The sequence below is a fragment of the Barbus barbus genome (genome assembly GCF_936440315.1).
Source record: "Barbus barbus genome assembly, chromosome: 31".
In the NCBI taxonomy this organism is placed as follows: domain Eukaryota; kingdom Metazoa; phylum Chordata; class Actinopteri; order Cypriniformes; family Cyprinidae; genus Barbus; species Barbus barbus.
The window spans coordinates 22801429-23034885 of NC_136759.1; the positions used below are offsets into that span (position 1 = coordinate 22801429).

The 233457-nt window shown below is 37.0% G+C and overlaps 8 protein-coding genes and 1 pseudogene across 20 annotated transcripts; 2 read left to right on the top strand and 7 right to left on the bottom strand.

The window, feature by feature from the left end:
* Window positions 1–745: 745 nt before the first annotated feature.
* On the bottom strand, window positions 746–7246 carry c15h3orf52 (chromosome 15 C3orf52 homolog). The gene is made up of 8 exons (XM_079386928.1): window positions 6860–7246; window positions 5559–5624; window positions 5124–5198; window positions 4860–4995; window positions 4368–4510; window positions 1858–1928; window positions 1508–1677; window positions 746–1389 (listed from the first exon to the last, which is right to left on the bottom strand). The coding sequence occupies exons 1-8, from the start codon at window positions 6935–6937 to the stop codon at window positions 1382–1384; spliced, it is 747 nt and encodes a 248-aa protein (XP_079243054.1). The 5' UTR covers window positions 6938–7246; the 3' UTR covers window positions 746–1381.
* A 4460-nt stretch (window positions 7247–11706) lies between these two features.
* Window positions 11707–34763, bottom strand: LOC306851065 (capZ-interacting protein-like). Its single transcript, XM_079387120.1, has 6 exons — window positions 34428–34763; window positions 19831–19914; window positions 19470–19538; window positions 19265–19333; window positions 15483–15686; window positions 11707–13278 (listed from the first exon to the last, which is right to left on the bottom strand). Exons 1-6 carry the CDS (start codon window positions 34431–34433, stop codon window positions 12868–12870), a joined length of 843 nt encoding a protein of 280 aa, XP_079243246.1. The 5' UTR covers window positions 34434–34763; the 3' UTR covers window positions 11707–12867.
* Window positions 34764–44483: 9720 nt separating this feature from the next.
* On the bottom strand, window positions 44484–47017 carry mlnr (motilin receptor; the record flags this gene model as incomplete). Its single annotated transcript, XM_079388180.1, has 2 exons — window positions 44484–44821; window positions 46288–47017. 2 exons carry the CDS (start codon window positions 47015–47017, stop codon window positions 44484–44486), a joined length of 1068 nt encoding a protein of 355 aa, XP_079244306.1.
* Window positions 47018–49467: 2450 nt separating this feature from the next.
* LOC306851112 (fibronectin type-III domain-containing protein 3a-like) lies at window positions 49468–132176 on the bottom strand. Of its 6 annotated transcripts, none has more exons than XM_079387210.1 (26): window positions 131801–132176; window positions 117842–117992; window positions 101677–101752; window positions 80438–80514; window positions 79819–80068; window positions 77361–77669; window positions 75766–75824; window positions 70036–70205; window positions 69731–69790; window positions 67210–67348; window positions 67041–67094; window positions 66789–66913; window positions 65889–66063; window positions 65475–65561; window positions 64031–64169; window positions 63313–63381; window positions 63100–63218; window positions 61926–62031; window positions 59517–59692; window positions 59274–59387; window positions 58460–58609; window positions 57337–57686; window positions 56928–57140; window positions 55938–56104; window positions 54147–54268; window positions 49468–51715 (listed from the first exon to the last, which is right to left on the bottom strand). In XM_079387210.1, exons 2-26 carry the CDS (start codon window positions 117950–117952, stop codon window positions 51401–51403), a joined length of 3732 nt encoding a protein of 1243 aa, XP_079243336.1. In that variant the 5' UTR covers window positions 117953–117992; window positions 131801–132176; the 3' UTR covers window positions 49468–51400. The 6 variants fall into 6 exon arrangements, with proteins under 6 accessions (XP_079243336.1, XP_079243334.1, XP_079243335.1 ...); XM_079387208.1 differs by having other exon boundaries at window positions 77352–77669; XM_079387209.1 differs by lacking the exons at window positions 117842–117992; window positions 131801–132176 and adding an exon at window positions 108605–108827.
* Window positions 132177–133945: 1769 nt separating this feature from the next.
* Window positions 133946–139441, bottom strand: LOC306851345 (cysteinyl leukotriene receptor 2-like). Of its 6 annotated transcripts, none has more exons than XM_079387509.1 (4): window positions 139305–139441; window positions 138568–138669; window positions 136656–136702; window positions 134301–136567 (listed from the first exon to the last, which is right to left on the bottom strand). In XM_079387509.1, the coding sequence occupies exons 2-4, from the start codon at window positions 138606–138608 to the stop codon at window positions 135516–135518; spliced, it is 1140 nt and encodes a 379-aa protein (XP_079243635.1). In that variant the 5' UTR covers window positions 138609–138669; window positions 139305–139441; the 3' UTR covers window positions 134301–135515. The 6 variants fall into 6 exon arrangements, with proteins under 6 accessions (XP_079243638.1, XP_079243640.1, XP_079243635.1 ...); XM_079387510.1 differs by having other exon boundaries at window positions 138568–138664; window positions 139305–139377; XM_079387514.1 differs by lacking the exon at window positions 138568–138669 and having other exon boundaries at window positions 134277–136567; window positions 139305–139382.
* A 1833-nt stretch (window positions 139442–141274) lies between these two features.
* rcbtb2 (regulator of chromosome condensation (RCC1) and BTB (POZ) domain containing protein 2) lies at window positions 141275–170426 on the top strand. 2 transcript variants are annotated; one of them, XM_079387065.1, is made up of 12 exons: window positions 141275–141416; window positions 142293–142424; window positions 144095–144245; window positions 146859–147025; window positions 148814–148972; window positions 149545–149652; window positions 150578–150720; window positions 159883–160073; window positions 165350–165476; window positions 166359–166498; window positions 167183–167313; window positions 168753–170426. In XM_079387065.1, the coding sequence occupies exons 2-12, from the start codon at window positions 142299–142301 to the stop codon at window positions 168780–168782; spliced, it is 1473 nt and encodes a 490-aa protein (XP_079243191.1). In that variant the 5' UTR covers window positions 141275–141416; window positions 142293–142298; the 3' UTR covers window positions 168783–170426. The 2 variants fall into 2 exon arrangements, with proteins under 2 accessions (XP_079243191.1, XP_079243190.1); XM_079387064.1 differs by having other exon boundaries at window positions 168810–170426.
* A 9317-nt stretch (window positions 170427–179743) lies between these two features.
* mtus2b (microtubule associated tumor suppressor candidate 2b) lies at window positions 179744–208860 on the top strand (the record flags this gene model as incomplete). Its single annotated transcript, XM_079388181.1, has 14 exons — window positions 179744–181633; window positions 181801–182011; window positions 183298–183501; window positions 191543–191689; window positions 192916–193014; window positions 194530–194729; window positions 204689–204755; window positions 205294–205508; window positions 205980–206085; window positions 206899–206972; window positions 207066–207164; window positions 207936–208055; window positions 208237–208334; window positions 208653–208860. 14 exons carry the CDS (start codon window positions 179744–179746, stop codon window positions 208858–208860), a joined length of 3738 nt encoding a protein of 1245 aa, XP_079244307.1.
* Window positions 208861–213438: 4578 nt separating this feature from the next.
* On the bottom strand, window positions 213439–223315 carry LOC306851263 (stomatin-like). Its single transcript, XM_079387425.1, has 7 exons — window positions 221934–223315; window positions 218624–218727; window positions 218468–218540; window positions 218246–218328; window positions 215984–216187; window positions 215029–215163; window positions 213439–214237 (listed from the first exon to the last, which is right to left on the bottom strand). The coding sequence occupies exons 1-7, from the start codon at window positions 222427–222429 to the stop codon at window positions 214043–214045; spliced, it is 1290 nt and encodes a 429-aa protein (XP_079243551.1). The 5' UTR covers window positions 222430–223315; the 3' UTR covers window positions 213439–214042.
* LOC306851264 (mitochondrial ornithine transporter 1-like) lies at window positions 223313–231785 on the bottom strand (annotated as a pseudogene). Its single transcript has 6 exons — window positions 231737–231785; window positions 231269–231527; window positions 227764–227902; window positions 226952–227126; window positions 226606–226763; window positions 223313–223434 (listed from the first exon to the last, which is right to left on the bottom strand). The product of its transcript is annotated as a mitochondrial ornithine transporter 1-like (transcript).
* Between the last annotated feature and the right edge of the window lie 1672 nt (window positions 231786–233457).

The window sequence follows — 233457 nt, forward strand, 5'->3', positions numbered from 1 at the left end:
TGTATGGCGTGGGGACACGCCTTTCGGAGGGGGGCGTAATGTCAGTCCTGTGTCTTGTTTCCCCCTCCTCTCGTGCCCATATTTGGTCTTCCTGTTCCTGTCCTCGTTTGTCATCATTAGTTCCTTTGTCTCCAGCCCTGTTTAATTACTCCCCACCTGTTCCTGGTCTTGCTCGTTGATTTCCTAGTGTTCTTAAGCCCTGTGTCTCCCTGTCTCCCATTTCCTTTATTGTTCATCGATACCCCAAGCTCCATGTTCTATGTTTTGGATCTAAATAAACCTGGCTGTTGAAATTCTCCGTGTTTCCTCGCTCCTTGCTCCAAGTGCAACGTGACAGCATGTGTATTATGACAAGTTTCATTTGTGGGCAAACTGTCTATTTTATACATGTAACTATTTATAGAATTTGTAACTTTCAGGCTATAGTTATACAAGCTTGTTTTTGTTTGTTTTTTTGGGGGGGGGGGGGTACTATGTCAATGCTTAAGTGTGAATTAATCTTTCATGTTTGACTACTTATAGTCTTAAGAATTACACACACTCCAAAAAATAATTAAATAAAATTAATAAATAAAAATTAATTAATAAAAAAAGGTATAAAAGCTGTAACTGAGGTGGTGCCCTCTAAAAAGGTGTTCCTTTTTACCTTATTTATCAGAAGAAGAAAAAAAGTTCTGAGCATCTGGATTATAATACAGATAATTGATCTTTTTCATGTAGAAATACAGAAAAATACTTTCATTATAGCATTTTATAGCATATTATTTTTATTTAAAAGAAGCATTTAAAAAATGTCACATATACAAAGAATTGCTCCACAGCGATGAAAAATTGTCCAATATTCAATCAGTAGAGATTGATAAATGTACAGTACACATAGTATTATTGTAGAAATTCATCCTGGATCAACATGGAAGTGAAAATCATAACAACTGAACAGGTTGGGAACTTCCATATTCTGTGTTTCGATAATATTTTGAGACTATATAATTGTGACAAATGTAAACCTCCATATTCCTAAACAGTGCATACATCTATCTATTCTAAAATATAATAATAATAATAATAATAATGCAAAAAACTGTTTTACTCTACTGTTTTCCATTCTGTTTTCCAAGTGTTTTGAAAGTGTTAAAAAAAAATAAAGTTATTTTTATATAAAGTGTGTAAAACATGCTATATGAACACTGACTTATTTTGAAGTGAACCCATAAAGACTTAGTTAATTATTACTGGTGGATTATTATTATTATTAAGAGATTTATTAAAGAGTGCAGAAGACAGTCAAATTAAATAATGTGATGTTTTGAATGTTGTTTTCTGATGAAGGTACCAGTGGTTGAATTTACAACATCCATCTTATCATTCATGTATTGCTTATCTACCCAGCTGAAAAAAGCACAAAAAAACAACAACAACAAAATCACAGTTAGTTCTACTAATAAAACAAAAATAGATTTATTTTATATTTGGCAGTTTTGCATGCAAAGATTATATATCTCCTCACCTTCCATGTGGAGTGATGTTGGTATGATATAGAAAGGATCTCCGGTGTCTCGATCATACAAGTGTTGGCGCAACACATTTTTAACCATCTTTAGACTCAAAGTGTACCGTATCAACTCCTCATGTTCTAAAGGCATCATGAACTCTAGCTTAAACTGGGCTGTAGTGTCCCTGTATGGAAACACAGCATTAAAAGGTCATTTTGGTCAACTTTAACTTGATATAAATGAGATGTGTTTGGCTGGGTCGCAAAATGTGTGGACAAGGCTTAAAGGCACACTAATGTATGCACAAGCAAATAAAACGAAAAAGCGGCGTAAAATGTGACAGTGGAGTGTGAAATTGACTTACTTGAGATTGTTTATGGTGACATTAGAGAAGTACCGCTCCAATGCAGGAGAAGAAATGTAGACTCCTGTCAGCTGAGGGTTCATCAAGGTGTATGGGAGAAACAGACATAGAGTGACTGATTAATCATACTTGTACCTAGCTAAATAAATTCTACTCCTGGATGTCTAGCTCATCTATCACACCTACTGGAGTCCGTCTACTACTGAGCTCTGTTAAATCAGATGTGTTAGATAAACAAAACATCTCAAATATGCAGTGATGTGCCCCCAAGGAACAGCACTGAGAGAGAGAGAGAGAGAGAGAGAGAGAGAGAGAGAGAGGAAACAAAACACTACCACTGTGAAAGCAGAAGTGCAAGTTGTGGCGCATCCCACTCAGGTGGGTTAGTTCACCCACAAAATGAACATTTTCTCATTATTTATTCATCCTCACCAAGAAGTACCAAACCTCTTTGACTTGCTTTCTTCTGTGAATCACAAATGGTGTTTTTTTTACAGAAACTCTTGATATGTGCAATAGCTCTAAACAGTGATTACGTCCAATGAAAGCATTGTTCTTTTGAGGAATCTTTTCCACGGAATAAAGAAAGTCATACAGGTTTGGAATGACAAAGGGGCGAATAAATGACACTATGGGTGAATTTTCACATTTGGGTGAACTATCACTTTAAGACAGATGTCCTTAATCACCATGATTCAAGGATTTTGAAAGTTAGTTTTTAGTTGTAACAGTCTACTGTGCATTAATGTGATCATTTCAAAAACTGCTGATTTTCAAAAGATACAGTTCATAAAAAGGTACACTGTTAATATAATGTTCTGGGTTCAGTACAAGTATTCTGTGTCTTTTGCTATTGCCAAAATACACGTCCCTCTATTTGAAAAAATTTATTCATGTCATTATGTTTACAGCACAATCATGTCTGCACTTTCAATAGAAGTGTAGGGGCAAGTCATTTCCTGTTTGCTTAAACCAGTCTGTGTAAAGTTACCATTAAAGTGACCGAGACAGTAACATTTTTAGTTTAGTTTAGGGCAACAGGGCCCTATTCTTTTTCTAAGGACTGCAAATTATTTTTTTATTTAAACACGGTCAACATGATCTGGTTTGGTTTGGCCATTAGGAGGCAACAAATTTATGGTGAAAGAAGGGGAAAAGGAAGTGTGTTGTAACTTCTGTATACATTGACTGATTTTGATAAACTTCAGCAGTTTGTTCGTTGAAGGAGGCAAAGTTATAGTGCCACCAACTGGCAACAGGAAGTGTGTGATTTTCAAAAAGATTTAAAGGGTACCTATTATGCAAAAATCACTTTTATAAGTTGTAAGAAAATGGTACAAATCCACCCACACATTTTTTTTTTTTTTTATAATCCCAATGAATTATAAACAGTCTCTTCAAACGGGCGGATTCAGATTCTCTCTAAGTAAACATCATCTTAGGGAAAAAGTCCCGCCCATTTATGACGCTCTCTGCCCTATTAGCATTAACACAGCCGTGAATGAGAAGCAGCAATCCGCCATTACTATTTTCTTGCTGTAGCTGATGGAGATATACAATGTCCGTGCTAAAGGGGCATTAGTGTTGTGTTTTAGGATGCACCAATGAACATACAGTAGGAGTGGACATATCCTGGAAAAAAATCTGTAAAGTCCCCATATGTTTAGGGATCAATACCAACGCTTTATGCGTGAACGTCAGCTCCAGACAAAGTAAGTATCACACGTCATATTTTGATTTCAAAAACGCCTTTCAGGAATAGCTTCTTGGCACTCTGTAAGGCTAATGTTGCTAAAGCTACCATTATCTCTACCTGTTTTCACTGGTGCTGCCTTCACAAGCTACCACAATGATTGTAAATAGGAATGTGGTAGTTAAATATTGCATATGAAAGCAATGTGAAGTCAACTTATAAAGTTTGTGATAGCATGCAAAGGCACCATGAGACCAGCTACGTCATTATTTTTAATCACTCCGTGCTCCCCATCTGTGTAATTCATAAACGCTCATTTATTATGCACAGTAATCACATGACTGACTTTTAAAATGAGTATGTTTTCTGTAAAGATAACAGGCTTGTACTAATAATGGGATGTTTATTTGCAAAGACCAGCACCGGTATTGACAGAGCATGAGAAATTGAAGCTCTTCTGAAAAGGGGGCCGGGAGCACCAGCTCATTTGCATTTAAAGGGACAAACACAAAAATGGTGCGTTTTGGCTCATACCCTAAAAGTAGCAATTTTAATAAGCTATAAAAAATGACCTGTGGGGTATTTTGAGCTAAAACTTCAAATACACACTCTGGGGACATCAAAGACTTATTTTGCATCTTGTAAAAGGGGGCACAATAGGTCCCCTTTAAAATCAGCCCTTTATTTTTACCCGATTTGCTTCAAACTTCATCAGAATAATGTCAAAACATGGCTGTAAAACTGCGAAGAGATTCTTGATTTCTTAAATACTGTTTACACATATCTATAATAATGTTCAGATCATTCTTGTTATTACCTGCTGTTTCAGCTTTATTATAGTCTCTTCATCCTGAGTGTCTGAAGTGAAACTGTTAGTGTCCAGAGTGAAATTCCCTCTGAAGAAGCGCGCCACCACAAATGACGATTTGTCATATTTTTCATCCTCATCGTCATGACCAACTTTAAAACACAAAGGGTTGCAAAACAAAAATAAAATACACTCAGAAACTTACACAGGAATTGCGTAACAAACATATGTTGTGGTTCAGTCATCAATGAAACAGCTGACATTTTGGGAATGTCTGATTTCATAACTTTAAACATCAGCGTCAGAAGACCAAGCCAGATATGACTGGTATCAGAAGAATTCAGGATGCACTTGGCCAAAAACCAAAACCAAAAATATGAAAGCTGAGACTTTGTTTCCTATTAAAAGTGCATAAAAACAGCAGAATATATAACCAATTGCACTAATAACATTGTCATTAGCATCCACACTAGACAAAGAATCTGAATGGAGCATTGGTACCTGCGCACACAATGATTGAGATCCCAATAACCAAAGCAAAGGCAATAAAGATGATAAGTATCAATGTCCATAGCTTGAGTTTCCACACCACCACCTCATTCAGTTCTCTCTTGACCCTCCGCAGCTCCCTCTGCCACTGCAAACAAACAGAGGAACACGTTTTTCTTATTGTACCATAGTGATATTCAAAGCCAAGTCTGGATACAGAGAGCTGTTTAAATTACAGTAGACATTTTTGCTTGGCTTGTTGCTTTTCAGATTTACCTTAGGTTTACTTAGAGAATCAGTATCAACGTCTCCATCCACATGGAGGTGCTGTTCCCTATTGTTCTCAGCGACCTGAAAACACAAATCCAGTCTGACAGGTCAAACTAAACTAAAGGGTCAGTTTGCAGCTTAAAATTCTGCACAAAGTACAAGGTGTCAGGGCACACATATAAAGTGGAGTTTACTTGAATAACAATAAGTGAAAACATGTCTGTATGTAGGTTATTTAGACAATTTCTGTATTTCTCAACCAGGTTTGCATATTTATTGTTTGAGTCATTGCATATCAGGTTTCAGAGTGAGACAAAATGGAAGGAGCAGCTTATGTAGTTGAATGTATGTCAAAATGGTTTTGCTCTGGCTCAAAACATAGTTCCATTCAATCAGTTAATTTCTTCAGCCAATCAAAAGTTAGAAGTAAGAGGCATATACCTGTGTTGTTGAAAGCAGAGGGGACACTTCATTTCTTTCCACGCAAGCACCATTCCCTGGAATCACCTGTGAACATTTGAGACAATTTATACAACATACACATACATTAAGAGAAAAAACGTTGCTCTGTACAGTTGCAGTATGGAAAGTATATTTTTAGACAACAGCCACTAAGAAAAGAGTAAAACATTAAAATGGTACAGGGGCAATGGAGAGGGCCCATAATAAAGAAAATAGTACATCTTTGCAATGTGCCAAGTGTGTTTAAAAAGTACTATTTAGTCTTTTTTTTATGTGTTTTGAAAAACATGGTGTAACCATCACATAAAAAGTCATACAACCATATTAACCTTTAATACAATATACACACACATACACACATATATATAGGTAGTTGACAAATAAAAATTGGACTGTGTTCCATGGTGTGGCAGCAAAAATGTATAAAAAAAAAATACAAATAACATGAGAAAAAACTATCTTCATTCTTAGAGTTACAAATAGCATGAGAGGTTTATCTGCAATGTTAGAAGGTTATTTATATCACACCATAGAACACATTGATACGTCAACTACCCACGTGTGTGTGTGTGTGTGTGTGTGTACTTGTGTGTTCATCAATAATAACACAAATATCTTTAAAATCTCACGTTTTTGAGAATCATACCACATGACATTTTACAACTTTTTACAGCCTACTATAGTAATCCTGCCGACAGAAGAAAAGTAAAAAACATCTCAAACCAGACTAAGACAGTTTCCTAGTCTTTGGTCTCAAAACCTGGTTAGGTGTGCGTCCATCGTCACCTAACTATTGTCGTAGATCCATTGAACTCTATTGGAACGAGACAGAACTTATAGTTGCTTTAGAGAAACGCACCCCAGGCTGGTTTGTTGGCTATTTCTAGAGGAATTTTCAGAGGAACCACTTAACTAGATGAAATAAATAAATAAAGCCTTATACAGTAGCAGTGTAGCCTAGAAAGTATATTTTTAGACAATAGCCACATTGCTACCTTGTAATGTACAATGTAAAAAAAATAAAAATACGAATATTATAATCATTTAGTTAAGCATTAAGGTACCACCTGGTTCCTTTTTGTACGGGATTAAAAAGTAAAAATAAAAGCTTTTCCATAGATCTTACGATCAAACCGAAACAACAATGCAAGTCCCTCAGGGTAAAACTGTAGTGTTGTCTTAGTAGGGCTGGACTTGCACAAACATCATGAGTAACCAAACTTTTCAATGATCTGAAAACTAGAGTAGAATGAATTAAAGACACATTTCTGAAAATGTACCTCAATCGTTTGGTCACTGGAGACGTTGTTGTTGTCACAGACAACTTGAATGGGCTTCAACTCCAGCTCGTCGCTCATTCTTCCATAGTCACGATCCCAACCTGAAGAAGACCCGGAACTGAGACGGGATTGCGAAAAGGTCTCACCGGGTTTGTGAACAATGCCGTGTTCCCAATTGTTACATTTAGCAAGTAAAGGATAAATAAGTTGATTCCAGGTTTCTTCTCAATGCGGCTGATAATGATACAGGCAACAGGTGAAATTTAAGTGTTAAAAAACGTGTCGTATTTAAGTCAGGAGTGTCTGTCTGCAACAGTGAAGTGAAACTGGAGTAAAGCACACAGTTGTAAAGCGCTGCCGACAGGAACTGCGAGTAATTTGCTGTCTGACGGCCAATGAAGCAGACTATCACTGGATTCAATAAAAATATGTTTTATGGCGCGATAATGTGTGTACTTGCCTATTTCTGCAGTCCTAACAATTGTTATATATCTTAGCCCAGCTATTTTAAACTCGTTGATCACATTATATGCATTACTATTATGAATAATAATAATAAAAAAAACTTATACAACATAGATAGGAACACTGAGATAAAAGACAAAAATAAATACATCCATCGAAGTATTTCAAAATTGTTTCTTTTTTGTCAAATATAACATCAAATTTTTATATTAGTGCTTTTCAACAGCAATATTGTAATTTTTTATTTACTGAAATATTGTCATTGCAACATTTTATTGCAATTTTCACAAACAACTTCAATTGGATTTATATTGTATACCTAAGTTCACTGTTATCCCACCGGTCACTATTGTGACCATCAGCATGTTTACTCATTATATGACCACACTCAACAAAACTGAATAAATGTGAATTCATGTATTAATACTAGACACCTTAATGATAATGTGTACCAAAAATCTGGCATATCTTTATGTTTCCATAGTTTATTAGCCTTTTGTTTTGGACATCATCTTCTCAAGGTGCAATTATAGGAAATAAACTGCTCCTCATGTGACAAAAACTACACATATTTAATTGAGACCCTTTATTTTTTCCATATTTGCAGGAAGTGCACTAAAACATCCGTCAGTAGGGTTTTTAGAGCTTTATAAATGAAAACCTTTTTTACGGTCATTATTGTGACGGGTGGGATAAAGTGGGTTAAGGCAGGGGTGTCAAACTCAATTCCCAAAGGGCCGGAGCCCTGTAGAGTTTAGCTTCAACCCTAATTAAACACACCTGATCCAACTAATCAGGGGCCCGTTTCAGAAAGGAGGTTCAGTGAAAACCCGGAGTATGTTAACCCTGAAATCAGGGAAACTCTGGGTTTTCTGTTTCAAAATGGGAGGTTTGTCAAACCCGGGAAAGCAGGGTAAGTCAAGCCCGTTTCTGAAAGAGAGGTAACTTGTACTCAGAGTCAGTTATTGTGTTAACATACTCTTTGAACCTAACCTGGTCGGGAGCAGGTTTTCTTAGTTTTCTTAGCAGAGTTTCAAAGTGTAAGCGATGATTTAATACCCCATTTATTCATTCACGCTGCAAAATTGCTTTTCTTACTGAGTATGTTTGTCTTATTTCAAGTACAAATATCTAAAAATTCTTAATATGCATTTTATATATAAAAAATGGTCTACATTTAGTCTTGTTTCCTGGGGGATTTTCCTTTTAAGTGCATTTTACATAAAACAAGTAAAATTGTCCGCCATAGGGTAAGAAAAATAATCTTAATGCAAAAGGAAACAAGAATATATTTAATTTCTTACCCCATTGGAAGATTTGCTAAATAAGAAAAATGCACTTTAAAACATCGGAGATGCAGAACACACAAGTCCACTGTATGCAGATTTTAGGGAAAGTGTGCATCCCTCTCACACTCATTGTGATAATTTTTTCCTGGGCACAAATCCATCAAAGAGGGGACTGTAGGTCAGTGCGGTAAAAATCGGTTTAAATGAGGCTAATCTGATAAATGACATTCACTTGATAACATCTTTCTGTGACATCTGGAAGTAACCCAATAATCAGAATTTCCTTCAGGATTTCCGCTGTGGTTGAATGCATTGATGACGAGCACCATCTGAAAATGAAACTTTATGGAATTGGATTACTTTATGGAATGGAAGGATGCCAGATGGAGGTGTAGTATGATCCGTAACCACCACCACAGCTGTTAAATAAACAAATTATTCACAATTTTTTTTGGTCATCTTTATTTCCTAATACAAAAGCAAAAGTTATTCTTTTTACTTTTGGATTTTAGAAATCTTCCCATACTTGACCATCTCCTCTTCATCTGTCAGTGGTGCTGGTGCTGTCGACAAGTCCGTAGTTAATATTCTTACTCTAATTAAGAAATGTAACGGTTGGATTAGAGAATATTTAATTAGCCTATGTGAAAAGAGTGTTTAGACTATGTGGAAAAAGCTACAGCGCATTGAAATAGACATTGAATGATATTTAATGTCCAATGTTTGTAAAGTCATACATGTAGCCCACACCCATGAACCTTTCATGTTTAAAGCTTTACCATCATTGAATTGTTTTTATACTTTCCTTTTTAGCTGCTGCCACATTCTTGTTTCTTTTTTCTGTCTTTTTATTTTTTGTGGCCATGGGATACCTTTAAAATGAATACTAGTTCAATAATTTACAGTTTTCACCTCTGATATTATAACAGTTATTAAGAATTAAAGTTACGCATTGAAGGAAGTACGCATGCTGACTTCTTTTTGGTGACTTCAAATTCTACCAACGTGATAGAAGTTTGTTTGAAATCTTGGCAAATTTATTAAAAAAAAAAAAAAAAAAAAAAAAAAAAAAATCACCTGCACGTGAGTTTTCACAGCCTTTGCTCAATTCTTTATTGAAGCACCTTTGGCAGCAATTACAGCCTCAAATCTTTTTGGGTGTGATGCAACAAACTTTGATAATCATTTGGCAATTATCTGCCATTCTTCTCCTCACCTCTTCATCTCTCAAGCTCTGTCAGGTTGGATGAAGGCAGGCGCACATTTTCAAGTTTCTCCAGAAATATTTGATTGTGTTCAATCCCAGGCTGTGGCTGGGCCACTCAAGGACATTCACAGAGTTGTCTATAAGCCACTCTTGCTGTGTGCTTAGGGTCATTGTCCTTTTGTGCTCTGACAGGCACTGTTAACTGTGGGACCTTATATAGACAAGTGTGTGCCTTTCCAAATCATGTCCAATCAACTGAATTTACCACAGGTGGACTCAAATCAAGTTGTAGAAACATCTCAAGGATGATCAGTGGAAACAGGATGAATCTGAGCTCGATTTTGAGTGTCATGGCAAAGGCTGTGAATAATTATGTAGGCTACATGTGATTTTTTTAAATTTTTAAATTTTTAATAAATTTGCAAAGATTTCAAGCAAACTTCTTTCACGTTGTCATTACGGGGTATTGTTTGTTGAATTTTGAGGAAAATAATTAATTTAATTCATTTCGGAATAAGGCTGTAACATGACAAAATGTGAAGTGAAGCACTGTGAATACTTTCCGGATGCACTGCAAAGCAGCAAATTTGCCCTGCAATGAAAATTATTGCTGTTATGACTAAGGGGGCTTCGAGGCTTGTATCAAGAATATCAGGTACTTTCAGATGGAGCTCTGTATCTAGGCTTTTATCGTTTTAGTGAAGTGATGTCAGTGAAGTTCGAAGCTTTGTTTGATTGCAGTGGGTTCACTTTTGGTGTAATTGAGCCTGAAGACATTGGAAAAAATATTGTCTTCTGTCTAGTTCACATTAATCACTTTAACCCTCTTTTATCCAGTCTAAATAATGGCACCATTTTCCTCTGTTTAACAAAAGCACTTACAAAATTATGAAACATCATGAACCAACAATTGAGCATAAAACTTTAAAGAATTTATTTATTTTACATGTGTTTACTATATGAGTGTATATGTTAAATTTACCCTTTTAACCATGTAGCGCACGTTTTGGCACTGTCACACTACTATTTTTCTGCACATTATTAAGATGGACCAGCAGGTGTCCTAGCGTGCATTCAAAGCCAAAATCAACCACTTTTCAGCGCATTAGCTTGAAATAATAATAATAATAACTCTGTCTCTTCCATAGCTGCCAAACTTCATTCGAACTTGTTCAAACAGGTTACAGCATGGCAACACGTCGTGCCAAAGTCTTACAAGTACTGGGGCCAGTTGCATTAACATAGTCACCGTGTTAATACTGTCTAAAGAGATAGTTTGACTAACTTAATCAAGTGTTAATCAACCTTAATTTTCAGATTGAACTTAGGCAAGTCTACATTTTTGTGTGACTGATTATAAAGAATTATGACCAGTCGTGCAGAAACAAATTAGATGACTAACCTTTAAGACTAGTCTAAGCAGTTTATGCACATGGCCCCTGGTCTCTGCAGAAGAGCAATGGGAGTTTCCGGATCAGTGGGCGAGGACAGACCAGAGGGAATTTCCGACCTTGTTACCTGCTCACGTCACAGTGATGGTTGTGTTTAGGGGTGGAGTCAGTCAGTGACATCTCAACATTGAGTTTTTTTATATGATTACGTAATCAATCATAATTGACATTTTGATATGTATTTAGCCTATATTTTAATGGAAAATCGATTCATAATAAGGGGGTTTGCATATTTTCACTTTCATTGTCAGCAGCTTTAGCATTCTGCAGAATAATTATTTCTGAGTTCAACAGAGGAAAAGCCAATTGGGTGAGTAAATGATATGATTTTCATTTTTGACTTAAGTATCCCTTTTATGTTAAACAAAGAGGACTACAATTCATTACAGATGCTTAACCCTTAATTACTGTACATAATAAACGAGAGCATCTGGTAAGTGTAAATAAAGCTCTTTATTCACTCTTATATGGGAAGTAAAAAGTCATTGATGCAGTACAGTAGCTTTGCAGTCACAGTGATACATTCCAGGCATTTTATTTAATAATAAAGTTTCTTTGCATAGCAGCAGTGGAGACTGCAGGTCAATTTGGCTTTCACAATATCTGCTACTAGTTCTTTGTTTATATTTATCTTATCATTTTTCTGCACGATTTAAAAACTCTGTGCATTTCATTAATCATCAGACAATAGAAGTGCAGTAAGTAACTCATGATTTTGCAACTTTAACCACACACCCTCTCCACAAGCCTCTCAACCAACTCAATGTCAGCAAACCTAAACACTCAAAATGACTGACAGATAAAGCATTTTGAAGTACTTAAGAAGCATTTCTAGCCAACTTTTGCTGTTTACAGAGCCTAGGACTGTCACAGAGGCATGTCAATAAAACTGACACGTCAATAAAAACACTTCTATTTCAATTATATTTGTCATTTTTTAAATTGAATCACATAAATATTCAAACCGGGTGAAGGCTGGAACTTTTAAAATGGAAAATGCTCTCCAAAGGTTAAAGCGTTCTCGTTCTCTGAACAGCAAATAAGAATTCAACATAAGTTTATTAAAAGCAAAAGCAAGCAAGATAGAGGCATATGAATTACTCAGACGTACCCTACAGAGTTTGAATAGAAACTCAGGGTTTGATGTAATGGCTTCATTGTAGCTATAAGATCCCACCTGATCTCTTGATAAAACTACATTTTTTATTTATTATTATTTATTTATTTTATTTTTTTGCAGTTGGTAAATTTGTACAATTTTATTTGTACAAAAACCTAAAAAAAACTTTAAAAAACAAACATACAAATTAGATTGTACAAATTCACCATCAATTCTCCAAAACATAAAACAGTTACAAATGAGAGTGTGTTGATGACATCTAACCATTTGTGTAATATTTGCTTTAGCAATGTTAAGTCCCTCATTGTCCCTCTTCATCTATACTGGAGTCTGTTCTCAATGAGTTCACCTGAACATTTTTTTAGAAAAACTCCAATTGTTGTCTGCAATAATCTTCTCATTATTCTAGGTTGCTAAATCAATGCTCATTGGAAATAAAAAAAAAATCCAATTTGATGACCATTACCCTTTTGCTTCTATTCTGGGTTTTTCGCTGCATCCTCTTCCTCTCTCACTTCTGTCCTGTGCTCTTCTGTCTCTTCCTTCTCTTCTTTTTGGGCCTGTTTACAGTCAGAAGGTTCATATCCTCCTTCAGTTACTTCCTCATTTTCTATATGGGTTACTTGGGTCCCCTCATTTTCTTGGGGCACATCTCTGTGCTCTGTCCTTTCCTCTTTTGGGCCATTGGTGGGTTGAGCAGAGTCCATTTTATCTTCTGTATCTTCCTGCGAAGGCCCACCAATCAATTCCCCTTCATCTCCATTCTGGTGTTGACTATCTGGTTCACACAGAGAGTGAAATCCCTCGTTCCATTTTGCCTCCTCACAAGCTGACTTCCTGTGTTGTCGTGTGGGCAGCCGTCGCTTAAAAGACAGCCTAGCTCGACTCTGTGAAGTGAATGCAAAAAAATCAGACTGGCCGAGACTGTACACGTAGAATTCATTCATTACTTTAATCAACTACAGACTACAACTGACATATTTTGTTTCAAAACATACTTAGCTGCAATGCTACATAAACAACATGCTAACTGCATAGAACCTCATAGCTGTAACTCCCTGTGCCATACAAATAGCCCTCGTCATGTTTACCAGACAGGACAATCAATCGACTCACAACTGATTCCAGCAGAGTGTGGCATTAGCATGTTGCTAAGCTAACAACACAATACTCATTTACTGAAGTGAAATAAAAGCTCATTTATAATCAACATTCTTCTTGACTAGTCAAACTGAGCTTGTCGCAATTCAATCTAGGACTGGTTCCTGCAGCTTCCTTCCTGTGATGGTTTCTGCTTAGTTTTTTAATATAGCCAGCATGTTAGAAGCACACATATGATGCCCTAAAATGATGTCTAGGTGGAAAGATTAGGTTTTGCAAACATAGCTGGTGCTCATGACGGCAGTATTGGATTTGCTAGATTTTACACACAACAAACAAAAAGAGAATTGTGCGTATAAATAATAAAATAATAGTTTGGTTTCTACAGTGAATTAAACATCTCATCCAAACATCTCATTATTATGTTTCCTGTCTTACACAACATGCCGTTATTATTTCAGTGTTAGAAATCACTAAAAATTATTCGGTAAGTGAGTGAACTTTCCAAATTAATCAAACTGAATTACAAACAGATTCAGACCTTTTTGTGAATCCATTCATCAGACTGTTTCAAAATAGTGATTTATTTGCAAATCTCGTGACTTAAATTTGAACTCTAAACAGCATTAATGTAGTGTAGTAGACCCCTGCACTACATACTGCCTATTTACTTGATGCAATATGCAATAATATATCAAAATATTTTATGTAAGAGAAAAAAATTACATTTAAAGCTGGTATTACTACCAAATTATTTCTCGCAATGAAACTGGAAGGTTGAGTTGAGCCATTGTGGAATATGCATTCAATGTAGCGGGCTCTTTATGAATACTGCATAATTTGTCAAATGTACAGTAGTAGATTATATTTGCATTCCCGAATCAAAGAGCATAGTTCAGCAGCTAAGGGCAGAATATAAACAATCATGTGTTATGGCTGCATTCTCTTGTGAATGCTCCTTGAAGCGGTGCAGAGGGTGTGATGCAGAAGTGGCCTGATTGGATTAGAGTTTGCAAACGCTGTTGTTATGTCCTCAGGCAGTGCATGGACAGTCTCTATAGGCTTACACAGCGCTTAAGCCAACAATACTGGCTGCACGCAAAGAGACGTGCACCTTGATGCTGATATTATCAGATCCTATTCTGCACACATCAGAGAGTCTCTGAGAAACCGCAAAGCCTGTAAAAGGTTACTGCTGAACTTTCAAGAGATCATGTTTTGCAATTCACATTAGTCTACAACAAGTACACGTTTTCAATGATCAACTGAACTTAAATGATCACTCGCAGTCCAAAATATGTGTACAGCCTGAGCCTTGCATTTCCAATAATTATTTACTGATGCACTCCTAAACTCGTTACAATACTTAAGTAAATTCCAAGTATCCCTAAAAAATGCAAAAATGTTGGTATTTTTCTACAAAGTAATATTAATGCATATTTATATTATATCATATTTTATTTATATTTTTATATAGCAAGCGAGCATTAGACCATTAAGCATGGAGTCCCTAAGGAGACATAGTGATAAAAACTATTATGAAATGGGAAGAAAAATCATATTTCAATGCTTTCTCATCTCTTGCAATTGTTGCATTACTCAGAGAAATTTTGCATTTTCTCGACGCAACTTTTGCATTCTCACACACAATATTTGCTATCTCTTGAAAAAGTACCCTGAGAAACTTTGTGTTCACTTGTAAAAGCACTGAAAGATATTTTTCTACCATTTAATTTTTTTTACCATTATCACGTCCCAGACATTTACACTCTTCTGAAGTAAGGAATTTGTGTCAGCCCAGTTAAGTGTAAATATTTGGTACTGAACACAAATGAATGTCACTTCTTTATCTGAATCAAATCTTCATTCTAAGGTTTTCAAGTTTGTGTCTCATCAACGTTACAGTAAGTTCCCAAACAAGAGTAAAGCATACTTTAAATGTATTTTGGAAAGTGAGATCCTTTGTATTGCTATTGATAAACTAATTGACCTTGTTGATGCTAGGCAGTGGAGTACCCTCGACCGGCTGCTCGAAGCTAACCGGCGCCTCATCTTCGCAGGACAGCTGAGTGGGCTGCAGGGTGGAGCTCAGGGAGCTGCAGGGGCTGATGGGACTGGAGGCAGTGGACGGCTGTTTGGACTCTGGACTTTTGGGTGGGGAGATCAGGACAGTTGGAGAGAGGGCAAGATTGGCCTTAAAGAGAGAAGGAAACAATCTGTTATGTTCTTGCATAGAGACAAAACTAGTGGTCAAATGAAAATATTTCTAAAATGCTCATTATACCAAAGTGGATGATATAATGTACATTAACATAATGCAACTTACTGATGATGAGATGTAAATAAAACTGTGGGAGTTAAATGACCAATTATTTTACTCATTATTAAATTTGTATTTAGTGGCACACAGTGCAGTGCATCGTTCAAGATATATAACTGTTGTGCTCAACACCGGGTTAGCTAAAACAGTAAGAAAAAAATATTTATATATATATATATATATATATATATATATATATATATATATATATATATATATATATATATATATATATCAGCTAGTTTCTAAGTTTCTATTCTAAAATAACTTAAACTAAATAAACTAAAATTAATTAAAAATAAATATATACTAATTAATAAAATGACAAACTAACAAAATTACTAAGACTAAAGTAAAAACATAAAAACTCAAATTTAATTTAGAATAACAAAAACTATAATAGTATATCAATGATAATAAAATAAAAGGGTACTCAGGTTTGAGTTTGGCCTGGGTCATGTCTTTAACCTGTTCTCTCTCTCTCTCTCTCTTTACTAAAGGCAAAAAGCCAATTAATAAAATAAGAAATAAGTAATCAATCAAACTTATTTGACAAACTTATTAAAAGAAACATAGTATTTTAATATGGAAATATAAAATGTAATGTTACACATGTAAATATTATTTTAAAAAGTGAATACAATAAAAAAACAACATTTAATTTTATATTATAGCAAGCTAATATTTTAGTAAAAATTGAAAATGCAATATACTTAATATGTTAAAATATTTTAATTAATAAAAATAAATAAATAAAAACAACAAATTATTAGTTATTCATGTTTGTAGAATGCTGTCAGAATTTTTTTTTTTAAATATAACTTTTTTTTTTTTAATTGCTTTTAAATGGCAATTAAAAACATGTTCGTCAGGCCATTCACAGTGATACACTCTTAAAAATAAAGGTGCTTCAAAAGGTTCTTCAAGCAATGCCATAGAAGAACCATTTTTGGTTCCACAAAGAACCATTCAGTCAAAGGTTCTTTAAAAAAAACATCTCTTTCTTACCTTTTTACAATCTGAAGAACCTTCTTTCACCACAAATAACCTTCTGTTAAACAGAAAAGTACTTCAGATGTTAAAGGTTCTTTATGGAGCCATTTAGACAAAAAGGTTCTTCTATGGCATCGTGAAGCACCTTTATTTTTGAGAGTGTATCTAAGTTTTTAAAATTATCTTTACCTTGGCTACCTGTGTGTTACCCATGGTTAACCTCTGGGATAGGCTGTTGGACATAGATCAGGCTTAGTTTATATTCCACTGGTTCTGGCTAAAACGAATAAGCCTGATCTCAACAAATTAAAAAAACAAATGATCTAAATCGTATGAGCAGATATTATTATCAGTATGACAGAAGTGAAACATATAGATATATATACCTCAAGAAACAGCAACATAAAAAACTACAAAATTTAAACTTGCACTGTAAAATGAAATATGTTATTCTGAAATTAATATCTCCTACCTGTACAGGAGAGAACAAGAAGAGAGAGAAATGGCAACCCTTTTGTCCCATGACTGCCTGATAGCTGCTAAGACGAGTCTAGTACAGCTCAGCATTCAGCGACTGAGGCTAAGCCGTTATCTCATTAGAGTCCTTGCCTGAACCAATTGGAGGAGACAGTGCAGCCCTGTCCCTCTTATGAGCAGACGTATCCCACGGACCAATGACAGTTCAAACAAACTAGACCCTTCTCATGAGAGATGCTGTGTAGAGTTTAGTTCCAGGTATTGACAATGCAGTACTACTATTTAAACTCTAGGTGGCAGAATAGTTGTGTTAAAATCCTTGAATATTGTTTACTGCAAACTGCACATTAACACTGTATACTGCAATAAAATGTCTTAGTGGATATTATTATATTGAGCTCATTGGTTATAACAGAAGAACTCCATTTGCATACTATTGTATGTATAGTATACATACTATAATATAAACTACTGCATAAATACTAAGAGTATCATTGTAGCATGCCATTCTGAACATCTTTAGCCATTGGGTGGTCTTGTTTGATATGCCCTTGCAACAGCACATTTTCAACACTAGGTGACAGTAGAGTTTTCTAAAAGTAGGAGCAAGTACAAGTATAATTGCAAAATTCTATAATATGACTAATATTTTGATGTTCAAAATAGACCATAAGTTGCCCTTTACAAATAAATAAAAAATAAAAGGAGATTCCTATTAATGCTGCAGGAAGCATATGCATTTAAAATGAAAACTCAAACAATTCCCTGCATGTTTCTGTAACATCTAGGCTTTGTTTCATTGTGTTGTTGGTTCTGTTTGCCTCATTATTTGACCCTAGTTTCCCAGTGTGTTTGATTCAGTCTCATTCAGTTCAACTGTTACTCATTAATTAACTCATTGGCTCCCTTTGTTTCCTCATGTGTAAATGACGTCAGTTTCTGTAGTTTCCTAGGTCCAGTATTGTTTGTATGTTACTACGCCTTGGTTGTGAACTCTTATATCTTCTTTGTGGATTAATTAAAGCCTGTTTGGACTCATATTTCGCTTTGTTGTCATGTTTGTGCCTAAGAAACTTAGCAACATGACAGAATACTGGACCCATAAAAACAATGGATGTAGCATCAGACTTCATCTCCCTCACAAAAGAAGGCCTTTTTAATTGATTGAATATTCGACCAAATTCAGGGAGTTGGACCAGCTCTCAGATTTAGATGATACTACCTTAAAATAGTGCCCCTGAGCACAGTCCAGTCGCTCCAGTCCCAATTGCTCTGGTACTCGTGTGGGTGGGTGAGACACACAACTGTAATCAGATGCTTACAGTAAAAAAATAATTTTTCAACATCTCTCTGCCAATTACTTTCAATATTGTACAGAAATGTACATAGGAGCTCATGAAAGAGAGCTTTAGGTTTTGAATAGCTGTGTGTGCATGATATATCCATAAATAATATATTATGGCAAAGGTGTTTGCAACATAAGACAAATGTTTGCTTTTGAGATGTGATTGTGATATTTTGAACGCAGTGCTTCATTTTGCAGATATGTGAGGAATTTTGTGTGTGCAATTCTTGGATTTGTGTGTAAAGTTTTAAAAAGAGGCAAAGTTTTAAAAATGTAAGCAGTTGAAAACTGTAATTAACTCATTAGCTCCCTTTGTTTGTTTGCTTCATCCAGTATTATTTGTATGCTACTACACCTTGGTTGTGAACTCATATCTGTTTGTTGATTAATTAAGGCCTGTTTGGACTCATCTTTGTCTTCTTCGTCATGTTTAGCAATCACATATTTCAGCGAATTGTTTCACAAGGCAACAGGTTTCCTGTTTCCTGAATGAAAGTTCACTTCGGAAATTATATGTAAAATTGATAAGCAACCTAACAAACCCACAAGGTCAGCATCTTTCAAATGCATCTTTCATATGGTGAAAACCTGTGCAAACAGATGGTAGAAACTAAGATCTTGTGTAAAGAAATTTCACCTGTAGTTTTTCAATGAGGGGTGAACTCTTTAGCTTCATCTTAGGAGGAGGAGGATAAACAGACGACTTCTGCAACAACAACAAAAAAAAGTTACTTCAAAGACATTTGAGATGAGACCATTTTACATGATTCCTGGCATAAAGATATAACTAGGTGTTTTAACATTAATCATAGTAACTAATGTGTCAATGTTTACATGCTCACCTCTTCATGTTCTTCATCGTTTTGGTTGTTTATCACCAGAGAACATGGGGGTCTTCTCATAGATATCACCTGCAATTCAGAACCGTACTGTAAGCTACAATACATGAAAATAGAATATGTTCATTATTCACTAACAAGACTTTCAGCAGACTTTGTAACTGACTCTAGGTGGAAACACCACTTTTGTTAACAGTAGAACTCCTCAGTTAATTTGCAGACCAACGTTGACACACATTGCTTCAGAACCAGTCCTCAAGGATTTTTGTACCGTTTAATTTAATCATTATATGAATAAAAGCAAACGTAATTTTGATTAGGAACAACCAAGAGACAAACAGAAAGACGTCAGAAGTTCCACTACCTCCATGTTTCCTGGCATTGGCAGTGCATAACCTTTGAGTTTTCCAGCCAGCTGAGCTACTGACTGCTTGACTGGCGCTTCCTCCTGCAAGCAGAAAAGCAGAAACTGTTTGTTTCACTCAAATGTGTTACTGTTGGATATTCTTTGCTGATGGACCGCAGTACCCTGATCTCGCTTTATTGACACAGAATCCCACAGGGCCTGTAGTGAAGCTCAGACCGCCCAACACAAGCAAGGAAGCTTGCGGGGGAAAGCGCACACCCTACTGCTCATTTTACATCTTTTTCAGGCCTATTATATAAGACAAGCATGATGCAATAATAGGATCAAAATTCAGCATGTGCTTGTTTTTACTAGACATGTTTTCTTACTTAAGAACAACTGGAAAATTAAAGACCTTTCAAAACTATGAAATGGTGACATCAGAACCACAGAGAGGGGGGTGGTGGAGAGGCGGGCTATACTTTACCGTTTTTTAATAGAGCCACATTTATGACAGTGTCACAATTATGATGCATACATTTGTGAGTGAGAAATATGACTATGCATTTATGAGAAAAAAAAATTTAATTTGAGAGATATTCATTTGTTTTTGAAAGCTATAGTCACAATTGTGCAAAATAAACCGGAATTATAAGAACGAAGTTGCAACTGTGAGATCTAAAGTCATAATTATGAGATAAAAGTAGCAATTGTGAGCTATCAAGTCATAATTATGAGATAAAAGTAGCAATTGTGAGATATCAATTCATAATTATGAGATAAAAGTAGCAATTGTGAGATATCAAGTCATAATTATGAGATAAAAGTAGCAATTGTGAGCTATCAAGTCATAATTATGAGATAAAAGTAGCAATTGTGAGATATCAATTCATAATTATGAGATAAAAGTAGCAATTGTGAGATATCAATTCATAATTATGAGATAAAAGTAGCAATTGTGAGATATCAATTCATAATTATGAGATAAAAGTAGCAATTGTGAGCTATCAAGTCATAATTATGAGATAAAAGTAGCAATTGTGAGATATCAATTCATAATTATGAGATAAAAGTAGCAATTGTGAGATATCAAGTCATAATTATGAGATAAAAGTAGCAATTGTGAGATATCAAGTCATAATTATGAGATAAAAGTAGCAATTGTGAGATATCAAGTCATAATTATGAGATAAAAGTAGCAATTCTGAGATATCAAGTCAAAAGTGGGTTATATAAATATGTGAACAAAAGATATAAAGTTGCAGTTGTGAGATATAAAACCACAATTACAAAAAAAAGAAGTTGCAATTCTGAAATATAAAGTTGCAATTGTAAGATAAGAAATCAGAATTAGGATATATAAATTTGTAACTGAGAGATAAAATTCCAGATATGAAAAAAAAGTTGAATTTGTCAGATATGTCAGATTTGTCAGAATTTGTTTATAAGAAATACAACGTCACAATTGTGAGCTATACTTTGTAGTATGCAGCACACTAGTTTTACATTCTGGACACAGCAGCTGTTTTCCCTTGAAGAACAAACATGGGTGTATTCTGAGTTTATCAGCAACACAGCTGACCAGCATCACACTTACTGTCTGGGGGAGTCTATCTCATCACGAGGAATATATCAGTGTTTCACTGAAAAGTGAAGCATTTGCCATGGCTGAATCTGTGCTGAACATTATCCCAAAGTATGTTTCAACACCTCAAACACAAGAGTAAACACTTGTTCTTGGCAATAGCTTATTTTGCACTTGCCTTTTTCTCTCTATGTGGCTCTGCCAGACTTTGCAAACTGAAATACATCTCTCCACCAACATTCTTCCCAAATCTCCCAAATAGACACACTTTCCACACTTCATTTAACTAGATTTCCACACACACAGTGACCCCACTCGCCTTGCTTCCTCCAGCCACAAAAGCACACTCTATCACTTAATATCACACACTTTCACTGCACACATTTGTGCTTACAAGCACAGAAAGAAGACGTGTTTCCCCCAATCCACTTCCCTCCATTTCCTGCAGTTCCTTTTCTTCGCCCGTGATAAGCAGAATTCCCCTGAGACCACCCACCCCTTGACTCATTACTTTGGTGCCCATGATTGTTAACTCTTTCCTGTCCTTCGAAAACAAAGTCCCTGTAAAAAGGGTAAACTTCACAACAAGGACAATAGGGTCATGAATTTGTTTAATGTTTTTTAAACCCACCTTTATTGGTATTTTTGGTAAAGAGGACATGAGAAGAAATCCCTAGGAAAAAAACATCACAATGGAGAGCGTTGAAATATGTCATCCATAGTAATATATGTTTATGACTTTGTATTTCTTCCAAGGAATTTAGGAGATACATAATTTTACTTAAATGTGATGGGGGTTTTTTTGGGTTGGGGGGGTGATGTACATTAATATTACAGTCAAGTCGAATTAGTCAAAACATTCAGTTCCAATTAAAAGAGTAAAATCTGTTAAACAAAACAAGACACACAATGCATCATTTTACCTACATCAGTAAGCCAGAGATCGTTTTAACCCTATCTTTGGATAAATCTGTAAGATGGGTGGGAATTATGGGCTCGCTTTGGGAGTGGGAGTACAGAAAGCTCTATTTTAGGGTGCTGTGGCCTGAGAAATAAACCACAGACCGGCCTGTAAGAGTCTAGGTCAGTTATACTTGAGCAAAACCATGTCAGAGGAGAAAGCTCATGTGCAGTTTGTGGTATGAGAAACACTGAAGTAGTGAAGCAGTGTATACAGTAAGTGCAAAATGGAATTTCTAATGGAAGCATATTCACTTTCAGGACAGTTTCACAACAGCAGCCTAACAGCAGGTTCATCTTGTGCTTCCACACTGACAGTGTTTCTGCTAAGTAACAAAACTCATAAAGAAAATAAAGTGTTTTTCACTGTATCTTTAAAATTTGAAGTAGATTACAAGTGCACATTCACAGTACTTAATACGTTAAAGCACTAGTACATATTGGTTTACTAAAGAACCAGCAAAGTTCTTAATGAACGTATCAGACTGTAAATCCCTTTTTAGTTCTAACCAAACCTTTATTTATAAAGGAAAACCACAAAGTTTCCCACAGGGCTGTCCTACTTGAGCAGATGTTACTAGCGACCAAATTACAGTCACAAGAGGATCCAACAGCAAAACTGATCCAGAGACAGCTGAATGTATGGCTCCAGAACACCAGACACAACATGTGTCATATCTCAGATTATCATCTTCCTTTGGAAGGGCGTAAATTGGTGTTAGAGGATACCACAGAAAAAAAAACTAAATTGCCTATGGTTTTGTGAAATCTGCAGACAATGTATTACAGTTTACGCTGTAAACAGTGAATTATCATGACAGCAGTAAACCACTCCAGTCCTTGCATTACAGTGATTTTACCCCTGTTCCAGTTAGGCCTTACCCTATAGCCGAGTAACTTCCATTGAGATAAATGTGAATTCTTAATGGACCCTTTTCTCCAGATATTATAAACCTGTTTTTAAAATCCCGTTGTAATTCTTTGACAAATCTTTGACTACCATGTAAAAATAATACTTATCATCACACGCCACAGTACTGTTGCACCTCTAATCATGTACAAGAAAATTTGACAGCTGACCTCTTGGTACACCTTTGATGCTTCTCTTAAAGATAGTCTTTTGCATGGAGTGAACACTATCAGTAAACACGTGATGCACATGGTGCAATTTACTTTAATTCATGCTTTCTGCACACTGACCTCTGAGAGTTCAGCCAAGGTTCAAGCCTATTTGGGGTCATGAGTATATCTACTATGTATGAGGTAAAAGGAAAAATATTGAACATAAACTAAAAAAAAAAAACAGGGAAAAACTGAAAAAGTAAAGATAATGGTGATTTGGACTGATTCTCTCTAGTCTAGTTGAATAATCCTGCCAGCTAAGACTCAAATAATACGGTCATTCCACATCTCATTATTATGAGAACAGGCGAGTAAGTCTCCATCTCAGCCATTCCAGGAAAGCATGATGTGTTTGAATTTTACATCATTGGAAGATCACACTTTTCCACTGCCTTCACCGGCCTTTCACGCACACAGCTTGTGTTTTTACAAAGGTCCTCTGTGTGCTACATCACTCAAAGCAATGGGAGAAACAGCTACCATATCATGAGGCCTGACAGGAGGGAACATTATGAAGACTAGGTGTGCACCAGGAATTAATACCAATGTTAGACAGTAAAGCAAAATGCAGTAAGACAAGTTGTATAATAGTGAAGATAAGCTGAGCAGGATGTTTATTCTTTATTTATTACATATCTACAGCTTCAAAATGGATTTTATGCAAAGTTTTGGCCTAAAGTGTTAAGGCCTTCTGTACGTGTGTGTGGTCCTAAAAGTTTACAAACTAAATTCACAGATATGAAAATTATTAAAAATCTTTTCTTCCAATAAAAATATCGCTGATCTTTTTTTAGGGACATATACAAAAAGGCAGTTAAAACGCATTTGTTCAGTTTCAAAACCAAGTTAGCCACAAACCAGGCTCTTTTCTTATGGTGCGGTAGCATTAGTGACATTTTAGTGAAATTACATTTACATTTAAGCATTTAGCAGACACTTTTATCCAAAGCGACTTACTAATTTCAGGCGATTCAGGCTAGACATTTTTTTTTATTCAGTAAATTTCACAAGCAAAAAAAGTGTTCGATGAATGATCGCCGCTCACACAAAAGTCACCGTCAAACCAAGCAGATTTCTGCTGGTAATGCAACTAATTCACAAGACCAACTTGACAATGAGCAAAATCTGTGTCCGGAACGCCCTCACTCAAAACTCCCGATCGTGTCGGTTCCTATAATTGACATGATATGGCCCAAAAAAAATTTCAGAATAAGTATGCCTTACTAAACCTTTATTTAGGCAGCATTCCAACTGTCATGGAACCTGAAGGTGATCAGTGTGGAATCTTCAAATAGCAGTTATTTATAGCAGTATTTTATAGCGTATATCCTAGCGATAGCTACTCTACGGAGCTCTCTCAGTTGGTCTAGTCTTGCCTTGCCTGTTTTCTCGTGTTTTGACTCCTGCCCGTGTTTCCTTGATTAACCCTTTGCCTTGCCGTTCGGACTTTGTTAGGACCCTGTTTGGATTATTGCTCGTGTACCTGGATTATCTCTCTGCCTTGCCCTGTTGGATATTTTTGGCCGACCCACGCTTGCCCTTGGATTACTCTTTGTCTTGCCTGCGTTGTTTGTATTGTATTTTTGTATAGTTGTATAGTTGTATTTTTGTATAGTTGTATTTTTTATCCTTTTAGTTTGTATAGGGTAAATACTTATATACAGTATACTTATAGTTAAATCTGTTAGTAGTGTATAGGTTTATAGTGTTTTTTTTTTTTTTTACTTCATTGTTGTAATGTCTGTATTTATGTAGCACCGTGGTCCTGCGAGACACGACATTTCGTTCCACTGCATGTCCCCACATGTAGCGGAATGACAATAAAGCTCAACTTGAACTTGAACTTGAACTTGTTGTTCCTGTTTGCCATTTCATGAACCTTGCTTGTTTTGTGACCTTGCCTTTGAATAAAGCTTGCAAATGGATCTGCATGCCTCACGTCTTGTTCGCCCCGCAACAGAATACTCGGCCACATAAGGAACCAGCAGCTGAAAACAAGGAACCAGCTGAAAAAATGGCGCCGCTGTGTTCGGACGCCGTTCAGGCCGCTCCGCTGAGATTGTGCTTTAACTTACTTTTTTACTTACTTTTCCTATTCCACGTCGGCACTGATCACCTACAACATAGAAACACTTTTGGACATTGGAAACCGCTACACTAACCTGTTCCAGGACACTTTATCCAGGAATCCTTCATGGCCAGTGGAGATTCTTCGGAACGCGGAGATGAACAATAACCCCCCGAGGCAACGGATCAAGAAACACCACGGGAAACGCGCTGGGATTCGAGATAGACTCCGGAAAAGGGCTCACAGTCCTCCTCTCCTGAGCATTCTGCTTGCAAATGTCCAATCCTTGGAAAATAAGATGGACGATCTTAGAGCCAGGATTAGTTTCCAACGGGACATAAGGGACTGCAACATCCTTTGTTTGTCAGAAACGTGGCTTTCGTCCATGGTCCCGGACACTGGTGTAATGCCAAGTGATAACTTCTCTGTTTTTCGGATGGACAGAACAGCAGAGGCCGGTAAATCCAGGGGTGGAGGAGTGTGTTTCATGATTAACAAGAAATGGTGTGATCCCAGGAATATCTCCATTCTGTCGCGTTCCTGCTCGCCTCATCTGGAACATCTTCGAACATCGATCATAGTTACTGCTATGTACATTCCACCACAGACGGACACTGGCTTGGCTTCGTCTACGCTTCATGATGTGCTCAGCGGCTACATTAAAAAACATCCTGACGCTGCCTTTATCATCGCGGAAGACTTTAACAAAGCCAATCTCAAACAGGTCATGCCGAACTTTACCTACATTTCACTGCTGGTTATACTCTGTATAATTGTGTATGTGACAAATAAAAATCTTGAATCTTGAGCTTCTCATGTGGATATTGGCCAGGTATGGACACTGCAAGATTGTTATTAACCCTCGAGCAAGGCTTCCGATCGCTCGAGGATTATGTACAACAGTATTTAGAGATCTGCCAGACTGTGCGCTCATAGATCTTTTTTGTGAGGGCATTAACCAGCCGCTCAAATCGCAATTAACCCTTGAAGGTCCCCATTAATCTCTAAGTGATTTTATGGACTATGCTTTATTGACTGTTGGTTAAGCGTTCACTGTGGGTGTCGTGGAGGAACGCGACACCGCACGCACTCGTCAAGCCAAGTCACCGATGATCGTCACAAGTCTAGCCTCGTCTCCGTTGATCATCACGAGCCAAGCCACATCTCCGCTGATCGTCACGAGTCTCTCCACGTCTCAGCTGATCTGCCAGAGTCTCTTCACATCTCCGCCGACCTTCCAGAGTCTCTTCACGTCTCCGCTGACCTTCCAGAGTCTCTTCACGTCTCCGCCGACCCTCCAGAGTCTCTTTACGTCTCTGCCGACTTTCCAGAGTCTCTTCACGTCTCAGTTGATCACCCAGAATCACGTCTTCAGTTCCCCAGGCTTGCATGGTGGTGGTGCCCAGTAATGCACTCTCAGCCTGTCAAGTCACGGTTGACGGTACCATTTCTAAACTCTCTGCATTTGTTGAGACTTCTGATGGTATTGCTGTAGAACCTCTAGAGGTGGCAGCATCTGCTGCAGAACCTCCAGAGGTGTCAGTGGTATCCACCTATGAGTCCTTGTCCTGCCCTGTCACGGCTATGGAGGCCATCTGTGAGCTCTCGTCCTGTGCCGTCACGGCTATGGAGGCCATCTATGAATCATCGTCCAGCCCTGTCACGGCTATGGAGGCTGTCTATGAATCCTCGTCCTGCCCTGTCACAGCTATGGAGGCCATCTATGAAGCCCTGTCACGGCTATGGAGGCCGTCTATGAATCCTCGTCCTGCCCTGTCACGGCTATGGAGGCCGTCTATGAATCCTTGTCCTGCCCTGTCACGGCTATGGAGGCCGTCTTTGAATCCTTGTCCTGCCCTGTCGCAGCTATAGAGGCCATCTGTGAACTCTTGCCTTGCTTTGAACTGGCCACGGAGGCCATTAATGAACCTTCCTTTGCTCATGTCACGGCGTATGAACCATTGTCCTGTCCCGACCCAGCCAAAGAGGCTGCCTTTGAACTACCAGTCCCGTCAGTCACAACTAAGGAGGTTATGTGTGAACTTCCTGACTGTTGCGTTGCACCTCTAGGGGCCGTTCGTGAACTTTTAACCCTGCCTGTCATGAAATCAGAAACTATAAATGCACTCTATGTCTGTCCTTTTACCCCTATCATTGCCAAAGAAACCATTAATGAACTGTCCACCCATCCTGTCTCAGTCAGGGAGTCTAAGTTTAAACTCTATGTCGGTCCTGTTCCAGCCAAAGTGTTTGATTATGAACTGTCTGTTGGTCCAGTTCCAGTCACTGAAATGTCTGTCAGTCCAGTTTCCCTCAATGAGTCTGTTTTTGAACTGTCTGTCTTGCCAGTTTCTGTCAGTGAACTGTCTGCTTCAGTCTCTGTCCATGCCCCAGATCCTGAATTATATGTATGTCCTGTTCCAGTCCTTGAGTCTAACATTGAACTGTCTGTCTGTCCAACCACTCTCAAGGAGGCCAATAACGAGTTTGTTGCCCTGTCTGTCACAACCCAGAAACCCGCCTTGGAACCCTTAAACCTGCCCGTCATGAGCCCAGAGACTATCCATGCATCCCATGTCTGTCATGTTAACTCTGTCACTGTCATAGAGACTATTTATGAACTGCCATGTCCAGTTTCAGCCAGTGAAGCTATTGATGATTTTTTTAGTGTTCTCTGCCTCGTCCCTTGGGGCCATCAATTTTCTGTCTGTCTCGTGTGTCTCATTGTTCCCTAGGTTCCAGTCCCTGCCATGGTCTTCAGGTCCGTCTGCTCCGCCGAGGTGGTCTTCTGCTCATGTCTGGTGGTCTTCTACTCCGGTCTGGTGGTTTCCTGCTCCACCTGCTCTGCCGTGGAGAGCTTCCGCTCCGCCCTGGTGGGCTCCTGTTCTGTCTACTCCGCCCTGGTGGGCTCCTGTGCCATCTGCTCCGCCCTGGTGGGCTCCTGTTCCTGCTCCACCCTGGTGGGCCCCTGCTCTGTCGGCCCTATCCTGGCCTCTGGCTCCGCCCTAGTTTCCTGCTCTGACGGCTCTGCCTCGGTCCCTGGCCACTCCACTTCCACGGGGACCTGGCCCTCCATCCCTCCCCCTGTTCCGCCTCCGCTCCACCGCCCTCCTGGATTGTATAGGAGCATCTGGAAGCCGCTCCTGGGGGATGGGGGGGGGGGGGGGGGCTATGTCACGAATCCTGTCTATGAACTTCCGTTTAATCACCACCAGAGGTCACTCACTCACCACATTGATTCTTGCACTACACTACTGTTGCACTTCACCATCGGACTACAACTCCCATCGTCCATCGCACTGACCGACACACTGCTGTCACCAATCTCACATTGCACTGATTACACAGCTGATCCCTTCAGACACGCTTTATAAGCATTTGACTTCCTCTCTGTCATCGCCGAGTATTGTATAGCGTATATCCTAGCGATAGCTACTCTACGGAGCTCTCTCAGTTGGTCTAGTCTTGCCTTGCCTGTTTTCTCGTGTTTTGACTCCTGCCCGTGTTTTCTGGATCAACCCTTTGCCTTGCCGTTCGGACTTTGTTTGCCCCTCGTTTGGATTATTGCTTGTGTACCTGGATTATCTCTCTGCCTTGCCCTGTTGGATATTGTTCGCCGATCGTCGGCCCACGCTTGCCCTAGGATTACTCTTTGTCTTGCCTGCGTTGTTCCTGTTTGCCATTTCATGAACCTTGCTTGTTTTGTGACCTTGCCTTTGAATAAAGCTTGCAAATGGATCCGCATGCCTCACGTCTTGTTCGCCCCTGCAATAATTATATTGATTTTATTCAAAAGTTCAACAAACCAGAAGTTAAGGGAATAACATTTTAGACACAATATTAAATTTAAAAAGTTTTAAAATAAAAAAAATTAAAAGTTAATTTTTTTTGCTATTTCGCAAAAAAAAAAAAACCCCATAGCAAAACTGTTGAGATTTTCTGAGAAACACACCGTGGTATTTCGTTACTGAAGGTATCAGCTGCTTTGAAAGAATCAGTTGAATGAATGATTGTGTCACTCGTTCATTAAGTGGTTTGCCACCACCTACACTGTCAAAAAAAATTTAAATAAAGTTGAGCAAACTTAAAAATGTAAGGCAACCAGCTTCAGCAGATTTTTCAATTCTCTCATCTTAAGATTTAAACTTAAAACAACAAGTTGAGAACTCCAAAATTTGCTAAAGCTGGATGCCTTAAACGTTTAAGCTCTCTCAACTTGAGATTTTTTTACAGTGTTGTAAAAAAATTAAAATAAAATAAAAAGTTGAGCAAACTTTAAAACCAGCTTCAGCAGATTTTTGAGTTTTCCCAACTTGTTGTTTTAAGTTTATACAACAAAAAGTTGAGAGAACTCAAAAAATCTGCGGAAGCTGGTTGCCTTCAATTTTGCTCAAGTTTTTTTTTTTTTTACAGTGTAGTTTACTGGCGGTTTTAGTGTCATATTTAAAAGTCTCTTATTTTTCCATCATATTTCTATAATCAATTTATATTTAAAACATAAATCTCAACAATATTTATGCAGTTGTAGTTGTACCAGTTCAAATGCAACTTCTGTGCCACATCCTGTGCAAAGATGAATTTTGTTGGTAGTGAATTTATTTGATTGGTAACAGCTCTATACAGTGTCTTTTTATTCTAATTGTGTTTATTGATTAAAAATAAATGTGGAAATATGGAAATTTGAGTGCTGGTTTGGTCCATAGACTGTAAAAAAAATGGACGTAGTGTCCGTGACGTCACCCGTAGGTTTCTAAAGAGCATTTTTGAAGCTCAAAGTGCCTGGAGCCGGCCGTCGCCATCTTGTACGAAATACGAAAATAATGGGCAAAAAGGCTGGATGTGGTGGAGCTGGTTGCTGAAACCACTCCCGCCAAACGCCAATCCACCTGTCACTCAAGTGGCCACGCTCTTAATTATGCAGAACTTTAAGGCTTGATTTAATTTAAACGGATGAGTTATAAAAAAAAAATCACCCCCTCACAGTTGTCATGAAGGGTAAAATTAGCTATATAGACCAAAATAATTTTTTGAACCAGGCTGTAAACATGTTTTTCTCTGCTGTAAAGTTGGGCATTTTAACATGGGGAGTCTATGGGATTGACTGCAGCCAGTTGACGAATTGTAGTTTAAGTCACTTCCATGTTGGTTTCAAGAGAGAGAGAGGTTGCCACTTGGTTTGGTCTTGGTCTTGACTCGGTCTCGGTCTCATCTCAGTATCAACATACTCTGGTCTTGGTCTTGACTTGCTCTTGATTTAGGTGGTCTTGACTACAACACTAGTCTTAGCACCCACGTGAAAGCAAAAATGTGTTCATTAATCAGAAAACTGCTACTTCTCAGCCAAAGCAGAGATCCTCTGAGAAATCTAATCCCGTCTGGATAGGAAATCTGAGATATTGCTGTATTTTTGTCAAGTCAAGTACCTAGTCCAAATACCTTGACAAGAACCTTTGTCGAGTAAGCTACTGTAATTATTTTCTATTAAAGAGTTGCTAGGGTATTCTGGGTCACTATGCTAGTGTGTTGCTGTATACTACAGCGTTCTGGGTGATCTTCAGTAATGTACACATGCAGACATTCCCACCTCTGTTAATAATGGAAACTGTTATTGTAACTTCTTTTTAATTAACAAAATAGACTATAACTTGTAATAGTACCATTATGAATATTCATGGACACAAATGTGCACATGAGGCCATAAATCCACAAGACATACATATGCCATCCCCTTGTCACCGTATAATTAATTTTCTAGATATGCCCCTTGATGTGAGAGCTAGGACACATTCAACAAATTACAACTTAAATTTCAATGTATTTCTCTCACAAAGATATTGTATAACATTAAAAGACTCTCAAGTACAGAGCACAACCCCTGGTTACCATACACTTTCATTAAAAGAGCAGCATCAACATTCTTCAAAACATCTCCTTTTGTGTTCCACCAAAGAAGGAAATATATATGGGTTTGGAATGACATGAGGGTGAATGAGAATAAATATTTACACAATTGACAGTTTTGGATAAACTGTTCCTTTAAACTTCTATATATTTAAAATTAAATGACGGGAGCAATTGTAATCATTGCATTTGTGACAGTGTACACTATGTAACTGTGACAGTATCCAATAGCACTTGAAATATTGTTGGCTTACTACAATATTACATAATATTTGTGGCCCAAATATTTGTCCAGCTTACCTTCTTACCATCTTCTTCTTCAGTTACGCTGTGTTATCTGTCCTTCTTCCACAACATGCTCAAGCAGAGGGGACTCCCAGTTTTCTAAGTGTGATGGTATGTGGGATTTTCCTTGTGACTTTCTCACATGGTGTTGCTTTCTGCAGTGATGTGTTTCTGATAAGTTCTTCTTTTCTCTTTACATTATTCTACTAGGTTGAAGTCACACTACAAAGAAGAGCTTTCTCTCATGAGTATGACCCTCCCTGTGTTTCCTCTCTCAGTCATCCTTCACTCTCTCTCTTCCTCTCACTCATTTATGTAAACTTTCGGTTAAAAATGAACACACTGGTGCCTTCCATGTACACTGTCACAAATCAAAAGTATGGACACACCTTCTCTTTCTTAATTACTATTCTCTACATTGTAGAATAATAGTAACAATGGAAACACTAATGAAAGTATGGGAATTCTGTAACCAAAACATGCATACTCTTAAAAATAAAGGTTATTTACTGGCATTGATGGTTCAGTGAGGAACCTTTAACATTCATGGAATCTTTCCATTCCACAAAATGTCCTTTGTAGTAGAAAAACATTAATTCACACTTGTGAAATGAACTGGACTTTGGGGGTCAATCGTGCTCAAGCATGGATCAGAGCCCCTAGTGTGAGTACATCCTAAATCTAAGTGAATAGCAGATAGCACACCACAACTATAACCATAAAAGCACAAACAATGATGAATGATGAATTGACAGCCAATTGGAATCATTTCTGATAATTTTCTTTAAAGATCTTAAGCATTTAAAGTGACCGATGACACAACTGCATTGTATACTTAGAATACCCTAATATAGTTACCTTTAGAATTATCGTTTTTGGTGTAAACAGGCCTTAATAGTGTTACTTCACTGGATGGCCAATTTCAAATGTATTTTGTGTATTTTCAAAATACAAAATACTCTATTTGTATTTAAATACATTTCCTTACACAGTATTTTACGGAAGTTCTAAGCGGCCATGAATTATTATAATTTTTCTGTCTTGTTTTCTCGTTATCACGACTTAATTTTCTCGTGATCGTGACATAACGAGTTGTTTTCTCATGATCACGACTTAATTTTCTCGTGATCGTGACATAACGAGTTGTTTTGTTGTTATCACGACTTAATTTTCTCGTGATCACGATATAACGAGTTATTTTGTCGTTATCACGACTTAATTTTCTCGTGATCTCGACATAACGAAAGTTGTTGATCTCAACGTAAAAACCGTTTTCTCACGACGTAATTGTAGCTATAGTGAGAAAATCAGGGTCGCTATATTGTCTTCGACGATAAAGTTGCAGACCCGACAGCCTCCTTCTCAAGTGTCGAACACTTATGTGTAAGTCGTCAATCACTGACAGACACAGAGCTATTTCAGTTTGAGTGAGTCCCTGATCAAAGTAAAAGCGAATACGATCATCCATGAGGCTGCGATGCTTCTATAGCATTTTCTCATGCCGAATACACAGAAAATTAAGTCATGATAACGACAAAACAACTTTCGTTATGTCGAGATCACGAGAAAATTAAGTCGTGATCACGAGAAAACAACTTTCGTTATGTCGAGATCACGAGAAAATTAAGTCGAGATCACGAGAAAACAAGACAGAAAAATTATAATAATGCATGGCCGCTTAGAACTTCCGTAGTATTTTGTATTTGCATTTAAATAAATTTTTTCACACAGTATTTTGTATTTTTATTTTAAGTACATTTTGATGTATTTGTGCCCATCTCTGAGCGCAGACTGCAGACATGTACATTTTGTGGAGAAGCATACCTCCTCCTTTCACATCCCTTTTAATGACCTTAAGATGAACACCAAGTTGAATGCTCTTTGATTACACTTGCAGAAGTCACAACCCAACCACCACATGCCACGTGAGGAACTTTAACGCTTGTGGTTAAGAGAAAAAAGCAATGCTTGCAATGGGTTAAAACAGTCTGAGTAGTCATTTCACCAGCATATGTCTGCAGTAACTCACTTCAGCCACTGTGGACTAACTGAGATTTATGGTTACAGATATTTTGGCTGACATATGGGTCAAAATTGAATGATTATAGTAGCACAGCTAACCAAAAAATAAACTTTCTTTACTTTCCTATTAAAAAAAATCTTTAATTTCATAACAAGCTTTGCAATTTTGTTTAAAGTTACTAAATACCAGGGGGTGTCATCAGAGGTAGTCTCATAAATTTCTCAAAAAGCAACAACCCTTAAATTTTCCAGAACTAAACAGTAAAGGCAAGACTGTATAAAAAACGAAATTACATTTACAAATACTGAAACAAGGTCATTAAAGCACATATGCAGTTTAAAGCAGCAATAATAATGTTACACGCACCAAACACATTTACATTGTTATTATTAATATTATTTGTAAAAGTCTAGTTTGTTACTTAAGTTAAGTTGTTATAAACTATTACCTTAATGTCAATATAAACACATGCGAGTCAGTGGATTTCAATTTACTTTTAGTCATTTAGCAGACGATTTTCTCCAAAGCGACTTACAAGTGACTTTTCTCACTGTTATCAAGTCAATTAGAGTCCCATATACATGGATTCATATAGGCTTTTAAATCAAATGTCTTTTTTTATTGCAGGACATAGAAGCAAAATGTAATAGATACATAAAACGAGATCATACCTCCATCCTCAAACAGGTTTATCCGCGTTGATCTTCTGTATCCAAGCGCAGCACCGAGATGCGTCTGTTCTCCAGTCAGACAGCAGCTTCTCTACACTTTCCGTTTGTTTAGTCAGCAACACCCAGATCTGCCAGCACTTCAAAACACAAACGACAAAGGAAGAGAAACTGTGTGGTGTCCATCTGCGTCTGATCGGACCAACCTACTGTCAGTAAACTCGAAGCCGGACAGTTATGAGTCATGAACAATTATGACAGACTGGCTGTGTCACAAACCTAGTACATTGCCTTCTTTAACCAGCATTATGCCCCGTTTGAAGTTTCGCTTTGAAAACTGATGCCAATCATGTGAGCATGAGGTGCGTGAGTTTTGTGCGTCATATGCGCGATATCGCATTAAGAAAGACGTCTAGAACAAATATGTGGTCTTGTTTCATTAATACAGTGTACACGTTTAAGTTTAGGCAGCGGCTATTTGCCCTAAGTGCAAATAGCTATAGATTCTATTTACACTTTGTTAAAATAGCAAGATTTTCTGCTATTTATACTACTTATTGCAAATAGTGGCAATCATCTGCACCTCAGTATTGTATCGTAAATTATAGTTTTAATTCAAATTAAGCTTTTAAATGGATGCCACCTTATTGGAACAATAAAGCCCTCCCGACACCTACCCGATACTTTATTTTTTATTATTTCCTTCATTTCTATTGAAAATAAATGGCTTTCCGATGCGATATGAGATTTGAAAAGGAAGACAAAAAAGTTCGGCAAAAGGTGGGTTCGAACTCGGTCGATCGTGTCTCGGTAGATCGTTACCATCTAGGCCACTGAAACTAATGTTAAACAATCTCTTTTTGCAATGTTGACTATCCTAATCTCACCTTGGTGGGCGGAGTTAATGTAAATAGCCTTTGCCAATAATGTGGCCTATTTGCACTTAGTGTAAATAGACACTCTGTTTTGTTTATTTACCCCCGAAAGAATGAAAGTGAAATGTGACAACATGCCCCAAAGAGAGGCACGTGGAAACATGATCATAACAGCTTGAAATGTTTTCTGATTTAGTACACACTGTTACATTTATGGTCTGTTTTGGTTTTCTTATCCCTGTGTTCATGCCTTCTGTTTCAGTTCCTCATTTGTTTCCATGGTTTTTGATTAATTACTCCTCACCTGTTGTAATTTAATTACCTCATTAGTCTTCATTTAGTACTTATGGTCCCTTGTTTCTTAAGTTCTTTGTTCTGCCTTAATGTAATTTTGTGTTTGGAAACGTTGTTTCGCACTTTCCCTTTATTATTTGGATTAAAAGACTATTTCCTTGTTTTTCCGAGTTATGTATATTCCGTTCCGTTACAGAAGACAGGACCTAAAAGGAATGACTGCTTAGGACAAGTTATGTGCTTTGCAGGCAGGTCGGAGGTTGGAACGGTATGTGGAGGATTTCTGAGCTGGCCCGACGGTGCTCTTGCTGCGTGCTTTCAGCTGGGGCTGGACGGCGAGACGATCCGCTGCGAACTTCCAGTGTATGATTTTTCCCCTGATCGAGCTGATTAATCTTGTTCTTTATTTAAATTATGAAGTTGTAGAAATAATGGAGAAGTTTCAGTCTCGTTGTCCAGTCCCCTTCTCGCCAGTGAAGTAACGGACTGCCTGCTCCGTCCCAACTACCCCCGTATCCTCCGAAGCTCCACCATTGTCCTCAGCCCAGAAACACCAGCCGTTCCCGAGTCAAAGACAATAATAATAATAATTCATTTTCCCAGCACTCAAAGCACTCTACATTGTCAGGGGTATCTCCTTGTACACCACTAGTGTGCAGCATCCACCTGGATGATGCGACGGCAGCCATAGTGCGCCAGAACGCTCACCACACACCAGCTTACTGGTGGAGAGGAGACAGAGTGATGAAGCCAATCAGCAGATACGGGGATTGTTAGGAGACCAAAGACAATATCGCTGTCCGTCGCTGGCACAAGCCCGCCAGCAGCGCCGAAGTCAAGCCAGCCGGCCTCTCCGCCAGCTCAGAAGAGGAGCATATACGGAGGAGGAGAGTGTCAGCCCCAGAGCTCACTCCAGCCTGCATCTCTGAGCTCCTGGATATGGTGTTACCCCCAGAGTTCTCGGTGCCTATCCTCACCCCAGAGTACGCTCAAAAGAGCTCTCCTTCGTTTCCCTCATCTCCGCTGTCCCGCCTAGCCATCCTCAGCCTCCAGAGTCTCTGATCGAGGAATAACTATTTCCTTGTTATTCCGAGTTGTGTATATTCTTAAGAAGCACGTTCCGTTACACACACACATTTATTTTGCTATACTTGTAAGGACCTTCATAGACTTTATACTGACCAAATGATACTTTCTATCGCCCTTACCCAAATCTTCCTATTACCCCTTACTTAGTGCATTTTTACATTTTTAATCATTTATTTGTCTTGTGAGGACCGGCCTACATCTGGTCCTCACAAGTATAGCTAAACAAACCCACCGCGTTTATATATATAGGCCTACAAGACAAACTGATATTTCGTCAATAAAATACAATTATTAACATATATAACATAATGCCTTTTTAATAATTAAAAATAAACTAATTTGGGAGTTTCATGCTATAACAGACATTCAACAAAACAAAGCCTTATAAGACATGTGTACACACATATAAAACACATAACACATGTTCAGGCTTGACTGTAATATTGTGACAATTGCAAAAAAAAAAAAAAAAAGTATACTTGAGTTAAAAAAGCTAAACTTTTTATAGTTATAATACTGATTTTGTAATATCGAAACCTAAATCTAAATGCAAAACTTAAGATTGGTACATGAGGAATTAAGTAATCCTCTGCAGCCATCTAGTGGCTGTAATTGAAGTTTCATGTTATTTAATTTTTTTTTAAAGTGTTTGTTTTCCAGTACAGCAGTTTTTTACCAAACCAGTAAAAAACTGCTGCCACTTTCATCCAAGTGGATGCTGCACACTGGTGGTGGTTGAGGAGAGACCCCCCACATGAGTGTAAAGCGCTTAAAGTGCTATATAAATGCATCATTCATTCATTCATAAACCAAATTATATTTTCATGTTATTACCATGAATGAAATCAGAAAATTTAGATCTTTCTTAAAGTGAATGTTACATAAATGTATGCATTCAATGTATTACACATCGGGAAAAAAGTATGTTATGTTACAAATCACATTTTACTATCTGGTTATGTAAGCTAGTTGGAGAGAAAGATGAATATTGTTGTCCTTTGTGAAATAGCATAGCAAGCAACATAAATGATATATTAGCCTATTTTTCATCCTTGTGTCGTAACCACTGAATGTTAAGTTGTGGTATTGGGATACTATGTTGAGGAAGTCGTGGCCTAATGGTTAGAGAGTCGGACTTGTAATCCCAAGGTTGCGGGTTCGAGTCTCCGGCCGGCAGGAATTGTAGGTGGGGGGAGTGAATGTACAGCACTCTCTCCACCCTCAATACCACGACTGAGGTGCCCTTGAGCAAGGCACCGAACCCCCAACTGCTCCCCGGGCGCTGCAGCATAAAATGGCTGCCCACTGCTCCGGATGTGTGTTCACGGTGTGTGTGTGTTCACTGCTGTGTGTGTGCACGTTGGATGGGTTAAATGCAGAGCACAAATTCTGAGTATGGGTCACCATACTTGGCTGAATGTCACTTCACTTAAACCATAGATATATGTGTATATATATAGAGCAAAAATAGTCGCCCTGAGTGCAATTTATAAGTCAAGCATGTGACAGGGGAATATGAAGAGGCTCTCTGTGTGTGCAAGAGAGAGAAACCAACCACAAAGCAAAGCATGAAATAGAAAATTGCAGATAAATAATCTACTTGACTTGTAATGACAATGGCGCTGATAAACAGTAAAGATAAACAGTAAAGTCTTTAAGATTTTTTTTAAGATGCATTTTATTTGACATTTGTAAATGTTTTTGTTATTTATAAATTCATTTACATTTACCATGAACTGACTTCTCGACCATTTTATAGATGTAAATAAATAAATAAACAAACAAACAAATAAATAAAAACCCTGTGAGGTCTACTGACAAAAATATTTGATTGATTATTGATTGTTTTAACTATTGCTCCCACTTAATAAAATAAATATGTAATAAATAAAAAAGCAAAGAAGTAATTTTTCCATTTTATTTTTCTCTCGGTAAGTGCCTTAAAAGTCTAAGGAAAGAACAACATAGCTAGCAGAAAATGGACATTTTGGAAGAATTTTAATAAATACTATATACAGGTCCTTTTCAAAAAATTAGCATATTGTGATAAAGTTCATTATTTTCTGTAATGTACTGATAAACATTAGACTTTCATATATTTTAGATTCATTACAACACAACTGAAGTAGTTCAAGCCTTTTAATATTGATGATTTTGGCATACAGCTCATGAAAACCCAAAATTCCTATCTCAAAAAATTAGCATATCATGAAAAGGTTCTCTAAACGAGGTATTAACCTAATCATCTGAATCAACTAATTAACTCTAAACACCTGCAAAAGATTCCTGAGGCTTTTAAAAACTCCCAGCCTGGTTCATTACTCAAAACCGCAATCATGGGTAAGACTGCCGACCTGACTGCTGTCCAGAAGGCCATCATTGACACCCTCAAGCAAGAGGGTAAGACACAGAAAGAAATTTCTGAACGAATAGGCTGTTCCCAGAGTGCTGTATCAAGGCACCTCAGTGGGAAGTCTGTGGGAAGGAAAAAGTGTGGCAGAAAACGCAGCACAACGAGAAGAGGTGACCGGACCCTGAGGAAGATTGTGGAGAAGGACCGATTCCAGACCTTGGGGGACCTGCGGAAGCAGTGGACTGAGTCTGGAGTAGAAACATCCTGAGCCACCGTGTACAGGCGTGTGCAGGAAATGGGCTACAGGTGCCGCATTCCCCAGGTCAAGCCACTTTTGAACCAGAAACAGCGGCAGAAGCACCTGACCTGGGCTACAGAGAAGCAGCACTGGACTGTTGCTCAGTGGTCCAAAGTACTTTTTTCGGATGAAAGCAAATTTTGCATGTCATTCGGAAATCAAGGTGCCAGAGTCTGGAGGAAGACTGGGGAGAGGGAAATGCCAAAATGCCTGAAGTCCAGTGTCAAGTACCCACAGTCAGTGATGCTGGTGTTGGTCCACTGTGTTTTATCAAGGGCAGGGTCAATGCAGCTAGCTATCAGGAGATTTTGGAGCACTTCATGCTTCCATCTGCTGAAAAGCTTTATGGAGATGAAGATTTCATTTTTCAGCACGACCTGGCACCTGCTCACAGTGCCAAAACCACTGGTAAATGGTTTACTGACCATGGTATTACTGTGCTCAATTGGCCTGCCAACTCTCCTGACCTGAACCCCATAGAGAATCTGTGGGATATTGTGAAGAGAAAGTTGAGAGACGCAAGACCCAACACTCTGGTTGAGCTTAAGGCCGCTATCGAAGCATCCTGGGCCTCCATAACACCTCAGCAGTGCCACAGGCTGATTGCCTCCATGCCACGCCGCATCGAAGCAGTCATTTCTGCAAAAGGATTCCCGACCAAGTATTGAGTGCATAACTGAACATAATTATTTGAAGGTTGACTTTTTTTGTATTAAAAACACTTTTCTTTTATTGGTCGGATGAAATATGCAAATTTTTTGAGATAGGAATTTTGGGTTTTCATGAGCTGTATGCCAAAATCATCAATATTAAAACAATAAAAGGCTTGAACTACTTCAGTTGTGTTGTAATGAATCTAAAATATATGAAAGTCTAATGTTTATCAGTACATTACAGAAAATAATGAACTTTATCACAATATGCTAATTTTTTGAAAAGGACCTGTATAAAATATGTCCAGTACAAACAGACACTACAGTATGGACATGTTATGTTTTATGCCGATAGATAAGTTTTCTAAACTTGCGGAAAACGAAAACTTGCCAAAGAAATGATGTTACTTCTAGCTAGTCATGTGACAGAAATGGTTTTATACCGTACTCATTTAATTGTTATATGTTCCCTTGTTTTGTTTTTATTCACCTGTCCTTCACAACACAGAGAGGAGATTATTGCTTCTATAAAATGATTAGCATGCTATCCCACCCAATAAGTAAAAATTCCCAACAAAAATAATAGAGATACAGACGCAGTGGCACAATAATACTTACGTAGTTAAGTCACAGGTGTATGTGTGTACAATAATTTACAACAGCCTCAGATGCAGCTCAAGCAATCGTATAATCAAAGCCCAGAATTTTCCGTTTTATAATGAACAATAAGTAGATTGGGTTTATCATGAATAGCATTGAGTGGGCAGTTCAATTACAAGGTGCCCCAGACCCAGATTCCTTTTCTTTCAAGGCTATGTTCTGATAAAACCGCTTCCTTCTCCTTTTTATACTCATATTTATAAACATGGCCACAGCTGAGTGAGCTCATGTCCTGTGGAGTTTGAGATTAGCTTAGAGCATGCAAGCTCTCTGTCAAGAGGCTGGCCGAAGGGGAACACAACAAGGCCTGATAATGGTGCTTTGAAGGTCTTTGGAAGAAAGCCACGAGGACATTCCAAACATATGGCTGTCTGACAGAGGAAATAATATCTCAATGCTTTCTGTGACCATGCTTTCCTGACACTTAACCAGATAGTTCAGTCATGTGGGAACAAACCTGTATTAATGATCTCACACACTTTACACAAAATACATGCATTCAGTAAAACAGCTGGACTATTTAAACACTGTTCTCACAGACTGATAGATATATTAATTATAGATATATACTGATAAATATATTGGCCAATGTTTGAATACTGAACAATTCTAGAAACAAAAATGTAAATAAAACTATCAAACTAAACTACAATTAAGGGTTCAGAGGCACTGGGATTTTAATGTGTATCATTTCAAACAGATCTTGTCTGGTATTTTATTTGTATTTTTTAATTCATAAACTGACAATACAAATAAGATATACATGAAACATTTTTTATTAAATATATTTGATTCAATATTTTATTTAACTAGATGTATTCAATTAAATATTTGTTATTTTATGAATACAAAATATTGCTCTAACCTCCCAAAAGTTATATATATAGTAGTTATATATATACATACATAGAGTGTGTGTGTGTGTGTGTGTGTGTGTGTGCATGTTTATGTGGTTTATGAGGACACAAATTTGTATAATGACATGGGTATGACAGAGGTATTACAATATGAAGGTGGTTTATGAGGACACTGCCTATGTCCCCGTAATTCAAAAGGCTTAAAAAACATACTAAATGGTGTTTTTTTGAAAATCTAAAAATGCACAAAGTCTCCTGTGAGGGCTAAGTTTAGGTGTAGGGTTGGTGTAGGGCAATAGCACACACAGTTTGTTCAGTATAAAAACCATTACGCCTATGGAGAGTCCCCATAAACCACAAAAACCAACGTGTGTGTGTGTGTGTGTGTCTGTGTCTGTGTGTGTGTGTTTGTGACAAATGAGGACATAAATTTCTATAATGACAGGTATTGCAAGGTGAAGGTGACTTTTCAGGACATTGACCCATACTCCCCCTACTGGAAATGCACTGCTATTGTAGAGTTAAATACTTAAAAACAGTGGAGGTTATGAAAACAACTTCACTCCATCTTTTCAATGCTTATTTAAAATTTCTGAATTCAAATAAAGTGTGATGTTTTTGTTTTGTTAATATAACAAAGGGTGTGTGGCTCTTACGTTGAGCCACACATCATATGAAAATTGTAAAATAAACAAACAAATAACACATTAAGTGTAAAATTAGATTTTAAGAAAATATTATATATTCACGCTATTACTATTTTTAATCATATGTAATTAAAATTTAATTTTTTTTATTAACTTTTTGATTGCTGCTGAACAAATATCATTCAGTAGCCTATATTTGTTTAAATGAAGCCACAGAAAATAAACTGCTTTCCATCTATAAAAGAATAATATGTGACCCAGGACCAATGTTCCCTCTAATTTTTTTTCTTGCTGAGCAAAACTTTTCTCTATCGGGTGGACATTTCAGTCACCTGAGCGAAAAAATTCTTTATACCAGACCTGTAATGTGCTATTTTTATTTGATTTGACCCTTGATTTTAACTAAATTATGTACATTTTAGGTTACCTGAGAAAACTTTTTCATCAGTATAATACACTGCAGTTCAAAAGTTTGGGATTAGTAAAGTTTTTTTAAAGAAGTTTCTTATGCTCATCAATGCTGTATCTATTTGAAATATTGCAATTTAAAATAAGTTTTCTAAAATATAATTTATAATTAATTATAATAATTCAATATAATTAAAGCTGACTTTTCAGCATCATTACTTCAGTCTTCAGTGTCACATGATCCTTCAATCAATGCAGGAAACAGTTTTGCTGACCTGTGATAATTTTTCAGGATTCTTTGATAAATAAAAAGTAAAAAAAGAACAGTGTTCATTCAAAATATAAATTTTGTGTTTCAATATGCACTACTATTCAAAAGTTTGGGGGTCAGTCAATTTTTATTTTTTAAGAAAGTCATATTTGGATGTGTTAAATGGATAAAAGGTGATAGTAAAGACTTATATTGTTATAAAAGCTTTCTATTTTTAATAAATGCTGCGCTTTTTAACTTTTAATTCATCAAAAAATCAAAGAAAAAAGTATCACGTGTTCCAAAAACAACAGTTTCAACACTCATAATAAATCAACATTAGAATGATTTCTGAACGATCATGGGACACTGAAGACTGGAGTAATGATGCTGAAAATTCACAGAAATAAATTCTATTTTAAAGTATATTAAAACAGGAAACCAATATTAGAAATTGCAATAATATTTCACAATATTACAGTTTTTTTCTGTATTTTGATCAAATAAATACAGCCTTAATGAGCATAAGAGAGTCCATTAAAAAACAAGGTCAATTATGTATTAGGCCTAACGTAACATAACATAATATAATATCAAAACAAACTGAAGCATTCAAACTATTTCGTCCGCAGCCATTGAAGTACTGGGTTTCTACAGCGACTCATTTGACACACATCATTCTCTTTCAGTCTTTCTATGAAACCTGTTAACTGCCTTCACCGGTTCTATCTCGAGCATTGCTTTCGTTTTTACTAGAATTCAATCAAAATTGACACTTAAGACTGGTTTTGTGGTCCAGGGTCACATATGTTATTACAATACACTATATTATAATAATGATTAGATTATAATATATATATAATATGCACAATATTATAATGATTACAATACTATTACACTGATATTGTAACGTTTTTTAATGATTCCTATACAATACACATTAATGCTATAATTGATATGAATATGTGCAAAGGAAATGACATCCAATGGTGCAAAATAGAATAATTTACAGACATAAGTACATTAAAATACAAATAGCACATCACTGCAACAAGATCATACCATCACTTGGTGGTTATGATGTAAAGAATCATCATTATGTCATGCACTGAACGGTAAACAGTTGGAATTACAGATTTGGATTATGCTTTCTGTAAGACACAAAAGCATAAAATGGCTTAAATTAGAAATGAAGCACACAAAGGCTGCCACATCTCATTTTTGAGCTCAGGTGCGGCACACATTTAAAGAGAGAAACATCAAACTGATTTCCACACTGCATTTATATGTGTCTGCAATGGTTTACAGTTGCTTTCCCCGCAATTGGTTTGACAACTCATTTTTTTTTAACCATGAAAATGTCAAAATCTAATCATTCTAGTCACAATATTTCCAGTAATCAAGTAGTTCTATACAAAACCTATTTTACATGATTGATCTAGACAACATGATTACTATCGCTACATTGATCGATCATTACAGTGTGTAATAACTGTGATATTATGCATTTGTGTGAAACCATTTATGAGTCATTTCCCCGGGCACAGCCACGGTCACAAGCTTTTTTTGAGTCAGTTCCAAACTCGTTTTTCATTTCCGTCACGCTCTTATCCAATAAGCCCACACTTTCTTCACTTCTCCCAGGTTCCTACGCTCCTCTTCAGCTGGGCTGAGGTTACCGTAAGCCCTCCTCGGTCATCACGGTCTCCTTCACTCCATTGAACATCTCTGTGCAGACGGTGAAGTCATCACGGGTCGAGATATGCCTCTGGTTGGGCCCGTGGTGGCGCCTGTGGGGCAAGAGGAAGAGGCGTTTGACGGCAGAGCGGTACTTGTTGGACATGAGGTTGTAGAGGACGGGGTTAATGGAGGCGCTCAGGTAGAAGAGCACCATGGAGGCCACATTGAAGTTCTGACTGAGGCGGGCGGAGTGGTAGTCATCCACATGTGTGAAGAGGAACCGGCCGATGTGGTAAGGAAGCCAGCAGATGGCAAAGACCGACACAACAACAGCTACGAGAAGAGGCACAGGGCACGGGGTTAATAGAAGAATGAGATTTGTCCAAGTTCTGGGTGGTTGCATACTGAGACTAATTTATGAAGGCTTCTAATAAACAAAACATTCGCCAATCATAAACATAAATGAACACAAATTCACAAGATAGTAATAAGACAATTAATAAATAACACATAAATAAGACAAGTTCATAACTATAACAGGTATAATAACTGTTTTTCCTCATAAGAAAATTAATTATATAGGATTTTTTATTGCTTTATTGTATTGTATTGTAAATATTCATTAACAAACAGAGGTTATGTTAACATTAGTTGAAAAAATACAACTGAACTTAGCTACAGTTACATATTTTGATTTTAATAATGTTTTCATTGTCAGTTAATGCTAACTATTTAATGAACTAATGCTAGCATTACAGCAGTGTTGTGCATTTTAACTAGATGATGGGATATTCTTAAAATGCATTCTAAAAATCTGAATTATAAATAATTATTCACAATATTTTGAAATGCCCGTGATAACAATATAATGCATGTTCATTATTTTGATGTCGTATTATTGTATATCGGCACATGTCTAGTCTACAAATATAAATCATTTAAAGAGATAAAAGGTCGCTTGAAGCATCTTGGAGACGTTGGCACAGTTCTTCTGGATTTAGTCTGGCTCAGTTTGTTCTGTTTCTTCTCGTCATTCCAGACAGACTGGATGATAATGAGATGAGATCAGATGGGGAGCACTAGCTGTTGTCAGACTCCTTGTGCAAACATTATTACAATTAATGTTTGGAAATGTAAACCGATATTTCCTACGGATACACTACAGCAAAAGATAGAAATAACTGACATAAAACCATATTTTGCTGGTGAAAATATTAGTGTTCTAATAATTTTGGCCACCACTGTATGTCTCTGGAGCGACACATTGCGTGTGAACTCTAAGCGCTTGTCACCTACAGAACCTTCAGAGATGTGCTGTGAACTGATCTGTTAAGATTTTGCATGTTTTTCTAAGATTTAACCAATCAGAATTCTTTAAACCTAAATTAATGACTTATTTAGTGAGCTCTGTTACTGTATGATTACTGCTGAGCAGCCTATACACTCCTCGCAAATACTGAAGCTGACTTCTGCTGATGAAACTGCACATTTTCTTCAGTTGTTTGCATTTCTGACTCCTGGTCTTCATTCACATACCTGGTCCTTGGGTCTTAACTGTAAATCCCCTACAACACATTTTCATCTGTCATGCATTTTCTAGCAACAGGGTGCACGAGTTTGATAAGTTTAGAATGACTTGAATGTCTAATGTGATAAGTCTAATGGAATAATCCTCAGTCGTTTAATGTATGATACCAGACTTTCTCCGTAACCATTTTCAAAATCTGCAAATGAATGATGAGTAGTGTTTAAAGTCGTGTAGTGTATTCAAGCCTCAACATTACCCAAGACTCACTCACCCAGAATCTTGACAGTCTGCCTGTTAACCTTCTGTCTGGCTGCCGCATTGGGCCCATGAAGCTCATGACGACTCTTCCACAACTTTCGACCGATGGATCCATACAGAAAGAGCAGGCAAAACATGGGGCAGAAGAAGTAGGCGGTTGATACCCAGATAGTGGTGTGCAGCAGCCCTGATTCGATGGCATAGTGTGTGTGCTTGCACTGCCGAGTGTCCGGGTCAGGAATCGTCTCGTTCTCGTACTCCACACCCATCAGGAAGAACACCGGCGCAGCGGACAGTAAGGCAAAACCCCACAGAGCCAGAATGACATACTTGACCCTTCGCTTGGTGATGGCAGCCTTGGCTTTGAAAGGAAAGCAGATGGCCAGGTAACGCTCCATGCTGAGCACTGTGATGTGGAGGATGGTGGCGTTGGTGCATCCTTCATTGATGTAGTGTGATAGACGGCACACCAGCTCCCCGAAGACCCAGGGTACATACTTCCAGAGGCGGTAGAGGTCGAAGGGGAGGCTAAGGAAGATGACCAGGTCTGAGATGGCCATGCTGGAGAGATACAGGTTGGTGGTGGTCTTCATGTCCTTGAAGCGCTGGATAATAAGGATGGTCATGGTGTTGCCGGTTAGGCCAACGACGAAGAGCAGGATGCAAATGGTGGTGACAGGAATGAGGGTGGAGGTTGGGAAGAGAGAGTCTCCGCAATGGTGGTCCTCCATGAACTCTTCCATTTTGATGCAAATCTGCAGATGCCCCTTGATAAGGTCTAAGAGATTGTGGTAAATGTACAAAAGACCTTTAAAAGAGGTTGAGCATGAAAAACTCTGATGAGACTTCTTTGTTGAAAGTTTGTTTCAGCATCAGGAAAGGTGTAACCAAAGAGGTGATGTGTTTGAACAGGAGATGAAAAAGACGAGACCTGTAGATGTAGTATCTGGTGCTCTGCTACAGTAGATGAGAGCATCACCTCTCCTCTACTGTGCGTGCAGAATATCACTTAGTCCAGTACTACTGAGATCACAAGAGGTGGAGACAGTAGACAGAGAGGGATAGAGGTGAGAGGTGGGGCTTTGAATGTGTGCATTTAAACGAACAGCTCTTGAATCATGTTTAATATGAATTACATTATTTGCATATCATTATTTATCAAGTTTTATCCAATTAAATAATTTGGACAAATATCGAACTTGCAGTCTTTAAATTACAATTATTTGTGATATTTTCTTAAATTAATTACAATTAATTTTCTTAAATTAATTACAATTAATTATATTTTATGAAATTAATTACAATTTAATTTGTTTTTCTTGAGCCATTCAGAGGTGGACTTGCTGGTGTGTTTGGGATCAATGTCCTGCTGCATAACCCAAGTGCGCTTGAGCTTGAAGTCACAAACTAACAGCCAGGCATTCTCCTTCAGGATTTTCTGATAGAGTGCAGAATTCATGGTTCCATCAATTATGGCAAGTCGTCCAAGTCCTGAAGCTGCAAAACAGCCCCAGACCATCACACTACCACCACCATGGTTGACTGTTGATATGATGTTCTTTTTATGAAATGCTGAATTGGTTTTACGGGGGACACACCTTCCAAAAACTTTTTTTCTCATCAGTTCACAGAATATTTGCCCAAAAGTCTTGGGGATAATCAAGATATTTTTTGGCAAATGTGAGACAAGCCTTTGTGTACTTTTTGGTCAGCAGTGGCTTTTGCCTTGGAACTCTCCCACAGATGGCGTTTTTGCCCAGTCTCTTTCTTATTGTTGAATCAAGAACACTGACCTTACTTGAGGCAAGTGAGGCCTGCAGTTCTTTAGATGTTGTTCTGGGTTCTTTTATGACCTCCTGGATGAGTCGTCGTTGCGCTCTTGGAGTAATTTTGGTAGGCCTGCCCCTCCTTTTCTTTCCAGTTTTCTCCATTTGTGGATAATGGCTCTGACCGTCGTTCGCTGGAGTGCCAAAGCCTTAGAAATGGCTTTATAACCCTTTCCAGACTGATACATGTCAACTATTTTGTTTCTAATCTGTTCTTGAATTTCTTTATATTGCGGCATGACGTGTTGCTCTTTAAGCATGCTTCACTTTGTCAGACAGGTTCTGTTTAAGTGATTTCTTGATTCAGCAGGTCTGGCAGTAATCAGGCCTGTGTGTGGCTAGTGAAATTTAACTCAGCTTTCTAAAATAATGTGGTTAATCACAAGTTCTTTCATGATTTAACAGGAGGGGGCAATTAATTTTTCACGTAGGGGCAGGTAGCTTTGGACAGTTTTTTTCCCTTAATAAATGAAATCATCATTTAAAAACTGCATTTCGTATTTACTTGCATTATCTTTGTGTAATATTAAAATTTGTTTGATGATCTGAATCTTAAGAGTGACAAATATGCAAAAAATAAAAAAAAACAAGGTTTTTGCCCTTTTTTTTTTTTTTTACTTTTTTGCATTCAGATATCTACTGTATATATGATAAATGATGTGAAATCAATGTCGTCAAATCAACAAAATCAAAAATTAATGAAGCGTCAAATTAATGAAGAAACATGAGAGCTGTGACCCAAGCATCTCTCAAAAAAAATCTAATGAACTTTGCTTAAATTTCAACAAGATTGTTTTTTTTTTCCAGTTCAAAAGATACACTAAATAAAAGGTATGACCTAATTGCATATTTTTCTTTTTTCTTACAAATAGTTCATTAGTATTAACATTGGCAATATAGTGTTGATGCACAAAGAAGCTCCTGGTGTGCCAGGTGCACGGTGTTCACTTCAAATCTTGTTTCGAAACATTACAGAAAAATACATTTAGATCATCTTAATGTCTTTGTAATATGCTTTAACACTTGATTCAGGTGCTGAAGAATAATTTAATTTAATAGACAATCTGTCTGGAGTGAGCACTCCAACCCAATGAACCTGGTGGCTCTTTCTTTGTGGACAAAATTTAACAAGGAGGAAGTCTGGATCTGTGATTAACAACACAAAATCTGAACTGCAACCCGAAAACCTATTTTTACAAGTTTCATTCATAAACTATTCATAATTAATATAGTAAAAGTCATTACTATAACGGTGTTTATTAGGTACAAGTGTTCATATTTAGATTATGTAAAGGAAATTAGAATGTTTTATTAGAATCTGATGCATGAAATGTATATATGGCAACATGCAGTAAAAGAAGACAATTAAGAATTATAAATCTTTTATTGTGCATGGATCCGTCTGTAGATATGATGACTATACAGACACACTTTAGATACATATATATGATTATACAGTTCCTATCTGATAATGAACATTTTAAAGTGATATGTCTGATAGTATGTATACTATAACAAATTTTTGTTTTGGAATGTACGGTGTATGAGGTAACTGTAAACATTAAAATTACATAAAAATGGTCTAATTTTTTGTGCATATTTTATTGATTTTTTGTAGTTTTTCTGTCTCCCAAGAACCAAACGCCTACCATGGTAGGGAGATGTTAAAATGGCACACTTTGCAATTACATTTTATTACTATCAAAAATAGGAATTTGAGTTTTTTTTTTTTTTCCTTCAATGACAAACAGAAGACATCTGCAGAATATCAATATGACCAAATCATGTAATTCATTTTCATCCAAGACTTCTTGCAAGGTACCTTCAGTTGTTAACAGTTGTTGACAGCACTCATATGCCCATAACCAAAGCACGACACAAAACCCTACGACCAGACCATCTTGCTGCTGTGACACAGCGCTGACAGTCACAAGACTTTAACACACAGAGAAAAAGGCAAAATTTTTTGATTCACAGGAAGTACATGAAGGATTAACACAATTCATTACAGCTGTTTGCATTCCATTTCTCGCGCTTTTCTTAATTTCTCTGCTGGACAGAATAAACTTAAAGGTTTTATTTCCATATAAAAAATAAAGTTTGAATGTGTGATTTAAGAAAAAAAAGATATCTGAAAATGTATATTTAGTCCTATATTCAATACTCTTGAAAAGTAATATTGCTAAAAGTAAAGGATAACACAAATGCGATAATTTGGTTTCTAAAACTAAACAAAAAAAAAATTAACAATCGAGAAATTAAGAAAATACTATACGAAATCATGATTATTGGCTGAATAAACAAATTTTGTGGTACTACAATTTTAAAAACACATTGAGGGCTTGCACAACCGAAGAACATGTTCCATAAAACGCATCACAAGATCAAGACGCATTCGATAAGTATTTTTTTCTCTTCTCACTAAGGTGCAAAGGTAACGACTGAAGGAAAGGTTTCCGAGAAGCATACATTGTTTGTGCTGAACGACAATATTTTGGAGCAAAGCAGCTGCTTGATTGTAAAAACAAGCTACAGTATACGTACATGATAGTAAAAATAACTATTAAGCTGAGTTAGTTTGGTATTCATAGTCTTAGTCTTACTCCCCCCATACTAAGCCAGAATCTCAGGTCCTCGTATCATACTGTACAAAAATATACTAACATTTCTCTAGTTATTTTTGCATCCTTTACACATTCTGAACATCAAAAAAGTTCTGAGGAAAGTGCTAAATCAACGTTCGCTAATTTGAGCGGTATCGGTCTCGCCTCCCCTTTTTTAAATCGTAGACCTGCAGACTTCACTCGGGACGCCTGGCAGGCCTTCTACTCGCCCGTACCCCCTCGCCGACGGTGTAGTCACTGGCCCTCAAGTCCCAGGCCCAAGATAGCAAACCGGTGAGCGGCGCGACCACATAGCTAGCTTTGGAACACTGAACGAAACTGACACTCAACAGTTTACCATTGAAATTATACGTATAAATAACATAAAGATTACAGCTACACAAATAAATGAAGTGGTACGATATGAGTATGCGACGAGCGGTAAGCTTCACTGCTGATCCTTCATTAAATAGCCCTCTGAGTCCCACGGAGGGGAACGGCGTTCTTTCGACAGCATGCTTAGAAGGGACAGCGGAAAGATAGATCAATAGATTGGGTGAAGTGACTCTACAACTTCCTTTTCTCAATCCTTCCCTTCACGCGGCTCCTCGACGCTGGTGCCGGAACGAAAAATAAAGAAAGGAAAACAAGCATCAACAAATAAACTCGTTTTGACGATGTAACGCAGGGCCGAGGCTCATTCGATCACAAAGTACTGGATGGCGACCGCGATGAGGATGGACGTCACAGCCAAGAGGACGATGATGAGGAAGGAAAACTGTTCGTCCGTCATGCTGCGCTTTGGCTTCTGGGCCTCGGCTGCTTTGGATCCCGTGGTGCCGGAGACCCCAGGGCTGTCGACGCGAGGTGGGAGCAGGATGACGGTGGAGCTGTAGGGCCCGATGATTTCGAGGGTGTCCTGGCACTGCCGGATGGCGCAAACGCGAAATCGGTACTCCGTGGATGAGCTCAGGTTAGGGAGCTGGTGGGAAGTGGCTGAGCCCTTGTAGATCTGAAAGAATTTGAGACGACAATTAAATACTTAATTAAAAACTAAACACAAATATATTCTTAAATGCTACATTTACAGTCTTCTTTGGAGAAATTTTGATTTTTTATGTTTTTGAAAGAACTCTTATGGTCACCAAGGCTGACCAAGTAAAAACAGTCATTTTGTAAAATAGTATTACAATTTAAAATTTTAATACACTTTTAAAATGCATTTTTTCTTGTGATCCAAAGAGGAATTTTCAGCAGCCATTACACTCCAGTCGTCAGTGTCACGTGATCCTTTAGAAATCTTTCTAATATGCTGATTTGGTGCTTAAGAAACATTTCTTATTATTATCAATGTTGAAAACAGTTGTGCTACTTAAAATTCACGATGGAAACCATGAAACCTTTTTAAAAGAGTGTCTGATGAATAGAAAGTTCAAAAAGAACAGCATTTATTTAAAAATTTTATTTTTTTTTGTATCAGCGTAAATGTCTTTATTTCATACTGTAACTGGATCAATTTAATAGTGTATATAATAGTGTAGTGAATTATAATAGAATTATTGTTTAGCATATTTTAGGCCCAGTTCTCAAATCATAATTTGCTTAGACCTAAAATTAGCTCATTTTTGAATACATCAGTAATCAGTTTAATTTATACAGGACAATACTCTACAGTATTACAGTACAGTAAAGAGCTGATGAAGTCTATTTTAAGGATGCAGATGTGTAAGCAGATAAATAATATGCCCGAAGAACATGAGAATATGAAGTGTGTGTGGGCTGCATCAACACAAACACACAAGCCTCCCATCATGCCTGCAGTCTCCTACAGAGTCTCTCAACAGGGGGTGATGAGTCAGAGCCAGTGAGACTGCTTTACCCTTCCATTACCCTCATATCTACAGTCACTCAGAGGCAGCCAGCACAGGTGCACACGGTAGAGTGGTTTTAAGTTAAATCAAATGGTTCTGCCGGGTCCCGTCTTGACATACAGCTCAGTGATCATATTTTTAGTGACCATCACTATTAGGAAATCAACACTGCAACTACAGAAAACTGGGTTATGTTTTTACCCGGCTCTCCAGCGGGCCCCTTAGGACCCACGTTTAAAGGGACGGTTCACACTAAAAGTGTACTCATTTCTTTCCAAATTCAAATGAGTGAGGTTTTTTTCTTTTCTGCAGATTGTTCAAGGAGTTTTTATTTTATTTTATTGAAATAAATGTACCATAAAAGCAGTAATCACAGTCTTCATAAGCAATATAAAAATAAAACACAAAATTCACAAAATAAAATAAGAGTAATGATATTAATAAAAACAGTATTCTTCCACCAAACAATGTAGTTCCACAGAAACAGTTATGGTTGGAATAAAGTGTTAAAAGTAAACAAAGGTGAAGGTTCGACGTGGCTCAACCAATCAGAATCAAGGACTGGAACTATCCGTTTTATAAACACAATTTGCTGTGTCTTATTTAGAAGGATGCGCCCTCCGGAGGTCACATCCTCTGTATGATGCGTAACGAAGTGTCCTCAACCTAGAATTAAAAACGAGACCGCCTTCGTAGGACGGGAGGAAAAGGAAACAGGAAGTATCACGTTGGTTTGCTAACACATTTAGAGCATTTGTTGCGCTCTCACACTACTTGAAGGAAAATTATTTCTAAATTTGGAAATTAAAAAAAAAAAAAAAGAAGCTTAGGTTTTATTTTGCTCAATGTTTGAGGAGCTGCAGCGTACATTTAACAGACATCTGTTAGAGAAAAATAAAGGAGGAGGATATTAAGAACAAAGTTTATCCGTTTTTACTGGAGGCACTTTAAGTTAAGTTGAAAACTCCACCGCGCTTGTGTGCACATCTGCCGGGGTCTGTGCTATCACATGATTTGACCCTTCACAGTGCCTGGTTACGTTATATGTTGGTGCACTAACGACGAGGCTATCGGCACAGACAGCTTCTGGCTGACTTCAGAAGACAGGTTTAGAACAAAATTAACCATTTATTTTGTGCTTCTTCACATGTATGGAGGCCTTGCCAAACAAAAGTTATAAAGGCCATAGTCACAACATGATCTCAGAACAAAAGAGCATGCACAATCCCAAATATGAGTGGATAGATTTGATTTAGCTATAACATTAAGTGCAATAACTGTCACTAAGCCATTCAAGTAATGACCACTTGATCGTCATTATGCTATAATAATATTCATCCAAACTGCTGAACCCAACACCTGCTGTCTGTTGAGCGCACCTGCTGAGTGCCCTGACCTCTGTGTAATGTGCTTACAAGTGCGAACCTACATTTGAGACACTTTTGCCTCACGTTGAATAGAAATATTTTAACTGAGATGCTTCATTGAGGTTAAAATGGATGTTTTAGGTGTTTGATGAGCGGTTTTCTACTGAAACACGTACATTCAGCTGATACAGTGCGGTGTAGGTACCTGTTTGAACTCAGAATTTCCCTGCATGCTTTGCAAACAGTAGATGACTGGATCTCCCTTCATGGGCGGCAGTGTCTCCCAGCTCACCTCACACGACTCGTCCACACGCTCCACACGAGGAGCTGAAGTCAGACACAGACAGATGTAGAGATGATGAGAACAAACCAAACTTGCATGCAAAAATATTTAAGATCAAACTGCAGATCATTAAATATTTGTTTTAGGATGTTGTTGTCAAAGTGCATCAATTTAAAATAATTAATTTGAGCGTGAGACTGATTATTAAATGTAACATGCCAATAAACAGAGCTGTGCAATTATTGTTATTTATGCACATAAATTAGCTCCCTTATGAGAAGACAGGCATAATATTAAGTCAAGCTTTATTGAACATATATTTAAAATAAAGACAAAACAAATATATTTCTATTAAATAAAATGAGGCCTGTTTTCATGAAAATTCATTCAGAAACCATTTTATTACCATACTTCCATTATGTATACGGGACGGCTAATTTTACTTCACTATATTACAATTAAATCCTAATGTAATCATAACAAACTATATAATCACTGGAAAGGTCTAAGTCTCCTAAATAGATATTTTACCATTTTTTGTTGTTACAAATTATGTAGGAACAGTAATAGATTCATTTATGACAAGAGTGCACCAAGAGTCTATGATAAATCTACATCATAACAGGAGTTCTGACCTTCGTCACAAAAAGTCTTTATTTCCTGGTCTTTTTCCCCATCACATGTTTTAGCAATCATCATGTTATATACCATTTAAAAGCTTAAAATCTCAAAATTCACCATTTTGAAATTGGACATTGCGTTACCATAGAAATGGTACTTCAAAATGTTTTAGCGGTCTCCTCCAAGATTCCATATTTGGTGTTTATTTTGTTATAGATGCAATATTGAGAGAGAAATTGATAGATTTGTGACAGAAATGCATCAACAAAAAATTAAATGGCGTTTGAATGGCACCCGGTGGCTGTTTTTGGTATAACGCCTAAACAAAATTGCATATGAACTTCAATTTTTTTTATATCAACTTCAAATTTGGAACATAACTTATGCACACATATGGCTTTAATTTTATAGCAATTTCAGATTTTTAACTATTTTTTTTATATTTATTTTATATAAAAAAAAATAAAAATAATAATACATTTGTTTTACAGTAAATTTAAACTTCTATAACTTTAATACTTTAATTTTTTTAAATGATCCCACTTCTGTAATAATCTGCTAATGGTCTTCTTTAAAAAGAGACCAACCTTAGGTCTGTATTCAAAAGAGTTCATGAATTATAATAATTTAAGTTTGCACAGTGCACTTTTTCGTGAATTTTCAAAAATGGGGATGACAGTTAAGGGGTTAAATTTTAAATCATACATAAACTACCATTCAAACGTTTGGGATGAGTAGGCTTTACTTTGCAATAAACTGATCAAAAATGGCAAAGACATTTATATAGTTACAAAAAATCTATTTCAAATATTACACTCTCTTTTGAATTTCTATTTAGCAAAGTATCCTTGAAACAATAAATGTATCATTGTTTCCATAAAAAAATATTAAGTACCACAACTGTTTTGATCATTGATATTAAGATTTTTATTTATTTTTTTCTGCAGCAAATCAGCACAGTAGACTCAAGGATCATGTAAAGACTAGATTAATGGCTTCTAAAAAAATCAGCTTTGCCATCACTATATATTAAATGAATCAAAAGGAAGTCAATGGGGCAAGTAAATGGCAGCTGCAGTTGGGATGCTGTACCTTTTAGGGGTGCAGGTGGGGAACGGGGGGTGATGAAGGTGTAAACAGTGGAGAAGGGCCCCTCGCCCGCCTCGTTAAAGGCCTGGATGCGGAACGCGTACGAGGTAGTCTCATTTAGCCTCTGCACTTTGTGAGTGTGACAGGGTCCTTTATACAAGGATATAAACCTTTAGGAAGAGACAAAAACAGAGACAGAGAAGCCATTATAAGAGTTAACCTCTATAAAGCCACAAAATATACAATATTATAAAACTGTAACAGACTTGAAGGCAGACCCACACAAAATCTGAGTTTTGAATGAATTAAAAATAAAACGTAAAAATAACTCATTTGAATCATTTATAAAGTTGAACACATCCCTTGCCCATTGCATGTTTGTACTATACTACCTTTCAGAAGTTTACGGTCAGTAAGATTTTTTTTATGTTTTGAAAGAAGTATCTTATGCTCAACAAGACTGCATTGATTTTGATCAAAAAACAGTAATATTATTGCAATTTAAAATAATTAAATTTCTGTTTTAAGTACTGTAATATATTTAAAATGTAATTTATTCCAGTGATTACAAAGCTGAATTTTCAGCAGCCAGTCTTCAGTGCCACATGATCCTTCAGAAATCATTCTAATATGCTGCTTAAGAAACATGTATTATTATTCTACGTTTAAAACAGTTGTGCAGCTTAATATTTTTGTGGAAACCAAAATTCAGGTTTCTTTGATTAATGGAAAGATCCAAAAACTACATCTTTTAAAAATATAAATATTTCATAATATTACAAAAGTCTTTACTTAAAAGTCACTTCTGATCAAATTAATGCATCCTTGCTGAATAAAAGTATTAATTTCTTAAAAAAAAAAAAAAAAAGAAATACTGACTGCATATTTGGCTAATCTTAGCATTTCAGAGAAAATTACTTGAAACTTCTGTCATGCTTTGTAAGGACACAGTGCTAAAATATACTGCAAAGCACCAACAATGCATCTACTAACCTCCCACTTTTATCCTCCATTTGGAGATGGTACTGTAAGGAATCAGTGGGTTGGGCCTTGGCCGGGCCTTCACCCCACTTGAGCCTGAGGGTCTGGTGACTGGAAGCGGTGCACTCCAGACGTGGAGGGAGGGGTGGCAGTGGCTTGGTCTTCAGTTTAAAGGTGTGGCTAAAGGGTCCTGCTCCCAGACTATTCAGAGCCTGGATCCTTATCCTTCAAACACACAAGTGCAAGATTCAATTTTCATTCATATACACTCATTAATTCATTCAGATTCACGTACATTTTTGGAATGGTTGTGGAGTTTAATTGATAAGATTCATAAGAGTCCTACATTCATGAAATGGACTACATTGATCGTGCTGTATGTTTATTTTACTACGGTTTTATAACAAAGATTTCCTTGTACCTGTAGGTGGTGTCGGGCTGCAGGTTCTGGATGATGTATTTGGTTACGGGCCCAGTAAGGATGGGTTGTCTTTCTCCCAGATCGATCAGGTACGACGTGATCTCTGATCCGTGATCACAGGGTGCCTCCCAGCGTAGCCCCAGGCAGGTGGATGGGGAGTAAAGGAGAGGTCTGGCCTCTTCGTCCTCCTCGTCCTCCTCATCCTCGCCCCTCTCTGTGGTCCTGCTGCCCTCCACTCTCATCTCTGACTCGCGGAGAGCGTGGACGTTGCTGACTGGCGCTGGCACAGAGCAGGGTGTCTGGCAAAGCACAGCGTCGCTAAAGGGCCCCACACCGGCTACATTCACTGCCTGAGGCACAAGACACACACAGTCAGTGAGTGACTACAATTTTAAACAGGCCTGATGTGAACAGCACGTAAACCTTTAATCGTTGACTTTGTTGTAGTTGATTTTAGTTGAGCAGAAATCATCAAGATGAAAAATAACAACTGCAGGACAAACTATAATGATAATGCTATACAAAATGACATGGGACTGGGCTAGACTAGTGTAGAAATGTACAATGAAAGCGGACCACGAAAATTTAAAGCATCAATTACAGAATTTACTAACTGATTATGACTAATGTTATAAAAAACATCGGCTTATTTTAGTTCAAATTCAGTTTCTAAGAAAAGTGATATTGAACTGTTTTGCTTTTGGAAATCTGCTAACTGTCCCACAAGAAACACTTAGGGAATGAGCATATTTTGTAATATAATTACAAACTGTAGCAAAATAATTTAATTGAACAGCATTTCAACCAACAATTAATATATAATAGCCCCCAATATAGTAATAAACAGCTATTATAAACCCCACAGAAAAACAACAACAATAATAAAAAAAAAAAAAAAAAACTGTATTCATCTCTCATCCACTGGGTGGCACTGAGAATGTAAAGTTGGCACTTGTCCCATCATCTCATTTGTATGAATCAAGCTGATTTATTTGTGCTCACAGGAAGTAAAAGCATTATCAGTCCCCAGACTGCGATTTCCTGGTTAGTTTCACATGGAAGCGAACATCTCACCATCAGCTCAAACACTGAGGTGAAATAAGTGTATGATAGTGTTTCTCACTTGTACTCTGCAGAAGTAGCTGGTGGCAGGCAGTAGACCCCTCATCTCATGGGACAGTGCAGCACCGGTGTAACACATCTGCATACTGCCCTCTGCCGCCCCCCACTCCAGACGATACTCTGACACTGCCGCTCCGTTACAGGGAGGGGTCTGTATGGGTGCAAAACACCGCCAAATGTGTTAGACAAAACTAATTTAACAAAGCAAAAACAAAAACATAAATAACAAAAATAAAAACATCAAACAAAAAAGAAATCAAACAAAACAATGAATAAATAAAAAGCACTACAAAACTATTTGAGAGGGGGCAACAGTTTTTTTGTTAAATAAATACTTATAGGCGAAAATATACAAAACATTACATTATGTAATTTTATTTGTATTTTAGTTAGTTTTAGTAATTTTAATGTCTATATCAAGTTAGAATTTTAGTTCTGATTTTTTATTTTTATTTTATATTTCTTTATTTATTTTCAGTAAATGTTTATTTTAAGTAATGAAGTTTTTTAAAACAGGTTTAGTTTTTTTTTTCTTTTTTAAGTTAACTGAATAATAAGCCTGATTCAGTCACAATGAAGTAACACATATCATTTGAACTAAACTGAGGTGGCTGAAAACTGATTTTTGAGTGGTTACTGTTATCCTTTTACATTATTACATGTACTATTTTCCTATTTAATGTTGTAATGCTGCTTTGACACAATCTGTATTGTTAAAATGCTATATAAATAAAGGTGACTTGACATGTCCTCTCAAAGCTACTAAAGACTTGCTTGATACTAAAAGAATACTTTGCATCATGGGATATTCTCACCTCCCAGCTGATCACAGCACATGTCGGTGATTTACAGGTGACATGAGGGGGCCGACACGCCTCAGGGGCCCCTGGACCTGTTGTGACCTCAGACCGCTCCGAAAAAGGGCCGTACTGTTGAACACCAAAAACATATGAAACAACTTGCCAGTAACTATATGTGGCACATTCTATGAAAAGAACAGATTATTAGTAACTATAAAAACAAGTAATATCTGTGACATTTGTAAGGCTTGCACTCACCCCAGCTTTGTTGGCAGCTCTGAGCCGGAAGCCGTAGGTCCTGCCGGGCAGCAAACTTCCCACTGTGCAGTCCAGTTCAGAGCCCTGGTACACTTCCCTGCCCTCGTCCATCTGGGGAGCGAACATCTCCACGCTGTACGAAGACACTGCACTACCTCCATCCACCAGAGGGGGCGCTAACAGATGCAATGAGAAAAAAAACATTCAGATTTAAAAACAAAAAAAACTATAATAATAATAACTTTTATTCCGCAAGGAAACATTAACTCTTTCCCCGCCAGTGTTTTTGAAAAAAGTTGCCAGTCACCACCAGCGTTTTTGCTGACTTTCACTAAAATTGCATGGCCCCCAGAATATTTTGTAATATTTTGTTGTATGAATATCTGAACATGCAATAAATCAAAATGAAGATCAGACCCTCCACTTAAATGTAAGAAGGTTTCATTAAAAAAAGCAACATTTTGAGCAAAAAGCTGAGAAAATCGAATTTTTATCAAATACTACATCTGGATCATATTCAATATTATCAACGCAAAGATGCAATAGATGGCTTCCATTAGTTCTCCCAAAGCTTGCACAGGCCGTTACCACTTTCTGGATTGACATTTCACTCTGTAACATTAGGCAGTTTTCAATTATATGCAGTTAGAGTTTACTGATGAGTTATTTTTCAAAATGCATATGCATACATATGAGATCGCTCGTTTCCTGATCGGCACATTCTAGACTCATTCAGAAGATGCGTAATAACGCCCCCGAGTGAGTAACAGTGAGGATACGGAAACCCGGAAGATTCTGTGTTTGGAAGGGAACCGTTGTCTCAGGAATAACGGAAAATTCCATGTTTGGCGGGGAAAGAGTTAAAATAAAAGAAACAGTAAATAATTTTACATTTTTACAAAAAATAAATAAAACGCTGATTTCTGAAAAAAAATAACGATATTGAAAACTGATGTGTTACAGTTTTCATAAAAACATTAAGCAGCACAACCATTTTTAACATTGATAAAAATAAGAAATCAAAAAAAAAAAATTATAAGAAAATATTATAAAAAACGAGTAGCAAATTCAGCATATTACAATGGCTTTGCCATCATAGGTATAAAATAAAAATAAAATATATTTAAATGGAAAACCGTTCATTTAAATTGTAATTATATTTCCGTTATCAGCCCCGTTCAGACTACACTATTTTTTTTTGTCGGTTATGACAGTCGCCGTGTCAGATTATGCGATTTTGACTCATAAAATCATCGTGACGTGAACAAGAAACATGTCGATGCTACCCGAGCATTCATCGCATGCTGCCATCAGGGGCGCCGTAAGGGCCAATTTTCACGTCATAGTCCAGATGTGGCCTGTTTTAGGTTTCTCCTTATTTTTATACTTTAGACATCCATCAATTAGTGATGAAAAAAATTGCCGCGCTGGTGGAAACAACACGAGACCGTGCCGCGACTGTCAAGAGCGGCTCGACGGTGTTTAGTGTCTCGCAGCAGCAGAGAGCGTGCTGCAAAGCCCCAGCAAAAGTAATTACCATGAATGTGTCCAGGGGGAAGTAGTAAGGAGATATTTTAGTTATTTACTAATAAACTAGTGATTTCGTGTCAGTGTCGCAAAGATGAAGATTATGATCCTGACGCCATCTCCTCAGAGGTGCCTTTAGAGAGAAATGCATCTTCACGGATTATAATGAAAGCTGTCAGACACGTGCCGGGTTAGGGCCTGAGTTTCTCAGGGCCAGGGCCTAAATTTGAGGCAAATCTGGATGCATGAGGATGGTATGGACTGTCAAAGAGAACTGACGTAAAATAGTTTTTATTCTCTGTGTCGTGGCAGTCCCTCATCATAAATACAGGAGTATTGTTGCTGTAGCTCCACGAACATTTCCTCCATTGTAAAATTACACCTAGCAAGAGTTTCGGCTTGTTTGAAAGCTTTTACAAAAGGCGCTTCTGTGCTCCTATTGGCCGGTGTCACAGATGTGATGGAACTTGTCGTATACGACGAAAAAAAAACAATTAAACATGCTAGTCTTTCTGTGTTGGGGTCTTGAAGCATCGCAGAGGTGTTGTGCACTATGACACACTACACGAGATGAAACAATTGAATCGTGCATCCCGACGCCCATTGTCCTTTTACGAATCCACACGACACCCTACGTCAAGCAGAACGTGGCAAAATCGGGCTAAAATCGTGTAGTCTGAACAGGGCTTTAGACCTCTTTCAAAAACAAAATACGAATGAATGACACCAAACTTTTAAATGATTGTGTATATACACCTCTCAATCCCCCAATTAACCCTAAATTCATACTAAACATAACATGATTTTAAGAAACACTTTATTTGTTATGCGCAATAAGCACACACACACACACACACACACACACACACAGGCAAAGCTTACCCCAGCGCAGCTGCACCTCTCTTGCTTTGGATTTGCCGACGACTCTGGGCGGCTGACATGGACCAGGAGGAACAGGTGGCGTTTGGACCTGCAAGGGCTCCATCAACTAAAAACAACAAGGATGAGAAATTAGAAAGTCTGGATACATTTTAATCATGCACACCACCTTCCACCTCCTCAATGAGAATAGTGTGTAGGCAACGGCTGAAACAGTGACAGCAGACCATAGCCATGTGAGGCATTCTCTCACATTCACGGCTGTGAAAACCAGCGCCAACATGAGTCATAGCTGTGCGCTGGCAAGTCCTGCATGCAGATATGCATCTGCGAAGTGCCGACAATGCCATTACAGCTGGGATCAGAAGACGGAAGAGAGAAATTATTACCAGCCGCTTGCCAAAAGCGCTCCATTGATAAAAGCGTGTTGCGATTTTGAAGGCGTGGAGAAGATGGAAGAGGGGAAATAAGTAAGCGATTCGTGCGGAAACAAAACAATAAAAGGAAGGTGGATGAATTGGTAACAAGTTGTGGAGCAAAGGAAAAAAAAAAGATAACAGTCCAATAGAGATGGGCAATATTTATAGGAAAGATGTATGCAAAATAAGCAAAAACATTAATTGTATTTAGATGACTTAACATTGTAAGCTTTTTCAAACAAAATATTTTATTTCCACCAAAGAGCGAATAGTGAATATTGTTAGTAGTTTTACATTGTAGGTCAAAGTCCCCATAGTTGAAAAAACACCCATTTATGACCCAGAAACTCTTTTTCTAACATGAATTCTTGAAGATGCACTATGATGCTTTCTGTAAAGAATATGCTTTTTAAAAAACAAGTGTGCTTTAATGTATTGAAATTACATTTATAGTGTATTTCAAATCAAAATACTATACTCATACTTGCAGATGATATAATTAATGAAATAAAAGCCCACTGAAGTGTATTTATAGAAATATACTTTTAAAAGGTGTGCTTTGTACCGATGCCAAATTTTCACATTTTAAATCATAGTTTTAAATGGTCTTTTTTCGTATTTTTTAAAAAGTACACTAATTTTGATGTTGTTATTTTTTTCAAATATTTTGTATACAGTAAAATGAGCATCGATATTTAAAATAAAAGTTTAACTTGGCCCTACAGCGATAAAGGATTGCATGTTTTTGTGTGACATACTGGGCTCTCGCCTCCCGCACTGATGCAGTGGACTCTAGCCTGGTATGAACATCCTGGGCTCAGACCATCACAAACACACTCCATAGCCAAACCGCTGTACACCTGATTCCAAGAAGAACCTGAAACAAACACACACAAGCAATCAATGAATAAACATAATGGCAGGATCAAACTGAGCATGTGTAGACACTAGAAAACCTGACTGGAACGTACCACTTAACCCTTCAGACAGCTCCGCCACATACTTTGCCACGTCTGAACCGCCACTGTCTTTGGGAGGATCTGAGGCGACAAAAAAAAAAACACTTACTATTTGCAGCCAGTTTAAATGTTATTTTAGCATCACTGAGATACTGTTCTAATATCTTAATATTTTAAATGAAATATTATTTTTACACTTTCTGTTCTGAATTTATTTTTATTTTGGAATTATTTTGTTGTGTTTTTGATATTTATACAATTAAAAAATAGAAAAATAAAATAATTTAAAAATAGTTTTTATTGTTTCAATTTTAGTACTTTAAACTTAAATTATGCAGATATGCTAAAGTTAAATTATGCAGAAATGAGAAAGCCGATATTTCTGAAATATTTAATTTGTTTGTTTTGCATTTTTTCACATATTTATAATATCCCAAAGCAATGAAAAATGTTTTATGGTTTTAGATTATGATAACCCTAGCTAGTTTTTGATACTGAAGTATCAAAGTATCTGTATTTGTTCCAACACTGTAATATTTGTGGATGGAAATGTCTTATTGTGAAAACAGTTGAATAAATAAATGACTAAAAACACTACTTAGAAATGCAGTTTCATGACTGAGCCATAAAAACAGTCAAAATGTATGAGGACTAAATCAAAGGTGATTTCTAGATTAGTTTTAATTGTATTAAGTAAAATCTTTATGCGTTTCTAACATGCTGAACTGACCCCAGGTGAGACGGAAACTGGTCGGGTGAGGTTTTCCCTTCACTGCGAGTCTGCAGGGGCAGCCCGGTCTGTCAGGGGCCGTGGTGAACTCCGACACACCGCTGGGGTTACTTTTACCTTCAGCATTATAGGCGACAACCTGCAATGATTCATAAAAAGAAGAAATAAGATCAAATAAAAATTTTGCAGAAAAAAATATCAGAATGTTATTCATTATAGTAATGAGAGTGTGTGTGTTGGGGGGTGTTATTAATGATTCAAAATGTCACAATGCAAAAAAAACTGAATGGTCCTAAAAATAGGCTTCATTATGACTCACCCAAACACCGGGTGCAGAGGGAACGCAAATCTCTAGGGCCTTTCAAAACCCTTTATACTCACCATCTCACTGAGAAAAAGTTTTCCCCTGATAAAAGCCCAGGATGAGGAAGCGTTTCACGGTTCAGAAATAAACAGTGCTGTTGTGATGTCATCTGTCATAGTAATTGGCAGTAATTGGGGATGCGAGCTCTCGGCAGGTAATCAGCTCCTCTCATCAGGATACTTGCAGCCATTCTGATCGCATTAATACACTTTTGTTTTTGGAAACACGATTATGATCAACCCACCCCAATAACACCAGAGAACAGTGACCGATCGCATCACTACACCACCTGCTTCATCTCCTGTCGCCGCTGGCAACAGGTGAGTCTCAATCATGAACGGGATAGGGGTGAGGAGAGAAAACAAAGAGGGAAAAAAAGAATGGACTTACAAAAACAAAGGAATATAGGAACAAATGAAAGATAACAAGAACAAATTAAACAAACAAACAAAAACAAAAAAAACTAAACCGAATTAAAAGGCACAAACAAAAAGAAAGAAGCTGATAATTGGAGAAAGAGAACAAAATACAGAGAATATATAGACACTAAATAAAAGGAATGACAAAGAATGAACAAACAAAGACAAAAAAAAGAAAAAATGCGAATTCAAAAATAAGACTAAAATGAAAGAAAAAGGAATTAGGGAAGACAAATAAATTAAAGAGACAAAAGAAGGAATGACAACATAAAAAAAAACAACAAAAAACAAAAAGATTTAAGAACTATCAAATAAAATAACAAAATAAAGACAAACAAACAAACAAATCAATCAAAACAAGAGCAAATGAAAGAAACGAGAGCAAAACAAAGAACAAAATGAACCGACAAAAGAAAGAAAACAAGCAATAAATAAAATAAACATAAGGAAATATCATTAGACATGGAAATATAAATTGACAAATGAACAAATAAAAACAAAAAAATCAAAAACAGACTGAAATAAAAGAAAAAGAATGAAAAGAGAAGGAAGAAAGTAAATGAATGTTCAAACAAAGAAACAAACAAACAAATAAAAATAAACTAAAAGAAAGAAACAGACACTCAAGTCGTCGCAAACATACATCCTTGTGTGTTCTCACCCTGAACCTGTACGTGGTGCTCCTGTGGAGGTTTCTGACCGTGTGTGACAGCTCGTCACCATCATAACTGGCCTGGAACCCATAACCCTGTGAAACACATGACATACTCATCTAAACACGCATTAAAAACATGGCCTACTTATGGAAAACGCAATCTTTACGGCCCAGTTTACACCACAAATTAACATTTGCCTTTGCCATTCACAAGTATGAGACAGATCACAGTTTACTACACACTTAAATCCCTTTTTACAGTCCAGGATGCTTCAGGACAAATGAATGTTAACTGATCAGGCTAACATATCTCTCTGACTAACTCTAAAATCAGAGACTGATGTTCATACCAGGTGTGAGTTTATTTGTCAGAAGTGTGCGATGCATTTCTGTGTAAGTTTGTGTGCGTCTTTCACTCACTGAGCCCTCCTCTTCCATCTCCAGCATGTAGCTGATTTCATCTTCTTTGGGCGAGCCGGCTGGCCTGTGCCATCGCACACAGAGCCATGTGACCCCGGACTGAATCAGCTCAGGGCTTAAGGGGGGAGCAGGCACACTGCATGATGTCATGATGTGGACGACTTCACTGAACTCACTACGGAAAGAGTACATGATCGTAGGACAAAATATATACTGTATATATACACTTTCTGGTCCAGACATAAGCCACTTTTTTATCATCTGAAACATGCTACAAATTATATTCCAAAATATAGATCCTGATTTTAACTTCAAGCATGTAAAACATGTCAGTATTGCTAACTTGACTGTGGTGTTTTTTCAAACGTGCATGTGTTCTAAAATCCACATAAACCAGCATTCTTCACAAGTAAATTATAAAGCTGTTTTCGTACTAAATAATAGTTTAGCAACCAAATATAAGGCTACATCATGAACATGAAAACGAATCAGAGAAGCATGTGAACTAACACCGGTTTCAGTTTAACTTCAAATACATTTATAGGTTTGGCCTTTTCATAGCCTAAATGTTATTTATAATAAATGCCACAATCATGTTTATAATGTTAGTAAGCATTTCACTCACCGATATTTTACATAATTTCTGAATGCAATCACAACATGCATCATGCGACTTATACACTGGCGCAACTTATTTGTTTTTTTCCCTCTCAACAACGCAATTTTGACCAGGTACAACTTACAAAAATGTGGTACATGAAGATATGTTTCAATTTATGGTCAGGATTTTTTTTTTATATATATCTGCCATCAGCAGGTATAGAAAAAAGTGAAATCTGAAGACTTTTACAATTTCTTTAGGAGCTGGGTTTAGGAACATTTTGATGTATTGATACATACCTCACCCCCATGTCATTTTTGGCTGCCAGCCGAAAAGAATATCTGGAAGCTGTGGAGAGTTTGGTGAGTCTGTACTGCTTCTGAGGGCCGTAGTAGCACTGTTCAAACACACCCGTCCCCTTCCCCTGTTCACAGATCACAGCCAGGATTAGCACTACATGAATGCTTAAACACCTCGCAGACTCCAGATTTTTTTTTTACAAGTTTACTTTTTGAGAAATACGAAAACAGAAATAACAAAAAATAACGTACCTCATCCCATTGAAGGATATAGTTTTGGATTTTGGAACCGTTGTCACATGGAGCCTAGACAAAAAAAGTATTTTTGTTGTTGTTATGCATTTAATGTGCCAGTTTAAATATGCAATATAACATTTATGTGGGACAGTTGATGTGCCAGTGTGTTAAAGTGTGCACACACCTTCCATTGAAGGACAAGGCTGCTCTTGGTGCCGCTGGCTTTGCGGGGCGGGCTGGGACTGTCTGGCTCACAGCTCAGAGTGGTGAAGCTCACAGGCTCTGAAGGGATGCCTTGTAAACAGTTACACATGGCCTGGACCCTAAATACACACACAGACATTAGCATATAAAAACAATACAATTACCATCAGTAAAGAAAGGAATAGTTTTAGATCTTAGAAACTGTATTTATAAAGACTGCATTTTTTTTGTAATATAACTACATTTATTATTATTCTTTTATAACTATTATTATTACTATATAAGGATGCCACGGTGAGGAAATTTTCCCACTAATTAATAAACATGTGACAACATCGATATTGCCAATTACACTGCACATTTGACAAGAGAAGACATTTGTCATTGTCGCTCAGGATCTATTGTGCGTATTTTGAGCTTTTACTTAAACGGGTCATCGGATGCAAAATTCACTTTTACAAGTTGTTTGAACTGAAATGTGTGTTGGCAGTGTGTGTACACAACCACCCTATAATGATAAAAATCCACAGAGTGGTATTTTTAAAATCCAGAAATATAATATCCCCTTTTTCAAATCAAGCTGTCACACAAACCCAGGCCCCTCCCACGATTATTGTTTGACAAGGCCATCTTATCTTAGACCCGCCCCGAGTGAGCTGTCATCAGTCCGCCATTGCTTTGACGTCGGAGCAGGAGTAGACAAGAATGGCTCTTAAGCAAATGAAGTGTTTTGTTGTTGGATGTAATAATGAACATAGCAGTCGTCATTTACTCCTGACATCTGATCCACTGAAGACGCAGTGGATTACGTTTGTTTTTGAAGGGAATGCATCCCCCAATCTGCCTAAATGCGTCTAGGTTTGCGCAAATCCTTCATGATTCAGCTTCACCTCCAGAAGAAGTGAGCATAAGTTTTTTGCAAATCGCCTTTCCTAATAATGTGCTAGTTAGCAAGTTTCACGATGAAACTGCGTGTCACCCCATTGAGGGAGAGGGGTGGGGATAGCAGAACTCATTAGCATTTAAAGGGAAATGCACTGAAACGGCTTGCTGTGAACAAAGCTGTTTTTGACAAGGCAAAACAAAGACAAACTCACTTGTATTAAACACAGAAATATTGCTAAATAGGCGCTATCACTGATTACTGCAGAAAGCCTATTAATATATATGGGCTCGCAAAATACCTTCGGGCAGGTACTCTTCAGATTTTGGTAGCCTGAAAATTGATTTAACTAGCCCAATTAAAAAAAGACCATAAATGTCAATCAAAAACATTTTCAATACACATATCAATGAATATCAAGGAAAGAGTTTTATTTGACTATTTACAGGGTATCTGCAGAATGTTTTAGAATCAATTTAAGGCAATTTATGACTGAGCTGCACAAGTAAAATGAACACCGTATGAGTGGCGTTGGACAATATCGGTGGTAACATTAAGCCTTAAAATTATTATTTATTTAGTATTTACAACACTTTAATGTAAACTGTAGTGTATTGTGGTACACCCTATAGTTGTAGAAAACTTAATACAGTATTGGGTAAATTAATTTGTTTATATTACTGTAGTTGTTATATTACCACAGCATCTATAGAATTACCACAACAAATTAAAGTACTTTACTATAGTATGGTTCAAAAACACTATTTACTATAAATTACTATAGTATTTTTTCATGTGGGACATTAACTTTTCACATTTACAACTCTTATGTATTTGCTACATAAAAACATGGGTTGATTTAAACATAAGATAGGCTTTTTGACCCTGGACTGTTGTTGTGATTTGAAGATGACTATTGTTATTTTGTTTTTTTTTCCATGCATTCAAAAAAAAAAAAAAAAAAGATATGCTTTTTGGAAATGCAAGTTCATTCCCTGCCATGAAGTGTCCCTTTAAGAGCGGCCGCTGAAATAAAGCAGCACCGCGCTCATAAACGCTGCTTCATCAGGCATTTTATAGGCAAGATTAAATGAAAATGTCAACGATACGTTTCTGAGGACAGTCGGTTCCCTTCAGAGATATATTCACAAAGACATCCGTTCCTTGTTTTAACTTTAAAACATGCAGCGCTCATATTTATTCAATGACATAATTGCCTTTTGAAGTTTCCAGCCATATCGCGATTCTTGCCTTTCCACCCCCAACTGTAAGACCTCTTGAAATTACAATTAAGACTTTTGTTATACCATTTAACGTATTTAAAACTTTTTAAGGCCTTAAATTCCATGCCCTGTATTTAAGGTAGCCCGTCGGGCAGGGCAGTGATACATTTTGGTAGCCCGACTGGAAAACACAATAGCCCCGGGACGTCGGGCTAGCAATTTTGCGAGCCCTGATATATATATATATATATATATATATATATATATATATATATATAAACAATCTTATTCATAAAGGATTGTTATTATTGACAGAGCTATGCTGTAAAAATTAGAAAACGTAAAACTAATTCTGATAATGTCTTGTGCATTTAAAAGTCAAAACAGACACAAACCTGACATGGTAGTCTGTTGCTGGTCTTAAGTCTTGTAAGGTTGCACTTAGTTCCACATCACTGACACAAGCAAAAGAAAGAAAATATTAGTAATATTTTTTGCAAAATGTAAAAAATTAAAACAACTCTTTAAGTATGCATCTACTATTGTGAACTTAAAAGAGCTGCATGTCAGGTGAACTGCTGTTGAACTTCAGCTATCACTGACTTTAGAAAACCCACAGCAAACCACAAAAAAAATAACAGCGAGTTCCTCAACTGCACCCACACCTTCTCCACATCCTGCCCAGACCACCTCCTCTCACCTGTAGGCGCTCTTGTACTTTCCGTCCTTGCCACTGTACGAGACCGAGACCTCATATTTGAAACTGGGCTCCGCAGGGCCTTCTTCTCCCTCTTTGGGCTCATCGTCCCCTTCTGTTCTTGATGGGGCCACCCAACTCAAACTGGCCCCTCTGGCCTGGATGTCTGTCACCTGATTATGCAAAATGATACGATAGCTTTTATATGCAGCACTACATTTCATGCAAATTTACAGTTGGGGGGAAAAATTTTTTTTAACTGGATCCAGTAGAAGTTCAACATGAAGCTAGCTCAAAGTTGTCACACAGATTTCAAATTATCAGTTGATTAAAAAAAACGTTAAAATTGTTGAATTCAACGATTCTCACATCTGGTTAAATAAATTTACACAAGTTTAGGGTTGCACCGATACTACAATTCCTGCCGATACTATTTATATTATTTTATATAGAACACAATAACATTATTTGGATTTAAGGTTACATTTAAATTAGGAAAATGCTAGAGTTTTAAAGATTACATTTTCTATTGAAAGTTAAAACAAATGTAAAAACAGGAAATTAGCATGTACTATTAATTGTCCAAAATCAGCTGATAGAAGTCTGACATTGACCCATACGATAATTGTTTGAAAACCTCTAATATCATCCAAAAGACAATACATACGGTGGCCGAGAGATTTCAATGCGCTGCAAACAGAAAAAAACACCAGCAAATTAACTTAATCGATTTGACACAGACGCTGCAAATGCTCGCAACACAAACAAATAAACGCACTGAAAATAGAAAAAAAACACCTGCAAATTAAGAAAACAACTTTGTCAATTTTACAACACAAGCGCTGCAAATGCTCACAACACAAACAAATAAAGAAACGCACTGCAAATAAAATTCTTTATTTGTTTGTGTTGTGAGCATTTGCAGTGCGTTTCTTTATTTGTTTGTGTTGTGAGCATTTGCAGCACCTGCTGTCAAACTGATGATGTTTTCTTGATTTGCTGGTGCTTTTTCTATTTGCATGTGTTTTCTGAAGTTGCAGTGCGTTGAGCTCTCTCGGCCACTGTAAATATAGCACCATTTATTGTGCATCACTAATCGTTGCCTGAAACCTATTTTAGGCAAATTTGTACAGGCAAATGTCCGAAGTGATAAATTTAAATTTAAAAAGCGTCAGATTAAAAAAAAAAAAAAAAAAAAACATTTTAACGCAAAGGAAACATCGGTAGAATTCTTAACATTTGTATCTGCAAACTTGCATAGACTTGGTTTCTGGCTGAAGTTTTTGTAATTATGCAAAACTAACTTTTGTTACATTTTATTTGCTGTAGTGCTATTCATTTATTGATACCTTATGGATTACAGATTTGAAAAAAAGTTGAACAATATTCAAAAAAAGAAGGAATCTCTCTTTTTTTCACATTTAACAAATTGTGTTCACCAAATGAGTCTCATAATCTTCGGACCAACTGTTGCAAAAGTTATTGGCTGGATTTTTGGTTTACGCCACCGTTACACCCAAACAAATTCAACAGAGCTGAATAAAAGATGCAGTTCCAAAAGTCAGGATCCATCCTGGCAAATTAAAGAAAATATCGGTAGCAATCCCTGCATCTGGTGTCTGCAAACTTGCATAGATTGGCTTTCTGGTCTCGTCTTGTAAATGTAGCAATAAAGAAGAGCAGAACAGCATTTATTTTTATAATTGACTTGTCAATGGATTGTCTGTGTAATTAGTCTATCTCAAAGAAGACCTTTATATTTGCCTGATTTTAGGTCATGTCCCCAGGCAGACTGATGAGAATCTGTGTTTGTAAATTGAGTGAATGTGACGCACAAGGACAGCCAAGGGACTGTATATGCAGACGAAAAGGAAAAGTTTTAAATGAATGAAAACTGATGTAACAAGATGCATGATTGATTCAAACTCAGTTTGTCTGATTCACTGAAACCCGTTTTGTTGTGTTCAACTACTTTCAGAGGTTAATTGTTCCCAGGGGCTAATTAGCTATATATTTAGGTACAAGCACATGTTTATGTGGGAAATACAAACGTCTGCTTGTTTTGCCTGGAAAGAGTCACTTTAGTTTATTTTAATGACATGCGGCACTTCCTCTCCGGAACAAAAGAGAACTCCTGTTATGCAAGAAGGAATATTTTTAGCTTTATTCCAGTTGGAGAAACAAGTGTCTCCTTTAGTTATGGATGCATGACTATGTACCTTTCGGGTTTTCAGAACAGCTCAAGATTACTAGGCCAAAACTGACTTAAAAAGAACCTATATATGTGCCCCGCGGGGCATGATTCTCTCCCTCTAAACTTTTCATGACAACTTCTCACAGCTTGAGTTGTGGAAATAATCTTTCAGTTACTGATGCAAATGAACTACATGAATCTGACCAATAAACTTGATTTATCAATCTGAGCAGGCAAAATTTGTGACAAATATAGTAGGCAATGTTTTATGAGCAGCAAGGTCAGCATACTTTGCAAAAAATTTACATGTAATGCATTTGCTTAATACTTGCATCATAAATTCAGGACAAAAATAGTCATTATGCAAAACTAACTCTTGTAGACCTTTTAAATTGATTTGTGGTGGCCTTAATTTATTAATTCTTCACAGAGTTACTATTTTCCTACTTTTTCTACAAATCATAACAAATTACAAAATATATATTTCAGATCCGGGAACAATTCATTTAACGTTAACAAAACAACAATACGCAAAGAGAAAAATCACTCACTATTCTTGACTGAAAAACTTTAATACAGTTGCTTTAGGAATCAGTCTATCTAGTGTTTTATTTTTATATTTGTTCATTCAATTTCATTGAATGCTCCTGCTAAATACACCTATTGTACCTGGAAATAAAGCACTGTTTGTTTTATTTATATATTATTTGTATTTGTAATGTGTATCTTTGTTCTTATTTTTTAATAAGATAAAAATGACAAAGATTTTTATATTCGCCCACTTTGGCCTAAATATCTGCCATGTCCTTTTTTTTGGTTTGTTTTTTTTGTTACCTTGAAAGGCTTTGTCTTTCTAGTTTGGCTGTAATGCTCAGAAAACTTGTAAAACCAAAATACTAAAACTAACATGACAAAGAATCGTGATATATTCTAAAAAAAAAAAAAAAAAATCGTGATATATTTTTTCCATATCGCCCACCCCTAAATGAGAGTTATTTTGGGACATGACCTTAAATTTTTTAAGATAAACAATTAAATAAAACAAATCTCTTTTCTATATTCTTGCATGCCAACAATGGTAAAGAGCTTGCATACTGTATTTTGTGAAAATTATTTATTATTTCATGCTTAACTGGCCTTTTTTAAATTTATTTGTAGTGCCCCTATAATTTATTAATATCTCATGGACCAGTAAAATAAAAAAAAAAGTTCATAAAGGTTTGACTGTCTAATGAAAAAGGATCAGTAATCATTATTATACTGAAATGGACAGGGCTGTTTCGCCAAAGCTGAAATCACTGTTTCATGGAAACACCAATAAACCAGAACCCAGCACACCAGACAAGACAACCATTTAGCTTCCTCTATGAATCAAATCAAATACAACATTAATGACCCATTACAGAGAGCCATTACTGTCTTCTTGTGGGGACTGTAATCATGCATGGATGTAGAGTTTTTGAGACCTTGGAAATGACTGTCATTAAGAAAACTGTTGACGCAGCAAGCAGCCTTACAGTTCTTCAGAAGGTGGCTTCTCAGTGAGAGGAGTGTCAAATGTAGCATAAAGGCCTTTCAAATAGCCCACTAAGAAGAACAGCATGCCATATCAGTACGATTATGCCAATGAGAGACTGAAGTATTGACCAGGCAGGCTGATTAATAGACTGATATTTGGCCAATGTGAGATTGTCCTCCCTTTTAAAATGTCAAGTCTCATCAGTGGATCCATTTTCAAACATTTTAGGGGAGGGATTTTAAATAGTGTAAAAATAAGTGTTCCCAATAAATACAAAGTTTTATTGTGCTTTCCCACCACAGTGACTTTGCAAGCCAATTAGCAACTACCTATTTCTAAATTATCTCAAGCCATGGTTAGATTCTAAGCAAGCAGAAAAATGTATTTAAACTTTATCAAGCTTGAAAGGTAACGTGGTCTGCTTTATCTCTGGATAAATCTGTCAATCTTCTTTGGTTCGCCTGCTCATCAATGCTTGTTTTACTGAACATCTTCTGAAGTTGGTTTATGTTGCAGTCAGCTGAACATTCACTGAATCAATAACACTTTTCTTTAGTGTAGGAATAATGCTAGTACGGCACTTAGTTACTACATTCCTAAAATGGCTGTTTCTAATATTTAACTCAATAAGGATGCTTTTATTTAAAATATAAAAACATTGATATTGTGAAATATTCTTGAAATGCGTTCTTAAAATGGCTTCTCCTGTTTTAATATTTAGAATAAACTGTAGAGTAAATAAAACATTGCCAATTGTAATTTACTCCTGTGATGGCAAAGGTGAATTTTCAGTATCATTACTCCAATCATAATGTCATAAGATTCTTCAGAAACATTCTAATATGCTGATTTGCTGATCAAGAAGCACCTGTTATCATCATGAAAGTCAAAAACAAGACTGTTTTCTAAATATTTAAACTGTGATAGATTTTTTAGGATCCTTTGATGAATAGATAGATACTTTTATGAATAAGTTAATGGGTAACTTGGAGAGTTGAGGTATACAAGTCACAACATCTTGCTACTGGGGTTCCTCAGGGCTCAGTTCTTGGACCACTTCTCTTTTCTGTCTACATGGCATTACTAGATTCTGTTATTCAGAAACATGGCTTTTCATATCACTGCTATGCTGATGACACTTAACTCTACCTCTCATTCCATCCTGATGATCCGACGATAGCTGCTCGCATCTCAGCATGTCTAACAGACATTTCTTGCTGGATGAAGGACCATCACCCTCAACTCAACCTGGCTAAGATGGAACTGCTTGTGGTTTCAACAAACCCATCACTTCATCACAATTTCACCTTCCAGTTTGGATCATCAACCATAACTCTTTCAAAAACAGCCAGAAACCTTGGAGTTGTAATTGATGATAAGCTGAATTTCTCAAACCACATTGCTAAAACTGCCCGGTCCTACAGATTTGCTTTATGCAACATTAGGAAGATCAGGCCCTTTCTTTCGGAACATGCAACACAACTCCTTGTTCAAGCTCTTGCTCTGTCCAGACTGGACTATTGCAATGCTCTCTTGCAGGTCTTCCAGCCAGTTCCATCAAACCTCTACAATTAATCCAAAATGTCGCTGCAAGATTAATCTTTAATGAGCCAAAAAAAAATGCACGTCACACCCGTTCATCAATTTGCACTGGCTACCAATAGCTGCTCGCATAAAATTCAAGGCATTAATGTTTGCCTACTTCACTACTTCAGACCTATGTTCCTTCTAGAAGCTTGCATTCTGCAAGTGAACGACGCATTATTGTACCATCCCAAAGAGGCACTAAATCACTTTCATGGACTTTTTCATTAACTGTTCCCTCCTGGAATGACCTGCCCAACTCAATCCGAGCAGCTGAGTCCTTAGCCATCTTCAAGAATCGGATAAAAACACATCTTCCATCTTTATTTGTCTCTCTAACTCTAGCACTAAGAAAACTACAAGTTAAGGAAAATCTAAACAAAATAATATGCATATAAATATTAACAAATGAACATTAAAATAAAGTTCTACTTACCACTGGCTTGCAGATGGAGTTTAATCGTTGCTGAAGAGCTTTCGCTTCTTCATCCAGTTCTACATAAAAAAAAAAAAAAAAAAAACAATATCTAGATAAGATGACTTCCTTATCAATCGTTTCATAAAAAGGACAAGTCTTCACACTCAATTTTGCCTCTTTAAATCACATAAAAGGCATTTATTTTCCATGAATGGATTAATAGATACACCAGCTAAGTTTAGCCGGCGTACAGTTGCTTTCTGGAGTTCCTCCAGGCTGGAGTTAGTTAGCACTGATAAATGACTGAGTCAGTGCAGAGGTAATTACAGCTAATGTTATCTGCAGCAGCCTTAAGCTGAAGGAGCTAATGAGACCAGAGATGAGCTGCTCGGGCCAGTTTACAGCGGGGCCGGAGAGAGGGCCCATCCCCGGAGCCCCGTTAAATCTTCCAGTGGGCTCGTGGATGGACTTCTACCTGGAACCTGAGATATAATCATCCTAGGAAAAAGAAGACTTAATGGGACACTGATGTCTGTTAATGCTAATAGCTATTTCCTAATATATCCCCATCAGTGATCGCATACATGAGTAGCTCTGGTTGTTTATTAATTGAGAGGGAGATAAATAGTAAATATTTAATTCCCTGGTCATTCTTAAGCAAGTTTATCTTTTAATTAGATGTAGTAGGAGATTATCATTAAAATCTCATTTGTAAAGCGGTTTTCATGCTAAAATGTGATACTAGTTGATACTAAACTGATTTATGCAAACCTATTAATGCAACAAGACTATATATACATTATACCTCACAATCAGTCTAATAAACTGTAGTGGGGTTGAAAGTTCTGAGACAATACTTAATTTTTTTTTTTTCATTTAATCCTTAAAATACATGAAGTTTTGGATTTAATCAAATGTAAAGAAAGAAAGTTGTATTTGATTAGTATAATTCGCTAATAAAATGTAAACAAATTGGACAGTGATCACGTCAACTGATATTGTTGAACTTTCATTATGTCATTGTTTTTACTTAAAATTCTTATACTGATAATATAATTTGTAACAAAAAGGTAAAAAAACTAAATCAAACAAACTATTGCTGTCAAACGATTAATCGGATTTACAATAAAAGTTTTTGTTTGCATGTGTTCTGTGTATATTAATTATGTATATATAAATACACACACACAGTATATATTTTGAAAATATGTACATGTATTTACACGCCTATATTTATATTCATATAATTTATATTATAAATGAACTCATTTAATATATAAACAACATTTTTCTGAAATATATATACACGCATGTGTATTTATGTTTAATATATGTATGTATACTGTGTATATTTATTGTGTATATATAATATATACACAATAAATATACACAGTACACAAACATATTTTATGTAAACAAAAACATTTATTTTGGATGTGATTAATCGTTTGACAGCACTAAAACAAACAAAACAAAACTCTTTTCACATAGGTATTAGGTACTTTGCTTCACACCTCTTAACTGTGGTAAAAACACTAACACAGCATCCTGTGGCTTAATACTTAACTCTAATGGTTCTAGGAACCCTAATATATTCTACCTACCCTCCCTACCTCCAGATTCTGTCTCCATCCCTCTCCCTGGACTTTTGCTCAGGGGGGTGACAGCAGTGCTGGGCTGTGCTTGCTCCTCTGCGCCCTGACCCCCCAGCCCATTCTGGAGATCTCCTCCTGATGGCGGTGTCCCGCGGCTCTTCTGTGGGGATGGAGGAGGACTGTCTTTGGAGAGGGTCAGGCCTCCACCTCCTCCTCCTCCGCCCACCCCCTGCCTCTCCTTTAGTTTCTTCTGCAAGCGCTCGTAGGTTTTGCTAGCCCTTTCATCTCTGTGAGCAAATGCCGCACGTCCATGTGGAGGGTGAGTATCTGAGGAAATGAGAAAACAGAGAGACATGTAAGGAATAATGTGAAACGGATTGTTGAACGTTGGGGACTTTTTCTTTTTTACAATTTTGGTGCAATAACAGCATTTTGGTGTTATTTATATGCTGTTGTAGCATTTATTAATATTTTTTAATTTGATTCTATTTTAAAATTTTTAGTAAAAATGTCAAAATAAAAAAAGAGCAAATTTTGTGCTTTTGCCTTTTAAAAATGTATTTATTTTAAACATTGTTATTTAGCTTTTATTTATTTTTATTTGAGTTTAGGTTTTAGTAATGCTAGTACTTTAACGAAATTTTACTTGGTTGGCAAGGGAACATTTCTAATTTTCGTTTTTCATCTAATATTTAAAAATGATTTCAGCTATAGAAGTTTTCGTTTCAATAAACACTAACAACACCAATTATGCCATTCATAATAATAAAACAACGATATTGTCATTGTTCTTATTGTTATTTTCTCTTTATTACTGACTGTTTACTTGAAAAGCTTCATTATTAAATGCTCTAATATGATCTAATATAGTGAAATTCTCTTCATTCGCGTGCGAAATTCGTTTCACAACAGACGCAAATTCGCGTCATGGGAGGGGCTTCTGCCAGGAGGCTCCAGTCTCGTTGCGAAATGGCTGACATAGATTTTGTTCAGAGGGTAGTTGCACTTTATGTGCTATGGAAACACTGGACGCGTGTATTTCAGCCGAGAATGTAGTTGTTTAAAACTCAAATCTGCGGTTTATGTATAAAAACAGCGCCTATTTGAAAATGTGCTTCGCCGATTTCGAAGCCGTGAGCTCCAGGCGATCACCGGGCGCTCGTGCTCATGTATCCCGAAGAGAGGAGCATAACTTCGGCTAGTCCTTCTGACATTTGCCGCTGGCTCTGATGTCTCTGTAGTGGATAAACATAAGATATAATTCGTTCTGGGTAAATCTAACAGGTAATCTTTGGTCTATGGTACAGCTCCGGGTATCCACATACAGTGACAATGATTTTGTCTTCTATTGTTGTTTTGGATTTCTGCCTCCGCTCGTAATCGCGTCACTACTAGAGCAAGCTCCTGTTTGGTTAACGCGGCACGAATATCCGCCCAAGTTCAGATTTTTCAACTTGCGCGATTTGCTCCGCAGGATGTCTATTCGCGTGTTTGTATTGACTTAACATGTAAATCACTCGCGCTTAACGCTTCATTCGTGTCCGGTGTGAACGCACCATGAGAGTCCATAACTCAGCTAAAATATAGGCCTATATTTGAAGAACTCATTTGCAGAAACCGATAACTCCATTATTTATTTTCAGAAATCTTTTTTTTTTTTTATTGCGCATTCCAAGTAATATCAATCAAACTGCAGTTGGGTTGGTTTGATTAAGTAATAATAACTAAACAAATTCATGTAATTTACAAAGTTCATTGAAAGTATGCTTTTTTTTTACATATTAAAAGTGTGTTTTATAGCAAACTCCAACAGTCGTTTTTGGCAAAAGCAGATAACTCCACATTTCATGTTTTAGAGTTAAAAAAAAAAAAAAAAAAAAAAAAACACTCATTTAATCTTTGTAATCTCCTCCAATGACAATGCAGATGCGTTGTTATTGTGATCATAAACTATATGAGTTTTTCCCTCATCACATGTTGCTTTTGCAAGGTTCTGTGAAAACGTTTCAGCTTTTATTTTCCTTTTTCACCCTGAAGAAGATATCACAGGTTCATCAAGTTCATTGAAATGATCCATCCTCGATCACTTTTAATCAGTTTTGACGAAACTCCTCTCAGCTAGCACATCTTTTCAAAGTGAAAGTAGCATTGTCACCTGACCTGAATACAGTGCGCTGATTCGCTAAAATGGACTTATCGGCTTCTGTTCAAAAACAACACGGGTGCTTGTCGGCTTCTGCAGTAAAACGTGAACTCGCGATGCATGGAAGTGGACAATACCGGCTTTTTTGACAAAACGTGTTTAGGGTTCAGATCGCGCTATATGCGGAGATTAATTCATGGCAATCAGCTCATTTTTTCTTAAAGTTTATCGGTTTTTGCAAATAAACTCTTAATTTTTTCCCTTGAAGAGTCAGCAGTGGCGCAGCATGCAGTCCCCACTCTTGGTGAGGCAAAAGTGTGTGTGTAAACTGACCCTGCTCTGAGTAGATGGTCGTGTGTGCCGGATGGTACTGGGAGATGTACTGGGGGTTCATATCTCCGGTTCCTCCAGCCATGCCTGAGTACAGGTGAGGGGGAGGGGGAGGGTGCATGATGTGAGGGTGGGGGATGAAGGCCTGCAGGTGGGCGTGGGGCGGCGGGTGGTGAAGCGGGGAATGGCCCCCCGGATGAAACTCCGTCTGAGGTAAGACCAACACCCGCCTCACTCCGTTCTCCTCAATGATCTATATGGAAAGACAGAGAGAAAATGACGCAGGCACGTACCATACTTTTAGCCTGATTTGCGTTAAAGATTTTGATATCTTGTTGAAATGTACAGCATTTTAGAAATTATTTTGTTTGATCTGTTCCAATGTGCTCCACCTAGCTCTTTTATAGGCAGGGATTCCTATAAAAGTGTCCCAAGGCAGCATCATTTTACAGACTACTGTCAACAACAGCCTTCGCTTTGACAGTGCCTATGATGCCAGAAAACGCTAAATGGTTTGGAAAAGGGCCACAGAGACGTAAATTAGACTGAAAATTGCATCCTTTTCACCAAACCAAAATAACTCCCATAAAAATAATATAAAACTATTTCCGTAATGACTCACCTGTTGAACGTATCCAGGAGGCACATAGATTTGAGGCACTGAACCGTTTGGGGACATCATGGGAACCTGAGCAGGACCTGTAGAGGAAACATTATGAACAATAAGTATAAAAAAAGTCAAACACACACCACGTCATGTCACATTTATTTCTATAGTGCTTTATACAATACAAAGTGATTTAAAGCAGCGTCACATTGTCATGTGATCTAAAGTGCATTGCTCCCTAAATCACGTTTTTACTTTTGTAATGTGATGCATTTCGGAGTGAAACAGAATATATATATACAGAATATATATCTTTCACTAAGATCTTTAAAAAGATTCATTAAAAGATTAATTGAGAAAAAGTAATTAGGAATTATTATTAATATTATTATTATTATTAAAATAAGCAAAGCAGCATTAAAAAGTAAGTTCTGCTGATGAAATCAGGTTATGGGGTGTAATATTTCCACTTCCATTTTTTTTCCCCCCATAAAATGTTTTTTTTTTTTTTATTATATATGTACACTCTTGTAATCAAGGTATAAGGAAAATGCTAGCAGTTTTTAATTGGAAAAAATGTCATGTGGTATAACCTTCATGTGATCACTGAAATGGTGATTTTTCAAAACTATACTTAAATCAACATTAATACAAAGGTTGTATTTCTAAGAACCTTAAACTAAACTAAACTTAAGCTTGGATCCTTATTGACCAGTGTGAGTAAATAATGATGATGAAAGCAAATGTTTGAGTGAACTTTAAACACAAAGCAGGTCAGAAAAGCTATTATTTTTGGGTCATATTTACTGCTGTGCGCAGTTCACTTTCACATCAAAGGAGTTTTAGTTTTTGCCCCAACACTGATAAGCATATTTAGCACGTCAGTGCGAATAATTCCTGACATTTACTTAGCTGGGTAAAGAAACACACTGAGCTGAATGTGTCTGTATAGCAGTTGAGAAAATGCCAGAGTCGGTGGAAGTTTTAGTACTGGAGTACTACACTGTACAGGAAAAAATTGAGACTCAGCAAAGCCTGTTACAGATCAGCTCTTTCATGCATTCCTTTGCAATCCGACACTTTCACTTTCAGATAAGACTCGCAGAACTTGTTAGAGCTGGATGATGCAAAGGACAGCAAACACAAAAGGACACAAGTAAACACAGACCTCCGTCCTGCTGTGCAGGTGTTCCTTCGCTCATGGTAAAAGATCAAAGCAACAGAGAAAATAACAGTCCTCCATGAAGAATAGGAATGTGCGTGTGGGCTTGTATTTATTTTTCGCCCTCTTCCTTCTCTTTAGTGAAAGGTTTCTAGCTCCACCTTTCCAAACTAGATCCTTCAGTCACAGGTAAAAGGTAAAAGTCCTCTGCACTACAACTACAGAATAAGGGTTCAAGGTTTGGCTGACACAATCAAGTTCACTACTGCTAAAATATACACCGTAACTACACTGTTCTGTGAGCAAAAAATACATTAAAAAATTTATAAATAAAATTACATTTTTTTAAAATTATTTAAAATAAAACAAAAGAAAAAATATTACATTTATTTTTTAATAATACAAATATACATATTTATATATCAATTAATTGCTTTAGGAATAAAATTCTTACATGCCACAGACAGCAACAAGCTCTTTTAAAGGGTTAAATCTTTGCGATTATTTATCTCTAGTTCTTTTAAAGGGATAGTTCACCTAAAAATTTATAAATTCTCATTGATGTCATTGATATACTGATGACAACGTTTTAATTATTTTAAATAACTAAAATATAAATAATATTTACAATTTTATGTCAAGTCAAGTCACCTTTACTCATATAGCGCTTTTAACAATACAGATTGTTTCAAAGCTGGAAAAATAGTGTGTAATAATGCAAAACAACACAAAATTTTCAGCTGAAAAAAAAATAAATTACATCAAAAGACAACGTGTTTTATTTAGTTGGATATTAAGTTCTCTGCTTTATTTGATATATTAACTGATCATGGCCAAGACATAGATTTTTATTTGCTAATTTGTTCAATTTATAATATAGTATTATTTCCTCTGTGTTTTTTGATATTTTGGACAACAGCGGAATTACAAATGACCATTCTGTGTAAACATTTAGATCACTATTCAAGTCACATTTTCCACAAATATCTCTCATGTTGTCTTTCATGGAAACTGCAGCACTATTATTTGTACTAGCTATGCCAGAAAAACACAATGAAAAGATAAAATTGGGCCTAAGCACCTGGATGTAGCATAATGGGAGGAACACGCTGACCTGCTCTGCTCAACCTGACCATAAACAAACCTTATTAATCTAGCCAGAGCCAGGAGAGTCCTGTCCTAACATTTCCATTAGCTGAGCACCCCTCGCGTTCCACCTGAGCACCAGGAAACTGATCTACACACAGCATTCGATTACAGTCAGATTGTTTTTAAACATCATATCTCTGACATACAGCAAGGATGTCAGATGAACACACAAACATGGGGCGGTTTAGTGCTTCTTGTTTCAACATCATGTGTCAATCTTGTATTAGATCTCAGCTCACATACTCCTCGACCAGATCGCGGCTGTTTTCATTCCATGAACAGACTAACTCACATAATCAGCAAGTGCTTGCTGGCAGTAATTACGGCGCGCAAGCCGTTGCTGCTCTATAATCAGCGTCAAAGTGGGTCTCTGTGTATAAATGAGTGTGTATGTGGTTGGTGACAGGTTCAAAACAGAAATGTTTCTTTCGAACGGGGTAACTCTTGAATTTTATATTGGACATTAACTACGTTTTGAGGGTTATGCAAATCAGTCCCATATAGGAATTTCATTGGGTTTTGGAAATAAGAGTTTAATGCAATGTAGCAATGAGCTAACTTTAAGGTAATAACAACACAACAACATGTACAACAAATAGGGACCGAAATCATCAAATTTTATTATCATGTTCACTTAATGGATCTGAGAGCAATTCTTTCATTATTTTAAGGGAAAATATTTGGAATAAATTGCATTGCCAAAAAATTAGAATTTTGATAAACTAAAATTATTTCCAACTACAGTAGGGCAAATAAGTATTTGATACACTGCTGATTTTTCAAGGCTAGGCCACTCCAGGACCTTGAAATGCTTCTTATGGAGCCACTCCTTAGTTGCCCTTGCTGTGTGTTTGGGGTCATTATCATGCTGGAAGACCCAGCCACGACCCATCTCCAATGCTCTTACTGAGGGAAGGAGGTTGTTGCCCAAAAACTTGCGATACATGGCCCCATCAATCTTCCCCTCAATACAGTGCAGTCGTCCTGTCCCCTTTGCAGAAAAGCACCCCCAAAGCATGATGTTTCCACCCCCATGCTGCACAGTTGGGATGGTGTTCTTGGGATTGTACTCATCCTTCAAACACGGCGAGAGGAGTTTATACCAAAAAGTTCTATTTTGGTCTCATCTGATCACATGACCTTCTCCCATGCCTCCTTGGGATCATCCAGATGGTCTTTGGCAAACTTCAGATGGGCCTGGACATGTGCTGGCTTGAGCAGGGGGACCTTGCGAACGCTGCAGGATTTTAATCCATGAAGGTGTAGTGTGTTACTAATGGTAACCGTTGAGACTGTGGTCCCGGCTCTCTTCAGGTCATTGAGCAGGTCCTCCCGTGTAGTTCTAGGCTGATCCCTCACCTTTCTCAGGATCATTGATACTCCACAAGGCGAGATCTTGCATGGAGCCCCAGTCCAAGAGAGATTGACAGTCATCTTGAATTTCTACCATTTTCTAATAATTGCGCCAACAGTTGTTGCCTTCTCACCAAGCTGTTTATGTATTGTGCTGTAGCCCATCCCAGCTTTGTGCAGGTCTACAGTTTTGTCCCTAGTGTCCTTAGACAGCTCTTTGGTCTTGCCCATAGTGGAGAGGTTGGAGTCTGATTGATTGAGTGTGTGAACAGGTGTCTTTTATACAGGTAACAAGTTCAAACAGGTGCAATTAATACAGGAAATGAGTGGAGGATAGGAGGGCTTCTTAAAGACACACTAACAGGTCTGTGAGAGCCAGAATTCTTGCTGGTAGGTAGGTGATCAAATACTTATTTCGTGCAATAAAATGGAAATTAATTATTCAAAAATCATACAATGTGATTTTCTGGATTTTATTTTAATATTCTGTCTCTCACAGTTGAGGTGTACCTACTATGAAAATTACAGATCTCTCCATTCTTTGTAAGTGGGAGAACTTGAAAAATCGGCAGTGTATCAAATACTTATTAGCCCCACTGTATGTCTTCGCTCAGATCTTTTAAATGACTTTTTAATGTCTCTAAGAGGCAGCATAAATGCAGTGAAATTAATAGACCCTTTACACAGTTATTAACATACTGCAGAAAATCTAATCTAGCAAAGGTGTATATATTTTTTTTTTTTCCATTTTTCTAGTATTATGGCTGAGGAGATGACAGCAAATTTAACAACTTTCTCTCTTCCGACCATGCAGTTAAAATACATTGTGGAGCAAAGAGGAAACTGACAACATGCCGGCAGATAAGACAGAGCAGGTTACTTTAGGTTTGAAAAGTCTCAGCTTTAAATTTTGTCTTTAAGGAATTCAATTTATTCAAACAATAAAAATAACTTTGTGGCACTTTAATGTGTCATGACAGATTGTTGTAGTGCCTCAATTAAAGAGGCACATGAAGCGATCACCTATACTAATTATAGCATGAAATAAACATGAATGAACATCAGAAGGTTCAAGTCCACCAATGTTAATCCACTCTCCAGTCTGGTTTGATTGTCGGACAAAAATGGCAGATTCAGTGTTATGATTAGTCAGATCGTCTGTCAATCAATCACTCTGGAAAGTAGGGCTGCATAAATCAGGATAGGAAATAAGCTAATTACAAACATAAATAAATGATACAAATAAAATAAAAAGTGCTTTATATTCTTCAGGTAATTAACAGCATTCAGGTACAGAATTTGAATAATCAAATGTAAGATAAAACTGCATAGTCTTCACTGTATAAATTAAATGTAATAAATCTGTTAAAGCTACAAAAGTAATTTTTCTCTGTTTTGCTGTTTGATTAACATTCATGACACAGAAAGCCTCAGGAACATTAAACTGTGGTGAGTCAATACTATCCATTTACTTTCTCAATTGTTTACCCTCACTTAAGCCATAAGCAACCGTGTTTACAAGGATACTTGTGGAGACATGCATTTGACAGTTTCACATGTGTCTTTTCAAACACAAATAGACACAGAGATGAACGGAATTCAGTGTTCACGTGCATCTGCATGGCATGTCTACACCGGACGTGAGCGGCGCAACGCAACAAAATACAATAGAACCCATTATAATCAGTGATGCTGTCTACAGTGGATGCGGCGCGCACAACAAATCCCGAGAGTAAATCTCTAGTTCTTTTTATGAAGTACTGACACAAAGGTCACATGATTTGCAACAGTCACTTTGTCGTGTAGACAGCGCAGGGCAGTGCGACGTGACAGCTGTCGCAAAAACTATCAGTATAAATATAACAATCAATACACTAAACATAGCACATCCTGCGATGTGACTATCGCAATATCAATGCTGAAACGATGTATCGTGCAGCCCTACTGGGAAGGGTCAATTGGTGAACTCAATTATATTTGTTGTTGTTTCTGCTCACCATTATTGACGTTTCCAACTATGACAATGTCTGCTTCTGTAAACCCCACAAATGTGAAAAGGGTCGATTGACCTTAACTGTATGCTTAACTGTGTACTACAGGTTGTGTAGACACCATCAAGCATGTGTCACTGGTTGGGCTATACAAACACCCTGCTCTCTAGATACTGGCATCTCCTTTTAAAACACCATTTCGGTCAACCACTAATGCTAATATTTTAAAAAACAACAGCACTACTCATAGACAACATTACTCAATAATGCATCCTATTAAAATCATCAGCCCGTCTTATAATAAGCCTTGTAGTACTACAAAGAGCATAGAGGACTATTAGCTCTTCACTTTGATGTGGAGTGCTGCGCTGGCTTTGAAGTCCGTTTTAGGAGAGACTCGAGCGGACTAATTGATGACTAACGACTCAGACTAACGGCCCTGCGTCTGGTGACCTCAGAGCCAAAATACCCAGACCGTGGGAGGAATCTGATCCAATTCTACATCAGAGACCCTCCTGAGTAAGACGATCGATTTCTGATTTACGATATGGTTTGGCGGGGGCGTGGAAAGATGCTAATGTCGCATCCGTTTGTGGCTGCATTTTCTTCCAAGGGTGAAAGAGAGTCGTAGATGCGTTGATGACAGGCTTTCCCAGTTATACACACACAAATTTGTGTAATCCACCCCAACTATCTCACACACAAACACACATAAACAAACACAAACAACTGAATGAAGGAATGAATCAATGTAAGAATCAATGAATGAAGTGAAAAAAAGATAAGACAGCTAGGAAGGTCAAAGGATGTATGGGCTACGAAGGAAAATGAAGGATGGGCTAGGTGTGGAAAAAAGGGTGATGGGCTTGAAAGGAAAAAAAAGACACCCACACTTTTACATCAGACTGACGCACAAGCACAGACAGAGATCAGACACAAAAGGCCACATCGCCCTCCCTCTTTCTGTTTCTTTCTCTCTCATTCCAGACCCCCCACACACACACCAGAACAGCATGAACGGTCTGCTGTTCTGCTGACGTGGACCCCCAGTGCCAGCCTTCCAGAGGAAACATCAACAAACACGTAGAGGACGAGAAAAACACACACGCACTGAGCCAAGAATAACTCCAAACAGGCGGTTCTGTTCTGAGAATAAACAGCCGTTAAATCTTTTCTCTCTCTCTCTCTCAGACACAAACACAACCAAGAACCGACAAGTCTAAACATAAACCATAACTCAGCATAACTCTGAAACACATTTTGAGGACTGGCTAGGAAAGCCAACATCATTGAGATCTGCTCACTAGAGCTGACAGCAAACACAAACCGATGAACCTTTGTGGCTCTCTCTCGATCTTCAGGCTGTTCAGTAAAAGCTCCAAACGCTCTGGTGAAATCCAATAAGATGAACAGGAAAACTAGGCTACAGCCTGACGGTCGTGTCACTTGAGATGTTCAACATCTCGACAATCTCATCCTCTGCTGATATCCTGACAGACAGTGCCAATGCAGCTCTCCATTTCTCAGTTGTAGTTTCCTGATAGATAAAATGTAGAATGCAGACAATAAAGTGGTCTTCCTTTAATCTTCAATGGTAATTAAAGAGCAGCACATTCCTCCTGGTCATCTTCCCTGTTTTAGGCATGTCCAACTGGGAAGAGACCCCTGGAGAAGACCCAGGACAGGCTGGAGGGTTATCTCTCTTAGCTGGCCTGGGGACACCATAGGCTCCCACAGGATGAGCTAAAGGAAGTGGCCAGGGAAAAGGACGTTATCCTTACTTAGCCTGCTGTCACCATGATCCGAGTCCTGGATAAGAGGCGGAAGATAGATGGATGGATATGCAAACACAGTTAAACCTACATAAAGGGTTAATATTCAGGTTAGATAGAAACTTGAGAAACTGATAAAACCTCTTCTGGCGGTCGCCCAGTTGCTGTGTTCTTCGTTGCGAGTAGGTATTCCTTCTTGAATTTAAACATATCACGCAGCAGATGTGAGCTTCATTATTATGGTTACTTTTCATAAAGTTCTACACGGAACTTTATTAGCGATCGCACACGTCACCATAAACCTCCAGCTCCAACTTGAAAATGAATGATGTCTAAGTGCTTTGTTCCTACAAATCGCTGTCAGTGTGAATGTTAAATTGTGCTGTAATAAAATATTCAATCAGTACTTTTACCTGGTTGCATGGTATATTAATTTAGGTTGCAGGGTGTCATTTTGGCACCAAAATCGCAAAAGAAAAGTTAAAAACTTGGCCAGCTTTTTAGTGTTGAGATAAATAAGTAGTCCTGACTAGTGATCGACCGATATTGATTTTTTATAACCGATACCGATACCAATTATTTGCATGTCTATGTGCCCGATAACCGATATGCAGAACCGATATTTATTTACTGTTATAAAGTAAATAAATGACTGCGTGAAGTAAGTCCATACTTCACTTTGGTTTTTCCTCCTTTCAGTCATTTTAACAAAAAATGTTTTGAGAATTAGCAGTCTTTCATGCAGGGCTCTAGACTCATTCTTCCCACTGATCTCACTTTTGCGCACGAGCACATAATTTGGTTGCAATTTGTTTTTGCTACAACATTTGATTAATCAATGCATGCTGATGAACTTTTATCATAGTTTATAGTTATATGGTAACGAAAGTTTTCAACATTCAACTCGTTCTTTTTCATCGGTATTATTTGTGATTTAAATTTTGTGAACAGGAATTCCTTTTTTCGTGCACTTTTTACTTTCAAATTTGCGATCTTGGTGTCACATTTTACAAGAAAAGATCATTGTCTGTTTTGCTTATATCTATACACCTTTAACTTTTTAAGACTAAAACAAAAGATGGATTCATTGTTATTCTTAATTAAAAAGCGCAACAACAATAAAACAGTACGTTGACAATGACAAACTCTTACATAACATTTATCAACAAAAACGAATAAGACGAGGCATGGCATAGGACACACCACATGCTGTACTATATACCTAGTATATTACAGAATGTTTAGCAAACTCTGAGGAAGCAAATAAATATTAATATATATTTTTTTTTAATTAAGGAAAGCCTCCATAGCATAACCTGAGGTAAACAGCAAAGATAACAAGCTTCTCAAAACGAAAACAAAAAGAAAAGTAAAACTAAACTGGCTGTAGCTGACAGGAGTTTTTTCTACAAGAATACCACCACGTTCACCTTCTCTGGTTTAAGAAGCGGTCTTTTACTTTAGTTTGAAAACAAATCCATCCGTTGCGCTCCATCCGCGACGCGCACCTTCACGCTCGTGCTGACGCGGCGGGTATAAACCAGGCTCTACCCACTAAGCGCTCGGCTGAAAGCACCTCTCTTCACGTGATCAGTGAAATCTGACTCCTGCTATAATGTGCTGCGGCTGGCAGCGCGCGCTGTATGAAGCAGACGCTTTGGAGTAGCGCAGACCTGGCACTCGTACAAATGCGACCACGTCAAATTTTAACTCGCAAACAATTACCATTTTGGTCGCAGTCTAGAGCCCTGTCATGTTCAATTTAATCTTCGTATTACAACAATAAAAAACATTTTATTTATAAAAAGCTTTAGCAGCAACACTAATATTAGCAGTAAGCAAAATGAACATAGAAAGTCTAATGTTTTCAAATGGAGAAAATAAAGGAAAGGAGTCATATCAACTTCATTTTTAACTACAGTTTTAGTAGGTTTATAAGCTGTTTAATAGGATAAAGAGTGAAGAATAATTCACTGGATAATGTTCATTCACGGAATAATATTCTCTGGAATATTGGAATATAACAAGCATTGTATTTTATTGCATTTCTCAACTGGCATGCTCTAAATTATGCTGCTGACAGCGCGGTTTATCTATGCCTTTACACAGAACTATAGGCTACTCAAACTGCGATCGATCGCGGAGATAATAAATAATTAATTTCCATAGAGTTGTATTAATTTAGATGTTTATAAATGAAATAATGGTTATATAGTAAGTGTTAATACGATTTAGGGTGCTTCAAAAAAGTGAATCTTGTTAAAAGTTACATGCGGTGGCCGTGCTGAGCATTTCTTGAGCATCAACCCGCTGAGTGAACTGCAATATGAAAGTGGCTTCACGAGACTAATGATGAGCATATAGACAACAGAGAGAGAATTACATTCAATGCTTTTCTTTCCAACATGCAATCATTCATGGCTGTATTATTTAATTCATGCAAAGTTACGTCTTTATTGGGAGAGGACTTGACGGATTATCTATGTGACTCCGACTTCACGAGACTAATAGACCACAGAGAGAATTAAATTCAGCGCTTTTATTTCCACCATGTGCTAATTCATGGCTGTGTTATTTCAGGCAAAGTTATAGCCTATCTTTATAGGGACAGGGCTTGACAGAGTATCTTATTTATCATATTTCTTAGAGCCAAGTTGCATTTAAACTATATCAGGCATTTATGTAATACATCTAATTTGTGCATTAATGCCTGTAATATTAAATAGTTTACTAACTACAGCAAATCAAGTACCTGCACTCCGTTGCTGTCTCGTCTCCCCTCAGATGAGCTGCAATTGCGATCCTGCGCGCAATTCTGAAAACGTTTATCGGGGAATCCGATATTACAAAACCGATATTCGATTATGGAAAAATGCTTAAATATCGGGAAAAATATCGGTAAATCGATATATCGGTCGATCTCTAGTCCTGACCCAAACTTATGCGACTGGTGATGTTACAGATGGATGCTCAAACACTCTTTGCAGACTGTAGTTCCAGTTGGTGCCACTAGTTTTGCAAAAATACATGCAAGCATGCATTTAAGCCATGTTGTAATTCCTAGATGACAATCTGGGATGTTCTTGGAGCCACTCATGTCTTCAGACTTCAGGATTGTGAATTTCTATGGCAACACTATTAAAGTCAAGACTAATGTAATCAATAGACAAACCACAATACAACAAGTAATATTTGTTACACAAATACCTTATTAATAAGCTTGCCATTTATTTAGCAGGACAAGATTTTACTCAACTCAGTGTTGGCTACATTAAACTGTATTGTATATCTATAATTGTTACATTATTCTTGCATTATTAAGACATTAGCAATAATCATTTATTAAAATAAACTATGAAATTTTAAATATTTACACACGACGTTACAGTGGTCAAGCGGTACAAGTTCGAGCTCTCAAAAGATTGAGTTTATAAGTCGTAATAACGTAGCAATTAGGGGTGTGCGATTAATCGAATCGATGCAATGGCGATTTGAGACGTTGCGATTTGCTAATCGCAAAGCCTGCGATGTGGACGAGATATTACTCTGATCCAGAGCATTTGCATGACTGCCCGCCTTGAGTGACGGTCTTACTGACCAACAGACTGAGCGCACCTCTGTTCTCCCCAATCAGCACTGCTCTAGCCAACTGTGTAAACGCCTACCATTTAAAAAGGGTCAGATCGAAAGTTAGGCAAATTAAAACTAAAGAAAAACGTATGTAACTACAGCTTCGAAATGACAGACAACGAACAAAAAAAAAAAGGTCATTTGCAAGAGCATATGGACGAGGCCTGACGCACGCGCGCAACCTGTCAACTCACGCCTGGCTCCGCGTTTAAAACGAATGTAAATTAAGTAACGGCTTGCCAATTTCACTTGGATGAAATGAAACATTCAGCACATTTCCCACTTGTTCTTAAAATCCCAAATACTTAAAAATGAATGAATCAGCCAGTGTAACGTAATACTTTAATAATTGACTAAAGAAATACAGTTCTTTATTTATAAAAAATAAATCTTTCCTGTGAAATTCTGTAATTCTGTAATAGTAGTAATACCAATATAATCTTCCCTGCAGAAAAAAAACAAACAAACAAAAAAAAAACAGTAGAACCCCTCCCAAAAAACAATAGAAAATGTAATGGATTTAAGGGTTATAATGGGAATTGTATTGGTTTTAATGTAAACTATAATGGTGTCTACTGGTATTTGATGCATTCTATTGGTGGGATGTAATCAAAGTATATTTATATAGTCTTTGATGTAATCTAGCAGATGGCAACCAATAGAACAACAGTAATTCCTATTGGAATAATGCCCAAAACAAAAAGGAATTTTGTATTGGTTTTTATGGAAATTATAAGAATTTCTGACGGTCTCTATTGTTTTTTTCAGCAGGGTAATGATACTCATACTGTGCTGCACATTAGTGACAATACTGAGCTGAAGCTTGACTTTGCTAATTTAAAATCGCAAAATCAAAAATCGCTATATCTGTGGAAAAAAAATAAATAAATAAAAATATCGCACAGCCCTAGAAGCAATGATGTTATTGTGGTTATTGCAGTGCACACTGGAGATTTAAGTATCAATACCTGATTTGGTTGTGATTTTGTGACATTATTTAATGTTGAAAATTTGCGTCACACTTGGTATAACAGTTTTCCAATCCACAGGAAATTAATGTAACTAATGGAACATTTCACTTTGTGCTCCTGGATCCAGTCTGGGTCTTGGCTCTTTGTTTCAGCTAATCCTGCCTAAAACACTGGGAATGTGTCCACATTGTCTGGGTCTAATTACAACGGCACCAGAAATAATAAAATCAAACAGTTCCACCAACATCTCGTCTAGGCTAATTGCTAATTACAAAAGGTTAACCCAGCTCTAAACTGGCATTACTGATTAGCTGTTGTCTGATTAGTTGTAACTATTTTCTTCTTTCTAGGTGTACTGGAGGCTCTATTCTCTTAACACTTGTCACTGGTTAAGAGGGTCCTACAATATTCCATTAGATTAGTGGATTAGAGAGTTGTCAACAGATTTAAAAGGCAGGTGATACACAGTTCGGGTAAATGGATAGAAGGATTACCAAAGTACTGGTTATGCTTAGACAATACTAATTTAAGGATTTAGCAATTTAAGGAAGTCTCTTCCTTTTTATGAATGCTAAATATTTCATTTGCATCCTCCACAGTGGCATAACAAGCTCCCCGTCATGCCACGATGGACCGAGTGACGTCCTCTACATGCATGGAAGGATAAAAAGACCACAGCGATGTTTATGGAACACAAGAAACTTGATTTGGTGAACATCCCACTGTCTCCTCTCGTAATGCTTCAAAGAATAACACGATAGAGAAAGAAAGGTTGGGGGAAGTCAAGCTTACTGGGATAATATGCTTTCTTCCTCATTCCTTGGACAGTATTCAATGGGGTATGATAATTCCCTTGTCTAATTTCAAAAGCCCACACAGATTTATAAGTACACAGAGTTTGTGTTTACTGCCACATGATTTGCAAAAAAGACAACATGGCATGCAGAGGTGTACATGCACGTAGGATATAAAATAAGCGTATTGATTAAGCTTGTTGAACCCAGCACCCATCTAATTGTTGAAGGATTATCATCGCTCAAACAAAAAAGCTCTTGGATCTTTCTCCAAACCATCCTCTCTCTCATCCTATCTCTCTCTATCCCGCTCTCCATCCATCCCTAAAGGCTTCAGCAAAGTGGGATGAGTCATCGACTCATTCATTCCGAAAGCTATGGACTGCAGATGCAGTGAATGAAACATGTGCGGGAGAAACAGAGTGAATTCATACACAAATATATATTACAGTATCTTTCTGCAGAGACCCCACATATACAGATCCATCAGGTTCATTCATGAATCCAGAGCAAAACAATATTTCAACTTTTTTTTTTTTTTTTCATAAAACCATTGTTACATAAATGATCAAGTTCAATCTACTGCATTAATGATTTTAAGAACAATTTACTAGAGCCCGACGATATGGGTTTTTGGGACCGATGCCGATACCGATATTAGGGAGTTAAAAAAACTAAGTCTGAGACCGATATATCGGCATATGTATTTTATAGTACATTACCAGTCAAACTTTTGACTTATACTTTATTTAGGCTAGAATACAGTATATACATAAACAAAATATATATACACAAACAAATTTTTAGCAATGATAACTCAAATGTGGTAATCAAACACTTATAATGATGTGACAAAAATATGTAAAGAGGTTTTAACAATTTAACAAACTTTATTATCCAAAATGAGCTTGACATCGGTGCACTTAATACACGTCACATCACTTATTATAAATAACTTTAAAACACAAATAGAACAATATATTTATATAACTTGAATCAAGAAAATAAACAAGGTAACTGTGTAGGGCAACAAGCTACTGCCAATCCAACAGGAGCATGTTGATGCAGAACGCACAGATTTTCCAAATGTAAATCTAAAATTAATAATAATAATAATAATAATAATGAATAATATTTTTTTTCACAAATTCTGTGTTGTGGATTTTCTGGCAATCAAATGAACATGAGGATTCCTATTTAAATAGTCTTTTTGCAGCCCGAACTCACGGCAATTCGTACATATTTTACGAGGTGGCTAATATGTACAAATTTGTACGACCTCACATTTTTGCTAAATCGTACGTGTTTTACGAGTTGCCAATTAATATGAATTTGTATGAATGATCTATACCTAACCCTGCCCCTAAATCTATTCCTTCACTGGGGTTTAGACAAATCGTACAAAATTATACGAATGAAGTCATACGAATTGGTACGAACTAGCCACCTCGTAAAATATGTACGAATTGGTCGTGAGATAGCGTTGTCTTTTTGCAGTTCAATATTCACAGACACTAGTCTAGATCACGATTTCATGTAAGTGTACTGAACTGTTTTTATTTATTCATCAAAAATATGACAGATTCCGTAAAAATCTGCGTTATACAGTAAATTCCATTTTTATGACTGGATTCTGTGCTTCCGTCTGCATATTCTGCATCGTGGAAGTCATAGGGCCCTACTAATGTAGCATACGAGTATGATAAGCTCATTGTGAGAGTAAAAGACGGGGATATTGTTTATGTACTTTATAGCATTGCGTCTCACCAACTAGGTGACAACGTAGCGTTAAATCACCATTCAACAGACTCAAGCCACCACCGCACTGCCGTCTATTGGACTGCAGAGAGATACTAATTTTTCAGTCTGCTACGTTACTGACTGCATGAGTTCTGGGCTGCGGCGTGGCTGATATAAACACAAGCATTGACTCAGTGGCCGCGATCAGCACTGGTGTGCCTCAGACCCGTGCAGTGATGCGCAGATCAGCTCTAATGTCTGCTGTTAAAAATGAACCATCCATTTATCATCACACAAAACTAAGAATTAGAATTGTAATGTGACAATGAAATATAGGAGTGGGTGGGTGGCGGGCAGATAATTTGAAGCAGCAGACTCGGGTGAAGTTTGAGCTAATCCGCGCACCTCTACACTACAGTCAGTGACATGGGTGGCCAATAGCAAACAATGGAGCGCTCTCTGCTGGACAAACTAAGTAATTACACCATATGCATTTGATCTGCGTAATGGCGGCGCTCATCGTTTACTCAGGAAAAAGGTCTGTATGATCTGTAAAAAAATTAAAAAATAAATTCATATCGGCGACATATTCGCCAATACAGATATATCTGCGACAGGCTCGTATCGGCCGATAAAATCGGTAAAACGATATATCGGTCAGGCTCTACAATTCACACAATTTTTTTGCCTTTCATGAATGAGGACCATTGAACACATTACACATTAATATTGGCCAATACTAGTGTAGCTTTTTCCTTCATCAGTAATCTGAAAGTTTGGTCTGTTGCTACTTCTGTTTAATCACACTTTCAATTTTTTGCTTTAGTTAATTCTATTAGCCTGATATTGGAAGCAGCATACATAAATATTTTGCTGTCTGATTTACGTTTGACACATGTAGTGGATCACATGTCTGAAGCACCCGCAACACTATATTACAATGTCCATTGCGAACAAATATAGTGCTTGTTTGTTGAAAAATATTTTTTATTACACAGCTCTCTGAGACACTTGATTCTGACTGGTCAATTGCGGCCTCCTCTGTGGTCAAATATTTTTATATAATGGCCATTTAACTATAATTGGCTGCTGTCCCAGGCTACTCATTTTCTGCTGTGGTAGATTCAGGTGTTATATCACTCCAGGGTCCTTTTAATTTCATAAAATATTAAACTCAAATGAACTCAATTTATATATTGGTGCATCCCTAGTGCATCACTGTCTCTGTGTGAAAAGCATGTTCACACTGTCATGCTCTTTAATGTCAACCCGAAGGTAAACCATAATTTAGTTTAGTCTCAAATGAGCGTGAAACAAAGACTAACATGTTCTTTGATGTTAACCTATAGGCAAACAATAGTTCTGTTTAGTCTCAAATGAGTAATTTCGCCTTTTTATGCTTCGTGGGAGAGAGAAGAGCACTACACACAATTTAATTCTGATGGAATAAAGGCGCACTGTGTATCTGAACATGGTGACATTAGTAAGGGCTTCTCTGGATGGATGAACAGATCGGGTCACAGTACCCAGAGCGCACCGCTGGCTTCAGTCGCAATCCGAGCTGCCCCGGTGAGTAAATCCTTATAAATACACCCACACAAATGTCCACTCACAGGAAATGTTCCAACCCACACACACACATAAATGCACTATAATGCCTTCCAAAAAACATAACAGTGGACGTCTGTGCCAACGCACACATCAGACAGCAGACACAACCATAAACACAACTGCTCTACCACATAGTCTGCTTGAAGCATTTCATTTTTAGCTGTTAAAAATACAGTCCTACTGGCCTCACAACCCTTACCAAAATACTGTAGCTGTACCATGGTATACTATCGAAGCCTATTTACACTACATCATGCTTTGGTAAATCAATATTATGTCATAAAATGTCATAATTCTGACAAAGTTAATTATGAGATACCACGTCATAATTATGAGATAAAAAGATATATAATTATGAAATAAAAAGTTGTTGCAACCTTACAATTACATAATTACACAAAAGTCAGTTATGATGAGTGAAATTACAAATTACTAGTCAATTATGAGATAAGTCACAATAATGACATTAAATCGCAATTATGAAATATCATTTTTACGACAAGTCAAAACTGACAAGCTGAAACTTACAAAAAGTCAGTTATGACAACTTAAAATAAGAGACAAAATAATGACAAAAAAATCTGACTCTCTCATAATTATCGCTTTTTTTTTACCCACATAATTTGCGTCTTTTTTCAAATTGATCTTTTTACCCTCAGCATGTCGAAATTTTGACTTATGTCATGATTATCATTTACCAAAGCATGACTGATGACATCTGATTGTAATATGTTTATCTATGGTGGTTGATAATATAATTATCAACCAGGTCATACTTGAGTATTAAAGTTCCATCTGCAATTTATACTACAAGAATGATTTCTTCAAAGAACATCATTAAATTATCTTTGCAAAAACCATGGTACTGTAACAAAAAAGGACGGTAATACAATGGTATATAATAGTTGTTCAGACAGTTTGGAGAGAAATGTTTCAAAAAAGTGGGTGACGTCACCTGGAGTATGCGATCAGAACATGACTGCCCGCACTTTGACGTCTGAATGTCAGAATGGAACACACACCAAGTGCCAGATGTGGCTTATCGCAAACGGCGTCGCAGGGAGAGCAAGTACTCGTGATGAGAGATGAAGAGAATAACAGAACATTGAAGAAGTCACAATGCTAGAGTGTTGTGCGAGGAACTTTCTCTATGGTTACTAAAGTGCTCCAGGTGGTTGCTAGACAATTGCTTACTGGCACAAGCCAAAAGAGTCTCCATGATATTCTGCTGCCAGTTGCACTAAACCTCTTAAAATTAAGAAAACTCTTTATTTGTCTAAGCGGTTTTATGCATCTGGATCCTGGTGTTCAGATATGGCTCAGTTCCTTCACTACAACGCTTTCTTTTTTTCTTTTTATATAATTGTTTTATAGGAACCCAACTCAGAAAGGTGTTATACTGTAGAAAAGAACCCAGTTCTATTTGCATCCAACCAGTCCCTGACCTTCCCAATTACTTTTTTGTTTTGAATAAAAGAGAAAGATGCTTTATGCAATTTAGCTATAGCTTCACTGTATAATGTCAAATAAAGGTAACCTGGAGCGATTTGTGCTTCCAATGCACAATACAGTATGCCAGTAAGCAAACCACACTAAGAAACACCTCCTGAGTCAATTCTGAACATTTAACAAATTGTAAGCAGCATTCTTGCAAACCACTCTGAGAGCCCTGAAAGTAAGTGTGAGAACATCACGTGTGAGCTGAAATGTGCTCCTGCTGTAATAGTGAGCCTACTGAACATCTGAACAAACAGCCAAACAGATGGATGCCTGTTCTTTGAGATACAGCCCACATTTGATGCTTAGAAAACATTAACAAAAAGAAAAGTGGTGGTGAAGAAAACTAATATTTATTACAAGACTGCTGTCCGTAAGTCCAGTTAGTCAGACAGTGAAGGTACGTCAGTAACTGGAAACTCATGGCTAATTTCCTACATGAGTAATCAAGAGACAAAAACACAAATAAGTGTGCACAAACCACCGTGATGATGGCATTTACGGGCTGAACACCAATATCCACATCTAGGGTGGTGAACATTCAAAGAAACGTTAAGGCTGTGATGTTAAAGGGCTGTGTTAACAAGTTTCACCCCTCTGATGTCGTGTGTGTGTGTGTGTGTTTATGTACTTCCAGCTTCTGAAAACACATGAATGAATTCAGAAATAGAACAAATGCCCATCTGGCCAGAAAAATAAATCAGGAAGAGAGGGACAAACCAGTTCCCTCTGGTTTATCCTGCGGATTTAAACATTACCTCCGGCTCACTCCAAGGTTAGGGGTTAAACACACACACAAACACACACTCTTCCCTCGGCTCCCGCAATGGTGAGTCATCACTCCATTCACGTCACTGACAGACAACAGCTTCCAGTGACAGACCAGTGCAGAGCAGCCCCACTCGCCCTAACGCTACTCTTCCTCATCAACTCCTTCCCTATATATATATATTTATATTTACACACACACATTGCCAAACCCCCTTCTAATGAACAGGTTTGACTACTTTAGTAATTCCTATTAGTACAAATCTTACTATTTAAGCATATAATGATATTCTAGGGAATTGTGTGCTTCTAATTTATAGCAACAGTTTGGACAGGACCCTTTTCTAGTCTAACATGACAGTGCCTCTGTGTATAAGGCACGGTACAACAAGATATGATTGATTCATCCCTTATACACAGAGGCACTGTCATGTTAGACTGGAAAAGGGTCCTGTCCAAACTGTTGCTATAAAATTAGAAGCACACAATTCCCTAGAATATCATTATATGCTTTAACATTAAGATTTGTACTCTTTAGTAATAGAAAATAGAAACATTCATTAGAAGGGGGTGACTTTTGGCAATATAGTGTATATCTATCTATCTATCTATATAATATATAAACAAACATGTTTAGTTCAATAAAGCAAAAAGCATTCGGACTGGTTCAATCAACTCGATCAACAAAAATAAATAAAAGACATCTGGCTCATAAGAATATTTTGTTAATGAACTGGACATACGCGATGCCCCAGTCCCAATTCACTGTAATTGCTTGGAAAAAAGTGACCAGTGCATTCTTCTTATGTGTTCAACAAAAGAACATGTTTGGAACCACATGAGGGTGAGTAAATGATAAACAACTATTCCTGTTGCCACCATGTAATCATAAATTCATGCATTTTTTAGATCGTAATGTGAGCGATTTTTCCAAGTGTAGATTTTTTTAATCAAAATGTCACAACTTGATGTTCCAGTGAAAAATACACTTGTCTCACTGGTGATGCATGATAGACTTGTGGCATTTAGTCTGTTAAACCCGCAACCTCCAAAATTGACTGCAAACTCACACAATCATTTTTGGTGCGCTGCACTTCCACCCCCCTACAGGGATCAAGATCCACCCTCCATAGTTTCCCCAAATCCTGTGGTGAGTAGTTTGGCACTTCTGCTTTAATCTTAATACAGCATTTGGATGGATGATCACCTGAGTGTCGCTCATTGATAAGAGACAAGCTAACAAAGCTCTAGTCATAAATGGAAAAGAAAAAAAATTATGCCCTTTGGTTTTCAGAACCAACCATTTCCGTTTGGGTTTTCAGTTAAATGCTAAAGCCGGATGATAACATCAATCTCATTTCAATGCCGCCGACTGCTTACGTTCACAAGTTAAAATCCTTGCCAAGCTAATCAGGCCAGCTAGAAGCAGAACAATCAGGCTTACTGCATACAATGAGCTGGATGCTATTGTTTTTCTAATCAATAGCTTCCCAAGGCACAGTAATCTTTCAATTACAGTCACACTCCACTTCTTCCTATTGCAGCAACTGCCAATCAGGGAGGTTGGCAGTTCGTAGCGTGTTCGCACCGTCCCACACAATGGCTGGAGACAAAAAGCGCTCTTCGCAAGCTGAGAGGGGGTGTAAGACATCTCATTGCAACCCTGCCGAGACCCACCAAACACTAGCTGACTGTTGTGACTGAGCTTCCAACGCATATGGCAATTAGACCCAACACTGGATGGCTCTTTTAGTGAATGAGGATGAGATGCATAGGAGTCATGATGCAGTCGTGTGGAAAGGGATTTTCAGTGGAAGGATACATACATAGTATGTATTAGTAGTATGTATACATAGTGTTTCAGGACCTCGACCCAACCAGGACCAGAATCAAATACTTTGTCTGCCCTCAATGAAAGCATAACGTTGAGATTTGACTGCATCAAAGGGCTAACAGGACAATGCAACACACACACAAAAAGAAAATCCATGAAAATTTGATTTATAGTTTCTTTTTTTTTTTTCTTTTTTTATATCATGCCAACAAAAATAGAACCAGAAGAAATCAAAACATCTTGATGTGTGATGTTACTAACTCTCATGGCTAATTAAACCAAAAAAAAAAGTCAATACTGCACTGTTATTCATCTAGTTAGTGGCTAACAAATTGTTATTCTCACACATTTTACAGAAAATAGCTTACTTCTGCATTGCAAAATGAGGTCGATAGAGCAGTGTATCATGGTAGATTCACTGGTTGCACTCCGTGTCATTGTGCTTGTGAAAAAAAATTAAACTCAACCTTGTTTCATTGGTCTCGATCACTCATGTTGCCACAAACAACTCTTACAGAAAATTAAGCACTTCTAGATGTTTGGATGCTCCAAATCATTCTCAGGGTCATAAACCTGGACCTAATAAAGTATTTTTATATAATTTATAATTAAATGTTTTAATTTACTCTACCAAAATAGAAACTTCTAGTTGTATTTAATAAAACTCTAAACACTAGATTAAAGAGGAAAATTACAGGATAGCTTACATTGTAGGGGAAGCATTTAGGGACACTGGGTTTTATTTATGAAAAGACAAAAATGGTACCCTCAAGATCTGGGAACAAGGAGACTCAAATCTCTCTAATCAATTAGAAGAATTTACAGGTATTAATGAGCACTTTAACTGCAGTCAATTACGGGGTAAGTCTCAGACTGGTAATTACAATCATCTGAACTTGTGATTTGGCAAAATGAAACACCACTTGTTCATAGACTAATGTAACTATGGGTTAAATAACACAGAACTTAAGAAAAAACGTACCTGTGATACACTGAAACTGACCATCATCTCGCTGGATCGTGAAGGCCTCTCCTGGGTTTACCTGCACCAAGATTACCTGAAGAAAGCAAGAAAGATGCTGTTAGAGGAAACCAGCCTATTCAGACCACCTCAAAACTCTTAGCTCAACACATACGCTTATTTCATAAAAAATGCATAAACTGCTTGGATGAAATAACACTGCAATGAATAAAACTGTAGTGATTTGAATGGCCCAACCTGTGAGGGCTGCATGAATCAAATCTAACAGGACTAAACTTCCTTCTCCCCTTATCTTGACCTCATCTAACGTCAGCACAGTGCTCCACGTGGCTCAGTTTTATTCCAGACTAATATATCTAGTGTAAAAGCAGCCATCATTCAGCCAGGCACAAACATGCATCTATTACCCTCATCTTCTCATGGCTATACATAACTGACACACAAATAGATGAAACCGTACACATCCACTTCTGAGGGCAGCAGAAAATGGAAACGTTGTGTACTGCTATGACGAAAATGCTCTGATTTCAAGAAAAAATAAAGGGAAAAACAGGAATATATACATACCAGCCATGTGATGGTGGCAATGTGCTGCAAATTCAAAGTTTTCCTTTTTTTTTTTTTTTAAATAAGAACAAAAAAGGATGTTTGTGCTTCCTTTGAGATCTGAGAATCAATAGAAATGTCATCAAAATGGATTTGTTATTGTCATTGTGGCACTCTAAACTCCTCCAGTTTTCTGATCAATGACCGCGGCTCAGGGAAATCACGTGTGAATCTGACACAGCTGAATCGTGAAATAGCACAACCAATTTCAGCCATATAGTTTTAGCAATTTCATCCACTCATAAAAGACAAATTTTGTCAAAAGGAAAGTTAGAATTAGTAGAATTCTAATTAGCAGAATTAGAACGTAGTCCCTACTAGTCCCTAGGGACTACTTTCAGGCGCTGCGTAATATCATTGCGCCTGCTGCACCCATGGTACGGCAGCAAAGTTCCTTGATTATTACGCCGGAACGAGAGTATAGTTCCTAGCCATATCGGCCTAGAAAATCGCAACTTTTCATTTTCCGTCAGTCTTAATACACGGTGTAACTACAGAAGAGTCAAGCTTTAAACAGGAAAATTATCAAAACTCTTTGGTCATTTTTGTGCGAGATGCTAATGGTCTAATCCGATTCAATGATCTATGCTAAGCTAAGCTAAAAGTGCTACCACCAGACCCAGAGATCAGCTGAATGGATTCAAAAATTCAACTGTTTAACTCTAGGGGAGTTGTAAAATGAGCCTCTTTTAAAAAAAAATTGGAGTGTTCCTTTAAGCAACTAGACTTTAACCTGTATAAATATCCTAACAACATTAAACTAACACACCAGCAACCACTAAGAGCAACTTAAAGTGCGGGTATACACACAGCATCTTTATTGCTTGTTTTCGCTAGTCTGTGAGCATCACTCATTACCAGTGCTGACGCTGTAATGTTATTGGTAGACTATATAATGATAATGAGATCACAGATGAGATAGATTACTGGTAAAAGATATTGGCTAGGAATTAGTTTTCATTTTGCTAACAACTAACATTCTGTGGAGGGAGAGTGTTGTCACTACTGCTCAGTCCATTAAATAGTTAACCACATGAATGATCTACCAATCTACAAAAATAAACACACTGCAAAAAATTTCTAAAACCTCAATTCGAGTTTGATAAACAGCCTTCTTGTCCCTCATATTGAACTTGCATTTGAAACGGTTTTAAAATAAAAGCAGCAGTGTTAAACTGCTCATTGCATCATATCATTAACCAGACAAAATCAGAGTGCAAATTAAATTCACTAAGACTGCCAACCATTAGTTTTACGCATCTCTTTTTATACCTATGTTTACTCAAGAAGGGTGACGTGACAAGAATCGGCCACCATATCGTTATCGGCTGATAAATGTTCATTTTTCTGTTATCGTTATCGAACCGATAAGAAAATTTGGCCGATATATTAAAGCCGATAAGTAATGCATTACTCGCCATGTAATGCAGTAATGCATTGTTCGCCATGATGGTTTTTAATTGCTTGAAATATTATTTGAATCACCTCGAACAGGAGAGTACAGTGAAGTGCAACATGTGCCGGGCAAGTCTGTCATATAATGACAACATTACTGTTAAATAATTAATGGAATCTTTGTGCGCCTGTGTTTTAGCGCATTGTTACTGGAAGAGCGCATCCACAACGGAGCTACACATTCATGACTAGCACAGTCATGAAGTTCTCTTGCATTTGCAGCCTTTTGTGCAATTGCAGGTTGTAATATTGTGTTTATTTTATGCATATATATCTGATTTATCGCATAGGCTTATAGAATTTGTTTGCTTAAGTTAATAGAGCATTAATACAGTGCTTCTTTAGCTCAGTGCATGCAGATCAAACAACAGCGCACAACATTAATAACTATATGATTGGGACTATCATTAGCCCCTGGTTTAGCCCTGGACTAAAAAATACAATAAAACTAAAAATAAAACAAAATAACTAAAAATATAATGAAATACCTAACTACATAATACTATTATTGTTAGAAATTGCAACAACATAAAAATAGAAATATAATACATTTATACATTTAAAATTTTAATTAAAACAATAAGTAAATAATAAATAAACAATCTCCTGGCCAGAGGAGAACTGGCCCCCCGACTGAGTCTGGTTTCTCCCAAGGTTTTTTTCTCCATTCTGTCACAGAGGGAGTTTTGGTTCCTTGACACTCACTCTGGCTTGCTCAGTTGGGGACCAGTGTTGGGTAAGTTACTTTCAAAAAGTAATTAATTACAGTAACTAATTACTTCATCAATATTGTACTTAAATTACTTTACTAATTACTCTGTCTGAAAAGTAACTTAGTTACTCAATAAGTAACTTAATTGGTTCAAATTGCTAATTGGGCTCCATCTTAAAATCCATATAAACCTTAATAGAAATTAAACTCTTTATTCTTTCAATTTGAGTCAAACATAGAATAGTTTAGACTTTTAGCTTTAAAACAACTGCAAACGTTTTTATAAAAAATTTAAGCTTCTTTGGTTAACAAATAGAAATACTCTGCAAAATGTCTGAATAACAAAAAACCTTAAAAGTTAAACAATACATTTCAGTTTAGCAAGATGTTCAGGAATGTTACAGGTTTATGTAAAAATAACACGTTAACTAATGTAGGTAAGAATAAGTGACAGAAATGATCTTCTCTGCTGAATAAAGCCATGTCAGATCGCGCTGTTCTTATGAGGTAAATAACTCATAGCTGGTCTTCTTTCAAAAATAATGAAAATTAGATGAATCTTGATTTTTATTTTTTGTATCTAGGTGAGGGTGTTTGGGCACAGGTGACTGCATATAATGAGCTCAGATACGGGAAAGACTGTAGGCTGTTTGATACGGATTATGATATACATAATTACATAATCAGATAACATTCATTTTCGATTTGAATTTGTTCATTTAAAAGTAGACACTTCAGTATTTCAGATACAGGAAAGACTGTACCTCGCTTTAGTTTCATATGGATTACATAATCAGGAATATTTGTTTTCGATTTGAATTTGTTCACTTAAAAGTAGAAACTTCAAGCTTTTAAATACGGCAAAGACTGTACCTCAGTTTCATACGGATTAAGTAATCAGGAATATTTGTTTTCGATTTGAATTCGTTCATTTAAGAATAGAAACGTCAAGCTTTCAGATTCTATTGATTATAGTCTTATATGTATCCGAGTATTTAAGGTTTCTCTGTGAATCAGGAAAATCTTAACGTGAACGAGCCGGCGCGCGGAGAGTTAAAGCCGCTGCATTCAATTTTATCTTTAGAGAGTACATTTAGATTTCAAATTCAATATTGATTTTAGAACTGTTGAAATTATTTACTGTATGTAAAGCAAGAACTTAAGTAACTGTAATTAAATTACCTAAAAATGAACAGTAATCCCTTACTTTATTTTTTCAGTGGATAAGTAATTTAATTACAGTAACGCATTACTCCCAACACTGTTGGGGACACTTGATTTCTTAAGTGTTTCAGCGCATGCAGCTCAAACAGCAATGCACAACATTAATAACAATGATTGGGACTATCATATATATATATATATATAATATTATCATGAGAACACTATTATAATAAAACGTTGTGAATTCTTTGGTTTAATTTGTTGTATTACAGCGCGTTGTTGCGGGAAGAGCCAAGAGCGAGTCACATTTTATTAGCGCGTAACTTAGTTCAAGATCACTTCGCATTTGTGTCTTTTTGTGCATATATAAGTTATAATATTATGTTTATGTTCTATAAATAATAAGCGCTTCAGTTTACCGGTGTTCATTCAGCTCTTCAGCGTACGCAGCTAAAACTGCTTGCTGCTATTTGAAACAGTGGTATTAAAAGATACTTTTTCAAAATCATTAATATATTAATAATAATAATAATAATAATAATAATAATAACCACCACTTTTAACCACATCTTCAACACCTCGCTGAGCCAGGCAGTCGTCCCCACGTCTCAAATCCACAACAATCATACCGGTACCAAAGAAATCACCTGTGTCCTGTCTCAATGACTACCGTCCCATAGCACTGACTCTAATCATGATGAAGTGCTTTGAAAGGCTTGTCATGCACAACATCAAAACCAGCCTAAACACCCATAAAGACTCCTATGCTAGAATGCTGTTCATTGACTTCAGCTTGGCATTCAACACAATAATCTCACAACAGCTCATAAATAAACTAAACCTGCTGGGACTTAACAATTCCCTGTGTAATTGGATCCTGGACTTTCTAACCGGAAGACCTCAGTCAGTCCGTGTCGGCCACAACACCTCGAGCACTACCACACTGAGCACAGGGGCCCCACAAGGCTGTGTGCTCAGCCGGCTGCTCTTCACACTGCTGACCCACGACTGCACTGCCAAGTCCAGCTCCAACCACATCATCAAGTTTACTGATGACACAACAGTGGTAGGTCTCATCAGCAACAACGATGAAACGCACTACAGAGAGGAAGTGGCACAGCTGGCTGAATGGTGTGACACTAACAATCTGTCCCTCAATGTGGAGAAGACAAAGGAGGTTGTGATGGACTTCAGAAGAAACTCCGTTGACCACCCCCCACTGACCATCGACAGCTCGACTGTGGAGAGAGTCAGCAGCACTAAATTCCTGGGTGTGCACATCACAGAGGATCTCACCTGGACCACCAACACCATGTCAATCTCCAAAAAGGCACAAGAGCAAGTCTCCCTCCACCCATCCTCACCACATTCTACAGAGGCACCATTGAGAGTGTGCTGACCAGCTGCATCACTGTCTGGTACAGGAACTGCAGTGCTGCTGACCGTAAGACCCTCCAGCGGACAGTGAACACAGCTGCAAAGATCATCGGTGCCCCTCCATCTTGGACATTTTCCTTACACGATGCTCCAGCAAAACCAACAGCATCGTGAAGAACTCCCCCCATCCCTCCCACAGTCTCTTCCAGCTCCTACCATCAGGAAGATGGTACCGGAGCATCAGAGCCCGCTCCGCCAGACTGCTCAACAGCTTTTACCCCCAGGCTGTGAGAGCCCTGAACTCAAACCACCCCGCCCCCCTCTGAAACCCCATGCAAACTCCCACCTCCTTTTACAAATTTGGATTCAGATTTATCGGACAACATATCGGTTATCGGCTTTCAATTATAAAGAATTATCAGTTATCGTATCGGCCAAAATTTTCATATCGGTGCATCCCTACAATCAACCGAATTCAGGAAGCTTTCGCACCACCAAAATCATTCTCTAAATGACAGACCTGTACAATACCATAGAACAAAGAAGGGCAAAGCAGGACTCCACCGTTCAATAGACAGGATGCAAATCTCTGATATTAGATTGTGGAGAGGACAACATCAGTGGATGTGACGTCCAAACCCACGTCACTCGCATGGGTCTGAAATGAGATGGAGAGGCAGGTTCAGCGTTCATCAGAGTACCACTTGTTCCATGAAATCAGTGACTCAATGAGTCAGTCTTCCATTGAGCTTTTGTTAAGGCACTATTGATGACACATCTGTCTCTGAGACGAACAGGAGCACTGATCTATTTCAGTAGAGCAGGGGTCCTGATCTGAAAGCCTCCAGCAAGAAGTCTTCTGACTGGCTGATTTTAAAACATATGCCACCTCATTCAGCTCTCTCTAGTCTTTGGCTAAAGGTCTCAATGTTTGTGCCTTCCTCATGAGAGGATATGGAACGGGGTGAGTCACATCAAAGGTGTGGATGAACCATGATAAATGTCATACAGAGACGGAGAAATGCACTCTGATATCAGTCAACAGGTAGAATAAACACAAGGAAAGTGTAGAGTCCTAAAAATGTCAAATATGAAATATTCAAAAGACAGTCAAAAAAAAAAAAAAAAAAGTAATATCCTTTTCAATAAAATCAGGTATTCTAGCATACAGATTATTAAAGAGTTTGAGCATTTTGTTACACCAGTGTCAGTTTTAAGTCATTGTGAATGTGTTCTCAAAAGACTTGAACTCTTAAAAAAAAAAAAAAATTGGAGCCAAAATAGCACAAATAACGTGCCATGCCAAGAACAACAGGAACACGCAGCTCTCGCCTCAGCCGAGGGCTAAGAACCGGAGGTAAAAACCAACTGAACGAAAGGACCTCAACCCCAGCCACAAATCAACAGTGACCAGCTTTCGTACATCTCATTCTCATCTATAAGCCAAGAGCAGCAGTCTTCAGAACAATGAAAAAAAGTCTATCAGAAGAGAATATTTATCTACTCAACACAATAGATACAAACACAAATTAATTTCAGCCTCTAAGCCTAACCTAAAAAAAATAGTGTGCGTTTCATAGAAAATAAAATTGGTAGTAAGTGCAATTTATTTACCTCAGACTTGTGGTGGAAGTCACAATTATAGCGCCTGAACTCCCACGGCTTGGGGCTCCAACTGCGGGTCTCCCCTAACACAGCCATCCTCTGTACTTCCATCTCACTCTCTGTTCCCATTCATGAGTGCCACTGAAACACACCAGCTATCCCTTGACTGCTGCACACACAAACACTCATACGAGCGTGTTCTCGCTTGGTCACAAGCACAGCGGCAAAGAGCGATGTATGAGCAACAGCACACGCAACGATGGGGGTGGCTGAGGGAGGTCTTATTGAATTAGGTTCAAGCAGCGACATGCTGTTGCGTTGTGTGTGTGTGTGTGTGTGTGTGTGTGTGTGTGTGTGTGTGCGCGCACACACGAGCGAGCGAGCTCACAATTACTTGTTCTGCTCTGCCTTGCTCACTCCTTTGTTCTGCAACACAGCTGGCTATCCTTGTTCCCCACTCTCTCTGATACAACTCTCATATACTGCATTACTGACACATTCTCCAGGTCCCTCTCCTATGCCAGCATGCAGTTTTCAGACAAAGCAATGTGTGTTTACACGCACATATGTGTGAAAAAATACTGAATCTTCACTTACTGTAGCCCGCATCTCCCTCTCATCCAGCCACAGCTGCTTCAACAGGCTAGCCGATATTTTAAGGTATCTGTTATCTGGTACCCTCCCTGTGCTCCGGGGGTTCGAGCCACCCTTCTCCGGCTTCACCCGGTGCTCATGAGATTGGAAGGGCTGCGCGGTGTGTTCGACACATGGGGGCCTGTGTGAACTCTTCACCCCCCTAAGCAAAGCGCCGGCGAGAGAAAGGGATAAAGGTCTCGCCTAAGTTCGCTAGCTGGAAGCTGTTCACAAGATAACAGGAGCGAAGCCCATGTTTGTGCTCTCCCTTTCTCTTTTTTTAAATCTCTCCTCCTGCTCTCTCTCTGCAGTAGATGGATGACTCTCTCTCCCTCTTCGCTCTCTTTCTGGCTCCAACTCTGCCTCACCACCACCGCCAGTCTCCACGGCAACCCCTTCAACAAATAAGCCCTGGCGATGTCCGCAGCGCGCCACCAATGAGGACAGCTAATCGCCCGTGTTCTGCTCACAGGGGGAGGAGGAGAACGAAAAGGAGCGAGGGAGGAAGGCCATGGACGAGTGGACACAATTGCTCTTTCCTTCGAGGGTTTCTAAGTCTCACCTCTCCCTCTGTGCCACAGTGGCACTGCCTCGTGACTGTTCTGTGGCGAGCGTATGTGTGTGAAAGCGAGTGAATATGGATGGCATCCAGACTTTACAACAACTTCGGGTAGTGCCAAGTACTGGACTGGCATGGATCCAGCAATTAAAAACATGGATAGGGGTCCTCAAGTTATCCTCAACTCCTTTGTTCTACATTTTGCTTTGGTGATGACAATAGTGAGGGGACACAAAACGACACGCGTTCATTCACCGACAGACACTCACGCACCTCCCCATCTAGAAAGAATCAGTCGTTCTTTCTATTCTCCATTCACAGAGAGACGCTGCTTCTACTAATACCATGATCGATGTAGAAGGAGATGAAGTTGGGGTAGTGCAACAGCTTCTTTGGTGTAGAGGAGCACCTCAGCCCTCACCTCTATTACAGCAGTGTGTATTGGTCCTCTCATTGGAGAAGACAACATGGAAAAAGAAGTGTGAAACATAAATAGGAGTGACATCCCTGGATAATACGAACCTACCGGTTTCCTTTTGAAAAAGGTCCATTAAGCTTGTCCTTCATAATCTCCAACAAAGAGGGGAGGTAAAAGTTCAAGTTTCATTGACATTTCTCAAACTTCAAAAAAAACAGTACTAGAACTTCCTCTTATAATGGGAATGCCCAAAGGCAGTTTGCAGTCTTTAATACTGCACTGATCCCGAAGATACTTGGAGTTCCCAAATAACTCTGACTGCTTGTTACAGTCAAAACCAGACTAGACCAACACGAGGATTGCTTTCTGTAAGCTCTAATAAATGGGGATGTGCAAAATCACTTCTTGAAAAATTATAGTTATAATTGGAAATATGGATGGATTGCTTGAGCAGCTAGTTGGTTAAGGATAACCCTGTATAATTTAATTAGTTTAAAACTAATTTAGCAGACCCTGTTCACATGTGTCCTTGGCAAATATTCAACAACATATATCTTAAATAACTAAGCTTAAAGTGCCCCTATTATGGGTAATGAAAGGTTCAAATTTTGGTTTTGGGAGTCCCCAACAACAGGTTGACATGCATGCAAGGTCAAAAAAACACTTTCATTGTCTTTTGTGTGACGCTAAACTGCGGTGATTGGGCCGATTGGTCTCATTTTCATTCCATCATGCCTGTAATGCCTGATAAAGTAGCGTTTGTGAGCGCAGTGCTGCTTTGTGTACAGCGTTACCAGGGAAGCCGCTATTTTTTCCGCTCTAAAAGCGGCACCTAGTGGCAAAGAATGACTTTGCATTTTTATTCAGACCAGTGCGAAAACACCACAAGTGGGCAGGCAATATGCTAATGTTTCATGTTGACGTCCAAATGAAACGTCTTGGGATCCGTTTTAAAAACGACTCGTTTCAATGATTCAGAGTCGACTCTTTATTTTGACAGACAATAACTTTATATAGGGTGCACTTTCAGATTTTACATTTTCAAAATAAATAAAAAAATTCATAATAAGGGCACTTTAAAATTTATCATAGACCTCACAAAAAAACCTAAAATCTATAGATTGGGCATAATGACATGGCTCAGTGAAGGCGATGTGAAGTTCTAAAGTAATTGTCTTGAAATTGATTATTTGCACCTAATTTAGTCTAATGCTGTGGAACATCACAACGATGCTGCAACATTTGCATTGTGAAGTTGTCAAGTCATGATACACTGTTGCTGCCACAGATAGCTTAGTAAAAGCATCGCCACACATATAGGCATCATCGCTAAAATATTAAAGCTAAATTAAATAGTCATTCATCCTGATTTATCCTAATATTAAAAGTTGTTCATCTATTTATATTGTATCTGTACACATTCAAGCAAACTGGAAGCCAATTTCTTTAATATGAGCAGACTATAAATCGGGGCAGTAAAATGTCAGAGATAAGAGATTTAGTTTCCAGGTGGTAGAGTGACAATGATTTGCACGAGCAAAGATTAGCGATGGGAACATTGTTTCTCTAATGCGTCATGGCCAGGCTGAACTTGCCGGGTTTAGGCACAAGGCCATCAGGAGGTGGGGGGGAGCGAGAGTGATTAGCAAACAGCTACAGTGGTTAGTGCTGGCTTTATTACCCTGGAGATGGGCCAGTGGTGCCTTTGCGTTCACGGCTGTTAGCAACTGACGTCTGTGCTTCTCCGATGAGTCAGGGCTCAGGTTCCTCACTATTTGTTCCTCTTTAATTGTTTACCGTGTGGCAACGTGGCACTGCAGCTGAGCTGACACAAAACAGAAATATGTGACGTTGAAGAGGAGCCTCCGGATATCAGTGCCATGCAGAAAAGAGCAAGAACCATAAAGACATGGGCTCAAATAGCCTCAGGTAAATGACTTCATGGGAGGCATAATATCAAATATCTACTGCTAGTGATTTTCAACTCTTCTCTGGTTCAGATGGCACAGAATATAAGCCCGAAACTACTTTATTTCCCCTGTAACCTCTGTTCTTAGCATTAGCTAATGCCATACTAACTGAATTGTCAAACACAGACATACCCAGGCCTCTGGGACTTTGCGTGAATCTGGCTCCTATTGAAAAGCAAGAGACCTCCGTGAGCTCTGGCAGAAGAGCCTTACATTGACACTGTAGAAAGTATTGATTTACATAGCGAAGAGCTTCAAAACATCAATATGAGGATGGCGGTTTTCTTGACAGTGCCTTTAGTAAGAGTGGGTGATGCTGTTGGTCCAATAAGGACTTTTATATTTAGTTGTCATTTCCTTCTTCCCTGATTTGTTCTCCTAAAGCCTTATGTGGTAAACAGAGGCTCCCGCTAAACATTGTCAGCTTGAATAAAGGTGTCCGTGTTTTGATGGTAATCAGCTGAAGTCATTATTCAGTGCATTTGACAAGTAATTACAAGTGATTATACAGAAAAAGCTATTTGAAGAGAATGCTTTATAAATCTAAGCTTGGATAAAAGTACCTGCTAAAAGAATGAATGTAAATGCACAGCAGGAAAGCTCTCATAAAAGAAGCACATTTGAGTAGTAAAAGATCAATGCAAAACTGTTATAAGCAACCGATCTCTGACTGTCTACCTTCTGCAAGGTGTGACCTTAAATAGAATATACAGTATTGCCCCTAAACCAAAACCTGCTAGCATCAAAGCTGTACTGCTATCTGCAATTTGTATTTCATGACACACAGTACAGGTGAAGCTGAACTAAAGGTGAATGGGAGAGAAGCAGCATTGTACAGAGTCATTATGTGAAAGCAACCTCACTCTATTGATCAAACTCCTTTTACATGATGGTGCTGACAAGAGTGAGAATTCTGCTCCACAACAGTGAATGGGAGACGGTTACTTGAGATGACTTTGTCAGCTCTACAAAGAATTGTCCATTTTCTCTCCTATTAGGTGATAAGTGAGACACCCACTAGAGAGAGGGAGAGAGAAAGACAGAAACTCATTGCTATGGAAACATTGCTTAGTTCACCAATGAGCACAGGGAGGAGTAACATGTGGGGACAAAGGGAAAGATTAATGTTTGGTTCAGCCATTTTATGGTTTCAGAGGGCACGGTTCGATGAACGGCCGTAACTCAGGCACTGCGTGGTATCACGGCCACTACACATGAATCCACCCACAGCTCTGGCCTTAGGCCCAGCTGTGCGTCTTCTGTCCACCTCCTCATGGCAGGATGGCGTTAAGCGGAGTGGTGGGGTGGGGGGTTATTCACTTTCATATCACCCCACTGACGCACTCAATAAAAAAAGAGCTTCATTATCCACATCACGGTGGGGGTCATTTCTTTGTGTGCTAAAAAGCCATTTAATTAGTTAGACTAAAGCATAGACTAATCAAAAAAAAAAAAAAAAAAAGTTTAAGGTTGGGACTATGATACACATTGTGATGCACAGTGATTTTGTAATTGGATCAAGAATAAAAAGGCCCAGAGTTTCAGTGAGAAAGAATGAACCTTCATAATCAGTTTCGGCATCTCTCTACCATGATTCATTTTTGTCCAGAATGGTGATTCGTACAAATAACACTGACTGGGAAATGTCAGTTTCAGAATTTTCCCCTCCTTTATTTATTTTACGAATAAAGAAAAATCTGAGAACAAATAACATCGATATCCAATTGTATTGGAACAGCACTAATTGCATTTATGAATCAATAAAAGTAAACGTTTTGTCATCTTTATGCAAGAGAAGCTTTTGCCTTCACCTTCCTGGTTAGTTTTCCTTTGCGGCAAGTACTATGTTAACAAGAAAGAGTGGACGAGATCAAAAGGAAAGTGAATCAAAAACACATCAGTGCTTTCTGGTCGATTTAGAGCCATTTATACGAGGGGCTTTTCGGCACAACTAACACAATATCCAGCACAGACTTCCTGCAGAGTGGCCTATTCTACCCTTCTTAGAGTCTCTGCTCTTAAGGTAAGCCTGACTGCTGCTTCAAAAAGCCTTGTGCACATAAAACCAAAAAGTGTTTGAAGACCACATAAAAACCTGAAATGACCCGAGGCATCGGGAGGAAAAGGCAAATAAATGAAAACGTAAAAGGCCATGACGGCAGTGCTTAGCTGCAGGGAGGAGGGAGGAAGTAGGGTTCCATCAAATCTTTAGAGAACAGCTGGGCACATGGGCTATTAGTAAGTATTGATAAACAACTATCTGATTCATCTTGTCCTGGTTCTAGCACAGACAAACAAGCAGGCAGGACTGCAGGGAGTATAGAGGAGAGACATAGGTGGCGTAGTCTGAGCGGCGAGGCAGGAGGGAGAAATGAATAGGAACTCTGAATCATTGTGCACGCACTCCACTTTGCTTTCATGAAAGAGCAGCAACGGTGTTGCTACGAGGACACCACACTGATATTTAGCTTCCCTTGTTTCAACTGCGATGTCAAATGCACAAGTGCTATGCGGCACAGAGGAAGGAGGAGGAGGGAACCCGGTTGCTGAGTGAAAGTCCAGTGGGAAAGGTCAGGTCAGAGGCATAAATCATCATGGCACATTGTCACTACTGTTTTCGCCAGGATGTGTCACTCGGTCCGGGTCACAAGGACTCAGGGCTCAGTGAGAAAACTCCTACCGTCAGTTTCGTATTCTCACGTTTACCAAGTCTCTCTTACACAAGCACTTTTCCTCTGACGCGCAGACCAGCTAACACCAGGAGTCATTTAGTTACACTTACTTTACCTTGAGCTCTCCCTGTTGCGAACATCAAACACACACCTGGAGAGGCGCCACGGTCGTGATTAGTTGTAGGCGTAAAAGGCCACATATGAAGAGAAATGCCAAAGGCACAAACAAACACGGAGATGGGCACGCGCTTGCATGGTAATTAGCACTGAGCTAGTGCTAGTCCTGGCTTTTCGCACCAGTAAAGATTCATTTGTATTCTTGCACTGCTGTTGAGGCGTGACATGAAACCCATCATCCTATCTATTGCATATCTTGATCTTGACAGAAAACATCTACCTGTTTCCTAACGGAAGAAAGCGTCTGCATCCTAATCTTGCTTTCCACTGTCTAGACACCAAGAAAAGTAGGATTAGGCTTAAAAAAAGCAAAAGGCATCATACAGATTCCACAGTCTACAGAAGCCATTTCTACAAACAAGTTTGCTTGGCAATGCACTTCCACAACTTGTGGTTTTATGAACGAGGCGAGCAGGAGGTGATAAAAATGAACGGGGATGAAAAGGGACATGGGAATGGAAGAGCAGGGGACGGTGCGTATGCATTTTCTGCCTCTTTAAGTGCTCAACGGGCCATAAGGATGATTGGGAAGAACTTGTCAGGTGATCGCTGAGGGGAGTTGAAAAGTCTAGATAGACTTCCACTACACACAGTGGGCGAGTAAAACATCCTTATCTTCCAGCATTTTTTAGACTTGATGGTTTATATCTTTAAGAGTCGGAAACAGTGATTAACACTTAAGAGTACGCTATAATTAGCCAAGCCACAAGTGTACATAAGAGTGCAATTACTCATTGCAATTTAATAGTAATTACACCAATAAGATTGACTTAAAATCAGTTTCCAAAAAACAAAACAAAAAAATATATGACATTCAAACAAGGTGAAAATGCATCAGCTTCTTGGGAGTGCCAGTCACGGTCACTAGAGAGAAATCAGCCTGACGTCCATGAAAGTGACAGCAGTGGCACCCAGCCTCATCACGGCCACTGACTCTAACCATGACAGCCTTCGGGGGCAGCGACGGATGGACAGCTCCTCTCCATGGCCTTTACTCCCACTATCACACGTCTCCGTGCTGGGTCAGGGTCAGTGACGTAAGGACTGGCCAGAGCCACAAGATCTGATGCAGACACTTTGGGAGTTACGCCAACTCCTCATGTAAGATGACGGCATAGTAACACTTGAAGCATACTAATATCACAAAAACAATTGCAGTTCCGGCGATCGGGAAAAAAAAGGCCAAACAATGCATATTGATGATAAAATGCTTTTTTTTTTTTTTTAGAAAATAAGCACAGTCATGAACACCACAATTATCGTAAATGCATTTTTATTTCCCTCTTGTTTCACACACCATCCGTGACGAAGATCCAACTTCAATTTTACCTTAATTAACCCTGCCGCCCTATTTATTTACATTTTTAGGGTTTTTAGGCTGGACCCCAATGGGGATTAATTTTTAGCTTTTCATTAAGTCCTCTGCAGTTCCCTGACCATATGGTGTCATAGTTGTGTGTATTTATTATTTTGCCATTTTTATTAGTAGTAACATTTATAATTTTATTCTAGTGCTGGGCAACGATAAATCGTGTCCAATATAAAAGTTATTTATATTTAAAAATATATATGTAATAAAAAAATAAAAATAAATATATATATGAAAATATGTTTATATTAAATATATTTATATAATACAAATTACATGAATATAAATATATACACATGTAAATACATGTAAATATTTTCTAAATATATAGTGTGTGTGTCTTTATATATAAACATAATAAATATACATAGTACACCCACATAGATTATATAAACAAAAATATTTATTTTGGACGCGAATAATCACAATTAATCATTTGACAGCACTATTTTATTCATGAATTATCATAAAAACTAAATACTGCACATTTAAATATATTATTTAAATTACATTCCTTGTCTTTTTATTTTTTGGATGCTGGTAATATTACTTATTAGCTGATAATTTTAGGAAAAGATAGGCGATAAAGAGAGGAACACATGTAATATTAGGTAACAGCAATAGCTAATGACAGGAGACCTGAAAAGCAAATGTGTATTAAACCGGTGCTATGCTGTTTAGTCGGAAGTCGTTTAATAAATCTCTTTATAAATTATACTCCACCTTGTAATCTGCTTTATTATTATTATTTTACTCTCAACCGATGGAGACTAAAACACCGTGGACACCAAAAATAATCTTTTCATTATTTGTCATGCCTCTCACAAGTCTTTCTGAACTGCTGCATCTGTTTTTGCCGATACTGCTCTATGCTCTATTTATTTTGAATGAAATGTATTTGGATAATAAATCTGTTTCTTGACTCTTGAAGCTTAAGCTACTGCAAAAAAATAATTCTGTAGTCTTAAGAGTATTTTCATGAATTTTTTGCCATCAGAATGTGATCACCGATCAAGCCATTGGAAGTCACTGACTGGGCATCCCTTGACAAAGTGTTTCTGAGCTCAGCAGCAAATATGGCAAATAAAGTTGAAAAGCTATTTCAGAGTAAGTGAGTTGTGTAAGTCTCCCAGCTCCATAATTATCAGGGCACAAAGTACCAGCATGCCATTTTATACATTTTAAAATGTTTTACTACAAAATGTAAAATATATTAATTTTGACATACACTCTCTCATATATTATCATTATTATCAACAGACAGACCTGGCTCAGCTTGCTCTCCTGGGTTCAACAGAACCATATAAGTGGGTTTGCCATGCGAAATGATTTCAGCAGAACTTCAGCAGTCTGCTGGGTAGAAAATTGCTTTTTCTGTGGAACATAGCTTAAGGACTTGACAGAGAACACACAAGTGAGCATGAAGAAACGATGCTGATTTATCCTACCTGTTGTGGTCCATCTCCGTTGACGTGCGGCGGTGGAGGCGGGGAGGTGAGCATTGGGATGTCTGGGTTGAGCAACTGGCCGGACTCCAGTGGGGAGGTGTGGTCAGCCATGACTCCCTCATCCACACTACAGGAGAGGCACTGCTTGCTCCTGTAACCACAAACAATTCAGTCAATAATTCAATTCCACCATTAACAAGCACACGTTCAGAATCGCCACAATAACTGCATGCATGCATGCAAGTATTCAAATATTACAACTGCAAAATAATTCCTCACAATTAAGTATGTGTGACCCTGGACCACAAAACCAGTCTTAAGTCAAATGGGGTTTATTTGTAGCAATAGCTAAAAAAAAAATTCTTTTTACTTTACCAATCCTAAAGTGTTGGTAAAGTAATTCTAAAGTCTTAACACCTTTCAAAATCTAAATCCTACTGACCCCAAACATTTGAACAGCATGTTTCCTATAAATAACTCTGTAGAAAAGTGAAATATAAGTGCTATATAAAGTTCATTGTGGAGAGCCATATAAAGTATGCTTCCAAACATGATCCTCTCATTAGCATGTGAGAATTATTTCTTCTTTTGCTCATGAGGTCATTTTTAACCTTACACCCACAGTGGTATGGACACCCTTTAGGCTTGACTTTTAATTTCACTGTTGAGTTTACACATTCATAACTTTATGGGGGAAGAACAATAAAAATACAAAGTGTTTCCACTGACTAATTTGTGCCATTGCATTTGGCTTTAATAGCCAGGCAGTTCAGCAAACTCTATTGTCTTCTCAGGGTCAGTCGTGGTTTCGAGCATAAAGTGAGACGTCAAACGCAAGAGGCCAGAGATGCTTTTTGCCACATCTTTCTTATTTTAGAATAGTGCGTAAGAGAAAAAATAACCTATTTTAAGCTCCATTCATTGTATTCAGGGACTGTTTGACCTGTCTGGGTGCCACACAGCAGCGGAATGAAAATGTGCCATTTGTTCCCTGCCACGTCCACATGCACACACTCTGAAACGAATTCAAATTAACTAATCAGCTCATAGTATGGGGTACGCTCTCTCTCGTCTATGTATCAGGCTCACAATGAGTCACAAGCAGAAGGTAATGAGGAAATGACACGTGTCCTTGAAGCTCATTAGTATCTAGCGCATGCGTTCTCGTCGGCCGCAGCGATCAGCCTAATCTGTTAGCTAGTCCCCTACTTAAACCCACACACAAAGTCAGGTTATGTGGGTGATGCTCAATAAGACGAATCCTGCTAAGACTTAAACCACTTTTCAGCAGACACAGGCTTTAGGAAGATGGGCAAATGCAGCACCTGCGCCTGTCAGTCAGGTATTAACAGCGTTACAGGTTTAATTCAGTCGGACCTCGTGCACAACATCTTTGGTACTTTCCTTCCATGTCAATAATAAAATAGGGTATTGAAGCCAACTCACAACATCTTTAACCTCAAAACATCAGGAGAAACTACCGGGAGTTCCATAAAATCCCATAGATGTTAATTGAAGGTGGAATCAGAGCCATAGTGTTAAAAATAAACTCGAACTTGAACCTGTGCTCTTTAGACACTATAGTAGCAATGTGCTAACAACCACTCAGAAGACATTAGCAACTGCACAGCAATTCTGGCGAACACCAGCAGCACTCAAGTATCGTGGTGGAGGTTGTTTTTGTTTTTTTTAAACAAGAAATGACTGCTGAAATTTTCTTCAAAAAAAATTAATAAATGTATAACCAGAGCTAGAGAAAATCCATTTATTTTATTATTTTTAATTCAATATTATTTTAAATATTGAAAACTTGCACCCTTTATCATGTTTCTTTATATCAATTTAATTTCTTTAAAATTAATTAATTAAATGAATTACTTGACATGAGTTCAATTATAACTTCAGAACCTTGAAGCTTTTTTATAATAAAAAGGTTTGAAAAAAAAAAAAAGTTTAATAATTATAGCATCTTTACTGTGACTTATATACAAGTTATGACAGGCACTGTGTAAATGATTATACTTTAACAACGAATAGAGTAGAAACTGATTTTTCTTTAGAAGTTCATGTAAAAACTACAATTTACATGTTTGCCCACAATTTCTTAATTGAGTGTTGATTATTATATTATATACAAAACAAAAAAAAATACATTTTTTAACTGAATTTAATAGGTCAGACTCTGTTAATAGTAAACTTTAATATTACAGTAATGTGAAAGTAACAGGGCTCTCTATATAGTTTATACCATTATATGAGATAGAATATATATTTTTTTTATCCTTAAGAAAATTGTAATTATATCTGAATTTAAAGACCGGCAGAGTGAATACACACACACACACTATATGTTAGGCATGTAATGGTTCAGAAAAATCGGCGGCTTGGTATACATACAATACGTCGGTATGTATGCAGGACGACTGACTGCTTGATGTATCATATAAGAGCTCAATTACATCTCTCTAAAATTCAAAACATAAGGGACAAAAAGCCCCATTATGGTTTTTCATATTTTATTCATTTCTTATATCATGTGACATAGTTCAGCAATATCCCACAAGCAAACATTTTTTCACAAATATCTGCATTATGTAAATGTGATATTGATTTTATACAACAATTCAATAAACTGGAAGCTAATAGTGTTTTAGACAAAATATTGTGAGTATTTTCTGTGTTTGCTCAATTTCACCAATGAAAAAGTCACAGCAGAACTGCTGTGCCTTACTTAGCAACACACAGCGTTTTGTTACTCAATGAATTCAAGGTTCTGAATGAATGGGGTAAGCCAATGATACAGTAAGCCATTCATAAAGTCACTTGTTTCTTTGAACGAATCAGCTGACTGAATGACTCACTCGTTAAGACAGTGACTTGCTGCCACCTACTGGTGCTTTTAGTTTCATATTTAGGCCGTCTGTCCACCAAAGTGTTTTTAGGCAGCTAAAAGCGCCTTCTGCAGAAGAGTGTTTTCATCAGTTGAGGTGCTTTGGTTGCTATCATACAGAATATCCACAGAAGTGAGGAGGGCAGGTGCATCATGAACTAAATGTTGCAAGCATTATAATTCTTTTTCATATCAATATTAGTAGTAACCCAGGAATCCCATATGGTACACAGAGATCAATACTCAGAGACGAGCAATATCAACTTGCCCTCCATTGTTGTTTATTCGTAGTACAAGCAGAATGTGAGACAATTGATCGGAGTGGTATTTGCCCCTCCCCCTTCCACTGAGATTGGATGGCTGACTAAAAATGGACAGCGATGAGCGCTGCGTTTTTAAAAACGCTCGAGCACTCAGCATGAAAAAAGCTATATGCTAACCTCTGGAAAAAAAATGCTTTGGTGGACACATAGCCTTAGAGTATCATTTAATTTATGTAAGAAATCATTTCATATTTAAATATTCAGTTGTTGTTGTTTTTTTACCTATTAATCTCATAGCATTATTTATGCAGTTATCTAACTGCAGTGTAAATGCATTCATGCCACCTCTGAACAGTCTGTGTAAATATACCTAAAAGCCCCTTCAGATGCAGCTTCTGAAAACAATGTTACAGCCACATTGTAGCCTTTAAAATGTGTAAAATATTCTAAATGTTTCTGAAGCTACGTTTCTGTAATGTATATTCAATGCTTCTCATTTAACAATTACTTTAAATTAAACTTTAAATTGGCCCAAATTGATACATCATGCAATTAATTAGATTAGAAACTATTTGCTTTATATATTGTACTTTTAGTATTGAAAATAGCATCTGCAATCTAGTGCTGTTATCACACTAGTGTAATTCTGTGACCTGCTACACTGCCCCACTGATTTAACAGTCAGGAAATTCCAGTGCACAAGTGTTGAGTAACAAAGAAAAGGAGAAACAACATACTGTGTTTCTTTTCAGTTGTAAACCTGCTATTTTCAAACTGCAACACCATAATATGAGGGAGGCTACAGTGGGGGGGGGGGGGGGGGGGTGAACAGCAAGCAGGTAGAAGTCAGTGCTTACTCTCTCTGAGCACTACAGTTGAGTGCTTTCCGTGGTCTAATTCCTCCTCTCAGCAAGAGAGCGGATGATGCCAACAGTGGAGCGTGGCCTAAGGGTGCAAATCTGTTCTCGGAAGGGCAAAAGGTCAGACACTGGAGGTGACGGCTTCCTATTAAGAGGTGTAGCGAGAAGATTGGGGGGGGTGGGCAGTTGCTAAATGACAGTCTCTTGCATTCTGTGAAACTGTAATTGTTTCAAGTGATTACTTGGCAAACTCCTCTAACCCATCTAAGAGCACAAAGGAGAGCTCTTACTGCAACTTGGTAGTACATGAAAATGACGAATGATGGTGTTTCATCAGCAGGAAGTGTGGGGGAGGAGGGGATGACTTCAGAGATTAGACTACAGCACTTGTTTTAATCAGTCACCAATACATAGAAAAAACTATTTCTGTGCATGACACTGTTTGTCATCGAAGCCTACAGAGGAAACAGCTGGAAATTTCTAGGGGAAATTAACAATGAGAAACCAAAGAAAATTTAAGCACTGCTTATCTACAAAAATTTCCGTCTTGACGCTAGGGTAGGTAGTTGCCTGAATGTTGCTATGTGCACTCCAAAAATATTAAAGGAACACTCCACTTTTTTTGGAAATAGGCTCATTTTACAACTCCCCTAGAAACAAGCAGTTGAGTTTTACCGTTTTTGAATCCATTCAGCCGATCTCCGGGTCTGGTGGTAGCACTTTTAGCTTAGCTTAGCATAGATGATATTACGCAGCGCCTAAAAGTAGTCCCCAGCTAGGTAACTAGTTATGATATAGCTGGGGACTACTTTCAGGCGCTGCGTAATATCACTGCGCCTGCAGCACCCATGGTACGGCAGCAAAGTTCCTTGATCATTACCCTGGAATGAGAGTATAGTTCCTAGCCATATATGCCTAGAAAATCGCAACTTTTTATTTTCTGTCGGTTTTAGTGTATGATGTAACTACAGAAGGGTCAAGCTTTAAACAGGAATATTATCGAATCTCTTTGGTCATTTTTGAGCGAGATGCTAATGGTCTAATCCGATTCAAAGATCTATGCTAAGCTAAGCTAAAAGTGCGACCGCCAGAACCGGAGATCGGCTGAATGGATTCAAAAATGGTAAAACTCAACTGTTTAACTCTTGGGGAGTTGGAAAATGAGCCTATTTCCAAAAAAAGTGGAGTATTCCTTTAAGGCTTAAATGCAATATTTATGTATTTGAACTGCATGTAAAATTTCCATTCATTTGGAATGCACAGCAGCCGACTGTAGTGGGCTCCAAAGTTGCAAAAATACAAAAAAGGACATTCAGTTGCTTTAAAATGTATTCAGTTTATTAGCTCTATTACAGAAATCTGACCTATATCATTTATGCATGACTCACAAATATGTATCAAATTTACTATGCACTTAAAACACATAAATCTTAAACTTAGTAAAAATCGTATGATGGCTTAAAAGTAATAGCACACCTCAACAAGCCACACGATTTGAAGTACAATTCATGTCCAAAGCAGTGTGTGTATGTTGGATGAGTTTCTTTCAAAAGTTTAATAGGGTTATATGGATTGTTCAAATCCTTATGTAAATTACTTCGGCTCACTTATGCTCATCACACGACTAATAATTTACTAATCAATATTCATTCATTTAAAGAGCTTAAATTCAAATATTAAGTATAACAGGCAAAAAATGTGATTACAAGGCTCAGAAAGGAAAATCCCATTTAGTGTATGAGAGAACAAGGGACTTCTAAAGTTTCTGTGGTCTTTCTGATTTTGCTTCAAACGAGAGTTGACATTTCATGGTGAGTGATAAAAAAATACCTGCTAAGAACGCAATCATTAGAAATCTTTCTTAATAAATGCAGCAAAAAAAAAAAAGCCCTAACACTCTTTTTTAACAACGGCTTATTGAAACTTGTGTCTGAGCAAAGTAAAACTTACTTGCATTGTTTACCGAGTTGTCAGTGAAACCTTGAAACAGGTTTTTATATAGCACTGAACTGTTTTCACAAAATTACTAGTACATGGATACACAAAAAAAAAAAAAAAAAGTTTAAAAAGTTACATGGTTATATGTCTTATTTAAGTATTTGTCTTGATTTAATTAATTGAACCAGAGGCAATGTAACTTTATTTAGAAACAATTTAAATATCTGCCATTGTATTATTTATTGATTTCTATTTTCTATAGATACAAGAAAGCTCAGTTAAATACAGTTAAAGCTGCAGTCCGTAAGTTTTGCCTCTTTGTCGCCATCTCTGTTTGAACACCTGGAATTGCAGTTACTAGCAGAATTATCTTGCTTGTGTGGGATATCCTCTGGCACGGGATGAATCTAATGTTTGGAGATGGATGTGTGGCAGTTAGTCACCATACCGGTGGGGATATTCACTGTACTTAAGAGGTGAATGGGGGGGGGGGGCTAATTCCTCCCAGCAAGAGAGCGGATGACGCCAACAGTGGAGCGTGGCCTAAGGGTGAAAATCTGTTCCCGGAAGGGCAAAAGGTCAGACACTGGAGGTGACGGCTTCCTATTAAGAGGTACTCTCTTCAGAATCACAGATTCTAGCTTACGTCTTGGAATATATGACCCAAATAAGAATTTTCACCGTATATTGTCTTCTGAACAAGTAATATGTCTGCCATGTTTGTTCTGACCAACTGAGGAAAAAAGCATATTAAATCGTGCTAACAATGGTTATTAAATCGAATGATCGGTTAGCTCATATCACACCAAACCGTGCAAATTATTATTCTATTGTTATACTTTATTCTCAAATTATTAATGTTAACAACATCAGCATTGCGTGACTATGGGTATAGTGTGTATTAACGTGTAGATTTCAATTTCTGTACAGTCTAATCTAACTGTCATGCCATTTGAATTTCATATTAAGACTTTTTTTTTAACCCAGAAAGCAAATTATGCTCCCTTCGAACTGGTTTTCTTTAAAATACAAATCTTGTGTAAACTCAGGCTATCTGTAATCAGAAGCACATTTAAAATGGGAATATAATTTAATTTCATTCACATGTGTTTCATAAACACATAATCCTTTCTGGATTACAATCCGCCATCAAATGATAAATTTAATTATTCTAGCTGCTGTGAGAAAAGGCTATAAACGATGCGATAACCTACTAGCTGGGACAACTTCTTTATGTTTACAGACGTGACGTAATGACGCAGTGCCATGCTAGAATTTCCCGTGAAAACCTACCCGTACCACTGAAATTGAAAACATTATTATAAGCTAGGCATTGTGAATCGGGCTAAAGGAAGGCGATAGTTTTGAACACTGGCTGGTTATGTACTTGCTCAAATATTGATTTCGGATCATTTTTAACCAAAGAAAGTTATAGACAGCAGCTTTAATGTCAATTTAAAATAACCTACTTTTTTATTTTTTGGGGTAAGGCTCAGCTGCCATTACTCCTTTCTTCTGTGTCACATATTTCAGGAATCATTTTAATATGATATATATTATATATATATATATATAATTTTAATAAATATTTAATTTTTTTTTTTGGTACCAACTAACAACCAATTTTCTTAAATCCGAAAATTTATATCAGGACGGATTTAATAATGATTTTCACAAAAATTTATTCTGCTCATGTTTGATGAATGAGGCCCATGAACCATAATGTTTATGTTAGCGTGAGACCAGTAGTGGGAGCTACTAAGGTGGACAGACTTGCAATCTCAGAGAAATCGTTATGTTGTTGATCCATAATGCTCAGAAAAGAGAGACAAACCTCTGAGATGTGCTTCAAAATTACAACTTATACAATTAGTTGCTTAGTTCAGCAATGTACATGCTGCATTTTCACTACATTAATAATTTGTGGATGAGTTTGGTTGTAGAATATGACTGCCACTCTGTGCCTACTGAACAGGATTTGTGTTGCGTTGTCATAATGATCGCATTTACGACTTGAGTGCACATGAACCATAAAGTCATAATTACCGGTGGGAAATGACTAGTGGGTGTTGAGGGCGTGCCGATTTGACTGAATAATTTAGTTTGTATTCTGTTGATGAAGAACAGCTTGCAAGAAAGTGCTAGTCACTTAGCTGGTTCACAAGGAGACAGACTACGTATGCCATATTTCTCTAAAAAAAAGGTTTACAGGAATGAAAAGACAGATAAAGTATCAATTACACACCTAATGTGAATCATTTGGACTTTATTCTGTTGCATTAGTGCTAAAATGTTTCCTGTTTTAGTTGGGAAGTGAAAAAGAGAAAGATAGAAAATAGAATATTGCTTAGCATGTCCATTTTTATGGGCCTAAATCACTTAATGTCATAGTTAATATGACTTTTAAACCTGTAAGCAAGAATATTAGATCTTAAACACAGCAGAAGCAAGTGTACCATTTTTATCTGCATGCGTGTAGCTATTGAAATCAAGATTATGACTAAACATGAAATAGTAAAAAAAGATCAGAGGCTAAGAGAGAAAGCATCAAGCATGACAACATCTGCCTGACAGTAAAAAAAAAACACTTCTGGGGTGTGATCAGAAAGTCCCTTATGCAGATGGTAGGTACAATGAAACGTAAAGGATCCTGCTAGAAATATATATAAGTACAGTGAGATGATTTAACATCCCAGTCAGGAAAGCAAAAGAGGTGATAAACGCAGTAATAAAATTACTTTTACTTCACTATTCCTTTTAAAAAAAGGGGAAAAAAGGCACGTTCCTATGAATTTCTAATAAAATTTGGCAATATGTCAGCCTATCAGATGTTCTTGCAAGCTAACTTTCTCATTGTGAGTCAGCATTTCAGTTTCAGTGGTTAGAACATGAGTTTTCAGATCGTTCAAACAGGGTGGTTTCAGTCGCAGTTTGGCCTGCGCAGCTGTTGAGCTGCAGCTGATCATTTTTTTGGTCCACCTCAAACCACTACGCAAACACTGACCAGGTCAATTCCAATCTTCTGATTAAAGAGTTCATATCCCGTTTAGAGTCTCCAAAAGAAAAAAAATCTTGGAAAAATAGCTTGTGTAAGTATCTATAGTGTACAGTGATGTTGTAACTAAACCTTATCACAATCTAAAATATCTGTATTCCCTAGGATACTGATTTTCTGCACAGTCTCAAAGATAAAAGCATAACAAGTTTTCTCCACATTGTGATGGCATGGATCACAAATCAAAGCACTGATGCATGACATGTGAATGACAGCTGGAAAAAGAAGCATGTGTGCCCTAAAGCGGATGGGAATAACATGATCTTAAAATTGCAATTAAATGAGATTCTGTTACAAACCCAAACATGTTCCTAATAAATAAAGAGACACATTTGGAACTGATACTTAATGAAATAACCATGCTGTTGTACATGAAGAGGTTATAATATTTCAGAGAAAAGTGCAGACTCATTCACAGGAAAGCAGATACAGGGTGTCTGAGATTCAAAACAAGATGAGTAAATGTAGCACAGCATGAAGGTCTAAAACAAGCAATGATGTTTGCATAGTTATTAGCCATGGCTCTATTAATAAATAACCAAGTGTCCTACAGCGCAGTGATGGAAAACACTAACTGTAAAACAGTCTCAGTTTTAGACAGTTACTTTGAGAAAGAAACCATTATCATTAACTAAACACTGACTGAAAGTTTTAAAATGTTTTCAAATTAATGTCAAAGCCATTTTGGTCTCTTCACACTAAAATACCATGAACTTTATTCATTAAAAGGTCATGAGAAATTATATTTTCCTTAATCTTTTGATATTTAAGAGGTATTTGTACCATTAATGGAACCCAAAAATGAACATTTCATTACAATTTACTCAACCTGAGATCATCCAAGATGTTTTTTAATGAAAGGAAAGGAAAGGACATGACGTGTGGCCAAGTATGGTGTCCTATACTCGGAATTTGTGCTCTGCATTTCACTTAAATCCAAGTGCACATGCATAGCAGTGAGTATTGAACAAACACACATACACTGTGAACACACACCTGGAACAGTGGGCAGCTGGGGGTTCGGTGCCTTGCTCAAGTCAAGTGTCTCACCTCAGTCGTGGTATTGAGAGTGGAAGAGAGCACTCTTCATTCACTCCTTCCACCTACAATCCCTGCTGGTACCGAGATTCAAACCTGCAACCTTTGGGGTAATATCTGACTCTCTAACCATTAGGCCATGACTGCCACACCACATCACAATACCACACCACTCCAGTCCATCAATTAACATCTTTAATTGATGAACTGGAATTGAAAAGTTCACTGACAAGCTATGCAATATCACGTTCAATATCGCAGGCGATTCATCTGCGATTCTGAGCGAGAATTACGTAGCTTGTCGGAGAACTACGGCTCTGTGTATTAAATGCCACTCCATCTCAAAGCATGTGATGAAGATTTACTACTAATCACAGAACCGGCTTTACAGACGAGCATGCATGATCATCACATGCGATTTATCGTGCAGCCCTAGCGTGAACACAATGGCAATCAGCAATGTTTAAGAAACCGCTCAACAGCACTCAAATGTTAGCGAGAAATGGGTATTTTTAAAATTTCAGTACCGACTGGTACCGAAGTCGGTACTTTTGGCAAGACTAATCCATAATATCACTTGGCAAGCAAATTACATGCCACATTTTCTCCAAATCAAACTCATCCACATGAGTAAACTTTCAGTCAAATACATTTGCATATGACTCCAATGTTGTGTACACAGTATACAACTGCCCATTTAATTGTTGACATACTCCATGCATTCAAGCTACTCCCGACAAAAGGACAAATGGAAGAATAAAAAATGTCTAGTTTAAACATCTTTTTGTCAGATCCCAGTGTTGGGAACAAGTGGATGGTATATTTTACTGGTGTTCCAGATTGCATCAGAGGACTATATGTTTGTACGTAGCATTTGACTCCAAATTGCTCATGTCCAAAAGCAAGGGGGTGTTGATACTTGCTTCCCAAGCAATTTAATGAATAAAGGTTGAAGTGAGGTTAGTGAATCCTAACAGTGGAAATGGAACATTTCAGACAGTGGGTCAGAATGAGAGTGGAAAACCATTTATTTTTGAGAATATATAAGCTAACTTATTTTTTGTTGTGCACAAACCTTATTAACAATATAAGTGAATCTAAAGGAACATACATATATACATATATTTTTAAAAATGTGGGAACAAAGCTGGACTACGCATATTTTTAAGCTAAAGTTGGCATTTTCTTTAAATATTAAAATACAAAACATATTTTTTTAAATAGTTAGAACTATAAGACAGACATTCATAAGCTGACTCCTGTGGCACTTCCAGAGTGGGATTTTCTGTTTGTCCAAACAAATGACCTTTCAATAAGTCAAGGCTCGAATACACTACACGACTTTTAAAATCTGAACAGATTTTAAAAACACTAGGCATCATACACTTACCGACTTTGTAAATACTGACAAAGGAAAACTGGGCATCATACACTACGCGACCGAGGATCATTCACTACCAGACTTTAAAGTTGTTCCGATCACAACAAACTCACGCAGAAACATACGCCTTGTTGCTAGGAGACGCATGACAAATGAAAACATGTTCTAAAATCGGCTGAAGATATCAAACATGTTTGATAGGTTGGATAGAATCTGTGACCATCATACACTACCTGATTTTCTGTGGAATCTGTCAGCTGTAATCTGCAGACTGGCTTTGACTTTCCTCAACTTGTTCATACTGTAAAATCGGGGCAAAATCGGGGCAAAAATCGCGTAGTGTATTCCAGGCTTAAGGGATAATCAACAGCTAGCCATGCATTAAAGGATTTTAATGCACGACGTGGAGGCAAAGAACCGTCCGACACGAAGTGGATAATATCCCACTTATTCCATGGTCATTTGCCAAGTTAAAACTAGTATTGCCCTTTGCAGCGCAATATTTGACCGAATGGGTAAAAATTAGTTATTTTCGTCAGTTACGGTTAGTTAGGTCTAGCATTCTGCCTGCTTCAAATCAGACACAGAGATTAAATAGTGCGGTAAGACCACATTTATTTGAATTAATTATAGCATGTATTGCAATTAATTATCAATCGATCGAGAGAGAGAGAGAGAGAGAGAGAGAGAGATGACAGTTGTGTGTAGCCTACCTGCTTGCTGATCTACTACTGATATACCAGCCTCTCTCTACAAACAACTAGGCTACATCAAAAACAGCGATTTTATGACCTCGTTGCTGGAGAATATAATGTAGCGATCTGGCATCTATTTTTTATTTTATTAATAAAAAATCTGGGGAAGCATTGACAACAAGTTTGTGTGTATGTGCAGCGCAATCTACATATCCAACCTCTCTCTCGCTCTCTCTCTCTGTGTGTGTGTGTGTGTGCAAGCGAGTGATGTGTGTTGGTTAGTGTGCATCAATTAAAGCAGCGCATTAATATAGAACAGTGATTAAACTGACTTGGAACTACCTGTGCATTAAACAGTTTTACTGCATACCTGCCAGCCAATCAGAATCAAGTATTAAGACAGACCATGGAATAACAATAATAATGCTTTAACTCTGCAATTTCATTTAGTGACAATAGAAGTGCAGAAATTACACACTTAACCTTTAATATCAGAAGTCCAAACTACACATAAAACCCATAAGCAGAAGACACTGCCAGTAGTAGATTAAACTAATGCATAAGCAGAAATCCCATTGACTATCGCTCACCTATTATGATCACAGTTTGAGAAAACGCAAGTTTGGATGCCATATTTTAGCTTTGATGCTGCATTCGTGACAAAATTAGAATTGGGAATATCTGAGTAGAGACACTACTTCCAACTTCCGTGAGTTTCAGTCCATCACACCAGAAGATGGCGCCATGACTCAACGAGAACACTTTGTGTTCTGCGATTTATGACAAAATCATGAATTAAAGCAATATTAAGGCTCTCCCGAAATCTGTTTATTCGTCATTCGTTATTAAAAATGTATAAGCTGTCTAATTGTCAAATATAATGCTATGCAGTTCCAGCGGAACTTGGAGCGGCGTTATTTTCAAGTGAGTTGAGTTGTCTGGAACTCTGCTTATTTAATAAAGTTTCTATCAGAAAAATAAACGCACACACATATATATATATATATACACACGTATATATATATATATATATATATATATATATATATATATATATATATATATATATATATATATATATATATATATATATATGTATATATATGTATATACACTGATTCACAAACATTTTTGTTAAAAGTGTAGTTGCTTTAAAAGTGTTGATAAGCTTTCTGATCATATCACAATCTATATCTGTACCAAGCTGTGGCATTTTACAAATATAAGCTGATTTGATTTGGCATGTGTGTGCAAGTGTCTGTATAGAGATGCAGATCAAAGAAAACATCAAAGAAACATTCCAACATTCAAATCGTACCTTTCTTTCATTACAGAAGCCTTTGAACTTTCGAATGTTTTTGCCATCACAGGCGCCCTCCAATGTTCGAATCGAACACTTGTGTACGTCAAGCTTTTGAACGTTCGAATTGAACACTTGCAGATATAACATGCATCTAAACGCCGGAATCTTTTTTTTTTTAACGCGACTATGAAGACCAAAGCTGCTGCACGCGCCTGTGATGCCCAAAAAATGCAGCCTAACTAGAAAGCTCAGTAGATTTTGAGACACAGCCAGAGTGAGTATAGTGACTACAGCAGTATTTAATCTGCAGCTCTGTGATCAGATGACGTTGACGTGTGCACTTCAGGCCCTACTCTATTTCTTTTAAACCATATACTGATTATGCCTAGTATCATTGCACACTGAAAGTGGCTAAAAAGAGCAGCTAACCAATCACATCTACATGCAGAGAGTAAATAAACGCACATTCACCAACGTATACAGAGCAAAAGCATATTTAGTAAATTGAAATAATTTGCAAACGTGTATCGACTCACCAACAGCTCGTTCCGCTTTTTATATATTAGCTTCTCGTTCACTTCTCTTCTTCGGGTTGATGTGTATGTGTGTAGAGGCTTTAAAAGCACTAGGCCAGTGTGTGTGTGAGAGAGAGATCTGGATCTCTATAAGCTACGTGGCTCTCTCTTGGATATTACACCAGTTTACAGTCTCAACCCTTATCCGCTCGCTTTTTTCTACGTCTGAAAACGCACGGGGCCCGAGACCGGTCGCGATCGTCCAAAGCAAACAACTTTTCCCCGCGAGTGTTGTTAGTTTTCACAGCCACCTCCATCCATAGCGAGCGCAGGCTCTTCAAGCGTCTGGATAATCGCCATCATTTTCCGCTCAAGAATGTACACACACACAGACGTCACTGCGCATGCGCATCACAGCCGCCTCAACTTTCATTCCTTTCCACTTTTCTGTCTGTAGTTGTGCAGCATTTGTTTTGCATACGAGTTGTTGACAAGGTTATGGTTATTCGTCAGAAATGAACTGTGGTTGTGAGCTAAATTTGGAGTTTGCTTTCAAGAATAACAGTTGTATAAGAGAAGTCACGGACACTTTTGCCACCTTAAAGTTTCATTTTAGGGTATCATCTATTTATTGGATGCACAAACGGTAACTGACCGTCACTTTTTATTTAAGAGAGAGAAATTATACTGTACAAACAATGAAGATTTCACATGTAACAAACGCATGCATGATTAAAATAGATGAAATTAAAATAAAATAAATTTTAAAATCATTTTAAAAAATAAATAAAGACATTAGAACGCTCAAATCGTACTTTTTTTGTCATTACAGTTTTTTAACAAGTCTATAGTGTTTTTATATAATTTATTTATTTGTTTATCATTATTATTATTATTTGCCGTCACAGCGCCCTCCGATGTTCGAATCTAACACATGCCTTGAACGTTCGAAATTAGAATAGAGGACAAACACACAAAAATGCAAACATAGCAAAATAAACAAACGAATGAATAAAATAAATGAAAGTAAAAAATAATACAATTGTTAATATGATAAACAACAAAGTTATAAACAAATAGATAAAACAAAACGAAAACATTGACAAGAAGGGGAAAGCAAACTAAACCTCATCAATAGAAGCATCAACAAAAAAAAAATCTTATTGTTACTGATTTGGAACATCTTTAAATATCTTTAATTATTGAATTGCAATTTGCTGCAATTGTCACTGTGTTATGATGCACATTCGGTTCCTGAGATGAATAGTGAGTGATTGTTTAAATGACAATATGACGTTTTATTATTATTATTATTATCATCATCATCATCATTATTATTTTAATTTAAAAAAAAAAATTAAATATAGTCCATTTAGGGCTTTACCGGCAGAGGGTGCAATGTCGTCATGACCCTAACCCAATGCCCACACTTGTGGTCTTAAATGTACAAATGTGTATAAAGCTCTATAGAAACTTTACTTACATTTTTACAACACGTTCTACGTGTTTCCCATTGTACAATCAAAAGTTCTACACATACTTGCAGTCTTCATGCCCACATGAACACTTTGGCCACATGCAGGAAATATGTCATGTAAGTAGACAAGTGGTCAAGTGCAAGACGCAAGTGTGGGTTTTGAGAAAGGCCCTGAATATTTCACTGAGACCCTTGACCTGAAACTGCTGTGAGGTATGACTGCATTTGGTAGTTATTGCTCTGACATCTGCCTCACCGAAACACTTCAAAAATAGAGCAGTTTCTTTGCCAGAGATTTTTTTATTTCCTTTCATTTTATTATTTATTTTTTATACGGAAGGAGTCTATATACAGTGATATATACGGCAGGTGGCGCTGCAGCCAATATTTTGGGAATCCAAGTTTTGCTAGGTGTCAAGATGGTACTAGGTGAAAAAGGATCTTAGAATTTTCTGGAAAAAGTATCTTAGTGATATTGTGAAATATTATTACAATTTAAAATAACTATTTTCTGTTTTAATATAGCTATTTTAAGCTGCTTAATATTTTTATAGAAGCCATAATAAATTTCATAAGTTCAGAAGAACATTGATTTGAAATGGAAATATTTTGTAACATTATAAATGCCTTATTTGCTGTTTTTATTCAATTTTTTATTTTATTATATATATATAATTGAATGCATTCTTGCTCAAGAAAAGTTTTATTCTTTTAACCTTTTGAATGGTAGTGTCACGCTTTCCATAAAAATTCCACAAAAAGTACAACTTTTTTCATCATTCATAATAATGTTTCAGTAATTCACAACAAGCATTTCAGCAAAACTGCATATTAGAATGATTATCATGTGACAGTAAATTCTGAAGTAATGCAATGCAAATTCAGCTTTGCCATCACAGGAATAAATTACATTTCAAAATACATAACATTTATTTAAAAAACAGTTCTTTTAAATTGTAATAATATTTCACAATACTTCTATTTTACTGTATTTTTGATCCAATAAATGCAGCCTTGGTAAGTATAAGAGATTTCTTTAAAACATTTTTTTTATTATTATTTATTATTATTCAAACACCAGATATGAATCTGTCTTTTCACAGCAATGCTTTTTTATAGGCTAAAGCTGTGCACTGCAGAAAGATTATTAAGACAGTTTCTCCAATACTTTAGAATACAATTGTCTTATTTTATTGTATTTTAACATTGCAGAGAATAACTCCAACAGATGTAAATGTATACATGTATAAATATCCACAACTTAACAATGAATAATGAGAAATAATTGATTAAAAAAATCCATAGATAGATAGCCAGGTCAGTTTTGGCAATACTATATTATTTACAATTATGGTAAATTTTAGATAGATAGATAGATAGATAGATAGATAGATAGATAGATAGATAGATAGATAGATAGATAGATAGATAGATAGATAGATAGATAGATAGATAGATAGATAGATAGATAGATAGATAGATAGATAGACGGACGGACGGACAGACAGACGGACGGATAGACGGACGGACAGACGGACAGACAGACAGACAGACAGACAGACAGACAGATAGACAGATAGACAGATAGATAGATAGATAGATAGATAGATAGATAGATAGATAGATAGATAGATAGATAGATAGATAGATAGATAGATAGATAGATAGATAGATAGTACATAAGCAGTATAATACTCTGTAAAAATCTTTGAATCATTTACAACATTACATCATGGAAAAATAACTGCACACTTGGTGAGTTCAGTTGTATGATCTCAAAACAAGTTTAAAATATATCATCAACACTGATGTACTTCAAAAGAATCCTTTTGAACTGCACACATGAGAGCACTTACTGTCACGTAGGTCCTTACAAAAAAATGCATAGTAAACATATGTGTCCAATTGAGGCAAATCATTATTATCTGATAAGAAGGAATGCACATAAACTAAACTGGAAACACATGTACCAAATAAACTCCTCCACAACATAAAAACTCAAGCAACATTGACTCCACAGCTGGACCAGTGGACCAACATCATTGTGTACCATCATGTTGTTTTAGTCGAACCGAAATTCGTGCGCAAAAGATTTAATATAATCATCCGTTTCGTTCTCTTGAACTCATGGGATGGAAACAGTGCTTTCCTGCTGGAGGTTAATCAAGTTCTTCCTGAAAGGGACAACAGATCCACCAGATATGGGATATGGTCTTTTCCAGCAATTTCCCCTTCAAGTCCCAACAGGTCCCAAGCACTCTATACTAGTCTAAAACGTCTATCTAAATCATTGTTGTTTATCTTCTCCAACACTTTCACATTCTGCTCAGTTATACAACTCAGTCTTCTCGGTGTATGTTGTCGCCAAAAGCTAATGAAGTTTTCCCCAACGAAGAAGAAAAGCAGTGGATCCAGGCAACTGTTTCCCGAGGCCAGACAGTGTGTGATGACCGCTGCCTTTCTCAGACTTTCAATATAATGGCAGGACTCGTCATAACCATTGTCATGTATGTCCATCTCAGCCTCCAAAAACAGAGTTCGGACGACATGATACGGCATAAAGCACGCGAGAAAAATCAGCAGAACAATAATGACGAGAGAGCAGGACTTCTTGTGATTGAACTGAGATCTTTGATTCTGCCTGGTCTTCCTTAGCTTTAGCAAATACAAGGCTGCAAAAATATAACACACTGAGATGACCAAGAAGGGCATAACGAAGCCTAAAAACAAAACCCCTCGATTCAACATGATAATGGTCCCCACCTGGAACGGCCTCAGATCCAGGCATTTGGTCTTATTTGACTCCACATAAGTTCCAGCTTTCAGAAGTGGGATGGACGCCACAGACACGATCAGCCAGATGACAATGCATAACACCCAGGCTCTCCTAGAGCTTTGCCAGCGCACGTATGTGAAGGGTTTCACGATGGCCATGAAGCGAACCATGCTCAGCACCGCCAGGAAGTAAATGCTGCCATACATGTTAATGTAGAAGATGTAGGACATGATCCGGCAGGTGATGTCTCCAAAGGCCCAGTAGTCCATGAGATAGTAGGCGGCTCGAAACGGCAGCGAGCATACCAACATCAGATCAGATAGAAGCAGATTGAGCATGAGGATGTTGACTGGAGAAAAAGACGCTTTTCTTTTGAACGATGAGGAAAAGAAGAAGAAAAGAGATATGAGGTTGCCAACAAGCCCAATGGAAAAGATGAAGAGATAGGCAATTGGGTAGACGGTGCGCTTGAAATCGTTGATGGAGCAGTTTGAAACATTCGATGAATAAGGATTCATTGTTGGTTTGGGGAATTCTGTGAACAAAATCAAAGAGATCACATTTAAATTAATAAGGAATCTGAACCATTTTCAAATTAGCATTACAGTACGTAACTTGCTCACCATTGGATCCTCTGCAGTGAATGGGTGCCGTCAGAATGTCCAAACAGCTGATAAAAACATCACAATAATCCATAATTATTGTGTACTGTGTAAGAAATCCACAAAACTCCAGTCCATCAATTAAAGGCAGGGTTGGTGATTTGATTCAAAAACATTTTTTTATTGAACATTTTTTATTGTTGAAAGTCCTGATAGCAATCAATAAGTTTAGTGGTCTAAATGCATTCATGTATTCATATGATCTGTGGAGGGAGTAGAACCAATAAAATGTTCATCCAATCATATCCCTTGGTCTGAGTGCTATACGATAGGCTGTCCTACCTCCCTGTATTTGCATACCTCTGCGCGCCCTGTTAGCGCAGACATGATGCATCCCCAGCCATTCTATTAACGCTATTGCAGACCGAGAATAGATGGTGTTATTATTGTAGTATTATGAGCTTTGTACTGTAATGTTTTCTCACTGGTGAAGTAATCTGACAGCATTGCATTCAACCATCCACCAACACCGTCTCTCATCGTCTCACGTCTCCTACCCTACCTTTAACATCTCGTAAAGTGAAAAGCTGCGTGTTTGTCAAATCTATCATTAAAATGATTTTAACTTGAAACTGTTGCTTCCATGCAGCCAAAATTACAAGTGAATAATCTATAATACCGCATCATCCAAAAATTCCTTCTGTTGACCTTTCACATTGAAATCCACCAACTTATTTGTTTAGAACTATTTTTGCTTGTATATTTCTCTCCCCTAATTCAGATGAGATGATTTTTCACTGGAGATAGCAATATTATTGACAGCTGGAAGCAGGGGCACCGCTATGGATTCTGGGCCCCCTGGACAGCAGAGGGGTGGGGTAGGGGGGGTGGTAGAAATCACGATCTTGTTCCTGCCCCTCGGTAGAAATCACGTTTCCCCCTTGGGGGGCCATCGTCGGGCCCTTAGAATCGTCCTAACTTAACCTAAAAATATGAATTTTGGGGTGAACTACTTCTCATTAAAACTGCTTTGCAAACTTTTTAGTTTCATTTAACTTTGAAGGCAGATTTCTTTGCAGATTTTTAATGGCTTTCTCTTGTACAAATATTATTGTTTTACCCTTGTTTCAGGGTAAAAAAATCATATTCATCAAAAAAATTAAGTTTTTACATTTTTCTTCAGATTTTTTTTCTTTCAGTGTGACACTGTGAAAATCCAGAATATATTATGAATTGCCTAAACAGTGAAGAGTGAAATATACATGCAAAAAAACATTTCAATATTTACTATGTGTGAAGATGACTTACATACATTTTTCAAAACCTTTCCCTCTGTTGTGGCATTACAAGCAACAATTTAGTCCTTAAAAAGGGTTTACTTGGTTCTTGGTTACAACACTGTCAGTGAAGAGCATGTTGTGATGTGTGAAGAAAATGTGAAGTTAAGTTATTTTTAATTAATTAAGTGAAATTAAGTGAAGTTACGTTAAGTGTCACTTAAGGACAAAATATTGTCTATGTGCATCATTTCCAATTAAGCTGTAATTTTGTCAAATTATAAAGAAAAGTGTATGAAAAATGGGTGTATTTAGAATACATAAATTGCTAGTTATGGAATTAACCTAAGAAAGACAAAGGGATCAGTCATTTTATTCCAAAATGTTAAAAATTGACATGTTCATCACAGAATACAATTAAATGCAACACATTATTTGCATATCACTTGTGTCCACTGTTGGACACGAGTGAAATCCAAACATGGGGTATTTTATTATACATATTTCTGTAAAACTTTTGTAAAACAGTCAAAACTATCCTCTTTTTATTAGTCGGATGTTAATTTTATAATGCAATGATTTTATAATTCAAACTGGAATTAGGACAGCTACAAAGCAAAAATGCACATCTGACATCTGCAGTAAAATATACTTACTGCCCAAGGCAAACGCAATGAGGTTTGAGTGTGAATATCATCTTTCAGCATAACAACCTAAAGCAGTCAATCCTGACTGATCACAAACTGTATGGGTCTGTACTGACATGTAAAGAAAATGAGAAAAATGGGCAAACTTATTCAAGCATAGTAAAGTTTACTTTTCAGTTGCAGCTGCTGCTGTTATTGATAACAGTCTGTATAATTCACATTCTTGATTATCTAAATGCTGCATTAAAACACAAAACACATGTTGTTGAACAAAGACCCCATAGGAAATATTTCTTTTTTTAAATAATAATTGTACTGATCTGTTTGTCTCTGGGAAGAGATAAATCCATATTATCTTACATTTGTAGGAACTGCATTAATACAATCTACAAAGATATATTTTTAACACCCTTATCATTAGAATAAATTATAATAATATGTACACAATTAAAAACAAAGGTCCTTTATTGGCCTTGATGCTTCTATGAAGAACCTTTAGGCGGAAGAGGGATTCTTTAGATGATTAAAATGTTCTTCACACTAACAAAATATAATAATTTTAAGAACTGTTCACTGAAAGGTTCTTTGGGGAACTCAAAAGGCTTCTTCTATGGCATTACTATATGAAACACCCCCTACTGAACCTTTATTTTTTCAGGGTAAAATGATATATACAGTTCCTCACTATCAATAGTCTATTGAAACAATGTCTATTTTCTTCATCTAAAACATTCTAAAGCACTTACCTGGGAAGAGGCAGCCAAAAACCTAAATCCACAAAGTCCAAAGTAGTCCAGTCCCCACACAGCTAAATACTGTGCAATAGTAAGAGTGGTGAGAGGAAGCCATATAAAGACATGACTCTACACACAACTGCTGCTCTGGAGAAATTACTCAATTTCCCAGAACACTGACACACCCATCATCATCTCTGATCTTCTGCTAGAGGTATCAAGCAGTATATGCATACACACATCTCCATGATATATTATATAAACTAAAACCCTATGATACTGTATGTTGGATCAAACTATTTGTAAATATAGAGGTATACATTGTCTGGTTTGGGTCTGCTCTACTCTTGAGATTTCCTTGTTGCTGATGAATGACATTCCCAAAATGAAGAGGGTTACCAGTCATCAGATGCTGAGTAAGGATTTAATGAGGAGGTTTTATAAATATTAATAACAGTAACATAAAACTCAACTCTAGTAACTGAATAACTGACATAATTTCCCAGGGGTGGCACCACACCTTCAAAATGTGTTTATGCCAGGCCTTAGAAATTACAGTTGTAATTTGTAAGAGAAAAATATAACACATATTTTAAGTTGAAGGGTAAATGTGCACAGTTGTCATTAAAAAAACATGGAATGCAAACCATTTTAATGGGTTTAACATTGTTTTTGTTTATTTTGTCTTTCAAGTCAGCATGAAACAGAAATTCACCCTTCACCCTTAAATGCATGCTACTGATATTTTTATTTCTTGCAAATTTTGTATGAAATATGAACTAGGCACTGGGATTCATTTACATATTCATCACAGAAATGTACTGTGGTGGTACCATATTTTTTACTCCAGTCAGTATTTCTCAGTGTTTATTAAAGTCAGTTTCTTTATAGACACACAGTCTTGGCAACAAGAAAACTATTCACAGTGGCTTGAGACCAGGGCATGTTGTCACACTATACTGTATGACTCAAGCTGTATACCGGACATATAAGGAATATTTGAAATAATGCACACCTGGTGGTAAGGCAGTCATAATTATTTCACTTCAGGGCCATCGCTACCTGGGAGAAAGGTGATGATTCTAGGGGCCCCCAGAATTTCAACTGAGGCGGACCAGGGCTCACAGTTTTAACCTGCTACGGGGCCCCACATTTTCTGCTTATACCACAGTCGCCACACCTCAAGACATTGTTCCATTGTTCCTTTGTTTTTTATTAATCTATGATAGCGACAATTCATACTGACAATTGTCAGTATTGTGTCCTTAAAATACATGTGGGAAGAAATATTTTCTTACACATCTCATACTAAGCCTCCATGGCCAGTTCCAAAACAGAATTTGATTTACTTAGTATACAAGGAGTATTATTTGAGTTCAGTTATTTAGTATACAAGGAGTAATATTTGAGTTCAGTTATTTAGTATACAAGGAGTAATGATTTGAGTTCAGTTATTTAGTATACAAGGAGTATTATTTGAGTTCAGTTATTTAGTATACAAGGAGTATTATTTGAGTTCAGTTATTTAGTATACAAGGAGTAATGATTTGAGTTCAGTTATTTAGTATACAATGAGTATTATTTGAGTTCAGTTATTTAGTATACAATGAGTAATAGGGTTCCTTAGCATTAGCTGAGATAGATTTATTCATGCTTAAGAAAATTTAATTTAACTTAATTTAAAGAAAAACCAAGTTTGTTCAGTAAACCAAAATTTTATAAAAATTAATAAGTTTCCGCCGCTGAACCAAAACTGTACCAAATCATATTTTTTGTGTGCCATTGTACTTTTTAATACTTTTCATGTTACTAGTGATGACTATAATTGTCTTATTATAGCTCTGTATCATTAATAGGCTATTTCACATTTAACCACACTTTTTAATTTACAGTAGTGCCCTATCTGTAGTAAATATGCGATTTTACTGTAGTTGAGATTTGTTTGTAAGGGAAGGGTAATCCTGTGTGGGTCAAATCCACCCATAGACACACTGGCGTCCAAGACTGGGCACATCCACATCTCTGCTCTTCTCACTCGTAGTCAAGCAGAACTGACCGCTTTTCCATATCTGCATCATCCTCTGACACCCGGAATGAAGACTTGGGAGTTTAAGTTAACACAAGGTAAACATTTAGAGAGTTTATATTGTAAAACCTCGCGCTGAGTTGGATTGACACTTCCCCATAACGCCAATCTATGCAGCCGGCTAACATCAGCTAGCAGCTTTACTCATCCAAACACCTTTAGATATGTTATAACAGCTGAGATTGAGCGGTACACCGTGTAACGTTAACTGAACATCTTAGCTTGAGGCTTATGCAGACTTGTGGACTCTTATTATTTTTATAAACACATGAGGTGTTATGAATGTAAACGATAGTTAGCTTGTTAGCTAACTAACAGCAGCTGAATAACAACACGCCCGTTTATTTACATAAACACTAATTTATACTTTATAACCCTGACTAGACGTTTAATATTATTATTATTTTAAAGGTTGTTGTTTGTTTGGTCACTTATTATTATAATTTATTTTGTAAGGATTTATTTTACGTCAGTTAAACTAACAAGTGTCTGAGAGCTAGCAATATGTATCAACTAAAGTAACAATGCTAGAATTTTAGTTCAAAATGTAAATATTTTATTAATATTCAAATGTAAACAATAAAGTACATTTGTGGTACCATAGTACTTATTTCCAAGAAGAGGATGGTACCACGTTGATGCATATTTATGAACATAGAAGTAAATGTGATACTTCATTGCAATTTAGGGAATACTATGTGTGTGTGTATGTACACACACACACACACACACACACACACACACACATATATATATATATATATATATATATATATATATATATATATGTATACACATACACATATATATCACACACACACACACACACAGAGAGAGAGGCACCCAAAAATGCTAATTATTTTTCAAGATGCAGCTAATGCTTTCTTAATGTGAGTATATGTGTTATATCACAGAGTAGTATGCTGGACGTGGGAAAGTGGCCGGTGTTTGCCCTCCTGCCCCCTGAGGAACTGCGGCTCATCCGCCAAGCTTGTGTTTTCGGTAGCGCTGCGAATGAGGCTATCTACGTTACTGTCGATGATGAGGTACTGAAAGCTTTTAGTGGACAGATGAACCATAAATGAGTATACATCCTTGATGGTAAATCTTCATTATGTTGGGTGGAGCTCTTGCTCTCTCACTCTCACACACGTCAGGACTCAATGTTAAGGATGCTTCAGTAAGCATACGTTTATAATTACAAACAAATTAGTAGTTGCCATTGTTTTAAAATTTAAGGTAAATTTGGTTTAAATTTGAAGTTAATTTGGATTAAATTTTAAAATATTTGTACTGTTTTGATCAAATAAAGGCTGGGAATTTTTTGTCAGACAAAATAAAAAAAATCTAAGCAACTGTAGAAAAAAAAAAGTTTTGTTGAGCTCTGCTCGCTTATACTGATAGGAAAGAGACAGAGACAAAGGCAGAGTGATATTGGGCTGGTGATAAGCAGATAGATAAAGCTATATTTAGGCTCGTAATACTAACACATGCCTTGTTTGCTTCCTGAGAGGAGCTCTGGTGCACGTCCTGAGCCTGGCCACTTCCTTTTTAGCTCTGTTTTCCTTTCATGCTTTTTAACCACAATAAAACATGGACAGCACTTAAGGTACCATTTATCTTTTCAACAAAAGCTTTCTCATTAAAGCGACTCTTTAAGCTCATGTATCTCATGTACATACTGTAAGTAAGGATCAAGTGCTAAACTGACAGCACAAAGTGCCTTTAAGAATGCTGTGTAAACACGTTTGTAGTTATGTTAGAAGCAGGAGTTAGAGTTGATCCTTGAGAGGCTGATTGTCACTCATCCAGTCAGATTGACTGAATATTCTCTGAATATTGAGTGAGAGTCAGTGGCATAATAAACTATAAGTAGGGCTGTCAAAATTAACATGTTAATCGTGCGATTAATTTTTTTTTTGTTTAACGTGCCAACTAAAAATATTTAATGTATTTAACACAGCATCCATTTTTTCCCCTGGTATGCCTTTGTCTAGTGGTACAGTAGACTAAGAACATGCTAAAGAGAACTTAATTCTGTGCTGGCACGTTGTCTGTAAAGCACGATTGTAGTGCAGTGAGCTTGCGAACAAAAACATAAAATTATGCCAATATGCCCATTTTTGGCGAGTGACCTCAGAAAAAGTCTTAAATGACTTAAATAGTACTAAATGAGCATAAAGAACTGTGAAGAAAATGGATGTGTGTCAGATCTGTGTCATGCGCATCAGATTTTTAAAGAGACAGCGCTGCATTTAAAGTGAAACCTGCTGCAGTCTGTCATTGATGTACTTCAAACAACAAAAGAAAAAAGAGAGAATCTATATTCAATTTATAGATTATTCATATACAATTTATAGTTCATGTGAAGATTAAGTTCTAACTATAAGTAAATATACCCTCGGTTTCACAGACAAGGTTTAGACCTAATCCCAGACTAAAATGTAATATTGAGCTGTTTCAGATGAAAGAAAATTGCACTGACTGATCTTAATATATCATATATCAGTGCCTTTGTTTTGTGTCAAGATGCACACCAGTAATGTTTTTTCTAAGGCATGTCAATAAAATGTACTTAAATGTCCTAATTGAACTATGGCCTAATCCTGGTTTAGTCTATGCCCTGTCTGTGAAACCAGGCCATAATATAAACATAATGAAACGTTTGTGTCAAGTGTTAAACATCCTAACTCATGTGTTTGTGTGTCACCCACAGGTGTTTGCACTGGGGACGAACTGCAGTGGCTCCCTGGGACTCGGGGACATGCAAAGCACCATTGAGCCCAGGCGGATAGACATCTTGTGTGGGAAAAAAATAGTGTCTTTAAGCTACGGCACAGGGCCACACGTGGTCATCGCCACTGCAGGTTGGACAGATTTTTTGACATGAAACAATGGTGATGATTTGGTATTTGCCTGTACCAAATAATTTTGGTTGCAGGATGGTGAAATTAGAAATCCGTCTTTGGTGAAAATTTTTATCATAAATGTATATTATTATTATTATTATATATTATTGTGCAGCCCTAATATGAGGGGTCAGATATTATAATATATAAGCAGGACATTCCCCCGTATGTTCCTAATGATATTAGTTTATCACGATTGTAAATGTATATAAACAAACCTTATGGAAGTGGGTGTGACCTGAATTTAAAATTATTATAAGCAAAATGTAAAAGGTGTGGGATTATTTTTTTGAATTAGAAGGAAATGGACAAGTTTTGCGTAAACTGTGTAATGTCAGATTGTCTTACAATAACTTTACTGGAGCGATGCGTAATCATATTCAATACAGGCATGTATGTGTTAGCTTGGAGGCTAGCCAAAGCCAGCAAATTCAATCATGTCATACACTGCAACCTGCCGCTGCAGTCCGCGATCCGTCTATTCCTCTAAACGAAGACCCACTTCGGTGGTGGTGCGAGATTTCCAGGCTCTTTTCGAAACTGTCTGCTTGCTTGTAGTTATCTTTCTGCGTGCCTGTGACTTAAGTTCCTGCCGAGCGTTTTTTTTTTCAAGTGTAGAATCGCCTCTATTCCCATCTTTCGCTAGACCACGTTAACATTTTAAATTCACTGAACAAATGCGCATGGTCTGAGTAAGTAAAATGAGCATGGGTTTTAATGTATGTTTAAAAACATAATTTTTTATTAGTAATATGCATTGCTGAGGACAACCTTAAAGGCGATTTTCTCAATATGTTGGTGTTTTTGCACCCTCGGATTCCAGATATTCAAAGTTGTATCTCGGCCAAATATTGTCCTATCCTAACAAACCATACATCAATGGAAAGCTTATTTCTAGATGATGTATAAATCTCAGTAGGGGTGTGCGATATGACGATTTTTGATCGTGGACGATAAAAATGTCTCCACGATCTGCTTTTTAAGAAATATCGTAGTATCGCGCTACCGCGCACATTCTGTCAAATACAGTTCTGGCGCCGCCGTCTCTATATACTGTACAACACGACATACAGCAGTAGAGTTACTCAGACAGGACACTGCACTTATTCGCGATCGCAAAAGTACATTATTTGCACACAAGCCTTGCTGGTTAAATGTTTAATTCGCGCGCTGGTCTGACGTGCACTTGTTCTGAGCGCATACACCTGAAGCACGCGCACTAAAACGCCTGTCTAACAGCGCCTGATTACTCAACTAAGTTATATTTTGCGCTAATACTGTCAAAACACACAAGGTTTACATACAGACTGAGTTGGTTCTCTAAAATGAAAGCAAATAGTTAAGAAAGAAACGGATGCGTGCCTGTACTGTATATTAGATGCGTGCAGCTCTTAAAGGGACAGGACACTAAACGTGCTGTCGACTGTCATTAAAGGGATAGTTCACCCTAAAATTTAATTTCTGTCATTATTTACTCAGTGGAAAACCAAACAGTTGCTGGTCTACATTGACTTTGATAGTAGGAAAGAAAAATCCTATGGAAGTCACTGAGGATCAGCAACTGTTTGGTTTTCCACCTTCTTCAAAATAGCATTTATAAATGTTCAGCACAAGAAAGAAACTCATTTCTGTTTAAAACAACTTTTGAGTAAATGATGATATAAAAATACAACATTATGACAGAATTGACAGACAGATGACAGAATATTAATTTGTGGGGGAACTATTCATTTAACGTTAACAAAACAACAAAACGCAAAAGAGAAAAATCACTCACTATTCTTGACTGAAAAACTTTAATACAGTTGCTTTAGGAATCAGTCTCTCTAGTGTTTTATCTTTATATTTGTTCATTCAATTTCATTGAATGCTCTGCTAAATACACATATTGTACCTGGAAATAAAGCACTGTTTGTTTTATTTGTATATTATGTGTATTTGTAATGTGTATCTTTGTTCTTATTTTTTAATAAGAAAAATAAAATAATGACAAAGATTTTTTATCTTCGCCCACTTTGGCCTAAATATCTGCCATGCATCTTTGTCTTTCTAGTTTGGCTGTAATGCTCAGACAACTTGTAAAACCAAAATAGTAAAACTAACAAAGAATCGGGATAAAAATCGTGAATCGGGATATTTCTATAAAAAATCGTGATATGATATTTTTCCCATATCGCCCACCCCTAAATCTCAGTTTTGAAAAATGGACCCTTATGACTGGTTTTGTGGTCCAGGGTCACATAAAAGAAATATTCTACATGTTGCAAAGTGAGTTTTGGAAAGCAAAACATTTTCATACCTGATAAACATGAAATTATTCAGTTTCCACTGAGGTAAAAGTTGAGTCACAGCGGATGTTTTCAGGTGGTCAACATTAGGCCTCTGTCTTTCATTAAATCACGTATGCCAGCTGCTTTGATGTTTTATACTCACCGAAGCCAATTTTATTTTTGTTTGGCACTGTTCATTTAGGCCTTGTATAGTAGATTCTAGATCTGCTTTTCCAGTATGTTTGTCTCCTAATCAAAGACTTGAGCCAAAGTTTTGTCATCTTGTCTTCTGTTACTGCAGATGGAGAAGTTTATGCCTGGGGTCACAATGGCTACAGTCAGCTGGGTAATGGCACCACCAACCACGGCCTGACTCCTGCCTTGGTTTCCACCAACCTCATCACCAAGAGGGTGACAGAGGTGGCCTGTGGCTCTCATCACACCATAGCCCTCACCACAGAGGGAGAGGTAAAAAAAACCCCAAAAAATAAATAAAAGAGATATGCTGGTTATGATTTTATCAAACAACAAATCTTATTTTCTGCATTTTTCACCCCACATTTCTGAGTTTACATCTCACAGAACAAAACAATAAATCACACAACAGAATATAAAAATAAAAATGTAATTTCGACTTTTCATCCCACAATTTCAGCATTTTGTCCTTATTTTCTTCTGACTTGGGAGAAACAAAACCTCAGAATTGTGAAGTATAAACTGCAATAAGTTGCAGTTACCTTTTTTATTTTTGTGTTATCCTCCATATAATACTGCTCTGTTATTATCATTATACTGAATGACTTTATATCATTATACATTATATATTTATACAATGGTTTTTGTCCTTCTAATCTAATCTTTTTAATGTCATAGAGCCCTAAATACTATATTCCTCTTGTGAGGGACCCCTTCCTAAAATATAAAGGCAGCTATTTTATATGGCTTTAATAATGCAGAACCACTGTTCTTTCTCATTGTTTTCACTTCCCTAGTAAAAAAGTAATATATTTAAAATACATTTATTTCATCCTAAGTATAGTTCAAATCTATTTACATATTTACTGCTCAAGACATACTGATATACAAATTATTTAACTTTCTTTGGGTTACTACTTGTGCACAATGCACATTTCTTAATATTAAGCCTAAAATGTGTTTTAATGTCACTATTAATAAGGATTGTATGATCTTTGAATAATATTGTTTTTTTAAATGCAAGAACAATTAAAGTGTAGCTAAAGGATACTTGCAATAGTCCCACTTTAGCACTATACAGTAAATATATCTTTAGTTGGACTTCAGCACTATTTCCCCACAATTACAGTGCATTAAGTACAACATTTTTTGTTCCAGTTTAGTATACTAAAAGTACAATTGCAGGGTACTTTTAGTAAGTACATACATATGGAAATGTATTTGGGTAGTGTACTTGTGAAATAAATGTATTTCAAATACATTTTAGTATATTTATTTTTCACAAGGGTTATGACTTAATGAAATGTGCAATATGCAAGTCTGAAAGAAGAACGAGTTTCCTGTGGACATGCATACAAATTCCCAACAATTTCTAACACAAGTTTGACTCCCTGGAATGTTCGGAAGTTTCCAAGGAACTTACTGAAACACGAGTGAAGTCAATGATGTACTTGATCAAAAAGATGGAGCAGCTGTGAATCCCAGTTGGCTGACATTCAAAACTGAGTGTTCTTGCAAAAAGCCATAGTTGGGAACGCTTAAGGCATTATTGAAGGAGTGGCAGACGATGGGATAAAACTGCAGGAGATGACAGTAACAAACAAAGTTTGTGGTTCTTACAGAAGGTTCATGAAACAAACATTTATTCATTTAACAACCCCCCCCCCCCCCCCCCCCCCCCCGCCATTTATGCTATCGTTGTATCACAAATATATTCACAAAAATATGTGTGCAGCACATTTTCACAATGTTTTCAACATTGGTAATTATTAGAAATGTGTCTTGGACACCAAATCAGCATATTAGAATGATTTATGAAGGATCATGTGACACTGAAGACTAACACTGTCTACACCGAACACGAGCAAAACTGCTTGTAAACTGAGCGAGTTAGCAGTAAACTGATGCCTCATTTTATTTATGATGTACAGACACAAAATGCAAATTATTTACACCGGTTGCTTTGTCACATCCTGTGTTTTTATTAAATTTTTTTAACAGCTTACAGTTACTTCTTTGCATTTTTTTTAAATTCTGTTTCCTGTCCTCTCTTGTTCTCAGGTGTATGCTTGGGGATACAACAACTCCGGGCAGGTGGGCTCTGGATCCACGGCCAACCAGCCCACCCCACGCAGGGTCAGCAGCTGCCTGCAGAATAAGGTGGTGGTCAACATTGCCTGTGGACAGCTCTGCTCTATGGCTGTTCTGGACAATGGGGAGGTGAGTTTAAATAACAAGAATGGTTTAATCAACAATTACAGATGACAATCAAATAAAGAAAATAATCAAATAAATTAGATTGTATGTTTTCACAAGTAATCACATGCATTACTAGATTAGCCACCAAATAAAGAAAATACAATTCTTTATTATGGACTGTATGCATGTGTCAGGGGGCATGATTAATTATTTTTGATTTATTGAGTGTGTTTTAAATAATTATTTGCTCTAAAGTAATGTGTTAAAAATCTATAATTGATGAGCATGCTGTTAGAAAATGTTGACATGCTGTCAGGATATGATATTTAGTTCTGTTACTTAGACTTTTGATATGCGGCAGTTGTTTATTGTAACTGTCTCAACTGTCAGCTGTGAGTTTTGTTGTGCCTTATTATGCCTTCAACACTTCTCAGTGATACTTTTCTCACACCTAATATTGACAGTGTTTCCTTTCATGTTTTCATTGTTTCAGTAAAATGATAATTGTAGTTGTTTTATTTTGGTAATTATTGTTACTGCACATTACTTGCTGTAATTAGCACTTGGTTTATCTCAAGGCTCTGTGTTGACAGACTTACGGCTGGGGTTATAACTGCAATGGGCAGCTTGGTTTGGGTAACAATGGCAACCAGCAAACCCCTTGCCGGATCGCCGCCTTACAGGGAATCAGCATCGTACAGGTGACAAACAAAGACCTCCTGGGAATTAATCAGTGGGATATGGTGGTGTTCTAAAATGAGGTGGCTTCTGTAAGAAAGGCTTAGCTGATAGCTTTTACTTTGCAGCGCCACAATATATTATATATTCAATTAAAATATAATATATTCTGTTCATTTTAACACACATTTTATTAAAGTCAAGTCACATCAAAGTTTCAATTTTATGCATATTTGTTTTTCACATTGATTAAAAAATAAGTGTATTAATCCAGTAAAATGCAATGTTATTTTAGTATTGTTTATATACTATTGCAGTACATTTTAATGTTTTGAATTGGCTTTATTGTCATAAAATAAAATCTAAAAATGTACTTCTGTTATATGCTTTTGTCAGTTTTTATTAGGTTTTTCTTTTTTGTAAATTTAACTTTAATTTATATTTATTTCGGTTTTGCTTTTATTAATTTTTGTACTTCAACTTCTTTTATAGCTTATTTTATGTTTTAAACATTTATGTTTTAAGCTTCTTTAAGTTATATAAATCTATTTATATTTTCAATTTATTAAGCCCTATTTCAGATAATGAAAAAATTTGTTTTATTGTTGTCCTTTTAGTTATTTAATAATCCATTTTTTTTTTTTTGAGCTGGCACCTCTTTAGTAAAATCACCCCTGGTATTAAGTCAAATTATTTGCTATGATCTGTGTATTGTGTATGATCTTTTAATGACCCATAGACAAAGTACAGCAAATAGAATTATAAGTAATGTTTGACAAATAAAAAGGTATATGGTGATGTCAGTCCTATCAGTGGCCTAAAAACAGCTGAAACAGCTTATGGCCGCCCTGCCAAAACCACATGAGTAGCCAAATAATACTCACATTAATACTCACTCAGATATGCCAGCAAATAATGTTTCAGCCCTGAACCGTCTTGTTTTTACAGGTGGCATGTGGATATGCACACACACTGGCTCTTACAGACGAAGGAATTGTTTACTCTTGGGGTGCAAACTCATACGGGCAGCTGGGTACTGGCAACAAAAGTAACCAGGCTGTGCCCACCCTCATCAACATAGACAAGGAAAGGTAAGATTCAAAGCGCAGCCTTCCACCCGATTTAATAGTTGATATGGTGGAAATAAAATTGATTTTCTGTGCATTTGAACACATCTGGGTGACGTTTTAGACATACTGGAATTCATACCCTTAGTTCCTGTCATGCATTTCCTTAACATTTGTAGTAATTTTAGAACTATTAATTTGATTTTAGTTTCTGGAAATCGAGTCGTATAGATTTCATATTCGTATGATTAATGGATATTAATCAAAACGTCCAACTTATACCTTATTAACGATACCTCATTAACGACTTGTCCAGCAAGCATTAAAACCAGTATGTTTTAACAATTCAGATTATTCCCGTGGCCACAGTAATACCGAATTGATTATGTAATTTTTTAACATAGGTAATTTTAGCATAGGTAACGCGATCTTTGGCAAATAGTTTAAGACTTGAAAATCACATAGCCCCAGACAAAGATTTCTTAATAAATTAAAGTTTATTTGCTACTCTACAACACTACTAAACTAAAATAATACAAAACAGAATACGTACACACAAACACACACACACACACGCTGCAGGCAATGCATTGTTTTGATTTGAAGAGAGTTTAAGGTTCTAATGCTCGTTTCCAAGAATGCTCTAACTTCAACCTGAGGGAGTCACAAGCAAGGAACTTTACTATCTTTACTCTTAAAGATGAATGCAACCAGCTTCCAGCAGAATTATGGAGAATTATTTGATTACTTGCTCTGAGTTGTTTCATTCCTTTCCTGGTTGAGGGAACCCCGGGTGCGGATTGGCTGCTGAAGTCGTCGTTGAGTGATGTCACTGGGGATGCCCTCTTGCAATTGGTTGGTTTCTTTGTGACGTGATGACGCGCTTAGGAAGTCTGTTTAGAGTCCTTTCGGCCTCAGGTGTTAAAGTTTCTTTGGTCAGAACTTTGAAGGCATGTGTGGATTCTCGCCAGATGATGTATGGCTGAGAACGCTTAACAGCGCGATCAGATGAGGAGCCGAAGTTTCAAACAGCAGCAAGCAACTAAGCAAAGCTGGGCGTCTGTCTTTAACGGGCTGATTTCAGTCCGCCCCTTTTGCTGTTTGATCCAATCACAAGTGTTTCTGGTGTTTCTGTAGGGTGGAGCCCCTCCCCGCACGGCTCAGTTTTCCGTGCATAAATGAATATGTCCTAGCAGATCCCTATAAGTGTTTTAATCATACATTATATGAGAAAAGTCAACTTTCATCCACACTGAATTATTGCTGACGCAACTAGCTTTCATTCAAAATCAAACAACAAGTATTATATATATATATATATGTGTTGCTTTCGGTAGCAGCAACAATTATTATGTCTTTCGGAACACCCATAAAGGTCCGATCTTCTTTGTTCTGCCAATAAGAAGAAAAGGCGCGTTTCTCTGCTGGGGAGAAACGGGAGGTCGTGGGAATTTTTTTTTTTGTATTTATTTAACCTTTATTTTACCAGGAAATAATCCCATTGAGATTCAGAATCTCTTTTTCAAGGGAGTCCTGGCCAAGACAGCAGAATAATAGTTCCATATTAACATATACATTAAAAACAAAAAACATTTAACAGAAAAAAATAACAATTTGCAATCCAACATCATCTCAACATAATTACCAGTTGCGCTCAGTAACACCACATGTGCATTTAGTACTCAGATAGTCCTTTATCCTAATTTTAAACTGTGTCATTGTTGGTAAATAGTCCAATTTTAGCTGGTTCTGCAATTTATACCAAGATAAAGGTGCAAAAACTTTAAAGGCACTTTCACCAAAGACAGTTCTCGTTCGTGGAATGTCATATATGATTTGCCCATATGATCGAAGATTACATTTCCTGGAAGTGACTTTAAGAGTCAGAAGAGAACATAGGTAAGTAGGCAGTTTATACAGTATGGCCTTAAAAAGAAAAGTATACCCGTGTTCCAGCCTGCGATTGTGCAAAGATAGCCAACCAACACTCTCGTACAGGCTACAGTGATGAGTACGAAAACTAGTTACAAATCTTAGTGCTGCATGATATACTGAATCCAGCATTTTCAATGAAGATTGATTTGCATGCATATATAAAATATCACCATAATCCAGCATTGACAGAAAAGTTGCTTGTATAAGTATTTTTCTCGCACCAAAAGAGAAACAGCCTTTGTTTCTATAATAGAAACCCAATTTTACTCTAAGTTTTTTTATTAAACACTCTATATGCTGCTTGAAGGACAAACTTTCTTCTATAAGGAAACCAAGATATTTATAGACAGATACTCGTTCAATTTCCTTCTCATCTAAAGTAACAATTTGACAAGCATCGTCTATTTTCCTTGATTTAGAAAAACACATCATTTTGGTTTTGTCTGAATTTAGTACAAGTCTCAAATTATAAAGATCCTTCTGAATAATGTTAAAAGCAAATTGCAGATCTTCCAAGGCACTTGTCAAGGATGAGGCAGAGCTATACAAAATTGTGTCATCCGCATAAAAATGACACTGTGCTCTTGTTATATTCTGACATAAGTCATTTATATAAATAGTAAATAAAATGGGACCCCAAAATGGACCCCTGGGGAACACCATTTTGTATAAGTAATGAGTTTGAAGACACACCATCAACCTGAACACATTGTGTTCGGCCACTCAAATAGTTGGCAAACCATTTGACAGCTTTTGGAGACATTCCAATATCCACCAATCTCTGAACCAGGATATAGTGGTCAACTGTGTCAAACGCCTTTGAAAGATCTAAAAACAACGCAACACAATATTCTTTAGAATCAATAGCACTTATGAAATCATTCAACACCTTCATAGTGGCAGTCACAGTGCTATGTTTTTTACGAAAACCCGACTGCAAATCATTTAAAATGTTTTTTGTTTCTAAATAATCTTTCAATTGGTCACTTATAAGCCCTTCTAAGACCTTGGCTAAAGCAGATATTAGCCTATAATTATTTAGATTTGATCGATCCCCACCCTTTAATAAAGGAGTGACATAAGCTGACTTCAATACACTAGGTATTAATCCAGTTTCAATAGTCAAATTGAAAATGTGTGTCAAAGGTTCTGCAATATGTTCAGCAGCAATATTTAAAAAGTATGGATCCAACCCATCAGGACCAGCGGATTTCTTGGTATTTAACCTTGTGAGAGCATCATATACCTTCTGCTTTGCAATAGAAACAAGATCAAAATCGATAGGTACATTTTCCCTAAACAAAGAATAATCCTCTTTACTCCTCTGTTGGTGTGTTGTATGCTCAAACAACGACCCAGAAGATATAAAATACTGGTTTAGGGAATCTAATATACTTTTCTTGTCTGTAATAGTTTTATCAATCAACTTCAACATATTTGGCATAACAGTATCCCTAGAATCAGAAGACAGTGATTTTATAACTTTCCAAAATTTAGAGGGATTCGCTGAACTGTCACATATCTCATTTACATAAAAATCAGATTTTGCTTTGCGTATTTGAGAGACACATTTGTTTCTTAAGTACCTAAAATGTTGCCAATCTGAGCTATTTTTGGATTTCTTTGCCATTGACCAAGCAAGATCACGCTCATGAATTAGATCAGACAATTTCTCTGAAAACCACGGATTATCTCGCCCTTTGATCTTATATTTCCTAAAAGGAGCATGCTTGTTTATAATATCCAAAAATTGTGATTTAAAATATTGCAACGCTATTTCTGGCTCCGGGATCACATTTACCCTGGTCCAATCACAATGATTAAGATCAATTAAAAAAGCCTGTTCACAGAACGACTTCAAATTTCTCTTAATTATAATACGCGGCTTACATTTAACTATCCTAGTATCTCTCACACCAGCAATAACGCAGTGTTCACTCATATCATTTGCAAAAACAGCAGTAGCTTTGTATTTCTGCGGCACATTTGTTAAAAACAAATCAAGAAGCGTAGACTTTTCATAGATGTTTCGTAGATGTTTCAAATTTGGCCTAGTAGGCGAGTCTATAATTTGGGTCAAATTCGCTGAGTCACAAAAACTTTTAATTAAATCAGATGCAGGAGTTAGCCAGTCCCAATTTAAATCACCCATTAAAACTAATTCGATATATTTCATAGATGACAAACAATCAGACAATAAGGACAATGTATCATTTGGCGCAGAAGGAGGTCTATAGCATCCCACAACTGTCAAAACACAATTCTGTGATAATTTAATTTTCAATGCTAGCAATTCAAATTGTTTAGGCACAGACTTAGATAATTGTACTGTTGCCTGCAAACTATTTTTTACATAAATCGCCACTCCTCCACCTTTAGCGCGACGATCAGTACGAAATACATTATACCCCTCCATATAAATATAATTATCCGGAGTGGATCTACCCAGCCATGTCTCAGATAACACCATAATATCAGCATTTGTCAATTTGGCCCATATTCTGACCATATCGATTTTTGGCAATAGACTTCTCACATTTATATGTACCAAACCAATACCAGACCTATTTAAAAAATCAGCAGGAGTTTGCAACGATATCATATCAGACCCAGGACCTGGATTAGGTTGCACATTTCCTGACATCAGCAACATAAGTGTAATGATACATTTCAACATGCGTGTATTAAGACAGTGCTTTCTGCAACTTTTAGAGTCACCACTCATTGTGCTTTTGGGCCAAGAGTTTTTTGATGGAATAAAACAATCATTTAAAAGGAACAAGCTTAAAAGATGTTTCAAATTTCCATATTGTGAAACCAGGCTCATGCTATACATCCAGTCCTCCTGACTGCCAACCAAATCCTGTGTATAGCCAGTAGCCTTTGATCGTGGTAACAAATAAAGTGCATTTAAGGAAACATTATATTCACTCACTAGGACTTCCCGATACATTTCATACTCCGAGATTTTAGTCAAACAGAGCAAAGACAGGAAGGCAAGAATCATACTCGCCATAATGGAATTTGCACACCACAGAGCAGGGTAGTGTAGCTAGTATTGTCATTCTCGTGGAGATCTGGTGTTTTTCTTAGCTCGGACGTCAGTTGTAATACCGTCTCTCCTGGTTGATAACATCATTGAATTTATACGTTAAACGATCAGGAAATATCAGGGGGGTCTGTGCTGGAGCCTTTCCAGATGCCACATGCTTTGTACTGTTGATTACGCGACTTTTATTTATAGTAAACCGGTCAGGAACAACATTGACGGTTCTGTTCTAAATCTATTGCAGATGTTCCCTCAAATTTATCCTGGGTTTTAGAGGTCTCCTGAGAAGGGCTGTCGCGATTCGTCGATTTTAGTCGACTAGTCGATTTTTAAAAATCGGCGACTTCATTTTGCTCGCGTCGACTAACTGGCAAAATACCGGAAGTGGCGCATTTCACGGGTGAGAATCCATAAAATACATTATTAGACTATTTTCCAAGGCTGCATGATATATTAAACCCATTTAAAAATCATAATTAAGCATAACTGTGAATTCATAAATCCTACAATTTAATTAAATAATTATATGCGATGCAGTTCACGCAGTATATGCGCTTTAATTATTTACATGCGTGTAGGTTAAGTTCCGCAGAAACTGTTATCATTTACATGTGGAGCGTCTCAAACTCATCTCTGCATGTTGTTGTGAGTTTGGGGTTATTATAACGTTCATCTGGGAACGCAACACGCACCATTTAATCAGATTTGTAAGGTAAATCATTTATAATTATTTATAATCATAAATTAAATATTATCATATAATTAAATATTATCACCAGTGGCCCGCTGGTCTTATGTTAGCTGGGAAATCCACACAAACACAGGAGAATACATCGCGATTTCAAAATAAAAGCTCAAACCCTCACTCTGAGTTACACGTTTTGATGTCCACATATTCATTTAATTACAGTGGCTAGCATCTCTGTCCTAAAGAAATGGCCAAATATTAAAGACTAAGTGGACATATGAATTAAATGGTGCTTGGTCAATATTAATCAAGTATTAGATCCACAGTAATGTGTAAAAACAATCGTCAGGCCGTCGGCGCCCCCTGCAGGCCTTTGTTGTTATGCGTAATCTACATTATTTCTATTGTTTGTAATATTATGTATTTTAACAGTTTTGTTCAATAAAACCATATGATTTCTTGCTTTTGATACTTTATTTGAACGAATTATTATTGCCTCATTACTATTATATATGTATTTTAAGTAATTTTAAATGCTATTGTTCACTTACATCTATTTTTATTACCACAAAAAAAAAATTATAATTATAGGGCCCTATGAAATCCATTTTATTTCCAAATTCAGTTTTTACCATTTAAATTTTTCTATACTCTTAATGGTTCCATTAAATTGTAATAATCAAAAGCATCTCAAATTAATTGATTTTATTTAAAAAAAAAATTTTTTTTTCAGAAATACTGCACATTAATATTTTCTGGTAAATAAAATTTCTGGTAAATACTCCTTTAAAAAGGGTTTTTTGGTTATAATTTTATTATTAGTAGACTAGAACACATCAGGGCTCCAGACAAAAAAGTCGAGTAAGGAGCCATTGGCTCCTATAAAAGAAAAACTTAGGCGCCAAATTATTTTTTTAGGTGCCACAGAATAAAAGTGGTTTATTTTATTATCATCATTTTATTTTTCCCCCCTATTTTAACATTTCAATCATTTTGTCATGTGTTTATGTCTTATCTTTTCTAGGCTTTATCAGCATTTTAATCCATCTTGTAGATGATCAGGTCGACCGGGGGACTAAGGTTCACTTAAAGTGTGAATTAAATGTCTTTTACAACTTGAAATATACAGTCACAAAGAATTGTTCGTTACACAGAATCTGTACCAATATCATGGACCATAAGCATCACTTGGCAACTGAGAGCAGTGCAACCTATAAATGTTGTCACGTCTTTCACACATTCAGTCTGTTTTTCTTCATTAATAAAATGCAATGTTATAGGAGGAGTTGAATCATGTACAACAGAATAAGTAAAAATATTAATATGCAACAGCGCATAAATATAGCAAAACGCTCCTCTTTATAGTTATTTTTCTATCTGACTGATGAGTTTATGGACACTTGAGTGGTTATTCTGAGGTAAATGTATTACAATGCAATGTTTACAAGCTTTATACATTTCCTCAGTTTGAAACACTGAAACACAGCTTTTACATAAAACATTTCAGTAAGTTGTACTATAGGCTTTCTTATTGCCTACCTTTTGATCATGTTCATTTCATACTATAGTAGTAAATCGAAATATATATGGGTTCACTTGCTGCTTTAACTGAGGTGCTAAAGAGATCGCGCCTGAGCATTAAGTGCGATACTCTCCGCTCGCGCGATCCGGACGCATACACGGACCATGTGGACGCGGGGTACTGGTGTTTATATTACGGAAAGTGTGCGCTTGTGGTCCGCATTAAAGAGCACCCAAAACCGCATCATTTGAATTTCGTAGCATTTTAAAGCTGATACTTTGTTTATTAAAAAGTAAGACAGCACAAAGCTTTTTGTGATTACTGGATGGCAAGTGCGCTTCAAATAACAGGAAGTCCATGCATTAACAGAACACAGCATATAGACTAAGATCTCGATAAGAAGAAGCCATATTAGTAATGATTATAAGGTCTCTCTCACTGCGTTCAGCAGACTGTGTGCGGCAGAGACGAGGACTGTTTGAAACTCTTTTCCAGTAAAACTTTGATGCGCATCGTCTTATGTTTAATACGTGAACATAACAAAAGATGTGAGCGCAAAACAATCGGGAAAAAAGTCCTTTCATGCAAATTATATATAGTCGCCAGTGGCGACCTCAGCAAAAACTTCACTCGCAAATTAATATTTTTGGTCGCAAATGCGACCATTTTAGTCGCAGTTTGGAGCCCTGACACATGGATATGTTGTCATTCTTACACTATAATACTGAACTTTGATACAGTTCATATAGCTATAGGAAGTCACTTCGCCAGAAATTGTCTTCATATGTGGGCGTTTGCTCAATAATTGTGGGAAACTGAGAGAACTCTTCACAGACAGTTGGGATTAGAAAAAAGTGTTTTTGCTTAGTTGTAACCATTTGAACCCATCTTAAAACACTAAATATAATCCGTATATATTGGCTTATCTGTCACTTTTTAATTCTTAAGACATGGCAAAGAACATGGCCCAAAGATTTACTGCCATTTGAAAATACATTTACATTTTTAAGTTTATCAGAAATTACATATGATCAAAATTTACATTATATCACTATATACTGTATAACATTCTAGCCCTAGACCACAATGAAATTTATGTTCACATAATGTCCACAGACTCTGGACATTTTTACTTGATATGGATTAATCTAACAGCCTATCACACAGCAGAAAGAAATGTGAAAGCAGGCAGTTAGTACATGGCGCTAATAAGTCTGCATGTTCTGCTTGTCTCTGTATGAATGAATGGTCTAGTTTGGTTTACTACACACACTCAAACACACTTGATGCTTGCAGTGTTATCGTCTCAATATATGAACACATGAACACATGAACTTCATCTCCAGAGCTGGTCTGAAACTTTCACAAGCTTCAAAAGCTTTTCACCATTTCATTTGAGAAAAGCTACCACCAATTACTCACTGAATCTTAAAGATCTTCAGGACAAATGACCAAAATAAAAGTTTGGTTTAACCTGAAGAAATTATCATAGACATATAGCAGTATAAAAAATATTTCTCCATATTTGTATTTTTAAAAATTACTGTTCAGTGTTCAACTGTTCAATGGTTTGTTGTAAATTGTTATTTTCATTTGATTATATTTGAACATATGAAGAATTCGGACATCAGGACAACACTTGAACCCTTCATTATGTTTCTTCAAACCATTCCTGAACAATGTGTGTAGAACACGTAGAATGTTACACATTAATGTACCTGAATATGTTTAGATTAATCTAAAATATTTATTGTGTAAATAAGCCATTCAGTTTTTTTCAGTTCTGTATATTTGTTTCTCCCAGTAGTAGAGATTTATTTTGAATAAATCTTTCATTATAAACAGTGAATTATTGTATGTGGTGGGTTGTTCATTGTCATTTCCTGCCAGTTTTAATGTTTACCAAACAAAAATGTAATGTATCGTCTATATCGAGCTTTACCATGTTTGATCATGTAACAACAGCATCTGTGCATCATTTATCTCCTGCAGAATGGTGGAGGTTGCTGCATGTCACACCAGTCACACATCAGCGGCAAAAACACAGAGCGGTCAGGTGCTGATGTGGGGTCAGTGTCGGGGTCAGGCCGTGGCTTCCCCTCACATCACACACTTCACCAGCACTGACGATGTCTTCGCCTGCTTTGCCACACCGGCAGTCACCTGGCATCTCCTGTCTGTGGGTAAGAGCATTATTCCACAAGCTTTTTTTCTGACCACTTTTTCAGCAGCCTTGGTTTCTGAAGTATATTTTCATTTCATTTTCTCCATAATCATTTCAGAAAGTTCTTCGATAAAGTGTCTTTAAAGGGGTCATATGATGCGATTTCAAGTTCTCCTTTCTCTTTGGAGTGTTACAAGCTGATTGTGCGTATATAAAGATCCCTGAAGTTGCAAAGACTAAAGTCTCAAAACCAAAGAGATATTCTTTCTCAAAGTTGAGACTCAGCCACTCCCCCCTAAAACGGCTCGTTCAAACACACCCCCACATGTCTACGTCACGATGTGGAAATATTTACGTAACGCCGCCCAAATGTTCACGCAAAGAAAGAAGGTGTGGTTTCAGTAACCGCAGTAGTGTTGATGCAGCCATGACAGGGAGACACTGTGTGTTTCTAGGCAAAAGCACTTTATTTGGCCTTCTGAAAGTAGATGCATTTAGGAATCGTTAAGATTACTTGCAACAGAACAGCAACGCATTTTATGGACGACCGTTTCGTGAACCTAGGAGAGGAGGTAATTCTGACTTTGCTTTGACAATCTGGCGCTTCTGAATCAGCGACTGTAAGTATGTTTTGTTATTAGTTTAAGTGTTTGCTATCGACTGTTCAAATGCGGAGTTTTGCGTGTGTGTGTGTGTGTGCGCGCGCGTGTGAGAGAGAGAGAGAAACAGGGTCACATCACAGTGGAGTCAGCTTTCTTAACCGCGGCTTGTGTACTGCAAATATATACGAGCATCATCACTGTGTCTGTCATGCGACTCTGTTCCACTTTCAGGCTTGAACTGATGGTAAAACTAAGGACATTATTAACTTTACATTTAGTATGTCTTTACATTTATTTTGAAAGATGAAGCTCGTGATTATGGAAAGGGGTGTTACATTTCCAACGAGTGCTTGTGGTGTTCGGCCAATCACAATGCACTGTGCCAGTTGACATAGAAACAAGATGGCGCCGCTGTGTTCGGACGCTGTTCGGGTCGCTCCGCTGAGATTTTGAGCCCCACAGGGCTGTGTCCTGAGTCCCCTGCTCTACTCTCTCTACACGCATGACTGCGTGTCCTCTCACAGCTCCACATCTATTGTCAAATTCGCTGATGATACTGTGGTTCTGGGCCTCATCTCCAACAATGATGAGACCGCATACTTTGATGAGGTAGAGAGACTCATGGTGCCAGGACAACTGTCTCTCTCTGAATGTGAGCAAAACTAAAGAGCTGATCATGGACTTTAGGAAGAGACAGCAGCAGCCCTACACTCCTCTTATGATCAGTGGGACCCCTGTGGAGAGGGTGAGTAGCTTCAAGTACCTCGGTGTAAACATCACCGAGAACCTGACTTGGAGTACACACATCCAAACACAGGTTAAGAAAGCCAGGCAAAGACTGTACCATCTGCGACAGCTGAGGAAATTCAGGGCCTCACCAGCAATCCTGAAAACTTTCTATTCAGGGACCATAGAAAGTGTACTGACTCAGTGCATCTCAGTGTGGTATGGAAACAGCTCCAATCAGGACTGCAAAGCACTACAGAGAGTTGTGCGCTTAGCTGAGCGCATCTCAGGGTCTGCTCTCCTCTCTCTGCAGGACATCTACCTCAAACGCTGCAAAAATAGAGCTGTTAAAATCATCAAGGACTCTAATCACCCTGGTAACCGACTATTCACTTTGCTTCCATCTGGTAAACGCTTCCGTAGCCTGATGGCAAAAACTGAGAGACTTAGGAGGAGCTTCTTCCCCCAGGCCATCAGGCTCCTAAACTCTAACTCTGTGTCATAACATCACATGACTCCATGTAAATATCACCATATCAATAAGTTATTCATAATTTTTCTCTACCTCATATTGCTGCTATTTAAATACCCTGTACAACTTTTTTGCACATTATTTTTGCACATTCCTGTTATTACTATTTAAGTCAACAACATACTGACCTGCACATTTATATTTATATTTTTTATCTTATCTTTTATTTTATTTTATTCTTTTATTTTATTTTTTCTACTTTTCTTCTCTTAATATTTGTATACTTTATAATTGCACTGTCCTTGGAGCGGACCTGACCTACATTTCACTGCTGGTTATACTCTGTATAATTGTGTATGTGACAAATAAAACTCTTGAATCTTGAATCTTGAATCTTGAGTTGGCCAATCAGCAGACTGTGCTTGTTGGAAGGAGGGACTTTGTAGAAAATGACGCATTTGAGAGAGGCGGGGCAAAAAGGATCTACAATAATGTACAGTGTACAGTAATGTACAGTACAGTGTTACACCAAATACACAAAATAATGATCTTTAAAAAAGCATCATATGACCCCTTTAAGTCGTAGACCAAACCAACCAGCAAACATAGACACTGAATTAAAACAAGTGGGCAAATTAGTACAATGGGCTACAATTTGCTGGAAAGAATTCATCAAATATATACACACACATATACACACACAAACACTTAGGAAATATTATCACAATATGTTTTTTCCGTGTCATACTATATTGATATTTGTTTACCATTAATGGTGAAGGAAATGCTTGTATTAAATTCCTTAAAATATTATTATTATTACTTTGAGAAGTACTTCAAGTTAAATGAAACTTTTTTTGTTGGTTTATTGTGAAGATATTTGAGTTTCAGTGTGTATTTCATGGTAGTTTTTCTCAGATAAAACTGTGAAAAGCTTGTGATGTGACTCATGGCCTCATATATTGAGACAGCAGACAAAGAAAATACTGCGATCATCACGCATGCTTGAGTTTGTGCGGTAGACCAAACTACGCCGCTCATTCACACACAGACACATAGAACATGCAGACTTATTAGCAGCATGCACTGAATGGCTGTTTAATGTTATTGCCACGTTTATTTCTAGGCTGTTAGAATCTAAAAGAATTAGATGTTATAATATAATGTTAAAATAAGCAGCAGGGCACACCCTAATACTTTCTGGCTTTCTCAGTTTGTGTAAATCTACAACCCCAATTCAGAAAAGTTGGAACGTTTTGTAAAATGCCGTAAAATCAAGAATCTGTAATGTGTTCATTCCCTCTAATTTTTATTTAATTGACAAAAGTACAATAAAATTTTCACTGACCAACTTAAATGTATTTTGTAAATAAAAGCAAATTTTGATTTTGATGCCTGCAACACACTCCAAAAAAGTTGGGACAGAGGCAAAATAAAAGTGAAAATGTTATAGTGTGTCCAAATTAAACCGTTTTGAAACAGTTCAAAGAAAGCAGGTGAATTGGTAACGGGGGTATAAAAGGAGCATCTGCTCTTTGTACTCTTTGTAAAAAATCTTTGTACTTCAAAGTCAATTATATAAAGGTTAAAGAGAATGAACAAATAACACATTCTTGATTTTATGGCATTTCACAAAATGTCCCAACTTTTCTGGAGGGGTTGTACTTGGGGTTCAGTACTAGTGCAAATATGTGGTCTTGTTTCATTAAAAAACAGTATACTTTTTTCTTTTTTTTCCCCCCAAAGAGTGAAAGTGAAATGTGACAACATGCCCCATAGTTAAACGTATAACAGCTTAAAATGTTTTCTGATCGTATAAAAAATATATTTGTACAAGGCAAACGAAAACATTTTGTCAGTTAATTACAAAATAATTTGTACAACTTTTCATATTAAATAAGAGTATTTTTTTAATAATAAAAAGATAACTAATTTTGGAGTTTGATAATAAACACACAGTAAAATAGCTATACAGCATAGTTCAAAATATTGTGGGAAAATAGATGAAGAAACATGTATTCAGAAAAACACAGAGCTAAATACAACACACCGTTCCCTCCACACACAACAGGAGACAAATTGACTTTCAGGTCTTTCTTCAATTTTAATCTCAATAGCAGATTTGTCTCATTTTAGATAAACACTAAAAATCATTATTTACTTTTGCTACAATTGAATGTTCAGTGATATCTTCCTAAAACAGTGCAATCTTCACTGTATTGTGTTGATATGACAAATAGTAAATACATTAAATTGTATTTTTCTAGCATGTGTGAAAACTTTTGAACTATGCTTGTTACAACTAGCCCTGCCTTAGGTTATGCCCTGCTTTCCCCTATTTCTTTAAGATGTTTTACCTCCATTAGCTTTTAATACAGCTTCTAACCTTCTTAGAGTAGATTCATACAACTTTTGAATCGTCTTCAATGGAAAGTCTTCTATCAGAACATGTGCCAGTTGTTTCAAAGGTGTTGAAGGAGGGAATCTTCTTTCCAAAACTATCCATTGTGGTTTGATAATATTCAAATCAGGTGATTGAACTGGCCAGGTCAGATGTTAAAGTCCATCTTGGTGCTCCATCTGTCCAATTTTTTCTAATCATGACTTTGCTGCAGTAGTTCCTTGTTGTTTGGACACATTACTTCAGTGGCTACTTTTCTTTTATGCAGATATAGACTGTTGTTCTTAAAACAATCAAACATTTGGGCTGTTAAGAAAGATTACAGACTCTCCCGCTAAATGGGCTTCCTTGATTTCCCTATTTTGAAAGTCTAGCAAGTCACCCGTTTCACAAAAGCACTTGTACTTACCACAAACTATACTACACTGAAATGCTACCTGGAGAATATAGACAACTGTTTGTTTAGATATAACAGCTGCTAAGGATTTCATAAATGGGGCAAAGGTTTTAGCTTGTTGTTTGGGCTCTGCTCTTAAACTGATCCAGTATATGGAGTTAATAAAGTAAGCAGGTGCGGGTCGTTATATTTTGGTATGTGGCTTATTTCCAAGATAGCGAATTTAGTTTGGGCTTGTTCTCATTTCTCAGTTTTTTAGGGTTTTTTTCTTCTGGCAACACTGAGTCAAAACATATCCTTGTGATTTCGTGCACCGCACATACAGAAGACACAACTCTGATAGGTGTTTGAATAAGTCTAGTTGTTCAGTTCGGTTCCATACTCACTGCATAGAATTTCACTACCTGAATTTTTTGAGAGTGAGTTTGGTTGTAGAATGTTTTCATTCTTGTAAATTACTGACCTGTGTTAGTACAGAAGTGTTCTAAGCAATTAAAGGTGAACTGACAACTAAATTCAGCTGTAGTCTGTATGTGGCCTATATAATTTAGACATGCAAGTCATCAGCATTTTAATGGCAAAAATTTAAATTTGTTTTTACATGTGGAAACCTACTGTAACTCTGGATGCTTCACTTTGCGAGAAAGTTGCTTTAAACAAATAATGTATTATTTCCTAACTCTTTTCTGCTCATTAGATGGAGATGACTACCTGACTGTTGCCCAGTCGCTCAAGCGCGAGTTCGACAGCCCAGAAATCTCTGACCTAAAGTTCCTGGTTGATGGGAAGTGTATTCACGTGCACAAAGCCCTGCTTAAAATCAGGTAAATTAAAACCTGCAATCAAGAAACAACATATCTAAGTCTTTTGCACTGTTTTTAGCCCTATTTTGTGTATAAGAAGTAAAAACATTTTCCAATAATGAATAATCAACAACAGATTGGGGTTTTCCCCACCGGTGTCATTCCCATGTATAATTCAAAACTTGGCAGCTGAACTCTTTTGACATGAACATGTGCAGACACATTTTTTTTTATTTCCTCTTCAAAATGTTTTTAATAATTAAGTAATATTTATATACAGTATGAAGACTTCAGATGCAAAACCTGAGATTTTTTTATTTTAAACTAGTATTTTTATTAGGCTTTCTGTGGCTCTTTTATTCTCACTGGTCTACAGATGAAACGTTAGCTACACTATTTCAATAATGTCATGCCTTGTAACAGGTTTGAAATCATATGGAGACTTCTTCACTTCAATGATAAGAAAGCAAGCCCAGACAACGAGACAGGCTGTATGAAGTCTGCCCTGTCTTAGATCATATTGTGTTCAAATTCCATGAAATTTATCAACCTAACACAAACATTTTTTTTTATTCAACTTCTGTAGTAGGGTACTTCTTACCTAAATACTTCTGTTAGTAAACCTTCCTGATAAACTTAAAGCACTGTTTATTTCATTTGCATGCTTGTACTATTGTATTTATTCATGAAATTTGCATGCAATTTATTTCTTATTTTATTGACTTTACTTGTCTTTTAATGATGTTTGAACTTTATATTAGGTGGGCTAGTATTAGTTTTTGCTGCATTATCTTAAAAATTTGAGTCAAACAAGATATGTGAAATTTCACTGTTATAACATATTTTAATTACAATTACTAAAACTTTTTAAAAATAATAATAATTTTGTGGTTGTATTGATAGGTGTGAGCATTTCCGAGCATTGCTGAATGAGACCGATGAAGAGACCATAGAGATTCATCAGTTCTCTTATCTGGTGTATCGTGCATTCCTGGAGTACCTGTATACTGATACCATCAACCTCCCACCTGAGGATGCCATTGGTAAACCGCACCCTTCATGACCGCTAGATCACGGTCATACATCCATGATATGAATTACACTGATTTATTTTTTTAAATCCACAAATATATACCTTTTTTATTTTAGATGGAGTCCAACATGACACGTTTATGGGTTAGTTCACCCAAAAATTCTGTCATTAATTACTCACCCTCATGTAATTCCAAACCTGTAAGACCTTTGTTCATCTTCTGAACACAAATTAAGATATTTTTGATGAAATCCGAGAGCTCTGGCCCTCCATAGACAGCAATGCAACTGCAATGTTCCCAGATCCAGAAACGTAGTCCATGTGACATCAGTGGTTCAACCGTAATTTTACGAAGCTTTGAGAATACTTTCTGTGTGAAAAGAAAACAATAATAACATAATTTACCCCAGAACATAATCAACGTAATCAGCGTTTATCATCAAAATGATTCTTGTAGCTTCGCAATTGTGTTGCTGTCTATGGAGGGTCAGAGAGCTCTCAGATTTCATCAAAAATATCTTCATTTGTGTTCCGAAGATGAACAAAGGACTTACGGGTTTGGAACAACATAAGGGTGAGTAATTAATGACAGAATTTTCATTTTTGGGTGAACTAACCCTTTTACTACACCGTATAGCAGCATTTTTTTTGGTTAAAATATCTGACTGATGTTTGGTGTTTATGCATTGTAAAGGTCTGCTGGATTTGGCCACGTACTACCGTGAGAGCCGTCTGAAAAGACTGTGTCAGGAGACCATCAAGAGAGGCATCACAGAGGAGAACGCTATAACACTGCTCTCAGCCGCTGTCAAGTATGAAGCCCGGGTGAGTGTGCTCACACCTTCAGTCATACTTGTCCATAATAATGGATATTCAGTTAAATACAGGTCCTGTTCCAAATGTTAGTGAGATAAACATTAACATGTTACTAGGCTAACAACTCCATACTCAAAATGTCCAAAGAAGACGTGAAATGCACAAGAGACTCGACAAACATTTTGCTAAGCTAATATCTTAATACACTATTAAAAAATACAAAGAACACATTAACAATTCATTCAACAGATTTTGATGTTAGTGTACTGCTAAGTGAACAACAAATACTCCGAAAAGCGCTGGAAAAAACATTGGGATAAATGGATGTTATCTTATTGCTACAGTACAATACAGTTTGATGTTAGCTAGCAACTTCATAATCTAAGAAGTGAAAAAGCACAAATATTGGGTGAAATATCTTAAATGAATCACACAGGAGGCAATTAACATTCATAGTTGATCGAGTGGATTTTCATGTTAGCGTATTGCTAACTTAATGGCTTTAAACACTAATAAGAAAGAAAAGAATGAAGAACACAAATATTGTTTGAAATAGCTAATTTGTTAATGACTATATACTCTAATAAGCAAAAAAACAAATGTGGGTTAAAATGGCTGACTTTAAGAAGACTTGACTAACATTCACAGTTTGATTTTAGCATATTGCTAAGCTATGACTCAGTACTCAGAGATTGTTTCATACCAACTACGGGGCCAGATTCATGAAACATTCTTAAGAAAACTATTTTTTAACCTGCTATTTGCTGTTTATGATTATTATGTTAATATGCATGCAGCATAAAAGAAGGCTTATAGGGTGTTTTCAGCGAATCTTCAGCAAGAATTGCCAAGAACTCCATACAATTAGACAACACTAAAGCTTGCAATTTAATTCCTAAGGGAAAAAAATAAGATTGAATAAATATTTGAGAACAAGAATGTTTATAGATTTGTACTTATAATCATTCTGATGAACTCTGAATCATTGAATCATTCTGATGAAATCTGGCCCCAGAAAACCAAAAGAAGTGGCCTCTGGCTTTAAACAAATCCAAAGGAATCATTTGTGACATCTGCCCTAAGATAGGGTGACCATACGTGCCATTTTTCCCGGATGCATCCTGGTCAGGATTTCTATATTGCCTAAAATATCTAGGATTTGGCTTTGTTTGCGTGTGCAGACCGATCAGTGTATGACATCGGTTCCTTATGGTTTCGAAACGCTCTCGAGGTACTTTGAATCAAAAATATATAGAACTCCTGGCCAGGACACGTCCAGGAAAAATGGCACGTATACGGTCACCCTACCTAAGGTAGCACCATACAGTTATAACTAAAGATAGCACATATACAATGTCTAAAAATGCTGTCTAGGTAGGCAGCTCACTAGGTTTTGGAACAGAGCCCTAAACATACATATATTTGCGGTTTCGTATATTATTCTGTAGGTCTTTGGTGGTGGTTCTCTTTCTCGTTGAATCAGTCCATCCACTCTTCATGTGCAGGATCTGGAAGAGTTCTGTTTCAAGTTTTGCGTTAACCACCTGACGGCTGTCACTCAGACGCAGGCCTTCGCCGACATGGACCACGATCTGCTGAAGAACTTCATCAGCAAAGCCAGCCGCTACGGGGCGTTCAAGAACTAACAGAAAGATATTGGCTTATGGATGTTTTTTGCTTTGGTTCTTCTACATCCAGGCGAGTTATCTCTGTAATACCTCAGATTTGGAGAGAGAGGAGCCAAATTCTTCATCTCATGTAGGAAATGGTTGATGGGAGAAAGAGACTGCTTTTCTGTTCAAGATCACAATAATTTGCAATATATTTCCAGTCCTTAAATATATAATGCATTGGAAATTTACATTCAGCCAAACAAGTTGTCCATCTCAAATCCATCTATCATTTTCACGATGGCCTTTAAAGCAGGCCAACAGCCGTACCTCCTGAGGGAGGTTACCTGTGTTATAGGATAGCATGTTTTTTCCTGGCATTAGAAGAAACTTTACACAGTAATATGTCATATTATAGTGGTATAGTTTTATTTTTAAATGTAGCATTAAGTGGCTCCAATTTAATTTACAGATCCAACTAATCTCATTTATTTTTTACTGACAATAATGTTACTTTTGATATGTTTGCACTCTTTCTGTGTAACAGTATTATTTTGAATATGCCAGAAGGGTCAGTGTCTGTGATTCTGTCAAGTCATATTTTTACAAGCAGTAAGTGTCAGGGTGAAATCTCTCAAAAACTGTCAAGGAACTGTGCGGAGGACCATACTTCAGCCCAAAATGAAAAGAAAAAAACTGAAGTAAACCCTGGTCACACACACACATCAAAATATAAATGTTATTTTAGCAAGATAGTATTAATGTTTTTTTTTTGTTTTTTTATATATTAATTTGGACTGAAGTATGAGCCAGATATTTCTTCATGACATTTACAGGCTGTGCAGTTGTTGAAATAGTGCCGTCTGGTGGTGTTGATGCAAAACTAACCACGTGCCCATATTATGTCATTCAATAATTTTCCTTTGACGCTAAAGACTTTCTTACCCACAGTGAATCAGACAGATATTTGTATCACTCATTATAGCATCAACCAACCAAACTAATCTTGAAAGAGCACTTGAAACAACAAGCATATAAACATATATAATTCAAGTGTTTACAGTAGGTTAAGAGGTGTTAAGCAAACACAACCTGACACAATCAGAGAGAGCTTTCACAATGTCTTCTTGATGGTCAGTTGTTACAGTCTGTTTATACTTGTTTACACAGTCAGGGGTTTCTGTTGGGTTGTAGATATTTCTACATGATTTCCTTCTTTTGTAACCCCATAAAAGAGGGTCAGGACCGCTAACCCTGCCCGATTGCCAAGATAGGGTTGTTAAATATTCCCCAGTGGTCATGTTATGAATGGGGATTTGAATAATCTCTGTTTTAAGATGATACCAAACTTACTGTTTTCATTTAAGCAAATGTCATACAGCACTTTGAATATTTAAATAAATATCCTATATAAGTTATTGTGTTTTGGAAAAGTTATTATTACAAATATGACATTACAATGTACTGCACTTGTTGTTTTTTTCATAATAAAGTATGAATTTGTTTTTATGCATCATAGTAGCTATATATAATTTATTTTTAATATTTTCGTTTTTGAACTTTTTTTACAGTCTATAGTGTAAACGGGCATTAATAGTTGGGCATGTTGTCACATTATATATTTAAAATCTTAAACAGCCTACTATTTAAAAATGCAAAACGGATATATAGGCCTACTGTATAGGTTAGATACCTTACTGAATTTAACAAGCGAGGCAGCGAGGGATAGACTGTAAGGTGGTGTATTATTCACAACTCACATCTTTGAAGAAATCTAGTTTTTGTCTGCTGAAAGTCTTTTCATAAAGTTTATTCACAAATAATAATAATAATAAAACAAATCGGTATGTTGATAATAATAATAATAATAATACAATCCTATTACTACTGCATTTCTATGCCTTCACAGCCTCGTTTTCATTCCTGTCAAAAAGAAACCCTGATACCTTTGCCATTACCATTGCTATAGCCCTTAAAATTCTACAAGATTCTGTACAATTTGCTGCTGCAAGACATGTTTTGTGTGCTTATCTGCCTACGAGTGGCGCTCTATGCGCATTTAACACACAGGTTGTGTTTTAAAACCTTGTGAGCCGCCTACCTAGACAGCATTTTGGGGACCACAAGCGCCTTTCGAAACGGCAGCATTTTTTGAATATCATAGATGTACCTAGCAGTTTGTCCCAAACGCTGCTGAACTGCAACGATAACTGACCGAAATCAACGGAATGATGCACTAAAATGTTGTCTAGCTAGGGAACTCGCTGTGTTTTTGGGACACCGCCATATTTGGTCACTTAATTTCTCACCATTCATTCCTGCGATCAGCGTCCTGTAGTGCGCGTCTGGCTCTCTTCTCATCCTCTCAGCCTGATTTTTCTCTCGTCTTGAGGATGCTGTGCGGAATCAAACACTCATTCGTCTTCAGCATCAGCCGTGCAGGGTTTCCTCGCGGATGCTGAAGATCAGGTAAGACTGTGTGTGTGTGTGTGTGTGTGTGTTGGTGGATAATGTGATGGCGCACAGTCTGAGCATCACATCCACCTGCTGTTGTGTGTATCTGCAGCAGAACTCAATGTGTGCTTATATGACATGCTGTTTTTCTCGCGGTCGAATCTATCGGCCATGTAGGCTATTTTCATTTAGCACGCATAGAAACTGAATTAATAAGTGAATGCTGTAACCTACTGTATATACATATTGCTATGATGTTTAGTTTTTTTTATGCTATTTTTGTTTTTGGTGGGTGTTTGCACGTGTTTATAATAATAATCTGATTAATTCTTAATATACTAGTTACATAATATTAAGTATAGATATACAAATGTAGCCTATACTTATATTAAAATATACCTGTGCATAAATACTCTTGTATTTAATGTGTAAAAACTGCAGTATCAATAAATAATAATAGTAGTCTTAGGCGTTATACAGTAGTTATCTATACACACATAATTTTTACATAAAGTACAACAAATATCAATATAACTATAACTATAAATCATTTACGTATTCTAAAATTAGATTAAATTAAATCTTTTTTTTTGTGCTTGTGTATTTATGTTAGAGCTTATATTTAATAAAAAAATAATTTTAATTAATTAACCAATGCATAATGTAGCTTAATAATAATCATGTATTAACATAGTCATTTAAAAATAGCGTCCACAATATGAATACGAATAAATGCTGCTTTTAGTATGCCTTCTCTGTTTACCTTTTGCAGTACAAGTCCAATAAGGAAATATGTACAGTATGCAGATATATGTTCCTATTGTGGTTTAAAACGTATGAAAACTGATTGACAGGCTGCTTAATTAACATGAAGTTATTAAAGATAAGTGGCTGTTTTCCCAGCAATACCAAAAATACAAACTCATTAGCTACATTTTTCCTTGCATCTTGCGCGTAAACTGTTAAGTGTACGCCATTCAAGAATTCTAACCTTTTTTCTATCAGTTCTGAGTTGGCTATTCTGCTTCTGTTGGCAGATCGTGTTTGCTGGAGACGACACCAAGCAAAATACATTCACAGTATGCATCATAACTCGCAGAAAACAGGAACACAGTGCACACTTTGTGTCAGGTTGTGAAACTGAACACTTAAACATCCTTTAAATCAACTAAAGAACATGAGCTGAACAAAGCTGATGAGGGAATTGCTTTTGAAAGGGATAGGAGGCGTGGCCTCTGGTTTCATTTGGATGTTAATATTTAATTAGCACTGTAGCTCTGAGAGTGGAAATCACTGCTTCCATATGGGACATCCTTGAGAAAAGGGGCTAAAAAGACACACACGCATAAGAAAAGACAGATGTAACATGTTTCTCTAATCCAGGTCTCTTCTAGGTTAGCTGGTTGATTAGTGAACAGGTGCAGTGGACATGCTCTGAATGCATCATGGGAAATGAAGGGAATTTCATGCATCTTAATGACTATGACAGCAATTTGCCTCTTGAACTTCCTGCTGCCGGCCGCATTACTGCCAGTGGCACTCTGAATGTGTTACAATGTCATGAAAGAGGAAAAACAATGAGGTGGAAGTAACAAAGACGGTCTCTCATGGCCGTTGGCTGCGGGTTTCATGCTGACGCCTTGAGGAACACGCTGTGAGTGTTTTATTTATACTTCACGCCTGCGACAGAAACTGCTTCAGTCAAGAGGAGAACTATCTGTCCTTACCGTATGTCAACCATCTCTCTCTTTTCCTTTTGCTCAATCTTAAATTACTTAGCACTAAACTGTAAAAACATTATATATATTTTCAGTGCATTGTAAAGATTAATTTGCACAGATACTGTAAGAGATGGATTAAATTACGCTAAACTGAATTTACATCACGTTAAAATTACATGATACAAAAAAATAGTTGAATTTCATTAAAGTTATAAAAAAGTTGAAATTGCTCAAATTATTTGGATGAGTTAAAGTCATGTAAAAACAAAAGTTGCCATAACTTACTGATCATATCCATTTTTACAGTGTAGATAGATAAATCAACACTCTCTCGTGGAAATGCTTTGGCAAATTGGTGGCTTGCTAAAAATGATACAAATCAAATTTTATCGATTCATTCAAAATCCCTACCTCATAAAGTAGTCATTTTTTTCTCATGAGATTGATTGAAAGACATCAAAACATACTGTTCTAACTGTTTTGGCAAATTGGTGGCTTTCCAAAAACTGTATGTTTTTTGTAAAAATTAAGTTGCACGAATTCATATGAAATTGCCACCTCATAAAATAGCTACATATTTTCATGAGATTGATAGAAAGACAGATGGCCGGATAGATAGAACATTAAAAATGTTGCCAATGTATCATGAATGCATCTGGATGTATTTCTGGCATCAGGACAGCAGAATTACTGCAACGCTGATGCTGCAGACTGCAATGAGAAACTGCATGTATTGAGTGACTGACCTCTTAGGAAGCTTCCTTTGTGTCTATATTGAGCTATAGGTCTCTGTCAAACATTACAGGTGCAAAAAGAAAAAAACTTGTATATCTTTAAGAAGTCTTTATTGCAAGAATTCAACCCATAATAAACTTAACATTTTCATTAATATATATCCCAAAACAATTTTTAAGTATAATGCACTTTGCAGAATTTACACTGGTATAGCACCATCTTCTGTCCAAATGGGATGAAACTAAAAAAAAAAATCAGCCTGTAAATAAATACACAGCAAGTTTTATGTTCGGCCTTTGTTAACCTCATCTAATAGATGTTTGCTAAAAAAGCTGATATGTTGTTAATAAGATGCAGTTGTCTTCAAACCTTAATTGTTAAAGACACTGCATTCAAATGGCAAAGTACTTATTATAATATACACAACAGTTCCGGTTCTTGAATCTGATTGGCAGAGTAGCAATCCAAAAGTGCTGGATAACAGTATTGGGACATTTCACTGTTTGTATCACTCTGCTTGTCTGTGTTCGCGGATTCAAACAAACTGTTATTCCGTGCATTTGGTCTGTAGTTTACGTTAATTCATGTTACGCCAGTAGGTGGTGACAAGAGACTGTGTTTATGAGTGAGTCATTTGAACCATTCACTTTGTTAAAACAAAATGCTGATTCATAAACTAAACGAATGAATGAGTCATTGTATCATTTACTCAACCAAATTGTTCAGAAACACTGAACAGTTTGTGTCTTCCTTGAAGAGTGAAAGAACTTGTATTTTGTTAAAGCCATTAATTGTGAATTCAATTAAAAATCTGTAGTGAAGTATGTTTATACCCCTCACAGATTTAGCGCTTATGCTGCAAAACATAATGTCATGGTCCAAGTCTTCTGTCTGGTTAAAATTAGAGTTAAAAAAAAAAACATTGGCAAAACCACATCTTGTGTGGCCTGTTTTATATACTGTGTTGCTCTACAATAGTAAGCTCGGTTTGCAGTAATAAGTCACAATTCACCGCAGAGAAGTGCAGAGCAGGAATTCATCAATTCATCATGCATTCTCACTTGAACAAAGTGGAAGCAAAGCCATCGCTGTGCTCTCTCTCATCTGTTCACTGTCAGCTTGACATCCATCAGCCAGGAGGAAACCTCATCCCTGCTGATTGAGCCGTGTAGAGATTCCGTCAGTCATTATAAGAGTCTGATTTTAAATTGGGCTTTTTCAGTGCATCTGACTGGTGCTTTGTTCCCTCTAATAACGCACTAATATATGAGACAGAAAGCACAGAGCTTTAGTTTGATCATCTGTGAGAGTCATTGAATTGCAAGGCTCCAGATGCTGTTAATGGCTGGTAATATACTAAAGCGTCATAACTGCTTAGAACGGTGTCCTATAGCCTTCATTTAGCATATAAACATATGAGGAATGTCTTATGTATAAATTTGTCACTAAGTCAGGTAGTTTTGGTTCATAGACATACTTTGTAATCCTGTCTGTGTTTTTCTTTTGCAACCTTTATAAAATAATAATGATAATTAAAAATAATGTCTTTTTATAATCCCAAGAAATTTTAAATGTCTGTGATTGCAGCATAGTTTTAAGAACATGCAACCTTTGCGGAATAATGTAAGTAAAACTAAATTGCCTGATGCACTTTATTATACATCAAGACCCTTTTTGCAACTTTCTGAGTAAAAAAAATGAAATGAAAGTAAAATACAAAAAAGAAAATTAAATAAAAATTGCTAAATACCCAGGCAATTCCATCTCACATAAAAAGTCAAATTTACTATGGTGGTTTTCGTATTTTCTGACACTTTCAGTTGCACAATATTTCAAATGTAATGAATAAACTTGTGAATTTGATCTGTCTATGGCACTGCTGACCTAAAGTAAGTAATATGCCAGTAAGTGTCAGTGTAAAGTCCAAGACTTAAAGGGATAGTTCACCCAAAAATGAAAATTCTGTCATCATTTACTCACCCGCAGGTAGTTCCAAACAAAGTAGGTCTTTGTTCTGCTGAACACAAAGGAAGATATTCTGAAGAATGTGGGAAACAGAGCAGTTCTGGGGCACCACTGACTTTTTTCCCAAAACAGCCTGGTTACAAACTTTCTTATATAATATCTTCCTTTGTCTTCGGCAGAACAGAAATTCATACAGGTTTAGAAATACTTGAGGGTGAGTAAATGATGACAGAATTTTCATTTTTGGGTGAACTATCCCTTTAAAAGTTACTCAGTACAAAAGTCTTAAAGTTTAGGTAGTTCCCCATTTATTTAGGGACTGTCATTATTTACTCACCCTCAAATTGTTCCAAACATATATGAATTTCTTTCTTCTGCTCCCCATTGACCTTTTTTGTGTTGTTTTTTTTTATGGAAGTCAGTGGGGACCAACTGTTTTTTCCCCATATTCTTCAAAATATCTTGGTTTATGTTTAAGAGAAGAAAGCAAACATGTTTAGAACAACCTGTGGGTGAGTAATTTATGAATTATGAGTCCTGCCGCGTGCCTATATTATACTACACCCTAAAAGTATGTACTCATTTTGTGAAGAAAAAGAAGATACTTTTAAGAGTGTAGCAGAAGAGTAGCTTTGAGACATACTAAAGCATCATAAAAATGTGCTCTGTCACAGTTATGTGCATTCTGTCATAATAAACGGCCTGTCAATCATCAAAAGTTTTATTAATCATTTATTAAAATGTATTCCAAGATTTTGGTGGTAGAATTAAAATGCTTTTAAAACAAGAGAAGTTAAATACAGGTGCTGGTCATAAAATTAGAATATCATGAAAAAGTTGATTTATTTCAGTAATACCATTCAAAAAGTGAAACTTGTATATTAGATTCATTCACTACACACAGACTGATATATTTCAAATGTTTATTTCCTTTAATTTTGACAATTATAACTGACAACTAATGCAAGTCCCAAATTCAGTATCTCAGAAAATTAGAATCAATTAAGACCAATGCAAAAAAAAAGATTTTTAGAAATGTTGGCCAACTGAAAAGTATGAACATGAAAAGTATGAGCATGTACAGCACTCAATATTTAGTTGGGGCTCCTTTGGCCTGGAATACTGCAGCAATGCGGCGTGGCATGGAGTCGATCAGTCTGTGGCAGTGCTCAGGTGTTATGAGTGTTATGCACCTGTACTGCTGACGAACCTCATTGCAGGGAATCTGCTTCCCTCTGCTCTCATCTGGATCACCTCCAGACCAGCAGCAGCTGATCTTATCCCTTCTGTGTGTGTCCATCGGGTGACAGAAGTGCGAGGCTTCAGTGACCCACAGAAGGAGGAATACCATAACTCCACACTTTGTAAACTGTAATCTATCTGTAAGCTCAAACCCTCCCTAGTGTTGGGCTGTGAAGTCTTTGAACATTTTAATTTGAGGCTTTTCTGTGAAAGTAGGTCAAGTAGAAGGTTTGGTGAGTGTGTGTTTGGTATGAGAGAGTGTTTATGTGGATGTGTGGAGCTGAGCTTTGGGATGCCAGATTCATTTAATTGGTTTGGTTTGTGTAAATAATTAAATGATTCTGTGAAGCATTTATGTTGCATTTACAAAACAATATAGTATTTATTACAATGATTTTATAGAATAATTTAATATTTATTTAAATCCTGCTGTGCATAACTTTTTTAAAACAATAAAGGTTCCAAATAGGGGCTTTGCAATGCCATAGAAGAACTATTTTGGGGAAACAGTTATTTAAAGAACCATATTTTTCTTATTGTGAAGTAAATTATAATCAGAATAACCCTTTTCAACTGAAGAACCTTTGTTTTTAAAATTGTGATTAAATTGAGAAACGTTTTTGATTATACATTTTATATTTAAAAGTGTCAGCATAATTGGTGGATTTTTATTTTCTTTGTACCTGATAAAAATTTGACAAGCTGCATTTTCAAAGTAGCTTACCTGACACTGGTTGTTTTCATTCTCTATTTCTGTCTACCTTCCTCTTGTAAATAATTGAGCTCCTTACTCTAAATGATCGTGATGATCTGTTGCAGGGTATCTCTTGAGATGTATTCTAAATCTCTTCATGCTGTCATACAGTGCTGCGTTACTGTGACCTGCAGACCTGACTATGATGTGACTCGTCACATGTGACTGACAAACCGTCATATTACCAATCAGTTAGTCATTGTCTCTGACAGCTCAACAGTGACTGTTTAAATTACTCCATAACATTTAACATGAGCATGTCATTGGGGAAAGGAGGTCAGTTTTTTTTTTTTTTTTCGTTTTAATGTAACTTTCATCTTTACTGAATAAATTTAATGTCCACAGATTAGTGACAGTTTCTTCAAAAGCAAGGTAGGCTATGTTTTTTGATTGATCTTGACGTATGCGGAAAGCAAGTATTTCATTGGTAAAAAAATGATTACAGACATTTTTAAAGCTTAGAAAGATGATGAGACATCATTATGATAATAAGTGAACGGTAATGATTGACTGCAGATGCACAAAATCATCAGATGCACAAAGTAGGTCAAGAAAATGGACCATGCCAAGAAGTATAAATGCACAAAATATATTTTGTTTAGTTTGACAGAAGTCAGCCTAGCAGAATGTCTTATAGATTTAGGTGATTGCTTGTTTTTTGTTATCTGTTTATGAAAACAGCATTTAGTGGGGTTTGCATTTTGGTCAAATATAAAATTTGCAATTGGGCAAACTTTACACAATATAATAGTATAAAAGGTCATTTGCCTTCTTGTTGAACAATAGTCTTTCTTCAGCATGGTATCTATTAAAATACATCATTTGCTATTTTAGACACTTTAGAAGTTCATCTATTATTTATCTATTACAAAATCAGTTAGTGCACCTGTTTTCCTGGAAAATATGTTTCTGTTGAGAACATTTGGCTGCCGTTACCTCAGGGAATGACCTCCTACGGTTGAAGTTCTGGTGTGTAGGAGCTGTTCTTGTTGCTAGGGAGAACTGAGCATGAGTGTGCTTTTTCACTGCGTGGAGGATTATCAGTGTGTTTATAATTCTGTATGAAAGAATTTCATGATTGAATAAAATATTACTCCAAATCCCATTTGATTGATGCATTATAATATGTATTATGCAATGTTTATTTATTTATTTTTTACCTGGAAAATCAGTTTAAGAAATTATGTTGTCGTTTACATGGAGAAAATGCCAGTGTTTGTGTTTACCAAGGTATTAACAAAGTAGCAATGCTAAGGGAGATATATTTTTTTCACAGATCACAGAATTGTGCAAAAGAAATGTGAAAGAAGAAAAGTGTACAGTAACTAGAAATGAAAGGTCTTAATACTTCAGGAATTGAAAAAAAAAACCTGTTCAATTTTCACACTTCATTTAGCACCACAACCATTTTCAAATGTGAAAAGGTTTTTCGAGAACCAAATTTGCACTGTACATTAAGGATTATCTAATGCAATGTTTAACCTGAAAATTTACATTTCTTAATTAACAGTCAGTTAGACTAATCAACCAAATTATTACACTTTGACTATCAGATACCAAATTGCCCCTAATTATAGTACTATTTCTCTTTAAGGTAAACAAAGTGATTCTGCACAAATAGAGGATCTGTGGATCTCAAAACATATATCATCAAATCATTTTATGGGTATAAAATTAGAATATTGTACATGAACGTGTCTGCTTATGTCTACATTATTTATTTTCTGTTACAGGTTTTATGTCAAGACATTTTTAAATCTGTTGTTGTTTACCCACCTTGACATGTTGAAGACAACTCCTTATGTCATCTTCTCAAAATCAGTATCTCACATAACAGTGTGAAAGATGCCAATGCTTACTTTAGCTTTAAGTTTGAAAGCGGTGAGAGCTCCAGACCTCAAGGGAGGATCAACAAGACTCTACATGAAAGCTTGAGAACACATGAACCTTCAGGAAACATGAGTGTGAATGATGAACACACCAGACCCTTCGGGACCAGCATTCAAGATGGCTGTAAGGAAATCAGGAACAACAACAGACATGCTGAAGATTCCCTAGATGGTGATGCCAATGCTAATGAAATCCAAAGAGGAGATGGAGGAACATCTTTGGAGGCAACTGAAACCCTGTCCTCTGTGGTATCTCACACTAAGGAACCGGCGAAGATGATTATCCAGGGCACAGATTCCCCATGTGATGACCCAGAGTTGGCTGAGTTTGAGATGCTGGAAAGTCAGGAACTAGAGGATGACGAAGAGAGTAGTATTCGTAAAGGAGATGTCAAGGGTGCTCTATCCACCAATATGATGCAGACCGAAGCAATGTCTCCGAAGGATGGCAAAAGGTTCTCCCAGTTCTTTTCAAAGGACCAAGAGTCTACTGTTTGTCCTCAGTCCACTAGCAAAGAAATGGTGACCAGCATAGCAAGGACTGAGTTTAGCTCTGAAAATGATGTTTTTGTCTCTTGCCTCTCCACATTGTCTAGTCTTGGAGGAAGTCTTGCTAGTGCCCTGGACCATGCAGGTCGAACCCAAAGCTCTGATTCGTGGCATGCTCCCTCAGGGCCATACCGAACTCTCTCTGAGGATCTTACACTTGCCTCACAGTCCTGTTTAACTATTTCAGATAAAAGCCGGACCTCCGTACATACTGATGGCATGCATCATCAAGCAGGAAAAAGTACAATGCACATCGGCAGTGTTGTTCTCAATCTTAACTCTACCACCTTGCCTGAGGAACCCCTTTTAGAAGCACAAGAAAACAAACCAGCTACAGACTTCGTAATATATGAGAGCTCAGGTCAACTGACAAATGGCATGAGTGAATGTAGCATTGCAAGGATCAAGAAGGTCCCTAATGAATCAGGAAGCACAAGTCAGGACAATCTAGGAGAATCTGGAGTTCATGTAAAGGAGTACCAAGGAACAGAAGACAAGGTTCCACATTTAAAAACAATATCACCTGAAAAGAAACCTTGCCAACCTCTTGTCTCAAACAGCACACAGTCTTCTTCACACAACAGAAGGTTCTCCCATGATTCCGCTGTTGATATAAATAATAAACTCAAATCCCAGTATGAGGAATCTCATAAAATTGCTCTTAAGACCTCAAAACTAACCTCAAAGGATACGCCTCTGCATTCTGGTGGTTCTGAACCCCAACCATACAAGAAGCAAGCTTCTTTTGAAAAGACCCGCAGCTCTAGTGCATCGAGTTTGGAAAGGCGAAGACCTTGGGGCAGCCCGTCTCGCCCTGAGACCCCTTCATCCCCTAAGACCACCTGTTCACCTCGGAAACAGCCACCTTCATCATCAGCCAAACCTATTAGCACAAGAGAAGCAAGTCAGGAACGAAATGAAACCTTACAGAGGGGAACAACTGGTTTGAGGCAACCAAGTAAAAGTTTTCTCAGTAGTAGTAGCAGTCTCCCAAAACCTGCTGTTCCTCAAGAACCCACTAGAGCAGAGTTTGAATCTAAGAAGTCTTCTCCACCTCAAAAGCCCAAAAATGTTCGACCGAAAATCATAACATATGTCCGCAAAAGCCCTCAAGCAAAACCAATGTTTGAAGGTCCCTATGAAGTATCGACGCTACCACCAAGACTTACACCTTACAGTAGCTCACCAACCTCAAAAGAGTCTAAGACCGAGGGGTCCAGAGGTTCACCTGTGCTGAGCTCCTCTAATATCCTTTATGACAAGTATCGTCAGGAAGTACAGAGGTCAGGGTACTACTCCCCTCCAGGACTGATGGCATCTGGGATCAGGCCACCCAGCCACACTGTCCCCCATAAACTGGTGGGCAAATCTGAGAGTTTCCACGGGGAACTGCCAGATCAATATTTACAGGTAGGACTTTTAGAGATTCTCAGCTGCTAACACAGCACTACTGAACTCTACATAAATGTGCTGTGTTTGTGAAAGCATGAGCAATAAGCATAATTTATTAATACTCTCAACTGCTTTATTAAATTTGTGGTAACAAAGACATCAATAGATGCTTCTTACGGTTTTAGGGTGGTAGAGTGGTTCAGCTAAATACCCATGATGCTGCTGCTGCCGTTTTCCGCTTTCCGAGAGCCTTAAGGCCTCAGCTTGGCCTTGGAGCTGTCACCAGACAGCCTGCTACTAAGAACAGGACGGTATTACCAGGTCAAAGGTCAGCGTCACCCCTCAGTTATACAGCTGCAGCTGTTCAGGCCCCAAGTAGTCACCAGGAACCTGCAGGTCAGTAGGCACTAAAACCATCAAAGTCAGGTCCCCAGTTGTCAGTTGAATTTCTTCAGAATGTGCAATGTTTAATTAAGCAGTATTGATTTGTATTAGTTGATTTCTTAAAATATAGCTAGACATGAATCTTAATGATTAGCTCTATACAGCCAGTACCCAGAATCAGACTCATTTCTTAGCGTAATGGCCACACACACAGACATTCCATCAGCTGAGGTTATGAACTGCAGTCATTTTGGTTCTAGAATTGTATTGATTTTTACAGGCTCTACCATTTCTCTTTGAATTGTAAAATCCATGATGGCAAGGAGACTGCGGATATACCTGGTCACATACGTACAGCTTTGTAATATTTTCAAATCTCTTCAGAGACCCCAAAGCCTGTTTATAACTCTTTTAAATGTGATCTTAAGTTTAGTCCTTCCTTATTCTTCTTTTGCCAATCAGTTGTATTAAATGGAAAATGCGGAAATTAATAAATCAGCCATTCAGATTATTTAGTCTTGGAAAAGCATCACTAAAATTGTCAAAAATGTGAAATGAAAATATCTACACTTTCACTTTGTATTGGTTATTTTATTGATGAGCTGTATACAAACTAAATATTTATCTATGCATAATGAGTTATTTTAAAAAAGTGCTCTTTTAGACAAATGCTCCTTTGCATACAACAAAGATCAAATTACTCTCGCATATATCGCATACATAAAATGACCCCATAGCAGATCTATACAGGTGGAGCTGGGGAGGGTGGAGGGTTTCTGAAGCACGCTGCAAACTGCCACAGCAAACAAGTCAAGTCACCTTTATTTATATAGCGCTTTTAACAATAGATGTGTCAAAGCACTTAACAGTATCAAATTGGAGGACAGAGTGTCAGTAATGTATAAAAATAAGATTTTCAGTTAAAGGCATTTCATTATTGAATTCAGAGATGTCATTGTCTAGCTCAGTTTAGTTTTTAATAGTATCTGCGAAATCAAATTGACGATAATCGCTAGAAATTAAGTGTCCCCAACCAGTTGAGTATTTGAATGTTGAGCAACAAGCTCATTGGCTGATGATGCAGGTGCAACTAAAACCAATGCCTTGTGAATAATGATGTAATTATATCAGAATGAGTGCTATCTAGAGTTTCATGACAAAACTTTGTATTATCATGATTGTTTGACTGATTGATTGATTTTTCTAATGGCTTGTAGAAAGTAATTCCAAGCCATATCTATAAATGAATTTATGAGATTTGTTTGAGGGAATATTACAATTTGTCTTCTGCTTTACAGTGGATCAGAAGAGACTAGCATTGGGTGTGGCCCCCAAATTTATGCTCCCCAAACCGGGTCAATCTGGACTGCGTCCTCCCGGCTTCTCCCATCTGCCTCCTGCTCGACTGGCCACCTTTGGCTTTGTCCGCAGTGCTAGCGTGTCTTCCGTGTCCAGCAGCCAGTCGAATGACAGCATACACAGTAACCCCTGCCGATCCAGCCGTGAGTGTTACAACTCTTTCTTTCATAAAACTATTGTCAGCCACAAGCAAAACACACTTGCTGGGGTACGTAGATGTCACAGACCGGGACACCTGAGTTTAACAGTTCTGGGTTCAACAGATTTGTAGGCTTCTGCTAGTTGTGATGTTTATTGTACTGTTTATACCTTTAAGCTCTTGTAAGAATGATTGTCCTGTTGCGAATTAATGTTTTGCTTGTCAGTCTAAATTCTCAAAAGTGTAGGAATTAGCAAAGCGGCCCATTCTCAGACTACATGCTCTAGTACTCGTATTGTGTCAGGATTAGTTTAGGCCTTTTGGATTATCCAACTCTTCCTGTCATAAGCCTTCTGCCTGGTAGATGCAAAGTACAATCAATGTCTGTAACACCCTGCTGGTTGCTCTGTGTCTGCAAGACGAGGTATCTCAAAACATTAGACAAACAGAGCAGTGTATTCCAGTCTTTTCAAATGGAATTTACTTAGTATCGGAATCCCAGTAAATCTCAAATATCATCCATGATTAAAGCAGACATCATAATAGTCATTTTAAAGTAAAGACCACCTGCCATAAGACATGGTATATTACTTATTGCAGAATTGCATTGAGTTCAATGGATTTTGAGTGTTTTTTTATGAAGTTGGAGAATTATAGAGACTGCGCGTGTTGTTTTGTAAATGTGTTTGCCTGTGCTGTGCTGTGCTTAGAGAACAGTGTTGTTGTGAAACATAAAAAGATCATTACTGCAGAAATCTGCCTCTGTCTGGTGCCTATGCACCTATTATATTCATAGGCAGGAAGCACTAATCTACAGATTTTTCTAGAGAAAAAAATTGTTATGATTCTCCTGTCTTTTTTCTGTTTTGATTTCACTAAATGACTAAATGAACAGATCGGATTGTTATAACCAGACACTATCTACATTATCTGGCATACTGTGCATATGATTGCTTTGTAGTCATTCATTTAGATCAGATTCTGTACACGTATACAATAAATTAGGTCAGATTTATTTTTTTAATTTGTAAAGACACAAAATGCCAGAGTGATTTTTAAGTTTTGATATATTTACGGTACATGGACCATGATCTTTGAGAGATCTGCATTAATACTGAAATAGTTTTTGTTTTGTTTTTCTTGCTGAATGAAGGTTGTTTCATGCCTCGAGCATGAGCTCGCAAACTTCAAAGCATCTTGGTTTGCCTCCTTAATTGCCACACAAGCTGTCATTACTCAGTTTCACATTTTTCAGGGAACTACATACTTTCCAAAACTTCTTGTTTTTCCCCTCGCAAACAAGGTTTTGAGTGACTACCTCAGTACAGTTGGTAAAAAATAATAAATTACTTTTAAAGGCTAAACACAATTTTCTGGGATATAAAAATAATGCTCTCAATATGGGGAAATGTTCAATTCAATTCTCAAAGATTCAGATCTCCCTGCAGAATATCCAATTCGGACCCCAAGGGTTAGCTGCTTTTATTCTGTCATCTTCTTGTAGTAGCTGATTACAAAAATACAATCAAAATAAAATTATACCTTAGTGTGGATATTGTAGTCTAATATATTTTAGAATTTTGAACAAAATGATATTATAATATAAATTTTAACATAGATCACAAATTTTTAACTTAACCTCAGACATGCTGTTTTGTAATATGAATGTGCGAAGCCTCCGGTGTCTCCAGTCATGCTGACTGGTATTGCAAACTGATATTTGTTATCATATCATTTCATTGTCAAAATCATAAAAATCCTCGTTTGTAGCTCAAGTAGATACCTTTTTACTGCACTTCTTCCACACTGTAAACCCTAATGAGTTGAGACTACTCAAATGATTTGAGGAAAGTGATTCTCTCAGTTTAATTGAGTAATAGGAAATTGACAACTCAGGTTAATTGAGTTCACCTAATGTGACCTTCTCATTGAATTAACTTACTTTATTAAGTACAGATAACTTAAAAGGCAAACAGAGTAAACTCAAACTTACCAGTTTATATATTGTGTTTAATTGGCTTTAATTTTTATTTATAAATCATTAAAACATTTTTTTCTTTACATCAACAACTTTATTTGGGTTACACTGCATAGATGAATTTCGATAATGTATACTGACATAATAACATTTAATAAAAAAAAAAATACAGTTACAATACATGGAGTATCAGAACAATTAAAAGCACATTGAACAACGACAAACATGTTTGTCACCTACATTAATGTATTTAAAAGAAACTTGTAAGTCAACAAAATGTGAATCTGTATGGAGCATAGAAATTTGCACATTATTTGTGAATGGTAGTAGCAATTCAAAGTGTGCAAAAAAAAAAAAAAAAAAAAGAATGAAAGTTTTTTTTTTTTACTTTAATGTTTGCCAAAGACTGTATTTTAGGCTGCAGGCCTTTGTTCCCCATGGAAAGTAGAATACATTAAACACATTAAGGATCATGCTGCTATCATCGGACATCTAGAGAAGATAAATAAACATCAACAAATTAAAATGAATTCACATGCATACAAACTCACATTTCAAAAGGTGCAAAATAAAGTGATATTTCACCCAAGAATGAAAATTTGCTGTTAAAGAAGTTTTTGCTGAAACTGTGGTCTTTGGTGATTCATATAAAGTCAACGGCTACCAGCACTATGAGAGTCAAAAAAACACAGGAAATACTAATTTAATATTGTGGCTCCTGATGATACATTGAGGTCTTATGAAGCGAAGTGAGTAAATTAACAGCAAATTGTGTTAATCTGCACAGAAATCCTCATTTATAATCATGCCATCCTCTGATCAAATCAAATAGGCTACATATAAGATAAAGACAATAGCTGTGCTGTGATATCGGCTATACTTGCATGTAAAATTAGAGAAGCAACATATCTGTTTTAACTGAAAGCGCAGACGCAGAGAGAGAGGAGTGTGCGCACTGGGAAAGAGAGACCTCGCGCTCGTGCGGCAGTCAGCTTCAGATATTTTCATTTGCTGTACAAGCATTCAACTTGGACACGCAGATGGTTGCTGTGGTAATAAACACCGTAAACAGCAACCGTTCGCATGTCCGCGCTTAATGCACATCTCGTATAAAGCATTTTAGGGGGCCCGAGGCAGTCGCCTACCTTTGCCTAATGGGTAAGTCTGCCCCTGATACTTCTATGAGTCTTCATGACAAGGGCTCTCTTCTGCTGCCGGAGAAAAACGGGAAATTTGCAATTATACCTCAAATAACATTACAATAAAACTTGTAAGGTAATTAAGAAAAGTGTATATATGCATTTTAATCTCTATTTACCAATTTAACGTTTGATTTTTGTCTTTGACGGCTCTCTCTGGCAGTGCCTCTGGGCCGCTGCTTCAACGACCAAAAATTTACCGCCTTGTGTTATTTCGACCAATCGGCGCGTTTGTCAAGGCAGAATTTCATCCACGACCAATCATATTAAACAGAGACACAGAGCATAATTGAAATCAATTGAAATTTTGAGTTCATTACACTTGAAATCTTAATTCGAAAGATTTTTGCTCCCAAATGAGTTTTGGCACCAAAACTTGTCATTTTAAGTAATGCTGATTTATGATAACTTGATTTCTTTATTAATGACAACATTGGAGTTTACAGTGCAGTTATGTGCCTATAGCAGCTAATAAGTTTGAAATCTCACATATTCACAGGAAGTAGCTTACTTTACATACAAATTAGGGTAGATACCAACTGAAAATGACAAACTTAAAGTAAAGTAAAGTCGTGACGTATTGTCAAGTATGGTGACCCATACTCGAAATTGGTGCTCTGCCTTTAACCCATCCAAGTGCACACACACAGCAGTGAGTAGTGAACAAATCCACACACACACACACCGTGAACACACACCCGGAGCAGTGGGCAGCCATGCTGCGGCGCCCGGGGAGCAATTGGGGGTTCGGTGCCTTGCTCAAGGGCACCTCAGTCGTGGTATTGAGGGTGGAGAGAGCGCTGGACGTTCCCTCCCCCCACCTACAATTCCTGCCGGCCGGGGGCTCGAACTCGCAACCTTTCGGTTACGAGTCCGACTCTCTAACCATTAGGCCACGACTTCCCCCGTGGAAATGCATTTCAAAGTTTGGCTGGATAGCATGGTCCAGTTAGCACAAACCTTTCATGAATTGGACATTCCAACTTATAATTGTAAGCATTTGATCGAAAATATGAGGCACACAATTGACTCTGAACAGTAAGTTTGTCCAGGAATTATAAGCCTCCATAATATTTCTATTTAGACAAGAATTCGAGGCATGACATTTCGAAGGGCTTGTCCTTACATTCAAGGCTTGAGTGTCCTGTTATTCATTTATAGACTATTTCACTGCAGTCATTCCCACAAGACTGCAGATAAATGCTGAGTCTAGCAAACAGGGTCACTAAACTGCTGAGTGTAATGTATGTGTTCTCACAATACAGAGACTGTGATTCTCTCTCTCTCTCTCAGGTTTATAGTTGACTTTTCTTGTACTGTAAGTACAGTGTGTTAATAAACCACACCCTTGTTTAGCATCCCATTATGACATCAGCAGACGTCCTGACATGTCTGATGCTATAGTGGGGACACATTTGTCTCTCAGCTCAGACAGCTGAGGGGTAAACAGTGGCGCCTTTGCGTATGTCCCCTCTTAAAAACCCAAAGACTTCTGGCTTGTTATTTAAATCCAGAGACTTGTGCTTGCATGTGGCATTTTTGTTCGATGCCATGCTTGGTAGATAAAACATAAAGGGCAGCTGTCGACCCTACCCAAGTTACAGTGTCCAAAACTAGGCCTGAGTCACCACTTTCACTCTTATTTCCTCTCTGGGAAAGTGGAGGAGTTAAAGAGGAGTTGGGGCTTCCACTATTTTGTAAGGGTTTTGAGTTCAAGTTTAGTCCTTAAGTCTTCTCATAATGAAGTATAATTAATCTTTAAGACTCGTTGTTGGTTTGGAGCTTTTTGGTAACTCTGTGGCGTTTTAAAATCAGTTTGACTTTATGAAAGCAGATGACGTTTATTGTCATCTCAAGTCTGGATCCTGGATGTGTTTCCTCTACTAACGGACGAATTGGCAGCACAAATGTTTTCATTACTGGGGTATTTTGTACCACTTTTCACTTTCGTTTTAAAAAGGGATATTGAAAAGCAAGACCTGCACCCATGTAAGTGTTGTCTGTGATTTATTAATGTCACATACATTTTTAAAGAGGGCCATCTGACTTAGTCGTGGGCCATTTGACTGACTGGACTGAAATCAGCCACATTGTCAGTGACTATTAAAAGCTTTTATTAATATTGTAATTATTTTTATTTTATTTTAAAATATATTCTGAAATGTTGTTCCATGTCATGTTTAGCTCACTGTAGAATTTTTTTATAACTTGTTTTATAATAAGTTTTAATTTCCATGTGCGTGAAAAAAAAAAGTTATATTTGCAGTTTAAGGAAAAGTCTGCTGATTTTCAACCAGATTTGTATTGTTGTCGGAAGTATATGTAAATGAACATGTTATCTTACCTGCACCCTATTCCTGCTCACAGAGAGTGGGTGGTGCAAAAATCAAAAGTGCATTGGTTTTTTAGTGCTATTTTTTTTGTCAAAAGGAAATGCATATATATATATATATTATTATTATTATTATTTATTTTTATTTTTTTTGCTAGTGTAGTACAGATTAAGTTTTTACTGAATAGATGGTCAAGTTTTATTAAAATCAGTGGCAAATTGCCCCTTTTCCCCTAAGCTGTAATTATGACAAAGCTGCTTGTTTTGTACTTTTTCATTAACAGTATTGCATAAACAGTATTGGTATATTAAATTAATTAACAATTTTTGTGTTTACAGAAGTTTCAAGAATAGTTTAATTGAGGAGGGGAAAACGTGTAATATTATTTCATATTACATCTTTAGGTTTTATTGTTTACATTTAGATTACACTTATTTTAATATATTAATAAGACTGTATAGAAAGAAACACACTGTTCCTTCATATAAGACAGTAAAATATCTAATGCTGCTTTATAAATAATGCACATGTCCTGCTGTAGTGTATCAGTCCACCTCCTGCTGAGATGGACACAGTCATTCGTCTGACAACATTTGGAAAAAAAAAATTCCTCTGCATTTTAACATCATGTGGTGTTTTTACTCATATATTTATTACAAGTTACTCAGATTGCATTGCTCATGCATTTATTTACTTATTTACTACAGAATCCTTAAAAGACTTTAAGTCTTTGGCCAGTGCATCACATGCGCCATAAACTTTGTGTTTAAGGGTAATTATATTATGAATGGTACAAGGTTTCAAATATTTAAGTAGACATATCAAATAGCAGATGATTCAATAAACTTATTGCTTAAGGGACGACACAGGACTGTTTGATGTGCAATCATGCTGTGCTCATTTCATTCATAAAGTTTACATTCACATACTCTAACTTCATACACTCATTATTGCGTACTAATTTTAGAGATTAATGTATAATATCGCTCTGTCCCCAGCTCAACTGTTAGCCAGCAAACATAAGGAGCCAAATATTTTTCCGTTTTTTGGTGGAATTCATTATTTGCTTTGAAGCCAATTTCTGTGCCTTTTCCGAAAGAGTTATTCGGCTTTGGTCATAACCTGCAGCACACACACAACAACAACCCTGAAAAACCTTTTAATCCTTGACAACTTTACACTTGACTTATTTATCTCAGTCAGTGTCCCATTAATCGTGATTTCAGTCACATTTATCTCACCTTGCGATTACTTTTTTGGGCTGTAGTAGGATGTGTGAGCTTGAAGGAGGATGCGTCAGCATTTTCAAGACCATTATTGAATCAGGAAACCTGGCTAGAAATCCATTATAAATCTGAGACGAACAGATTATATGGGAAGATGGAGACAACACATCTGCAGTGTCAGCAGAACATTGCATATAACTCTGTACACCACCATTAGTTTGCAGCACATAATTCAGCTCAGGAACTTCAAAAAAAAGAAAAGAAATAATACAATTCTGTCATGTTTTACTCAACTTCATGTTGTTCCAAATTTATATGACTTCATTGTATGGCTAAAAGACACATGCACTATATTGACAATGGTATTGGGACACCCCCTTCTAATGAACAGGTTTGACTACTTTAGTAATTTCCATGAGTACAAATCTTAATGTTTAAGCATATAATGATATTCTGAGCAACCGTTTGGACAGGATACTTTTCTATTCTAACATGTCAGTGCCTCTTGTGTATAAGGCAAGGTTCAAAAAGACATGATTGATTCAGTCAGTGTGGAAGAACTTGACTGGTCTGCAGAAAGACAAGTCCTGATCCCAGCTGAACACCTCTGGTGTGACTTTAAATGCAGACCTTGAGCCAAAAACTCATCACCAAACACCAATGACTTGTATAGACACTATAAGGACAAAAGTATTGGGACTCCCCCTTCTTTAGAACAGAAAAAGGCACTAACAAAACTGTGGCAAGAAAAATGGAAACATAATTCATGTATTTAAAAACTGTATTTCCATCTCTTTTGCAACATTTTTAGAAATGTCTAAAATGATTTTACTCATATGTAACAAGTCATTGGTGTTTGGTGATGAGTTTTCGGCTCAAGGTCTGCATATAAAGTCACACCAGAGGTGTTCAGCTGGGATCAGGACTTGTCTTTCTGCAGACCAGTCAAGTTCTTCCACACTGACTGAATCAATCATGTCTTTTTGAACCGTGCCTTATACACAGAGGCAATAGGGGTGGCCCAATACTTTTGGCAATATAGTGTATGTACATACATACATATTTAAAATTTTTATTTAAGAGATTGTTTTATCCAAAGTGAGTTACGAATGAAAATAATCTGAATATAATCGATTCATTAAAGGGAGAAAACAATACAAATACTGCTACCATGGAAATGTTTAATTGTATAATAAGTTTAAATGTATAATAAATTGTATTTAATTGTGTATAACAAAAGTATAATCGTATATAGGACAGCAGAGAAAGGATTGTTTTCTTCAAAGCCTTCTTATTTGGCTCTCCACAGGTCCACACAGCAGCAGTGATGAAACTCTCCTCTCGCGTTCTCCTCTCCCTCCTGCTGAGAGCAGCGGTGGCAGGAGTCAGAACCGCAGCAGCCCCCCGCCCCCAGCCCGCCGATCTCTGCACCCACCCCCTCGTGCCTCACCCGTGGGTAAGTGATGCCACCGCCAGCTCGTTTATTATGTGACCAGTGTTGTGTCTCGGTGAAGTCACATGACCCTGCGTGCAGCGGTGTATCAGTGACAGAGCATGCTGCTGTCACCATGACAACAGCATTCATACCAATGAATATGAATGTTGAATATGAAATATTGAATATGAAAATTACACATTTTCACCACTGTAATGTGCAAAAATGCACATTATGCACAGTACATCAACTGTATTTTTGCAGAAATACAGAAAATATTGTCTGTACGTATTACAGATATCTGTTTATTGTGGGATATCAGAATATTTAATTGCACTAGATAAACACATGTATATATTTTTATTGTCTGTATGTGTTAAACAGTCACTAAAGTAGCCTGTTGATAACTGAAGACATCATTAGAATAATAATATAATAATATTCTCACTCTGTCGACTATTCTAGAAGATTAAGCAAAACCTAGTAATTATGGACACAATCAATTCATTTTTTATTCCCTCTAATAGAGAAAAATCTTAGAAAACAATAAAAACAATGAGCATCATAATTAATCTGAATGTTAAGATGAATTTCATTTGTTAAAATCAAAAAGCAGTAAAAACAATAACACTGTGAAATACTATTATAATTTAAAATAACTCTTTTCTATTTGGATATATTTTAAAATGTAATTTATTTCTGTGATGGCACAGCTGAATTTTCAAGCAGCCACAAGCAGTCTTCAATGTCACATGATCTTTCAAAAAAACATTATTCTAATATGCAAATTTGCTGCTCAAGAAACATTTCTGAAGACAGTCATGTCTTAATATTTTTTGTGGAAACTGTGATACAGTGAAATTGTGATATTTTTCGTCATTCTTTTTTGCTCTTCAGTGTTGATTTAGAAAACAATTAAATAAAAAATAAAAATATATATTCTTGAAAAGCTTTTTATCATATGATATCATATCATCATAGCTGTTCATGCTGACTTGACACTGCAGTCCCAGTGTAAGAAAGAGAACATTAGTGGGCCAAGGGCTCCAGCTAGGGGACACTTTAGGCATTTACTTCATCTTTATATAAAGCTGTTTTTTTGTAAAATTTCCCTGTGAGTTTTTGGATTAGAATTACCATTTGATTTGATGGTACTCTGTATTTTTCCATAAATGTGTGATGTGTACATACTGTAACTAGTTCTCATTTACAACAGTGAGACATATAAATATTTGTTTCTCATTCAGCCTCTAGAAAGGAGTTTCAAAGGGATGGAGAAATCACCCGACCCATTGTGTCGTCCCCGAAGAGGTTTGCAGTGGTCTCTCCAAAGCCTCAGTCCCCTGGTGAGTGTGTGATGTCTTTTTATTCTGCTCTGCTGCTGCCGCTCCTCCCATTGTCATTTTCCATCCCTCATTAACCGGCTACTAGTGGTTGTCATAGCAACACTGTGAAGACTAAAGACTTCCATTAGGAAACAGGCGAGTGATTCCCTCGCTAATACTTCTCAACTAATGGAAGCTAAATTGACACCCTATATACAGTAGGACCTAAAATAAGAATAATCATTTAATTATTATCTGATATGTTGCTCATTTTTTGTTTTCTCAATAATTCAGTTGAAATACACAATAAATTGAAATACCTATATATATAATGAGATATATGCATATTTATATGCATATTTTTCTTCTAAAGACTTATTGGATGATCCACTTTTACTGTTCAAAGGTTTGTGTTCATTAAGATTTTTTTAAATGTTTTAAAAAAACATAAGACATTTCTTATGGTCACCAAGGATTAATGTATTTGATCAAAAACACAGTAAAACAGTAATATTGTGAAATATTTTTTACAATTTAGAAGAAAAACTATTTTCTATTTTGGTATACTTTAAATTTTTTATTCCTGGGATGCAAAGCTGCATTTTAGTGAGCAAATACTTCAGTATCACATGATCCTTTAGAAATCATTCTAAGATGCAGATTTGGTGCTCAAGAATTATTAGCAATGTTGAAATCAGTTTTTGCTATTTAATATTTTTCTGGAAACTATGATACATTTTCTTCAGGATTCTTTAATGAACTTGACTAGAAACGTACTTTTACTTATCATCCGTAAAAGTATTAATTTCTTTAAAAAATAAATAAATAAAAATAAAATCTTACTGGCCCTAAACTTTTGAACAGTAGTGTGTGTGTATATACTGTATACATGCATGTACATTTAAAAAATTCACATATAAAAAATTGTTTTAAATTAGAAAAGTCTGCAAAATATAGATATTTTCACTCTTGGCCTTCACTGTATGTATTACCATACATATGTTACATATATTTTATGGATTACGTTATCCTGACGCCATCCTCGCTGAGCTGACTCATCAGGGACCATTATGTGTGTTCATGGAAGTCAGCAGATACTGATTAATGTTTGACCTGATCATGATCACATTAACATATGGTCCTTATACAGCTGTAAATATTAAACATTTAATTAAACAATATTTTACAGCAGGGGTGTCAAACTCAGTTCCTGGAGGGCCACAGCCCTGCACAGTTTAGATGCAACCCTAATTAAACACACCTGATCCAGCTAATCAAGTCATTAAGGCTTATTTGAAAACTACATGGTATGTGTGTTGGAGCAGGGTTGGAACTAAACTATGCAGGGCTACGGTCCTTCAGGAACATTGACACCCCTGATTTACAGTAACTGACTTAAATGACACATGTATGAAACAAAAAATACATATATTGCAGTCATATTTCAAGCATACTTGAGAGAATTTTACAAAGCCTGTCACACTCAAAATTAATTTTCTTTATGCACTTTTTTCATATCTTTTGTTCATCCTGCAGTCCGTCAGAAGTCATGTGTGGCCCGTCTGGGTGGCCGTGCGGAGGGCGTGGATGCCGAGCGGGAGCGGTTGATGATACAGAGACTGAAAGAGAGATGTGAAGATCAGGCTCAGAAGCTGATCACCCTGCAGGACGAGCTCAGGAAGTCCTCACGATGCCTGGATGTGTTCACCTTAACCACACAACACTTCTGCCAGAAGGTAACACACTGTCAAAGCTGTAAATGCTGGAGTGCTGGTAACTTAATACAACACGAATTGTTGGGACATTTTTTAAATTTGAATAAAATGAAAACTAAAAAAGTCACATGAGCCGATATTTTATTCACAATAGAACATAGAGAAAATAACAAATGTTTAAACGCAGAAATTTTACACTTTTATCCACTCAATGAGCTCATTTCAAATTTGATGCCTGCTACAGGTCTCAAAAAAGTTGGCACGGGGGCAACAAAGGGCTGAAAAAGCAATACATTTTGAAAAGATTCAGCTGGGAGAAGATCTAGCAACTAATTAAGTTAATTGACATCAAGTCTGTAACATGATTAGCTATAAAAGGGATGTCTTAGAGAGGCAGAGTCTCGCAGAGGCTCTCCAATCTGTGAAAGAGTGTGTAAAAAGATTGTGGAATACTTTTAAAACAATGTTCCTCAATGTCTAATTGCAAAGGCTTTGCAAATCTCATCATCTACAGTGCATAACATCCTCAAAAGATTCAGAGAAACTGCAGAAATCTCTGTGTGTAAGGGACAAGGCCGAAGACATTTGTTGCATGCCCGTGGTCTTTGGGTACTCAGACGACAATGCATCACTCATCGGTCATTGACATTACTAAATGGGCCCAGGAATACTTCCAGAAACCACTGACGGTAAACACAATCCGCTGTGCCATCTGCAGATGCCAACTAAAGCTCTATCATGCAAAAAGGAATCCATATGTGAAAATGGTCACGAAGCACCGTCGTGTCCTGTGGGCCAAGGCTCATTTAAAATGGACTGTTTCAAAGTAGAAAAGTGTTCTATGGTCAGATTTGACATTCTTGTTGGAAATCACGTATGCCGTGTCCTCCGGGCTAAAGAGGAGAAAGAGCTTCCAGCTTGTCATCAGCGTTCAGTTCAAAAGTCAGCATCTCTGATGGTATGAGGGTGCATAAGTGCATACGGTATGGGCATATTTTGGAAGGCACTATGAATGCTGAAAGGTATATAAAGGTATTAGAGCAACATATGCTCCCCTCCAGATTATGTGTATTTCAGCAGGACAATGTAAAACCACATACTGCAGCTATTACAACAGCATGGCTTCATAGTAGAAGAGTCCGGGTGCTGAATTGGCCTGCCTGCAGTCCAGATCTTTCACCTATAGAGAACATTTGGCACATCATTAAACGAAAAATATGTCAAAGACGACCACAAACTCTTCAGCAGCTGGAAACCTATGTCAGGCAAATTACAACACCAAAACTCCAGAAACTCATTACCCTCGATGTCCAGACGTCTTCAAACTGTTTTGAAAAGAAGAGGAGATGCTACACCATGGTAAACATGCCCCTGTCCTGTAGCAGACCTGTAGCAGGCATCAAATTTGAAACGAGCTCATTTTGTGCATAAAATCTTAAATTTCTCAGTTTAAACATTTATGTTATCTATGTTTTATTGTGAATAAACTCTTGGCTCATGTGATTTGAAATTCTTATAGTTTTCATTTTATTCAAATTTTTAAAAAACTTCCCAACATTTCTGGAATTTGGGTTGTAATTAAGACCCACAGTGGTTGCAGGTTCAATCCTAAATAGGGATGAACCAGAATTCAAAGTTAAGGTGGTAAAAGGCATAAAAAACTGCTGAATAATTGTTTCAAAACTTACTGTGCTAAAGAATCAATTTGTGGAAATGAGCCTCACTTCCCATCACTACTACAAAAGCAGAGCTTCTGATCCCCTGCGTGATGTAATCATCAGATCATGTGATGCTGGTTGGAGGGTAAATCAGCCCCTGCTTCATGTCACATTAGGGACAAGACAAAAATTTATTGTAATTTAAGCTAAAACATCTTATCTACAATTTGAAGAACACTAATTTCAAACAAGGCCAGTTTGGAGCAATGTAAAAGGGCAATTTCTTAACCACAAACTCACCCAAATGAAAGAGCAGCAGTGCAATTCGCAGAAACCACTGAAATCCAAGCAGTGAAACATGGATTTGCATTTTGTGTCAGACATCCTGAATTTTCTAGTAAAATTGTACTCTAGGTTAAACATTGTACTGACAACTCATCAATTTAATACTTACAAGTTGAAGTCAAATGTTTACATACACCTTGCAGAATATGCAAAATGTTAGTTAATTATTTTACCAAAATGCATGTTATTGCTTATTTAGCACTGACCTAAATAAGATATTTCACATAAAAGACTTTCAGGTCAGTACTAAATAAACAATAGCATGTTGCAAATGCAATAGTCATTTTGTATGATCCCTCTTATTTTGGTAAAATAATTAACACTTGAACTGTATATTCTGCATAGCTGTAAAGTTTTTGACTGCATTTATTTAAAAACATGCAATAAGGAGCCTTGTGTTCTACAAGGGGAATGGTTAGATAATGTTAGAAAAACCCATTTTCTTTTGTACAAAGCAAGTTGATAGAGTCAATTTAAGTCAAGTCACCATTATTTATATTATTTAGCACTTTTTACAATGCAGATTGTGTCAAAGCAGCTTTACAGTATTAAACAGGGAAATAGTGTGTAGAAATAGTGTTCCGTTCTCCTCTGGCCAGACAAAAGCAGCAGTTTAATTCTAGGCTGCATCAAAGTCAATCTATCGATAGGGGGTGTGTACTGGTGGGAAAGTGATGTCAATGCATTGACTCTACTTACAAAAATAAAATCATGTTGCTGTGCAGTTGCTGTGGGTGGTTGTTAGGGTGTTACTACTTTGTGGTTACTAAAGTGCTAAAGTGGTGCTTAGCATGTTGCTATGCAGTCACTAGGGTGTTTTGGGTGGTTGCTCTGGCATTGCTAAGGTGTTGTGACTGTTTGTTTTTTTTGCATGTCACTGTGTGGTTGCTAGGGTTTTCTGGATGGGCATTCTGCTGGGGTATTATGTTGTTGCTATGCTGTCATGAGTGATTGTTTGCATGATGCTTTGTAGTATCAAGGGTGTTCTGGTTGCTTGGGCTTTATGTAGTTGCTAAGGTGTTTTAAGTGTTTGTGCACAAACTGCTATGGTGTATTTATGACCTTTTTGGATCTTGACAGCTACTGGTATTGTTAGTAACTCCTATTGTTTTGTATTGTTTTAATATTTTTTCCCACAACATCTACATTGCTTTCTCCTGCCATTACAGTTATGTATATTTACATACACTCACCTAAAGGATTATTAGGAACACCATACTAATACTGTGTTTGACCCCCTTTCGCCTTCAGAACTGCCTTAATTCTACGTGGCATTGATTCAACAAGGTGCTGAAAGCATTCTTTAGAAATGTTGGCCCATATTGATAGGATAGCATCTTGCAGTTGATGGAGATTTGTGGGATGCACATCCAGGTCACGAAGCTCCCGTTCCACCACATCCCAAAGATGCTCTATTGGGTTGAGATCTGGTGACTGTGGGGGCCATTTTAGTTGTCATGTTCAAGAAACCAATTTGAAAGGATTCGAGCTTTGTGACATGGTGCATTATCCTGCTGGAAGTAGCCATCAGAGGATGGGTACATGGTGGTCATAAAGGGATGGACATGGTCAGAAACAATGCTCAGGTAGGCCGTGGTATTTAAACGATGCCCAATTGGCACTAAGGGGCCTAAAGTGTGCCAAGAAAACATCCCCCACACCATTACACCACCACCACCAGCCTGCACAGTGGTAACAAGGCATGATGGATCCATGTTCTCATTCTGTTTACGCCAAATTCTGACTCTACCATCTGAATGTCTCAACAGAAATCGAGACTCATCAGACCAGGCAACATTTTTTCAGTCTTCAACCGTCCAATTTTGGTGAGCTTGTGCAAATTGTAGCCTCTTTTTCCTATTTGTAGTGGAGATGAGTGGTACCCGGTGGGGTCTTCTGCTGTTGTAGCCCATCCGCCTCAAGGTTGTGCGTGTTGTGGCTTCACAAATGCTTTGCTGCATACCTCGGTTGTAACGAGTGGTTATTTCAGTCAAAGTTGCTCTTCTATCAGCTTGAATCAGTCGGCCCATTCTCCTCTGACCTCTAGCATCAACAAGGCATTTTCGCCCACAGGACTGCCGCATACTGGATGTTTTTCCCTTTTCACACCATTCTTTGTAAACCCTAGAAATGGTTGTGCGTGAAAATCCCAGTAACTGAGCAGATTGTGAAATACTCAGACCGGCCCGTCTGGCACCAACAACCATGCCACGCTCAAAATTGCTTAAATCACCTTTCTTTCCCATTCTGACATTCAGTTTGGAGTTCAGGAGATTGTCTTGACCAGGACCACACCCCTAAATGCATTGAAGCAACTGCCATGTGATTGGTTGATTAGATAATTGCATTAATGAGAAATTGAACAGGTGTTCCTAATAATCCTTTAGGTGAGTGTATATAAATAACCATTTGATGCTTATTCTATGCATTGAACACAGCAAAAATTTTATTGAAATTTCAGAATCGTCAGCAAGATGAATATCTATAGCGTAGTGATTGTTTATATGGTTACCAATGAACTAGGACTTTAATCAAAACCTGTTGGATGTTGACTAAACATTTTTTGACTTTAATAAAATTTCCCTGAGAAATAGGCAAGAATGAAATCATGAATGGGACGTCCTCCATGATTCCTGTTCTTTGTGACAACAAAACACTTTATACAAACTCATAATTACAACTTCAGAGGTGGGAAGTTGGAAATTCCCAATAGCATGTAAAGGCAGCATAAGATATTCTGAATGGTTTCACAGGCATTGCTATATTATTGCTATGTGAATTGTTCCTTTCAGTGTGTTACTTTTGTTTTTTTTGTTTCTTTTTTGGTCTGTTGCATCATTATAAAGCTTAAAATTACTGAATTTGAATTTTCTTTTTTGTATAGGACAAAAAAGTTTAAATAAATAGTTTTTAGAGCATAATTTATGATGTAGAAGCGCAAATGTCAAGATCATCATAGGTTAAGTGTTGGCACTGTACTATATAACAAATTCTTTATCATATGGCATCTGGAATGCTTTCTTTCATCGGATTGGATGAAAATGTGTCTTCGTTCCCAGTAGACTTTAGTATCAGACAATGCACACGTGTTATTTTGTTCTTTATTGATCCCATCCTCCTATTCCTCTATCTCTCCATCATCTCTCCCCTCCTCCCAACATCCTTGAGTGTGTGTTTGTGAGAGTGAGAAGCTTGGGGGTTGTCTGACGAACATGTGTGGAATCGCAGACTCACGATACTCATTGTTGCAGTAGTCAGACTATGACGCTAAACACAGGATGAGGTAAGGTTGTTGAGCGGTTTTGGTCTTTTTCTCTCGCATTCTCCCTCACTCTGCCTGTCCGTCTTTCCTCCACTCCCCCTCTCTCTCCTAATTTTTCTCTCTCTCGTGTGGCGTGCGTATGGTATTCCCCCGACAGGTTTTTATGAAGCTACATTCTGCTGTAGCATGAGCCAGTGTTGCTGTAATCTCTCTCTGTGTCTCCATCCTACATGCTGTTTGGATACTACGGTAAAATAATAGCAAGAATAGTGTGTGTAATGCTGCTTTCTTGCTCTGTGACTTGCAGTGATTCTTTTTGCTAAAGACCTTGTTTATTTCATTCTACTGTCATCTTTTATATACTGTAGCTTGTGATGATGGTAGTGTGTGTGTGTGTGTGTGTGTGTATGTGTATGTGCTGTCAGTTAGAACAAACATGTGCTCTTATAGGGATGGAAACACCCCACCCTGACTGCTGACACTTGATGTAGGAGGTCTGATATCATTATATTTGATTGTACTTTTGGTTTTTATTGACCTATTAAATAAAAACATATTATTGTATTTGATATGAGACAGTGTTAATAACATTGCTAATCGGATATTCAAATTTTCTGAAGAAGGTGTCATGCTGCCCTTGCAAAACTTGCCATGACAAGGTTAGAGTGGGATTCTATGAGGTGTTATGGGTTGTTGTTTGCTACGCTAAGTTACTACGCTAAAGTGTTCTGGGTAGTTGTTAGGATGTTGCCATGTGGTTTCTAAGGTGTTGTGGGTAGTATTTTGCAAGTTACTACGCTAAAGTGTTCTGGATGGTTGTTAGGATGTTGCTATGTGGTTTCTAAGGTATTATGGGTAGTATTTTGCAGGTTACTAAACTAAAGTGTTCTGGGTGGTTGTTAAGGTGTTGCTGTGTGGTTTCTAAGGTGTTGTGTCTGTTTTTTTTGTGGGTTACTATGCTAAAGTGTTCTGGTTGGTTGTTAGTGTGTTGCTATGTGGCTTCTAAGATCTTGTGGATGGTTTTTTTGCAGGTTACTAAACTAAAGTGTTCTGGGTGGTTGTTAAGGTGTTGCTATGTGGTTTCTAAGATCTTGTGGATGGTTTCTTGCAGGTTATTACACTAAAGTGTTCTGGGTGGTTGTTAAGGTGTTGCTATGTGGTTTCTAAGATCTTGTGGATGGTTTTTTTGCAGGTTACTTAACTAAAGTTTTCTGGGTGGTTGTTAAGGTGTTGCTATGTGGTTTCTAAGATCTTATGGATTTTTTTTTGCAGGTTACTACACTAAAGTGTTCTGTGTGGTTGATAGGGTGTTGCTATGTGGTTGTTAAGGTATTGCGAGTGGTTTTTTGCAGGTTACTGTGTTGTCACTGAGCTGTTCATGGTGGTTGCCAGGATTTTTCCATGTGGTTCCTAAAGTGTTGTGAGTGCTTATTTGTTGTTAGTAAAATTTAGCATGTTGCTATGCAGTCTCTAGGGTGACTGCTATACCTACTGGGCCAAAGCTGGTTTATATAGTGTAAATGTAGGGTTTACCCCCTGATCTATAATAGAGAACTGGATTGCTCATGACGTCATGAAAGTGAAGCCGCTGCGCCGCCATATTGGTATTCCCCACTGTTCCCATACATTCCATTGAATTAATAGGAAATCGTATGAAATTAATGAGAAAACATCACCTAACAAGTCAGCGTTTTTAAATCTGAAATATCCCTGTACATTCATACAGTGCAAGCACCCTAGGCATGTAAAGTTTTTTTTTTTTTTTGATGTCGGTAATTTCCCCTGCTTGTTAAAAAGTTACGTTCATTAGAGTAGCGAACATCAGATGAACATGATAAACATCAGACGGACAGGACCTCAACATATATAAAACAAATGACAAGGTGCTTATTCTGAATTCGGAAGAAAGATGTATGCTTTGTATACACATATAGCCTACCTTCATTCGCCTTGTACAGTTATTCATTGTAATTTTGTTATAGTGTTTTTAATCGTACAACAGGCTAACTTAACTGCAAATGTTTCAACAATGATTTTGTTAACAGCATTCGTTTTACAGCAGGTAATGATTTAAACGGTGGTTAAATAAATTATTAATAGCATACATAACATTTTACCCCTGCATGGTATGCTACTTTTAAGTACAACAGAGTAATATAGTAACAGAGGCTATTGTATTATTCATTGTATATTCAAATTAATTTCTGATACTAATACGTTCATGTTTAATAATTCCTGAATAATTACATAGCCTACATAAAGAAATAGGCTATATTTTGTGTTGGATCAGTTACGTTACCTGTGACGGCAGTGCGCAGTAGACACACCCACCTAAACGAGTTAAATATATGCTTATCCTGCCTAAAAAAAGACCATAAACAGTGCAGATAACATCTGAAGTAAAAATGAATTTACATACACGTAACATAAAAATGAATCCCGTGTGACTGATTCGCTTCAAATCGGGTGATTTTAGGTCAGCGGTTTGCATGTGACTCAATGGTGCTCTCTGCTGGTAGGGAATAGTAAGATGGCGGATCGAACACTTCCGGTGGCTTCACTGCCTGTTGGCAGTTTAGAACACAATGAGCAATCCAGTCATTATATATAGATCAGTGGGTTTACGTCTCCTCAACAAGCCATATGATTCAAAGTATTATAATGTCTGTAGCATAGACGGTGTTATAAAACCAAAATGTAATACTTAGGGTTATTGTTTTTTAAAAACTCTAATCCTCAAGATGAGCAGTAGTAATCACAATGCTTAGTACAAAACACTAATAAGAAAGACCATATATGTTTTTAAGCAGGTTCAGTGTTGTAGGTGTGTTGAGGTGTAACAGTGTTACGCCCTGCAGATTTATCTTTTGTTTTATAGGTGGGGACTGAATCCTTGAGACCGCCTTGCTCTCGCTATTCTAGACCTTTCACAGCAGGAAATGAAAGTAGGCGAGGTAACCACGGTGAAGACAATGCAGTCAGATTTGTATTCATGGAAAGACTCTCCAGGGATCTGCGTGACATGTTGTGTGCTGGAAGAAAATCTGATTGGGTGACATCTGAAGAAGAGAGACAATGATGAAAGGTCAGGGCATTCGTGGGGTCATAGGGTCTGACTCTGCTGTTAGTTTACATACTGTATGAGAGGGTTATCAATTAAAAAAGGCTAGCAGCATCTATTTAAGGCATGATACATTACAAATTGTGTCTTTTGCATCTTTTTTGTTAACTCATTTAATATTTTTTTTTTTTTAAATGGAAAAAAAAGAGAGAGAGAGACATTGCTTTACAACAGTTGTTATTTTAGCAGTTCCATTTGGTGCAGAAACTATATTTAATAAGAGTTTGTTAACCTTTTGTCAACTTTAATAGCCTGACATACAGATGTTTTTTTTTTTTTTTTTTTTTAAATACGATGCTACCATTTTGGACTTTTACAATGTTGGTGGCATGGCATTCCTGGGAGGTACCTTGTTAATACGATGGTGCATGGATTTTGGTTCCATGGAACTACTATGGTACTACTTTTCACAATGGCAGTCACTGTCCATGTAGGTGTTTTAAACCAGCAGATGGTGCGGTGGGATCTGGAACTGAATTTGTAATGAACGAGTGTAAGATTCAGGACTGCTATATTAAAAAGCTGACTCATGCTGTATCATTTCCTGACACTGATTCTTATAAACAAGTATAGATCATAAGCATTTCATTGTATTGTGGCATCATCAATCATGCCAAGTATAGATGTGGTTGGTTATATCACTGTGTAGTAAATGTGTGTTATTAACAGATACAGCTACCCCTAGTGTAATTAGTGCAGATTAAGCTCTGTGGCATGGTTATCCGGAGCATGGTGATTTATTTTAAAGCTAGAGGAACTTGCTGTTTTGTATTTAATTATGTGTGCTGCAGGTCCTGTATACAGCAGGAGTGTGTAGTCCTTTTAAGCTGTAAAGGCTCTGCACACCCAAGCCATTTGAGGGAAGGCGTTTGGGGACTGTGATTACTATAAAATTATCCTGCCATTTGAAGTGTAACATAAGGGTTGCATAATGAAATGTGGGAAATATGTAAGTAATTGTATGTAAAGTATTATTTGCCAAAAGATACTAATTGTCTGCAAATCTGTGCCAGTTAAGGATGGTTTCGGGGAGTGGATCCACAACAGATTTAGTGCCTTATTTCATGCACAAGAGATTCTGTCCACAAGTTGCTTGCTCAATGCTCAGCCTGCAAAATGTTTACAGTTAACTGAAAATCACATTATATAATGTTCTATTTGTTTCCCCCATGCTCGTCAAATCTTGCATTTGTGACGTGTATACATATGTTTATCTAAGCATGCTGGATGTGCATGTCTCTTAGAAAGGCACTACCAACTAATAGCTGTTCCTAGCAACAGACCTACTTTTAAATTGACACATGCCATGGTGTTTCTTATTTGCCAGTTCAGATAAATTAATCAATTAGATAGCAAAGAATTCACTGCTTGACACTGGTATACAGGAATCTTATTTAAAGTGGTATTTTGGTTGGTATGTTAAATTGATTTTAATGAAAATTGTATCCATAAACAGGCATGCACAAAGTTGTGCAAATTTCTGCAGATCCATCCCTCATGTTCATTACAAACTAATTCAATAATGCTTTGAGCACATTTTACCATTTTGCAAATCCATTATTGTCCCATGTGAGCTTGTGTATGTGTTTTGCAGAGTGAGAATGCTGCCGTGAAGGAGAGGGAGTTGTCCCTGCAGTTAGCCAGGATCAGGGATGAAGTGGGTAAGTCTCTTCTGGCTCAGAGATAAAAAAAAAAAACATCATACTTCACAGTGATCTCATGCTGACACATGTGCTGCAGCATACTCACAAATGTTAGGATGACTTCAACCATAAAATAAGAAAGAAACTATATATACCCCTTCTCAGATTACATATTTGTAAACTGCGCTTATCTCTTTCCATTCCCCTCATATTTAATTTGGCATGTGACTCATCTCACATCATGCAGACTTGATCACATCAGCAAAACGTTCATGATTTTTGACTAAAATACATGATTTTCAAATTAAATATCTAACCGTTTGGATTAAGATTAAATATTTAGACTCACATTTTGCTAAAAGGGTTACAGAAATTACAAACCCCATATTTAATGAATTGAAAATAACAGCTCATATATTATTTAATTTGTTCATCAGAATAGGTACAAAGGTTGAAAGTTACAGGGTTGCAAATTTACCAACATTCAACATTTATCAACATAAACGTATTCTGAAGGTTAAGCATGACTATAACAAACTATTTTCTGTCTCTCTAGTGGTCAGCGTTCAGCGGTGGGAGTGTCTGCAGGGTGAGAAGGCCCAGCTGGAGCAGAGTTTTGAGCGTGAGCTGAAAGGACTACAAGAGGAGCAACAGCAGGAGCTCAAGGCCCTACAGGAGAGACTGGTAGAGGAGCAGACCTCTGAGAGACAGCGACTCCAGCAACAGCTGAACAGCCGCCTGGAACAGCTGCGTTCCCACCACCTGGAACAGGTGAGATGAGGAACAGGGTGTAAAGGCTGAAATTGTTATTGACACACCTTTAAGAGGCTTTTATTTTAGCATTGTACACAAAGGAGTGCAGGGTGTGAGCGCTCATGAGGGTTAAGAAAGCCCGGAAAGGTAGTTACATGACTATGTAGTCTGATGATGCACTAATCATCTTCCCTTAAACCCAAAATATAATTCAGGTTTTTTTTTTTTCTTTTCAGTTTACTTGCAATTCTCTGCTAAAAGTTCATACTGTGCACAAGTCTCAAAATGGCACATAGAGCTTATCATAATTGGGTTGGTATGAAAAAGAGAAAGACAACAGAGTAAGACAAAATGAAAGCAGCATGATACAGTATGTTTCTATTGACAGCATTCAGATACACATTGTAAAATATAGCAATTGACCAATCAGAATCCAATATTCCAGTGCACCTTGTTAAAACTGACAACCATTTTTGGTTTCCATTTTAGATTGAGGAAATGAGTGAAAACCATGAGAGGGCAATGACAGAGATGGAAGCGACCCATGGCGCAACATTGGCCACTTTACAGGAAGAACATACCAGAACCATCAAGAGTGAGTCCTGCTGTCAGAAACATCCATTACACTCGTAGAAATCCAAGCAACTGTGTCTAAAAACCTAATGAGTGGCCTACTTAGACAGCATTATTAGGGCATCATAGCCTAGAAGCTATTGGTTTGGCCCACTATGAGAGCTCCTGTTTAAAGTCCCTGCTTAAGTCAAGTCAAGTCACTATTATTTGTATAGCGCTTTTAACAATGCAAATTGTGTCAAAGCAGCTTAACATCAAGGATGTAAAGCTGCCTGGATGGATGGCTTTATATCAGCTTTACAGTATTTATACGGGGAAATAGTGTGTCGAAATAGTGTCATTCTCCTCTGGCCAGACAAATTCAGCAGTTTAAATCTAGGCCAAAGCAGAGTCAGATCTCTAGGAGCTGATCCACCATCTGATCTTGATACGGAATGGATCCGGGTGGCTGCAGTGACCGTCTGATCTGGATACAGTCTGAATCTGGGTGGCTACGGTGACCTCAGAAAAACAAAGAAACAGACTAATATTAGCGTAAATGTCATTCTTCTAACGATGTAACAAGTACATGGGTGTTTTGGGACGTTTTCCCAGTTCCGGTTGACCTAATTAATGCAGCCTAACAATCCTTTGACGGATTTGAATTATAGAAATGTGATAGTGTATTATGTGTAAGCCAGGTTAAAGAGATGGGTCTTTAATCTAGATTTAAACTGACAGAGTGTGTCTGCTTTCCGAACAGCGTTCAACAATACTACAGACAACTGAATCAAAACTATCTGTTAATTCTTTTTCATCTGTGTATAACTAACATGAACTGGTTGTTTGTATTTAGACCTGAAGATGGCACATGAGCAGCAAAAGAAGTCAATGGAAGAGGAATTTGAAAAGCTCAGACTCTCACTGCAGGTGCTGTATGTCCTCACTTTAAATGTCAACATGCATTGTGCATTGTTTTTACCCTTTTCTTAATAATAGCATGTGTTTCTATGTTATGTTTAGGATCAGGTGGACACCTTGACATTTCAGAACCGTTCTCTGCGAGACCGGGCCAAGCGCTTTGAAGAAGCACTGCGCAGAAGCACAGATGAGCAGATAGTGGTACTGTTATTTTGTGTGTGTGTGTGTGTGTGTGTGTGTGTGTGTGTGTGGCCAGTGGTATTAAAACAAGAGTTCATCAGGTTTTTAAAAATTTGTCATCTGTGTTCCAGAAAAGAAAGATACTCATACATATCTGGAATGAGGCAGAGTGAATGACCGGACAATTTTCAGTTTTGGGTCACCATTTTTTGTCTAGGTTATAACTCTGCAAATTCTGGACATCCTGGGATGCTTTTTAAGCAGTAATGAAGCATGCTGGACACTTTTTTTACTGCTTTATAGTTAAAGTATTAGTTCACTTCCAGATAACCAACTTTTAGTTATCTTGATAATTTAAGAAAATCTTGATAATTATTTGAAGATACATTGAAACTGCAATTTGGACCTTCAACTATAGTTGGCCGCCATTGAAGTCCACTATATGGAGGAAAAATCCTGGAATGTTTTCCTCAAATGCCTTAATATCTTTTCGACTGAAGAAAGAAAGACATGAACATTTAGGATGACATGGGAGTGAGTAAATTATCTGGAAAGTTTTATTCTGGAAACTAATCCCTTAATAAAGCAATAAGCCCCAAGAAGCCGTGGTTTACAGTGAATTTATAACAGCTAAGGGGCGCTGTTAGGCACGATGCGAAGCGTCCCCAGAAACAGTTGTGGATGCAACAGTTACCAAGCAACACACAGAAGTAAACAAGGGTGTATGTTTGTTTATAAACTATATTTCTGATTATTTCTAATATAAAAAAAAAATTGTGTGTTTGTGTACAGGATGCCCTTGCTCCTTATCAGCATATTGAGGAAGACCTGAAGAGTCTTAAAGAGGTTCTGGAAATGAAGAACCAGCAGATTCATCAACAGGAGCTCAAAATTTCAGAGTTGGAAAAAATGGTAAATTACATTAATAAACATTACAAAACAATGTTTAAGATAGCTTTAAATATGAACTAATTTATTTAATTTAATCAATTATTTTTATGTATTTAATGATGAATAAAACTAAAGTGCTCGTCTGAAATTAGAAATGTTGAGTTTTTCATTGATTTAGTGTATTTGTCATGGTTTTACACAGGCCCAAAAGAATGTTCTGTTGGAGGAGCGTATTCAGGTGTTACAGCAGCAAAATGAAGACCTAAAGGACAGGATTGGCCGCAACCTTGCTATGTCCAGGTCTTTATAAAAATGTCTAATTTCTACTATTAAAGGCATCTTAGCTTGAAAGGATTTCCATACTACACTATTAAAAAAGCTTCTTTATTGGCACTGATGGTTCCATGAATAACCTTTCACATTCATGGTAGCTTCTTCAGAGTGGAAAAAGTTTTAGATTTTTTTGAAAGTTCTTCACACTAGATGTACTTTGAAGAACTGTTTACTGAAAGGTTCTTTGAGTGTGAAAACCACTTTATAAAACCTTTATTTTTAAGAGTGCATGACCCCTTTCAAGCTACATATAGTGCTCAGTAGTTGTTCCCTCTATTCTACCAGGCAACTTTCAGAGGAAAATGCCAACCTGCAGGTGTATGTTGAGAAAGAGAGCAATGAGAAGAAACGACTGAGTCGCACCAATGAAGAGCTTCTGTGGCGTCTTCAAACGGGAGAGCTGAGCCCTCGAATGTCTCCCACCCAGTCGCCCCTTCATCGACCAGACTCTAGTCCCGCTTCACCCTCCCGACAACAGCCCTTCCCTAGATGAGTGTCCAATTCTCTGCCTTTCTTACTCTGTCTCTCGCACTCTTTTTTTTCTGTAACTCATGTTTCTTGGATTCTGATTGGATGGAACAGAGGATGCTCTCACACCTCTTCCACCATACATGGTGGTCATAGCGCTTTCAGTTTCATCATGCCAATGCCAATGTTATTATATTAGTTGGTACATTGATCAGGGTTTGAGCTGACTTTTTTTGAGTGTGACTGAAAAAAATAGTTGAAGGCGTGCATGTGTAAATGGATAGTCCACCCAAAAATGTAACATTCTGTCATAATTTACTTGGTCTGAACCTACATGACTGATTTACTTATGTGGAGCATACATGGAGAAATTTGTAAAAAATCGTTATTGTTCTTTTTCACACAATTACAATGATTAGGGACTGAAGCTTTTAAGCATTCAAAAGATGCATGAAAGTCTAATTTAAGTTCACTGATGTACTCTGACGACTGCAGTGTGACCGGATAGTCGAGTTGATCTCGAAAACCAAATCAGACTGTTTCATGACGAATCAACTGGAGGTGCGTTTTTCAAAAGCATTTCAAGCAAAAGTTGAAAGTTCCTTTGTTACCAACACTCTTTTCCATTGTTACCAGTTTAACATTGAATGTTTTCATGAAAATACAGTTCCAAAAAAAATATTCTCAAACTACTGCCTTTAACCTGTGATTAGAGGTGAAGTTCCTTGTTAGTATGATGTGACACAAATGAAAATTGAATTCTACATCTTTTAGTTTTTCATGGAAATTAAAGAGTTGATGTAAAAAGGAATCAAACATCTGGAAATGAAGCCAAGAGGACAAAAGAAGTAGTCCTAAGGTCGCATGTTCATTATATGAAGCAATAATCTTGCATAATTAGCTGAAGTTATTAATGCGTGACTTCACTAATGACAAAGTTACTACAGTTTCAGGTTTCAGGTCGTTACTATCTAGATAATTTCACTAGTGGTGCATCATACTGTGGTAGTTAAGCAGCAAATTACGTTGGGAAATGCACCCCAGACCACTCCATGGACTGTTTAATTAAAAAGACTAATTCATTCACAGTCAACAACCAATAGGATTTTGGTCAGTTCTCACAGTCAGTTGACTAGCAGACTTCCAATGTAGCACACTAGTTGTATAGATCACTTTTACTACACTTTTATGGTGGTTTGAAAGCTTGAAAGCATCAGTCCAATAATTGCATGGAAAAGAAGGACCAGCACATTCTTCAAAAGTTCTGCTTTTGCGTTCCACAAAATAGTCAGTCATACAAGTTTGGAACAAGACGACAATGAGAAAATGAGAGGATTTTGAGCTTCAAAATGGTTAAATTAACAAATTAACCTACACTAGAGAGAACAGAAAAAAGGAACACTAGTCTCCCTTTTTTACTATAAGACTATATAATGTGAGTCACAATGTTGTGCATTATGATATTTCACAGGCCATTTTGGAAATATATCTTTTTTGTACCTCCTACTCTAATGGTTTTGGCTCTTGGGCTTGTGCTGAGGTTTTCCGTTTGAACAGGACATCATGGTGCTTGTTCCCTAACCTATTGTATCAAGCTTTTCCAAAGATTGATCAGGAGTCAGGACAACATATAGCCTATACAGTTTTACTAGGTTTTTTCAAAGGAAAACCACCCACCAGCAACCTTCTGTGCGAGCCCAGGCATTAATGTACTCAATACACCAAACAGGAAAACACAGAAAGACATCTTTATTGGCAAGTTTAGGATGGACAGCTGTCATTCAAATGAGGTAAATACTTTGTCAAAACAGGATGTCAACTAATATTTATGTAGTCTAGGGGCTTAAATGGTGATACAAATGAGTTTAAGATGTACTTACACTTTTTAAGGTGGTTCGTTCACATTTTGTGACCACCACGGATGCTAATATTAGCATGGACTGACAATGCAGTAGTGTAAACCACTTGCAAAACTTCAACTTGCTGTCTTTATCTTCATCTCATGTTTGTGAGGGTAAACAATCCTCATGGCTTCATCTCAACTGTCCATGTTTACAGAAGTCTCCGGAATGCATTATAAACTAAGAACTGCCTTTGAACTGATGCAACAGTTATCGGTCATGGCTGTTTATGTCCTTCTTCTCTGTACAGTATGTATCATAAGTCTTCCGGTTGCTCTGACTCAGATAATATGCTTAAACTGCATTCATGTGGACAATATGAGGGCTTTTGTCCTACTTCATAGAGACTTTCTTGCATAAAAGTTGTTTGCAAAGTACTAGAGAGCATTACGTTAGCATTTTAAGTGATCATACATTTGAGTACCTCAGTTCTTAAAAATGCAGGCTTCTACAGAGACTTATTGTTTATTGTAATACATTCAGGATCTAGTGTCAAAGCCATGGTCTTAATACAGGAAAGTCTTTAGTCGTGAATGATAACCAGAAAGTATTTAAATTATACCTGTATTTATCTTCCCTGAATGGCCTACAACAACTGTCCTGTATATTAAGTGGATCATTTGTATGTGTATATGCACTCGTATTCTTGCTGACGTTGTGGTAAAAATCTGGACTCAATCTTTGGGAACTTTAGGAAGGAGTTAGGAAGTCATCTTGTTCATGAATATTTTAATTTCCTGAGGGGACAAAATACATGTTTTATTCTATGTCTAAGTGTACTTAGTAGTGCAGCTATTAGTGATTACATTTTTTTATGATTAGCATAAATTACCATGATTGATTTTTTTTTATAGGAACATAAAATCATTAGTTAACATTCTTCAGCCTTAACATTTGTACTGTAGTAACACAGAGAGTGCAAATGGCTGCTGCCATTTACAAACACTTGAACTAAGATGATGGCTGATTTTATACCATTGTACTGGTGGATTTTATTTATTTATTCCCGCTCATTCTGAGAGTACCACCTCCCATCTCAGTCAGTGATCCAGCTCAGGTTAGGAAGGTGCATTACAATGTCATTCACAGTTCGACTCCATACATTCATGTTGAATCTACTGAACGGAATGTAATACCAGACTTGTATTTAAATGTATTTCACTCATATAGGAATTAAATTGAAAGCTCTGAATGAAATAATGAAATGTAAATATCAACTACCTGTCTGCTATTACAGTTCTTTGGGTGTCTGCTTGGATTATGCTCATCTCTGCTTTTGAAATATAAATGAAAGGAAATCTTAAATCAATCAGGTTGGGAAATGCACTTTTTTTCTTGTCTTTTTTTCCCCTGTGTGTGTCCCATGGACATAATTATGGAGTTTCTGAATGCTTCTTTCATTCATAAAGGAACAGTTCAGCAAAAAAAATTAAAATTTTGGCACTATTTACTCATTCTCATATTGCTCCAAACTTACACTGTAAAAAAAAAAAAAAGTTGAGCAAACTTAAAAAGTTTAAGAAAACCAGCTTCAGCAGATTTTTGAGGTTTCTCAACTTGTTGTTTTAAGTTTATACAACAAAAAGTTGAGAGAACTCAAAAATCTCCTAAAAAATAAGTTGAGTGAACTCAAAAATCTGCTGAAGCTGGTTGCCTTAAATTTTTGTTTGCTCAACTTTTTATTTTTTTTTTATTTTTTTACAGTGTAGCGTACTTGTCACGGTGCACACACGAGGGAGGACACAGGAACACGCAGATGAGGATATAACTTCAAATAATAGACTTTACTGAAGACATCACAGGACAGGGCAAGGCAAACACAGACATCCAACACCGGGGATAACGAGTAGACCAGACAACATGAAACTCAACAAGCAGGAACTTAAATACACGCGCTAATGAGACAAACACACCTGAACAGAATTAACTAATAATCACATGAAACAAGGACAGGAAACAAACCAAATAAGGAAACATGAGGCGGGAACACATGACAGACACGACAGAACCCTGACAGTACTTCACGTTTTAGCAATTGTGCTAAACATTATTTACCTAATTTGGTGTTTCATACACTTAAAAATTGCTTGTAAATGTCTTATTAGCTATATTATCGCCAAATATTGGATTTAAAAAGCACCATAAACATCATGGTCATAAGTCTTTACATCTTGTGCACTATGTTCCAAATCTATCCATACCGTGAACTAGTGTTGTATTGAGTAGAAAAGCATATACGTTTGAGAATGAAAAGAGAATGAGTAAATGAGACTGCAGGTACATTTTTTGATGAACTGGAATACAAACACAACTGTCTGTCATTGGATATATAAGGGAGGACTGTAACATGGATTGTGTTAATGAAATGTCCTATTGATTTTTTTTCTCTTCTCCTAATTTGTGTTGTACAGCTTGTAAGAGCTTTATGTGTGATCTATGTTACAACACGTTATTGGAAAAGCATGTCTTAAAGCTGTGATATAATTTGTTTCGTTCAAACCTTGTTAGTGTATGTACTCACTGTTGTGATGCATTCAAAAACTCTTTTTGATGATTATGTTGCACTTTATTGCCCTTTGGGTTTAAATATTAAAAGAAAATGTAAAAGCATTCTGTTTCTTAGAGCTGACTTTCAACTCATTTAGAAAGAAGTATAACTTTTGAGAGAATATATATTTTTATTATTAGTATTTTCAGTTTTCAAGAGTCTGGCAAAATAAAATATATTATTATTGCTAAGATACGATATATATGTATAATAATGCTATTATACTACATTAATTAATACCCGAGAAAGCGTTTCACTATTTGGTTATTAAAAAATTGTTCACCCACAAATGACAATTTGCTGAAATTGACTCCCCACATTCCCCAGTTTTGGCCCTGCCTCAGGCCATCCAAGATTTCAAAGAGTTTGTTTCTTCATTAGAACAGATTTGGAGAAATCTATGAATCCCTCAAGACGTTTTAAGTATAAGGATTTGTTTCTTACAAACATGCAGCTTTTCACATCATAATATTGATGGACTGGAGTGGTGTGGATTACTTGTGCATTATTGTGATGTTTTTATCAGCTGTTTGGACTCTCATTCTGACGGCACCCATTCACTGGAGAGGATATTTTGGTGAACAAGTGATGCAATGCTAAATTTCTCCAAATCTGTTCCGATGAAGAAAGAAAGAGTCAATTTTCATCATATTTTAATTCTTGGGTGAACTATTCCTTGCAAAGGCTGCATTGAATTGAAAAAAAACATCATATTACAACTTTCTGAGAAGACTAGAATCTTGGAAATCTCCAAATCATTAATTCTTTTTGGATATGAAATGCTGAATTATATCAATAGGCAAGGGGAAGATAATGGTGGAGTTTCTTTCTGTTGCGATGGTGCTTAGCGTCTGGAGGTATCGCAGCTGCAGAGCTGATGGTGACTCAGAGATCACCAGAGACGCTTCCTTCAGTGCCCGTGAGGCGTTCATCTCACCTTCAGCTGCAATCACCTACACAGAGACACAATAATACACTTGAGTCGCTTACAACTCGTATGTTGTGCTTGATGTGGATTTGCACATAATGTATTCCTCCATATTTAGCTCAGCTATAATATTAAACTGTAGGGCTGTAATCACTGATTTTCTCCAAATGAGCTTAGAAGACCTGTAGAGCATTGCTTTAGGGAGTCTCATTCCAAATAAAACATTTACTTGTGGGAAGTGTGAATTTTTTAATTAAAAAATCCCATATAAAAATATTGCAGTATATAAGGGGGTTTAAAAATGATTTTTATAATGAAAATCTAATAATAATTAATAATCTATCTAATAATAATAATACAATTATTAAAACGTATGCCATAATGGGTAACAAGGCTGCAAATTTGCTTAATGTATCACTCAGCAGAATTTAGCTAGTATGGCACCACTGGTTTATAAATTCAGAAGAACAAAAAACACATGAATTCAGAAAAAAATAATAAATAAATAAAACACTTCTAGTTAGTTGGCTGTGAGAGTTTTTGGAAAATCTTGGATTTTATACATATGTATATATGGATTATATATATGATTATATGTATTTGCTTAGACAATGCACTGCAGCAAGTCAGCACTGATGCCATGTGTTGTTGAAACTATATATTCACTATGAGTGCACTCTTTTGTGATGTCTGTTTGCATGTGATATTTGTGCAACCTCAGTTCAATGTTGGGTCCATTATTTGGGTTGTACTGACTTTCATAATTAAATACTAGTACATGAATGTCTGCATTCGATTTTGTTGCGATGGTCTCACCTTTGCACGGGCTTCTCGAGTTGCTTCAGCTTCTGCAGCCATGGCCCTCTGGAGCTGGAGGGGCAGTTTAACATCTTTTATCTCCACTCGCTCCACTTTAATGCCCCACACGCTCGTGGCCTCATCCAAGGCATTCTGTCAGCATGATGATATGATACAAAGCTGTCAGGATCTGTAAATATGATATACCCTTCTTGTGGGCAGATCCCTGGCTTTAAAATAAAGGTTCCATTAAGAACCTTTAACACTTCTGTTTCACAAAAGGTTCTTTGTGGTGAAAAAAGGTTCTTCAGATTATAAAAGGGTAAGGAAGAGATGGTTCTTTGTGGAACCAAAAATGGCTCTTCTATGGCATCGCTCTGAAAAACCTTTTAAGCACCTTTATTTTTAAGAGTGTAAAATAACTTTGGATAAGGGACATACCAAAATTATGAAATGATTAGGTTCAGTGATCCATTTGCAGCAGTTTGTGAGCTCACTGGAGGGGATTTTTTTTAATGAGCGATTATGTTGTGAAGAACATAATGAAAGTTTATATTATAGCCAATTCTATAACTTTTTAAATGTTTGTAATATTATGCACAAATTCAATGGACTGCTTTGTGATATGTTGAACATCCCTTTGAAAGTTAATCAGTTTGGTCAGTGTGAACTGTCATTGTATGGAAAGGAGCTGCGTTCTGTGGAGGCCCAAACTTGCAGAAATTTAAAATAAATAACGGTAATAATAGGAACATAAATAGAAACAAATACAATAATATATATTTTAATAATAAAAATGTAATTATAATATAAATTTAAAATGTATTTCCTTTAGTTATTGTCATACTGTCACAATACTGTATATTTATGTATTCATTCTTTCATTTATTTCCCCATTGGGGTGCCCTCTCTGTTCAGGGGCCTTTGGAATCGTTATGGTGCCTCTGTAATGCTGCTCTGAGAGTTCATGTACCTGCATGTTGTATGAGATGCCCTCTCTGTCAGACAGCAGCTCTGACAAGCTCTTTGTGCCCAGGACATTTCGCAGAGTGGTCTGTGCCAACAGCTGTGTTGCGTGGTCTGCATTGGACACGTTGGCCACGGAGCAGATCGGGTCAAAGACACGAAAGTAGACCACACCGTCCACACTCACGGTCACGGAGTCCTTCGTCAGGAACTGTTCTCACATAAACACAAATAGATGCTTATCTTTAAATACAATGATCCAAATCTTTAAATTAGGTATTCAGATCTAGTTTATTTAACGTTCTATTGGTATGACACTTTTATTTATCTCAGTTATAAGTTTCTCTCTGTTAACTATGAAAACTAAAAAAAAAAGTAACTTTTTTGTTCATTAAAATAAAGCAAAAATAAAATATAATTATTAGATTAAAAACTTAAACTTAAGAAACATTACTGAAAATGTAAAATAGTTAATATATTTAATCACACACACACACACACACACACACATGTATATATGTATGTATACAGTGGGTACGGAAAGTATTCAGACCCCCCTTAAATTTTTTTATTTTTGTTATATTGCAGGCATTTGCTAAAATCATTTGTTCATTTTTTTTCCTCATTAATGTACACACAGCACCCCATATTGACAGAAAAACACAGAATTGTTGACATTTTTGCAGATTTATTAAAAAAGAAAAACTTAAATATCACATGGTCCTAAGTATTCAGACCCTTTGCTGTGACACTCCTATATTTAACTCAGGTGCTGTCCATTTCTTTGGATCATCCTTGAGATGGTTCTACACCTTCATTTGAGTCCAGCTGTGTTTGATTATACTGACTGGACTTGATTAGGAAAGCCACACACCTGTCTATATAAGACCTTACAGCTCACAGTGCATGTCAGAGCAAATGAGAATCATGAGGTCAAAGGAACTGCCTGAAGAGCTCAGAGACAGAATTGTGGCAAGGCACAGATCTGGCCAAGGTTACAAAAAAAATTCTGCTGCACTTAAGGTTCCTAAGAGCACAGTGGCATCCATAATCCTTATATGGATGACGTTTGGGACGACCAGAATCCTTCTTAGAGCTGGCCGTCCGGCCAAACTGAGCTATCGGGGGAGAAGAGCCTTGGTGAGAGAGGGGTAAAGAAGAACCCAAAGATCACTGTGGCTGAGCTCCAGAGATGCAGTCGGGAGATGGGAGAAAGTTGTAGAAAGTCAACCATCACTGCAGCCCTCCACCAGTCAGGGCTTTATGGCAGAGTGGCCCGACGGAAGCCTCTCCTCAGTGCAAGACACATGAAAGCCCGCATGGAGTTTGCTAAAAAACACCTGAAGATTCTCTGGTCTGATGAGACCAAGATAGAACTTTTTGGCCTTAATTCTAAGCGGTATGTGTGGAGAAAACCAGGCACTGCTCATCACCTGCCCAATACAGTCCCAACAGTGAAGCATGGTGGTGGCAGCATCATGCTGTGGGGGTGTTTTTCAGCTGCAGGGACAGGACGATTGGTTGCAATCGAGGGAAAGATGAATGCGGCCAAGTACAGGGATATCCAGGACGAAAACCTTCTCCAGAGTGCTCAGGACCTCAGACTGGGCCGAAGGTTTACCTTCCAACAAGACAATGACCCCAAGCACACAGCTAAAATAACGAAGGAGTGGCTTCACAACAACTCCGTGACTGTTCTTGAATGGCCCAGCCAGAGCCCTGACTTAAACCCAATTGAGCATCTCTGGAGAGACCTAAAAATGGCTGTCCACCAATGTTTACCATCCAACCTGACAGAACTGGAGAGGATCTGCAAGGAGGAATGGCAGAGGATCCCCAAATCCAGGTGTGAAAAACTTGTTGCATCTTTCCCAAAAAGACTCATGGCTGTATTAGATCAAAAGGGAGCTTCTACTAAATACTGAGCAAAGGGTCTGAATACTTAGGACCATGTGATATTTCAGTTTTTCTTTTTTAATAAATCTGCAAAAATGTCAACAATTCTGTGTTTTTCTGTAAATATGGGGTGCTGTGTGTACAGTAATGAGGAAAAAAATGAACTTAAATGATTTTAGCAAATATAATATATGCAATATAACAAAGTGAAAAATTTAAGGGGGTCTGAATACTTTCCGTACCCACTGTGTATATATATATATATATATATATATATATACGAAAGCTAAATATAAAAACTAATAAACATTACACAAGCACAAAAAATACTATAATAACAATTATATGATTAGTAATATGATATTATTTGTACCTCTTGAGCAGGAATATCAAATGTCACCGTTCTCAAGTCCACCTTCCTGAACGTATCAGTACATGGCAGCACAAAGAAAATTCCTATATAACGTATAAATAATACACAAATATCGATGATTATGTATTTAAAGTACAGTAATTATTATCAGGATGCTCTTTATTAATAACATTCTATTGTACAAATATGTAGGCTAGGCTTCAATATGAACCTTTGTCATACCAGGTCCTTTTGGTTTCTTGTCCACAATACGACCTAATCGAAAGATCACGGCTCTTTCATACTCCTTCACAATCTAAGAGTGAGTCAGTGAGGTACATTGTAAATACAGGCAGTCATCATTTACATCATTTTCTATGGAAAATCTGCAAATCTTACCTTGATGCACATAAACATGGTAACAGGAAGCAATCCTATAGTGATAATGAGGGAGATAAAGATAATGAACCAGCCAATGCATCCCAGCGAGGCAGGTTTGTCATCTGAAAGACAGGGAACCAACAGGAACATTCCGTGAATATCTTACATTTTGTTGTCCCATGACTGTTTTTACAAGCATAAGAGGCACAAATCCCATTTTCTTTTTCTAAGAACTATTAGATATCACCTGCGCTGCTTAATATTGATCTGATATAATTAAAACCATATTTATTTGTCTGCTATACCTACTGTCTGTTAGTACTTTTACCCATTATGGAAAGTTTTCAAAATAAAATTTTTATATTGCAATTACTCGTAGAAACAAATATATAAACCGAAGTGGATTATACATATTTTAAGCACCTCCTTTCTGCCTGCTATATGCAAATCCTAAAATGACCACAAAATTAAATGTACAATTGCAACATTTTTTAAATATTAAAGAAGCCTTTTGAAATCTTACTTGTAAAGGTTGCAATACATGCAAACCAGACACTGAGATAATGTTGATATTGTTTAATTAATGGGATATTACATTTCTTTTTAACCCTAGACTGAATGTCAGGTAAACATACTGTATCAAATACCACTGAGACACTCCTACTGACTTACAGTTGGCTAGCGATCTTGCTTAGCTTCCTTAATCTTCCTTATAAACGATATAGTCATGTATAATTGAGGGTGAAACTTTTGCCATGGGAATTATTATACAATAAATATACATACGTTTTCACATTTTTTAGCCTTTGTGTAATAATTACAGTTATAGTTGAAAATTATAATATTCATTTCAAATCAATATTTTTCAGATTTTGTTTAAGATATAGAACTGAACAAAGGCGTACCTTGTATTATATGTCTGCTACTCTCAGTCTCCCGGTCTTGAACCCTGATTACGGTGGTCATTTTGAAGATTGTCTCAAACTTGAGATGTGTTGCTGTAAACAGCAGGTAACAGAAGCTTGTATCGTGTGCTCACCTTCCCATGAGGGTGTGTCTGCTTCCCACTAGACCAGCTGCATGTAAAGTGACACTGGAGGTGAGGAAAATTCGGACTCATTTGATATCAGATGAACCTGAATATAACGTGGTGCAAAATAAATCTGATAATATTTTATTTGTTCAGTTTTCCATGCCTGTTTTTTTTTTAACACATTATATTTATGTATTATGTTATTTATGTGGGACATTTATAATTCATAGCTATCTGCACCATCACATGGCAGTAGAAATATGAGCTGTTAAAGCACATGACAAATGCTGATATATGACCAGATATAACCTGTGTGTTGTATAAATTGACATTCCAATATCATATTATTTCTGTAGTTTTGGCCCCTTTTGGTGAAGTTCTGCTCCTCTGTGCGGATTATTGTTGCAAATAAAGTATGCAGTTACCTACAAAATCTGTCTGGATTAGGGATGCGCGGTATACCGATACTGGAAAAATACCGGTATATATTATATTTCAAACGGTACGATATCATAATTTTGCTCAATTCGGTATTTCATACGCTGCTGTTGCAAAATGCACCTGTAGGTGGCAGTGCTTCTCAAATTGCTGCGCAACCGGTAAATGTGACAACAGAACAACGCGATGGATCAAACAGATGAAACTCAGCGCACCCAAAATTAATAAATAAAGAGAACAGTAGAAGTGAAATATGGCATTACTTTGGATAAAAAACAGATGACAAAGGTGAAGGAACTGGCCTTACTGCACCTGTATGCAAGCGTTGCTATAGGCCTAAATCATGTTGCCACAGGAACACATCAAATCTTTTTAAGCATTTGTCGCTTGCTCATCCTGATCTTTTCAAAGAATTAAGAGATCGACAGGTGAGTGCATCATTCATAAATTCAGATTTGATTTGACCTTTTATTTACATCTGATCAACGCACATTCAGATGTAATACAGTAAGCGCAAATGTGCATGTGAGACACGCTAGAATCAATGAAGTTTTGGTCACGTAATACATGCACTTGCATTTCATACAGTCAAATTTTAATTGGATATGAATTGAGCAAGAGTTTTGCTATATTAAATTTAGTATCAATGATATGAAGGGAATGTTTCTGACGCGCTGCTGATCGCTAATATGAAGCAAGTGAGAGAGTGAGATTTATATTTAATGCTTTTTCTTTGGTTGAGTCTGAAATCTGAAAACAATCTGAGAGAGAGAAATAATAACATGATTTTGAATATTACTTTGACTGTTAGAATAACACTTTACAATAAAGCAACATTTGTTGCATCAATTGCGCAACTTCAGTGCTATTTTTTTTTCTTCAAACTTCTTCAAAATGAAACCTATGTTTCCTATGTGCACTGCGTTTGCACTGAAAAGATAAGATTTGAATATATTTATAATGCAGTTAGCCTATTTTTTTTTCTCCAACATCAAAATGTAACCTATGTTCCCTTTAGTTTTTTTGTTACAGTTTGATACAAAGGTATTAACATATTAATCTGTTTTTATTATTATTAATAATAATTTTTTTTTAATTCACTCATCTTTTGAGGCTGGTTATTTGTCACCTATGGTATCGATTTAGTATCGATACCGAGGTACTACATTCTGGTATCGTACCGAAGCCAAAATTATGGTATCGAGCCATCCCTAGTCTGGATATATCTAAATTGTTTCATTATTACAGGTTATTCTGTAAATCTATTTAGGTACAGACATGGATTGGAAGATGGATTATTATTTTTTTCTCTTTTTTCTTGTTTAGTTTTAAAGTTTTATTTTCCATGACATGTTAGGACATGTTTTATATGTATACAGTATATTAAAAATTGTTTAAGTTTGCCAAAACCATTGTTTGATGTTTCTTGTAAAATCACAATTACATTTTCTTTGTCATTCATCTACGTTTTCTTTCATAAAGTTTGTATGTATACATTTTGTAAATTACATACCTGGTTAGAAAATAAAACTGTATTTTTTTTTAGTTTGACTTATTTGGTTATTTAATTGTAATTATTTAAGGATAATTAAGGATAGTTAACATGTTAATAGTTGTAGGTTTTTCATTAATAAAATATAAAAAAAATAATTTAATATTGATAGTATTACTTTGTAAATAATTCCAAATATTTGATAATATTTAATATATATCATTTAATAAATAAATATTTAATTTTTAAATAAACTGTTTTTAATCTTTAACTAATATTTATACTAAATATATAAAAGTATATATTTATACTTATATAACTTATACTAAACCTCTGTTTCGTTTAGTTAAGTGTACAATACTTGCATTGCCTTGTGTGTCCGTATGCAGTCTCGGATGAAAGTTCTGATGGTTTGAAGGTTTGGTAGTGTTGGAGTTCTTCAAGTTCTTCCGAGTTTGAAGGGTGATGAACTCCAAAAGATGTTATTCTGGCTCGGTGGTAATTGGGAGTTTCTTCCGAGGTAGAAAGGGAAAAAGAGCTAAGAAAGAGGTCTGCTGAGAACCAAGGGTCCTTGTTTACCAAGATGGCGCCGCTGATGGCAGCTATTGTGCGTTGCTCTCCAGTGTTTGTACTGTTTTTGTTTGTTTTTCCTGTTTTTTGTTTTTCAAATACGATCAGTTTTACTAGGGATGACCTGCTGAACATTCGGCAGAACACACCACAATATCTTTTACCGGATTTAGATTTTTCGGACGTTTTGCTGGACATTGTAGTTGGCAGAGCCGTAGGCGGGGGAAGCGCGCTGGCGCGCTCGTGAAGCTTCATCAGCGCAGATTTCGAACGGCGTTGCCTAGCATCCATCTGGCGAATCTCTGCTCTCTACCCAACAAAACTGACGAACTCCTTCTGCTCTTGGAAAATTGTGGACTTCAGGAGGAACCCCCCTGCTCTCCCCCCACTCACCATCATGAACAGCACTGTGACTGCAGAAGAGTCATTCAGATTCCTGGGCACCACCATCTCCCAGGACCTGAAGTGAGATATTCACATAGACTCCATTGTCAGAAAGGCCCAGCAGAGGTTGTACTTTCTTCGCCAGCTGAGGAAGTTTAACCTGCCACAGGACTTACTGAAACAGTTCTACTCTGCCATCATTGAATACGTCCTCTGCACTTCAATAACTGTCTGGTTCAGCTCAGCTACCAAATCTGACCTCAGAGGACTACGGAGGGTAGTCCGGACTGCTGAGCGAATCATTGGTACAACCCTCCCCACTCTCCAAGAACTGTACTCATCCAGAGTGAGCAAAAGGGCTGGTAAAATCACTCTGGACCCCTCACTTCCAGCACACTCCCTCTTTGAACTGTTACCATCTGGTCGACGCTACAGAGCTCTGAGCACCAGAACGACCAGACACAGGAACAGTTTCTTCCCTCAGGCAATCCATCATCTCATGAACACAACAATAAATGTGGAACACACAACTATAATACATTATCCATTCACCACACTCACTTATTTTATTTTTATTTTCTCATTTCTAATTTGCACATACTTGACCTGTACATACATAGTTGTCTATATTATATATTGTGTATTTGCTGCTTTGTACATTGCCTATTTGGATATTTGTATATTATTCTTTTATTATCCGTGTGCTGTCCTGTTGCTGTCTTTCTGAAGTCTTCTAAAGGCGTGTTTTAAAAGCAACCAAATGTACTAGATGGCATTAAAAAGACTTGACTCAGTGTTCAAACTGTTGCATCATTATCTTGCGACTGACTTCATAGGCTAAAAAGAGAGCTCCATTGGCAGGGAATGTTCGGATTATAGTAGGGGTCAAACCGGAATACAGTGGCGCCACTCCTGCAAACAAGATGGCAGAATATAAACTATCAGACAATGCAAACGATTTTGTACAACAGGTTTTTCAGCAAAGTTTTGATCATGTTGATAATTTAAAAGGCCTTAAATTATCAGCTTTGTCTGTATCGGGTACAGTAGGCTTAACTCTACAGTAGGGTTAAATCAGAAGGACAAACAATTGTTTAAATGGTTTTTAAAAGGGGACATTGTCACAACACAACAAGGTTGAATAAGAGTGCAGTAATAACTAATAAAATTTCAGCAATATTAAAAAAAGACAGTAAAAAATGTATAGTTTACCTAATTATTTAACATGCATGGCCTGATATTCCAAAGAAAAGAAAACATTTAAGTTAACATTTCATTTTAATATATAGTACGACACGAGGACACCAATATTGTAACATGTCTGTGTCTTCCCTTGTGACCTAGTTTTCCCCGTGTTGTCTAATTAGTCATTGTGTTCACCTGTCGGTCCTCATTATCTACCCCTTTATAAGTTCCTGCGTGTGAATGTTAGTTTGTCGGTTATTCATGTTCGTGTTGTTGGTTTCCTGAGACTCCTTGTATTTGTTCCTGGATTGTATATTAAAAAGACTGTTTAATTGTTCCTTCTCCTCGTCGTGCTCCTTGTCCAGCTCTACACGTAACAAATATAGGACATAATGGGCATCGCCACTGTTCCCTGAGAAAGGAGTTTCATTTTATACAACTGCATCAGATTTCTTTATGATAAAAAAAAAAGTTATTTTGTATTGCCGTGCACTGTAAAAAAAAATAAAAAAAAATCCTATTTAAAAAAAAAATAACTCCTGTAAAAGTTTTTTTTTTTTTTTTTTGTCCTTTTTCTTCACTTTAAATTGTATGCAACTCTGTAAAATTACTAACAATACTGTATATGTAATTTGAACAATTTGGCTGTTATTTAAAGTATATTATTAACCATACACTACAGTATTTTTTTTAAACAGAGAAACACTGCATTAATTATAGAGTATTTTTTGTGTTTTCTTAAATTACACAGAAATTATGTAAAATTTCAAAAATAATGGCTAAAGTAATTTGTGAATCACCACCAAATGAACAGATTTCCTTACACCATTACTTACAGCTTTAAAAAAAACTAAAAAACAATCCAATTTCTGGCAGCAATGGCTGCCAAAGAAAAACCACAAAATTAAAGTAAAATATACTAATTTAAATAAAGTGCAAAAACCTTTACAGAATTTTTAATGAAATGTTTTACAGAAAAAAAATATTTTACAGCCCTGAATTATTACCGTCAAAATGGTCTAATGACTGGCAGCAACACGGAAAAAAAAAGATACTACATTTTTTAAGGTAGGTGGTTGCAAACAATTTATTTTAGCTATATTAAAAAAATAAAATAAAATAAATAAATAAAAAACATGTTGAAAATTAGTCAACTAAATTTCTTTATTTAAATGTAGCTAAAATAAATTGATTGCAACCACTTATAAAAATGTATTAAATTAAATTAATCATTTTTTTTTAGTGAACGGCTGCCAAACAAAAAACGTATTTACCAGAAAAACAGTATTTTACAGGTTTTTCCTGATAAAGGGTTTAATGAAAATTGCAGTACAAATTTTTGCACTTCATTTTAATTAAGATATTTTACCATAATTTTATGGTTTTTGTTTGGCTGGCAGTCATTCGACAATTTTTTATAATTTTATTTTAAAGTAAAAAACAACAACAACAAAAACAACAACAACAGTATTCTTCTGTAAAACATTAAATGAAAATTTCCACAAAAGTTATTTGCACTTTATTTAAAGTAGGAAATTTTATAACTAGGACACTTTAATTTTATGGTTTTTGTTTGGCAGCCATTGCTGCCTGTCATTTGACAGATTGTTTTATTTATTAATTTTTTTCAGTGTACTTTTTTAGCAAATAAAAGTATTTTAGCATAATAAAAACATGCCTCTGTGGTATAGGTGTCTTCTTACTTTCTGGCTAAATATCAGCACCTAATTTCAAACTCATATGCACACTTTATTATTTAGATTACTTTCTATATTTTTTCCTGAATAAAGTAAGCTCAATAAAGTTTTTCATTAAAAAAATATACATTTTCAGACTATTATGTCACATATCTTTCTTATCAAAGATAAGAAAAATTAATTTTTCGGCACAAGTGGCAATATCTCCTGAGAATAACCCATCTCCTATATTAATTTTAAACCTGCAATGATCAAGGAACTTAATTGTCAAATGTAAAAATATTTATTGTTTGTCTTTTGAAAGTTGCATTCAAAATCCTCAGAAACCTGAGGAGGCACATGTCCCTCGGTTTGAATGGGAATTATGATTAAAAATGCATTTCACAATGCATATTTCATTTGATACTTAAAAGACATTAGCAAAAAGTGATTATTTTACTCAATATTTGTGTACTGTGCAGTTTTGGGCTTATCCGAGTATCATGGTATATGGTATCAAGCCTAGGTAACGGTAAACTGTATTTAAACAATAAGTTAGCAGCTATATCACTCTGCAGGCCAAGACTGGTTGCCCACTGAAGCTGAGCAGGGTTGAGCCTGGTCAGTACCTGGATGGGAGACCTCCTGGGAAAACTAGGTTGCTGTTGGAAGAGGTGTTAGTGAGGCCAGCAGGGGGTGCTCACCCTGCAGTCTGTGTGGGTCCTAATTCCCCAGTGTAGTGACGGGGACACTATACTGTAAAAAGCACTGTCCTTCAGATGAGACGTTAAACCGAGGTCCTGACTCTCTGTGGTCATTAAAAATCCCAGGATGTCCTTCGAAAAAGAGTAGGGGTGTAACCCTGGCATCCTGGCCAAATTTCCCCATTGGCCTCTGACCATCATGGCCTCCTAATCATCCCCATGCACTGATTGGCTTCATCACTCTGTCTCCTCTCCACCAATAAGCTGGTGTGTGGTGGGCGTTCTGGCGCAATATGGCTGCCGTCACATCATCCAGGTGAATGCTGCACATTGATGGTAGTTGAGGAGATTCCCCCCCTTCTATGCAAAGCACTTTGAGTACCCAGGAAAGCGCTATATAAATGTAACAAATTATTATTATTAAGTTGAGTTTCCTGTGTCGAAAATTTATCAATCACTTATGAGGTTCCATGACGGACAGGACGTTACATACAGTATTTGTCACTAGGTTTTGAAACCCTCATTTCGTAAAATCCCCATAGAGTCTTGAGGAAGCCTTCCTGTTTCCCTGCTAAAGACAGAACCTGGATGCGAGACTTCACTCAGTCTATGGGCTACACAACCAACCACAGACAGGCACCACCAAAACCACCACTGAACATCAAGGGCAAAACACCTGTCAGAAACACGGATACAGATGAGAATTTCCTGTTTATAGAGAAGAATCGTCAAAGCTGTTCTTTTCCACAGAAGAATGAAATGAAGGAAAAAAGCAGCTTGGACATTCTTCAAAACATGTTTTGCAATGACATGAGTATATTGTGCCAGAATTTAGATTTTTAAGTGGCCTTCCCATGGACTGACCTATGTGCTCTTTGTCTCTGCCCATGTGTTGGGCAAACGTTGAGCGGCTGAGTTCATATCCTCCAAGAAACAGAAGTATCCAGGTACCTCACGGACTATAGTGGTGGGGAGACCCTGATAGAAACCCAGAAGTCCGTTTGTCCGTAACACATTTTTCACAACAGACCACACCATGCTGAAAGAGATAAAGGAATTTCAGCAAAATACAGGACAACTATGATTTTGACGTCATATTTGTCCAAGTTCAATAACATTATAGGTCCTCTGAACTTCGGAACAGTAGATGGCTTCAACCAAAATTAGCCCCTTAAGAGGTTCATTTGTCCAAAAATTTACATTCTGTCATCATTTATGCACAATATCATTCCCAACCTGTATGTGGAACAACAAACAAACAAATAAATAAAAGTTTGAGAGATGTTTCAGTGGGCTTTATTTCTGTCTTCTGAATACCACAAGAAAAAATGCAAACAAGTTTGGTATCATTTACTTACCACATGAGGGTAAGTAAATGATGACTGGTAAAAAGAGGTATTCAGGGAATTCTCAAGGCCTGTCAAAAACATTAAAAAATGCTACTTGCAAAGTGCCTATTTTAAAAAGCAATTTGATCTTTTTTATAACATTTTTTTCATTGTCTTGTTGATGTAACAATTATTCTCATTGGTGTGATTCATAAAAAACAAAAAAAACAAACAAAAAAAAAATATATATATATATAACTCTCCTGTACATACTGTATATATTACTGTACTGTACAGTCTTATTTAACTTGAATAAAAAATATATATTTTTAAAAAACATAACCAGACTTTTTCTGTCCACTGGCGATCTTACCGGACGCCTCCATTTCATGCATGGCCTGCAGCCGACATTTAATCAGTTCAGTGGGGCATTAAAGCCAGAGAGGAGAAGACAGAAGCAAAGCCTGAGCAGGCCTTCTGAACATCACTGAAACACACAATACATCTAATAATCACACACACTGCTGAACTTCAGGAGAGGTCACACTGACACTGTTACTATAGTTCATGTATCATTTCATGCTGAATCAAATGTAATATGAATGACTGCATATGAATCATAAAACCATTTCTGAGTCAACAGTAACACCAAACAAAAAAAAAACGACCTACATTTTTACATTTTCTGGAGAAAATGAAATTTAACACTGCATTGTTAAACGAAGAAGATTAATAACTTAATTATGACCATTATAAATTAGTGGACAAATTGTAAAGATGTAACAAATAATTATTAATATATTGAACATTTTGGTCACACTTTTTTTTTACACATTTTTGTTCACAATAGAAATACAGGAATGAAATAGAGTTCTTCAATAGAAACCAAACTGGACTTGACAGTATCCCCCTCACCAAATGCCTGGAAGAGCCTGAGGAATGGAAATCCACAGTGGAGACTGAGGAGTTGGTGATCATGAAAGAGCCAGGGAATTGGAAGCCCGAGGCGGAGGTGCCTAGGCCTGAGGGTTGGGCCTTTTCAGATTCCACAACTCCAAAAACCATGGTGGATCAGGAGACTGTGATTGTACTGGTGGAGCCAGCGGGCTGAGAAGAACCGGAGGAGCAAGAGGACCATGGTAGAGTCAAAGAAGGATGACCAGTGGCCCCCGGCAAAACCATCAAGGCTATGATGCAGGACAGTGGAAGAGGTAGGGTCAAAAAAATAAAAATAACTGGACAGAACCAGTGAGTCACTAGAGGTGGATGGGACCAGCAGAGGAGGAAGTGCTTTAGGGGTGGGACTTAAACCCAGTAGGCCAATAAGCTCTGGCTCCTGAATAGACTAGGTGGCAGGTGCTGGCTCTGGGATGGATTGAGTGAAAGGCACTGGCTCCAGAACAGACTAGACTGAAGGTCCAAGGTGGCCGTGGCCACAGGCTAGGGTCTGTGGTGAGCATGGTGTTGGCCTGGGGTCCATGGCAGGTGCGATGAATGGCTGGGAGGGCTCAGGGAGAATATCCAAGGTCTGGGGAGCAGGGTGATCGTGATTCTCATACACCTTGCCTACGGTGAACGGGGATTCACTTAACTGTTGAGAGAAGAATCTAACTGCAGCTCCTTAGTTAAACAAGAAGGAAATTCAGGATGAGGAATAATCCAAAAGGTACACATCAGTGAAACAGCTTTGCAATAACCCAAAGACAATGACTCACAATAATAAATACACAGGACAACTCAAAATGACATGTGAAGATTATCAGAAACAATAGAAACGGAACAAACTTCAGAATAAAATTCTCTGAACAGAAACCAAAACAAATATGACATAAACAAAAAGTTTATGTATTTTTTGAAATACCTATTATAGAATATATAAAATATCATGGTTCATAAATATCCCATGATGAGTACCATGCTAGCCTTTTTTAAAGTACCATAGTATTGCCATTTGATCTCATTATTGGGATCCATTAATATTATGATGTTTTACACAGTATTTTAAGAGGTGACATGAAGGAAGCTGTAACCTTTGTATTGACTATAAACATCTAATGTTTATCCAATAAAGAATGGTGCTCTGAACACGCAGGCCGTGGGTCACATGACATAGCGTCTGTCCTAGAGGATTGAATTGCATCATGCATATTATTAATGCACATTTACATTTATGCATTTAGCAGACGCTTTTATCCAAAGCGACTTACATTGCATTCAAGTTACAGTTTAAAAAAAAAAAATTATCAGCTTTTATCAGGACATGGCATTATGGTAATATAATTTTGATTTTCATTAATGTTAATTTACAATCGTGTCCCGTGTAAATACAATGGTACATGAATATGTTATTCAATAATATATGAGTGTTTCTTAAATTTTTGGAGAAACAAAACTCTTCAGACTAAAACCTTTGTTCAAGATTTTGGAGTTTTTCTGTGGTCAGTTTTGTCCGTTCATCTAGTAGATCATTTGTGAGGTCAGGCATTGATGTTGGATGAGAAGGCTGTCTTGCAATCTCTGTACCAGTTCATCCCAAACATATTTGATGGGGTTGAGGTCAGCATTCACACTGAACTCATCCAACCCATGGGCCTTACTTTGTGCACTGGGACACAATCATGCTGTAATAGAAAAGGGCCTTCCAGCAGCTATTCCTACAAATTTGGAAGCATAGCATTCTCCAAAATGTCTTAGTAGAGTGAGGCATTACGATTTCCCTTCACTCGAAGTAAGGAGGCTAGCCCTACCTTTAAAAACAACAGTCACATACCACTGTCCTTCCTCCATCAAACTTACCTGTTGGCACAATGCAGTCAGGCAGGTGACATTCTCCTGACATCCACCATACAGAGAAGTATGATTGTCACAGAACATGCTTCCACTGCTCCAGAGTCCAGTGGTGGCATGCTTTACAACTCCAGCTGACGCTTGCCATTGTACTTGGTGATGTGAAGCTTGCATGCAGCTGTTTGTCCATAGAGACCCATTCCATGAAGCTCCCGCTGCACAGTTTTTGTGCTGATATTAATGCCAGTGGAGGTTTGGACCTTTATGCACCATGTGCCTCAGCACTCAGTAAACCCCATTCTGTGACTTTACAGATAATCTGTAAAACTCTTCACAAATTTTTTTTTTTTTCACAAAAGTTTGTAGATGCAGACTGTAGGTGCTTGATTTTATACACCTGCGCCAATGGGTCTGACTAAAACACTGTGTGTCCCAATTATTTTACATACAGTATACTGTATATATACCACTGTTATTTTATTATTATTTGATAAGGCAACATAACATTTTTTATATTTAATTTTGGGGGCCTTTGAGTCCCAAAGGCTTAGATTATTGGTAAAAAAAATTAAAATAAATACTAATATATATATATATATACACACACACACACATAAATTCATATATGTGTATATATATATGTGTGTGTATATATATATATATATATATATATATTGAATTTATGTATATATATATATATATATATACACACACACACACACACATATATGAATTTATGTGTGTATATATATATATATATATATATATATATATACATATAATACTGGGGAAAAAGTTTGGTATGGTGGAATTTATACCACAAACTGGTCATAAAAACTTATTACATAAATAATTTTCATGCAAAAAAAAAAAATACATAGAAATAGGTTATGTTTATTTGTTTAGATGTTCATACTTATAATTCATTAGTTGTTATAATGATGATTATAACAACTAATAATTCATTTTTATGATAGATTTTCATAGTTTTAGTGCTTAGAGTTTAATGTTCAGTGATGGTACATCTTATTCTTATTTGTGGCAGTTTACTGTAATAGTATCTCACCTGAGTTCTGTGCCTTGGTCCAGCCCTGAAACAAAGCGGACAACATTATGGCAGAAGCCGTAGCTCATGAAGAGCACAGTGTTTTCAGCAATGTTGGCTATGAGGGCAGGTGTGGTGCCCTGATAGAGTCCTCGCAGTCCAACCTGTTTATAGACTGAGAGGAAGCAGTGAACAACGCCTCTGTACAAGCCGGGGAAAGTCTGCATCTTCACCTTGGCTGTATCAAAGGCCTGCCCACTTAGCACACATGCAATCCCACCTTACAAAGACAGAAGAGAGGAAACAGTGCAGAACATGCCTGTATGTTTTTAAATAACCGATCTTTCTTGTTTCTTACTGTAACAAAATTCTCATCATAATGCAAAATGTGTGCAAATCAGGCAGTTCGAAAATACAGTACATCGTATTAAAGTAGCATCGTATTATAGTACAGTCAAAATGACTGATTAAAAATTGGGATTTTAAAATATATAGCTGACAGATCAATGATGGCTTGAGTGACAGGATGTGGAGCCATAGTCAACTTCTTCAATATTGCATCACTTCCTGTAAAACGCTGGACAAAAGGTTTTACTCAGATTCACCCAGATTAACTCGGATTTACTATAGTATACACATGTAGAATTGACAGAATCAACAGAATACTTCATAAGGCAGCAAACAAGAAGAACAACCGATCAAAACACAGAACATTCACAGAGAAAGCATTGCCATTGTTTTTCTATGTAAACATGTGACAGATAGATGTCTTTAGATTGCATCTTTTATAGCCGCACATAAAACCGGTCTAGAAGTGTCTATAGGGATCCTCAAATCCGGCCCACGAGATTCACTTTCCTGCAGAGTTTAGCTCTAGCCCTAATCAAACACACCTGAGCATGCTAATCAATGTCTTCAGGATAATTAGGCTGTATCCAAAAACTCAGAAATGCTGCCTTCGGAGGATGCGTTCTAAGGTAGGACGGCATCAAGGCACATCCGAATCCCATGTTAGCTGAGAAACCTTCATCTGATCGATTTTTGAAGGCGGCATATATGTATCCTTCGCTGCCTTTGATATCCCACAATCCTGTGCGTTCCATCTGTGATGGTTGAACAAAAAAAAAGATGGCACCTGCATTTGGTGGTCAGTTTGTGTGTAAATGACTAACTTTTTGCACTTTTCTAGCGATAAATCAGTATTGTAACTAAATATTAATTTAGTTATCACAAAAACTTGTTCTGTTTTGTTGTAGATCAGTGAACCGTTATGCTGCCCCAGAAGCCTGTCCGAATTCAGTTTCGTGAGGTGCAAAACCGCTGCCTGCAAAGTCATTGCCTGATAAGGCAGCAAGGCAACAAGTCAGCTGCAGTCTAGTTTTCAGATGCAGCCTTAGAAAATTACAGTTAGGGGAGTTTTTGATCAGCACATTGGCCCTCCAGGGCAAGATTTGAGGAATCCTGCACTAGACCTTGCGGTTGCTAGATGTTGATATGTTATATCCATAACATATTTTTAAAAAGTATCAACCTGTGCCCAGTACACCTAAAAAAAAAATAGGAGATTACTAGTAAATTCGACAGTTAAATGGCAAATAAAATGTTGAACTAAATGTGAGTTTTAAGTAGAATGAGGCATTTTCTTGTTACCAATAATGTGTTTGTTTTTTCACAACAAAAAAATAATTTTTACAGTATATTGGTTGAAGGCTAGACATGCTCCTAATATAAGACTAGTGCAAATACCATGGCACATATAGACCAAGAAGAAGACGCATTCTCCTGGTCCCACACATCCAAAATGCATAGTGGCATACAGTATCACAAAAATGTAAAGAGAAATTAAAAAAATAAAACAAATGTCCTCACAGAACATAAGTTTAGTGCCTAAGTAAGAACAGGGTATTATTTATATCTGATGTGTGAGCTCTCTATTTATAGCCTTAATCTTTAAACCAGATTTAGAGGGAATCCCCCCTGAGGGGTCAAGAGTGCCTTTGAGCCCAACACTGACCATCTTAACCTCCTCATGTCCCAACATTCACATGCCAAGATCAGAATGTCTTAGTAACTTTAAACTCAGCTACTGCAATCTCACATATGTTCTGCAGGATCGCACAGAGCACTCACCGCCCCTTTCCTGGATAACTGCTGTCTGGCAGCAGACACTTCAGACTATATCCAATATTGTGCTTGGTTGAAGAGCCTCG

What these genes read in the sequence shown, in the direction of transcription:
- c15h3orf52 (XM_079386928.1), bottom strand. Translation starts at nt 6,937, where the DNA reads ATGAGCGACGAGCTGGAGTTGAAGCCCATTCAAGTTGTCTGTGACAAC. An exon ending in CTCAATCATTGTGTGCGCAG is followed by an intron (nt 4,511 to 4,859) that starts GTACCAATGCTC and finishes TGTGTTTTAAAG; the next exon opens with TTGGTCATGACGATGAGGAT. An exon ending in GTCACCATAAACAATCTCAA is followed by an intron (nt 1,678 to 1,857) that starts GTAAGTCAATTT and finishes GTTTCCATACAG; the next exon opens with GGACACTACAGCCCAGTTTA.
- LOC306851065 (XM_079387120.1), bottom strand. An exon ending in CAATGCCAGGAAACATGGAG is followed by an intron (nt 19,539 to 19,830) that starts GTAGTGGAACTT and finishes TCTGAATTGCAG; the next exon opens with GTGATATCTATGAGAAGACC. An exon ending in ACGATGAAGAACATGAAGAG is followed by an intron (nt 19,334 to 19,469) that starts GTGAGCATGTAA and finishes TTGTTGTTGCAG; the next exon opens with AAGTCGTCTGTTTATCCTCC.
- LOC306851112 (XM_079387207.1), bottom strand. Translation starts at nt 108,724, where the DNA reads ATGGGAACAGAGAGTGAGATGGAAGTACAGAGGATGGCTGTGTTAGGG. An exon ending in GCTGTCTGAAGGGTTAAGTG is followed by an intron (nt 63,219 to 63,312) that starts GTACGTTCCAGT and finishes TGTTTGTTTCAG; the next exon opens with GTTCTTCTTGGAATCAGGTG. An exon ending in GAGCTGCCAACAAAGCTGGG is followed by an intron (nt 59,388 to 59,516) that starts GTGAGTGCAAGC and finishes GGTGTTCAACAG; the next exon opens with TACGGCCCTTTTTCGGAGCG.
- LOC306851345 (XM_079387509.1), bottom strand. Translation starts at nt 138,608, where the DNA reads ATGATATTCACACTCAAACCTCATTGCGTTTGCCTTGGGCA. An exon ending in CATTGCGTTTGCCTTGGGCA is followed by an intron (nt 136,703 to 138,567) that starts GTAAGTATATTT and finishes TGTTTTTATCAG; the next exon opens with CTGTTTGGACATTCTGACGG. An exon ending in TCACTGCAGAGGATCCAATG is followed by an intron (nt 136,568 to 136,655) that starts GTGAGCAAGTTA and finishes TTTTGTTCACAG; the next exon opens with AATTCCCCAAACCAACAATG.
- rcbtb2 (XM_079387064.1), top strand. Translation starts at nt 142,299, where the DNA reads ATGCTGGACGTGGGAAAGTGGCCGGTGTTTGCCCTCCTGCCCCCTGAG. An exon ending in CGTGGTCATCGCCACTGCAG is followed by an intron (nt 144,246 to 146,858) that starts GTTGGACAGATT and finishes CTGTTACTGCAG; the next exon opens with ATGGAGAAGTTTATGCCTGG. An exon ending in AAAGCCCTGCTTAAAATCAG is followed by an intron (nt 165,477 to 166,358) that starts GTAAATTAAAAC and finishes TTGTATTGATAG; the next exon opens with GTGTGAGCATTTCCGAGCAT.
- LOC306851263 (XM_079387425.1), bottom strand. Translation starts at nt 222,429, where the DNA reads ATGGATGCTAGGCAACGCCGTTCGAAATCTGCGCTGATGAAGCTTCAC. An exon ending in CAAGAAACCAAAAGGACCTG is followed by an intron (nt 218,329 to 218,467) that starts GTATGACAAAGG and finishes TACGTTATATAG; the next exon opens with GAATTTTCTTTGTGCTGCCA. An exon ending in TTGATATTCCTGCTCAAGAG is followed by an intron (nt 216,188 to 218,245) that starts GTACAAATAATA and finishes ATGTGAGAACAG; the next exon opens with TTCCTGACGAAGGACTCCGT.